General features: G+C 51.7%; 2 protein-coding genes and 1 long non-coding RNA gene across 8 annotated transcripts; 2 read left to right on the top strand and 1 right to left on the bottom strand.

The window, feature by feature from the left end:
* The first annotated feature begins 84,506 nt into the window (after positions 1-84,506).
* On the top strand, positions 84,507-247,573 carry KSR1 (kinase suppressor of ras 1). Of its 4 annotated transcripts, XM_042966936.1 has the most exons (21): positions 84,507-85,013; positions 170,705-170,845; positions 199,572-199,719; positions 204,149-204,608; positions 206,769-206,773; positions 209,471-209,531; positions 213,897-213,980; positions 215,541-215,602; positions 215,704-215,810; positions 218,938-219,106; positions 220,928-220,969; positions 223,328-223,382; positions 224,604-224,652; positions 225,504-225,883; positions 228,405-228,501; positions 231,433-231,566; positions 232,302-232,433; positions 233,591-233,726; positions 239,885-240,018; positions 242,592-242,672; positions 244,570-247,573. In XM_042966936.1, exons 1-21 carry the CDS (start codon positions 84,783-84,785, stop codon positions 244,643-244,645), a joined length of 2,784 nt encoding a protein of 927 aa, XP_042822870.1. In that variant the 5' UTR covers positions 84,507-84,782; the 3' UTR covers positions 244,646-247,573. The 4 variants fall into 4 exon arrangements, with proteins under 4 accessions (XP_042822870.1, XP_042822869.1, XP_042822867.1 ...); XM_042966935.1 differs by lacking the exon at positions 242,592-242,672 and having other exon boundaries at positions 84,508-85,013; positions 243,285-244,659; XM_042966933.1 differs by lacking the exon at positions 242,592-242,672 and having other exon boundaries at positions 84,509-85,013.
* On the bottom strand, positions 148,816-154,312 carry LOC122233642. Its single transcript, XR_006211291.1, has 3 exons — positions 153,410-154,312; positions 152,995-153,062; positions 148,816-149,161 (listed from the first exon to the last, which is right to left on the bottom strand). It is a non-coding gene; the product is annotated as an uncharacterized LOC122233642 (long non-coding RNA).
* A 14,032-nt stretch (positions 247,574-261,605) lies between the features above and the next one.
* LGALS9 (galectin 9) lies at positions 261,606-278,898 on the top strand. 3 transcript variants are annotated; one of them, XM_007076038.3, is made up of 11 exons: positions 261,606-261,707; positions 267,478-267,569; positions 269,963-270,164; positions 271,279-271,389; positions 272,553-272,648; positions 274,336-274,371; positions 274,944-274,994; positions 275,536-275,577; positions 276,019-276,107; positions 276,238-276,400; positions 278,133-278,898. In XM_007076038.3, the coding sequence occupies exons 1-11, from the start codon at positions 261,669-261,671 to the stop codon at positions 278,277-278,279; spliced, it is 1,068 nt and encodes a 355-aa protein (XP_007076100.1). In that variant the 5' UTR covers positions 261,606-261,668; the 3' UTR covers positions 278,280-278,898. The 3 variants fall into 3 exon arrangements, with proteins under 3 accessions (XP_007076100.1, XP_007076101.1, XP_042821616.1); XM_007076039.3 differs by lacking the exon at positions 272,553-272,648; XM_042965682.1 differs by lacking the exons at positions 272,553-272,648; positions 276,238-276,400.
* Positions 278,899-280,252: the final 1,354 nt, after the last annotated feature.

The raw sequence follows: 280,252 nt of genomic DNA, 5'->3' as shown, positions 1-280,252 counted from the left end.
CTTTTACCAACTCTGGCATTATTCTCCCTATTAGAGCCTACAACTCTGATGACCCTTGTGGTTTCTCTTTTAGAGATGATCGAAAGCTAGGAACTTTCTTTACCTGTACTACCATGGGAAGTCGTTCTTCTGTTCTGAAAATAAACCCTAGACTTTGGCTAGGAAAACGTGTAATACAGTGATGACAAAGGACTGTCCTCTGAAGACAGGTGAAGCGGTGACTCCGGTAAATTGTTTTGTGTAGATCTTCCAATTGATTAATAATGGAATGTTCTTATAGAAAAATAAGGATGAATATTAAAAGATAGCTGAGAAAGAGATAATGGTATGAAATACAGCAAGGAGTGAGGCTACTATAAAATGGAAACCATAAAGACCTAAGTTTGCACTCAGCTTTGGGGCGCCTGGCTGGCTCAGAAGAGCATGTGACTTTTGATCTCGAGGTCATGAGGTTGAGCCACATTGGGTGTAGAGATTACTTAAAAATATGTAGAATGTTAAAAAACAAAAACAAAAACATGTTTGCACTCAGCCTAATTGGCTCAAATGCAAAATAGGAAGTTCACCCAGTAAGTCAAGTGATGCACTGGGTCTGTCTCATACCATCATTCAATCCTTTATTCTTGAAGAAAGCACAGTTAAAGCTTTCTATAGGACCAGCAGGAATACTTCCTAAATGCTTTTTTTTTTTTAAGTTTATTTATTTATTTTGAGAGAGACGGTGTGAGCAGGGGCAGAGATAGAGAGAGGGAGAATCCCAAGCAGGCTCCATGCTGCAAGTGCAGAGCCTGACATGGGCTCAATCCCACAAACCGTGAGATCATCACCTGAGCTGAAACCAAGAGTTGGACACTTAACCAACTGAGCCACCCAGGCCCCCCACTTCCTTCATGTTTCTTAAACAGATGGAAACTGCCAGAGCACACAGGTATCCATTTCCTTGTATTCCCCAACTGTCTCCCCGACGTCTAAAGCCCCTAAGACAATTTGGCAGAAATTCTAGGCTTCAAGCTTGAATGATACCAGTTGAGCTTAGAAGAGGAAGCAAACACCCCTGTGGGCCTGTGCTCCAAGCGCCCGCAGCCCCACATCAGGGTGTCTCTACCATCACCTGCTTTGGGACATGAGCCTGTTTCACTGGTTTTACTGAATTTCATGACATTCCAATTCTTGCAGATATTTGAGTCTCTGACCATTACGTCGATGGCCTCTTCTTGGTGGTCACAGATATGCTGCCCCAGCACAAAGTGGTCTTGCCCTTTTCTCTTTCTCAAATCATCAGTCTTAATTTCTACACCACTTCCTTGGCCTATGCCCTGTTGCCTGTCACTGCTCCTTAGGTGTTGCCGCCTCATTAAGAAGGCAAATGCCTCCCCCGAGGGGGTCCTGTAGCCTCGGGGCTCTGCCCCTGGCTGGCCTGTGGGTCACAGTGACAGCTCTTTGGAACCATGGAGAGATGAAAGACTAGCCCTTGGGTCGCAGGCATGGAAGTACCCCTGTGTTGGGGAATTTGGATGAGAGGCCCAGAGCCAACTGACCCAGCTTGTGCGACCTGGAGAGAGCACCTCCTTCAGAATGTCTGGGCCACACCGCTCAGCACCTGGCAAAGACCCAGCCTTCTAGGCTTGGCCCCATCTGGCCCATCAGGAGGGTGTTCATATAGCAGATTGGCCTCGTTTCTCACCCCAGGGCCTGTTGCCCAGAGGACTTTGCAGAAGTGTTGGCTGAGGCTGCAGTAGTCCCAAGGTTGATTGCAGACCCTGCCACTTAACAGCTTGTAACTTTTGGAGCTTCGAGATCTATCTATCTATATAAATGCTGTAATAATGCCTCCCCTACACAAGTAGTGTTTATTTTGTATCTGTCTGTACAGTGTCAGGTACCCAGTAGGCATTCAGCATTTGTTACTACCATTCCTTGAGCATTGGCCAAGTGCTCAATGCTATTCCTGGTACTTTCCAGCAACTCAAGTATTATTACAGAGCTGTGGAGGTTCAGAGAGACCGACTTACTGGTCAAGGCCATACAACTAAGAAATGACATCCAGGATTTGAATTCTATTTCCTCTGTCTCCAGGGCCGTGGATGAGCACTCTTCTTTAGGCAAAGCATTCGGTCAACATAGACACCTATGCTAGTCCCTGCCTGTGCCTCCAAGCCCTGGGGTCAGCATGCTGTCAGGCCTAACTTTTCCCCAACACGCCCCACTTTTCCCTGAATCACAGAAGACATGAACTTACAAGGAATGACTCCAAATTTCATTTGGAGATGGAAACCTACACAGACCAGGAAATGACTGCTGAGCTCTGCCCTTTGCGTGCTGCCTGGGGAAATTACACTGGACGTTGGTCAAGTTTTTTCTTCCGCGCCGCTCTCCTTAGGAACTTATCTCAAATGAATCACTTTTATTACCCACGTGAACAATCGAACGCACAGGCCGAAACAGGAAGCAGCAGAGCAGTCACTGGAGATGACAAGGTCAGCTGACCCGACAGCCACTGGCTTGGGAGATCAACACCAGTTCTGGTTACCAGGTGCCTAACCTAGAGGAAGCTTGAACCTCTTGCACCAGCTGAGCACCAGGGTTAGACTCACTTGCCTGGAGCCGACCCAACAGGAACAGCCACAAGAGTGGCTCTGCGCCAGGTGGGAGACTTCTCCAGGTCAACCGATACAGATGCCATCAAAGCAGCAGGGGCAGTTCATAGGCAGGAAGGGGTCAAGTCAGAAATAAAGGACCAGAACATCCCTAACATACTCCTGGATTAAAAGCTAACACTCTTATCCCTCCGCATTTGAACAACTCTGAAATTAGCATGTACTTTAGAATCAACACTGTCTTTCAATTTTTTTTCTTAAGTGGTACACGCTCATGGTACAGATTATAAGCAGTGGCATCTATAATTAAGAGTTCAATGGGATGTTATAGATCATGTCAAGAGTAGAAGACATTAGGGGCGCCTGGGTGGCTCAGTCGGTGAAGCATCTGACTTCGGCTCAGGTCATGATCTCATGGTCTGTGAGTTTGAGCCCCGCGTCGGGCTCTGTGCTGTCATCAGCTCAGAGCCTGGAGCCTGTTTCGGATTCTGTGTCTCCCTCTCTCTGCCCTTCCCCACTCACACTTTGTCTCTGTCTCTGAAAAATGAATAAACCTTAAAATAAAAAAAAAAAAAGAGAAGACATTGGCGACAGATGAATGGGGTGCAAGGTAAGAGGACACAGGTGAAAGGGTCTAACAGTTGTGAGCCCTTCCTGAAAAACGGTTTGACAGTAAAAATCCAGCCAATGAAAATCTATTCCAATGGAAAAATGGCTAACATTTACAGACACTGTGATGTAGCCACTCTCCTAAGTGTTTAAGCTGTATAATCCTCGCAACAACCCTATGAAGCAAGTATTGTTATCCCCGTTTTATAGATGAGGAAACTGAGGCATAGAGGGCTTGCCAAAAAGCCAACTTGCCAAAAAGCCACCTGATAGTAAAGGATGGAGTCAGGATTCAGGCCAGCAAAACAGTTGCTCAGTCTGCAGTTGAGCAGAGTTCGACTTGGAGCTTCCTGGCTGGCAGAGCAAAGTAGGATCTAGAAGTAAATACATGCTTGGGGCGCCCAGCTGGTTCTGTCGGTAGAGTGTGCAACTCTTGATCTCAGAGTTGTGAGTCTGAGCCCTATGTTGGTGTAGAGATTACTTAAATAAAATCTTAGGGCCGCCTGGGTGGCTCAGTCAGTTAAGTGTCCGACTTTGACTTAGGTCTTGATCTCACAGTTCGTGAGTTTGAGCCCCGTGTTGGGCTCTGTGCTGACAGTTGGAGCCTGAAGCCTGCTTCGGATGCTGTGTCTCCCTCTCTCTCTGTCCCTCCCCCGCTTGCACTGTGTCTCTCTCTCTCTCAAAAATAAACATCAAATAAATAAAATCTTAGAAATAATTAAAAGTAAACACATGCTTAATAAATAAAAATCTCCACATGTATTTTTAAAGTAATGTCTTCATGATTTTATTGTTTTTAAAGATAAATGCTCATGGCTTTTTAAAGTCAAGCCATATGGAAAAGTACAAAAAACTGCATACTATTCCTTCTCCCAGAAACAACATAGGCGATCCCATCTCTGATATCTTACTTTGCAAATGAAAGGGAGGAAAAGAGGGAAAGAGAGAGAGGTAGAGTGCCTCTGTGGAGCTCTTCTGGGTCACTCTAGCTTGTTTTCTAGGCACTAAATACTGAGAGGCCAAAGACACATCCTCAGACAAGGCCAAGGCGGAGTCCAGTTACACACTTGTAAGGCCGTTAGCTTCAGAGTCGAGAAATACTTGGTTTAAAATCTTTGCTCTACTTAGGCACCTGGCTGGCTCAGTTGGTGGAGTGTGCGACTTTTGATCTCACAGTCATGAGTTCAAGCCCCATGTTGGGTGTAGAGATTATTTAAATAAATGAAACTTTAAATAACATAAAAGATTTACTCTGCTTTGTAGCTGTGTGATCTTGAACGAGTCCCTTTCACCTCCAGAAACTCCTCTTCCTCACCTGTGAAGTTAGACATCATCCTAGTATGTAAGGCCTAGGGTTATCAGGATTAAATGAGATCAAGCCAGGGCACCTGGGTGGCTCAAGCAGTTAAGCGTCCGATTCTTGATCTTGGCTCAGGTCATGATCTCACGAACCGTGGGATCAATAACCACGTGGGGTTGTGCGCTGAAAGCGTGGAGCCTGCTTGGGGATCCTCTCTCTCCGCCCCTCCCCTGTTCATGCCATCTCAAAATGAATGAATGAATGAATGAGAGATCAAACCCCAGAAGCACTTAGCATAAGGCCTAGCCTAAAGTAGGGAGCTGTTAGTACTCTGCCTAAGGGGAGCACATCTCTATAGCAACAGGGGTGTTTATCATTATCCCCTACCCCAAACAAATTTGAGGCAAACCAGAGAAAAACTTTTTAGTGTATCAGCCATTGCTTCAGTGTTTAATTTCTGAAATAGATGCCAAAGGCCTTAAAAACAGACACACCCCCTCTCAGCCTCCTGTGAGCAGGCAGATGATCAGGGAAGGATGAATAGGGAGGCGGAGAACTGGATGGAACTGAGCCCCGCTTCCTGCCCCCAAAATGCAAGCCTTGCAGCGCAGGGTCCTTCCACCGGAGGGGAAGGCACAGAGGCTGCAGCCCAGGGTGGGCAGAGGTTTTTGCCGGAACCAGTACGAGGGCCACCTCCCTGAGCTGGGCTGTGTGCAGGCACTGTGTCAGAGGACACTGTTTAGCTGCCCCTTGGGTGTGCACCCATCAGGACGCATAACCAGCCTCTCAGGCCTGCCCACCTCTGCCCAGGCAGTGGCCAGCCTACCCTGGCTTCCTTGGCATCCGGGGCCTCCCTCTACTCCAGCACTTGTCATTCATGCACTCATTCATTCATTCATGCCTGCCTTTGTGCATTCGTTCTGTTAGCTAGGATGCAAGGGGAAGTTATTCCAATCATGAGGGCTGAAAGCTATCCATAGAAGGGAGCTATCAGTAGAAGGGACACAAGCAGGGAAGGAATGTGTGCTGTTTTGCAGAACAGGGTTAGTTTTGCTTTTCGGCTACATGACAGCTCAGAAAGAACATACTAGAGAGGGCAAGGTAAGAGACGGAGAACAGAGAGGAGTGATTACATCATTCATATCTTCTCCACTTTGCTGCACAGTATTAGTTACCTTTTTTTTTCTTTTTTCTTTTTTTTAATATTTATTGAAGCAGTCTCTACACCTAATGTGGGGCTAAAACTCACGACCCAGAGATCAGGAGTCACACGTGCCCTTAGGTACCATTCATAATCGCCCCATTTTGGTTTGTTCGGTGATTATAACAGCTGATATTTCTACACACTTCTGCTTCACATAATTTACCTTTTTATGCTCATAATAATTCCATGCACTTGGTCCCGCTCTAGTCAGCATCCTCGTTTTACTGGAAGAAACTGAGGCACAGGGAGGTGATACAACTTTTAAGGCCACACAGCTTAGTGGCAGAGATGGGCCTTGAATCAGGCAGGCTGGCTCTCTGACCACCACACCACCCTGCATCTCTTGGCCCCCTGGTTTGCAAACATTTAGCCTACTCTGGGCGGCAGCCTCTGGCAGCCCATAGGCCCAAGGAAAGGGCCCTGGAGCTTTCCATCTAGTGAACAAGCTCTCGCTGGTTAGACATTTAAATAAGATTGCTCCCTCTTTTCTCCTATTAAAAATAGCTCCCCAAGGGCACCTGGGTGGCTCAGTCGCTTAAGCGTCCAACTCTTGATTTTGGCTCAGGTCATGATCTCACGGTTCATGGGATCGAGCCCCGCGTAGGACTCTGCACTGAGCGTGTGGAACCTGCTTGGGATTCTCTGTCTCTCTCTCTCTCTCTCTCTCTCTCTGCCCCTCCCCTGCTTCCTCTCTCTCTCTCAAAATAAATAAATAAAAACGTTAAAAAAAGAAAAAAAAAAAAAGGTCCCGGAAGGAGGAAGCTTTTGTAATGCCAAAGATGGGTTGGTGGGTCAAAAGTTACACCTTGTAGCTGTTGTGCACTTGGCCTGATTGCTTTCCTCAAGTGTAGAGTCCATCTAAACCACAGACAGCAGCACATGCAGGGGTAACAAGTTCCCCACAGCCTCGTCAGCACTGGGTATTATCTTACCAAAAACGATTTGGCACTTGATGGGAGCAACAAAGGCAGAAGAAAAAGAAGATAAGTTTCCTTATAACTTACAGCTCACTGACAAGTCCTTAAGAGACACAGAGACGGGGAGCGACGTCCCTCCAGGAACTCTCCTGCCTCGATGATGACACTGTGCTAGGGGCAAAAGAAAATCTTAGCTTAACATCATCGTGACCCCCCCCCCGGGGGGCCTGTAAATCTATTTTAACATATAAAGATTCCTTTGGAAACTTCCTTTCTCTCTCCCCCCGCAAAGATATATGTTGACAATCATCCTCCAAGCTTATGGCCCCTGATGTACATCTGAAGGGTCTCATGACCGAGTTTTTACTAAACAGTAATAAACGACCTTTTCCAAACAGCAGCTAGCCCCTTTAAGGTCCTGGAAACCTTGCTTCCAAAATACCTTAGAGACTTCCGCTATTTCTTAACCCCCTCCCAACTTGAAGATTTATGATCACTCTTCACAACCCCAGTCAGTGGAGCTCTTTTTTTTTAATTTTTTTTAACGTTTATTCATTTTTTGAGAGAGTGTGAGTGGGGGAGGGGCTTAACTCACAGAAGTCAGATGCACCTCGCCCAGGTGCCCCCAGAGCAGCTCTTTCTGCCCATGGGTCCTGTCCCCATGCTTTAATAAAAACCCCCCTCTCTCTGCTCCAAAGACATCTCAAGAATTCTTTCTTGGCCATTGGCTCCGAACCCCAACACTCCAAACCACATCAGCACATAGCTTGTAAAAGAGGCAGTTGCTGCTGCTGTGGGTTCCCATCTCCAAACTAGTCCCTGAATGAAGGAAAAGCTCATGAAAGGTGGATGACTTATTAAGGTATGGAAAGGACAGAGGATTTGTGCAGGCCTGTGGAGCAGGCCAGAGTCCCGGGGTTTCAGCATTTCGACTGGGCTGGTTACAGTCTTTCTGCTGCCTAATATAAAATTGTTTCCTTGAGGGGTGCCTGGGTGGCTCAGTCGGTTGAATGTCCGACTCCGGCTCAGGTCACGATCTCACTCACGGCTTGTGGGTTCGAGCCCTGCGTCCGGCTCTGTGCTGACAGCTCAGAGCCTGGAGTCTGCTTCGGATTCTGTGTCTCCCTCTCTCTCTCTCCTCCTCCCCTGCTCATGCTCTGTCTCTGTCTCTCAAAAATAAAAAAACTTTTTTTTAATGTTTCCTTGAGGGAAAGAAGGTAGACTGGGCACCCCCCAGTGCCTGGCTCAGAGCTGTGTGTGTAGACAGGTGCCATGAAACTCCACTGCTCGACTGGCCCACACCACTCACCAGACACCCCCAGAGTGGACCCCAGACCCCACATTAAGACAAGCAGACACCCTACAAGCAGATCTAGGCCCAGCTCTGAGGCAGTGGAGACGGCCTGATTTGCTTTTGGAGAGAAACAGTTTCTCTGCCTTTGTCACTGCCTTAAAAGGAGGGGAGAGGAGGATTTGTTACCAAAGCTAGTGCACAGAGCTGCTAAGCTGAAAAAGGGAGACTCTGGGAGTCCATGGCTGACTGGGCAGCATCAGCCCAGTTGATGGCAAATAAGGAGGTTGTGCCCTGTGTGTGTGTTGGGGGGATGGGTCAGGGTTGAGAGAAGCACCCCAGAGACTCGTGCACAGGGCTTCTAGAAGCTTTAGACTGAGCTGCTTCCTGGCTGGGGGTGAGGGCCAGGCCAGGGAGCAGGGAAGCAGGTGGTGAGGGAGGGATCACTGGAAGGCGACACCTGAAACTGCTCGCGGGGTGGCTCCATGCAGCCTGCCCTGCCAGGGCCTGACAGTCCCTTGCAATCACGAGCTTTTATTTTATGTTTTCTTTTTAATGTTTTATTTATTTATTTTGAGAGGGGGCGGGTAGGGAGGGGCAGAGAGGGAGAGGGAGAGAGAGAATCCCAAGCGGGACCCATGCGCAGCGTGGAGCCAGATGTGGGGCTTGATGCCATGAACCTTGAGATCACGACCCCAGCCGACATCAAGAGTTGGACCCTATGATCTCGCGGTTTGTGAGTTCGAGCCCCGCGTCGGGCTCTGTGCTGACAGCTCAGAGCCTGGAGCCTGCTTCGGATTCTGGGTCTCCCTCTCTCTCTGCCCCTCCCCCGCTTGTGCTCTGTCTCTCTCTATGAAAAAAATAAAATGTAAAAAAAATTTTTTTAAAGAGTTGGACGCTTAACTGACTGAATGAACCACCTAGGTACCCCAAATCAGAAGCTTTTTTTTTTTTAATATTTTATTTATTTTTGAGATAGCGCCATCGGGCGGAGGGGCAGAGAGAAAGGAAGACAGCATTTGAAGGGGTCTCTGCACTGACATCTGAGAGGCAGATGTGGGGCTCGAACTCATGATCCCCATGAGATCATGACCTGAGCCAAAGTCGGATCTCAACGGATTGAGCCACCCAGGCGCCCCAGACCAGTCACAAGCTTTTAAAGAAACTAGCAGACACACGAATTTCCTTTGTCTCACAAGTTGACTTTTAGAAAGTTACTCCCCCAGAGATGTTGCCCCAGGGCACCAGGGATGTGTACCTGTAAAGACAAAACCGGAAAATTCCCTAGTCATCCATCTGAGAGGGCCAGGTTAACCATATGGTGGGATATTAGGAGCCTTCTAAGAAAGGGACAAAGCAAGAGAACCGAGTAAGCTCTAGAACGGTATGCTCAAATCTATTTATTTGGTCGTTTGTCTGTTTGGAAAAGCTTGGAAGGATTTATACCAAACTGTTAACAGCGAGATGTGACCTGGAAGAGAATCAGATTTTCATGGGGCTTCTATTTTATACACTTCTGTATGGCTTGGACATTCTACAGCAGACATTAAAAAAATAATTTAAAAAGGCTAAAGACAAACGGACACCTTCAAAGCTATGAACAGTCATCCAGCAAAGGCCCAGGGCACCTACTTCCCACTTGGTCCGGCCTCCAGAGTGGAGAGCTTGGGGCCTGGAGTTACCTGCCCCTCTCCCCCCCCACCTCCTCCCCCCACCCCTCTGCAGTGTTTCCTGGCAAGTCATTTAGCCCTTCTGAGCCTCAGTACGTCCACCTGCAACGCAGGCAGAGCGGACTCTGATGTTCTGGAAGCTGTCCGGAAGCAGGGAGGGGGGCTGGGCGGGGGCGGGGTGAGCCGCCATTGTCAGCAAAACAAAGTGTAAGCGGCAGCAATGGCCGTGTCACTTCAGTGTCAGACTCGACCTCAAGTGGGGACCTGGGGGCTGCAGGAAAGAGGAAGGAAAAAGAGGGGAGAAACAGCCGGTTTCCTCGAGACTCAGCCCCTCCTCCATTTGACTCTCTCGCTGACCTTCCTCCTGGTACATAAGGTCTTTGTGCTGCTCAAGTTCGCTGCTTCTTCCTTCCCCTATGCTTCCTCCTCCTCGGCCAGAGAGGCCCTTCCTTTCCGGGTCTCCAGCTGCACCCCCCCCCCCCCCCCCCCCCCCGCTCCAGCTCACAGCCCTGGTCTCTACAGGTGGCTTCCAGCTTCCCTGAGGTCCAGGAGCTCACAACGTAGGACCAGGTGACAAGATAATCCTCTATTTGCAATAGGTGAAAATTTTGGGAAGTGTTAAAAAAATAAAAAATAAAAACCACAGGCCCCAAATGGTGTCACTTCAGCTGAGTCCCCAAACAAGGGCTTAATACGGAATCTAACTGCAGTTTCAACCTCCCTGAGAAATGCAGTCGTAACCAGTCAGTCAAGAATTTTCCTACCAGGGCCAAGGAGTCTGCCACAGGGGCTCCCCATCCTCTAAAGGAAGATGAGGTCAGCTGCTTATAGGACCCCCAACCCTTCCCCCTAAGGGAAAGAGACCTCACCTGGAACATTCCTTTTTTTTCTTTTTTCTTCCTTTCTTCCTTTCTTTCTTTCCTTCCTTTCTTTTCTTTTTCTTTCTTTCTTTCTTTTTCTTTCTTTTCTTTCTTTCCTTCCTTCCTTTCTTTCCTTTTTCTTTCTTTCTTTCCTCTTACTTTCTTTCTTTCTTTCTTTTTCTTTCTTTTCTGGCTAATAACTTTCTTGCCCCACCCTATAAAAACCTTCATTTCGTACAACTGCTCCGAGGTCCCCTCTGTTTGCTAGAGGGGGTGCTGCCTGATTCATGACTCATTTAACAAGGCCAATTCGATTTTCAAATTTACTCAGTTGAACTTTTTTTTAATGTTTATTTCTTTGAAGAGAGAGGGCAAGCGCGAGCAGGGGAGGGGCAGAGAGGGAGAGAGCAAATCCCAACCAGTTTCCACGCTGCCAGCACGGAGCCGGACTTGGGGCTCCATCTCACCAACCGAGAGACTGTGACCTGAGCCAGAATCCAGAGTCAGACGCTTAACCAACTCAGCCACCCACGCACCCCTGAATTTTGTTTCTTAACCAGAGAAAAAGAGATACAGTCCTGGGACATCTCAGGGCAGGGTCAGAAGCAGAGAGATGACAGGGCGGGCTGGAGGTAGCAGGAGGCAGGTGGCCATTGCCAGCTGGGATAAAAACACAGGCCCCAGGCCCAGATGAGCTGGAAGGAGGGGCAGGTGTATGGGACACCAGAGTGAGGACACGTGGTGGAGTGCAGAGACGGTGGGGTTAGATCCCAAGGGAATCCAGTGCCAGGATGAGGCTTTCCAATTTGAGCAGCTGAGTTTGATACGTGACAGGGAGCCCAGTGACCTGGGGACCTGCCCAGGCAAGCCCAGCCTCCAGGGTCCTAAGATTACACATTGTGAACTCACATGGCCCGGGCTTCAGAAGTTCACTAGAAACTGCCCGTCAGAGTGTCCCCTGACCTGCCCGGCACTTAGTTGGGGCTCTTGAGATGTTTGTCACATGAATGAGCCAGAGAGGAAATTGAGATGCCCTGCCTACTCACCTCCTGCCACTGGCCACTGTTGCTAAACCACAAACTAGGCCACCGGCCTGACCCAGTTTCGCGGCGGGCGCGGCCTGCCAAGCCCCAGGAACCCGGGAGCCGGAGAGAGCCGGCTGACTCCGGCGCTCGCCCCCGCCGCCCCCCTCCCGGGGTCCGCAGCCGCACCGGATCCGAGGCCCTTCCGGACACTTGCCTGGGCTGTGACTCATCTCCCCGCGGAGAAGAACGGGGCCTCTGTGGGCTCCCTGCGCGGGCCCAGGACGGCCGTCCGCTGGGCAGCACTGCCCCCCGGTGGCCGGCGCCCCGGCCGGGAGCCCGGGTGGAGCGCGCGGGAGGCGGCCCCGCGCCCAACTCCCAGCGCCCGCAGGCCGGCGTCCGCCCCGGAAAACTGGGAGAGGACGCACCGCCTCCCCGGGGGCCCGCCCCGGGTGCAGCCTCAACAAAGGATGGAATTGTTCCTCCCGCCCCAGGGAAAGGGCGAGCTCAGGCATCCCAGCCCCCTGCTCCCTGGAGGCCTGGCGCACACAGGGGCCAGCGGGTCACTGTCCCTGGCTGGAAAAAGGGAATGTCCTTTTTGCGGAAAGCCTGGCTTCTGTTCCTGCTCCCCGCAGTCCCCTGACCACGTGCCTGCTGCGTTTTAAAAATAGATGCCAACATCTACCCTTCCCCTATTTGTCCGTTTTCCTACTTTTAGCTTTTTTTCTCTTGATTTCTTTTTAAGGATTAAAACAAAATTTAAAAAAAAGAATTTTTTTTTAACGTTTATTTATTTTTGAGACAGAGAGAAACAGAGCATGAACGGGGGAGGGGCAGAGAGAGAGGGAGACACAGAATCCGAAACAGGCTCCAGGCTCTGAGCTGTCAGCACAGAGCCCGAAGCTGGGCTGGAACCCACGGACCGTGAGATCATGACCTGAGCCGAAGTCGGACGCTGAACCGACTGAGCCACCCAGGCGCCCCAAAACAAAATTTTTTAATGTTTATTTTTGAGAGAGACAGCAACAGAGCGGGAGTAGGAGAGGGGCAGAGAGAGAGAGAGAGGGAGACACAGAATCGGAAGCAGGCTCCGGGCTCCCAGCTGTCAGCACAGAGCCCTGTGAGGGACTGGAACTCACAAACCCAACTGGACATCATGACCTGAGCTGGAGTCGAAGTTTAAGCGACTGAGCCACCCAGGAGCCCCTCTCTTGTTGAATTCTAGAAGCACTTGAAAATGTATAGTCTGTTATGAGTGTTGCAAGTATTCTTGTAATCTTAGAAATGACCTCTTGATTTTGTTTCTGGTGATTTTTTTTTTTTTTTTTTTTAATTAAGTAGGCTCCATGGTCAACACGGGGCTTGAACTCAGACCCTGACACCAGGGTCATCTGCTCTACTGACTGAGCCAGCCGGGCACCCCCGTTTTGGGTGATTTTTAACATGTACACTTTACATTTTTATGTTTTCCAAACTTTCGTTGTTTTATTATATTCTTCCTTTTGCTTTTTGCTTGTAGGACTGTTCCCATTTGAGTACCAGACAGAGATTTTCCTAATTTTCTCCTAGAACTCTATTTTTCTTTTCTCTAGCCCCCCTCGTCTTCTTCATCCTCCTCCTCCTTCCTCTCCTTCTTCATGTAGTTTTTAAACCCGTCTGGAATTTATTTGGACATAAAGTATGAGGTAAAGATCTAAACTTGTTTTTTTTCCAAATAGTTAGCCAACTGTCCAAATTCCATCATTCAGCCTTTCTCCTTGATAGGAATATTCCCTCACTGATTTGAAATACCACCTCAGTTATAGACTAAATGCTTGGGCCTGTTTCTGGCCAGGACCCTAACAGGGTACACTGAGTCAAAGGGTAGGGACTTTTTCTTCTAAAAAAAAATATCAGACCACTGATCATGGACTTAGGACATATACACATCCTTCTTTAAGGTCCAGCTAAAAATGCAGTCTTGAGTAAAACACCTGCACATAAAAACTGGAAAGGAAATGTTTCATTTAAAAAGACTTGAACCGGGGCACCTGGGTGGCTCAGTCGGTCAAGCAGCCAACTTCCGCTCAGGTCATGATCTCGCTGTTCGTGGGTTCAAGCCCCGCGTCAGGCTCCATGCTGACAGCTCAGAGCCTGGAGCCCGTGTCTCCCTCTCTCTCTGCCACTCCCCTGCTTGCACTCTGTCCCTCTTTAAAATAAATAAACATTAAAAAAATACTTTTTAAAGGCTTGAACCATGTAAAGTCTCATAGTACAAAATGCCAAACCTACCTCCAAAATGGCTAGACTCATTTTTTTTTTAAATAAGGAAGACTTCTTTTTTCTTTTTTTTGTTTTTAATGTTTATTTAATTTGGGAGAGAGAGTGTGTGTGTGAAAGGGGAAAGAGCAAAGAGAGAGGAAAACAGAGGATCTGAAGCGGGCTCTGCTGACAGCACAGAGCCCGATGCAGGGCTCAAGCCCATGAACCATGAGATCATGACCTAGGCCAAGGTCTGATGCTTAACCGACTGAACCACCCAGGTGCCCCCTAGACTCATTTTTATCCCACCAGAAGTGTATGAGAATGCCTTTTTGCTATACTCATGCCAAAGTGGGGTATTATTTGTGAAAACACGTCCCAATTTGAAAGACAAAAAAATGCCGCTTTATTGTTCTCTCTTAATTTGTGGTTGACACTGGGAATCCCTTTGGCAGGACTTTCTGGGCAGGGGAGGTCGCTTTCCTGTTTCCTGTGTGGCTCACCTGAGATCTGCCTTTGACTCTTCTCTCTATTCCTTATGGACAATGTGACCGTGAGATACTGTTTTAAATTGAAGTGAAATTCACATAATGTACAATTAACCACTTAAAGCAAAATATTTCACTGGTGTTTAGTATCTTCACAATGTTGTGCAACCATCAGCTCTATCTAGTCCCAAAGCATTTTCATTGCCCCCAAAGGAGAGCCCGTACCCATGAAGCAATCACTCTTCATTCCTCCTCCCCACCCCACCCCACAGCCTGGCAATGACACATACGCTTTCTGTGATTTAACTATTCAGGGAACGTCATATAAGTGGAATCATATTATATGACCTTTTGTGTCTGGCTTCTTTCATTTAGCGATATGTTTTGAGGTTCATCCATGCTATAGCATGTATCAATACTTCGGTCCCTTTTATGACTGGATAATATCCTGCTGTATGGATATACCACAATTTTGAATCCGTTCATCCACCGATGGACATTTGGGTTGCTTCCACCGGTTGACTGTCACGAGTTCTGCTGCTATGAACATTCACAGCGACTGATTTTTGTGAAGTAGCACTTGGGTCGTGATCTGATAAAGCAAGTTTTCTAACCTGTGAGTCTTTGACATATGAAAAGTCCATGGTGTGGTAAAGGCACATCACATTTTGACAGACATTTAATGGAACCGATTCTACTGGTTTTCAGGAATGTCTGGCGGGGGTGGGGGGAGAAGTGTCTGTAGAGAGTAGGGAAGAAAAATGAGCATTTGTTGAGCACGCGTGTGTTAGGCCTCATTCCAGGTAACAGATCCTGCCATGCCTGTGTCCCCTGGGCCACCTGGAGCCAGCTGGGGACAGTACCTCATGAGGGTGGCTTCTTGAATCTCTACCCCCAGGATATTCCCTGGATGTGAAGCCCACGCAGGGGCAGCTGAGAAGTGCCAAGACCCCAGGCGAGACCAACCAATGAGGACCGTTCTCACTCCCCTGCTGAATCCTGATGTGGGTTCTCTGCAGCCTCTCAGCTGGCCCTGGTGGGGACGAACCCAGCTGCCCACTGTGCTAACCTGGCTTATTAATGGAGCCCTCAGTGGCGTTCCTCCCTTCCCTGCTCACTTCTCCCCTCCCTCAGTGAATGTCGGCTTTCTGACTCCTCCCTGACTCCTCCCCTTGCTTTTTTTTTTTTTTTCCCCTATCTTAGTGAATTACTTAAACCCTGTGCCTCAGGGCCCTCCTTTCTGACATGCTAATCATAGTACCTGCCGCCATTAGGACAAAATGAGCTAACACGTGTGAAGTGTTTAGAACAGTGTCTGGCACATAGTATGTACCCAGAGATGTCCATCAGGGGGCTCCTGGGCGGCTCAGTCGGCTAAGTGTCTGACTCTCGATTTCGGCCCAGGTCACCATCTCACCGTCGTGAGTTTGAGCCCCGCCTCGGGTGCTGCGCACCCTCTCTCTCTCTCTGTCTCTCTCTCTGCCCATCCCCTACTCGCACACGCGCACACTCTCTCTCTCAAAATAAATAAATAAACATTAAAAAAAAAAAGATATGTCAATTAGATTTCAAAAACAAAATGAGCATTGGCCGTGGGGGGGGGGGGTACAACACATCTGGCCCCGGGTTTGCTTCTCTGTGAAGTACAGGTTAAAACGCCCCTTTGGAAGTTGACGTAAACTTCTTTCCCCACATCCCTGGAAAGAAGTGGTTGGGTCTAGGGGATTGCTAAATGCCCTACCCGGCTCCAGAGGTCCAGGGAGAGGCCCCGTCCTGGGATGGACACACACCCACGCTTCCACGCACGCCGACACTCACTCACATACAATGTGTCCATACACATCCTACATGCGTGCACATGCTCACACACACGTTCCAGGGAGGAAGTGGCTGCGTATTGCTCAGGCCACTTGAGTCACCTCCAGGGGCCTTGGGCCCCAGGACCTGTTGGCCTTGAAAATCAGCCCAGAGAAGAATAATGTGTCTGGAAAACATTTCCAGGCATTTCCACGTGTGAATGCTGTTTTCTTCTTAGGCTCCGCCTCCCCTTTTGTCACTTTGCAGATGTCTGTGGCTGTCTTGCCAAGTCTTGGGATCAGGCCACATGGCCCTCTCGAGGGCTGGGTTGGAGGGGGGTGGGGGCATGGGGAGCCTTGAGAGACCAGCTTGTACCGTTCTTTCCTCACGGCCCTCTCCCCTGCTCCTGCAAGGGTCTAACGGACCCACAGGATGAAGTAAACAGCCCCAGTGTTTTACAGCGGTCAGAAAATGTGGCTCCACCCTGCAGAGGAAGCCAAAGTTGGATTTAACGGAGGAGGCAACTGGGGTCTGGGGAGGAGGCCGCATTCCATGCAGAGACAGGGAGGAAAGCCGAGGAGGAACGAAGTGCGTGTGCAGTCCCCTCCGGATCCCAGCCTTCCATCTCCCAGTGCCCAGGCACCTCGGGGAGGCAAGAAATAGAATCTTCTTTGTCTTCTATAACTATGCCTCATTTTTTACTTCCAGTCTCTTTCCATCAGGCTGGCGTTGGCCGGGGGGGCCGTGGTGGGGGTAAGTATACAACCTGTTCCAGGAGTTTCTGTGGTTCCGAGCTCTTAATGCAATGCTGTGTGGTGGGAGGCTGGCACTGTGGTCCTCATACAACAATCCCCAAGTCACTTCTGAGGCTGCCCTTACGTGGTCCGCAGGGCCCCCCCTAGGTCCGATGTTTCCCTGTTCGTGGTCACTGGCCCAGCCTAGATGCATCCTCAAACCATTAGCCCCCCACTCCTGCTGCCTCCCTAAGAGCCACAGGTCTCTTGCCCTTTGTCATTCTTCTTCAGGCCAGGGGACTGTGCTCCTGCTTCTGGAAAGGGGTCTCCTCTCCCTCCTGCTTCTGGCCAAGGTGCTTTGAACCCTTGCATGCATCCTCTTTTCTCCCTTTATCCCTCCAAAAACCATCTCAGTTCTCCTGAGGGCTAGACTCTCTCTCTCTTTTTTAAGTTTATTTGTTTAGAGAGAGAGACATAAACAGTGTGAGTGGGGGAAGGGCAGAGAGAGAGGGGACACAGAATCCAAAGCAGGCTCCAGGCTCCAAGCTGTCAGCACAGAGCTTGATGCAAGGCTCAAACTCATGAACCACGAGATCTTGACCTGAGCCGAAGTCAGACGCTTAACCGACTGAACCACCCAGGTGTCCCTTTTAAACATTTTTAATTAAAAAAACTTTTCTTACTACTGAATGAAGTGTAGTTGGCAAAAGAGCTCTAAGGTTTTCCTGCTTCCCTCCCTCTTCCTCTCCACCCTGCCTCAACCCTCAAAACCACTGAAGGAGGGAAAGGGGATGAAAAATACAGGGCGAGAAATGAACGTCAATGAGTATACCAAAATAGTATCAAGTCACATGCCCTGTCCCATTTTATCTCGCCACAGTCTCCTGATGTTAGCCTCATTTTATGAGGAAACTAAGGTTTAATGACGTCACATAACAAGTGTCCTTCCCACACACAAAGTCAAGCCGCTTTGTAAAATGGGTGTGCACTGGGTTAGTGAACTAGACCCCACACTTGGTCTTGTTATTACGCAGAAGAATCCTTTCCTCGAACAGAGTCTTCCGTGGAAAAGCTGAAGGTGTGTTTCCACTTTGGTTGCAGGTGCCTGGGCTGAGGGCTCAGGGTGCAGCCCCCGCCTCACCCCCCCCCCCAACACTCATCCCTGCAATGTATCTAAGGGCGTTTCTGCGATGTCCCAGGCCCAGGAGCACCTGTGGGGACACTTCTTGGTGCCTGGTCCGGTGGATTTCCCTGGAAGACACTGACTTCACATCACACAACAGCTTGGCTCTCCCCTTGAGGCTGCTGGGTTTCACTCCTCGATGCCGTGTCAGAGCCAGATCCTTGGCTTCCGAGAGGGTTTGGAGACCAGCCCACCCCCTGCTGCCCAATCTCTCCACTGCATCCAACACGATCGGCCAGGCTGCATGGGGCCAATTGCTTTAAATAAACATTAATCCTGCTCAGAGCTAGATTGACAGGGCCTTTGGGAAGGGCTGGAAAGAACAGGGCTATAATTTCTCCCGAGACATTTCTTTTTTTCTTTTTGGCAAATCTTTTCATTGAGGCTGCTGCCATTTCATCCCGTCCCCTTTTATTCATAAACTTGATGTTTCAGGAGACACTGATAGCCCTTGGGGGTCCGTGGCCAGTCAGCCTGCCGTTCAGTCACTGGATGAGCTTTAGGTGAGCACCTAGTGAGTGCTAGGTCCTGTGGTGCCCACAGGGACGCCAAGGTGAGGAAGATGCTTCTCCTTCGCAGTCCACAGGTCACAGGTCGTGCCTCTGTGCTTTGCTAGCCCTAGGAAAGCATAGTGGACATTTGCTGGCTCTCGGCCACCCAGCATTTATTTCCCCTGACAGCTCCCTGGTTTCCTTTCCCATGACCTGGCCTTCAAGAGCGAGGCCTCGCTGAGACAATGAATCAGGGCAACTTACCCTCCCCTCGTGGAAGCCAAAGGGGTATCTGGAGGTTTTTTCTCGACCACAGTTCTTCCTCCACTCCAGTGAGACCAAAGCCTGACCACGTGACCGAAGTCCTTCCAAGTCAGCCCCTCCCAGGACTTGGAGAGTCCCAGATCCGGTGGCTTCTTTAGCTCCACAGGGGAACCTGACTGCGGAGGACCTTCTCTTCTGTTTCCGGTGCTTCTTCCAAGCCTGGTGCTCCAGGCTTCCTGTGGGTGCTGGGCTTCTCCCAAATTTCCTTCCCTTCTCTTCCCTTCCCTTCCCTTTTGACAGCCAGAACTGGTCTGTTCTGCTTGCAAAGAACCCCAGCCAACATGCCAGGTTCCACATGTTATTTCAGGTGCGTCTCACATGCTTGGAACAGACGTGGCGAGCACCTGTTCTGAGCCAGATACTGTGGACACGCTGACCCGGAAGACGATAGATGGACAAGGGATAAGTGCGAAAGCGTGAGCAATGTCGTGGAAACGGAGCAAGGGAGGGAGAGGTCAGCTCCACCCGAGGGGCGGCTTATCCAAACCGAGTTCCCTGCTTTTGCCCTTGACCCCACGCTCTCCTCACCTCAGCTTTCTCCACGTGGCAGCTGGAGAGAGGTTTCACAGATCAGATCAAGTCGTTGCCAGTTTCGAACCCACCAATGGCTCCCTGTCTCACTCAGCATGGGAGTCAAAGTTCTACAACGGCCCTCTGTGACCTGCCTCCTCAGGATTCTGTCTCCCAGTCCCTATGCAGCCCGGTAGGGCCACAGGGCCAACCTCTCCCCGTGGGACAGGACCGCAGGGAGTCGGTGCATATCCCACCTCACTTGCCTAAGAGGAACTGCTGAACTCGAGTTTCTTCACTTTCCCTTCTCACCTCCAACTGGAATGGCCACAGCTGGAAGCCACCAGGTGAATGAATGACTGACAACGTGGGACGGATCTGCCTTTTTTTTTTTTTTAATGTTTATTTATTTTGAGAAAGAGAGAGCGTGCAAACCGGGGAGGGGCCGAGAGAGAGAGAGGGAGAGACAGAATCCAAAACAGGCTCCAGGCTCTGAGCTGTCAACACAGAGCGCGGACACGGGGCTCGAACTCATGAGCCGTGAGATCACGACCTGAGTGCCCAGCAGTGCCGCCAAAGTTCCAGAAGTCAGTGGCCGCACTCTGCTGGCCTCTTATCTTCTGGACTTTTCCAAATCTGGCTAGGAAACCAGATGATCAAGTTTCTTAGAGTGGAGACCAAGGTAAATGTGAATAACTAGGTGCTGAGGGAGGCCCGAGGAGGTTTCCTGTGGGAAGGGGTGTGATTTAGTGCATAGGCTCTGGGTTGTCTGGAGCTTCTCAGAGACCTTTCGCCCTCTTCTTGTTTTCTCTTGTTTTCTAGACATCGGAGGTTGCTGAAAAATAACCTCGGAATGAGTGAGGTGTAACTGCCCTCTCTCTTCTGAGGAAGAAAATGTTCTCCTCACTCCTTACTAACGGAAATTGTGGCCCATGGACAACACTAACCAAAATCCAACATTTTTTTTTTTTCTATAGAAATGGACACCTTTTCCTTGAACTTTTGTAACAAAAAAGGGAAGGACTAAAGGGTCAAGCGTCGTTAAGACACTATTGCAGAAGAATAAGGAGGGAGCGGGTTGTCCTGCCTGTATAAAGATTTATTATTAGCAAAGGTGGACAAACAGCATGGAACTGAGTGGAGGGAGGACACAAAGACGGGTCGTGGGCTGATGGGAACTCGGGCCACCGCAGGGGTGGTTACTACGAATCAGTGGGTAAGGAAGAGACTGATGGAGCACGATACTAGAACAAGTGGCTAAAATGCAAAATATAATATTAGATCCCTTCCTCAGACTCTGCTCAAAGAGTCCAGATATATTTTCTATTTATTTTTGCAAGACTTTATTTTTCACTGATCTCTACACCCAAGGTGGGGATCGAACTCGCAACTCAGAGATCAAGAGTCACATGCTCTACCAACTGAGCCAGCCAGGCGCCCCATATTTAGTTTAAAAAATATATCCGGTGGGGCGCCTGGCTGGCTCAGTCAGCTGAGCAGGTCGACTCTTGATTTCGGCTCAGGTCGTACTCTCAGGGTGGTCAGATCAAGCCCTGCATCGGGCTCTGCGCTGAGCCTGGAGCCTGCTTAAAATTCTCCCCTTCCCTCTGCCCTGCTCAGGCTCTCTCTTCTCTCTCTCACTTATTATTATTTTTTAATGTTTAGTTATTTTTAAGAGACAGAGAGAGACAGCGTGAGCAGGGGAGGAACAGAGAGAGAGGGAGACACAGAATCCGAAGAGGCTCCAGGCTCTGAGCTGTCAGCACAGACCCCGACGTAAGGCTGGAACTCACAAACCGTGAGATCGTGACCTGAGCCAAAGTCAGACGCTTAACAGACTGAGCCACCCAGACGCTCCTCTCTCTCTCTCAAATTAAAAAAAAAATTAAATATAAAAAGCCAAACTTTAAAACTTAAAAAAAAACTACAAGAGAATAAGTTCATGAACATGAAGTTTAAGAGTTTCTTAACAGAGTTAAGCAAATAAGAGTTTCTTAAATAAGACACAAAGGGCCCACCCACATCATGAAGGACAATATTGATGAATTTGACAATCTTTTTACATTCTGTTATGACAAAAGGAACCGTAAAAAAGAAAAGGCAAGATATTTGCAATCCATTGCTACTTGTTCATATCCAGGATATATTTTTAAATCCCTATAAATCAATAAAAAAAGGAGAATTTAGGAGAAGCATGGAATTCGCAGAAGAGGAAACCCAGAGAGAAACAAAAAATGCTCAACCTCACGAGCAATCATGGGAATTCAAATAAAAATAATGAGACCTCATTTCAGGCTGATCAGATTGGCCAAAATTAAAAAGCCTGATAACACCATGTTGATGAAGATGGGGGAAAGGAGAAGTCGTATATTTCTGGTGGGACTATGAATCGGTACAAGCCTACAGTTCCCTATCTTCAATTCCCAAATGCAAGAAAACTGTGAAAACTGCAAGTTTTTTTCACCCCTAAGTTTGCCTTAAATGCACTTCAGGACAAAACCTGATCTAGAATTGAAAGCAGGATCTCGAAGAGAAATTTGTACCCCTACGTACATGACAGCATTATTCATAACAGCTAAAACATGGAAGCAACCTAAGGGTCCACAGATGAATGGATAAGAAAATGTGATGCGCACACACACACACACACACACACACACACACACTGGAATATTATTCGGCCTGGAAAAAGAAGGAAATTTGGACACGTGCTACAACATGGATGAATCTTGAGGATATTGTACTAAGTGAAGTGAGCCAATGACAAAGAGACAAATACTGTATATAATTCCACTTATATGAGGTACTTAGGGCAGTCAGAATCATAAAGATGGAAATTGTATGGTGTTCTCCGGGGGCTGGGAGGGGGACAGGATGTGGTATAGAATTGCAGTTTTATAAGATGAAAATCATTCTCTGGATGGAGGATAATGATGGCTGCATGACACCGTGATTGTATTTCCTACCAATGAACCAGCTGTGCACTTAAAAATGGGTAAGATGGATGGGGCGCTTGGGTGGCTCAGTCGATTGAGCGTCCGACTTCGGCTCAGGTCGTGATCTCACGGTCCGTGGGTTCGAGCCCCGCATCGGGCTCTGTGCTGACAGCTCAGAGCCTGGAGCCTGTTTTGGATTCTGTGTCTCCCTCTCTCTGTGACCCTCCCCCGTTCATGCTCTGTCTCTCTCTGTCTCAAAAATAAATAAACGTTTAAAAAAAAAATGGGTAAGATGGTAAATTTTGTTACGTGTATTTTATTACAATAAAAAAAAAGAAACACTGAATTAATTTGAGTTATTTATAGTCTTCATGTAATAATCTTCATGTACATAGTTCCATGTAACATGATTGTCCATATGGGAATTTTGCTGAAGAAACATTACTGTTTGATTATGGGATGCCCCACTGGGAGTTTTAGGTAATATGTGATATATCCACCACATTACATTGAAACATTTTTATTTTTTAAATAGTTTTAAATTTAGAATAGATTTTTCTTTCTTTTTTTGTACAGTCCTTTATTTTTTAATGTTTTATTTTATATTTGAGAGACAGAGAGAGAGAGAGAGAGAGCATGAGCAGGGGAGGGGCATAGAGAGGGAGACACAGAATCGGAAGCAGGCTCCAGGCTCCGAACTGTCAGCACAGAGCCCGATGCAGGGCTCGAACTCACGAGCAGTGAGATCATGACCTGAGCCGAAGTCGGACACTTAACCGACTGAGCCACCCAGGCGCCCCAACAGTCCTTTTTTTTTTAACTCTATTTATTTACTTAGAGAGAAAGAGAGAGCATGGGAAGTGCAGAGAGAGAGGGAGAGAGGTAGAATCCCAAGCAAAGTCCCAAGCACTGTCAGTGCTGAGCCCGATGTGGGGCTTGAACTCATGAACCACGAGATCATGACCTGAGCCAAAATCAAGAGTCGGACACTTTACTGACTAAGCCACCCGGGCAACCCCCTTTTTGTACAGTTCTAAGAATTTTAACACGTGTAGATTTGTGCAACTACCACCACAATCAAGATACAGAACAACCCCAAACAACCCTGATTTCTCCCCTTTATAATCACACTCTCCCCCCCAGTCACCCCTGCCCCTGGCAGCCATTGATCTGTTTTCCATCCACTTGAATTTTGTCTTTTCAAGAAATAGAATCGTTCAGCATATTACATTTTTAAGATCAGAACCATTCTAAAATTGGAAATGCTATGGTCCCAAGTGTTTCTGAGGGATTTGTGAGAGCAGAAGATATGCGACTATTTGCATGGAAACCTCCCCACATGTTTGCACTAGGGACATGTACAAAAATCTTCATTGCAGTGCTCTGCATAATAACAGAAAGGGAAGCAGCAACCAGTCTATCAGTAAGAGAATGGATCAATAAACTGAGGTTTATTCGTACAATTCAAAACTATACAAATAGCATTTTAAAAGAATGGATCCAGGGGCATCTGGGTGGCTCAGTCAGTTGAGCGTCTGACTTCGGCTCAGGTCATGACCTTGTGGCTCATGGGTTTGGCCCACGTCGGGCTCTGTGCTGACAGCTCAGAGCCTGGAGCCTGTTTCAGATTGTGTCTCCCTCTTCTCTGCCCCTCCCCTGCTCACGCTCTGTCTCTCTCTCTCAAAAATAAATAAATATTTTTTAAAAAATGGATTGGGATGCCTGGGTGGCTCAGTCGGTTAAGCGTCCGACATCAGCTCAGGTCATGATCTCACGGTCCGTGAGTTCGAGCCCCGCTTTGGGCTCTGTGCTGACAGCTCAGAGCCTGGAGCCTGCTTCCGATTCTGTGTCTCCTTCTCTCTGACCCTCCCCTGTTCATGCTCTGTCTCTCCCTGTCTCAAAAATAAATAAATGTTAAAAAAATAATAATAAAAGGATGGATCAGAATGTATCAACATGGATGAATCTCAGAAACAGGAGTGAAAAAGCAAATTTCAAAGGAATTTACACAGTATGATACCATTTATAAACACATATTAGTATATATTACATGTGTGTAGTATTTTTGTAATCACATAGTATTAATATAATATTGTACATTTTGATACATAGCCATGGAATAAAAGCACATATGGGCGGATGGGAAGCATATAGTAACTTGAGAGTAGTGGTTATCTAAACAGGGAAGGAGGGGAAAAGCTTTAGATTTCTCAGTTTTTTTCTATTTGTTTTTTTTTTTTTAATTTTTTTAATGTTTATTTTTGACAGAGAGAGGGACAGGGCATGAGCAGGGGAGGGGCAGAGAAAGAGGGAGACACAGAATCCAAAACAAGCTCCAGGCTCTGAGCTGTCAGCACTGAGCCCAACGTGGGGCTTGAATTCACGAACTACGAGATCATGACCTGAGCTGAAGTCGGACACTCAACCGACTGAGCCACCCAGGTGCCCCTAATTGTTATTATTATTATCTTTTTAAAGAAACATGGAGCAAATGTGGGACAATGTTAACATTTGTTAAATCTGCGTAGGTAAGTACATGGATGTCTGTTTTAGTATTTCTCGTACCTTTTTTGACTCAAAACATTTCATCATTAACTTTGATTAAAATTGATTAAAGAAGGGGTGCCTGGGTGGCTCAGTCGGTTAAGCGTCTGACTCTTGGTTTCAGCTCAGATCATGATCTCATGGTTTCATGAATTTGAGCCCCACATAGGGCTCTGTGCTGACAGTGCAGAGCCTGCTTGGGATTCTCTCTGTCCCTCTCGCTCTCTACCCCTCCCCCACCCATGCTGTCTCTGTCTCTCTCTCTCTCAAAATAGATAAATAGACAAAAAAATCGTTTAAAGAAAAACAAATGGACAAAGATTTAGAGCCAGGCAAACCTTAGCACCTTGCCCCTTTCCTACTTTGTAGGCGGGAAATAGAGGCCCAGAAAGAGCAAGCCATTTGACCAAGGTCACAGAATGAGTGCAGAGCTGGGAAAAGAACTCAGGTCTCCAGACTCATGCAGTTTCACCATGACATTTGCCAAAGGGTATGTGCAGTACCGCTGGCCTAGGGCTCATGCCCAAAACTCATGTCCAGATTTGGAAAACTGCCGAGCTGTTCACCATGCTGGGCCAGGTCGGTGGGCACAGCCTCTTAGGACAGGCTCCTACTCGATGGCAAAAAGCCCAGGTGACTGCAGGGGCCCCTTTACACCCTGGGGACATTCATCCATCTACTCACACATCTAGTAACTCATCCATCCACCCATCTACACATCCACTCACCCTTTCTTTGACTCTCATCCCCCATCCATTCATGGGCCAAACCTTTCCGGAGACTCACCCTACTTGTTTTTGTGCAGAGGGCACAGAATTGAGTGATGTCCCACCCTCAAGGAGCCCACTGTCCATTAGCATAATAAATGTGTGAATTAAAAGAAACAAACAGGGGCACCTGGGTGGCTCAGTCGGTTAAGCGTCTGACTTCAGCTCAGGTCATGATCTCACAGTTTGTGGGCTCAAGCCCTGCATCGGGCTCTGTGCTGACAGCTCAGAACCTGGAGCCTGCTTCAGATTCTGTGTCTCCCTCTCTCTCTCTCTGCCATTCCCCCACTTACATTGTCTCTCCCTCTCAAGAAGAAACTTAAAAAAAAATTTTTTTAATAAAATAAACTGAAACTCTATACCCATTGAATAATAACTCCCCTGCCTTCCTTCCCTATTTCATCCCTGGCAAATCTTCTATCTTGATGAGTTTACTACTCTAGGTTCCTCACGTAAGTGCAAATGTACAATATTTGTCCTTTGGTGACTGATTTATTTCCCTTAGCACAATGTTTTCAAGGTTCATCCGTGTTGTAGCCTATGTCTGAATTTCCTTCCTTTTTAAGGCTGAATAATGTTCCATTGTATGTATATCCCACATTTTGTTATCCATTCGTCTGTTGATAGACATTTGCTTCCATTATTTGGTGATGTGAATAATGGTGCTATGAACACAAGCATACAAGTATCTCTTTGAGTTTCTGCTTTCTTTTTTAAAAAATTTTAAAATATTTATTTATTTTGACAGAGCACATGCTTGAGCCAGGGAGGGGCAGAGGGAGAGGGAGAGAGAGAGAATCCCAAGCAGGTTCTGTGCTCTCAATACAGAGCCTGACGTGGGGCTTGATCCCATGAACTGTGAGATCACGATCTGAGCCAAAATCAAGAGTCAGATGCTCAACCACATGAGCCACGTAGGCCCCCCCTCACTTTTAAAATTTATTTATTTTGAGAGAGACAGAGAGAGAGAGAGAGAGAGAGAGAGAGAGAGAGAGAGAGAGAGGAAGAGAAGTGGAGGGGCAGAGAGAGAATCCCAAACAGGCTCTACATGGTCAGCACAGAGACCTCACTACATTAAGACCATGACCTAAGCTAAAATCAAGAGTCAGACACTTAACCGACTGAGCCACCTCGGTGCCCCTGAGTTTCTGCTTTCAATTCTTTCTGGTATATTGCTGGATCATATGGTAATTCTATTTTTAATATTTTGAGGGACTGCCATGTTGTTTTTTTTTTTTTTTACAAAAGCCACTCTTTTACATTCCCACCAATGGTGCACAAGGGTTGCACTTTCTCCACATCCTTATCAACACTTGTTTTGCTTTTAAGTACTTATTTATTTAAGTAACCTCTACACCCAATTTGAGGCTCCAACTCATGAATCCTTGAGATCAAGAGTCACCTACTCTTCCTCCTGAGCCAGCCATGTGCCCCTGTTTTTTGTTTTTGTTTTTTTGACAGTAGCCATTCTAATGGGTAAGCTGGTATCTGTGGTTTTGAGTTGCATTTCTTTAATGATTGGTGATGGCACATTTTTTATGGGCTTATTGGCCATTCATATAGCTTCTTTGGAGAAATGTCTGTTCAAGTTCTTTGCTCATTTTTAAATCGTATTGTGCTACAACATGTGTGGAGAGGGACAGGAAGTGGGGAAGAGGTGAGGCTGGGGCAACCCCGTAACAGGAGCCTGAACTTTTTTTCTAAGCTGAGTAGCTTGAGCTTCATTCTAACGTGGTGCTGCTTCAAGGAGTGGTCCCAGGACCCCTGCCTCGCAGCACCTCCTAGGAGTTTGTTCAACACGCACGTTGGTGTCGCCCCAGCTCTGACCTACCTCTGGGGTGGGGGCCCGGGATGTGGGTTTTAACAAACCCTGGGATATTTCTGTCGTCCAGTCAAGTTTGAGCCCTGTAGTGAGGGCAACGGAGAGCCACCGCGGCGTCGGGGTAGCGCGCTGGAAAGAGGACCTGGGACGGTTCTACAGGATGCGCCGCCACGCACCGTCCCCGCCCCGCCCCGCCCCGCCCCTCCGCAGGGCCCGGGTCTGGGGCACCCAGTGGCAGCGCTTCGGCAGCCAGGCCCACATTCCTCTCGCTTCCCGCCATTGTCCCGGGTTCCTGTGGCCGCGTCTCAGCATTCGCCCCGGCCGCCCCTTGGCCCGGAGGAGAGGTGAGTCATTTCCGTCCCCCGCAGTGACACCAGCGCGCGCGCAGCCGAGCCCGCCCTCCCCCGCCGGCTCCGGGCGGCGCGGCGTTTCTTGACCTGCAGGGGGCGCCAGAGCCCGCAACGCTTCCCCCCCCCGCCCCGCGCCCGAGAGCCGATTTCCCCCGTCCCCGCCAACCGTGTCCGTCCGGAACCAGCGCCGAGGGAGGGAACCGGAGAATGCCTCTGACCCTGCTCTTCCCCACCACCTGCCCGGCTCGAGGGAGCTACACGCTGACAGTCACGGATGGGGAAACTGAGACCTGGGGCAGGGGTGTGTCTTGACCAAGGCGGCGCAGCCAGCCGTGTCCGCCCCGCCCCAGGCTCGTGGGTTTGCCACAGACCCGCAGGTGTTACATTTATCCTCTTCGCCACCCCACGTCGTGTACTGCTGTTTCCAGTACAAAGCAGGCAGAATTATTCCCGATTCTGATTATTTGTGGGCCCCGAAACATGGTCACCCCTGGAACCTGCAGGAGACCCCCTCCCTCCACGCCGGCCGGGCTCGGGCTCGGGCTCCCGGCGTCTGAGCGTTGGGCGGCGGGTCCCGGCGGCCAGGGGTGGCCGAGAACTGGGCGGGGGATATCGGCTCGCGGGCGCCCCCTGCAGCTTGGGCTCCTCCTGGGAAGCAATTGGAGTCCACTGTTTGGGGCGGATCTCCCCATTCCCTTCGCTGACTGACCTTGTCACCGGTTGCCCCTCTGCACGCAGTGCTGGCACCTCTGGACCCGGTCCTCTCCCCTCTGCTTTCCCTCCAGGTTCTAGGGAGGCAGGGAAACTCACTGCAGTCTGGGCATTTCAGCCATCGAAGGGTGCTTTCCTTTAGGACAAACGGAAGGAGTAAAGCGAGGGCCACCCAGTGAGCTGGGGCTCACACCGCACCTGGCCTACCCCAGACCTCTCCACTTCCTTCTGTGCGGCCCCGGGGAATGAATGCATCGTGCCTGGTCTGGTATCTTACCTAGAGAGAAGACTCAATGAATGGTGGTTATGGTTATTACTCGGCAACTTACCTACCTCTTGGTGCCTGCGTTTCCTCACCGGAGCTATTGTAGGATTAAATGAGCTCATATGTGGAAGCTCCTTATAATGCTGCCCAGTGCGTGATAAGAACTTATAGCCTAGAACGCTATTGGGAACAAAGTAGGAACCCAATAAATACTTGTCCAATGAAAGAATGTTAGCTATTATTATTTTTGCCGAGGTTGATTTGAATCTAGGATTTAGGTCTATCAGAACAGGCCTGGAGGACTGGAGGTGGAAGGTTCTTGAGGGTCTGTTTGCACAAGCCATAGAGGGCTCCCTGGGAAAAAGTTATGCTAAGGAAAGAGAGTTGAAGAAGATAAAAGAGGTTTGATGACAGGGCAAGGGGAAAAGGATGATTTAGGGAGGGGATCCTTGGTGCCCACATCTGAGTCCCAGGAGTACTGCAAAAAGGAGGGGACAGTTTTGTGAAGATGCCAGAAGGAGCATCAGCACGGATTATCAACAGTGGCTTCTTGACAATTTGGCTGCATACCTCCTATGGGCACTGAGGATTGTTTTTTTAAAAAGTCAGCAGTTGGGGAGCACCTGGGTGGCTTGATTGAGTGTCTGATTTCGGCTCAGGTCATGATCTCATGCTTTTTGGGTTCGAGCCCCACACTGGGCTTGCTGCTGTCAGTGAAGAGTCTGCTTCAGATTCTCTCTGCCTCTCTCTCTGCCCCTCCCCTGCTCGTTCTCTCTCAAAAATAAACATTTTTTTTTACATTCATACACTGCATAGTTTTATTAAAATATATAATATGCCTCAGATGCAGACTGTTTTCACTTTGCAGAATAATCCTATTAATCTCTATGTTCTTCTTGAGATTTCACTGCAAAATATCCATAATATAAATTTTCAGAATTCCCTTTGTACTTGTCAGCACCAGTTGCAAAAATTCTGTTGTTTATGTTTTTTAATGTTTGTTTATTTATTTAATTTTATTTTTTTAATTTACATCCAAATTAGTTAGCACATAGTGCAACAATGATTTCAGGAGTAGATTCCCTAATGCCCCCTATCCATTTAACCCATCCCCCCTCCCACAACCCCTCCAGTAACCCTGTTTGTTCTCCATATTTAAGAGAAATATGTTTTGTCCCCCTCCCTGTTTTTATATTGTTTTTGCTTCCCTTCCCTTATGTTCATCTGTTCTGTGTCTTAAAGTCCTCATATGAGTGAAGTCATAGGATTTTTGTCTTTCTCTGACTAATTTCACTTAGCATAATACCCTCCAGTTCCATCCACGTTGTTGCAAATGGCAAGATTTCATTCATTTTGATTGTTGAGTAATACTCCATTGTATATATATATATATATATATATATATATATATATATATATATATATACACACCACATCTTCTTTATCCATTCATCCATCGATGGACATTTGGGCTCTTTCCATACTTTGGCTATTGTCGATAGTGCTGCTATAAACATGAGGGTACATGTGTCCCTTCGAAACAGCACACCTGTATCCTGTGGATAAATGCCTAGTAGTGCAATTGCTGGGTTGTAGGGTAGTTCTAGTTTTAATTTTTTGAGGCACATCCATACTGTTTTCCAGAGTGGCTGCACCAGCTTGCATTCCCACCAGCAATACAAAAGAGATCCTCTTTCTCCACATCCTCGCCAACATCTGTTGTTGCCTGACTTGTTAACGTGAGCCATTCTGACAGGTGCGAGGTGGTATCTCACTGTGGTTTTGATTTGTATTTCCCTGGTGATGAATGATGTTGGGCATTTTTTCATGTGTTGGTTGGCCATCTGGATGTCTTCTTTGGAGAAGTGTCGATTCATATCTTTTGCCCATTTCTTCAGTTGGTTATTTGTTTTTTGGGTGTTGAGTTTGATAAGTTCTTTATAGATTTTGGATACTAACCCTTTATCTGATATGCCATTTGCAAATATCTTCTCCCATTCTTCCGGTTGCCTTTTAGTGTTGCTGATGGTTTCCTTCGCTGTGCAGAAGCTTTTTATTTTGATGAGGTCCCAATAGTTCATTTTTGCATTTGTTTCCCTTGAAAAATAAATAAACGTTAAACATTTTTTTTAAATAAAAAATCAACATTTTTAATGCAGGTGGTTTCATTCTGGGAAGCGTAGCTCCAAAGGTAGAGCACCTGTGAGACACCTTCAGGGCATCCCTAGGAGTGTCTGCAGGAATGCTGGGGACAGAGTCAGAGAAAGCCAATTACTGGTATATGGGGCTGTATTTCTATCAATAGACTGATGGAGGCTTGGAGGACCTGGGCCAACACAGCTTGGAATGGTAGCCATGGCAGAGCTGCCTTTGTGGGGAGTGGGCTTGCTGTCTGTGGAGGTGCACAAGCAGGGGCTCAAATACCACTCTAGGGGATAGCATAATGGGGGTCCACCATAGGATGAGAGCTTGAGGTAGATGGACCTCAAGGTTGTTGCTCTGAAGCAGAAATAGTGAAAAAGAAGGGCACCTGGCTGGCTCAGTTGGTAGAGCATGTGACTCTTGATCTCAGGGTCGTGAGTTCAAGCCCTATGTTGGGCATGGAACCTACAAGGAAGGAAGGAAGGAAGGAAGGAAGAGGGAGGAAGGAAGGAGGAAGAAAAGGAAAAAGAAAAGGAAAAAAAAGAAAGAAATAGTGAACGAAGCACAGGGCATCTCTGAGACCACCTATTCCTGGTTCTGCCACCATGATGCCTTGGGAGGAGAAGCTCATGGCAAATGGAGTCTGCCATGAATTATTCCTGGCTAGTCTGCACTTCCTCCTGAGGGGCAGAATAGCTTTGACCTAACCCTGCCTTCCACCCAGTGGCCTGGCTGTGCCTGACGAGACAGTGAACTGCAGTGGAGGGAACCTAGCAGAGTCAGGAGTCAGCCATATCTGGGTTTAAATCCCACCTCCACCACGTCCTCAGCCAATCATCTTACTTCTCTGAACCTCGATTTCTTCAGCTATAAAATGAAGATAAAAATATTTACTTCTCAGAGTTGTTGCAAGATGATGTGTTCACAATGCCTAGCACATAGCATAGGAGCTTCAAGAACATCCATTCTCTCTGGCTTGCTTCAGCCCAGGGGCCAGGCTTTGCCCTTTGGGGAGAGATGAGATCATTCTTGAAAAGAATGTTGAATGGGTCAAATGGGATCTTGGGCAACTCCCTTAACTTCCCTGGTTCCAGTCTATTCCCTTTTATTATTATTATTTTTTTTTAAGATTTTATTTTTAAGTAATCTTTACACCCAGTGTGGAACTTGAACTCACAAGCCTGAGAGTGAGAGTCATATGCTCTACTGACTTAGCCAGCCAGGCACCCCCGGTCTATGAGGAAAGTGGGAAAGGGATTCTCAAATTCCAGCTGGCATGTTCTGCAGACTTTCCTAGATGTGGGAGAGCATTGCAAACCACGAATGCTGAGGGTCACATGTCAGCTTAGCTGTCCAAACCAGTTGAGTCTTTCCACCCCTGAGCCCCACCTGGATTTCTAGTATGGTGAGAGGCAGTGGCCTTTGGCATCTCCCAAAACGCAGAATCCTTCCTCCCCTATTTGCTTACTTTGTGACCTTGAAAAGTCTCTGAGCCACAGTTTTCTCACCTCAGAAGGACAATGACAGCTGCTTTGCAGGGTTGCTGGGAGAGTTGAATAGCGAGTGCTACATAAATGTTTACTAATTCACTAGAAATACAGGTAGATTAAAACAGACATATGTCGGGGCACCTGGGTGGCTCAGTCGGTTGAGCGTCCGACTTCAGCTTAGGTCACGATCTCACGGTCCGTGGGTTCGAGCCCCGCGTCGGGCTCTGTGCTGACAGCTCAGAGCCTGGAGCCTGCTTCAGATTCTGTGTCTCCCTCTCTCTCTGACCCTCCCCAGTTCATGCTCTGTCTCTCTCTGTCTCAAAAATAAATAAACATTAAAAAAATAAATAAATAAAACAGACATATGTCAATAGATAGATGCATCATAGATACAGAGAGAGCAGCTAGGTCAAGCCCTTCCCTTCCTATACCTCCCACTCTTCTGAAAACTTCTTGGCCAACGTCTGCCCCTCCCAGTTCTGGCCCCCACTTCCTCTGGCCACACCCATGAATTCAAGGTTTGGGGGCTATGAAAGATGGTTCTTCTTCACAAAGAGGTTGAAGATATTAAAAGAGAAGGTCCCAGCTCAAACCATCCATCCAGCTGTCATCACTGGAGACCCTTCCTTTCTGGAAGCATCTTTTAAGACATTTACGTGCCAAAACTCCTATTTCTGTTCTTCCAACGGCCCGGAAGGGGTGGTAGGAATAGATATTAGTCACTCGATTTCACCAAGGGGAACTGGAAAGATGTGGAAAGTGCTGGGGTTTCCCCTTCCAAGCCCCGGTCAGCCTGGAGCCGCAAGGCGACATCATAATAATCACCGCCATTTAATGGATAGCGCCTAAGTGCCAAGGACTCCCACAGGTTATCCAGTGTCAGCGATCCCTTCCCAGCCAGCCAGAGAGCTCTTTAAGTTCACGGACAGGCTCCCATGTCCTGACTTCTCCCCATACTCCCTGCAGTGTACTGCCTCAGGATCCCCACTTGGAAACCCAAGAGGCATCCCCAACTACCATGCCCAACGCCGAACTTCTGAATCTCCCCAAACCTTCTCCTCGCATGCTTTTTCTCGTGGCAGAAGTGGCAACCCCATCCTTCCCGTAACTCCGTCCAAAACTCTGATATTATCATTCCTCTTCCCCTTGCCTCATTTGCTGTATAGAATCCACCCGATCTACCTTCAAGCAGATCTGGGGTCTGCCTACTTCTCACCACCTCTGCCGTTGCCCCCTGACCTGCGCCCCATTCTCTCCTGCCTGGGTCACTGTGATTGCCTCCTGACCGGTGGCCCGGCTCCTGCCCCGTGAAGTCTGTCTCCCCACCCGGCAACCAGAGTGATCCTAGGAGAAGCAGGTGAGGTCATATCACTCCTCTGCTCAGAACCCTGCAATGGCTCCCACTGACTCAGAGTAAAAGCCAGTCTGCACAGTGGCCTGCGAGGCCCCGGCATCATCTGGCCCCCAGATCCCCCACCTTCGTGCCCTCACCGACCTCACCTGTCCCCTCTCCCCCTCCCCCTCCTGCTCCCGCCACACTGGCCTCCGCCACACTCAGACCCATGCCACCTTAGCGCCTCCGCTGTTCCCTTCATCTAGTACACTTCCTCAGAAACGGCCAGGGCTCCCTTCCTCACTTCCTCTGGTTTTATCTCAAACGTCGCCTTGTTGGTGGGGTCTTGCCTCACCCCCCTCTTGAACCCAGCAACACCCCCTACACACCCCATCTGTCTTCCCCCATTTCTTTTCTCCCGCGGGACTTCCCATTTCCCCATCGATTCCCTAGCTTAGTTGTTTATCTGTTCACCACCTCTTTCCCCCTTTGGAACATGAACCGAGTGAGGCCTGGGATCGTTGTCTGTTTTGTCCACTGCTGTGTCCACAGAGCCTAGAGCAGTGGCTGGCAGGTGCTCAGAAAGTACCTGAATAAAGAGCAGATCCTCAAGGACAATTTTTGAAAGAATAAATAAATGGAGGGTGGGGGCACCTGGGGGGTTCAGCTGGGCAAGCGTCCGACTCTTGAATTTAGCTCAGGTCATGATCACATGGTTCATGGGATTGAGCCCCGAGTGGGGCTCAGCGCTGACAGCACGGAGCCTGCTTGGATTCTCTCTCTCTCCCTCTCTCTCTGCCCCTCCCCTGCTTGTACTCTCTCTCTCAAGATAAATAAATAAAATGTTATACATAAATAAATAAATGGAGGGTGAATAACACCTAATATACTACCCGCTAGCTATGTGGCCTGAAAGGGGTCACCTCCCCTCTCTGAATCTAGGACCAGACACGGGCTCATCCTCAAGGGTATGGTTGTCGTAGACCATTCTCCAGTGGCTTGGAGTTCTAGCTTCAGTGGCTCTGTTGCTTGCCATGGTGAGGCCTTGGGCAAGTCACTTAACTTCTCTAAAACACAGCATCCCTCTGAAAGAGGGTTAATCAAAATAAATATCCTAAGGTACCGTTATGCGGCTGCCATGAGCTTAGGGACCAGGCCATTACTTGGCACATAGTAGGTCTTCCCAGAGAAGAAGGCGCCTCGTCCTGCAGACTCCAAAAGTCTTCCTGCCCTGGTCACAGGACATCTGTGCATCCAAGGCCCTTGGCCGCGGGATTTTCCAGAACCTGGATCCAGACCTGTTAGGGTTGCCAGTATTTTTCCACAGTGGAAAACCGACCTCTCCGAGTTCTGCCCCTGACAGACATGGAAAGCTGCGAAGGGCTCCCAGGGTAGCCCTGTGCACTGAGAGATGCTGTCAGGAAAGGAGGAAACTCGGAGGACGCTTCACCTTGTGTGACCACAGATGTTCAGCAATGCCCTCATCACTCACACCCTCGATTACAGAAATCACTCGTTGTAACTGGAAATGCCTTGGAGATAAGTTTGTCCAGAGGCTGCAAATGGGCAGCCGAGTGCTGGATGGGACTCAGCGACCAGATTGTTCTGTGGGGCCTGCACCACATGTTGAAAACAACAAAATCCCGGGGCGCCTGGGTGGCTCAGTCAGTTGAGCATCTGACTTCGGCTCAGGTCGTGATCTCGAGGTACATGAGTTCAAGCCCTGCGTCAGGAAATGTGCTGACAGCTCAGAGCCTGGAGCCTGCTTCGGATTCTGTGTCTCCCTCTCTCTCTGCCCCTCCCCCAGTTGCATTTGTCTCTCTCTCTCTCGTAAAAACAAATAAACATCAAAGGCAAAAAAAGAAAAGAACAAAATCTGAACACCTGTGAGCGGTTGAGGAGAGTCAAGGTCCACAGACCCCACCACTCCGTACTGCCTCACACCCGGCCGGATTTGCACATTTGCTCTGCTGGCCTGGACCCCTGAGGAGAGGGCCATCGGTGCACTTCACAGGTGAGACTCCACAACTCCGAAAATCATCTCAACCTCTTGCTACTGGGATCGTTTTGGATTCCTCTCTAGCCAGCAGTCAAGAGCACAGTCGTCTGTATCCTCCAACACCGTGGAGTCACCTCCAGGCCCCTCCTCTTTGCTTCTTGACCTGCCCCCCTCCCTAGTTTTCATTCCCACCTCCTGATCCTATCTAGTTCCAAGAGGAGGGGAGCCAAGCTGGCTGTTCTGTCTACCAGGACATCCTTCTGCAGCCTGCCACACTGGCACCTGCTTAAGGTCCTCGGTCTTGTGTCACCTCCTTTGAGAATATTTCCCTGACTGTTGCCCATTCCTGTCCTGATCCCCAACCAGCCTAATCTGGCCATACTGTTGGTATGGATTCCTCTCAGGGCCTCTTTCCCTCTAGATTGCACTGACTTCTTTTTACCTTTATTTATTTTTTTAAATGTTTATTTGTTTTTGAGAAAGAGAGAGAGACAGTGAGTGTTAGTGGGGAGGGGCAGAGAGGAGACAGAGGATCCAAAGTGGGCTGTGCACTGGCAGCAGAGAACCTGATACGGGCTTGAACTTACAAATCCTGAGATCAAGACCTGAGCCAAAGTCGGACACTTAACAGACTGAGTCACCCAGGCACCCTGCACTCATTTCTTTTTAGATCTGCTCTCCCCACTGGACCATGAGCTCCTAGAGGACAGGGATTGTAAATTACTTAGCTTTGTGTACTTAGCGCTTGGCTGATGTGAATATTCAATAATATTCAATAAATGGGTCCTGAAACTGTAATAAGGGAAGGAAGGAAGGAAGGAAGGAAGGAAGGAAGGAAGGAAGGAAGGAAGGAAGGAAGGAAGGGGGGAGGGAGGGAGGGAGGGAGGGAGGAAGGAAGGAAGGAAGGAAGGAAGGAAGGAAGGAAGGAGGGAAGGAAGAGATTCATTAACTAATTTGCTCTCCACCTTCCGCACATCTGCGTGCCAGGGCTCTGCTGCTTGTGAGCACCTGCCCCCGTCTGCTGAGAGTGTGTCGACCACACGTAAGAGGATCCCCGGGGGACACCTGGCTGGCTCAGTCAGTACAGCATGCAACTCTTGATCTCAGCCTCGTGAGTTTGAGCCCCATGTTGTGTGTCGAGCCTACTTTAAAAAAAAAAAAAAAAACTTATAAAAATTAAAAACAAAAGAACCCCAACAACAACGATCAAAGAGGAACCATGACCCTGGGCCAGCCGTACATGACAATCATCCCACCCCACCCCTGACCACTGTGTCACACCCAGCTTCTGCTCCTTCTGTTTTTTTTTTCTGTAAATTTTATGATTTAACAAATATGCCAAAAAAAAGACTAATAATCAGTGTACATTTGGGTGAATTTTCAAAGTGAACACATCCAAGACTTACAAGGAGCACCCAGATAAAGAAAGAAAATGCAGGGGTTGCCTGGGTGGCTCAGTCGGTTAAACGTCCGGCTCTTGATTTCGGCTCAGGTCATCATCTCATGGTTATGGGACTGAGTCCCACATCGGGACTCTGTGCTGACAGTGCAGAGCCTGCTTGGGATCCTCTCTCTTCCCCTGTCTCTTCTCCTCCTCTGCTCTGTCTCTCAAAATAAAAAAATAAACTTAAAAAAAAAAGAAAATGAAAATAGCCCCCCTTCTAGTCACTACTCTCCCCAAGGGTGACCATTATTCTGGTTCTTATCACCATTAGTTTTCCTGCTTTTTTTTTTCTTTTTTTTTTCTTTTTTTTTAATTTTCCTGCCTTTGGGGCACCTGGGTGGCTCAGTCAGTGAAGCACCTGACTTCGGCTCAGGCCATGATCTCACCGTTCGTGAGTTCAAGCCCCACATCAGGCTCTGTGCTGACAGCTCAGAGCCTGCAGCCTGCTTTGGTTTCTGTCTCCCTCTCTCTCTGCCCCTCTCCTGCTCATGCTCTGTCTCTCTGTCTCTCTATCTCTTTGTCTCTCTCTCTCAAAAATGAACATTAAGAATTTTTTTTAAAAAATGTCCTGCCTTTTAATTTATATAAATATGATAATATAATACATGCCCTTTGAACCTGACTTCTTTTCCTTAATGCTGCATTCCCGAGATTTATTCATGTTGTGGCTTATGCATCCTCACTGCTATATAAAATTTCATGATATAACGTGCCACAGTTTATTTATTCATTTATTCATTCATTTATTATGCTGTTGGTGGACTTTGGGGTTGTTTCCAGGTTTGGGTTTTTCAGGCTAGTGCTTTTGCGAGCATTCCTGGTCCACATCGTGGAGAGCGTGTGCACACCTCTGTCTGGGACAAGCTGAGTCGTAGGCGAGGCGTGTACTCTATTTTAGCAGCGACTTGCCACCTTCCAAAGTAGCTGTGGCAGTTTCCACCCCCACCAGCGGGGTATGAGAGTTCTAGTTGCTTCACATTCTCACCGATGCTTGGCATTATCTGTCTTCCCACATCTAGATAAATCCGGTGGGCGGATTCTTTTGTTTTGACCACATGTTCCGTCTCACTGGCGGTCTGCTCCAGCTCCCTCAGTTTGGGGAGGATTCCGGAGAACCGGCTTCTCTGGTCCTCGACTCTCTCCCTGCAGTTTTGATCTATAGCTTGTGTCCACCCCTGCAGATCTGTAACGGGCCTCTCAGCTGGGTTGGAGGACTCCCTTCCATGAGGAGCACCCCACCCTCGGATGACAGCATCCCATCGAGTGTGGACCCCCAGTAATGGGAAGGGGAAGGAAAGGCATGGGGAAGGTCTTCTTCAAAGGGCACACAGACCTTCTCATGACCACAGCTTCCTCAGCTGCCACCTGTGGACCTTTTCAGGCGTTATCACTCTCAAAACATTGCATAGGGATCAAAAATAATCAAACAGCGCCTGGCTGGCTCAGTCGGTAGAGCATGCGACTCTTGATCTCGGGGTCACGAGTTTAAGCCCCACATTTGCATAAAGCTTACCTAAAAAAATTAGAGGGGCACCTGGGTGGCTCAGTCGGTTAAGCCTCTGACTTTGGCTCAGGTGATGACTTCACAGTTCGTGGGTTCAAGCCCTGCGTTGGGCTCTGTGCTGACAGCTCAGTGCCTGGAGCCTGCTTGGGATTCTGTGTCTCCCTCTCTCTGTCCCTACCTTGCTTGTGCTCCCTTTCTATTTCTCTCAAAGACATAAATAAATAAATATACATTTATAAAATAGATATGAGAGCTAAAAATGTAAAATTCTTAGAAGAAAACGTGGGGTAAAGATTCATGACCTTGGACTTGTCATTGGTTAGATGTGACTATGAAAGCACAATCAAACGAAACAGTAGATAACCTGGACATCATCACAATCAAAAACTTTTGTTTTTCAAAGGACACTATCATGAGAGAAAAAAAAAATGACCCACAAATGGGAGAAAACATCTGCAAATCATTTATCAGTTAACAGGCTTGTATCTAGAATACATAAAGAACTCTTGGAACTCAATAATAAAAAGACAAATAACCCAGTTAAAAATGGGAAGTAGGATCTAAATAGACATGTCTCCAAGGAGCTATACAAACGGCCAAGAAGCACATCAAAAGATGTTGGAGACCATTAGCCATCAGGGGAATGCAAATCAAAACCACAATGAGATATTCCTTCACACCCACCAGGATGGCTGTAATGGAAAAGACAGATAATAAGTGTTGGTAAAGATTTGAAGAAATCGGAGCCCTCGTCTACTTCTAGTGGGAATGTAAAATGGTGCAGCCACTTTGGGAAACAAAGTGGGTGTTCTTCAAAAAGTGAAACACAGGGTTACCATTTGATCCAGCAATTCCATTTCTAGGTATATACACTCAAGAGAAATGAAACCATAGGGCCATCCAGATACTTGTACATGGCCGTTCATAACAGCATTATTCATTGTAGCCGAAAGGTAGAAACAACTCAAATGTCCATCAACTGATGAATGGATAAGCAAAATATGGTATATCCACACAGTGGAATATCATTTGTCCTTATGAAATACTGAAACATGCCATCACATGGATGCACCTTGCAAACATTATACTTAAGTGAAAGAAACCAGTCACAAAAGAACACATGTGCTTCCATTTATATGAAACGTCCAGAATTGGCAAACTTACAGAGACGGAAAATAGAACAGTGGTTACCTAGGGCCGTGGGAGATGGCAGGATTGACAGTGACAGCTAATGGGTACTAAAAACCATTTGGGGGATGATAAAAATGTTCTAAAAGTGTGGCGACATCCGCATAACTCTGTGAATACACTAAAAACCGCCAAATTGCATACTTGAATGTGTTGAGTTTTATGGCATGTGAATTATATCCCAATAAAGCTGTTATAACGAAAATAATTACAAAGTGAGCGTGCCTGGGTGGCTCAGTTTGGTTAAGCGTCCAACTTCGGCTCAGGTCATGATCTCACAGCTCATGGGTTCAAGCCCCAAGACGGGCTCTGTGCTGACGGCTCAGAGCCTGGAGCCTACTTCCGATTCTGTGTCTCCCTCCCTCTCTCTGCCCCTCTCCCACTCGAGCTCTGTCTCTCTGTCTCTCTCTCTCTCAAAAATAAACATTAAAAATTTTTTTCTTAAGTGATTGAAATTTTCACTGTCATCTCTTAAGAAAATGCTAAAAGGGAATGTGTCGATTACATGGTACCCCCCGCCCCGGCCCCCTCAAAAAATATGTCCACCTCTTGGGGCGCCTGGGTGGCACAGTCGGTTAAGCGTCCAACTTCAGCCAGGTCACAATCTCACGGTCCGTGAGTTCGAGCCCCGCGTCAGGCTCTGGGCTGATGGCTCGTAGCCTGGAGCCTGTTTCCGATTCTGTGTCTCCCTCTCTCTCTGCCCCTCCCCCGTTCATGCTCTGTCTCTCTCTGTCCCAAAAATAAATAAAAAACGTTGAAAAAAAAAAATATGTCCACCTCCTAAGCCCCAGAACCCATGAATGTGACCTGATTTGGAGAAAGGGTCTTTGCAGTTGTAATTTTAAGCATCTAAAGAGCAGATCATTTTGGATTATCCAGGTGGGCCCTAAATCCAATGACAAGTGTCCTTATAAGAGATACACAGAGGAGAGGGAGAAGAGAAGGCCATGTGGAGACAACATCCTGATTTCAGACTTCCTGGCCTCCAGAACTGTGAGCGAATGAATTTTGATCCTCTTAAGCCATTAAGTCTGTGGTGATTTGGTGCAGCCCTAGGAAACCAGCACGGAGAATAAATGATAACCCAGCAACACTTTTTTTTTTTTTTAATGTTTATTTATTTATTTTGAGAGGGAGAGAGAGAGCAGGGGAGGGGCAGAGAGACGGAGAGAGAGAATCCCAAGGAGGCTCCACACTGTCAGCACAGAGCCCGACGTGGGGCTCAATCTCACGAACTGTGAGATTGTGACCTGAGCCGACACCAAGAGTCGGAAGCTTAAAGGACTGAGCCACCCAGGCACCCCTGCAGCAACACTTTTAAAAGTCCACTTCCCCCAGTGTCTCTCCTTCTCTCTCGCTGTGTCTCTGTGCCTCTGTCCTCCTGTTCTTGCGTGGGGGACAGCTGCTGTCAGTCTCCTCCTCCCTCCTCCCAACTTCAGCGCTGCCCTCGGACATCCAGCTGGGGTCACAGCTGTTCTGCCTGCCCCGAAAGCCCGGGAACAACATGCCCTGAGCTGAGCTTTCCTTAAGTGGTGGAAGGAGGAGGAGGATGTGACTGCCCATCTTGCCTTTCCCTGTCCAGACCTTTCCAGGGAATAGCCACATCGTCCTCCCAGCTGCCCTGTGATCTCTCCCTTTCCCTCTTTCCCAACGTCGTCCTCATCACTATTTGCTCTCTGAAACACCCCTGGATCCAGCCCACTTCTCTCCATTCCTTTGCCTCTCCTTTGGGCTCAGGCCCCCGGCATCTCCCTGGGGACCACTGCCCCGTGTCTGGTGTCCTGTCGTCCCCCCCCCCCCCCCCAATCATCTGTCTCGGTCCGCTCCGGCTGCTGTGACAAAATATGATGGACTGGGTAGCTTCTAAACAGAAATGTACTTCTCACACTTCTGGGGCACTGGCGGATTCTGCGTCTAGTGAGGCCTTCGTCCCGGTTCACGGAGGACCGTATTCTCACTGCATCCTCAGTGGTGAAAGAGGCAAAGGCTGTCTGGGGTCTCTTCTCTAAGGGCGCTGATCCCACAGCCTTGGACCAAATCACCTCCGTAAGGCCCCGCCTCCTGATACCATCACCTCCAGGGGTTAGGATTTCACCACATGAATTTGGGGGGTGGGGACGCAAACGCTGGGTGGGTAGCACCATCCTTCACGCTTCGGCCACGGAGAGCGGCCAGCGGTGCCAGTCTGAGCATGTGTCACGCTCTGCTCAAAGCCTGTGTCCAAAGTCTTCAGCATGGCTTCAGAGGGCCTCCTCCTCCATCCTCCCGGCCTCCTCAGGGCCACACTCCTCTCTCTCTCCGTGCTCCTGCACTGGCTGCTTCCTTTTCCTGTAGCCCTCTCCCACCCCACCCCCACTCCCCAGCCTTGGGCCCCTGTAAGCACTTCCTCAGAGGAACCTTGTCTAACCGTCTAGGTCAGGGTGAGCTGCTCCTGCTCTGTGTCCCCACAGCACTGCTGTTCATCTCCACGGTCACCTATTATACACTCTGTATTTATTTATTTACTTACTTATATCATTTATTTTTAAAAAAGGTTTTTTATTTTATTTATTTACTTTTTTTTAACGTTTATTTATTTTTGAGACAGAGAGAGACAGAGCATGAATGGGGGAGGGTCAGAGAGAGAGGGAGACACAGAATCTGAAACAGGCTCCAGGCTCTGAGCTGTCAGCACAGAGCCCGATGTGGGGCTCGAACTCACGGACCGCGAGATCATGACCTGAGCCGAAGTCGGATGCTTAACCGGCTGAGCCACCCAGGCGCCCCTAAAAAAGGTTTTTTAATGTTTATTCAGAGAGAGAGAGAGAGAGAGGGAGGGAGGGAGGGAGTGGGGGAGGGGCAGAGCAAGAGAGGGAGACACAGAATCCGAAGCAGGCTCCAGGCTTTGAGCCGTCAGCACGGAGTCCAACACAGGGCTTGAACTCATGAACCGTGAGATCATGGCCTGAGCCAAAGTCAGAGGCTTAGCCGACTGAGCTACCCAGTCACCCCTAGTTATTTATTTTCAAATATTTATTTATTGTTGAGAGAGAGCGGGGCAAATATTTATTTATTATTTATTTATTTATTTATTGTTGAGAGAGAGCGGGGCAGAAGCAGAGGGAGGGGGACCGAGGATCCGAAGCGGGCTCTGTGCTGACAGCAGACTGCCCAATGCGGTGCTTGAACTCACGAACCGTGAGATCATGACCTGAGCTGAAGTCAGATGCTTAACTGACAGAGCCACCGAGGTGCCCCTATCATGCACTACGTGTAGTGGCTGGGACTATATGGGAGCAGCTTTATGGGTCATTCTTGTTAATCACCGGACTTCTGCCCAGCACTGGAATGTACCAGGCAGTCAACAGATACTGCTAACTTCGTCATTTAATGAATTGGGGCACCTTGGCATGGGATTGTTGACTCATTTTCCACATTTAGAAGGGAAATATGGAACAAGAGAAGATAAGGTTAACTTTGATGGGATCATAATATGAGCTAACATTTGTTAAGAATCTTTGGGGCACCTGTGTGGCTCAGTCAAAAATGTCCTAAGTGAAGTGCCTAACTCTTGATTTCGATTCAGGTCAAGATCCCAGGATAGTGAGATCGAGCCCTGTGTCAGGCTCCATCCACACTGGATGTGGAGCCTGCTTGAGATTCTCATTCTGTCTCCTTCTTTCTCTCTCTGTCCCTCCCCTACTCACTCTCTCTCTAAAAAAAAAAAAAAAAAAAAAAAGATGGGGCATCTAAATGGCTCAGTCGGTTAAGTACCCGATGCTTGATTTCTGCTCAGGTCACAATCTCATGGTTCATGAGTTCGATTCCCCGCATCGGGCTCTGCACTGACAGTGTGGAGCCTGCTTGGGATCCTCTCTCCCTCCTCTCTCTGTCCCTTCCCTGCTCAAGCTCTCTCTGTCTCTCTCTCAAGATAATTAAATAAACTTAAAACTTAAAAACAAAATAAAGTAAAAAGAATCTTATAAGCTTTAGGGGCATTTAAACACATTTACTCATTCTACAAACATTTGAGCACCTGCTATGGGTCAGCCACTGAGAACACGCATGTGGATCAAACGGTGCCGGTCCTCAAAAAGCTTATAACCTAAGGACAGAATTCTGTTGAGTCCTATCGTAACCTGCTGAAACGAGTATTATTAATCTGAGTTGATTAGGACATTTTTGTTCCAGGTGACACAGGACCCAAGTCAAATAGGCTTGAGCAATAGAGGAAATGTACTGGTTATGTGACCAAAAGTCCAAGATGGGTAGATCTGGCTTCAGGCATGGCTGGATCCTGAGGCAGTGATGTCTCCCAGGCCCCCTGTCTCTCGGCTCTTCCCTCCTTGAGGCTGGCACCATGGAGCTGCCCCAGCAGCCCTGGGTCTCCACTCCCAGTCTCCATATGGCTGCAGGTTCACTCTCTAGAGCTCTGAGGCCAGTGGGAGAGCAGAAACCTCTTTTCCGGACGCTCTTGCAGAAGCCCAGCCATTCACACTAGGATCAGCTCAGGTCACTGGTCTGTTCCCGAGCTTCTCATTCCACCAGAGGAGGGCAATGTCACAGGGGTGGAGGCTCCTACCAACTGCTCCAGGCCCCATCCTAAGGTACCACCTAAATGAGGTATGGGTCCTTCCTCGACCTCACAGACTTGCGAGCCGGGGAGGGATACACCTTCCAAGTGAAGATCAAGGGTGTTGCTGTAAGAAGGGGGTGGGGAAGCCAGAGGGAGAGAGAGATGTACAACAATTGCTCACCAGTCTCTCTGCAGCAGAGGTAGACACAAGGCACACAGAGGGGTGAGGTGACGCCCGAGGCCACACTCTTGGTACCTGGCAGAGCCACAGCTCGAAATCCAGTCTGCTTGGTTTCAAAGAGCTCTTTCTACAAAGGCGTCCTGCCCCAGGGATAGGCTTAGACACAGGAAGGAGCCCAGAGTCCCTACTCGGAGGCCTTTCTTTTAAATCATAAGGCTGTAAGGCTGTTCTTTCCACAGACGGGGCTTTGGTCACGGCTCTGTAAAAGGAAACGCTGTGCTTTTTGCCCTGGGAGTCTTCCTCTAGCTTTGTTCTTGTAAGTAAAATTCCTCTCCCTTCCAGTCCTTCCAGCCCTTGGCTGGGATTTTCGGCCCTAGACTGAGTTGCTGCTTTATAGATGAGGTCAATTCGGTGGCAGCTGGGGTCCAGAATGCCTTGCAGAGCAATGCCATGACCAGCCCAGGGTTCAGTGCAAGTGGTCAGGACAGGCCCGGAAGTTGCTGGCCTCCCTCCTGGGCTCCCTCCTCTGCCTGCACTGCTGTCCCTCCTATAGGCTGGAAGGCAGATGGAGCAGACAGGAAAAGCACAAGACAGTCTGGTGACCAAGCACAAATCAGGATCCTGTCTGGGCCAATGTCCCTGTGCTTAGGGCAGCCGGGCCTGCTCCGTGGGGCCCCGCCGGCCCTCCATCACACCCTGAGAATGAGCAGTCTCCTCCCCACACAGTGTCTGTTCAGCTTCCACGTGCTGAATTAACATCCACCACATTTGGTATGGGGGGGGGGGGTTCTTTTAGAGTTCTTTGACCTGATTTTAATGTGTGCCTGGGGGTCGGGTCCCCACACACAACACCAAGCAATTCGGACAAGGTGTACCTAGAGATGACATCAGATTCCACAGCTTAAGGACTCGGTCCGCCACGACGGCTCCCCTCACCCCTTCAGACACCTGTCACAAGCCCCAGGCACCTGCACTATAGACTCATTTGCTAGAGTGACTCACAGAACTCAGGGAAACACTCAGTTTCATTTACAAGTTTATTAAAGGATGGTGACAAAGGCTACTGGATAAAGAGATACATGGGGCAAAGTCCTGAACAAAGGAGCTTCTGTCCTTGTGGAGCGTGGGGCCCAGTTACTGCACATGAAAGCTTCCTGGTTCCCCAAGCTTTCTGAAAAGAAAGAAGAGGACCAACACGCTGTCCCTTTGGGGTTTATGGAGGCTTCATTACGTAGTCATGATTGACGAAGCAATTGGCCATTGGCTGATTCAACCTCTGATTGCCAGTTTTGGCAATTGCCAAAATGATAACTACCATTTTCATATAGTTCAAAATATTAAAAAATGTCTCCCAAGGCTTCTTCTTTGATTTATGTGTTATTTAGAAGTGTGTTGTCTCATCTCCAAATACTTTGGAATTTTCCAGCTATCTTCCTGGTATCGATTTCTACTTTAATTCCATTGAGGCCTGAGGACATGACTTTAGAGGAACAGACTATATCCTGGACATCGTTCATGTTACTTTGAAGGGACTCTGGGTTCTGTAATATTCTCAAAATGTGTTGAATTTTTGTTTTATTAGGCCATTACCTTCAAACTCTGCTCTTGGATGGCAGCCCAAATCTCAGCTCAGTTTGGGGTTTGTTTATTTGTTTACATTTTCCCCCAGCTGAAGTTGCTTCCGTGCGTATGTGGTTTGGGGATCAGCCAGAGGTTTGAGCCACGGTTATACACAGGATCTGGGGGTCTCCCCCTTTGCACCTCTTCTTTCTGGGGTTGCCCCCTCTGCTTCCCAGTGGCCGTGGTTGATCTGAATTTGTCCTCTGTTTCTTTAGGCCGGAGAGACAGGTTTTCAATCTGTGCTGTGCTAAGTGCGGCCTGCTCTCGAGATCCAAGCCATAAAAAATGGGTAACTTCCTCCCTGTCATTCCCTTCTTCCAGTGTCTACTTGGTTTAATTCATTCTTCAGTACTTTGAGGGTGTGTGTGTGTTGTCTAGAGTTGTTTTCTGTGGGAGGATCGGCTCGGGAAGATCTCACTTTATTCTACTGGAAGAAAACGCTCCAGACCATAGAGAGGCAACATCCCCAGCTCCCGGCCACCCAGCTAGCAAATTGAAGAACTGGTATTCAAACCCAGGCCTCACCAGCTCCAGCCCCTGCCTGTATTTTGTACTATTCTGATCTGTCCTCCTTCCCCTAGCCACCAGCCCAGCATCCTAGAACTTCTTACTGTTCAAGCGTCGATGCTGGGGCCTTCCAGAGTCTCTGACCCGCCCTTCGCACAAACTCTATCTAAATGAAGAAGAGGATTTTGTTTATTGTCTCTTCGTATGTTTGTTTATTTGTCTGCACATTTTCTGCAACGGCTTTGAAGTTAGGGGGTTGGCCCCAGTGGGATGCTCTGTGATGTATTTTCTGGAGAGAGTGCAACAGGTGCCTGGGCGCAGGGTACTACTGAGAAGGCACTGCTGACCTCCCTGGTCGGGCTCTTGTCATCTCAGCCTGAGCGGCACAGAGCCTAGAGATGGGTGAGTGGGTCCATGTTTGTGGGAAAAGGCAGCCAAATCCCGGAAGGAGTTAGCTCCTACCTGAGATGCGGAGCAGGACGGGGAGGTCAGGCCAGCCCCCCCCCCCCCCCCAGCTCTGCTCCCTGAATCAGTGGTATTTTCACTCAGGTGAAAGGCCCATTCCCCTCACAGGCTGAGCCTTGTGAGCGAAGGGGGTGGGGGTGGTGGGGACAGGCGTCCAGGAGCCCATGAGGAGGGGGCCATGAGCACCGCCACAATAGAAGAGGGATGAGGAGGAGGTTTGTTTCTGTTCTGTTCTTCTCCAGTGGGCTGGAACGGTGTCTGGAAGGAAGGCAGAGAGAGGCGGGGAAGTCACTGAAGGAAGGAGGGTAGGGACAGAGAGAGGGTGGCAGTGGGGGCTGGGGAGGCAGGAAGAAAGCAAGTGGCTGTTGCAGGAATGACAGGGATGGGGGGGCGGGGGCGGCCCTCAGTTCTGCTCTGGGCCTGGCTGTGGGCCAGCAGGCGGCAGGCAGCTCAGCGGCTGCCGGCCCGTCCTGGGGAGCTGGGGCTGCCTTGCGACAGGAAGAGAAAGCAGGGCAGGGTGCTGCGGTGGGAGGGTGAGTCTCTGCCCACCCACCCCTGCCTGGCCAAGGAAAACGCCCGTGCAGCGAGCGCTGGCCATGTTACGCCCTTTTACCCATCTGACTTATTTACCTGAAAAAACCTCTCTGCCCAGACAGCCTTAAGGATCACGAAGCTCAGAGACGGTAAACGAGCCGGGGGTCACCCAGCTTGTAGGCAGCAGGGCTGGGAAGCTCCTTGCCCTGCACCAGTTGCCTCTACTATCCCAAGGTGTGGCTTGGCCAGGGGTGGGAGGAGTGGGGACAACAGGCCAAGGGCTCCTGAGCCTTGTTCCTCTGCCCACGTCTGGCCGGCTCTTCATCTCTCATCATTTATTCATTCCTTTGTCCTTTCACTCATTCGTGAGCATCCCAGGCTGTGTACTGGACCCCGGGAGACTGCATCGAACAGGCTAGATACAGTCCTTTCCTTCCAAAGCTCACAGGCTAGTGGGAGTCTCTAAGGAGATTCAGAGTGATCTGGAGTAAATTTTAAGTCCCGTACCCCTGCTCCCATCCCCCTCCCCCCCCCCCCCACACCCATGCCTGTATCGGCACACACACAGAGTCCACCTGTTCAAGTGTGATGAAAAACCTAACACACACTAGCCCTTAGCCTGGGCCAAGCTTCTCTCCCAGGCCACCCAGCCATGACCGGGCCCTGTGAGCAGGATTTCTCAGGTTCCGGCCCCATTGGTAATGGCAGGTGCTGTGTTCACCGTGCCCCTCAGGGATTTCTGGGCTCCTTAGCTGAGCCTCAGGCTCTTGGGTGCTGCTCGAGCCCCGTGTGGGAGACCCATCCGCGTTCACGATGCCAGGTCTCAGCGCTGCCACAAAGCCGCTCGGAGGCCGCATCTCAGCAGAGTGGCCAGGAGGTCCTTGGATGGGGCCTGGCCCCAACTCTCCGCTTAGAACTCATTTTCTCCTGTGAGCTTCCAGAGTTCCTCCCGCAGCCACACTCTGCCCCGTCCATCATCCCTCCTCCCCTCGGGCCTGAGTTTCTGTGGTCACTCAGGCTCAGGCTGGAAGTGCTACTGTCCTTGACCAGCTCCGATTCAGACAATGTAGGTAGGGAGCCCCCAGACATCCAGAGATGAGGCCAAGGCTCTGTTCCTCACGTTGATCCCCTTTTCAATGGCAGACCCCGGGAAAAGCATGAAGAGCCGTGAGCGGATTCAGAGTTTCCAGGCTGGGGGTGATCCAGGGTTCAGTGTTTGGGGAGAGGTAAGAGGAAGAGAGAGACACAGCGATTGTGTGCCAGGCACTGTGCTACAGGAGCTCCTCAAACACTTTCTCGGCCCTGATGGGGACTCTGCGGTGGGACTCTCTTTGTATTGTACGGGGTAGGAAATGGAGACTCAGAGAGGTTAAGTAACTTGTTCAAGGACACACAGCTAGTAAGTAGCAGATCTGGGACTCCTCCACATCACAGCAAGCCGTCAGGGGGCGCCTTCCTCCTTAGTGCTGGGGAGGCTTTGGAAGAGAAGCACAGCACCTTGAGGCCACGATCAGACCAGGACCCCACGGCCCAGGCGACTCCAAACCAGTTATCGGGACACGTGAAATGTCCTCTCACTGAACCATGTCATCCAAGCCGCAGGGATGCTGGACCAGAGCCAGGGGAGGAGAAAGAAAGCTACAGAGATGGTTTGGGAAATGAAATGTTCTGCTGGGTGCCGGGGGCCTCTGGGGCTGCCCACATGATGGGAGGCCCGATTCCTCACTGTCCATTCAGCCCCACCATGGCTGCACTAAGGCTGGGTTATAAATAGCTGGGAATATAAATATTGGGCAGGGAGAGCAGAGTCTAGCCGGCTCCCGGGCTGAGAAACGTGGAGTTGGGGGTGAGAGGACAGTGGCTGGTCTGGAACTAGACCTGAGGTTTTCTGGAAAGATCCATCTCCTCTAGCGACAGCAGCTGTGAGAGAGATCCAGATCCTGAGCTGCCCCGGGGTAGAGACCTCCACAGGACCCTGAGATTCACACACACCCTGGTCTGGGTATCCGGGGGTGCCCAAGTCCATCCTAGATGACCAGGGACCCCTCACCAGGGTCCGGATGCTCTGAGGTCTCCGCCGATGGGGAGGAAACTCACATGCACTGAGCACCTACCAGATGTCAGGCGCTGGGCACATGATGGTGCCATCACTGAAATAAGCCCATTAAAAGCAAAGCCTTCTTGAGTAGCTGCTACCTCAGGAAGCCCTAAGCACCTTATGTATGATGATATTGTTGTGTTATGATTGTTAATGTCAGTAACCCAACGACGCAATAACAGTAACATAAGAACACAATGACACACAGTAACGGTAACTACCATATCACTATAATTTCTTGAACGCCTTCTATGCTTCAGGCTCAGGCTTGGGCTTCACAGATCATCATCATCATTGTTGTCATGGTCCCCATCATCATCATCGTCGTCGTCATCATCAGGCTGACACTTGCTGTGTACCTATAGCTGCTGTGTTCAGTGTTTATTAAAGACTTATTTGTCTAGTTTAACCTGACCCTATACCTACCTTGTGAGGTTGGTGTTCTTTTTTTTTTTTTTTTAAACCTTTATTTATTTTTGAGACAGAGAGAGACAGAGCATGAACGGGGGAGGGTCAGAGAGAGGGAGGCACAGAATCTGAAACAGGCTCCAGGCTCTGAGCTGTCAGCACAGAGCCCGACGCGGGGCTCAAACCCACACACCGCGAGATCATGACCCGAGCTGAAGTCGGCCGCTTAACCGACGGAGCCACCCAGGCGCCCCCCCTTTTCTTTTTAATGTCTAGTGTATGTGTGTTAACTCCCCTGTCTCGAACTTGAAGAGATACGTGTGGAGATGGTACTTGGCTGGTCATGAGATGGGAAAACAGTGGGATTCCTTGAGGTAGGCATCCTTACCGCCATTTTGCAGAAGAGGAAACTGAGGCACACAGCAATGAAATAGCTTGCCTAAAGTCACCTGGCTAGCAAGCGGCAGGCGGAGATTTGAATTCAGGTCTCTCGCTCCAAAGCCTTAACTCCTCCCAGAGCACATCTCTGTCTAAGGGAGCTGACGCGGAGAAATGCCTGTTGGGCGAATGAATGAATGAATGAATGAACGAACGCGAATGAGTGAATGAATGAACACGAATGAATGCATGAGTGAACGTGTGTCTGCCGGAGTCGGTGGGTGGAATTTCCAAGCCCTGACTGGGTAAGCAGGTTGTTCAAGGTCACAGCGCCAGACAGCAGCAGAGAGGGTGAAGAGTCCCGGCTCCGGTCTCTCGGTGCGGGCTCCCCTTCCAAACCTTCTTGATGCTTGGAGCAGAAGCAGCCTCTTCTTGGCAAGCGTTTTGCCCTTACTGGCGTCTGGGATAATGGTAGATTCCAATTTCCAGGCCAACTCCTTTCCCACCCTCCAGGGAGCCTGGCGGAGGCCCAGGGCTGGGCCCTGCCCCTCCCCACGTAAGCAGTCAAGGCTAACAGAGAGTCATTTTTCTTAGCTCCCCCTTTTCTCAGGCGGTTCTTCCAGCTGCAGGGCTGGGAGTTCCTGCTGGCTGCAGAGGTGTCCCCTGGGGCCTCAAGACTGGCTGGGCAGCCCCCCCAAACCTTCCGGGGGTCGGCCACCGGAGGTCTGTGCAGTGGTGTAGGGACAGCTTCCAGGTCTCACTCTGCTTCCTGGGCGCTGCCTCCCTGAGCCTGCTGCACACCTTCTGCAGCTCACTCTTGCCTGGAAGGAGGGGGCAGGGAAGGAGCCAGGGCCTCCTGCCAGACTCCCTGAAGGGTGGGAAATGAGTCGGCAAGGAAACTAGAATTTGCTGTTAATCCAAGCACGAGTAAGGGTGAGCCGGTTGCCAAGAAGCTGCTGCTGCTCCCAGCAGCATGAAGGTTTGGGAGGGGAGCCCGCACCGAGAGACCAGAGCCGGGACTCCTCACCCTCTCTGCTGCCTGCCTCTCACTTCCTCCCCTGCTCCCTTGCCGTCTCCTCACCATCTACCCCTTCTTTCTTGCAGGCGAGCTCCTGCCCCAGCTCTTCTGTCCGATCTCAGGCTTCCTCCCCCATGACCACGACCGTGTGACCATGACGGCTCTGCTCTGTGGCAGCTGACCTTTCTGACCACTATCTAACACCCCCTCTGTCTTCCTCTGGTCTCGCTGACATATTCTCTCCAGCCCTTCCCACTCACCCTTCCAACACCCTCCACTCACTTTCCCAGACCACACTTTCAACTCTCCATCCTTCCCACCCTCCCCCAGCTGCCCTTTCTCTCCCAGGACTTAACCAGGACGCCCAAGACTGCATTCAGCGAACACTCTTCTGAGTCCTTGGACCAATAAAAGCCCTGACCTCCCAACACTTCCTCAGACGCCAGATGTCACAGCCCGATGTCATCCTCTTTCTCCCCAGGCATCCCCGTCCCCCTGGTTGCTAAGGCAGAAGTGTCCGATGCATTCAGATGCCCCCCACGGCTTCCCAGCCTCCCTCCCAAGACCTTCTAACCTGTCTCTGGAGCCTCTCCTACCACTTAAATGGCCCTCTCCCAGAGCAGCCCCACCCCTCCTCAGTTCCGGCCCTAATTTCCTCTCACCAGACCCTTTCTCCACCGAGTGGCCCGAGTGACGGCTTTAAACACAAATTGGATCAAGACACCACCTGCTCGAAACCCTGCACAGCTCCGAATGACTCTCTGGTGCAGTGCACATCCCTTACTTAGCCCGTGGACTCACGACGGAGCCCTCCTCTGCCCCTCCGTCTCCCACCCCTTCCAACTCTCCCCTATCTAGTCTGTCTTCCAGGTTTTCAAAATAGTTTCATTGAAGTGTAATTTATAGGTAATAAAACTCACTCATCCTAGGTGTGGAGCTTGATGGATGTGGATAATTATGTACAGTTATAGGCACATGGCGGTTCCCCTAAAGGTCCCCTGAGTCCCTTTGCAGTCACTCTCCTAGCCCCAGGCAGCCACTGATTTGCCTTATGTCACTATCGCTTTGTCTTTTCCATAATTTTATATAAATGAAATTACTGTTTGTAATCTCTCATGTTTGACTTACTATACTCAGCATAATGTGTAACAGATTTATATATATTGTTGCATGTGTTAATATTTCATTCTTTTTATCGCTGAGCAGTATTCCTTCATGCCAATGTGCTACAACTGGTTTATCCATTCATCTGTCGGCGGACATTGACATTACCATGTTTGTTTCTTATTTTCTTGAAATTTTTTAGTGTTTATTTATGTTTGAGAGAGAGAGGGAGGAGTCGAGAGAGGGGAAGACACAGAATCCGAAGCAGGCTCCAGGCTCTGAGTGTCAGCACAGAGCCCGACGTGGGGCCTGAACTCATGAACCATGAAATCATGACCTGAGCCGAAGTCGAGAATCGGACGCTTCACCGACTGAGCCACCCAGGCGCCCCTGCATTATCATTTTTGGCTAATATGCATAATGGTGCCATGAACATCACTGTACTAGTCTTTGTGCAGACATATGTGCTAATTTCTCTTGGGTAAATACCTAGACGTGAAATGGTTGGGGCATATGGTGCGTGTGTGTTTAATTTTATAGGGCACTGTCATATTGTTTCCAAAGTGGCTGGAGTATTTTGCATCCCCACCAACAGCACACGAATGCTGTTCCTCTGCATCCTCTCTGACATTTGATATTGTCACTTCTTTTACACATTAGCCATTCTCGTGGGTGTGCAATGGCATATCACCTCCCGATGACTACTCATGTTCACTGCCTTCTCATGTGCATATTGGCTGTTCATCCCTCTTCTTTTGGGAGTGCCTGTTAAACTCCTTTGCCCATTTCTAAACAAGATTTTATTTTTTAAGTAATCTCTGTGTCTAACATGGGGCTTGAACCTACAACCCTAAGCTCAAGAGTCACACACACTCTACTGACTGAGCCAGCCGGGTGCCCCTTTCCCATTTTTTATTGGATTCTTGCTCTGGCACCTCTTTCTTTTCCTCTTCTTCCTTTTTTTTTTTTTTTTTTTGGTTTCCTTTCTTTAAGCCCTAACCGATCTGTATATCCACAACTCTTTGTCAGATATGTTTTGCAAATATTCCTTCCAGTCTGTCACCTTAAGTGGCTTTTAAACCGCAGATTAGGGGCGCCTGGGTAGCTCAGTCGGTTGAGCGGCCGACTTCGGCTCAGGGCATGATCTCGCGGTCCGTGAGTTCGAGCCCTGCATCGGGCTCTGTGCTGACATCTCAGAGCCTGGAGCCCGTTTCAGATTCTGTGTCTCCCTCTCTCTGACCATCCCCTGTTCGTGCTCTGTCTCTCCCTGTCTCAAAAATAAATAAAACGTTAAGAAAAAAAAATTAAAAAAAAAATAAACCGCAGATTATGATCCATCAATGAGTCATGAAATCAATTTAGTGGTTCAGGACTAATGTATATTTTTTGGATAAAGTAGAATAGAATCATCACTTATGGAAGGCATTGCACACAGGAAGGCAAAGCATTGCTTCACACGCTTTCAGCTGTATGTGTGCATACTTGCACGAGTGTGTGTGTGTGTGTGTGTGTGTGTGTGTGTGTGTAACGGCATCATGAAGTGAAATGTATTCCTTCTCGTCGTCATAAATTTCGAAAGCCTCTGCTCTAGCCCCATAGGTGCTCAAACTACGTATGTTTAATGACCAAAGGAGCAAACAAATGGACTGTCCATGGCTTGGGAAGGTCTCCCAATCTGCTGGATTTCTCAGATTCATAGCATTTCCAGTGCCTGCAGTGGCAGCTGCAGGAAGGGGCTGGAACGCTTTTCGTGGCCTCCTTTCAGTTGAGACTCCCAGCTGGCAGATGCTCTCAGTCAGGTCGCTGTTTCCCCAAGTGTACATCTGATGCAAAAAATCCCTGGGATTTCTCCGTGTGGAGAACTGTGAGGGAAGGCTGGGAAGCGCTAGGTCAAGGAAAGGTAAATGCAAATTTATTGCAGGACTTCTCAGAGCCTTTAATATGCTAAGGGATGTTCTGAGTCTCCATGAGGGAGACAGAGCTGGCATCATTCTCCGAGTTTATCTGAATACAAAATCTTCCCTCAGTCGTGGTAACCAAAAGGTAGAAATAACTCAAATGTCCATCAACAGATGAACACACAATCAAAATGTGGCACATCCACACAATGGGTTATTATTCAGCCATAAAAAGGAATGACACATTCATCCACATGGCTCAGCTTTGCAAACACTATGCTGTGAGGAAGCCGGACACAAAAACAGCACACATTTCACGAATCTACGTATATGAAATGCCCAGAATAGGCAAATCTATAGGGACAGACAGTAGAATCACGGTTGCCTAGGGCTAAGAGAAATAGGGAATTAGAGCCAAAGGGCTCAGCCTTCCTTCTAGACATGGTGAAAATGTTCCAGAATCAGTTGTGATGGTCACACAACTCTCTGAACACACTAAAAGCCATTGAATTGTACAGCACACTTTACGTGTGTGGATGGTACGATATAGAAGTGTTACCTCAATAAAGCTATTACCACAAACAAAGCACAAAAGTCTTTCCTCGAGTTGCTTTTTGAAAAACTAGTGTTCTAAGGAACTTACTTGGGAAACAAAGATCTAAGCCAGGCCCACTGGGTCCCCCTGGTGGACTGGAGGACAAAGTTCACTTGCGATTCTTCAACTTTTCCCCACTTGAGGAAGTCAATGTGATTTTCTTTGCCGAGAGAGCCAGGGTCAGAGTGATGCCCTGCACAGTTATGTTCCCTCCTGGTGGCACAGGGACAGAGTCAGGGCTGGGTAAGTGTGCAGCACAGGCCCTGGGGTGCTCGGTTACCAGCTTTGCTTGGGAGCCAGCTGTCAGTGCTGGGCTGGTCCCATGGGCACCCTCTGTCCTGGCAGGGAAGCCAGCCCAAAATAGCACAGGCTGGGACACCAGTTGGGAAAGCAGATGGGACAGTCTGGGGCTTGGGAAGGAGCAGATAAGGGTTTCACTCCCAGTTCTGCCGCCTTCCTGTGCGACCTTGGGTGCGGCGTTCTGTCTGGGCTTCCGCTTTCCCACTTTGGGAAAGGAGAAATCAAGTTCTGCTCTTCTCCCCCAACAAGACTTCTGGAAGAATCCAGGCTGAAGACTGTTAAGGCTGCAAGGGACTTGGACGCTTGAATCTGCCGTCTACTCTCCCCGCCAGGCCGACCTGTTAGAAGCGTCCCAGTGCCAAGGGGCTCACCACCTCCCATTTCATTGCTCAATAGCTCTGGCTGTGGCTGGCAGAAGCCCTTCCTCATATTGGACTGACTTCTGCCAGCTCCTTCCGCTAGCCTTCGTTCTCTCCCGAGGGCATCGTGGAATGTGACTAATGCCTCTGCTACCTTGCCCTGCAGAGCCCGCCTCATTGGGCCCTCTGACCTCCCCGGGGTGCCAGGAGGCCACTCCCCACCCAGAGCAAGCTTGCACATCCCTGCCTGACACGGGTCCGATATCCCACACCGTTGGATCCCCAGCCTCCCAGCCTGCCCCTCACCTCCCTGGCCTGGGCCATCTGTCCCAGCCTCCGGTCACTTGTCAGACCTGCTGCTGAGTGACCGCTTCGGCTGCTCCGCTTCCCAGATGCAACTTCTCCTGGCTGATCTATGAACCCTCTTCTGACCTCTACAAGAACCCCTTCAGCACCCAGCTGGCCCCCAGGGGCCCCTTCCCACCCCACTGAGCCCGGGGCTGGGTGTTTGGCCTCTGCGGAAGGAGTCGGACACACTGGACAGCCCACTGGGTCTTTGGAGATGGTGACTGTGCCCGTCTGTGAAGCCCAAGTCCATCTGTCTCTTCCAAAGTGGCCACCCTCTCCAGGAGCGCGGCCACCTTGAGCTGACCGCACGCCTCCAGCACAGCCTGATCAGGTCGGCTTGACCACGGCAGGGCCAGGCAGAGCAGAGGAGTACTGCCTGCCTCTCCTTCTAGAAGCCACTTTCTGTTAGTGTCCAGAAGAAGTCTAAGGTCACAGGGAAGTCCCTTGGCATCTAGGAATGCCATCCTCCTTGTTTGCCTCCTTCTATGCCCTCACTGGGCGTGAAGGGCCATCAGAGGGAGCCGCCAGGATGATGCTCCCTCCCTTGCTGTGTGTCCTCCCCTCGATCCCTAACCCCTGGGTCTTCATTTCTCTCTGGGATGAGAAGTTGGGCTCTACCACTGGTAAGCCTGACTCTTCAGGACAGCTGGTCCCCAGGCCATCCTCGCCCCTGCGTCGGACGCCCTGCTGCATTGGGGGTCCCAGCCCACCACGGTCCCTTGCGTGGCCGACCGGAAGCAGCCCCGTCCCGCACACGGCTGTCGTCTCAGTGAGTCACTGCACCACGACGTGTTTATTAGGATGGTGGGGGCTCATTTTGCCAACTTTGGAACCACGGGAGCCGGCTAAGTTTAGAACAAGCCTTGAGCGTGAGGACGCCGTGTTCCTTCTCCTTCTGGCAAAACACGAGACTTGAGCTATTCTTTTTATCTTTATTCTCCCAGACAAGTCCTAAGCTTTATTTACCACTACATCTGTCTTCTCCCAACATAAACTCCTCTGTAATTAAGGGGGAATACACCCCCAATCAGCCTAAGGTTGAAAAACACCAGCTCATTGGAATGTTTCAAGGACTATAACAAAGGCTCTGAAAAATAGGAAGCTTTCCTACTTAAAGCAGATGTACTTAATCTAGTTTCTGTGGATGGGCTCCACGAGATGCAGGAACCCCCCAAATTCTTATGTGAATGTGCTTTTACCTGGGCAAAGAGTCCATAGCTTTTCTCAGATTCCCAGAGGGGTTCATGGCTCCTGCTCAAAATTACAGATTTAGTGAAAGATGGCCACCTTGCACCTGTATTGCACTGCAGAGTCCTCCCCCCACTTTGGGGTGTCCATGATTAGATATGAGATGTCTTCTCGGGATCTGCACTGGGAGCGAAAGCCTGGAGCCTGAGTCAGGTTGGACATGCTGAAATAGGACTATTGGGAGGACAATCCTGGGTCCAGTGGGGGTGGAGAGACGCGTGGAGCCTTCCATCTGGAGGGTATTGGTGTCATCAGTGGAACCTGGGGAGTAGGTCAGGTGGGTCAGGGTGAGGGATTCAGGATGAAGAGGGTGATAAGAGGAAGTAACAAGAGGCCAGCTGGGAGGTGCTACCAGCTAAATCAGGCACCGAGATGGGTCCAATATCAGCACTGGAAGGGCCAAGCGGCATTGGTCTGTCCACTCACTTTCATTTACTCCACTCACAGTGATTTGCCATTTTCCATCCCGGGGAACTTGCACTTTAGACTCCATGGCACACATTTATTCTCCTGTGCGTTGCCTTAAATCAGATGAGCACCTTCCTGGGCGCCTGGGTGGCTCAGTCGGTTGAGCGTCTGACTTCGGCACAGGTCACGATCTCACGGTCTGTGAGTTCGAGCCCCGCGTCGGCCTCTGTGCTGACAGCTCGGAGCCTGGAGCCTGCTTTGGATTCTGTGTCTCCCACTTCGTCCCTCCCCCGCTCTCTCTCTCACTCTCTCTCTCTCAAAAGTAAGTAAACATTGAAAGAAAATATTTTTAGATAAATAAATACATTTAAAAAAAGGTGAGCACCTTCCTCTGATCTAATTCCACTGCCCTAAACTCATAGTTCCGTGGAGTACGTGGCCTTGACATGAAATTGCATGTGAATGTAATTTCCTATGTGATTGGGAAGGTATGTGTGCTGTCAAAGGAAACCAAGTGATGTGTTCAGATGTCAAATGCGTGGGACCCTTAGCTTATCTACACCCTCACTACATCATCAACATGCCTCCCTCCTCCCCAGCAAAGTTCATGGAGAGTTATATGTATTCTACGGTTCGTCTCCAGGGCGGGAAAGGGAGCAGGGAGAGTCTTCTGGGCTAGTATCTCTTAGTGGTCAGCATATTAGTCCCCTGTTCACACCTCTGTTTTCCATTGCATAGTCAGGCCCTTCAACTGCATCACACATTGAATTACTTGCCATGACTATTTAGTCTCCTTCAATCCGGAAGAGTTCTTTAGCCTTCCCTCGACTATCACAACCTTGATCCCTTTGAGATTACTGGCCACTTGTTTTGTAGAATGTTCCTCAATTAGGGCTTGCCTGATGTTTCTTTATGTTTGGATTAGATTAGGCATCTTTGGTGGGAAAATTCCAGAAGAGCAGCTGTTCCCTTTTTTTTTTTTTTAAGATTTTAATTTATTTTTAAGTAATCTCTACACCTAGGGTGGGGCTCGAACTCACAACCCTGAGATCAAGAGTCGCATCCTCTACTGGCTGAGCCAGCCAGGCGCCCCCAGCTGTTTTCCTTTTGTGGCATCCTACCAGGTGGTACAATTTTGATTTGTCCTGTGACTGGTGATGTTCATTGTCACTCGATTAAGTTGATGTCGGCCAGGATTGTCCACTGGAAAGTTACACTTTCTTTCTTTGTAACTAACAAGTATTTTTGTGACCATGTAAATATCCCACCTCTCATTAAGCACGAAAGCACTAAGCCTTAAATCAAGTTGTTTACTTATTTGTTTATATCGGTATGGACTCATTGCTTCTTATTTTCTCCAATGGGTTATAATCTCTTATTCTCATTGTTTATTCTGATGCTCAAAATTTCCCCATTTTTGGCTTGTGAGAGCTCCTTCCAGCCTGTGTCTGTGGTCTTTTGACAAGTCCCCATCATTCTTTAAGTGCCTCCTCGCCTTCTGGTTTAAGAAGATATTTTCGGTTCCTCTTGTACTTTCCCAGGCTCAGCCTTGGGACCAGCCATTTCTCTATGGAATTCTAAGTCCATTTTGTGCAGAGGGCATTTATAAACCAAGCTCTATGCCCTCAGTGTGTTCATTGTGGTTGGGGGACACACACACACCCTCTCCATATTGAACACCATGAGTTTATACCTTTTGAAAGTTTTATCATGGGCTCAGAAACAGAGTCTCTCTCTGGAATGGCAGCTTTTCAGACCCTGTAAACCTGGAGCCACTGGGAGCCATTTTTCTACTACTGAGTAAGATCCTGTTGGGGCACGGAGTCAAGCAGAGGCAAGGTGACGTGAGAGGGGAGACATATAGGGTCCCATGACACCATCAGATCTGGCCATGCCTAAATCCCTTGAATTTCTTGGTTATGTGAGCCAATATGTTTCTTTTTTGTCTAAGGGTAATGGGAATCAGGTCCCCCGCAACCGAAGGAGTCCTGATCAATATGCTAAATAGCTTATGATCGACTCATCTGTGGTTTTATGTTATGGGATCTAGGCTCCAGCTTTCAAGGCTTGTTTGCCTGCAGTATTAGGGAGAAAGGGGCGTGATCTCTGCCTGGTTCCCATCCATCAATGCCGGAGGCTGTGACTGCACCGACACCTGGCCCCCTAGGGTCACTTTCTCCTTCACGCGGACTTCTCTCACTTGGCTGCTAGCGTCCCTGGAAATGGTGCTGTGCTGTCCCACAGGCCTCAAGAAGGAGGCAATGTGGGGAAGGCCATCAGCTCCCCTGGGGGTCTGTTCCAACCATGGACACTGGTTGCCCTTTACTGTCCCACAGCAACCACTAGGCTGGTCAACTCAGCATTACTGAGGCTTGTCAAGAGTGGGAGGGAACTGCAGGTTGGAGAAACATACTTAAACCCTGACGCTGACAATGACCGCTCCAGGGGGAGCCTCGCCAGAGTCCCAGCCCCAGCCCTGCTGTTAGCCTCTGTCATCCTCTTGGGCATCTGCCCTTTTCCCTCCTCCCCAGATAGAGACGTAGAACCTCTAACCTCTCTCTGCTCCGGGTCTACATTATCTACCCATAGATGTGCCCTTGTCTAGGATGGCAAGTGGAGGGGCTGCCTGGCTGCTTGAAGAAACGAAACTCGGGGGCGCCTGGGTGACTCGGTTGGTTAAGCGTCTGACTTTGGCTCAGGTCATGATCTCGCGGTTCGTGGGTTCGAGCCCCGTGTCAGGCTCTGTGCTGACAGCTCAGAGCCTGGAGCCTGCTTCAGATTCTGTGTCTCCCTTTCTCTCTGGCCCTTCTCTGCTAATGCTCTGTCTCTCAAAAATGAATAAACATTAAAAAAAGAAGAAGAAGAAGAAGAAAAAAAGAAACAAAGCTCTACTCCTCCCATGATAAGGTAGGGGAATCCAGGTGTCTGTAACCATATGTGACCAAAGCCTGATGGCTCCCTTTTTCTGGAATGGTATGAGAGAGGCTCAGTACAATAGGCTAGGGGGTGCTCAGCGCTCCCCACCCAGTCCTGAAGGCTTTGTCACCAACAGGAAATGAAGATAGGCCTTAGCCTCCTACCTGCAGATATGGGCCTGATCCCTGGGGACTCTCCTAGACAGTAAACACACACAAACACACATTGTTTGCACCACATGCATGCCACGCCCACATGCTTACACACTCACACACGCATATACGCTGTAGATTCTTCTCCCCCAAAACAAACAATTTTCGGGGTGCCTGGGTGGCTCAGTCGGTTAAGCATCCAACTTGGGCTCAGGTCATGATCCCACAGTTTGTGAGTTCAAGCCCTGCATCAGGCTCTGCACTGACAGTGTGGAGCCTGCTTGGGATTCTTTCTTTCCCCCTCTCTGCCCCTCCCCCACTCATGCGAGTGCTCTCTCTCTCTAAAAAATAAATAAACATTTAAAACAAACAATTTTCAAAGCAGTCCAGTCCAGGTCTATATACCAAGCAGGGTGGGGGATCTGGTTCCTAAAGATAACACCATTCTCTGTACATTCAAGGCAGTCTTTTATGGCCATCCTGGTCCACTCTGAGAATTAACTGGGAAATATGTTTCATTCATTCGTAAATATTTCCTATTTGAGTGAGTGATGTGCATTGAGTCTTAAGCACAGAATCCCTACCTTCAGTTTAGTAGCTTGCATTTTTTTTTAAGTTTATTTATTTTAAGAAAGAGCACGAGAGCCGGGGAGGGGCAGAGAGAGAGGAAGGGAGACAATCCCAAGCATTCTCTGTGCTGTCAGCACAGAGCCCAATGCGGGGCACAATCTCACGAACCGTGAGATCATGACCCGAGCCGAAATCCAGAGTCGGACGCTCAACCAACTGAGCCACCCAGGCGCCCCGCTAGCTTGCAGTGAAGCAGGTAAGGCCTGACACCCACGTGGTACACAGTAAAAGCTCGGTCCCTCCTCCCTCTCCAGACCAGGAAAGATCTCTTTGTATTGATTTCACTGGAAAATTTCCCATTTCTCTGTGTTTTCCCAGGAACAAGCAGTCTCTGGTGTGGTTCTGCTCATTGGTACATCCCTCTGCAGATGGCATGCCCGAGATCAGAGAAGGACAGCGTGGGTACAGAGTCACATGGCAGGCTTGTCACGTGGGTGACAAGGATGGAGCCACATTCGGTTGGAAGACTCTTCCGTCCTGTTTGGATGGTTCCGGGCCTTGCTGGGTTCCTGGTCCACCCTCTTACCTTCTCCATCCTGGCGTGTCTACTCTTCTCCAGTTTGCACCTGCTCAAGAGAAAAAGAATGTATCTGGGAATTCCAAGGGCAGCCCAGGCGTGGCTGGATCCAGAGCTCCAACAAGGTCTTCAGGGCATTCTCTGTCTGTCTCTTTTCTGCTTCCCTCCCTCTGTTGGTTGGAGTCCTCAGCAGACCCTCTTCATGTGGCAAGACAGATGTCCCAGGGCAGCCCCAATTCTGTTTTCCTACTTACTTGGCACCTCCGTGAAAAAGATGCTCTTTCCCGGTAGATTCAGCCCCCAGACTCAGGAAGGACCTCTGACCGGCCCTGTCGGATCATGTGTGTGTTCCAGAACCGGTAGTTCTGAAGGTGGGAATGAGTATTCTAACTGGGGAATGTCTACCTTTGGAAGCTGGGCAAAGAAAGGGCAGGGCCAGCTCACCAGCGGCACACAGAAGGAATTTCCTGCTGGAAAGAGGGCTGCGTTCCAGAAAGGGGGAGGCTACGACACAGACCAAACCAGCAAATGTTGCCCATGGAAGCTTAGACTTCTGAAGCCTTAGCTGCTGTGCCCACAGCCGCTGCCGGTGCCTCTGCCTCTTGGTCAGAGAAGCTACAGGGAGAAAAGAGCGTGGCTGTTGGGGTCAGGTGGATCCAGGGACAGAACTGTGTGATATATATATATATATATATATATATATATTTTTTTTTTTTTTTTTTTTTTTTTTTTTTTTACAATATTTTTTATTTTTTAAGTAGGCTCCTGGCCCAGTGTGGGGCTTGAACTCACAACCCCCAAGATCAAGAGTCACATACTCCACCGACTGAGACAGCCAGGCACCCCCAGAACTGTGTGACATTAATCAGATTCCTCAACCCATTGGAAGCTCAGTTTTCTCACCTGTAAAAGGAGGGTAACAGTTCCTACCTCACAGACTTTGAGGACTAAACAAGTCAACCGCCAAGTCCCGTACTTGGCGTGGAGGAGATAATTAATCTATACCCGATCTTGCCTTTGGTTGCAGGCCTTCAGCTTGGCTTCTGGGTCCCAGCTCCTGGATCCAGACCAAGTTGGGCTGTAGGTGGGGACCGCCCGCTCCTCCTGCCTGGACTGAATTCAGGGAGGGACTGACTCCAATGGAAAAAGCAGAAGGTCTCACTAGGAGATGGCACGTGTGGTTTTGTGTTTGTTATTTCCATCCTGATGAAAAATGTGCAAGTTTTACGCTGTCATAGAACAAATAGAACCTTGACATATGGCCCTCTATTTATGTGCCTGATTTAATTAATCGTGTTTCGTGTTCCATCATTTTTCAATTGCTGAGAATGCTGTGTTTCTCAGGGACTTTTCTCCTTCCCTCCCTTCCTCCCTCCCTCCCTCCCTCCCCCCTTCCCTCCGTTCCTTCTTTCCTTCCTTTCTTCCATGCCGGGCTCTGGGTTAGATGCTGGGGGGATGATGCTGAACAAGACAGACACATCCCCTACCTCCACAGAGCTTACAGTCTAGCAGGGGACTTAGATGTTAAGTGACATAGTCATTTAAAAACATTTGGGGTCTGGAGGAAGCCGGGCCCTCAGCCGAGCAACTTTAGAACGGGGAGTGGCCACGGGCCAGATCACGCAGGGCCTGAAAGCTACGCTAAGGTTTGTGGTCTTAATTCAAGAGCGACGGAACTACGATCGTTCAAGGACTGCACTCTGGTGGGAAGTGGGAGCTCTTTCCAGGAAGCGGCACTTCAAGGTTTTGTTTGTAATTTCCAGCTTGATTAACTGTCCGTTGTTTGCAGTCATTGAGCAGAGCGTTAGGATGCAGCGTGCCCTCTGCCCTTGTCTGTTTTCCCTGGACTCTACCTTGGGAGCCCCTGCCTCCGTCCCCGCCCCCGCCAGCTGTGGCCTGCTGGTGTCTGTGCCCTCCCCCTGCCCTGCCCCCGGATCCTTGGGCCTCACCAAGAGGTTGTGGAAGGGGACCCCTCTGCTCCCAACTCGGCATGGCTTTACTGGGGCCCCAGTCAGGTCCCTCTTATCTCTGCTCTGTTTTCTCCTAATTTTACCCCCTAGACCCCAAGGGATTGGTGTGTTTATTTATTCATTTTGAGACAGAGAATGAGAGAGAGAGTGAGCACGCACAAGTGGGGCAGGGGCAGAGAGAGAGAGAGGAGACAGGCAGAGAGAGAGAGAGGAGACAGACAGAGAGAGAATCCCAAGCAGGCTCCCAGCTGAGAGGGCTCAATTCCATTACCGTGAGATCACGATCTGAGCCAAAATCAACGGTCAGAGGCGCATCCAACTGAGCCACCCGGGCGCCCTAGGATTGGTGTTCTTTAAACCTCCCTCTGTTTCAGACTCTCCTCCTACCTGAATCATCAACTCTGTGAGTTAGAGGACTGTCAAAGGATATCTGGTCTAGTTCTTTCTGGAGATCCCGTAAAGGCATTCCTAACAGGGGTCCACCCAACCTCTGTGTGACTGTTACCCTTCCCGGGGGGAGGGGGGGCAGGGGGAGCTCCCTCCCTACTACACTTGTAGGCTGGTCTTGGATGCAAAGCTTTTACAAGAGAGAGGACAGCACCGCTCCGGCCATCTGTCTGTCTGGGTGTTACTGTGGCTGGCTCACCTTCATTGGCAACTAAACTCATTTTTCGAAGTCCTTCCAAGACACAGCAGGGGGAGAGGTAGCTGCCTAGCCCAGAGTCTAATGCAGCTTCTCCATCCTTTGAAAGAGGCCTTGACTTTCACCCTACAGATATAGGCCATCCCCCAACTCAGAGAAAACGAATCCTTCCTCTGCTTCTCTGAAGCCCTGCTCCAGGAAATGGGAAACAGAAGCAGGTGAAGCGAGCAAAGGAAGGACCCAGAAGTGGTTGGGGTGCTTTTCTGAGGACAAAGTGAGGGAGCCTGCCATCCTAGAAGAAGTTGCTCTGCCAATGAGGAATAATATGGGGGACACCCAGGGACTTCCCTCTCAGAGGCCTTGTGAACTGACTTCTTTGAAGGCAGCCTGGCACCTGAGATACCCGATGAGTGAGGCTGGGGCCCTGCCCTCACAGAGCCCACCATTTAGGGGGAAGCCTAGCTGGGAGGTCACCAAACAAGTGCCCAAAGTGTCCTGTGATAAGTGCTGTGAAGTGTGCAAGGTTCTGAGAGGCCAGAGGGGAGTCCAATTCCTCCTGGGCAAACCGGGAAGGCTCCCAGGAAGAGGTGTCCTGGAGCTGAATTCTGGAGGATAAGAGTTAACCAAGCTGGATCAGGAGAAGGTAAGAGACCCGGGCAGAGGACTGGGTTGGGCCAAAGACAGCCTGGGACACTGGGGGAATTGCAAGGAGGTAATGGGAAACTCCAGGGAACATAAACAGCTCTGGGGCCTTGCCCCTTCCCCAGGCAAAACCTTCCCAGGGTGGCCAGGCCTCTTTTCAGGTCCTTCTCTCCCACCCCACCCCCACCCGCAACCTTCAGTCCTGGGGCCTGCTGGCCACCACCCTTGCTGATTGTAGTTAAGTCTAGACTGGAAAGATTTAACCCTTAGGCACAATTCAGCAGGGGAGAAGGGGAGGGGAGAGGAGAGACTTAACAAGTGTTAATGTCTGACCTAGAACTGAGCCCTGGGCTCCCGGACTCTTGGCCTAGGGATCTCAAAGGAGACAGATAAGTGATGGTTTAAAGGCTCATTCTTTAAGAAGCAAGCTACAAATACAGCTTAACAAAGAATCTGGATGATATCAACAGATGGGTGAAGCTGGGGAGGAGAGACCTTGGAAATTCTTAATTTTCTTTTTAAAAGTTGTGCTTTCTGAGTTGTGTGTCATTGGCAGCTACTGCTTTTGTGATTAGAAAGAGTAAAGGCATAGGAAAAACTTTGTAGGAAACAAAGCAGAAAATCAAATCACATCTACAGTAAAATCCTAGCATTTTAATAAACTATGCAGAGGAGCAAGACAGAGAAGATACACGTTAAAACGTTAATAGGAGTTGTCTCTGAGGGCTGGCTGGGGCTGTTAGTCTTGCCTTTTCTGTCTTCCTAATTTTTTGTATGTGCATGTCTAGATTTGAATGTATTTGATGAACCTGTTCACCCACTAGCTGTCTAATTGGTCTCCCCTCTTTGGTGGCAGGGCACCGTGCTGGAGAAAGCATGCGTCCCCTGAAGGAAGCCCCCATTCTCTGTGCCAGGCGAACTCCTATTCATCCATCAGTACCCAAGGGTCACCCCCACTTCTTAGGGAGGACTTCTGGAGTGGGTGGTGTGGTGTGTCACCCATAAGTCCTTTTCAGGACCCAGGCCCTCATTCTGCCAGCCGCCGGGAGGGCTGGAGGCCAACACTCACAGAGGGGTCTCTCCGGGAGCTGCCTAGGGGCAGCCTTCGTTCACTGCCTAGCGCATTGGAGGAAAGGAGGAATGGGGAATGAAGACCCAGACACTTTGTCTTCATTCAGAGCGCCTCTGAAGAGGCATCTCCACCCCAGAGCTCCCTGGGAGCAGCTGAGACCTTTGCTGAGGCTGCAACGTAGTTTTCTCTCTCTGCCCGGTCCCGCTGTTTTCACCCACCCTTGGGTGCCGGTCCCAAGAGTGTCCCAAGAAGCTTCCCTAACCAGAGACACCTTCCTTGACCTCCCAGGCTAGGGCAGCCTTGTTGATCACATGCTCTCCGAGAGCGCATGTCTCCTTTGTAAGTTTTACATCCACTTGTGCTTTCAGGCGGATGTCTGTTTCCTCCATGGACTGCGAGAGTCACACACATGCCACCACACGGGCGCATGGTTTAGAAACATTTGTTGAATAAGTAACTTTATTAACCATCTGATCTAAACCCTTAGGAGGCCATCAACTTTACTTAGGGCTGAAGGATGTCCCTCCTGCTCATACATTCATTCAATAAATATTTACTGAGAGAAACCGGGTCCCTGCTTCTCAACACCAAAATAATTCCAGATGTTTCAAAGATGTTTACATGCAAGTAAATAAAACCAAGAAAGCTCTAGAAAAAAAGAGGTTTTAGAAAATAATTTTGGACTGTTGGGGCCGCTAAAAGCATAACACACAATAGATGAAAAAAGAAGTTACTACACGTCATCACATAAAGTTCTTCCTTTAATTTTTTTTTTTAGAGGAGGGGGAGGGGCAGAGGAAGAAAGAGAGAGAATCCCAAGCAGGCTCAACGCTCAGCGAGGAGCCTGACTCCAGGCTCGATCCGTGACCCTGGGATCATGACCTGAGCTGAAACCATGAGTCAGATGCCCATCTGACTGAGCCACTCAGGCACCCCCACCTAAAATTCTTAAACCTCTATTAAGCAAAAATAAAGGTAAACAAAGAAAAACAAATCAATACAGAATATTTGTAACATCTATATAAGACAGGAGGCTGATTCTTGGAATATAGCAAGAAGGCTTACAAATCAAAAGGACAAAAAACCCACAGAGAAATGGGCAAAAGAATATGATAAGCTATGAGAAACCTTATTTATATTCTAGGAAATGCAAATTAAACAACAATACAATATAATCTTTCTATCAGACTTGACCAAGTTAAAATGATTGGCAATGCCCAGTCTCGGCAAGAATGTGAATAAACAGGAATTTCATTCACATTTATTGGCAAGAATTGTCATGAGCTCTTTGGACAGCAGTTTGGTAACATCTATTAAATTAACAGCGTTCACCTCTTTTGACCTCACAGTCTCACTTCTAGGAATTTGTCCAAGGGCACGAGTTTGCACAGCATGCACAAAGTAGAGCGTTGCCACCTTGTCATTTCGAAAAAGAAAGGGGGCAAGGCTTCATCCGTGGGAAATGGTTCAGTTGTGATCAATCAGTTGTGTGTACGAGAGAGAGGACGCTAGTGATTGCCCAGAAAACACATCCTGAAGGATTTAGCCCAAAAGTTCATTAACGCGGGATCGATGGGCAGCTTTTACTTTCTACGTCGCACGTGGCCACTGTGTTTGAGTTATTGATAATGAATCTACCTTATTTTTGAGATCCTAGAGACGAAGTAGCACATGCAAAGGTCTGAAGCAAGAAGGCGCACCTGGGGAAATACATTGGTCCAAAGGAGGCCGGCGGGATGAGATGAGGCCCCGGGGGAAGGCGGCGGCAGGTGGCCCAGGGCGCCAGCACCGTGCCGAGCAGTGCGAGGTTCACTCTGGGGTTCACGCTGGCAGCTCCTCCCGGTCTCCACGGACCCCCGTCCTCCACCCACCTCTGACCATGGGAGTCTCCGGGGCTCAGCCCTGCTTCCGGTCTCTTCCTGTCTCCCTCTGTGATCTCATCCACGCTCCTGGCTATAAAAACCATCTTCCTGGGGCCCCTTCTCACATCTTCCCTCTTGCTGGGTCCCCTCGGGCCACGGGCGCAGATGCAGAATTCCGGGCACCAACGTCTAATGGGCATCTCGGACTCAACACATCGAAACCCCAACTTCCAACTTGTAGCCAACCTCACTCTCCAGCTCCTCCTCCAGCCTTCACCTCGGTAAATGGTGCCCCAGCCGCCCAGGGAGTCTCCTCGACTTCCCTCTTTCCTTCCCCGGAGCCCTCCACCCCTTCGGGTTCCTCAGCCACGTGGGCCTGTTTCGTCTCCAAAATCCACCTCGGATTGTTCCTTGTCTCCAGTGACCCTTGCTGCCCCTTGTCTGAAGTTCAGAAATGAGTGAAGAACAAACACATTCAGAGCTTTCCACGTGGGAGCCAGCCCACGTGTTCGGCAGAACCTCAGTGGCGGGAGGGGGTGGGGGCGGGAGCGGGCGGGGGGGGGGGGGCGGCTTCGAGTGGGAAGGGGGAGCCCAGAAGGGAAGCTGTTGGCAGGGGAAGCTGGCTGGGGGCTGATAGACGTGGGGCATCCCGTGTGACGGGTGAGGGGTGGCTATCTGGCTTTCAGTGTTTGGTCCTAAATCGGAAGCAGGGGTGAGAATGAGGGAAGCTGGCAGTTGCTGATCAAGTCCCGGCCATTTGGAGCTGATTGCTGCAGGGGTTGTGGTTTCCCTTCCTGGGCTGGTCGCTGCAGGCTGTAGGTCAGAGCTCTGTTTTTGTAGACGGCCCGGCCGGTGTCTGTTAGCATAGCCGGTGCCTCAAAGTGACCATCTCCTCTCTCTCAGTCACCTTTCAACTACCCCCGCCTTCTATTCTTGCTCTTAGGACTCTGTTTTCCTGTTTCAAGAACGCTGGCCTCTGTGGGGACCAAGCTGTGGGAGGGCTCCTCACCCCTGCTCACAGCCCTCCTCCCACACTGCCCACTGCACTCGAAAAACCAGTCTGCCGCAATGCCCTAGCTTCTGGACTCCAAGAAGTCCCCGCGTGCCCAGCTGGTTCCTGCCTCAGGGGCTGTGCGTGTGCTGCCCCCCCCCCCACCAACCCCCATACTTTCCACGTGGTGGCCCCTTGTCACGCACTGCTCAGATCAAACACCACCTGTTGGGCGGTCCTGTCTGAATTCACGCCCACGTAAATCTCCCAAATCGTTGTGTATTCTTTTCTCCAAAGCACTTCTCTCTATCTGAGTGGGTCTGGTGCTCTATTGTCGCCTTATTTATTGTCTGTCTTCTCCCACGGGAACGTTATCTCCAGGAGGGCAGGGACCACATCTGTCCCTTTCCACACAGGGGGCCCAGCCCTGTGCTGAGAGTGAAACGTGCTAAATACTTAATATAAATCTGTTGACCAAATGAATGAATGAATGGAGCAAAGGCAGACAGCCTTGGAGACCTAACCTGTGTCCTCTTGTTCTAATCTCAGGGACACACAGCATATCAGGCCACAACTGTGGCCACATCTCACCTAAGAACTCAGAAATCTTGCTGAAGAAGTCAACTAACTGCAGGGCCAGCCGGGGTCCCTGTTTTGCAAAAGGGGACTTAAAGTCATCTCTGGGGGGCCTATTCGTTTGTTCTGATACAAGTCCTTCAGGGACACTTTAGCCTCAAAAAACGGAAGCAGAGACATTTCTGATTTAGCATCTTTTGTTTTTTTTAAGTTTATTTTGAGAGAGAAAGAGAGCAGATTGAGGAGGGGCAGAAAGAGAGAGAGAGAGAGAGAGAGAGAGAGAGAGAGAGAAAGAATCCCAAGCAGGTTCCAAGCTATCAGTGCAGAGCCCAACTCGGAGCTCAAACCCATGAACCATGAGATCATGACCCGAGCCCAGATCAAGAGTTGGACGTTTAACCGACTGAGCCACCCAGGTACCCCTGCAGAGTTTTTAATTGTGAAAAGGCGTGTTTGCCCAGACTATAAACGTGTTTGCCCAAATAATAAACAAGAGTCAATATGAAAAACTGAGGTTTCCTAACTATTGCCCGGGTCCCCTGTAGCAAATATTTTACCTTTGTAATTGAGTTTTTGGAATATTTTTCCTCTACAGCTTAAAATAACAAGCTTGTGTGACTGCTGCATGATTTTTCAGTTTTAGGATCATTTATTGACTTTACACTGTGCAAAATGAGGACTTGGCCATGTATCTTTCCCTCATTGTCCACCACGAAGACAGCTCTTTCCATCCTCCCAGTCCCATTATATTCTAATTTTCCTTAGATTAACCATCAGTACTTACACTGTTATGACTGTGGTGACATGCTGATCATAGCCGAACGGAATGGTAACAAATTACGATTACGTTTCCTTTCCTGAGCCATTTTGTTTTCTCTGGAGTTCATTATTGCCTCATTTTTTTTCTGTCTGGTTGCTTCTCAGCTTCCCTAAATCCCTTACCACTGCTCTATCAGCTTCCCAGCTTCCAAGATTTTATAGCTGTTGTCTCCTTTACTGGAGGGGGAAAAAAACATCCCTTTACTATAGTTCTAGCAGATTTGGGCGAGGGAGTAAAAGTAAATGCAAATATTTTCTCCCAGTTTAGGGCTTGTCTTTTCTTAACGTTGTCTTTGGGGAGGGGGGCTCAAAACTTTTGAATTTTAAAGAAGCCAAATGCGTCAAATTTTTTCTTTTCTCATGTCATCATATTGGGGTGTGTGGTGTGTGTGTGTAAGTGCTCCGTAAAGGTTAGCTAAAAATCTGCACCTTCTCTCTGAACCTTGTAAAGAATTGCTAAACCTGACCCACTGGTCTGAGCTAGGAGGTGAGAGCATTGATGGGGGGAGGTCTGGAGCCTGTCTCCACTAGGTCATCTGGGCTCCTGGCACCCGGGGCTGATGGAGATACATCACAGACCCAGCAGCTTTGTTGACAGGCTTAGCTCCCAAAGGGGAGGCCTAGACACCCTTAGGGACAGGGCCTGGCTGAAGACTGTGAGAATAACTGTAGGGAGAGTAAGTGCAGGGGCACCAGGGTGGCTCAGTCAGTTAAGCGTCTGACTCTTGATTTCCGCTCAGGTCAGGATCTCACCGTTTGTGAGACTGAGCCCTATGTCTGGCTCTGTGCTGACCGCGTGGAGCCTGTTTGGGATTCTCTCTCTCCCTCTTTCTCCCAACAAGTAAACATTAAAAAAAAACTGAGGAGGGTGAGTGTTTCAAGTCCTTGTAATTGTGTTATTTGATAGAAATGTGGCCTCATTTTATTTATTTAAAAAATTTTTTTTAATGTTTATTTATTTTTGAGACAGAGAGAGACAGAGCATGAACGGGGGAGGGTCAGAGAGAGGGAGACGCAGAATCTGAAACAGGCTCCAGGCTCTGAGCCATCAGCCCAGAGCCCCACGCGGGGCTCGAACTCACGGACCGCGAGATCATGACCTGAGCCGAAGTTGGCCGCTTAACCGACTGAGCCACCCAGGCGCCCCGAGAAATGTGACCTCATTTTATACTGTTGAGCCTTAAAGCCTCCTCAGATGCTAAGGCCATAGGGAACAGGTGTGGGCTAGCCTCCATAGAATGGGGAGAGTAGTTGAAAGTATGTAAATAACTGGGAACTATACCTCTCAGCAGCCCCCTTCCCTCTAGGCCCTTATCCACCCAGCCATCCATCTAGGGGAATATCAGTCGAAGACAATGGATTCTTCTCAAACCGTGGTATTTCAGGGACCACAGTTACCAGGGTGGGTGGGTGCAGGTGGCAAAAGAGACCCTTTCCAAGTCCATCTTCTGCCTGGGACTAGGTTAGCGCCGCCTCAATTTCTGATGAAACAAGTCCTCCCAGGCTATGAAATCCAGCTCGACACACATCTTTATACGAATTAAATTGGCTCATTTGGTTCAGTGAGGAACCCCAAACCTTTTGGAGCGCCGAGTCACGAGCAAAGATGGCTTCCCTCAGGTTGCTCACGGCCCAGGGCGGGAGGCAGATGCGGAAACAGATGCGGAAACAGTGTTTTGAGGCCGGGATGCCCTATGATGCCCGGCACAGGACTTCGGCAGCTTGGAGGAAGTGAGCAGGGCCAGCCTGGAGGGGAGGGGGGGGGGGGCTTCTTGTAAGAGGTCACACCGGAGTCCTGAGTCCTGAGTTGTGAGCAGGACTGTATGAGTAAAAGGTGAGCGGGGAGTCGCTAGGCGAAGAGTCATTTGAAGATCATTTGGCTTGTGATTTGGTAGGTCCAGGAGCCGAGGCTACATTTTGGTTATTCTGTGACTGTGGGGGCGACCCCTGACAGTCACTTAATTTCTCTGGGTTTATTTTATTTTTAATTTTTTTTAACATTTATTCATTTTTGAGACAGAGAGAGACAGAGCATGAATGGGGGAGGGTCAGAGAGAGGGAGACACAGAATCTGAAACAGGCTCCAGGCTCTGAGCTGTCAGCACAGAGCCCGACGCGGGGCTCAAACCCACGAACTGCGAGATCGTGACCTGAGCCGAAGTCGGACGCCCAACCGACTGAGCCACCCAGGCACCCCAATTTCTCTGGGTTTAAACCCAAGGAGCTACCAACCCCATCTGGAAGATGTGGACTTCAAGCAAGCTAATATTGGGTGAAAGGACCCTGAGGCTCTTCAAAAACAATGGGGCAATAGAAAAGGCAGTGCATTATCATTACCCTTAATTCTATTACGGGTGTGGGTGATATCTCGTGGCACTCGGGTCCTAGGAATCTTTGAATGTGGCATCAGCTTTGTGCTGGATTACCTGGAGGCAGGCGACGCAGCAAGGGCATTGGAACATGAAGAGCTCAGCTTCATGGAATTTATCTAGAATTGCACAATTAAAAAATCTAAGGAGGGGCACCTGGGTGGCTCAGTCAGTTGAGCATCAGACGATTGATTTCGGCTCAGGTCATGATCCCAGGGTCGCGGGATCGAGCTCCTCGCTGAGTGTGGAGCGTGCTTAAGGTTCTCTCTCTCTCTCTCTCTCTCTCTCTCTCTCTCTCTTCCCCTCTGTCTCTGTCTCCTGCTCACATTCTCTCTCTCTCACTTAAAAAAAAAGAATAGGGGCGCCTGGGTGGTTTAGTCAGTTAAGTGTCCAACTTCAGCTCAGGTCACGATCTCGCGGTCCGTGAGTTCAAGCCCCGCATCGGGCTCTGGGCTGATGGCTCGGAGCCTGGGGCCTGCTTCCGATTCTGTGTCTCCCTCTCTCTCTGCCCCTTCCCCATTCATGCTCTGTCTCTCTCTGTCTCAAAAATAAATAAACGTTAAAAAAAAAAATTAAAAAAAAAAAGAAAAGAATATCTAGGAGAAAAAAAGCCATTTTCATTTTAGCATATGTGCAGATTTTATGTTTTGGGGTCTTATTTTTATTTTGGCTCATATTAGTGGGCATGGGCACCATGATCTTTCAATGCTTTGACCCCAGAAAGGACATTACATTATCTTTAATTTCTAGTCATTTCCTGCCATCTTTTTTTTTTTTTTTGAGAGAGAGAGAGAGCATGAGTAGGGGAGGAGCAGAGAGACAGGGGGACAGGGGACCCAAAGCACACTCTGAGCTGACAGCAGACAGCCTGATACAGGGCTTGAACTCACAAACTGCGAGATCATGACCTGAGCCGGAGCCTGATGCTCAACCGACTGAGCCACCCAGGCGTCCCATATTTCCCACCACCTTTCAAACAACCTGCCAGAAACAGCTGCCAGCCCTCGCCTCCTCATTTCATGTTCATTGCTCCCTTTTGCAGGGGGCGATGGGTGAGAGGATTCTGGAATTGGAAAATCGTATCAGAGAAGCTGTGGGAATGATTGGAACTAATACAGAGTGCTCCCATGTGCCAGACTCAGAGGCTGAAGGCTTTACATGCTCTGATCACTTAATCCCTGTGACAGCCCTACCCGGGCCATTTACACAGGAGAAGTTAGGAACTCAGAGAGATAAAGTGACTTGGCTAAGGTCACATTATGAATGAGGGGTAGAAATGGAATTTAAACTCAGGTTAGCCTCATCCCACAGTGCTGGCCCTTGACCTGGCCCTTGACCGTTCCTCATGCTGCCTCACACAGGCGACAGCCAGACTCGGGTCAAAGAGATGATCTCATTCTGAGTCTTCCCTTTCTGGAACTAGATGTCAATAATATGGGGCCTCCTCTACTTCCCAATCTGCATTGCCAGATTCTCTGCTCAGGTTATTTTCACATAGACGTGTAATATACGTGAGTATACATTTAATAGGAAGGGGAGTTTCTTTCAAAGGATCCAATAGGGTATCAGGAAATTCAGTCTTGCAAAAGCAAAACAGTATTCTTAAATTATTGACCTTTCCTTGTTTTGTGACGTTTGCAAAGTTCCCGGTGATTCGTGCAACAACGATTTACTTAGCACCTACTATGTACCATGTATTGTTGTAAGTGCTAAGGATTTAGGGACGGGCACACTACTGGATAAAGAAGGAAACAAATCCATAAAACAGCCAGGCTGATAAATAGCGATAAGGCCAAGGAAGGGCACAAACAGGGCAGCGTGACACAATGGCAAGGGGTGGGAGGGGGCGGCTCTGGAGAGTGTGGCCAGGGGAAGCCTCTGTGGGCAGGTGGCATTTGAGCTGAGAGCTGAAGGGTAAGAGACGCCATGCGTCTGGACAGCTGGAGAGCAGGCACGAAGGTGACAGTCCTCCTGGGTCCTGGACAGAGATCTGGAGCAAGCCGGTGTAGAGGATGAGAGGCGGGCAAAAGGAAGACCGAAAAATAGCATTCGGAGAGGTAGGAGGAAACGCAAAGGTCTTAGGGGCAAGGAAGCCAAGAGAACTGTTTCAAGGAGGATGTGGGGGCGCCTGGGTGGCTCAGTCGGTTAAGTGTCTGACTTTAGCTCAGGTCACGATCTCAGGGTTTGTAGGTTTGAGCCCTACGTCCAGCTCTCCGCTGTCAGGGCGGAGCCTGCTTCAGATCCTCTGTGCCCTCTCTCTGCCGCTCCCTCCCTCAAAAATAAATAAAAATATTTAAAATTGTTTACTGCCCCTTCCCTACTCATGCTCTGTCTCTCTCTGTCTCTCAAAAATAAATAAACGTTAAAAAAATTAAAAAAAAAAAAAAAGGGGCACCTGGGTGGCTCAGTCAGTTGAGCGTCCGACTTTGGCTCAGGTCATGATCTCGTAGTTCGTGAGTTCAAGCCCCGCGTCGGACTCTGTGCTGACAGCTCAGAGCCTGGAGCCTGCTTCGGATTCTGTGTCTCCCTCTCTCTCTGCCCCTTCCCTGCTCATGCTCTGTCTCTTTCCGTCTCTCAAAAACGAATAAACGTGAAAAAAACTTTTTTAATTGTTTAAAAAAGAAGGAGGATGTGGTGACTGCTTGAGGGGTTGTCTCTCAGATTTGGGGACATGGGGGCCACTGGAGAGCTGGAAATGAGGAATTCCAGTAGGAAGCTTGTCAGGCCTTGTCATGGAGACAAAGCTAGGCCAGTAGGTTGGAGAAAGCAGGTGCAGTAAAGAAGTTGAGTGTAGACAACTCTTCCAAGGAGTTTGGAAAACAGAGACACAGGGCAGAAGCTGGAAGGGCATTTGGGAGTAAAAGCAAGGTGTGCTGGCTGGCCTTCCATCTAAAATCTGTTCTTTGAGTGTGTGTTCCGCTCTGGGTTGTGAGAGGGTGACCCTTCTGTCCTGCATCTTGGACTCTCTGCCAGAATGCTCCCAGGCAGGTTCAGCCCAGAGGAGGCAAAGGCAGCAGAGGTGAAGGCTGGGAGGAAGAGAGGCCGGGTGTTCTTCCCCTCTGCCTCACCCCCTGGGCACCTTGCCCCTGGCAGGAGCCGCGCGTTCTATGTTGGCAAGTCCTTCCGGGCTGTCCCCTCTCACACGCCTCAGGGTGCACTATTTCTCCCTCTCACTCTTTCTGCACGGGAGTCCTCACCCCTACTTAGCACTGCTTGTCTCTGGGCGCCCCAACATCCCTGTTTGCCCCTTAACTTTGTAAGTGGCCCCTTCTTTGCTGTCAGCTGAACCATCTGACTGAAGTTTGCTTCTTGCCAGGTGCGGTACAGAGATGTGCTTTTCCTGCCCCCATTTCTTTCTTTCTTTCTTTCTTTCTTTCTTTCTTTCTTTCTTTCTTTCTTTCTTTCTTTCTTTCTTTCTTTCTTTCTTTCTTTCTTTCTTTCTTTCTTTCTTTCTTTCTTTCTCCTTCTTCTCTTCCTTCCTTCATCCCTTCTTTTTTCTTTCTTTCTTTCTTTCTCCTTCTCTTCTTTCTTTCTTTCTTTCTTTCTCTCCTTCCTCCCTCCCTTCCTTCTTCTCTTTCTTTTTTTCTTTCTTACTTTTTTTTTAATGTTTTCATTTATTTTTCAGACAGAGAGAGACAGAGAATGAGCAGGGGAGAGGCAGAGAGAGAGGGAGACACAGAATCTGAAGCAGGCTCCAGGCTCTGAGCTGTCAGCATAGAGCCCAATGCAGGGCTCGAACTCACGGACTGTGAGATCATGACCTGAGCTGAAGTCGGACCCCCAACCAACTGAACCACCCAGGAGCCCCTTCTTTCTTTCTTTCTTTCTTTCTTTCTTTCTTTCTTTCTTTCTTTCTCTTCCCTTCCTCCCTTCCTTCCTTCTTCCCTTCTTTTCTTTCTTTTCTTTTATTTCTTTCTTTCTTTTCTTTCTCTTTCTCTCCTTCCTCCCTTCCTTCTTCAATTCCTTCTTTTTTCTTTTCTTTTCTTTCTTTCTTTCTTTCTTTCTTTCTTTCTTTCTTTCTTTCTTTTTTCTTTCTTTCTCTTCCCTTCCTCCCTTCCTTCCTTCTTCCCTTCCTTTTCTTTCTTTTCTTTTCTTTCTTTCTTTCTTTCTTTCTTTCTTTCTTTCTTTTCTTTCTCTTTCTCTCCTTCCTTCCTTCCTTCTTCAATTCCTTCTTTTTTTCTTTTCTTTTCTTTTCTTTCTTTCTTTCTTTCTTTCTTTCTTTCTTTCTTTCTTTCTTTTTCTTTCTCTCCTTCCTCCCTCCTTCTTCTCTTTCTTTCTTTCTCTCTCCTTCCTTCCTTCTCTTCTTTTCTTTCTTCCTTTCTCTCCCCTTCCTTCCTTCCTTCCTTCCTTCCTTCCTTCCTTCCTTCTTCCTTCCCTCCATCCTTCCTTCCCAAAAGAGATACACGTTTGTGCACAAATGGGAATAACCAGCCAGGTTAAAGGAGAAAATGATGATGCAGAAAGAAGCAGGGTACTCGCTGGAGTGGAGGCCTCAAGCCTGCTGGAGGGGGTGGATCCCAAGGCACCTCCTCTATGGTTACGGAAGGAAGGTCAGGAAGCACAGACACAGGGCAGGAGGGCTGGTAGATTTGGTCTGACGGCTTCCAGTTTCTCCATGAAGGATGAGCCAAGAACATTAGCTGAGGAGTGCAAGGTAATTTGTAGAGACAGAAGAAAGCACGAAATAGCCATCTCAGAGAATAGGAAAAGGAACTTTCTAGGAAAGGTTGGTAGGCTTGCCAGGCATGAGAAGTGCCAATTTGAGGTTTGCGGTCTTGAATTTAAAGGGCAACCCGTCAGCAGGGCTGTGTTTTTCTCCAATATCGCTCAGCCGCTCTGGCACAGGCCTGGGGAATGTGGAGGGTTGGTTTTACAAGGGCTGGGACTTCGCCAGGTTCCTACGGGGGAAAGAGAGCACGAGCTCGTGGAGGGGGCCTGCTGGGGAGTGGTAGTCAAGATGGAGCATGGAATCTATGTAGGGTAAGGAGGGAAGGAAGGCCACGAGCAGGGGATAGTGGGAAAGACGGTACTGAAAGCAGATTGGAGGTTGTGATGAGGCACAGGGAGCGGGGCGGAAGCGGGAGCCCACAGTGGAAGAGTTGAAGTGTGCAAGGGATTGGTCCCAGACCCCAGAGGACAGGGATCATGCCCTGGGGACCCCGGAAGGGCAAGGATTCGAAAGTGGAGGGGAGCAGTGGGCCGCCTGAGTGGCTCAGTTGGTTAAGCATCCGACTCTTGGTTTGGACTCTGGTCACGATCTCACAGTTCACGGGTTCGAGCCCTGCATCGGGCTCTGTGCTGACAGTGCAGAGCCTGCTTGGGATTCTCTCTCTCCCTCTCTCTCCCTGCCCCTCCCCTACTTGCTCTCTCTCTCTCTCTCTCAAAATAAATAAGCTTAAAAAAAATTAAAAGAAAGTGGAGGAGAGTTCAAGGTTTGGAAGAGGTAAATGGGCAAGAAGATGATACCCACATCACCTCCTGCCTTCCCGTGGATGGGTTTCTCTTTTCCGGGTTGCCGGAAAAGGCACTCGGCAACTTGAGTGACTTCTGTTTCAGGGCTGAGAAGGACCTTTTTCAACTTGGCTCCTTCTTGTGACCTGACCCAGAGCGGGTTCTGAGGACACTTCTCAGGTGGTGGGGATTTCTTCTAGAGGGAGCACCTGAGGCCACACAGGGGTCAATATTCCAGAGAGAGGCCCTGGTTTCTTTGCCTCCAAAATGCAATCTGTCATTTGTTTACTAAAAGACATATTGTGCACCAGGACTATCCACTTCATTTAACTTAACTTACGTATCTAATTTATTTATTTTATGTTTATTTATGTGGGAGAGCGCAAGCAGGAGAGGGGCAGAGAGAGGGAGACAGAGGATCCAAAGCTGGCTCTGCACTGACAGGCTGACAGCAGCAATCAGGGGCTCAGACTCACAGACCACGAGATCACGACCTGAGCCGATGTCAGACGCTCCACTGACTGAACCACCCAGGCGCCCCTATTTATTTATTTTGAGGGACAGAGAGAGAAAGAGAGAGCTCAGGCATGGGGAATATGTGAGTGGGGGAGGGGCAGAAGGAGTAAGAAACAGAGAGGATCTTAAGCAGCCTCCATGCCCAACTCCATGGGGCTCGATCTCATGACTGAGATCATGAGCGGAGCCGAAATCAAGAGTTGGATGCTGAACGGACTGAGCCAGACAGGCGCCCGTAGGCCTATCTATTTCCTTTACCTCTCAGCCACCCTGGAGGGAGAGGTTATTATACTCATTTTTATAGATGAGGGAATATAAACTCAGGGAGGTGAAACACTTTCCCAAGGTCATATAGGATCTATTTGAGTCCAAGAAGGCTCATTACCTAGTCAGGGAAACAGGCAAGGGAAGAACCAAAAATACGTGGTGTGTGCAAAGGTCTGTGGGCATGAGGGAGTTAGAAAGATTGATTCTGGGGCAGGGGGAGGGCGCCTGGATGGCTCAGTTGGTTAATCATCCAACTAGGCAGGGTTCCTGAGCTTGTCCACAGCCCCATTCTTTCCCGGAGACACGCTTTTTATTTTCATCAGATTCTTAAAATTGGGACATTGAAAAAAAGCCTCGAGTGGCACATGAACCTGGACAAGTCAGCAGGGCCTGGGAATGAAGGGTTTTGTAGGCCTTGTTTCAGGAATTCATACTTCAAAAGTCTTTTCATAAACTATAAAGTGATGTATCATTTACTGCTCTGTTCCCAGAGTCTAGCACAATGCCAAGCACATATCGGGGGCTCACTGCATAGTCGATGAATGGATGAATGAATGAATGAATGAGCACAGGTAACAGATAATAGGGTTCGTCTCCCCAGGGCGACTCCATGCATTTCCTGGATAATTTAACTGAAGAGGAAATCCAGGAAACCAAAGCTTCTCCTGTACTGCCCCTATGTTCTAAGAGAAACATGTGACCTGTCAGTCCTGTGGTGATGCTGGGGGTGGAGGTGGGGAGGGGAGGCGTGGCTGCCCCTGACCACAGGGTAGGGTGCTTCTGACCATGCCCTGCAGTCTCTTTGGAGGAGCAGAGGCCAAGATGGCCCAAATCATGTCTTTCCTCCTTCCACAGTCAACCCATTGGCTGTCGGGCATCCACTCTATTTCCTCTGTCTCCTCCTCACCCCCGAGTGCCTGCTCCTGCTCCTGTGATCTCACTTGGGCCCTGCAGCAGTCTCAAAACCAGTGGCCCTGCTTTTGCCCCACCTTTCTAACCTCCACTCTTCATGTGGTGGCCAGAAAGATCTTTAGGACACTTAAAATTGTCAGGAATGTGGCTTTCTTTCAATGTACTTAGAGAGCTGTGCTTCTAAAACTTCAACATACGTTCAAGTCACATGGGGATCTTGCTAAAAATCCAGGCTGTGATTCAGCTGATCCGGGGCAGGGCCGGAGACCTTGCATTTCTAAGGAGCTCCCAGGCGACGCGGGAATCTTGGACTACATTAAGGAGTAACAAAGACTTAGAGAAAAATCCAAACTTCCTGCCCAAGTCTACTTCATCGGGCCCCTTTCCAGAAATCTTCCGTTCTCTGCAACCCCTGCTCTTCTCTCCCTGTGCTGTAGCCACACTGGCCTTCATGCTATTCCTGGAGCAAGCTGAGTTGTTCCTGCCGCAGGGCATTTGCACGTGATGTTCCCGCTGCCTAGAATGCCTTCTCCCCGGAGCTCCACATGGCTTGCTCCTTCTCTTTCTTTAGATCTTAATTCAAGATCAGTCATAGAGTACTTCTCTGACCACTTCAGCTGAAGAAGCACCTCGTACCCTGGGGACTTGCTATCAGCTATAAACTTCTCTCCCTTCACAACACTTATCCTTCGTCGAATTTACTCTGGGTGTATATTTAACTTCTTGTCTCCATGCTCAGGTTTGTTCCACGTGAATAAGGACATGGTTTCCTTCCCTTGGCCTATCCCAGAGGCTAGCACACGGCAGGTGCCCTTCTCGTGTTTTCTGGGTCTAGGCACGAACGTTCCTGCGCGGCTGCTGTGGTGCCGAGATGCTCGCAGGGCTGTGCAAGCTTCGAAGGCTTCACGCGCCAGCAATGCAGGTGCCCGAGGCAGAGGAGAGGGCGGAAGGAAGGAGCGAACGCTCTTGTCCTGAGGATGCCACAGAAAAAGTCTCAAGAGTCTGGAGATGGAGTTCCGCCCAAGAATCACCACCTAATGGATGAATTCACCGAACCAGGAGAGACTCACTCTGGAGGGTGAGGAAGGAAACTAAGTAACATTAGTTGAGTTACCGAAGGTGCTTGAAACAGGGCCTGCGATGCAGTATTTCACCAATAAATATGAATAAATACATCGAGAGTAAGGACTCTGGGACCATCACTTTGCAGAATGTTCTCGGTTCCTGCTCACAACGCATGCCCTCCATCTTGCAAATGAGGAGAAAGACTCTGAGATAAGAGAAGCCTTGCTCAGGGTTCAGAGACAAGACGGAGAACCCCACTCCCTGAAACAGCTCCGGGGAAGGTTGTAAACGCCACGCTCCCTGTCCCTTGGCCTGCTCTTTCCTGTGCCCTTGCACCTGTTAACCACCAGCCATGCTGGGCATTCTACTGAATTATTTGTGGTCTGTCTTCGCTCACCAGAATATAAACTCCCAGAGGGTAAGGATTTTTTTTTGTTTTTGTTTTGCCCACTCCTGTTTCCCAGAGCCCAGAATAGGGCTTGCCACAAGACTCAACACTTGAGGAATTCTGAATGTTAAAGGGATGAATGAAGGGATTATTTGTAAAGCCTTGCTTTCTGCATCTCTGGGAGGCAGGGGTGTAAAAGTGTGGCTGACAGAAGCCCGAGCCCTGCTGGAGAGGGCCGCGGTGCCTCTGAGAGGAACGCTGTGGCTTACAGGTCAGAAGGCAGACCGTGTCCACAGAAGAGGGGCTGACCGGCCACACGGAGCCTGGCGGGAGAGAAGCCCGGGAACAGGGCTTTGTCCAGTCTCCAACCCTCACACTGCTGCCAGGCTGGCAGTTACCCTTCTCAGGATACAGCTTCCCACATAAAATGGCCCTGGGGGGGGTGGGGGGGGAATGTGTCAACCAGGCCCCAGTGGCAATTACAGCTTGATGTAAATGCATAAATAGGCACTTACCAGGAAACCTCTTGTGAATTGAGTTAGAAGTGAGTCATTCACTCAAGCCTGCCTGCTCCAGCTGCTGAACAGACAGAGATTCTGAGCCACCCAAGGACACACAATGGACGGTCCCTTGAGATAGTTCCCTGGGCCCGCTGACCAACCTTTTTATTTTTTATTTTATTATTTCTTGTAATGTTTACTTATTTTTGACAGAGAGCGCGTGCTCACGGGGGAGGGGCAGAGAGAGAGGGAGACAGAACCTGAACAAGTTGCAGGGTCTGAGCGGTTAGCACAGAGCTGGATGTGGGGCTCGAACCCAAGGCTCGAACTCAGGAACGGAGGAGATCATGACATAAGCCGAATCATGACGATCAGATCAGGGAGCTTTACCAACTGAGCCACCCAGGCACTCCTACACCAACTTTTTTAAAGTTCAGGCTCCCAGACCCCACAGCATCAGCCTCACCGAGAACTTGTTAGAAAATGCAAATTCTCCAGCCACTGAACCAGAAGCCCTGAATGTGGGGTCCCTCGCTCTGCCTGTTCACAAGCCCTGCAGGAGATTCTGATTCACAGTTTGAGAATAACGGTTACACAGTTTCAATCGGGGCAGTTAGCTATTCCTGCAGGGGCGGTGGGCTGGGCTAAGGTAACAGGGTTGGGGGCTTCACAGACACAGAACTGAGGGTCCTGTTTTAAATTAAGTAAGGAATGGAGTAGTGACTCTTAGTGGGAAGGGTCAAGAGTTAGGGAGGAAGCCCCTTGTGTTTCAGAAAATCTTCACAAGAGGGGTTAGTTTGCAAAAGCACATTTTAAAGTTATAGTTTTGTGTTTTAGTTTTGAAATTTCAAATGACATTAAAGGAAGATTTAAAATTTTTCTTAAATGTTTATTTATCTTTGAAGGAGAGAGAGACAGAGCATGAGCAGGGGAAGAGCAGAGAGAGAGGGAGACAGAATCCGAAGCAGGCTCCGGGCTCTGAGCTGTTAGCACAGAGCCCAAGATAGGGCTGGAACTCAAGATCCACCAGATCATGACCTGAGCTGACGTCGGACACTTAACCGACTGAGCCACCCAGATGCCCCAAGGAAGGTTTAATATAAATTGCCACCCACTACTGTGTGTAGACTTCAGGTAGGAATACAATGCTCGGACACTATCTCCTGTTCAATTCTCCTTCTTCATAAAAAAAGGCGGGGGGGGGGGGGGAGATGGGGAGAGAGACAGACACACAGAGAAAGTCCCAATTTCCCTGAAATGGCCTGAAAGATAGGAGAAACTCAGCATAGGATGTGCCCAAAGAATTCACGAAATGGGTCGCACAACTTTATTGAGCTCCTACTGTGGGCCCTGCGTTGTATTTGGCTCTAGGAAGAGGAAACAAAGATAAATTATTCAGCCACTTCTGCAGCCAAGGCGCTTACATTCTGAGAGCTATTTCTTCTAGTTAGCAGATGTTGGAAGTATAGATGGTGTGCTTTTGATTAAGAGTCCCGGCGTTTCAGTTTAGCCCAGTAACAGGGCGCAAGGGAAGCGGCAGGAGGTGGGAGGGGAGAGTGGGGGCATGGGTTGCGCTTGAATGCGGAGTTAAGAGGCAAAGAAGATAGAAAGGCCCTGTAGCGGTATTGTGCCCGTGCCACTGGTGGCATCTGGGGCCATGGTTAGGAAATCTGAGGTTGGTCAGTAACAATTACTAGCATTTGTCAGTAATCAATTTAGGTCCACACATTAACTCCTTCTTTATATGAACCCTAGAAAATAGATACTATTATCACCCCATTTTTATTAATTAGAAAACTCAAGACGGTCAGAGGGGGAGCTCACAGCTCAGCTGTCACAGCTAGGTAGAGTGTGAATTTGAACCCAGGCTGTCTGTTCTAGAGCGCTTCAAGTGACAAATCAATGTGCCACCCGAAGCGTCTGGACTGGCCTGCTGGGTAGGGGTGGCGGAGGGATGGGATGCTTATTTTGATGGGTAAATACGATCCTGAAGAAAGCTCTGACGTCTTTCTCCATGCCCGAACATTCCCTTTGGCATAGACAATCGAGAGTCAATGCTCCGCGAACCAGCCAGAGGACAAGTACTTTAGGCCCCTTCCCACTAGATGGCGGCCCCTAAACCAACATAGAAATTCTGGAACCTCCGCTGTCCCCACCTTCCAGGGTTAGGCTCTGCCGCAGAATTGCAGGAAGCGCACCCTCCTCCCACCCAGGGGCTACCGGCCCCTGCCCCGCCCCATCCGGGGGTCGTGGGAAGCCCCCAGGCTGGAGGCAGGAGTGGAGGGGGCGGGGAGACGAGCCCACCCCCCCCCCCCTCCCTCTGGGCGCCCGAGGGAGGAGCTGGTGCGCAGCGGCCACTCCCGGAGCGAGGAGGCGGGGCGCTCCCGCACTGCCGGAGCCCGTCGCCAAGGGGAAGGCCTGGACCGCCGGGCGCTGGGCGCGGACGCGGGCCCCGAGGGCGCGGGCCGAGCGGCAGGTGCGCGGCGCGGACTACAAGTCCCAGCATGCCCAGCTACCCTGACCCGGCCCCCGCTGCCACTTAAAAGCTTCGGGAGCCGCAGCCGTCGGGTCGCCGCGGCTTTCGCTTTGCAGCCGCGGCTGGGCGGGCGGGAGCGGCGGGCTTGGCGGCCGGCAGTCCTAGCGTCCGGGCTCCGGCTGCGCCGAGGGGTGCTCTTCGTCCGGCCCTCCCCGCGCGCGGATTCCCTCCCGAGGCGCCCGCGCCCCCGGGCTCCCCGCCTCGCCCACCCCGCGGCCCCGATGCCGAGGCATGGATAGAGCGGCGCTGCGCGCGGCGGCGATGGGAGAGAAGAAGGAGGGCCGCGGCGGGGGGGACGCGGCGGCCGCGGACGGGGGCCCCGGGGCCGCGGCCAGTCGGGCGCTGCAGCAGTGCGGGCAGCTCCAGAAGCTCATCGACATCTCCATCGGCAGCCTGCGCGGGCTGCGCACCAAGTGCGCCGTGTCCAACGACCTCACCCAGCAGGAGATCCGGACCCTGGAGGTAAGGGGGCCGCGCGGCCCGGGGAGCGGCCCCGGCACCTCCCTCGATGCCCCAGGGCACTCCTTCCCAGATGCATCCTGGAGCCGGTGTCGCCCCTTTGAGGCTTCCTCTCCCTCCTCCAGTCGCTGTTGCGGCAGCTTGGGGACCCAGGACCAGCCCGTCACCTTGGGCGGGATTTGGGGGGAGGGGCGGAGTGGGAACTGGGGTGGAGGCTCGAGGAGCCCGTGGGCGGGGTGGGCTGCGCGCGGGCATCCCCTGCCTCCCCATCTCCGCCCCCGCCCAGTTTGCGGGGCCGCAGGACTCATTCTCCCACTGAGTCACACGCTGGACTTTTCCCTGTGTGACTGAGGCGAGCAGCCGTGGGCTGGGGTGACGGGGAGCGGGGGGGGGGGGGTCCCCCTGAAGTGTGATCACAGGCCCGCCATTCTCTTTCTCTCACGCCCCAGACTCCCTGCTTGTTCCTTTCTTTCCTTTCCTCCAGGATTTTTGTCTGCCGCTTTTCAAAACGTGTTTGCTGAAACTGCATATTTATTGCTCAGGCATTTGATGCTTTCCTTTCGCACAGCCACAGCATTTCACTGCTCAAAATATAATTACCCACCGACTCCCCCACTCCTCCTCAGACATTGGATTTTGGTTTAGGAAGGATTATGCTGGGGCACCAGGCCTTTGGTAGGAAGATGACACTATTTAAGGGGTTCTGGGGGAGAGAGTCTCCAGTGTAAAGAAGAAATAAGATCTGTAGGCCCTCCTCCCTCAAATTATAGCCAGGACGTGCAGTATTAAAAGGATTTGGAAGAACAAGTCAAAAGGGTGGTTGGGTTCTCAGAAGGGGGCTCCCCCTCCCCCATACACAATAGAGGGAAACTAGTGCATTCCCAACTAGCTTTTGTCCTGACACTGGAAAGGCCGTAAAATTCCAGGGACCACTTAATTGCTACCCCAACTTGAAGTGGCTTCTTTCCACCTTGCGTCGGCACATCTGGCCTTCTGCCGATCTGGGGATGTTTTGTCGTGGGGAGAACCTTAATTTCTCAACCTAACAGCCTCCTCCCCAACCCTTTATTGCAAACTGCCTCTGCCAGCTGTCATAGGCCAATCAGCAGCCTGAATCCCTGTTTGATCCACAATGTTCGAGGGTGACTTCTCTCCTGCGGTTTTGTTTCCTTCAAAGCTACAAAACCAGGGACGTTGGAAGCATCTCGTGAGTGCTGGCTATTATTATTTTCATTACAGTTGGTCTATCAGTACTGACTGGGGCTTTGCTTTAAAAACTAACCAACAACAACACCCCCCTGCCCCCAAGCTGTCCCTTCTTGCATGCATGCTGCTGTTTTCCAAGGGGTGAGGGAAACTGGTCTCTTCTTGAACACAGCCGAATGTGTTTGCCCAGCAAAGTTCGGTGTTTGAACTGACACAATAGGGGGCCTGTGTGGCTTAGTTGTGGGAGGCGGGATCATCGTCCTGCAGCATGTGTCTGCTTGGACTGCTATGTTATCGAGATGAGAGAAAGTTCTCTGTGTTGACCTCTCTCGGATTGTTCCCATGTTGCTCTGAAGATCTCCTGGTTCCTGGAGTAGATACAGGAGGAGTGTGTATTGTTCATTCTCTGGAAATGGTACTTTGCCCTCTAGATACCCTGATTTCCAGAGTCATTCATTTTAACAAAGATACGGCATCGTGACACCCCAGAGCATTGCTATTTAGGTCTGTGAGCTGTGTGTTAGTGGCCTCCCTCCTGCGTGTTTATTGGGTGATGGTCTCTGACAGCCAGAAAACCCACCCAAAGGAAATTTGCGGTGTAAACGGAACCAATACCCAGCTCCCCGTTCTCTCCATTGTGGTGTGGGATTTGGGTTCACCCTACTCCGAGAAAAGGCAGCACCTGGTTTGTTTCTTGGGAATGGGAATTGAGACCTCAGGAACTGGCTCCCTAAAGCTGCCTCCAGCTAATTTGAATGAATTTCTTTGCCCTGGAGGCCTCAGCCTCCTAACCTGCACAGGGAGGTTGGGGTGGATCTCTGTAGGCCCTTGACAAGGCTCTACATTCTGTGGTTTGGTGAAGGGGCCTCTGTTGGGTTGAACCAAACGTTTGTTGCACATGCCTCTGTTTAAAAAACAGTTGTAAAATCCAGATTTACGAAGCTGATAAAATAGGGGGGAAGTGTATTAGTGAAAGAATTCTGCTGATGGGGACAGTGTGGTGGACAGCTTTGAATTCAGGTCTGGGGTGGGGAGGGGTGTCTGTCCCATGACTTCTGAACCTCAACTTTCCCATCTGTAAAATGGGGATAAGATGGCATAAACCTGCAGTGCTGTGAGCCTATAAGTTTGTGTGCTACCACTGAAAGATTCTGCCTATAAACTTTCCCTGGTGGGGGTCCAGTGGCATTCATTGCCACAGGCCACCTTTAGGGGAAGGTACTTCTCTATAGCTGGCTCTTGTCTCCTAGAGGTGGGTGACACGGGCCAGGAGACCATCCCGCCAGCATGTAGTGAGGGAGGCAGGACAGTGGTCCAGCTGTCCGCTCTGGCTTTCTTTTCTGTTCTGCAGGCTCCTCTCCCATCATATTCCAGGCCAGGGCCCCTAGAGAGAATGCTTTGCAACATTGGATTCCGGGCTTTTGAAGGAAGGGGGTTCCCCAGAGGTCTTGGCTTATGCAACTGCGCCAGACTTCTCCCAGAATCTTAGGAACCCCAGCCCAGTCTGGCCTTCATTAAAAAAAAATTTTTTTAACATTTATTCATTTTTGAGAGTGAGAGAGACAGAGCATGAGTGGGGGAGGGGCAGAGAGAGAAGGAGACACAATCCGAAGCAAGCTCCAGGCTCTGAGCTGTCAGCACAGAGCCCGTTGTGGGGCTCGAACTCACGGACTGCGAGTTCACGACCTGAGCTGAAGTCGGACGCTTAACCGACTGAGCCATCCAGGCACCCCTGGCCTTCATCCAATAAGCACTCGCTGGGAGAAACAGCACGTGGGATGCCCCCGGAAGCCCCTGACCTGGGCGCAGCTGCTGGTGCCCCAGATCACAGGTTGTGATGGTGTGTGGGGTCGTGGGGGGGCGGGGCGGGCGCAACGCGTCTGGCTGCCCTTGTGATGACTTTCTCTCGGTGTAGTGGTCCAGTTTGGATTCAAAAGAGTGCAAGGAGCCGGGGTTCAATGTTTGCCTCCTACCTGCCGGCAAGTGTGCCAGAACCTTCTCAGGCTCCTCATATTTCCCAGAAATCCACCAACCTTCACCACACAATTTTTTCTCTCTAGATGGGGAGGGAGGGTGACAGAATCTAGAACTCAGAGCCTGAATTTGTAAACAAAGTTGTGAGGCTCCTTCATCCTAGAGGAGCCCCGTGCCCTGCCTCCAGCAGACCCTCCTAGGGGGTCTGAGAACTCCACCCAGGCAGGACGGAATGTTCTCGTTCCCCCATGGGCTCACACAGGGACACCTGGCTGGCCTCACAGCTGGGCCTGGAGCCCCATGCTAGGTCCTTCCCTCATTTATTCATGCTTTGTGGGCCGAGTCTGTGCTGAGCTCTGGGGAGAAAGCAGTGCCTCGTGCAGGTTCACATTTAGTGGCATTGTAACATTGCCCTTTTCTGCCGGCCTGCTAGTACTTTCCAGAACAGGCCAAGGCATACCGAGTGTCTCCACCTTGCGCTCTTTTAAAAAACATTTTTTTTGGTAATGTTTATTAATTTTTGAGAGACAGACAGACAGAGCACGAGCCAGGGAGGGGCAGAGAGAGAGGGAGACACAGAATCTGAAGCAGGCTCCAGGCTCCGAGCTGTCAGCACAGAACCTGATGCGGGGCTTGAACCATGAACTATGAGATCATGACCTGAACCTGACCAGGTGCCCCGCCCCCTCTACCTTATGCTCTTATAGAGAGAAATTCCTTCCTATGCAAGCTGATCTGGAGAAAGAAGGCCCCGTGGACCTTGCCCATGGGACTTGCCCAGGAGGGGACCTTGGGGAGCTGTGGTAGGTACAGTCCACACTTTGGCCACTTCTCTGAGTTGCCCTGGAGCCAGGAGGTGCCACTCGGAAGGTCAGCAGGGCTTGCCTTTTGCCCAGCTTGATTGTGACGGAGGTCAGAACCCTGCTGTGTGGAGTACCGAGCTCCAGGCCCCATGGTCCCTTATCTGCCCCCGCCACCCCCCAACATCAGGCCCTCCAGGCTTGCATGAACATCCATTCACTCAACTTCCATCATTATTCGTTTGCCTGCTGGGCTAGCTGTAGCCACCCTGGCAAGGATTCTGAGTTACTCGGGATGCCTTCCTGGTCTTTGGGGAAACTTGAATTCTAATGGGGAACCAGGCAGGTGAACCGTAGTGACTCCAGGAGCATGGCTTGCCAAGTACTCAGGGATGGGGAATGTGCCGGAACGGGTTGGCCAGTCTAGCCTTCTGTTTTGGTGGGAACTATTCCCACAGTCCTGGTGTCCCACGTTACGTCCCTGGCAGAACTGAGAGCGCGAGCTGGTTTCCCTTTCCCCACCGGCCATCGCTTCAGAGTGGGGGCATCTCTCCTTCTGCTCCATTGCCATGGCTCCAACCTCCATGGAGGTTTTAATTCCAGCCGTCCCTGAGGGGATGCAGAGATGGGGCACTGCCCCCTTTGGTGTCTGCTTTCACCTTGGCAGCTTTATCCCTGCTGGAACTTGCCACCCGCATTCCTCCGTGGTGGCCTGGAGAGGGTCCTGCGTGTCTCCTCCTCTTTACTCCTTTCTCGCCAAGAAAGCTGCTGTGTCCTGCCCGGGAGAGGACGCTGGGGAGGGGCGGGTGGTGCTGGAGGAAGGCCTCATCGCAGCCTCGGCCCAAGTTAGTGTGAGTGCCAGAGGGCTGCTGGTATGCTGCCTGGGGACAACGGGAATGCCTCCTTCCCCTCTGGGTTGGCCCCATGTCCAGGGGGCTGCACTCCCCACCGCAGGTATTCTCTCCCCGCCTGCTGGCTGTGGCCGGGAGAGAGACTGCAAAGGCCTTGGCCCTTGGCCGTGTCTGTGGTGGTGGGGGGGTGTAGCAGAACCTGCCACCAAGTCTCTGTAAGCTGTGCTTTTTAAAGAGTATACATCTTTTGGGGCGCCTGGGTGGCTTAGTCGGTTAAGTGTCCGCCTTCGTCTCAGGTCATGATCTCATGGCTCATGAGTTCGAGCCCCATGTCGGGCTCTGTGCTGACAGCTCGGAGCCTGGAGCCTGCTTCGGATTCTGCGTCTCCCTCTCTCTGCCCCTTTTCTGCTTGCATGCTGTCTCTCTCAAAAATAAATAAACATTACAAAATAAAAATTAAAAAAAAATAAAAAGTATACGTCTTTTCAGAATAGATGGCTCGGAATCTTCTCTCACATTCAGTTCCGAAGAGAAAGCCGCGTAGGTGCCTTTGGGGTTATGGTATATGTGCTGCCGAAGCGAGCACTCCTTTGGGGTTATGGGAATGGCCTTCAGGCACAGTGAGGGCGGGTTGTGGGATGCACACTTTCTTCGTGTTCACCTGTTCTGTGTCTTGCACGCTGGTAGGCCCCTGGCCTATGTCGCCCTGTTTAACTCTCACAAGAACCTTAGGAGGGTTTATCCTCATTTTGCAAATGAAGACCCTGTGGCCCCGAGGGATGAGAGGACTCCATGAGTAGGTGACCAAACCGGGGTGCACTGGTCTTCAGAACTACGTCCTGAACCTTGCAGCCGCCTCTAGCAGCCCTGGTGGGAATTCGGGGCAGGATCCTGGCTGCTGAGGCCAAGGAGGCAGCAGTAACAGAAAAGGGCAGCCTGGGGGTGGTTATTCGGTGGCTCAGTTCCCGATGGCTGGTGGCCCACCCCAGGCCGTGCAGCCTCCGAACTTGAGCTTGGGGCTGTTTCCCTAACATGCAGCCCGGCACATCCTCAAAGATAGGCCTCTGTCAACAAACTCTGATGCAACCAGGTCTGTGTCGGTGTCCCTCTGAGAAACGAGAAGCTGCCTAGAGATCAACTTGCTCATAATTTTTTTAATGGACACCTGCCTTATTCTTTCTGAATAATCCTTCCGAGAAGCACCCTATCCCCTAGCTTTCCACTTTGTAAAAAATATTTCCGAATACACGTAATGATCTGTGTTCAGTGTGAGAAAGAAAACACTGATGAACAAAAGAAAAAAACCACACCCCTAATGCCAGCTCTCGGATCTGGTTAATTCTTCTTAACGGTTTGCTGTATGTCCTCCCAGGGTTTTTATCCTCTGCATTCGCAGACAGATGTACACATAGATACTTGTGGCGCATACTGTGTGCATTGCCTTGTAAGTGTCTTCTGTTTACATTGATATGCATGGATATACATCAGCGCCGTCGGTGGCTGCTTTGTGTGGTCATACCATAAATTCATTGAACCAGTCTTCCCCGTGTTAGCCATCCAGGCTGTTTCCAAGCCCTCCTATTATAAATCATGCTGCAGAGTCTTTTCCTAGAAGGGGAATTTGCTAGGCCAAAGTATAGCAACAGCATGCAATCGTAATCCTATTCTTTAAAATCTTTAGGGCGTGATGTGTTCCCCCTTCCCCAGCATGAATGCCAGGATTTCTAAAACGGCAGCCTTTATGCATTTACCCCTCTGCCACTGCATCCACGTCTCCCCTGAGTTCGGGAAGTGTAAACAGGAGACAGGACAGGGTCCCTGACGCTGATGTTCTGGGGTATGTGTCGAAGATTGTGGGCTGTGGTTTTTGGTTGCCTGCAGCAAAGTTGGGAGGGGGCTTGGGTTGATCAGTTAGAAGAGCGTGGTCTTCTCCAAGACAGCAGAGGGGGTGCTGGGGGTCAGGGCTTTCTGTGTCCAGGGGACTGGTTGCCTCTGGGCAGGGCACAGCCATGCGGTGACGTCTTTGTCCCTTGAACTGTAGACTCTTTTCCTTCACCAGCCACAGATACTGATCAGATGGCTGTTTGGGGTGCCTTGGTAGGGGGTTTCAGAGGATTTCGGGCTTTCCATCTGGTCCAGCCCTCTCATCTTGCAGGCGAGGACACTTAAGTCCTGACGGTGAAGGGACTTGGTGGGAATGCCTGTTAGAGAATTAACATTGCCGGAGGGCGGAGGAGACTGAGCACTGAGCTGGGATGCAGACCTGAGGTGCCCTGAAGAGAGAGACATGAAACCATCTATCTAGACTAATGGCCAACAGCATCCTGCCATTTCACCCTCCTGTGTTGGTGGGGTCCTCGGCCTCAAGGAGTTTCCTGCAAGAGGAAGCAAATGGATTGGCCTTGCCAGCCCCCTCCCCATGGCTTGGGGACCCCAGGCAGTGGAGAGATTCTTGGGGAGCAACTTGGGGTATCCTGTGGGTGGGGCCTTTTTTGAAAACAAGTCTAGCCAATGGGCTTTGAACCTGACTATACTTTCAAGGGCTTCTCGTCCTGCCACTGAAAGATCCCCTGGGACCTGGGTGGGTGAACCTTTACTCCTGTAGGCCTAGTGTTTGTCTTAAATTTGTGCAGAGTTTGCATTATATTCCACGAAATGCTGTTGTTGGTTTTAATGTCAAGAGAACGTTATAAATCATTTACTAACACTGCCAGAAGATACAGCCTTTTAATCCGACGTCTTTGTGTCCGTCTTGTCTTGTCTTTGTCCCCTGTTGCAGATCCCAGGTAGAGATGCCCATACCTGTGCATCCACTGGGGACAGATGTTGGGAGCAGAAATGCTTTGTCATTTGTTCTTAGGCATGATTGTTCCTCACCTGCGTTGAAAAAGCCTCAGTTCAAGCTGCCGCCACATATAAAACCTATGTATTTATACGCATGTGTAATTTTCTGCCATTCTGGCCTTGGTGGGCAGCAGTGTGTTTTAACTGGGCAGATTGCCTTTCAAAATAACGGAGCTGAAGTATCTTGTTTGTTTGCCATTTTTCTCCTCGCCTTCCCCCCTTTCATTTTTCCACCCACAGAATAATTGCAAGAATAAATCAAGACTTGTGTTTGAAATTTTAAAAAAAGAGGGGGAAAGAAAGCTTACAGCAGTCCATGGACTCGGCCTTTATGGTGAGAAAAAATAACTTTTTGTACAGAATAAACTACAGACCCCAGTCGATAACATTGATCGTGAGGGCTTTGCTTTCTGCAAATCTATCAAGAGAAGCTGCTTATGGAGAGGTGAGGCTTTCTTCAGCATGACACCTTGAGGTTTGGAGTGCCAATTGAGCCAGTTAATTTGGGTTTGATCTTGGCATGGATAAAGCAGGACCAGCTTTATTCATGGTGCATTCAGAGTTTCGCTGGCTGGGAGAAAAATTATAGGCATATTTCAAAAGTGACTTGGGAGTTCTCCATCATTGGGCACTGTCTTGAGAGCCCCCTCCCCCCGGCGTGGGGCCCTCGAAAGGGCTTAGCGCAGCCTTTCCTCTACTGTATCTGCGAAAGAGGCCTTCTGGTGGTTGAGAATGTGCCACATCAGCCCTCTCCCCCTCTGGAGATTCCTGAAGATCTTTAAGTGTCTTTAAGGCTCTGAGATGCCCTGCAGCACGTGTTCCCAAACTTATTGATGCAGGGATCTTTCTTCCACTGAACATAGTTGGGGGAAATACCACCTTAAGCCATGAATGGGAGAAACAAGAAATTGTAGGCTTAGCGTCAGCCAAGCTTTATGTTTTTATGATGCTGGGGTGCCATTTAAGATTCCAATTTGAATCGGGTGGGTTGAGGAGAGGCTGGTGAGTCCATAGACTGACCAAGCCGTGTGAGGTTGCCTGTTGTCAAGGGAGGTGCTAAACAAAGGGAGGCAGAGAGTGACCCGTTTCACTTAATCCTTCCAACTAGGCGAAGCAAGGCTTGCCCGGAGACTCCGGGTGCCTGGGGTCCCTGCTCCTGCTCCTCCTGTCTCTGTGTGCCAGTTAGCCTCGTGTCAAGGGCACGCTCACTCAGAGTTTACCGGGAACCCCATGACCCAGCTGGGGGACAGAGAACAGTCCAAGAGAAATGCAGATGGCTGCGGGTGTGTTTGAGCCTGGGGCTGCTGAGGGCAGGGGAAGGGCTGGGCTGCAGACAAGGAATGCTTTTTAAAACAAAAAAGGAAATGCTGGCTCAGAATGGAAAGGAAAGGAAGCTGCTTCCTGTTTCTGGCTTTTCGAAGGGAGGAGCTCTCTGTAGCCCCTTGGCCAATGGGGGCCTGGGTCTGTGGGGCCACTCTAGGTGTGCTGGATGTGCTGACCCCACACCACTGCCTGAGCTCTCAGAAATGGACCGGATTCACTCTTTTTCATTTTCTCCAGATGACTGATCAGATGGGTGCATGGTTTCCGAAATAACTATCTGTACACATTACAAAATGGAATGTATCCTACTAGCTGATTTTTACTGCAAGCTTATTCCATGCCTCCCCTCCCCCCCCATTAGGAGTTTTATGTGGCATTTACTCCTCCCAGCAACCTTGTGAGGAAGGTCCCATCGCGATCCCCATTTTACAGAGAAAGAAACCGAGGTGCAGAGAGGTTAAGCGACTTGCCCAGGGACACACAGCTAAGGAGAGACCAAGCCGTGCCGTAAACACGGACAGTCTTAATGACCCGCCTGTACTGCCTGACTTGCCTTTGCAAACTCCCCTCTCTTCCACCCGAAAACTCTGTTAGCGTAGAATCATTGTTTGATTCTGGTGGGTTTTGTCTGGGATCCAGAGGGCAGCCCCCAGCCTGGGCCAGGCCCTGGTGATTTTTGGGTAGAATGTCTGGGCCTGAGTTTACATGTTTCGAACACTCTATTATGGAAATGTTCAAAAGTGCGAGAGTAGAGAGAATGGTCTGATGAGCCCCCACGTAGTGATCCCCCAGCTTCAGGGGTAACTAGGTCTACCAGTCTTGGGTCATCTATTGCCATAGATGCCATCTATTGCCATTCCCCTCTGAGTAAGCCTGGTTTGGAGAATCGTGGGGCTAGGCGGTTGGTCTTAAGGGAGCAGAGTGACCTGAGAAGGTCTTCTAGTCCAGTCCTCTGCCTCTAGGCAGAGCCATACCTATCCTAGCAGGCGGGAGGAATCTCTATGCCTTTTCCCATGAAATGACGGTCTCGATTTCTCCAGAAGCTTGCCCTGGCTGCTGGGCGCCCATCCATTGCAGGGAGCCTGTCCCACTGGCTAACTCAGATCTCCCGCTGCACCTGGGTCCTGTTCTCAGAGCCTGAGGGCCGGTGCATCGCCTCCCTGAGTCTCCTGTCCCGCTGTGGGCCCCCCGAGCCCATGGTCACGTTACGGCAGTCCCGATTCCCAGTCCACTCATTTCCCTGGTTCTGTGTCCCCTCTTCTGCCTTTTCTCTTGCTTCTTGCTTTTTCCGCACCCCACGAGATGTCAGATGTCAGCTGACGTTTATTGAGCGCTACCGCGTCTGGACCCTGGGGGGATAGTGGGTGAGGGCACGCAGACCCCGTTCTCCAGGAGCTCCCGGCCCTGCGTGTGTCTTGTCTCATGCTCTGCTCTGTCCCTTCTGACACCTGGTCTTGCCGACCGCCCTCCGGCTTCTTTTCTCTGTGGTTTCTTGCCCTCAACAAAGGTGGTTTCCTTTGTTGTTTTGTCTTGTTTTCTTTGCTTTTTGCTGAATTCCCACAGGCGTCCGTCACTTTTTGCTAGCTGCTTCCTATCTGTAGTGGCCTTCTGCACACAGTCATGGTGGCATCATGGAGAAGGACGGCCTTGAGCACAAGGAGGCCAGTGAGGACCTTGGGTTGCACATGGGTTCTGTGGGGAGGTCACATGCACAGCAGGACTCTACTCCCTGCTTGCTCTGCGACTTTGGGCAACTTCTTTGGCTTTCGGAACCTCAGTTTTCTCGTTCGCTAAAAGGAAATAGGCATAGGTTTCTTTTGGACTCTTGTGAGGTGTTGCAGAGATGTGGAGGGCATGTTGGGCAGTGCCTGGTCATTCAATACTTTTATTAAAATAAAGTTTTTGGGAGGCACCTGGGTGGCTTAGTCAGTTGAGTATCCGACTTCAGCTCAGGTCATGATTTTGCAGTTTGTGGGTTTGAGCCCCACATTGGGCCCTGTGCTAATAGCTCAGAGCCCGGAGCCTGCTTCAGACTCTGTGTCTACCCCTCCCCCCGCTGGTGCTCCACCTCTCTTTCTCTCAAAAATAAATGTTAAAAAAAAAAATTAAAAAAAATTTTAAATGTTTATTTATTTATTTTAACGTTTATTTATTTTTGAGACAGAGAGAGACAAAGCATGAAGCGGGGGAGGGGCAGAGAGAGAGGGAGACACAGAATCTGAAGCAGGCTCCAGGCTCTGAGCTGTCAGCACAGAGCCCGACTCGGGGCTCGAACTCACAGACCGTGAGATCATGACCTGAGCTGAAGGCAGACGCTCAACCGACTGAGCCACCCAGACACCCCAAATGTTTATTAATTTTGAGAGAGAGAGAGAGGGCGTGTGCAAGCAGGGGAGGGGCAGAGAGGGAGGGGGAAAGAGAATCCCAAGCAGGCTCCATGCTGTCAGTGTAGAGCCCAACATAGGGCTTAAGCTCATAAACTGTGAGATCATGATCATGACCTGAGCCGAAATCAAGAGTCAGAGTTTACCCGACTGAGCCACCTAGGCGCCCCAGGATTACAGTGCTTTTTGACCTCCTGTCAGCATTATTCTAAAACACCTGTTCATGATTCTCTGTTCTCTTCCATTTGGCCATTTTAATTGCTGCATGATATTTCATCCAGTGGACGGGCCGTAACTGGCCAAAGCATTTCCCCTCTTACTGGACATTTCGGTTGTTTCCAGGTCTCTGCTGTGATAAACATGACTGGAATTGTCTTTCTACAGACGCCTCTTTATTTTTGTTCCAATTCTGGATTCATTTCCTTGGGATAATTCCCAGGAATGGAATTATCGAGTCAAAGGGCATGGATATTTTTTTTTGTGATGGGGATCACTATGCTGTTCTCCATTTTATGCTTTTTGAGTGATAGCTTTCTTAAAAATGGTACTCCTGGGTAAATTTCTTCCCTTTTCTTTACAGTCTTCTTGGCCTCTGTTCTCCCCCCTCCCCAACCTCTTCTTTTATTTTTATTTTTTATTTTTTTGGCCTTGTTAAATCATTCCCTTCCTTTCTGTCTGTTATTATGTTTTTTTAAAATAGGTATAACTGACAAGTAAAATAGTAAGATATTTAAAGTGGGGAAATCTTTCCCATCTTGGCTGAATATTTCTCTCTTCTGTCCATTCATTCAGTGACTACTGTATATTTACTACGTGCCAGGCACTGTGTTAGGTGCTAAGAAAAGAGCAGTGAGAAGACAGAGAGGTTCCTTTCGTGGAAAGAGGAAGATCAAAGGCCAGCAGACAGAGAAGGTGGCCTGGGAGAAAGAAACCTGGAAGTCTGGTAGAGTGATGGGGGTGGGGAGAAGGTCGCTACTTTAGATGCTGCGACCAGGAAAGGCCTCCTTCTTAGAGGTGATGTTTGAGCCAAGTGTTGACAGATGAGAAGACAGCAGCCTTATGAAGACCTGGGTGAAGAGTATTTGAGGTCAAGGGCCAACTTGTGCAGGCCAGTGTGCCTCGAGGTCAGCAGGAAGCGGTGGTCCTTGAGGACCGTGGTTGGCCATGTGTCATGTGCTGTGAGGTCAAGGATGTAGGCGGGCATTTGGGGCTGTTTCCCTAAGGTTGGGCTGTGGTAAAAAATGAATGCAGCAATCCAGCAGATAGTGTTGCCCCGTAGTGATGTCCCCCCCCCCCCCCCCCCGCCGTGACGTGCCAGGCCCTGTTCTGGGATAGAACAGTAAATACGCAAGTCAGCTTAGCGGAGGAGTTTGTAGATGAGTAAACCACTAGAAGGTGCTGGCGAGGGTGTGAATGAAAGCCCATCAGGCCGCATAGTGACTCATCTCTACATCCTGAGGTGTGCGGGGACTTGGGAAATAGGTTTTTGATTTGAACCAAGCTGTGCTCTCTGCCACCGGCCTTCCCCATGCTAACTGAAACTCTCTTCTCTCCTGTGAGGCCTGGCAGCTGCAGTCTGCCGGGTTGGGGGTGGTGGGGGGGGGGACCCTGGGCCTCTTGCAAGGAAGGGGCCCTGAGAACTGAGGTTGCCAGCTCAGACGTGGGGCTGCTACTACCAGGTACGAGTATCTAGGTGCCACTTATGGGAAACGAGCCTGAGAAGTAGATGCGGGAAACCCCCTTCTTGGCTGAGCTGCCCTGCCCTGCCCCATTCTTCCCGACCAGGGACTCTGATTTGTGTGTCTTTTTGGGAATCCAGACTAGAGGACACCGTGCTTTTCAATGTTGTCTTTCCTTAAGATAGAGCAAAGAGATGGGGGGTGAGGTCTGAGCAGAGGGTTCAACATACTCAACCTTGGGGCAGCCTAGAATGTATTCACCTAATGAACTGTGACCCCGTGGCAGTTCCAGGAACTGGGCCCGTGGAAGATGTTGGCTGCCATTTTGTTTGGAGCAGGCCAGATGACTCATAAGCTACAGGGTGCTCTGATACCATTGAGTTGGGGGCCAGCTTTGACAAGCTCCTTGGGTTTCTAGTATGAGCTTCTTGGCAAATGGGAAGGGAATGCCAGATCCTAGGAATCTGGTATCTTGGGCTCCCCCTGTCCTCTCCCCTCAGTTACAGCTAACTAGAGGTAGACTTGCCCACTTTTAATAGATCAGGCTTTTTACAGGTGTTCTCTGCGTTGCTTCCTCAATAATGATGACTTCACTAGCCCACTTGGTGGATGAGGAAGTAAGGCCCAAAGTCACACAGTCATTGGTAGGGCTGGGGTTCAAATCTAGAATTGCCTGAGGCCACATTTGTGTTCATTTCTCTGCACCCTCAGAAATCTCTTTGACCTTGGGTCTTGTCTAGAGCAGAGAGGTCTGAAAAAGGCTTTGGTGACTTAACGTTCAGCATTTTGGAAGATGTAACGCTATGCTAGGTGGAAGAGGGTTTGAAAATCTCTCCTTTTTCCATACCGTTTGAATGGGATTGCCTCCAGTTTGTAAAGATGAGATGACCGGAGCTTTGGAGTCCGGATCTGCACGTGCCATTTGCATAAGAAAGGCACAGCGAGAGGTGGAAGGCTCCCGGTAGAGAAGGCTTGGGAAGGGGAGGGAAGGGGAGGGAAGCATCCTTGACTGTGGGAGTGGGGGTTGGGAGGCAGGTGGGTTCAGAGCCAAGGCTCTTACCTGACTCCGTCTGAAAGAACTTGGCTTCTGTTTCAAAGCGCTCTGGTTAGAAAGGCGACATAACGGGTAGCACTTGGGCCTTGTAGGGATGGCTTCGAGACATAGTTGTTTTTTAAATGTTGGTGGCAAAATTTCAGGAGAAAGAAAGTCCCTGGGGAGATTCCCTTTGGTGGCCCTGATGCACCCTGGCCGAGGGGACCAAACCGAGGAAGGAAGAATCCATCAGCAAATGGAAACTTGCCTCTTCAGGGGACAGGAAACTTTTTATGTGTGGTTGGTCTGGTGGTTTAGGAGGAGAGTTGAGCAGTAGAGACATAGCACTGGGCCAGTTTTGCAACTGCATCTTTGAAAATTTTGAGAGTTTTAGGAAGTAGTTAAAAAAAAAAAAGTAAAAAGAAACCAAAAGCCAAAGATTTCGTTTAGTCCTGATACCTGTGTGTGGACAGCCGTGCAGGCTACGATTGGCCGTGTGACTAGTGGAAACTGGTCCCTATTCACTGGTTCATTCACACCCTTCCCCACCTTTGGTCCCTAAACCAGAGGAGACTCCTGACCATCCTTAGAAAAAGACTTAGGTGGCCCCAAATGCCCAGACCTTGTCTTGGGCATCTAACAGTGTAAACCAAACTTCCTCTCCGGCCCTGTTTAGTTTAAGCAGTTTCCTGGTCTGGCATGATTTGTTTTCTTAACACCCTACTTGTCAAAGCCCCAATCCCACTGGTCACAGCTAACTGGCCTCTGTCACCCTGTGGCTGCCAAACTAGGTTGGGCTTATGTTCTAAAAGTCACACTTGCTCTTCCCCTGAGGAAGTGGAGCAGGAGAGGTTCCTGGGGTCCACTGCCTGGGTTTGCCCCTCCTGCCTTCTCTTCCCTATTTTCATCATAGACTGGATTCTTTTTTTTTTTTTTTTTAAAGTAAATTCTCCCAATATGGGGCTCGAACTCATGACCACAAGATCAAGACTTGCATGCTCTACCACTGAGCCAGCCAGGCGCCCCCACAGGGTGGATTCTTGGTCTTATTCTGGAAAGCTCTGCTGGCCAATGGCCTGCTCCTGTATTCGGATAAAAGGTCAGGAGGGTACATGCACAGATTCTGGCACTCGATGGCCTAGGTTCAAGCTCCACTCCCTTCCTGGCCAGCTGTGCATATTTGGGCAAGTTGCTTAACCTGTCTGAACAACAGTTTCCTCATCTGTAAAATGGGGATTATAATAGGATTGGTGTCCCTAGTAAGTGAGATGAGCCATGGAAAGCACAATGCCTGGCACACAGTAAGAGTCTTTTGAGATTTGTTTTTTCAACAAGTATTTAATTAGTGGGTTGGGCACCCACTGTGGGCTGGGCACTATTCCAAACTGGGGGAAATAACAGGTAACAAAATGGACAAAAATACCGGCTTTGTAGAAGTTGGGTTTCGGTGTTGGGAGATGGTAAGGCAGTAAGTGGGTAGGTAGAATAGGTTGTTCGTTCAATGGTGAGGGTGCTCACCCTCACTGAGGGCAACGATGAAAGCCGGGAAGAGCGCCAGGGGCAAGGGGTGGTATGATTTTAAATGACGGCTCAGGACGGCTTTGCAGAGAAGGTAATATTTGAATAAAGACCTCAGAAAGGTGGAGAGGGATACCATGGGGACGTATCTGGGGAAGAGCTTTGGAAGCCAAGCATTAGCAAGGGCAGAGGCCCAAGGGGGTGAGTGGGAAGTCCTCCCGCAACTCGGGCTGGAGCCCCGGGTGACGCCCAAGGAGGTGCCCCTCTCAGGGGAGCCTGGAGCGACCAGAAGCCCTGTTGTTGACTTCCTGAAAGTGTACTTGGGAGTGGGTCCTGTTTCTGAGTGCAAGGGCGGGTGGCCGAGTCCTGGCCTGGGCGAGCGGCGGCTGCTTGTATTCGTCCCACAAGCCTTCCTGGGGCACCTGTGAGGGTGGATGATGCGGGCAGGTGTCTCTCTTATCCTCGTCTGTTACACCAGGACAGTAGATACTCTGTGACTTGGTTGGTCCCCCCAAGGGAGCTTATTCTAAGGCAGTTATTCGGCAGAAAGCAGATGCACAACGTATGAGGATACGTGCATCATCTGCAATACAAAAGAACCCCCCCACGAAACAGGTGCCCACCGGCGAGGGGATGGTTAAACATACCGTGGTGTGGCCTATGATGGGTTATTAGGTGCACGTCTGTGCTTTTGGAAGACTGGGTGACAGCAGGACCATGTCTATGCTATTGCATTGAGAGCATACACAGTGCAAACCTGCATGTGCATAGCATTTGTAGTTGTATGAATATGTAAAAATATGTCTGCATGTGGAAAAATCTAGGAGAGAAATGCATTCTGGGCGGGGAGGACTGTTCTTGGAAAAATTCCTTTATTATTATTTTCATTCATTCATTTATTGTAAGTTTATTTTTTTATCTGAGAGAGAGTGCAAGAGTAGGGCAGGGGCAGGAGCAGAGGTGGGGCGGGGAGTCTCAAGCAGGTTCCACGCTCTCAGCACAGAGCCGGACACGGGGCTAGAACCCACGAACCGTGAGATGGTGACCTGAGCCAGAACCAAGAGTCAGACCCTTAACCGACTGAGCCACCCAGGCGCCCCATCATTCATTCATTTATTAAGGTAATGAATGTTCGAGTGCCTGTCACCCTTGCGAGCTGGGTGCTCAGACACAGTCGTGGACCTGACCAGAGACCCCTGCCCGAGGCCCCGTTTTGCTCAGCCCCCTTCCCTTCTCAGCATCCCAGGACTGAAGGCTGGCAACACGGTGTGATGCTGAGCTCACACCTGCTGGAATCAAAAGTGAGACGTGGTCCTGCCGCTTTCCCCTGGGGTGTTCGGGCCTCTGTTGAGCCGGTCCTGGATTTGGCTGCGAGGCAGAGAAGTTTCCAGAGCCGCCACCCCTCCCGAGGGGAGTGAAACCGTTCCTCGCAAGCAGTCCTGCGGGAACAGAGCCTGCTTGGCACCGAGAAGGCCCCCCCAAGACAGGCCGCACCCCTGTCCTTGCGACCGCCCGGCCATCTGTGTGAAGGGCTGTCCCAGAAAAAGGAGAACCGCTGAAGGAGGCTCTGTGTCTCAGTGCCACATGCGCACAGGGTAAACCCGGCCTGGGACGCCGTCCCGGGAGGCTGGCGGTTGGCTCAGAGACACACTTTAAGTGCTTTGGGTGTTTGGACAGTGGATGGAAGTGATGAGGAGGACGTTTATGACAAGAGCAAACATGTATTGAATGCTCTTGATTCTGGGCTCTTGGCTGGTACCCCGAATACCACACCCCGCGGTCCTTCCAGCCACCCTGGGAGGCTGGTGCAGCTCTCTCTGCCATTGCCTAGGAGGGAACTGAGGCCCAGACAGGTGGGCTGGCCTCCTGACGCCACACGGAGGGGGACGGGGGTGAGATCCAAATCAGGATCTGGCTGATTACCGAGCCCCCACGCGGTGCATTTTCTGTGTCACAGCACGCTTTGGTTACACCGAGAAAGGTGTCACCGGTGGACCCCTCTCTCCCTCCTTCTACTTCCGTCCGTCCCTCCCAGATGGCCATTGCCTCTCCCCGTGGAGGCCCCTCCGCTCGGCACACCACATGCTTCCGGGCCAGCCTTCTTTCCACTAAGAAGGGTGATTAGAGACCTTTTGCGCTAAAGGAAGGGTTTCCTGTCTCTTTAAAGGACAAAGACTGTGCGTGACCTCTTCATCCAGAAGCTTTAGGGCCTGGTACAGTGCTTGGCACATCATAAGTGCTGAGTCATTAAATGAGGTTGTGTTATAATCGGTGCGAAATGAACCTCACCGCATTCCTGGAGAAATAATGTCAATCAGTGCAGAAGCTGGGGGAAATTGGCCTCCGGAATCAGACCCAGACAGCCTGGGTTTGCCTCGTGCCTGTGCCATCAGCTGTATCTAAGCTTGGTGAAGTTATCATTTTCCTGGGTGTCCGTTTCCCCGCCTGTACAGTGGGGACAATCCTGGCGCGGTTGGGGCTGCCGCGAGGAGTAAATGAGTAAACACGTACAGAGCTTTGCCGTAACAAGTGCTTGATACGCGTAACTTGTCGTTCTTCGCTGTTACGCAGAAGAATGAGCAAAGCCGGACTTCCAGGGAATCTCGCCACCTCCCGGGTGTGGGTCTGTGGCTGCAGAGTCCCGGCAATGTCCCGGCGAATGCCACCAACCTCCCTGCCCGTTCTTCACCTGTCGTGGAGCTCTGCTGGTGGGGTGGGTGTGAAGGTCATTTCCCCAGGAAGCCTGGATGCACGTTGGGGGTGGCGGAGGCAGGATATGTCTGGGGCGGAGCCAGGCCTGAGGCCTAGCAGTGACCCTCTGTGACCCTGGATAGGCCCCCTTGGTTTCAGAGAACCCGTTTCCTAACATGGGAGGTGAGAACAGTCATAGCCACTTCATGGGGTCATTGCTGGGATGACAAGAATAGGATCCATGCCAAAAGACAGGGCATGGCAGGCACTCAGCTGACCTGCCTGTCCCATCCTGGGGGGCGAGTGTCACCCTCACACCTGTGCGAGTCCCCCACGACCTGTACCAGCAAACGAGGAGAGGATGAGCCTGGGCCACAGCTGTGGCACGGCAGCTGGGCCACCTCTCCTCACCCACCCGACTGTGATCTTCCTTCTGTTTGTGTGAACCAGGTGCACCAAGGTGAGAAGGGTATCTTCCCCAGTGCAGGTGACAGAGATGGGCCGTTGTGAGCCTCACTGACTTTCACCCTGCTTTCCCTGCTCAGACCCCAGTCCCCTCTTTCCCTGTCAGGCACGAGGGCAGGGTGAGAACGGCAGACATTTGGATCGTGGTTCAGGCTTCTCTTCCCAGGTGGTCACCCCACACCTCTGCTGGGGGTTTCTTTCCCCTGCTGGGTTTCCTGGGCAGGGGTGGGGCGGGGGGGGGGGCAGGGGGGTGGGGCTGGGTTCTGGCCGGAAAGAGGAAGGGCTTCAGAGGGCCGAGAGCTGCGGGTGCAGGAGAGAGTTGCAAGCATGGATCCAAACTGTCGAAAGGAGGGTTGTTCCCCGGGCTCTGCAAGCACAGGTGGGGTGAGACCCCCTACTCAGTTGGGGGTATGAGGATCACTAACAATGGGGAGCTGCACCACACAGACTGATGGTTGGGGTGACTGCTGGCATTAGGGGTGACCTGTGCTGCTGGGGGCATCAGGGTTCGATGATACTCTCTGCAGCGCAGCTGGCTGTGCCGGTAAGGGTGGTGGGGAGTGTTGTGGAGAGGAATCTAGAGAATTTGTGTGTGTGTGTGTGTGGGGGGGGGGGGAGGTCTGAATGTAAATAGGATCTCGTTGAGCTTGAGGGAAAGATTTAATGATGAAGAATTCCTTTAAAAATGTGAGTCAGCTCCGGGCACCTGGGTGTCTGAGTCAGGCGTCCGACTCTTGAGTTCGGCTCAGGTCATGATCTCACGGTTGTGGGATCAAGCCCTGTGTGGGGCTCTGTGCTTCGCATAGAGCCTGCCTGAGACTCTCTCTCTCCCTCTGCCCCCATCCCCCTCTCTCTAAGAAAATAAATGATTAAAATAAAAATGGAAGTCAGCTCACTACTGAGAGAGCCCTTCTGTGACTCCCAGTCCACTTGGTGTGAAAGCCAAAGTCAAGGCGAGGGTTTCTCTCCTCTTTTCCATTCTCACTCGGCCCCAACCCCCTTGACCTCCTTCCTGTTCCTTGAACACACCAGACATCGCACCTTGGAGCCTTTGTCACTCGTGGAATGCTCTTCCCCCAGGCACCCGCAGGGCCCGCTCCCCTCCTGAGTGAGTGAGGTCTTCTCTGACCACCGTGGGTAAAAGCAAGCCCCTCGCTGCTGTCTCTCCCCCGCCGGCTCCATGTTCCCCCGCGCTTTCCGCCATCCACACGTGCCGTGTGGTTTTTCTCGTGATTGCCGTCTTTCCTCGCTAGAACGGAAGCTCTAGAAGGGGATGGATCTATATCTGTTTTATTCACTCATAGATCCTCAGCACCTAAACAGCGGACTCTTCAGTACAGTTCAAATGAATAAAAGACAGAAGAAAGGAACTGATAAAATGGCCAGTGCCTAACGTGATTTGGCTGTTGGAGCCCGGGGGGACCCATCGAGTAATTTTCCAATCTTGGAAACCTGGAGTTGTTATAACAGCAGTCAAGCCTCCAATGGGGTCTGGGTGGGAACTGTCTGTTAGTTATATATGTGAGTGTGTGTGTGTGTGTGTGTGTGTGTGTGTGTTCGTGTGTGTTTGTCCTTCGGTGTCTGCCAGGAGGATGCTGGGTGTGTCCCAGGCTTCTGTGACTAAGGTCGTGGCTCTATGCTGCACGGACGAGGAGCCCCTTATTTAGATTCCTGAGATGCAAGCACAGTAAAAGTGATGTGAGTGTAGGCACTGAGAATTTGGGTTAAGGACCAACTAGGATTTAAAAAGAATTTGGTCACAAGGATGTTAATTGCAGCATTATTTCTACTGACAAAGAATTGCAAATAACCTAAGTACCCAGTATCCTAAACATGCAAACTTGGGATGTTGCATAAGTTAACCTGGAGCATGTTTAGGTCTGTTGGCCTTTAAAAACACCAAGGGGCACCTGTGTGGCTCAGTTCGTTAAACATCCGACTCTTGATCTCGGCTCAGGTCTTGATCTCAGGGTCGTGAGTTCAAGCCCCACATCGGGCTTTGTGCTGGGCACGAACCTACTTAAAAAAAAAAAAAAAAAACTTGCTAAGGAATTACTGCTTCAATGGCGAAAGTGTTCGTAATATACCATTAATAGAAAAAAATCGGCTACTAAAACAATATGACACTGATTAATTTAAAAAAAAAGAAATACATAGAGGAAAAAGAGGTTATGCATACACTTGTTAATGGTGGGTGGCTTGTCCCTGAATAGTAGAATAATCATTTATTTTCTTCATGTTTTTCTTTCCTAGTTTTTCCTCAATAATATGCATTTCTCACGTACTAGGGAAAAAAATCATGTTATAAATGTAAAAGTATTTTGGATAGATTTTCACCTACTTTAAAACATGACAGACATTTCTCATGTTTTATTTTTTTATTAAAAAAATTTTTTTAACGTTTATTTTTACTTTTTGAGAGAGAGAGAGACAGACAGACAGACAGAGCACGAGTAGGGGAGGAGCAGAGAGAGAGGGAGACACCGAATCCGAAACAGGCTCCAGGCTCTGAGCTGTCAGCACAGAGCCCAACGTGGGGCTCGAACTCACGAACCGCAAGATCATGACCTGAGCTGAAGCTGGACGCTCAACTGACTGAGCCACCCAGGTGCCCCTGTTTTATTTTTTTTAAAAAGGGTTTTATTTTAGGGGCACCTGGGTGGCTCAGTCAGTTGAACATCCGACTTCGGCTCAGGTCATGATCTCACCGTTCCTGAGTTTGAGCCCCGTGTCAGGCTCTGTGCTGACAGCTCAGAGCCTAGAGCCTGCTTCAGATCTGTGTATCCCTCTCTCTCTCTGCCCCTCCCCTGCTCGCACTCTGTCTCTCTCTCTCTCAAAAAAAAATAAACATAAAAAAATTTTTTTTAGTTTTTTTTAGTTTATTTTTTTGAGAGAGGGAGAGAGTGAGCAGGGAAGGGGAAGAGAGAGAGGGGGAGACAGAGAATCCCAAGCAGGCTCCACACTGACAGCACAGAGTCCGATGTGGGGCTTGAACTCATGAACCGTGAGAGCATGACTGGAGCCCAAATCAAGAGTCGGATGTTTAACTGACTGAGCCACCCAGGCGCCTGTCTCATGTTTTATTTTTATGCCTACTGTAATGCTTTAACCATTCGATTACCCAGACCTTGTCCCCAAGTTAATGCGAATATCTGCTTATATGCTCTGGCTTGAGTCTCCAGATCCAAAAAAATATATACATCTATATTTTTCCAATGTGTAAACTAGGAGCTTGAGCATGAGAAGGAATAAAATGGAAAATTCACAGAGCAACTTGTGGACGGGTTCTTTAAGGTGAAATTACGTGTGCTTAAAAATTATCTAAGACCAGTAAGAGAACGTTAGATCCTATCAGTTACGAGTGACATAAAAATAACAGACGACTGCTTTTCCTCCGTGACTTTACGTGCCATTTCATCCTGAGATCATTACACCGAGCTTCTCTTCTAGACAGAACTCTTGTTGAGGGAACCATTTGAAAAGGCTGAGGTGCGGGGCACCTGGGTGGCTCAGTCGGTTGAGCGTCCGGCTTCTGCTCAGGTCATGATCTTGTGGTTCGTGAGTTTGAGCCCCACGTCGGGCCCTGTGCTGACAGCTCAGAGCCTGGAGCCTGCTTCGGATTCGGTGTCTCCCTCTCTCTCTGTTCCTCCCCAGCTGTGTCTCTCTCTGTCTCTCTGTCTCTCAAAAATAAATAAACATTAAAAAAAATTTTAAAAAAACAACGAAAAGGCTGAGGTGCGTCGGAAAGGCTGGGGTGTGCTGCCCAAACCCCTTTCAGGGTCCACTCCCCCATCCCAGCTGCCGTGAGCGTTGGCTACTGACGGCCTATAGCTGAGCCCCTTCTTGGGGATTGCCTTCCGCTAAAGGAAACTTCCTTTGGCAACCCCCCCACCCAAAGATGGGGTGTGGAGGCTGACCCCTGGCCTCCATTTGGGATACCATCCCAGCTCAGAGTTCCCCATGGGTCTGGAGACCGATGTCCTTGCCCAGCCGCCCCCCTGCCAGGACTGCTCCTTCAGGCAGACCTCCATTCAGAGTCTACTTCATGGGACACCGTACCTCACACCCGGACCTTCCGGTGAGTGGGTTGTGGAGAAGAAAGTGGAACCCTTCTCCCAGGCTCTGGCGCTCCTGACGCGAAAGCAGGGAGATTGGCTGTCAGGGATTGCCATCTGGTGGCCCCTCGCCCTCTTGACCCATTCAGAGCAAGCGACTTCGATTCTCGGGGTCCTCAGTAAAAACCGACGGCCGCAGACATTGGCCTGCCTGCCTCTCCGGCTGTGTCTGCCCCCCTATCCACCTCCTGTGGCTGCTCCCAGAGACTGTCCCTGACCGCTGGGGACAGGCTGCCTGCCACAAGCCGTGCCTTCCAAGGCTTTGTGGGTCTGGACCTGAAGGGTCTCTACCTGTGCCCAAGCAGGTCTGTCATTCTGAGGCCAGAATCTGTGGCAAGCTTTTGCTTTCCAGGTATCAACATGTTACCAAACCGGGTGGTCTTCTGTTTAAAAAAAAAAATTTTTTTAATGTTTATTTATTTTTGAGAGGTGGGGGGAGGGGCAGAGAGAGAGAGAGAGAGGGAGACACAGAATCCGAAGCAGGCTCCAGGCTCTGAGCTGTCAGCACAGAGCCTCATGTGGGGCTCGAACTCACCAGCTGCGAGGTCATGACCTGAGCCAAAGTTGGATGCTCGACGGACTGAGCCACCCAGGCGCCCCTGGCCTTTTGTTGATAAGTAGTTGGACTCCTGGGGGACAGTAGCTCCTTAGCGTTTGGTTGGGGACCACTGCTCATGCCTGCAGGACAGTGTTGCACTTCTTCAGTGTGACACTTTGCCTGCCTCTCAAGTGGAGCCTCCCTGTCTGGCTACCTCTCCCCTTCCCTTGAGCCTTCGCGAATAGCCACATTGAGCTCCCCTGGGCCCTGCTGCTGGGCCTTCAAGCTTCCTCTCCCTGGAATGCTTGGAATCCCCCCTTGTATCACTGGAGGGCCTCTCTCATCTGTTTCCTTTCTCTTTCCTGTCCTATCTTCCCCAGCAGGGAACGTGCGGGGCCCTGGGCCCTGAGCCTCTTGTTTTCTAGACTCTCCCTGTCTTTGTTCCTTCGTGGCCCCCTGCCCTATGAATGCTGGAAACTTCTCTCCTGCCCTTTCCTCCCCGTGTTGGTGTGGTGCGTTTCCTAGCTGGCCCTCTGACCTCTAGACTCGCTCTTACCTACCTATCCGGAAAGAGATTTTGATCATATGTTCCCAACAGGGGTATTTTCACCTTCAAATTACATACACGTGCTGCTGTGCTCCCCTATCTCGTCCATTACAATTCTACATCTACACAACTAGGCATTTGAGAGGTTGTGATAAGGAGAGTTCTAGTTTCTTCACGCAGCCCCCTCTGAGGGCCTCGGAACTAGAATTCCTGAATTGAGAACTTACTTGAGGAGGGTGGTCAGGGATTGTGTCTCCCCTGCCTCCTCAGTGCCTGGTACAGATCAGGTGGACTTTGCCTCTTGAAGGGGATTTCATCTTCGGGTCTGAGAAGCATTGGCCAGGAAGCAGACAGTAGAGGGAAGTTGGGGTGTTCTGATGGTCTGGGTCAGTCCCAGTGCTTGGGGGTCCCCGTGGGGAGCTATCTCCCCAGGAACATTATATCTGTTCACAAGTTCCATGGGGTGATAATAACGATACTAACGCTTTTATGTGACAAACATTTACTGATCACCTCATGGAGGCCGGACACGATAGCACAAATTGGTGCTAGAGAAGACCTCACATCGAGGAGCCCTGCCCTCCGGAAAAACTGACCAATAGGTGCACTATTCCTGTCCAGCGTGATGGGGAGGGGCCCGAAGAGCACGGGGTACCTGTGAGTGAGGGGTTGGGAGGTCAAGGACTACTTCTCAGAGGAAGTGGTGCTTGATCTGAACCTTGAACCTTCCCAGTCAGAAGAGCACAGAGAATATTCCAGGCAGAGGGTGGGCCTCCCTTGAGCTGCATGCTGTTTAATGTGGTGGGGGTACACCAGGAGTGGTAATCTGTCACATGCGTCTGTCTCTCACTCAAGATGTTTTATTTTTTTTATTTTTTTTAACGTTTATTTATTTTTGAGACAGAGAGAGACACAGCATGAACGGGGGAGGGGCAGAATGAGAGGGAGACACAGAATCGGAAGCAAGCTCCAGGCTCTGAGCCATCAGCCCAGAGCCCGACGCGGGGCTCGAACGCGCGGACCCCGAGATCGTGACCTGAGCTGAAGTCGGACGTTTAACCGACTGAGCCACCCAGGTGCCCCTCACTCAAGATGTTTTAAGAAGTTTACGTGACTGAGTCCCTTTACTAACACTCCCCTCCCTGTGGGATTTAACGATTTATCCCCATGTTTGTAGATGCGGACACATCCCAGAGAGGTTTAGGGACCTTCCCAAAGAAGGCCAGGGGCTGAGCCTAGATTACAGCCCCCTCCTCATGCCCAGCCCACCTCCCCACCCCTGAGCACCACCCCTGCCTGCAGGAGGGGCTGGCTTGGCCTTCCCTGCAAGGTAAGTGGGGAAAGGGTCTGCTACCACCCTTGGGCCCTTGCAGACCCAGCTCTCTTGTCAGTGGGGGTGAGTGTGTCAGGTCCCTTCTCGTCCAGGCCAGCACCCTGGCTTGTTGTCAACGTGTAGATTACCGGGGCCCTTGGTCTGGAGCTGAAGCCGAGAAGGCAGCATCACGGATGGGTCCTGGGGCTCTCGATTTCTTTGGAACTCCTGAGGAAATGCCCCTGCTTCAGAGTCTGGGAGGGAGTGGGAAGTAGCAGGCCCGATTGGCCTCTTGCGGGCAGAGTAGATTTAGAGGAAGTCCAGACCCTTGCTAGAGGGCGAGTTCCTGTGGACAGGGCTGCGTCTTGCTCAGTGGGCGGGAATGGGCTTTGGAGCCAGACAGACCTCGGTTTGCCATTTGCTAGGTCTGTAGCATTGGACAAGTTACCCCCAGAGCCTTGGTTTCCCCCTCTATGCGATGGGATAGCAACAGACTTTTCCCATAGGACTGCTGGCTCACAGGTCCCATGTGCAAAGAGCTTAGCAGCATGCCCGGTGTGTATTTAGCTTCGCGGCAAGGTAAACGTTCTCCAAATAAGTGTTAGCTGTCGTGATTACCTTCCATGCTCCCAGGGTGCCTGGCTCACAGTGGGGTGCTGTTTGTTGAAAAGAATATAGGAACCCGGGTTTGTTAGCATTTGTTAAATAAGGAAGTATTAAAATTTAAATTGAGTGGTTTCTGGCCTCCAATAAATGAAGCAGGCAGGCATGGTAGATTTTTACTGCAGGGAAAACCGTCCAGTTTTCTTAAACTCCCCCGGCTCTGAGGTTTTATGATTCTGCTGCACAGCCCCGAAGGATTTTCTTCAATGTAAACACAATGAGCAGGGTGGTATTTTACAGCCGGAGTCTGGCTTGGCTCCTGGTGCCTACCCGCTGGCTTGGGGCTGGGATCTAAGGCTGTTGGTCTGGTAGGTCTGGTGCCTGGTTGCTGGCATGAAGACGCCAGAGTAAGTGCTTTCTACCCCCCGCGTGTGGTTATGACTGCAGAGTGGCCAGAATGTGGAACTCATCCAGTGGGTTTGCTGGGCAGTGGTTTGCTAGGAGGGTGCCTGCTGAGGACGCAGGAGTGGCCGTGCAGCGGACAGCGCCTGGAGCGTTGGGTCGGGAACCCTGGAACCTACCCGCCTGCCTGTCCTTCCGTCTGTCTGCGCTCCCACAGGCTGGAGGCAGCGGCCCCGGGGGACCCGGGGTCCAGAGGCTCTAGATTTGGAGACTCCAACCTTAACCGTGCCCCGTGACTGCTACCCTGGGACCTGGGGGGGGGGGGGGGGCGCCTGCCCTGATTCTCCCTGCCCTCTCTGCAGTCCTGGGGTTTGAGCAGCCTGGGCACCCTTGGTTGAGATTGCTGAAGGTGGTCTCACCCGGAGACTTGGCTTCTCCTCCCGAGTCTGCTGCTCACTTGCTGTGTGACTGCGGATAGGACACTCAGACGCTCTGGGCTGCAGCTTCTTCCTTCAGCTGCAAAATGGGGAAACTGGCCCCTTGGGTACTTTCCCGATCTATGATGCCAAAACACCCTGGAGAATTGCCAGGGACCATTTTCTTTTTTTTTTTTTTTCTTCCTTTTTTTTTAGTAGGCAATTCATGCATGTGGTAAAAGATATTGAAAGTTATAAGAGGACATAGAGTCAAAGTAAACCTCCCCCATACTGCCCCCCACGGCCCCCCAGTTTCCATTTTCAGAGGCTTTTACTTTGAAGTTTTTAGAGATTTTTTGGTATGCATATGCATCCACCCTTAAGATTTTTGAATTATGAAATATTAACATATCAAAAAGCATGCACAAGGGGCACCTGGGTGGCTCCATTGGGGAAGCGTCTGACTCTTGATCTTGGCTCAGGTCGTGACCTCACAGTTCGTGGGACAGAGCCCTGTGTGGGGCTCTGCGCTGATCGCACGGAGCCTGCTTGGGTGGGATTCTCGCTCTCCCTCTCTGCCCCTCCCTCGCTTGTGTGCACATGCGTGCATGTGTGTTCTCTCAAATAAACTTAAAAAAAACCCACAATAGCATGCACAAAACATGTGCAGTTTAAAGAACCATAAACTGAGCACCTGTGTGCCTGTTACTTAGGTTGAGAAATAGACAAAGCCCAGCGCCTTAGGCGGGAATCATCCTGTTCCCTCTGTTCCTCATCCCGTTTACTTGCGTGAGTGTGCTGGTTACGCTCTTCTGTACTTTCTTCCTCACTTGTTATACCTGGGAGATTGGCTCACATCAGTGCACGTAGAGCCGTCTTGTTCTTTTTTTTTTTTTTTATTTTTCAATGTTCATTTTTGGGAAAGAGTGAGAGAGCGTGCACGTGAGTAGGGGAGGGGCAGAGAGGGGGAGGGCGGACAGAGGATCTGAAGCGGGCTCCATGCCGACAGCAGCGAGCCCAATGCAGGGCTTGAACCCCTGAAACACGAGATCATGACATGAGCCGAAGTCGGACCCTTAGCTGACTGAGCCACCCATACACCCTGAGCTGTCTTTTTTTTTTTTTTTCAATGAATGTTTATTTTTGAGAGAGAGATATAGAGTGTGAGCAGGGGAGGAGCAGAGAGAGAGAGACACACACACACACACATACACACACACAGAATCCGAAGCAGGCTCTAGGCTCTGAGCTGTTGGCACAGAGCACATGGGGCTCGAACTCACAGACTGCGAGATCATGACCTGAGTTGAAGCTGGACGTTTAACCGACTGAGCCACCCAGGCCCCCCTGTCTTGTTCTTTTTAATAGCTGCATAACATTTCTTCTATATGGATGTGCCATTATATTATGATGATGATGATGATGATGATGATGATGTACCAATCTCCTCTTGCTGGACATTCAGGGTGTTTCCAATCTTGTCGTCACCAACAATGCTGCAATAATTTTTCTGGCTTCCAGGAACTGACATGAACCAAAATATGCTGTAAGCGGTCCTCTTGTACCAGCCTCCCTGACCTGCCTGTCATTTCTCGAACAACATGGGAACACTCTAGCAGGAAGCGCTGCGTGGCTCTGGTCCCCTCACGCTTGGATGTCCTGTGCCACTCTCCTCGCACCTTCCTGGAACCCGTGTCGCCTGTCTGATGCCTCCCACTCCCGGGCGCCCCTCGGGGCTGGGTCTTCAAGAGAGTGGGCTCCCCAGTTGGGCATGTGAGGTGGGCGCAGATGGGACCACAGCTGCAGGCTTCCCTTCAGGCAGGAAAGTTCCTTTTCTTTTGATTATGCAATGTCCCCATGAGGGGCCTGGATCTGCTCTTTTGCTTTTCTTCATCTTTCTGCAGACAGGAATGAGGCAGGGGGATGGGTTGGGCCACTGTGCTTTTGAGCCTCTCCGCCCTCTTTTCCTTTCCTGCTTCGTCTGCTCCTTCCTCATTTTCCTCTTTCCCTTCTTGTTCTTCCTTTTCTCTTTCTTCTCCCACACCTACCCCTTTGAACTAAAATCCCTGGGAAGCTGGCTGATTCTGGTGTCCACCTGTGCCAAAGTTCTGGCTATTCCCTCCTTTCTCTTCCGGTTCTGAACATGGACAGTCCTGGCCTAGACATTGTGGGGCGGGGGGCACCTGCGTGGCTCAGTCGGTTAAGCGTCTGTCTTCGGCTCAGGTCAGGAGCTTGCGGTTCGAGAGTCCAAGCCCTACGTTGGGCTCCCTGCTGTCAGCACAGTCAGCCTTGGATCCTCTGTCCCTCCTCTGCCCCTCCCCTGCTTGCACTCTCTCTCTCTCTGCCCCTCCCCTGCTTGCATTCTCTCTCTCTCAAAAATAAATAAGCGTTAAAGAAAAAAGGAAAAGAAATTGTGGGGTGGTGGGCACTAAGGTCCGAGGGCAGTGAATCTGCAGTATCAGGGCCTTGGCTCTCTTTTGCTTCTCCTTTCTCCTTTTGAGCGGATCTTCTGAGACTGGTCTCTTTACTTCCTCCTTCAGGGTGTGTGGCTGTGACGTGGGGAGGACAGACCTGCCCAGGAGGTCATGAACAGGAAGCAATAGGGACGATAGCCTCTGGGTTTTGGAGGGTGAGGGACTGGGAGGCGGGGGTGTTCTCAGGGAGAAAAGGAGGTGCAGGTACCTTCTCAAAGTGACAGTGCTCCTTTGGTTCACACGTCTGGGCCAGAAAGGTGGGGACCTGGAAGCTTGTCAGAGTTGGTTCAGAGAGGACAGTGGGCCTAGGTCTGGAAGCATTGTCATAGTTGTGGGTCTTCATGGGCCTGTGTGCTCAGTCCCCTCGCCAGAAGGCAGTAAAGTGCTTAGCCAGTGTCTCCAGAATCGGGTCGCCTAGGTCTGTCCAGGCCCCACTGCTTGTCAGCACACCGGAGGGACCTTATAGAAAGGACTACATCGCAGTTTCTGCATCTGTGCAATGGGGCTGTTGAAGCATGAAGTGAGATAACCTTATAAAGTGTGAAACACACAGTAAATGCTGTATAAGTGTTAGCAGTTATTAATATCTTTTAGGTGGTTTGCAAACATTCCAGGCAGAGCGATCCTCCTTTTCTCCCCTAGTGAAAAGCCAATAAACAGGATGAAACGAGAGTGGCACTGGTTGAAAGGGCAGGATGGGAGTGGTAGGGTGTGGGCAGTGGAGGCTCAGGGGTCTTTCCGATGTATCCTTGAACCCCTTGCTTGTGCTAAGAGAGCAGGTTGCAACTCTTAGATGTAATCGAGTTGTGCAAATTGATACTACTTTTTTGTGTCATACTTTGACAGTTCTTATTAAAACTGAAAACGTAGGAGCGCCTGGGTGGCTCAGTCAGTTAAGCGTCTGACTCTTGATTTCGGCTCAGGTTATGATCTCACGGTTCATATGTTCTAGCCCTGCGTCTGGCTCTGCACTGACCGTGTGGAGCCTGCTTGGGGTTCTCGCTCTCTCTCTCTTTTCCCTTCCCCGGCTCAAACTCTCTCTCTCTCAAAATAAAACAAACCTGGGTGGCTCAGTCAGTTGGGCATCCGACTTCAGCTCAGGTCGTGATCTCACGGTTCGTAGGTTCGAGCCCCATGTTGGGCTCTGTGCTGTCAGGCTCCAATGGAGCCTACGTTGGATTCTGTGTCCCCCTCTCTCTGCCCCTGGCCCACTCACACACAGTCTCTCTCTCTCTCTCTCTCTCTCTCAAAAAAGTAAATAAACATTAAAAAAAATCATTAAAAAAACCCTGAAAATGTTCATTCCTTAGGATTCAGCATTCCAACTCCTGGGAATCTGACACCTATAGAAACCATGCTTGTGTATGTACATATAGGTATATGTTCATTGTAGCATTGTCTAAGTAAAAAGTTAGGGGGTTGTGGGGGGGGGATGGGCTAAATGGGTCAGGGGCATTAAGGAATCTACTCCTGAAATCATTGTTGCACTATATGCTAACTTGGATGTAAATTTCAAAATAAATAAATAAATAAATAAATAAATTAAATTTTTAAAAAAGGAAAAACGAAAAGTTGCTAAGAGACAGATTCCCAACATCACTAGAACATCTGGATCCAGCCATGCCTGAAGTCAGGTGTACTACCAGATTTTCCATTTGTAAAGCAATGTATTAAATTTTGTGCTCAAGCTAGGTTGAGTTGCAATTTCTGCCACTGGCAATTGGAAAAATCGTAACAAGTTACTCTAGTTGTAAATCAAAAAAAAAAAAAAAAAGTAAAAAGGTAGAGACTCCTAAGTGTCCAGCAGTAAAAGAAAAATTGAATCGATTATGAAAGACTATGTCTGTAAAACTGACAAGATAGGTCTATGGATTATCTTGGAATTGTTTTCATGATCTAAAGTGTAAAAAACATTAGAAACAGAAGGACATATATGGCATATTTCTGTTTTTATTTTTTTTTTAAGTTTTTTTTTTTAATGTTTATTTTTGAGACAGAGAGAGACAGAGCATGAATGGGGGAGGGGCAGAGAGAGAGGGAGACACAGAATCGGAAGCAGGCTCCAGGCTCTGAGCCATCAGCCCAGAGCCCAACGCGGGACTCGAACTCACGGACCATGAGATCGTGACCTGAGCTGAAGTCGGACACTTAACCGACTGAGCCACCCAGGCGCCCCTATTCCTGTTTTTAAAAAGCACACGTGTATGTGTCCGTACCTCTGTGTATAGATGCACACAGCACTCCATCACTTACTAAGTATTGGAACCAGGTGGAAAGGGTACCTGTCAAACTGCTAACAGGGCTTGACTTTCAGGCGATGGAGGGGGAAGTTGGCATTTCTTGCTTTACGGAGGCTTTCCCTGCCCAAGAAAGACGAGTTCTTTGGGGCCGGCTTCATCTGCTCCTTCCTTATTTCCTTTCCCTTCTTGTTCTTCCCTTTCTCTTTCTTTATCCCCACACCTATCCCTCTGAACTAAAATCCCTGGGAAGCTGGCCCATTCCTGCGTCCAGGTGTGCCAAAGTTCTGGCTGTTCTCTCCCTTATTTTCCGGTTCTGAACGTTTTCCTCCAAATTAAGAAGAAAGACCATCTTCCGGCTAAGAAAACAGCTTGGCAGCGGGTGGTGGATTTGCCCAGGGTCCCGCAGGTCTTGGCGGGAAGAGCCGGGCCGTGGGTGCAGCCTCTCTGATGTTCTTAAAGCTAGCCTGCTAAACGGAGGCCCCTGCCTCCTGCCTTGTTTGTGCCCTCGGCAGGCTGGCTCCGTGGGCCGTGTTCCCGGTATGCTCTGCTCGCCATCTGTTGAAGCAGTTGTCAGGCTGTTAGCAGTGCCTCCCCGCCTGTCTCATTTAACAAGCCACCCAGCTCTCAGGAGGCCTCCTGGAGGCGGCGGGATCACCCTTTAATTATTTACAGGGGTCAGCCACCTGACGGAACTCCCTTGCTGGAGACGGACGGTACTGACAGGCAGATTAGTTCCACGTTGGGAGGAGAGGCGGGACCAGGAGGGTGTGTGCAACAGCCAAGGGCGGGCGGCCTCAAAATAGAAGTTCAGGAAGCATCTCGGAAGGTGATTTTACGCACTGATAATCTCGAGGTTGTGGTTCAGGGGTGGACCAAGCTGAAGACCGCCGGCCCAGCACACGTCCGGGCACCTTTGCTTTCCCAGCAGCCTGGAGAGGGAGGTGGGTCTGCTTAGCTCACCTTTGCATTGCTTTGAAAGCTGTTCAAAGGTACACCTGCTTGTTCCCGGTGCTGGCTTACGCGTCTAGGAACTGCCGGGCGTCTGGGCAAGATCCTTCTCCAGAGTCCGTAGACCTGAGGCTGAATACCAGCCCTGCCTCTGCACCATCATGTGACCTTGGACGGACCACTTCTCCTTCCTCGGGCTGAATTTCTAACACTCCTAAATCAGGGGATTGGATGAGGCGAGTCCCGTGGTCTCTCGGCTCTAGAACATTCGGTGAATAATACACATGTGCGTGCTGTTTGCAGGGAGAGAGTATGAGCTAGACAGAGGCTCAGAAATGGAGGTACCATGCTTTACTGCTTGTCGCCAGGCCCTGGGTGTGGATCCCGATCTACCACAGCTGTGTTGAGACCCGCCTGGAGCCAGGAGGGGGCGGGGCGTGTTTTGAGCCTGAGCTCCCCACCTGTGAGATGGGACTAAACACCACTTGCCATGCAGGACGATGAAGATTTGTGAATATACGGTTAAATTCCTGGCGCGTGGTAGGTGCTCATCAAATGGCATTATATGCTTAACATTCGGCATTCCCAACCCTGCTTTTTGTCTTAGCTGGAAAACGTGTGCCATGTAAGGAGGGAAATGGACATTCTGTTGCTTCAGAGATGCTGCTTCATAGAAAGCATTGACGCTGGGCCTTCCTACCCTTTCCCAAAGCGACGTGTGTTCCTTCACCGTTCTCGTCAAGGCTGGCATTCATGGAGCGTTAACTGTGTAATGCCCGTGACAACTCTTGTCTCCTTTACTCCTCAGGAAACCCTGCGAAGTAATAGGAACTCTTGCCCTTGTTTTATAAATTAAGAAATCGAGGCTCTGGGGACTTAAGTGATGTGCCCAAGGTCACACGGTCAGTAAATGGTGAAGGGAGGATTGGAACACATCTTTCTTTAGAGCCCCCATCCTTAGGCATCAATGTACGCTTTTCAGAACGGGGTGGGGGGATGTATCAGGGGACCAAGCAAAGCAGTGAAACACCTGAGTCAGACAGGACATCATTCACTTGAATTCTTTAATGTGGTGGACGGTCTAAGAGTCATGAATGACTAGCTCCCTACAGTGCTTACAGCTTGCCAGACCCTGCAGGGTGGGGGAGCCCCACGGCACATTTAGGCCCGATGATTCGGTCTTGTTTATTGCAAGTGACCTTGAATTACCTAAAACCCAGGGAAATGTGTTCTTAATTTGCCCTTTTAACAATGCCGATTTCCCCCCCTCTGGTTCAGATTTAAATAGCCCTTCCTTCTGTGTTGTCACACGCTTAAAAAGCAGCATCATAAAAAATCCCAACCCTAAAGTCTCGGTAATTACGGGGTAGGGTGGAGAGGGAGGGGCACTGAATAGGAAATAATGCGATCGGCAGGGCATTCTAAGCGGTGCTGGTTTTATATTCGGTAGCAGGGTTGAAGGCTTGTGCCTGTTTCTGGAAAAGTTACAGAGCAAAACAGCCCCTGCTTCAGCCAAGAGGTTTGGCCGTTGAATGGCCTCCCTTTAATCTGGGGCACCTTTAATCCGTGGTGTGATGGGCTGGCTGGGCTCTCCCGGCCTCTTGTTGAAGGCTTGTGCCTGTTTCTGGAAAAGTTACAGAGCAAAACAGCCCCTGCTTCAGCCAAGAGGTTTGGCCGTTGAATGGCCTCCCTTTAATCTGGGGCACCTTTAATCCGTGGTGTGATGGGCTGGCTGGGCTCTCCCGGCCTCTTGTTGAAGGCTTGTGCCTGTTTCTGGAAAAGTTACAGAGCAAAACAGCCCCTGCTTCAGCCAAGAGGTTTGGCCGTTGAATGGCCTCCCTTTAATCTGGGGCACCCTTTAATCCGTGGTGTGATGGGCTGGCTGGGCTCTTCCAGCCTCTTGTTCCGCCTGGCCCGGGAGAAACTTGGGGCTCCTGAGGTGGTTTGGGTTCTTGGGCAGCTGTTGTCAATGTCGGCCTTTAATGTCCGCCAGCATTTGGAGCAGAGGCCCGGAAGTGCTCGCTGGTCGCTGGGAACTGGATTCCTCTTCCCCCTCCTCTGTCTGACGGTGGGGGTGGGAAGTACAGCAAGCTTCCGGGAACAAGTAGAGATTTTATTTTTTTATTTTTTATTTGAAGTTTATTAAAAAAAAAATTTTTTTTAATGTTTATTTTTTATTTGTGAGACGGAAACAGAGCATGAGTGGGGGAGGGGCTGAGCGAGAGGGAGACACAGACGCTGAAGCAGGCTCCAGGCTCCAAGCTGTCAGCCCAGAGCCCACCGCGGGGCTTGAACTCACGAGCCGTGAGATCACGACTTGAGCCAAAGTCCGATGCTTAACTGACTGAACCACCCAGGCACCCCTAGAGATTTTTTTTTTTTTTTAAGGCCCTTTAAACAAAGACTTGAAATTTGAGAGTGAACTTGCCACGGGGTTTTGGGCAGCGAGTGTACAGGATTATCCCTGCGGAGGCAGGCGTGTGCCGAGATGAGATGTAGGACGTGCATTTTGCCTGGCCAGCCAAGCAGGTGTGCACCGTGGGTCCCACGGGAGGAAGGGAAGGTGGGCAGGTGACAGCAGGTGGCAGTAATTTGGAAGCCCCGCCTCTGAGTGAGGTTAAGGAGAAGGCGTCTATCAGGTGTTAAAGCAAGCAAAAGGTTGGATGTCACGTGCCTGGGGTCATGTGCCTGGTCAGTGCCTTAATTGGACCCGGGTTCATCGCCAGTTCAGCCTGCCGTGACTCCACAGGGTTAATGTTTTCTTCCAGACCAGTCAGGGGACATGGATTCCAAAGACGTGAATGAACAGGTCTTTTAATTTACATTTAAAAGCAGTAAAGAGCAGAAGGGAGATTACCAGCATTTGGGTTATTTAAAAACCAAGGAGCTAAAACAGCTCTCTGAAGGAGCTGCTTTCTGATAAATGGGTTGGCAGCCCCCTGTGTCTTGATAAGCGGATAATGGAGGCTCCTTCCCCAAGAGCACCATTGGACGGCGTCCCTTCCAAGTCCTCCAGGAAGCCGATTTTGGACCCTGGCCTCTGACTCAGTGTAGCCTGCTGGGTGGCTCCCTGTGCCTGGGAGGTGGCCCTGGCAGTGTCCCTTGGCCCAGCCCATGAGCAGGTGCCCCAGGTGATACAGCTTTGACTCTGTGGCCTGCGAGACACTGGGAAGGGGCTCTCTGGTAACACAGATCCCAGGTGGGTACAGCCAGTGAGGACGGTGATGAGGCGGGGAGTGAAGTGAGGGAGGGCTTCCTGGGGGTGGAGGCTTCGGGTGTGCAGACCGGGTGTGAATTTTGCTCAGAGCAGGAGGCTGGGGTGGTTTTCTGGCCGTCACCTTTATCTGTTGGGCGGGGGAGGCAGCTGGAAAAGCTGAGCTCGGTTTTGGAGAAGGTGACTGTGGGGAGCTTGGTCTCAGCAGGGCAGGAGCTTGGAGGTGTTTGAGAATGAGAGTCTTAGAGGCAGAGGGCCTGGGGGGTGTATCTCATGCCCTTGGCCTCATCCAGTGTCTTGGCAGAAAAGTAGTGTGTGCGTTTGTCCCCGTGTGGCTGTATGTGCCTGTGTTTGTGTCTGTGCTAACTCAAGAGGAGACCAAGGGCCCCCTCAGCACAGGGGGGTGAGGCGCAGAGCACAGCCTGAGCCTGAGCTCGAGGACAGGGTCACGGCATCTGCCTGGATGATGACTTAGGCCTGTTTCCTGTATCTCCCTGGGACACAGCCCCCTCATCTGGCCCCAGGGGTGGAGACGGGTAATGAGAGAGGCTTGGCGATCATTTCTGATGCCCCCTCCAGCTCTGAAATTGTCTGAACGATTCTCTCTCTGAACGACAGTAAGACTGTCTACCAGGTAACACCTGACTGCTAAGTGGGTATTTTTAATCGCTGCAATTTCAGAATGCCAGAGCTGGTTCTCACAAGGGGGTTCATTGCCATGTCCATCCTGCAGTCCCCACGGAACCAGAGTTGATGGTGGGTCTGTAGTGAGTCCCCCATCAGGCACAGACATTCTCTTCAAAGCCTAAAATGGTGCTTTTTGTTTTGTTTTAGGGGAGATTATATTTGCCTGTTAACGGTTTGTAAAATTTTGTTTCCCATTGTTGCTCCTGGGAGCCCAGAGGGAGCAGTTTGGAAAATGCATCCTTTTTGGGGATGGGATACTACTGCCTGTAAGCCTGATTTATGGCTGGGTCTTATGTGAACAGATAGTAAATGTTTCTGGAACCTTCTGGGCCCTGCCCACCGCCCCATGAGGACCGCCAGTCTTTGGCTTGTTGGGACCTCATGGGGCCAGTGGTCAGGCTTGACATTTTGAATCTACTTTGGCCAAGCTCCAAGGATAGGCCTGTCTCTCCTTCAACCACAGTGTGAACAGGTCTTATCCTGGGTAAGAGATTGAGGCCCACAGATGGTGGTTAATGTTGGCCTGAGGGGACGTCTTGCCTCCAACCACCCAAATGTGACCAGAAGGAGACAGCCTTGCTGCCTCTTTTGTTTGTCTCCAATTATGCTTAATAAGATGGGTGGAAGGAGAAGGGTGTATATGAGAAAACCTTCTAGTTAATGAAATCCCAATTTCCCTTAAAATTAGAAACCCCAAAACCTATGAGTTGGATAGAAAAACCCACATAATTTGCTGCCCTCTTTTCTCTGTTTTGTCCAGCCTGTGGCTGATCCTAAGTCTTTGAAATCTGTCACAGCCAGATTTCCTGGTCGTCTTTCCTTGCGCCGCTGGACCAGAGGGAGGCCCTGGCGTGCCGCTGGCACGGTTGACAGGGCCCGAAAGAATCCAGATCGAAACTTCCTGGGTGCCGTGATAACCAGCACAGGAGGCCTGGGGTCCTCAAGTTAATGATTAAGTCCTTCATGCTTTTGAGAGGACTTCGTGGCCCTCAGGATTCCCAACCCCCAGCCAAATGTGGGTGCCTTTTCCTCATGTTAGTCTTTCCAACGGAGTGAGGATGAAAAATATCTTGGAGGGGCTAGCAGGGTGGAGGTCGGGAACGTGGCTGTAGGGCGAGTGAATTTGCCGGAGCCACGGCCAGGCCACGTCATCTTCCCGAGGTGAAGGTGGGAACATGCAGGGTGAGGATGCCTGAGTCCCCCCGTGGCCCTCCCAGACCGACCCTGCAAGTTCTTCAGTTCAGATCATTTAAAAAGTCCGTATTTGTTTTCATTGTTCTGTAAACAGGAAGCATTAGGTCCATCAGGTATTTTCAAGGGGGGTTAGCAGTAAGTGGTCTTTTCCTCCCTCCCCCTTGGGAGAAGGGGCTGCGGGGCTGCTCACTGAGGTCAGCGGGTGGACAGATGTTCGGTCTGCTCTCAGTCGCACCTTTGGTTTTACATGGGGGACGGCGGCCACGCATCCGGGCTTGTTGTGTGCATTCTCCGTGGTCCCACCCCACCCCTTGACACCCGCCGGAGGGGCCGGCAGGCTCCGAATCTGGGGTAGGTTGAGTAACCTGCACAGGGGTGGGCGGTGGGCCGCTGTGGCCGTGGGTGGGATTTGTCCCCTTTCCATCATGGGATGAGCAATCCCAGCATCTTTCACTTCTTGGTATTGCTGTCCTTTCTAGAAAACTCGGCCGGGGACAAAATGCAGGCAGGGCGGGCACCCCAGACAATTTTAGGTGAATGCCCAGATGTGGTGTTACTTACCTGAAGTCCCATGAGAAGCCATCTCCCTCCTGCCCCCTGCCAGCCCTTCTGTGGCCTTGAGGAGAAGGTCTGAGGGCCATCTCCCTTAAACAAAAAAAAAAAGGAGCAAGGAGCACAGGACCAGGAGGAAATGGGCTTCAGGATCCAGGCTTCTGCAGGGAATGGGGTCGGCCGATTTAATAACATTGTTTTGTTTCAGTTATACTTGTTTTTCTGGAAATCTTCTCTGTCTGGCCACAGATAAATGTCCCCTTCGCAGCAATGATGTTACTTTTTTAAAAAGTGAGGAGATTTAAGAAAAAGCAATAAATAATAGCCCTGGTGACCTACGCCCAAAGTGAACCATCACCATTCGTAACACTGCTTGGCCACAGGAACATGCATGCCACAAGGAAGCTCAGCAAGTGACCCAGCGAGAGTTACATCGTCCTGGGAAGTCTGGGAAGGTCGGTGCGTGTGCGTGCGCACAAGAGACTGTCAGGGCCGTAGTTTCCTTCCCGGATGGGCAGACACGCTTGAACAGGTTTTGCTGCAAAGATCGGGAGAGTGTGTACATATGGTCATGTGTACGTGTGGGCACTTGTGCACGTGCACACGTGTGGTATGAACGTGCACGCATGCACTTGCTTGCAAGTGTGTACGCGCGTGTTGTTTTGTTTTGTTTTGTTTTTTCCCCCCTTCAGCAAAAGTGGTGCTTTGCCCGTAGTGTTACCTCATGACTGACTGGCTCTACTTCTACCTAGCTTGCTGTGATGATTCCGTTGAGGTGGTTTTTTTGTTTTTTGTTTTTTTTTTAATTTTTTTTTAAGGTTTATTTATTTTTAACAGAGACAGAGCATGAATGGGGGAAGGGCAGAGAGAGAGGGAGACGCAGAATCTGAAGCAGGCTCCAGGCTCTGAGCTGTCCGCACAGAGCCTGATGTGGGGCTCGAACCCACAAACTGTGAGATCATGACCTGAGCCGAAGTTGGATGCTTAACCGACTGAGCCACCCAGATGACCCAGCCATATCTCTTCTTAAACTGTGTCTGATGTCCTGTTTTCCAGACAGTGTGGTGGCTCTCAAATTTGAGTCGTTCCCAGAATTGCCTGGGGACCTTCCTGGGGGACAAAGGCTTGGGACGTGCCCTACGCCATCCAGCAGGGCCTCTGTGTGCCCCAGGTGATCCCGATACATAGCAGTGAGCTCGTGGGCTAGGCTGTGGGTCCCAGCTCTGGCTGCCCATGAGAACCACCCGGAGAGAGAGCAGTGGAGGGTTTTGAGGCCCGAACCCCACCCCGGAGAAGCCAGCCCCACTAGGATCTGTGGGGTGGGGCCTGGCACTGGTACTTAAAAACTGTCAGGTGATTCGTTGTGCGGGCAGGTGGACACCCCTTGGCCTTGATAGAGGCTCCTGGAGAAACGACGCACACCTGGGAGTGCTCACCATGAAGCAGAGGGACCCATGAGGTGTTTAAAAAAAACTAGTGTGTCTGCAGAGGAAACCTTAGGTCCGAGTTCAGGTTCTGGAGGACTTCCGTGGGAAAATGGAGACAGGCAAGTAGCCCAGGGTGAGAGGGGCGCTGACCCATTAGACCAGGGTCAGGAGGGTTAACAGCTTGCAGGAACACTAAGATCATCAAAATGGTTCTTGCAGATTTGTTGGGAGGGAGAATAAGGTCGCAGTAAGCCCGCAGCCCACCCAGGGCAGTGCGAGGGGAACCCCCGGCAGGAGGACAGAAGTGAGGGGCAGCTATGGGACTGCTCTGTTCTCTTTTAGGCCCCTGGGCAGCAGGGTAAGCCGACCAGGAGGAGGGAACCGAGACAGAGATAGCTGGGGGGGCACCCTACCTTCTCAGTGAGGCCTCCTTGTCTCACCCACGGGAGGGATTTTCTGGGCATGTGGGAACATGGCCATTCCATCGTTAACCGATCAGGTCATGGAGCTACGAAGGGAGAGCCAGTCTCCTGGATACGGGAGGGCTGCAGAAGTTGTCCCAGCTTTTAAGAAGTTAGAAGTGAAACCTTAGTCTGGTGAGCTGGGACTCCATCTCTAAGAAGCTCCCAGAAAGTGTTACGGAGCAGGTGTGGGTTCAGTGTGGGCCAGGGTGATGACCACTTTCTTTTCTCAGAAAAAGCATGTTAGGGTAACCTTTCCTATTGTGGTAGGTAGCCCACACCGCCAGATTGGGGAGTGCCTCAGGCCTCTCAGCAAAGTATTTGGCAAGAGCCCTTGTGACATCGTCTTCATGCCCCCTGCCCCAGAGCGAAGCCAGATCTGGCTCAGGTGGGCACTTGGCAATGCACCTGTGAAAATCCTCAGGCAAAGATTCAGAAATGGGGACTGGGTGGGATACAGCTGTGTGGCTTTGGAGCAAATTCATCAGCTCCCCTACCAAAGCAGAGGGGCCCCTGAAATTTGATGTAGAAGGGGTCTGGTGAGACTTTCTGCTTGGAGGGGGGGCAAAGGGGATGTGACAGTGTGGTGAGCAGACAGTTTGTCGAAGTTACCTGTTGTTTGAGGGGAGCCCGGGGGGACTGGCAGAGATCAGAGAGGGGCCGCAGCCGTCTGCCATGTCTGTACCCCCTCTACCCTCACCTCCACAGTGTGGATCTATGTCCGTCTACAGAAAGGCATGCTTGGTCTTTCCCCATTCTGTATCCCCGCAGCATGTGCTTCCAAAAGCCCAAGGCTGGGGAGATTGGGCCAGGATGGGCAACATCTGAGCTTCTAGAGTATAGGGTCTCTGGGCTGACCTGCATAGGCAATTTCCCGTAACCACATAAGCAAAGCTGTGCACCTGGTCAGAAGGCTCCCAGAAGGGACACTCTTGAAGCTTGCCCTGTAGCATTAGAGTTAGAAGTGGCCATGGTGATCTTAGGTGATGGAGAGCTGAGGCTGGACAGGTGCAGTGACATTCCCAAGGCCACCCAGCCCGTAAGTGGCGGCTATGAAAGTATACATGGAACAGTCTAGGTTTGACAGTGTGGAAAGGACTCTGACTTCACCCACACTGGTGCTCCGGAGAGGAGGTGTGCCTGGCAGCAAAGCGGAGGTTTGGTGTTCCATCCCCCTGGACCTCACCCGGATGTTCATGTTCTCGGTACCACGTTTCATTTTTAACTTAGTTAAATTAGAAGCCTTTGTTCTAAAAGTAATATGGCAACACCTGAAAATTTAGGGAAAATTGGGGGTTGCATTCTAGAAGGATGTTGACCAACTTGCGATTAGGGTACAGAGAAGCAGAAAGGGGAGCCTGTAGAGGGCAGATGGTGATCTCCACCTGAAGGGATCTGGAGGCCTTCCAAGGAGAGGGGAGGGCAAGGAGGCCTGCCTGGGTCAGACCCCGCCAGGCCTGGCACCAGCCCCTTCACGAGTGTTAACTCTGAATCCTTGGCGCAGCCTTACCAGGAGATCACACTCGGGCGAAGCTCCAGGATGCAGAGTTCAGACCAAAGGCTGTGCAAGTCTATAATGATAATTGTTGACGCTTATTTAAAAAAAAATTTTTTTTTTGTAGTTTATTTATCTTTTTTGAGAGCGCGAACGAGCGAGCAGGGGAGGGTCAGAGAGAGAATCCCAAGCAGGCTCTTCACTGTCAGCACAGACCCGATTTGGGCCTCAAACTCATGAACCTTGAGATCATGACCTGAGACGAAATGAAGAATTGGACACTTAACCGGCTGAGCCCTCCAGGCACCCCTAAATGCTGGCGTTTATTGAGCCCTTCCTTATGTTATCTCATTGAATCCTCCTGGCCACTCCACAAGGCAGCATTTAGGTTTGTCCTGGTCGCTTTGGAGACAGGACATTGGCCAAGGCTATATATAAATTGTCGTCGTCATCCTCATCATTGGGATTTATCATAATTTTCATCACAGCGATCACCGAGCACTTCCTGTATGCCAGCCACTGCTAAGTACTTTGCGTGCATTGCCATTAATCCCTCATAATAACCTTATGGAGATTCGGGGATTATTTTCCTTATTTAGAGGTGGAGGAACTGAAGATCAGCCAGGCCACTGTGGCCTATGCGTGCAAATTTTTTTTTAAGTTTTTATTTATTTTTTTTTTTTTATTTTTTTTTTCAACGTTTATTTTATTTTTGGGACAGAGAGAGACAGAGCATGAACGGGGGAGGGACAGAGAGAGAGGGAGACACAGAATCGGAAACAGGCTCCAGGCTCCGAGCCATCAGCCCAGAGCCCGACGCGGGGCTCGAACTCACGGACCGTGAGATCGTGACCTGGCTGAAGTCGGACGCTTAACCGACTGCGCCACCCAGGCGCCCCTAAGTTTTTATTTTAATTCCAGTTAACATACAGTGTCATATTAGTTTCAGGTATACACTATAGTGATTCAACACTTCATACATCACTCAGTGCTCATCACAAGCGCACTCCTTAATCCCTATCCCCTATTTCATCCATCCCCCCCCCACACCTCCCCTCTGGCAACCATCAGTTCTCTAGAGTTAAGCGTCTGTTTCTTGGTTTGCTTCTCTCTCTCTTTTTCTCCCCCTTGGTTCATTGGTTTTGTTTCTTAAATTCCACATATGAGTGAAATCATACGGTATTTGTCTTCCTCTAACTGACTTTGCTTAACATTACACTCCCTAGCTCCCATGTCATTGCAAATGGCAAGATTTCATTCTTTTTTAATGGCTGAATGATATTCCATTGTATATATGCCACACGCTCTTTATCCGTTCATCAGTTGATAGACACTTGGACTACTTCCATAGTTTGGCTCTTGTAGATAATGTTCCTATAAAATAGGGTGCATATATCCCTTTGAATTAGTGTTTTTGTATTCTTTAGGTAAATACCTGGTAGTGTGATTGCTGGATCGTAGGATAGTTCTTTTTAGTTTTTGAGAGAGCGTGCATGCGTGTGCGTGCACACAGTTGCGGGGGCGGGGGGGTGGCTCCGAGAGGAGAGAGAATGAATCCCAAGCAGGTTCTGAGCTGTCAGCCCATTGCGGGCTCGATCCCACAATCATGACCTGAGCTGAAGTCAAGAGTCCATGCTTAACCAACTGAGCCACGCCGGTGCCCCTAGGATAGTTGTATTTTTGAGGAACCTCGTGCTCGCTTCAGCAGCACATACACTAACTTTTTGAGGAACCTCCATACTATTTTCTATAGTGGCACACGAGTTCGCCCTCCCACCAATAGTGCATGAGTGTTCCTTTCTGTCTACGTCCTTGCCAATACCTGCTGTTTCTTGTGTTGATTGTAGTCATTCTTACAGATGTCACTATGCATGAGAATTTCATGCAGATGCGTAAAGGGTGTCTCCGGGGTTGGGCTGGTCCAGGGTACCGGCTTTAGTGAGGATGGTGTGGGCTGGATTCCTGCCACCATGCCTGCTTTCTGGCCTGGTACCTTAGGGCGGGGCCCAGACTACACGGCCCTGAAGATGAGCGAGGTTGAGGAGCTTGTCAAAGCCACAGAGCAGGGAAATGGCCGAGCCGGAATTCTGAGGCTAGTCTGCCGATTCTGGAGCTGGTGTTGCTAACCAGCACCCAAGTGAGAGAACCATAGGCCCATGGGAGCCTTCCAGTGTGGACTGGACCATCCCAGGGGTGGCCCTGGGAAGGGGTACTATGAGACGGGCCTCTCTGCGTATTCTGAGAGCCTGTGACCCAACTGAGGCATCTGGGAAAACTTAACTGTCTTAGAATCTGACATTTCTTCTCCACATTCCTTTCCTTTTCCCTTTGTTCATTTAAAGTCAGCTGCACCTTCTGCTCCCCTCCCCTGCCCTCCAGCCACGGAGAAAGGGCTACTTGACTCGTGGGGCAGGGGTGTGGATGCTGGAAGGGGTGGCTGGCCTCCAGCCTTGTGAGGCCTCAGCAGATGGTCGTTGTAGCCGGTGGGTGACCACATCGCTGGTCAGGGCCCCTTTCTGGGCAGACGCTCAGTTATCATCCTTCACTTGCCCACACTTGAGCATCAGCACATTTTACCTCGACAGTCGGCATTATCGTGACCGAGATGTCTGACTTCAGGCCTTGGGAGCTGGAGAGCAAATGGCAAGAATTGTGCAGCAGTCTCCCAACCTTGGACTTGGTTGGGGGCCGGGTGCGGGGGGCAGGGCAGGCAGGGGTGACCTTGGGCTGAGTGAGTGGCCGTGCAGCTGTGTCCGGGAAGAATCTGTGCCTGGCCCTTCCTGTGTCTTCTCTGGGACTGTGGTGGCTAGCAGCAGCTCCTGCAGGGACAGTAACACAGCGAGTCCCTTATTACGTGCAAGCACTGTCCCGCCGGCCCACCCTCCCTGTGTGCCAGGCCCCGGGCTGGGTGCTTCATGAGCGTTTGCTGGTTTAAGGATATCTTGAGGGAGGAGGATGCTATTGTTTTCTGTTTAGGAGAGGTTATGCTTTCCTGGAAGTCTAAAGCAGAGGTTCTCAGCCGGGGGCCATCTTGCCTTCCAGGGGACGTTGGCAATGTTGGCAGATAGCTTTGGTTGCCACAGTTTGGGTTTGCTACTCTACTCTTGTGGGTAGAGGCCAGGGATGCCACTAAACATCCTGCAACGCACAGGACAGCCCCTCAGACACGAATTAGCCAACCCAGATGTCAATCGTGGGAGCCTGGGAAACTGATCTAAAGAGAACAAGAAACCGTATTCAGCCTTTCACCCAGTTTGATATCCTTAACTTCTGCTCAAACCCCGCTGTGGTCACTCGTGCAGTTCATTGTCTACTTCTGGTCCTCCCCCTGAACACGTGGTGGGATTGCACCTGCTGCCTTCCTAGAGCTGGGTGGAGATGTGGCTTGTGTGGGCCAATGACGTGCAAGCAGGAAGCAACGTGACCCACATGGAAACCTTCAAGAGCTCAGGTGCAATTGCCACATTGCTTCCTCCTCACTATGGCAACCGCCAGAGCTCCCGGATGGTGGAGCCAGCCTGCGTCCTGGCGTAAGGAGGCCCGAGGCAGAGCTCCCGGTCAACTCTTGCGCGCATATCGTATGAATGAGCGCTAGCCTGTGTTATTGACAACACTGAGACTTCAAGGTGGTTTGTTACGGCGTAACCAATCCGATCCTGACTGGTGTATTCTAAGTAGAACAGAAATAAGCTAGGATTTGGATTGGGCAGGCGGTCTGTGTTTTAGATCCATCTGGATACTGTGGATGAAGGCTCAGGTATCCAGGATTTGAGGATTGTATACTCTGAAGATACTGTGCTCAACCCATGGGAGGTTTAGGGATGCTGGCAGATGGCTTCATAGGAGAAATGGGAGTTTGGAAGATTTGTCAGGCCCATCCAGACCTCTCTGAGGTCGAAAGAGGTTAAGTGACTTACCTAACCGTCTGTGAGTCCCTGTCTGGGATGCTCACCCCACCCAGTGAATGATCTTAAATCAGTTTACTGGTGTGGGAATGCTCCGAGGGCAAAGTCCACCTCTACCTGCCTAGGGCCTCTTGCAGCATCTGGCACGATATTCCTTGTTAAGTGAGTGGGAGGGTGGTGGGGGGACAGGATAGAAAGTGGGCAATGCCAGATGGTGTGCAGCTGGAGGGCTTTGAGGGTTCTGCGGGAAGAGGTGACCAGCCTGCTTTCAGGGGTGGGGCCTGGGCAGGGAGGAAGGAGGGGCTGAGCGTTTCTCCCTTTCTCTGGGTTTCAGTAGTGTGGGAAGCCCCCCATCCCAGGGTCTCCGGGAAGAAGCAGTCCTGTAAGGTGGGGTGCCCTCCTGTAGTTGGCCCCGGAGAGGACCTCTGACCTCCCTGGCCCTGCCCGAGCAGGTACTGCCTGACGTGAACAGCACATGCCCTTGGAGGGGGTGTCGCTGTACAGGAATTGCTCCAGAGGCTCATAAATTGTGCTCATCTCCCTCAGAGGCTCGGGGAAGGATCATTTGGTGCCAGGAGCAGGCCTGTCCTGGCACAGAGCCAGCACCCTTCCCAGCAGCACAGAACAGAGTTAGCTTGACTCACGTTCCCAAGTGTCTCAGTGTTCCCATCGACCAAAGGGGCATAATCGGGAGAGCCTACCCTGCCTGCCTTTCGCCGAAGTAGTCCTATAAAGCCAGGGACAAATGCCCTTACAAGTCAGAAAGGGAGGAATGGCCTGTTCATCTCTTGCCACTCTTTTCACATCTTCAAGGAACTCTTGGCTTGGAGGGGACAGGACGGGAGCCTTGGGACAGCTCAGAATGGGCCCTGCTGGCTGTGGACAGGGACTGAGCTGGGAACACTCGTCAGTGGGACTGTTTAAATCCTCAGGTTGCTGGCTAGAGGGGCCTGTTGTCCCCCCTGCAGCCCTGGCCTCCCCATTCTAGATGCTCCTAGCCTCAGAGTTGGTCTTCACCGTGTGGGCTCCACAGTGCACCCCACCTGCCCAGCAAACCTGCCTTTCCCACAATGCCTGTGGGCCTGCAGGTGCCTGGGTGGGCTTCCTATGGGCTCCTCCCCCTTCGCACTGCCTTCATTAATCCAGGAGAGATTAGTTCTTAACCCAGGAAGGTGCCAGCGGCCTCCACCTCAGCTGGGTGATTCATTCAGACTCAGGCAGCGGGGCTTTATTGTTAGGAGAGGCGACGTAGAGGCCAAGAGCCCCGCTCTGGAGCCAGACTGCCTGGGTTTGAATCCCAGCCTTGCCATTCCCTACCTGTGTGATCTTGAGCAAGTTATTGATCTGCCTGTGACTCAGTTGCCTCATCAGCAAAGTGCGAATGACAATAGTACCTACCTGAGTAGGGCAGTTGTGTGTGTGGTATGGGCAAGATGCTTACAACAGTGCCAGTCCTCCGGAAACGTGGCCTCTGTTCATGTTTTTATTGCTGTTTCCCTCATTTTGTGCCAGGTAGTGGTGTCACCACCAGGTTGCCATCAGCCATGCCCCTTCCCAGTTCTTTGATGTAAACAGTGTGTTCTCATTCTTACCGGGAGCACCATGCACACATCCATAGTTGAGGTCTCAGCCCTGCCCTGCTGTGGGGGCTATGGGACTCCAGCCCTGGGGTCAGCTTTGTGTATGCTTGGTTTTCTTGGTATTTCTCTCATTTTTTTCTCTTCCCAGAAGATAGCTGCCTTTAAAAAAAAAAAAAAAAAAAAGGCATTGCATAAACAGCATAATAAGGTTAAAAATATTGGCTTACTGCCCCTGACCTAACTTAACCTTTTGTATCTCCCTGTCCTTGTCTGCAGGCAGATAGACATCTTATAATTAAAGAACAAAGACACATGTTTGGACAATGTTATCTCCCCCCACCGCCCCCAAATAAAACACACCGGAAGGCAATAGACTAGTAGTAAATTTGGGGCCTGGGGTCTGGTAGGCTTTGGCTCAGTGTGGCCTTAGCCCTTGCTGGCTGGGCCATCTTGGGCGAGTTAATTGGACTTTGTGGAATAATACTGTCCTAACTCCTGACTTTGTAATAATAAACAGAGGTAGTATAGGTAAAAATTCTAGCTTAGTGTGGCTGTTTGACAAAGCATACTTTTTATTAGAAAAGCTGTTCATGTACACGGTAGAGTTTTTAGTGGCTGTCTGATATTTGGTTGTATGCATATAGCCAGATTTTTCCAACCTGCGTGTGATGTTGGACATTATTTCTTTTTGATCGTATTTCTGGAAGCAGCAGTCTTAGGGGCTGGCAGCGGAGTCAAACTTTACCCTTGGTGTTTTAGGGGTTTGCTCAGCTGAGAGCCTTCCCCGGGGAGTCCTGCTGAGGGTCATTTTTTTTTTTTTTTAATCTGTTCGGTCCCCCCACCCCTGTGTGCCCCCAGGCTGGATTTTTCTCTACTGTGGTCTGGGTGTAGGTTTAACTCCCTGGGGGACGGTGCTTTAGGTCCTACAGGTGGCATGGAAACCCCCCAGCCCTGCCCAGGCCTGAAGACCAAGAAGGGGAAAACTTTTTCAGAGCGGACAAACAGGTATTTCCTGTCAGCCCCCAGCTGGCAGAGGGCTCAGCCCCCTTGGTAATTCAGAAGAGGAGCCCCACCCATGCCACTCCCTACTGGCCCAGGGTCAGAAACTCCCAGAATGTAATGAACGCAGATGTCTGCACTGTCCAATAGAACTTTATGCATTACTGGAAGCGTTTATTCTGCTCTTTCCAATATGGTAGCCATTAGCCACTTCTGGCTGTTGAGCCCCTAAAAACGTGGCTAGTCCATCCGAGGATGTGCTCTCACTATAAAAATGCGTGCAGATTTAGGAGACCGTGTGAACCAAAGAATCTAAAAGATCTTGTTTCTTTTGAATATTTTGTGTACTTTATACGACACGTTGAAATGATGTTTTGGGATATTGTTGGTTGAATAGATATTGCAACTGGTACATCTGTTTCTTTTTCTAACGTGGCTATTGGACAATATGAATTTCCACGGGAGCTAACGTTATACCTTTGCTGGACAACACTGTCCTAGGGTGTAGACTGACAGCTGCTGTCCTGCCCCATGAAGGGCTGACGCCCTGGGGAGGGGAGAGGTGAAACCCACCTGGGCACCCCCAGTCCCTCTGTGGGCCCCAGTGCCACCTGCTCCCAGACCTGCCGGCTGGGTAAAGAAGGAGTGAGTGCCCCGTTTGGCAGCCACTCTGGTAATATCTCTGGGGTCTTGGGCACAGGAAGTCAGCTCCTTGAGGGAACTTCTCGAACTTCTCGTGGTGGAGTGGCTGGCTTAGGGTGGACTCTGAGGGTGTGGGCGTCAAGGGTGTCCTGCTAGACACAATTTCATGAGCTGGAGTCCTGACACAGGGCAGTTAGAATAATGGCTACTATCGATTGGGTGCCTGTGACAACTCAAGCCCTGTGCCGGGCACTGCATCGTCCCCCTGAATCCTCCACCTGGTGGGGAGGTTCCATGATGCCCATTTTGCAGATGAGAATCCCAGGGCCTAGGTAGGGCCTAAGTATTGGCCCAAAGTCCCGCTGTTTGGGAAGTGCCAGAGCTTACGGTGAAACCTGTCTGTCTGACTCAGGCTCTTTGCTCCACACCTCTCCTCTCGAGGCTCAGTCCCTCTTTTCTGTCTCTCAGGGGCCTGATGAAAGCAAGGTGGGCTGGCCGCTTGTGCACAGGAGGCACAGGAGGGGCAGGGATTGAATGCAGGCTTTAGATCAGGGTGCCCGTCCTGGAGAGAGAACACGTGCATGTGTCTCCACTGGGCTCTTCTTTCCTGTGTGAACCGAGTTTTGGCCTGAATTTTGAACAGACCCTTCCTAGAACCCAGGTGCCCGGAGGCTGGGTAGCCAGTCCTGATGCCCTAACGGATCCTCTGCAGAGCTGGGGTGGGGGTGGGGGGGCAGGGAAGCGTGGGTTTCTGTGTTTCTGGCATTTGCGTACTACCCTGCTTCCTAAGTGCCTTTTAAACACTGAATAAATATTGGTTAAAGAGGCCAGAGCCCTCTCCTAGGTGTGTGCTGAGGAGGCCTTGGCTTCAACCCTCTGGGCCAGGGGTGGGGCAGATTTTGCTCACAGGTAGTGGGGGTTACTGTCTAATCCTAGCTTGGGAGCCTGACGTGCAGCCCCCCCCCCCCCCCCCCCCCCCCGCCCGCCCGCCCCACCAAGTGTCCAGGGAATTGGGCAATCCCTACCTCCACCCAAATCCACCTGGGCCACTTCCTCCTGCTTACTCCACCCTGACCTGAGATAACACTGTGGTTTTCTCTTTTTCCATGGACTCCCGTTCCTTCCTCCTGAGGGCTGTGAGCCGTGGCAGAACTGAGCTGGGAGGGGTGCCTGGGTGGCTCAGTCAGTAAGCGCCCGACTTTAGCTCAGGTCATGATCTCACGGTTCGTGAGTTTGAGACCCGCATCGGGCCCCGTGCTGACAGCTGGGAGCCAGGAGCCTGCTTCCCATTCTGTGTCTCCCTGTCTCTCTGTTCCTCCCCCACTCACACTTGGTCAAAAATAAATAAACATTAAAAAAAAAATTAAAGGGCGCCTGGGTGGCTCAGTCGGTTAAGCGGCCAACTTCGGCTCAGGTCATGATCTCGCGGTCCGTGAGTTCAAGCCCCGCGTCGGGCTCTGTGCTGACAGCTCAGAGCCTGGAGCCTGTTTCAGATTCTGTGTCTCCCTCTCTCTGACCCTCCCCCGTTCATGCTCTGTCTCTGTCTCAAAAATAAATAAACATTAAAAAAAAAATTAAAAAAGAACTGAGCTGGGAAATGCCATTCGTATTCATGACCAGCCGGTGAAGGTGGGAGGGATGGTCCAGGGGTTGTCCTCCACCGCTGCTGTCCTTGGTCTCAGCGACCTTATGGAAGGAAGTCACCTTGCCTCCCCCAACCTCCATTTCCTCATCTGTAAAAGGGGAATGTTGGTCACAACAAGACACACCTTGAAGAGAGATGTAAGTGTTTAGAACACGTGAGAAGGCTTGGTAAGCACGTGGTACCACGACGTCTGGTCATTTGTGTAGTTTGATGGATATTCTTCGGACACGAAAGACCTGGAAAGAACACCAGAGCTAGAGAAATCTGAACCCTAACACCGAATAGCTGAGTGGCCTTAGCTTAGGGTCACCTAGCTAACATACCCTCCCAAGCCTCCGTGTCCTGGTCTGTAAAGTGGGGTCGCCGAAGAGGGTTTAAATGAGATGTCGTGTGCCTGGCTTGTGCAGAACAGATGCGTAGTCGCCCCTCTTTTCCTGAATACTCGGGCAAAGAGCTATGGTCTGCTGAGCTGAAGGCTGTCGGGGGAGTGCTTGTCTAGCTCCTTTTGAAAGTGTACAGATACCACTTCTGGCTTAGTTCTCTGCAGTGGCTGAGTTTGAATCCTCGGGGCGTGCCGCGGCCTCGCAGGGGCACCTCTGGGCCGGCGTTCTGTCAGTACCGCCAGCTGCTCTGCTCCAGTAACCACGTGGCACGGAGTGCCTTCACGTCGCCCATCCTCACACTTCTCCCTGCAGCCCGGGCTGGACCGCCACTGTCCCATCTTAGAAGACGGGGTCTCAGGAGGCGGGGCGAGCATGGGCTGCACCGCCACTGTCCCATCTTAGAAGACGGGGTCTCAGGAGGCGGGGCGAGCATAGGCTGCACCGCCACTGTCCCATCTTAGAAGACGGGGTCTCAGGAGGCGGGGCGAGCATATCTGTGCACACTTGGAAGAACAATCCAGAAGTTCTAAAAGAAACCCTCGTTTTCAGGTTCTTTGCCGTTCACTTTGTTAGAAGAAAAGTTCAAAGGGTGGGGTAGAGACTTGTAGTGCACGTTGCTCTTGCAGAGTGGGTACCTGTGAAGAGGTGGACAGAAAGCCTGTCGTGGGGACGGGTGGCTGGGGCTGGAAAGTGGCCTTTGAGAAACCCTTTGGCACCTGTAGGGAGCTGACTGTTGGGTGTTGGCAGCATCACGATCACTTAGAGCCAGGAAGGGTCTCTGCTTTTGTCTCCCTGCCAGTCTGAGTGTTCTGGGGGTTCCGGGGTGGTAAAGCGAGTGTCTGGGAGTGAGGGGGTCTGGTGCGCAGGCTGCCTGTGCCCTGCGGGGAAGGAGTTTAACACCCAGAAATGGGTGGGGGCATCAGTGGGCACTTGGGGACTAGAACTCGGAAAGGAAGGACGACAGAGGCTGGATCCGTCAGATTCTACTGGGGATGGGCCTGTGGGCGATTGGACAGTTCCTTGAAGGACCGTGGCAGAGCGCTGGGGCTGCAGGGATTGGCTGTGGCTTGGTTGAGCATCTCTATGGAGAAAATGTGATTTAAAGGGGTGTGTGTGTGTGTGTGTGTGTGTGTGTGTGTGTGTGTGTGTGTGTGTGTGTTTTAAATGTTTATTATTTTTGAGGGAGCAAGAACATGAGCAGGGGAGGGGCAGAAGGACAGGGAGAGAGAATCTCAGGCAGGCTCCACACTGTCAGCACAGAGCCCAACACAGGGCTCCATCTCCTGAATCATGAGATCATGACCTGAGCCAAAACCGAGTCGGACTCTTAACCGACTGAGCCACCCAGGTGCCCCCCAGTTTTGGTTTTTTTTTTTAAGTTTATGTATTTTGAGAGAGAGCGAGCATGAGCAGGGGAGGGGCAGAGAGAGAGAATCCCAAGCAGGCTCTGTGCTGTCGGTGCAGAGCCCCGACACGGGGCTCCCTGTCATGAACTATGAGATCATGACCTGAGGCAAAACCAAGAGTCAAACACTTAACCGACAGAGCCACTCAGGTGCCCCGAGAATGTGTGATTTAAAGGTGGGCTTGGTCAGCCATGAAAGCTTAGGGAAGGGGGGGGGGCCCTCAGGGAGCATTGGCAGTGCCCTAGGAAGGTTGCCTAGGGGAGAGGGCAGCCCAGCCATTAGACCTCTGTGCGTTCCATCATTGTGGTTAGCTGCAAGCATCCAGGTTTTTTTGTTTTTGTTTTTGTTTTTTTCTCCATGCTACCAAACCTGGCAGTTTTCAAACTAGGTGTTGGGTATGGACAAACTCGCCAAGCAAACGTCTGCTTCAGTGTAGACCAGCTCACCAGGCGGGAATATACTGATTCACACAGACTTTGCAGGGTAGCAGAACCGGAGATAGCAATTTTTCACCGTAAAAAAAAAAACAAGCGGCTTTGCAGGGTCTCTGGCCATGTTGTGTGTGTTCACGTAGCTTGGGCCCATCCTCAGGGCTGGGAGTGGGCTAGACCCTCGACCCGCTGTCTCCTCTGAGGGGTCCTGGCTATGGACCACACTCTAGCTTTTGCTCTGATGGCTCAGCAAAACCTCCACCTCCTCCTGCCGTGCTGACTTTTCTAGTGCTTTCTGAGCCTGTCCTGTTTGTGGGCCTTCGTCACTTAATCTGTGGAGTAAATGGGCAACGTCCCAAACTGTTTGCTTTCTCCACGGAGCTCACGATTCTGGTTTTGGGAGATAGCGGTGAATATACTGGGAGTGTCCAGGGAAGAGTGAAACGCACCACCTCTGCCAGTTTCTGGCTGAACACGAATGTGAGGACCCCTCTTTCTCTGAAGAGAAGGGGGGGAGGCGCCCTGGCTGGGTGGGGGTGGGGCGGTGATATGGTAGCCGGAGGTTCGGGTTCAAGTAGGATGAATTGAGTACCCGTGTGGGCTGGGTTTGTTATCCAGACAGCATTCTTCATCTTGGTTTTTTAAATTTCTATTATTTATTTTTTTTAGAGAGCGCACAAGCTGGGCAGAGGGGCAGAGGGGGAGAGAGAGAATCCCAAGCAGGCCCCAGGCCCAGTGCGGAGCCTGATGTGGGGCTCGGTCCCACAATGCTGGGATCGTGGCCTGAACTGCAATCAAGAGTTGGACTTTTAACCAAGTGAGCCATCTAGGCGCCCCTTCGTTTTTCTTTTTAGCTGTTTATATTGTGGACTATAACAGAAAAGTACGGAAACCTAAAGGTGCAACTCCATGAATGATCACAAATCACCCTTATAAGTGCTGCCCAAATCAAGAAGTGGAACCTTGCCAGTACCCCAGAGGTCTCCCTGATCGTAACCCCTTCCCTTAACTACCAAAAGTAACATTGGCCTGGCTTTTACAGTAGTCACTTCTTTGCTGCTTAAAACAATTATTTTACCGCTCTCTAAAAAATAAATAAATGTTAACAAATTTTGAAAATGGGGCTCTTGGGTGGCTCAGTTGGCTAAGTGTCTGACTTCGGCTCAGGTCATGACGTCCCAGTTCGTGGGTTCGAGCCCCGTGTCGGGCTCCGTGCTGACAGCTCAGACCTGGAGCCTGCTTCTGATTCTGTGTCTCCCTCCCTCTCTGTCTGCTCCTCCCCCACTTGGGCTCTGTCTCTCAAAAATAAATGAACATTAAAAAAAATTAAAAAACAATTAGTTCACCACTAATCTGCATTCCTAAGCACTGTGACTGAGTTTGGCCTGTTCTTTGGACTTCCTATAAGAGTCCTGCACGTGTTCTTTAGCATTTGGCTTCCTTTGCTCGTTATATTTGTGAAATGTATGCGTTTTTATTGTGTGTAGCTCCTATACTCATTTTCATTGCAGTGTATTATTCCACTGAATGATTAGCACGGGTTTTGGGTCCATTCTCCTGTTGATGGACGTTTGGTTTGTTTACTGTTTAGAGATGTTTCCCCAAACTGCTGTGATCATCGTGGGACCTATCTTTTGGACACGCCTGTGTGTGCGTGCCCGGGCGTGAGTCGCCCTGCTCTCTGTTGCTTTCTGGTGGTGGAATCATGCCATCTTGATCAGCCATGTCAGCAGGTGGGGACAGCTCAGCCAGCGAGGAACTTGGCTCCTGTCCTGTCTCTGTACCCCTCGGGTTGTCTGTGAGGTCCCCGTGGGGCCACAACACCTTTCAGGGTGTTGGGAGTTAACACTCATAAGGCTTGTGTTCTGAGCCTGGGTCCCACTGCAGGTGGGCTGGGTGAATGGCGTGTAGCAGGCTGGTCAGGAGGGTGGATAGGCAGTTTTGGGGGTGCAGCCTGTTTGTCACAGCCCTCCGGGTGGGCCCCAGTGCCCGGCCCCTTCGAGCTGTGGTGTCTGCCCGCAGTGTTGCCTCCTGAGTGGCTTTGGCGCCCCTCCAGCCTGCTGCGTGGAGAATGGTCAGGGAGGCCCCGGCCTCAACCGAGTCTCCTGGCCTCTGCTTGTGGTGCAGCTAAGCCCTTAATGTGTTTTCACAATCAAAGCAGAAAGGTCCCATTGTGGCACTAACGCCTTTGCCATAAAGCGCTTTTTGTTCCCTAACAAAATTCCACGTTGCAGAAGCAAGTCAGCTTAGCAAAGGCACAGTACCAATGAATGGCCATTTGCCACTGGCAGTAGCTAGGCAAGCTCCTAGTAAATGATGGTCGGCCAGCCTGTTTTAGGGAGGCCCCCAGAGACACAAAAATCCTCCGCAGGCTGCTTGGAGGAAGGCAGTAAGATATTTAGAAGTCGTTTTTATCGTCCTGGAATTACAACCCAGTGGTAATGTGTCTGTGAGGGTTCACTTGGATCCATGTTTAGAAAGCCCAAATAACACTGGGTAAACAAGTAAAGGAGTCATTTTTCTCATGAAACAAGAAGTCCAAAGGCAGCGAGTCCTAAGGGTTTCTGTTGACCCCTTGTATCTCTCTGCTGTATCATCCTTAGCCTGTCCCCTTTCCCCTCACCCTCAAAATGGCTGCTCTATCTCTTGGCTTCACAGCTGCATTCCAGGCGCGACGAAGGGGAGAGGGAAGCTGGAAGCTGGTTTTGGCCAACTGACTCTTCCCCATTTTAAGGAGGAAAGCTAACTTCCTGGAAGCACCAAGCAGTAGGCTTCCCTTTACATTTCACTGGTCAGACTGGGTCACGTGGCAACCACTGGTTGCAAGGGAACCTGGGAGCCAAGCGCTCTGTTACTGTGAACAAAGTCAAGCGTCCCCAAAGTTCAGGAAGAGGGGAGAAGGGTATGGGAAGGCAGCTAACAGCAGGTGGCATGATTTGCTAGATAGCTAGGGAGCAAGTCATGTTACATAAAGTCAATTTCCTTGGGAACAGACTTATTCCTGTGAGCATCAAAATGTATTTTAATTAAAAAAAATTTTGTTAATGCTTATTTAGTTTTGAGAGAGAGAGAGAGAGAGACCAAGAGCGAGTGGGGGAGGGGCAGAGAGAGAGGAAGACACAGAATCTGAAGCAGGCTCCAGACTCTGAGCTGTCAGCACAGAGCCCAATGTGGGACTCGAACCCACAAAACATGAGATCATGGACTGAGCCAAAGTCAGTTGCTTAAGGACTGCACCACCCGGTCACCTCTACTTTAATAATTTTAAAAAGCTCACCAAGGCGCAGACATCAGACACGTTTTTTGAAACCATCTAATGATATCTGTTCCCTTCGCTGTGGCTGGGAGCCTCAGTACCTCCGTTGAGGTGTTGTCTGAAGGGCTGCTTTGCCCCTCGTACAAGGTCCGAGGAAAGCAGGCTTTGTGAATCTTGGGCCCGCCCACTCTGTAGTTTCTCTCACTTGTTCCATCACTGCTGCCCCATCATGTGGTCTCTGTGCACCTGCGTCTAGATGCCGTGGTCCTTCCCACCTTCACGTTTTCTGCTTTCTCAATTCCGTGGATGGGGGGCCCCCCGGGTACCAAATGCGACAGAAGCACGCACGGATGGAGGCGGCGGCTCTGGGGACAGCATGGGCTCCAGGTTAGGCAGAGCCTGCCTGCACGGGCTGTACAGTCTGTTTTAGCAGCTCAGAGGCGTTTGTTCTCTTCTGGCCTGCCAGATAAGAGAATTAATTATTATGCTTCCAGACAAAAACAAAAACCAAGGGCAGTGGGGCGCCTGGGTGGCTCGGTCTGTTGAGCATCCAACTCTTGATGGCAGCTCGGGTCATGATCTTACGGTTCGTGAGTTTGAGCGCCTCCCCCCATCAGGCCACCCACTGAGGGTGCAGAGCCTGCTTGGGATTCTCTCTCCCTCTGCCCCTCTCCTCGCGTGCACACTCTCGCTCTCAAAATAAGTAAACAAACTTAAAAAAGAAAAACAAAAAAACCAAGGGCAGTTTCCAGTCATATCAAGGTGATGCTAGATAATCTGTTTCACGTGGCTAACTTAATGCTCATTTTCCCATCACCAGTCATATAACTTCCTCCTTGCTTCATCTTTCCCTGGGAATGTAAAACCCCATTTTATAAGCACAACATCTAATAAAACCTGTTTTCTTTCTGATTGAGAGACCTATCACACTCAGGCAGTAAACAAAGAAAATCAAGAAAAGTTAGCTGTGTGACTTCAGTTACCCAGTCCCTCTGGGTCTATTTCCTTATCTATAAAAGGAGGGTAACATTCATTGCTTTGGAGTCATTTAAAGAAGTAAGTAAGAATGAGTTAAAAACGGAATAGTGCCTAGCACATAGTAAGTGCACAATAAAAGCTATTAATATTGTCATCGTTATTATAGATAGGGTGTGTTGAGTGTGGGACTGGGCTGCTTGGGAAAGTATTTGGACAGATGCCAATCTGAGCATATTTACCGGATGACAGAGATAAATCTATTGTTTGGACAACACTGGGGAACCAAAAACAGATGTCTTAGTGTGTCTTTGCCCTTGTTCCCTTCCTACGACCGTGCAGAGTGGAGGGTTTCTTTTTAAAGTTTATTTATTTTGAGAAATAGAGCGAGCATGAGGGGGAGGGGCAGGGGCAGAGTGAGAGAATCTCAAGCAGGCTCCGAGCATGGAGCCCGACGTGGGGCTTGATCATGACTTGAGCTGAAATCAAGAGCTGGAGGCTTAACCTGACTGAGCCACCTAGGTGCCCCGAGTTCCTTCCCTCCCCTTCCTTCCATTCCTTTTCTCTTCCCCTCTTCTCCTCCCCCCTCTCCTCTCCCCTCCCCAAAGAGAAATTTAAAATCACTTTTAAAAAACACCTGTGGGGGTACCTGGGTGGCTCAGTTGGTTAAGCATTCGACTCTTGATTTTGGCTCAGGTCATGATCTCAGTTTCATGAGTTCGACCCGCATCGGGCTCTGAGCTGACAGTGCGCAGCCTGCTTGGGATTCTGTGTCTGCCTCTCTCTCTGCCCCTCTCCCCACTTGCTCTGTCTCTGTCTCTCTCAAAATAAATAAAGAAACTTAAAATAATTTTAATTTAAAAAAAAAACAACAACAAAACCCCTCTACCTGTGTGTGTGCATGTGTATGGGGTGGAGGGGAGAGAGAAAACACTTTGGAAAGCTGGGTCCATTCTGTGTTTTTTGCTCTGTCACTTCCCATTTTCATGGCACCATGAACCATGAGGGGATGTTCCTTGTGGTGGTTTTTTTTTACCCAGAGTTGGAAGAGACCACTGAGAATCCAGACTGACTGGCTTTCCTGGGTGATCTTCGGGAAAATTCCCTCGGCCCGCTCCCTTATTGTAAATGCTGCTTTTGTCCAGTTGCGTGACTGAGTGCATTGTGGTTGGGTTCCTAGGAGCTATAACCGCGGATAATTGTAAGCTGGGATCGTGAGTAGAAGATTGGGGGCCTGGAACGATTTCAGACGCAGGCAGGTGCGTATTTAAGGCGGAGGGACCATTGTGAGCTAAAGCAGTCAGACAATTCAAAGCACGTATTCATTGAGTCATTACTGAGGACCTGCGAGGTGCCACCACATCAAAGGCTTTGGAGGGGGAAGGAGGGGGGCCTGCTTAGCAAGGCTCTGGAGGTGTGGAACCGCCTGGATGGATTAGGTTAGCAGCAAGGTGAAGCAATAACTCTGCCTTTTCATTTCTAAAGCATTTCATGCTGGGCGGGGAAGCTGCACTTGTGAAATTTGGCACGAGCTTTAATATTCTTAAAGGGAAAAGAAAAGGCCGAAGGTACTCTGAAGGTTTTCTTTCCATACTTTCTCTGGGAAGCGTAGACGTTCCCCAGTTTCTGGTCATCCTCGTCCACCCACCTGTCCGTCTGTCATCTGAGCGCCTACTCCCTACCAGGGGACCGCCGGGGACCCGGAGCCTGTCCTTGCCGGGCCCTCCGAGTGTGTTGAGGGGGGTGGACGTGCGCGTTAACCGCCGATGTTCTGTGCTGACGAGTCCTGTGGGAAAACGCAAGTGGGAGCAGGAAGCTTTTGGCAAGAGTGGGGAGAGCTGAACGCTGTGATGGTAAAAGGGGAGAGAAGGTGCAGCAGCACCCCCTACCCCGACAAAGGACGTGATCTCAGCACGGGAAGGTTCCACATCCCTCAGTTGTGCTTCAGTGGCTAAAAGACTGGAAAGAGCCTTCAAGGGAACGGACGTTCACGCGGCCTGCCCTGGTTGGACACTGTGGTAGGATACACGTATCTATCAGTAACCCTGAGCGAGGATATTGTGGCTCAGATACTGGGTGATCTGTCCGGGTCACGTTGCCCCAAGGTGGCAGGGCTTGGCCCTGAAGCCACTTTGGGCTGCAGAACTCCCTTCTGGGCCTTGCAGGCTGCTGCTGGTGAGGGGTGGGGTGGGCGGGGTCATGCCTGACCAGAGGCCTCCACAGACAGTGGCTTGTGGTGGTCAGCAAATTGAAACCCTGGCTGTGGTTCCCCCGCAGAGGGGGCAGTCCTGATGATTTGGAAATGAGGCTTTTGACTAATGAGCGTAGTAAATTACGTGAGCGGCCCCACCCCTTAACATCCCCCAGTGAGTCTGCAGCCCTCAGATGTGCGCATCTGGGTGCCTCTGCCCTTCTAGTTTTCCACTGTCCAAACACAGGTCCAGGCCTGCCCTGGGGCTCAAGCGTGGGGCACTGTTGCAGTTCAATCAACCACTCTCTTAGGGCCCCCAGAGGCGGAAGGACAGGAAGTCCCTTCACGGGTGTTTAGCTCAGCCACAATCTTCCTCATACCCATTTTACAGCTGAGGAAACTGAGTCTCAGTAACGCAAAGCATCGGGTGCCTCTGGGGTGTCAGCACGGTTTCCTCTCTGACTTCCTGGCCTGAGGTGGCATGGTGCCGGGAACGAGGAGCCAGATGGTGACGGCTAGTCTGTGGCACACTGAAGGTCGCAGGGCTCCAGCTGTCTCTGGAGTGATGCCTCCCTTCACTATATAGCCTTTCCTTAGGCACTTGACTGAGGCCAGAACTTGCCCAAGTTCATGTAGCGAGTGGAGTGTGGCGCCCAGATTCTTTCTCCCTTGCCGTGACAAAGTGCCCGTTCCCATCTGGGGTGCGCCCCTAGATCCGGGTGGCGCGTGGACCTTGCCGCAGGCCGGACGGTAGCCAAGCACGGGAGGTAGACGGCACCCCTCGGTGATGGTTCGGGCGCCTGTGCACGAGGGAGGGTTACCTTCCTCCCTTCCCTGGGCAGGGACCTTGGAAAGCATAAACCTCCGAACGTGTGGCCAGAAACTGAACGAGTTCATATATTGTGGAAGGGCTTTGGACTGTGCCCGACACACGCAAGGTGCTGTGTCCACTAAGTGTCACAGATACATAAAATGCAGATAGATAGATAGATAGATAAATAAATAAAATGCTAATAACGCCCCTGTTGGCCCTGAAGTCTCCTTGTCTCTTTGGCTTCTCCATGCCGAGCACAATAGAGCTTTGTTCTTCTGCCCCTTTGTCTGAAAGAGGCCTGCTGACTCAGAGGCAGGAGGCCAGGCTATGCTTGCCCGAGATTCCCAGCCTTCACCCAACCCCCAGCCGCCTGCAACTCCTTCTGTGTTCCCCCAGGGGCTCCCTGACAGGGAGGGGACCCTCTGCTCCGTGGACAGCAGGGAAGGCTGCCTTTAGCCTGTGGTTACCTGTTTCCCCAGGAGACGAAAGGAGAGGGGGAGACCCACCCCCACGAGAGGGTATCTAGCCGGCCGAGAGCAGGTAGAGGGCAGGTGAGCTTTGGAGACGGTGTAGTATTTTCCATTTGCCTGTCTTCCTAACTGGATTCTTGGAGGATTGGACCTTAAATCATTACATCCTTGTGAGAACGGCACCAGTACCGAGGTGCCGGTGGCCTCCGTCAGCTTTCTGATGCGGGAAGTGCCGTGGACAAGTCAGTCTTGTGAAATGGGCTTCTCAGCCTTCCAGCACTGGTGGCCGCTACCCTCCCAGAACATTGTTTGCCACAGTGGCTCTTAACCTTGTCTGCACATTTAATTTTTTTTTTTTTAACGTTTATTTATTTTTGAGACAGAGACAGAGCATGAACGGGGGAGGGTCAGAGAGAGAGGGAGACACGGAATCTGAAGCAGGCTCCAGGGTCTGAGCTGTCAGCACAGAGCCCGACGCGGGGCTTGAACCCACGGACCGCGAGATCATGACCTGAGCCGAAGTTGGCCACTCAACCGACTGAGCCACCCAGGTGCCCCCTTGTCTGCACATTTAAATCACCTGGGATGCTTTTATAAATGTGTATTTTTTGAAGTTTATTTTGAGAGAGAGAGAGAGAGAGAGAGAGAGAGAGTGTGTGTGAACGGGCAGGGGAGGGGCAGAGAGAGAGGGAGAGAGAGAATCCCAAGCAGGCTCCGTGATCTCGGCGCAGAGCCTGACGCAGGAACCGTGAAATCATGACCTGAGCTGAAATCAAGAGTCGGACACTTGACTGACTGAACCACCCAGGCGCCCCACCTGGGATGCTTTTAAAACCTGTGGTTGGGGGCACAGCCGCGGACAGATTGACTTCACACCTCTGGGGTGGGTCCCGGGCACTGCTATGTCTGTACCCTCTCCCGGTGATCCTACATGTGATGAGGGACGAGAACATCGTTACAACACCAGAGCCGAGAAGACTGTTCCAGTCACTTGTCCCGCCCTTGGGTTTGCCTACAAGGAGGATGACGAGGTGGCCCGGGCTACCCTGGTAGGGGCAGACTGGGTTAGAACCGGGACTCCGTTGTGGGACTCAGCCTTTCCCCCAAGCACCGACTGCTGCCTTGTTACTCCTTGTGTTCGTGGTTGTGGGAAAGGAGCACGGTTGTTTGGGATGATGTTGCTAATAAATTGTCTGCTTGTCACCCATGCTGGTAGGGAGACCAAGCTTAGCGTCGCTTTGTCCCGGAAGGCTTGCCAGCAGCTCCCAATTAGTGTTTAGTCTTCCCGTTGTTCTCCGCGCTCTCTTTATCTTGCACATTGTTTACATTGCATCCTTTCACATAGCGCAGTTATTTATTTTCTGGGCTGTGAGCTTCCTGGGGTTACAGCCATTGTTATAAACCAGTGCGTGGACAGAGCAGGCGTTCAGTAAATGTTGGTGGCGTGGGGGGGTGGATGCCTGTCCAGCGGGGTTCTGTCGTCCTCCCATCTACCCTTCTGCATCTGAAGCGAGTCCAGATGAAAAACGCATGGCCAGGCAGAGTCAGGACAAACAAGACTGGGAAGGGGCTGTGTCCTTGGTCTCAGGAAGACTGGCTTACCTAAAGTGACAACCACAGCTCCTCCTGTGCAGCCCCAGCCCTCCCTCCCTCTGGCCCTCCCACTCAGCTCCCTTTGGCAGGGGCAAAGATCCAGGATACTTGTCGCAGCTGGAATCTCTGGCTTGTGTTTGGAAATAAACAAGTTGGCCCCTCTCTCTGCCTGGGACTTTCCTTTATCAGGAGATACTCACAAGCCACCACCCAAGATGCGATTGCTTCTTTCCAGCGGTTGGAGAACTCTGGGGAAGACACGGAGGGCTCGCGGTGGGTCAGACACCCCCAAACTGTCCTTTTCTGTACTCACATTGGCTTGGGGGGAAGGCCTTGAGGGCGTGGGTTTCGTATGAAGTGATTGTGGGGGAGTGGATACAGAGGACTTTTTCTGCACCAAATGCTGCAGGAAGGAAAAGAGTCTGTATCCACCTTGCAGGGAGATCTGATACGGGGAGAATAATGTAGACACCCATTATGAATGTTGGCTGCCCAGCCCGGTTGCTGTCTGTAAAGGGGTCTATCCCCACATAGCAGCCAGGCAGCCTTTTGGGGAGAGGAGCACGGGCTGAGGGTATTCCTGGGTGTCTGCTGTAGCTAATTCAGAGTATTCGGGGGCATGTTCCTGGTGGGGAGGGTGGATATGGAGGCAAATGGGAGTATTTCCCGCCACCATCATGTTAGGTAGGAACTGGTGGTTCAGAAATAAATGTGGTATGGCTGGGGGGGAAAGGCCCCTCTCTCACACCGGGCCTGCGAGTGGGCACAGCTACTCTAAAAAGGAAGTTGACTATATTTCATAAAGTTAGGGGATGCACGTGCCCGGGAGCCAGAAATTTCGCGACTCTAGTGTCTGTGTTAGAAAAACTACTAAGCAGGCGCTCAAAGATGCACATCACAGTGCTTTTGATTATGAATAGCTGGGAACAACTAAATGCCTATCAGCAGGGAAATAGGTCAATCAATGATGGCGTATTTACATAATGTAGAGCTGTTCAGAGATCGACGTACGTGAATCAGCCATCCCCAGCTACGTTTAAGAGAAGATTGGTAGAAAGTCAAGTTGCAGAATCTGTGTAGTAATGATAACCGTTTCTGTAAAGTTAAAACAATCAAGACAATGTAGCAAAAAAATATAAAATCCTAGAGAGGCAAGATACCCACCAGTTTCACTGTTGTGGCTGCCTGTGGGGAGGGAGAGGAAGTAGAAGGTTCTGGGAGGACCGTAAGGGGAATTTTAACCTTACTGTAATGTTTCATTTCTTTAAAAAAAATTTTTTTTAATGTTTTTATTTATTTTTGAGAGAGAGTGCGCGAGCAAGCAGGGGAGGGGCAGAGAGAGAGGGAGACAGAATCTGAAGCACGCTTCAGGCTCTAAGCTGTCAGCACGAGCCTGACACGACCCACGAACTGTGAGATCATGACCTGAGCCGAAGTCGGACTCTTAACTGAGCCACCCAGGGGCCCCTGTAATGTTTCATTTCTTATTAAAAATGCCTGAAGCAAATATGATAAAATGTTAACATTTGTTAAATCTAGTGGTGAATATATATTATATCCCTCTCTTTTTTTGGATGTTTGAAGTATTTTATTTAAAAAATGAGAGACCTTCCCTGTCAGTTAGTTGCTTATAACCTAGTAGGGAAAATTTGCAAATCAATAGCCAGGAGCCCCCAGATATGAATGTTGATGTTATTGACCAAGACAAGGAATGCAAAAGAAGACCACTTTGGATGGAATATTAGTAAAATTATATTCAGCTTTATTCACAGTGACATCAGCAAAGTAAAACCACAGTGATTCGAACAGGTTAATTTTCTTACACATAAAAGAGGTCTGGAGGTAGGTAGCCCTGGGTTGGTGTAGTGGATCCACAAAGACATCGGGAAGTCACATTCCTTCCAGCTCACCCCCTCTGCCATTCCTTGTCCTCATGTCCCAGGATAGCTGCTGGAGCTCCAGCTATCACATCGTCTTTCCAGGGAGTGGGTGGGTGAAGTGGGGAAGGATGTGTTCTTTAACTGTTCTTTTTGCAATTACCATATGACGCTTCCATTTAGATGTCATTGGCCAGACGTTAGTCATACAGCTGCGCCTACCTGCACGAGAGGCTGGAAACGGGCCAACAAATGATCAGCGTTCCGGTAGGAAGAGTGGAGAGTGGGAAGTGGGAGGCAACTAGATGATGAAAGGCAAGAGAGAATGAGGGTGGCTCAGACCTGCCGAGTGTGAGGTGCCTCTGGGCCACGCAGGCAAGCTGTCCATTCACGAGTTACACAGATGGGCCTGGAGCTCGTGGAGGGGGGTGGGGTCCAGAGTTTCCGGTTAAGGGTCAAGGCGGCGTCGGTATACAGGTGGTGGTGGGCGTCCTGGGAAGGAGCCTGCTGAGCCGTCAGAGGAGAAGGACAACCAGGAAGCCAGGGGGCAGGCATGTCGTGGAGGAGGAGGGGCTCCCTGTGCCAGATGCCCTAGTGAGGTCAAGAAGATGCACGTGGAAGTAAGACGAAGGCTGGGGGCATCTGCAAGAGCAGGTGAGGTGGAGAGCCCGAGACAGATGGAATACTAAGAAACGAACAGCTGAGGGATGGTGTCAGGACCTTTGGGCCTGAAGGAAGAGGAGGGAAGGTGTTGTGTTTTGTTTAAACTTTTTAAAATGTTTATTCATTTTTTTGAGAGCGAGACAGTGTGAGTCGGGGAGGGGCGGAGAGAGAGGGAGACATGGAACCTGAAGCAGGCTCCAGGCTCTAGGCTCTGAGCCGTCCGCACAGAGCCCGACGTGTGGCTCGAACCCACAAACAGCCAGATCATGACCTGAGCTGAAGTCGGACACTTACTTAACTGGGAACGTGTTTTCTTAAAGTCAGAAAGACTTGAATGAGGGTTGAGAGGCCGAAGGACAGCTAGACCCCACTTCTCCTACCCCCAGCTGCCTTCAGAAGGAAGGAGGTGACCATGGGAGATGATGAATTCCAAGGGATGCAGAGAGGCAAACTTCTCTGTGTAGGGTCTCATACAGCGGGAAGCAGCGAGACCCCAGGATCAAGGACAAGCAGTTAGGTAGAAGCAAATAAAAAAACTAAGCCACGGGAAGGAGGTTCAAACCCAAAACTTTGAGGAGATTCAACCCACTTGCACGTTTAGTTTTCTCCAAGAGCAATTAATGAAGCAGAGAAAGATTGGTTATCTGAGATCAGGAGGCACAGGCTGGGTGTCAGGAAAAGGCAGGGGCTGTGGGGTCCTGGGCAGGGGTGATAGTGGAGTTCAGACAAGGCTAAATTGTATTTGGTGCTCTTTCCTAAGCTGCAGAGATAGATGGGATATATTTTAGAATATGCTCGTTAGAAATGATGAAAGAGTTAAAGTCTCGGCCCATGAAGCTGTAAATGTCGGGGCATTCCTAGCACGGCTGAAAATCTGATCATACTAGATAACACAGAATTGAATGCTCTCAGTCACCCAAATCAGTGCTTCAAAAATCCTGGCTTTCGTTAATTTGCATACCACTTATTTAATAGTAAACTGTATCCGCTTACTACTTTGGATGGGGCAGGCTATAGTCAACCAGGTTGTGTACTGCACAAGGGGCTGAGAGATGCTGAAATCCAGGCCTCCCCCTTTTGCCAGGCATGTGCCCTGTGCGCAGCTGTGCTGTGTCTCCCTAAAGGCAGAGGCACCCTCTTTCGACTGAGATAAAGGACTAGTTCTGGCCCTGACCTTGGGCAAGTTATGTAACCTCTCTGTGCATATTTCTTCTTCTGTTGTGAGGATAAGTGAGTTATCACATGTTAAGTACTCAGACCTGTGCTTGGCACATGGTAGGCACCGTAGAAGGATTAGCCGCTGTGATTAAATTTAATTGGGGACTGATCTGAGCTTCCGTCTCCTCTTCTGAAGATTTATCTTGTTGGGTTTGCCAAAGCATGGCATTTTGGGGGGGGGATGGGGCTCTTGATTGCTTATAGTTTGCCATTTCTTTCTGAGGATCCCTTCCAAATCTTAAGCTTTCCCGGAGCGTGTCTGCTTGCTCTTAAGGCAGCTGACCTTGGCATTTCTGGTGCTTTCTTCATCTGAAAAGATGATGGAGTGGTCGGGGCCAAGGACACCCCAGGTATGCTGGCAAAACTTGCTGTTGAGAATTTTGCCTAAATTCTCTTCCTAAATGTAAGACTAGAGAGAGAGAGAGAGAGAGAGAGAGAGAGAGAGAGAGAGAGAAGAGGAGAGAGGAGAGAGGAGAGAGAGAGAGAGAGAGAGAGAGAGAGAGAGAAAGAGAAAGAAAGATGAGTTCCAGGGAGAATGAGAGCCGTACTCTCTAATCCAGAACTGTGGAAGGTGGGGCCTCACCCCTATAGCATAACAGGTCTGCTTAGGAACTAGAAACTGACTTCTTGCCCATTTCCTCGTTTTGGACACAAGTCAGACCACCCAAGAAACATAAGAACAACATTAGACCAGGTCTAATCCTGGTTGTCACCATCCTTAGAAGAAACGTTCATGTTTTCTAGATTTTAGGACAGATACCTTTTCAGAGTGTGATGTTTCTGAAATGGGGGGTGCATTGTACGCTGGCTTAATGGGACACTTTTTGTTTTCCCCAAATTCCCTTCTTAATATCCATGGTGTGTTTCATAAATGAGTATTCCTCCCCTGTGTGCATCCAGAGTGAATTTTGTTTGGTCAGTAGAAAGGGATCTGACTTTGTTGACTTCTGAGAGAGAGTTGATACCCCCCCTCACCCCCCCTCACCCCCCCCTCACCCCCCTCACCCCCCCTCACCCCCCCACCCCCGCTCACCCCCCCTCACCTCCCCTCGCCCCCCCTCACCTCCTCTCATCTCCCCTCACCCCCCTCACCCCCCTCACATGGCCAGAAAATAATGGATCCAGAATTTGAGCCCAGCTCTGTCTGGCACCAAAGTTTGGTCCTTTCTCCTCCACAGATAGGCCTGGTCTTTACTTCTGACTTCTGCTGTTTTCTGTCTGCAATGCCCCCTTCTCCTCCCACTAAAATCCCTTCTATCATTCTTTCATTTTTGAATAACGTTACGTGTTTATGAAAAGAACACATGTTCTTAGAGAAAATGCAAAAAAAAAAATCTCAAAATAAGATTCTGTATTTCCAGTGTTTAAATTTTGATACATTTATTTTGCTAGAAACTAAATTGACCTCAGCAAAGCTGAAAAAAGAAAAATGAATGCTTTTAAAATGGCTTAAGGATAGATTGGGATTGTAGCGTAAATGTAGTTTTCTTCCCTTGAGTTGTTACCTGGCTGTAATACCACAGGCATCGCCCAGGTCATAAATATTTTTTTTTTAATTAAAAAAAATGGTTTTTTTTTTTAACGTTTATTTATTTTTGGAGAGACTGAGAGAGACAGAGCATGAGCAGGGGAGGGAGAGAGAGAGAGAGAAAGTCACAGAATCCGAAGCAGGCTCCAGGCTCTGAGCTGTCAGCACAGAGCCCGACGTGGGGCTCGAACTCACGAGCTGTGAGATCATGACCTGAGCTGAAGTCGGACGCTTAACTGACTGAGCCACCCAGGTGCCCCAAATGTTCTTTTAAAAATGGGAATTTTAAGTTGCTGCAGTTTTCTGCTATAGAAACACACCAAAATGTAGTTCCCCACTTCCCCATGGGTGGCTATTTTAAGATCCACTTCTGTGAATAGCCCTGCGCGCATGCTTAATTGTTTCTTTAGGACATATTCCTAGAAGCGGAATCAGCGCCACTTTGTAAGGCCACCGCCTGCTTCTCCGCTCTCTTCCCGGAAGGCTGGCTGTCCAGCTCTGCGCTCCCGCCACCGCGCCCGCCGGGGACCATTTGGACTGGCTCTACGGCATTGCCACAACTCCCGTTTGTTTTCATCTCGTGTTTCCTTGCTCGTGATTATGGTAGAAGGGTTTGTTAGGATCGCCCGGGTCTAGAACTTCCCTTTGAGATGAGTGAGTATGTTTCCTTGGCTATTTTACAGACCCTGTTGTGGGCTCTGCCTCGTTCTTCAAGACCCATTCCAGAGCCCGCCTTTTTCATGACCCCTTTCCTGCTACCTGCCATTTCTCTGAAGCTGGAAGTTTGTTTTAATTTAGTTTGGTTTTGAGAGAGAGATACAGAGTGTGAGCAGGGGAGGGACAGAGAGGGAAGGAGACATAAAATCCGAAGCAGGCTCCAGGCTCTGAGCTGTCAGCGCAGAGCCCGATGTGGGGCTCGAACTCATGAACCCTGAAATCATGACCTGAGCTGAAGTCGGACGCTTAACCAGCTGAGCCACCCAGGCGCCCTGGGTCTTACGCGTTTCTGTATTACCTGGAGGGCCTGGCACAGTGCTGGGTGACTAGCCGGTGCTCGATATGGATGGATGGATACACATGGTTCTTAAAAAAAAAAAATCAGCAAAAATGAATCTAATGTCATCTTGTCACATCGTTTTCTTCCTTTCTTCCTCTTTCCCTTCTGAATCAGTGAGGTTTTGCTCCATCTGATCCTTTCAGGGCTTTTGTGGGAAGGCTGGCCGTGGTGGCCCCAGCACAGCTCTGCATCAGGTAGGCTGGCTGCCTGCCCAGACTTTTGTCCCTTTCCTGGAACAGAATCACCATCACCCTCCATTTTCCTCGTTTGACAATTTAAACTGTAGAATTACCGCTAATCACCTTACCAAATCAGTATGTGGTCATTCTAGAACATTTGGAAAACAGAGAAGTAGAAGGAAGAAAATGATTACCTGTAGCCCTCCCACTGAGACGCGTCTTGCTCGTGGCTGACATTCTGCCATGTTTTCTTTTAGCTGCAGTTTCGAGGCCAACGTGTTGTAAGCATCTCTCCTGCGATTCTTTGGGCCCGCCTTCGTCACTCAGTAGAATAACACAGAAAAGCTCCCTGTGTTTTTGTAAACTTGTTCAACGGTTTAATGGTACCGTAAGTGGTTTTGCCGTAACCCACTCGGCGCTGCTTTCCCAGGTCTGTGGGTTGTTCCCACTGTGTCACTCTTGTGAACGGGGATGTACAGGTCGTGCACAGTGTTTCTCTAGCTTCTCTAAGCTGTGCTCCCAGCGTAAGAGAGCTGTACCAGCCCTTCCCCTCGTTCTGTTCCGTTCTGTTCCCTTTGTGGCTGGTGCCCCATTTGCCTCTTGGTTCATGTTTCTTAGTATCCGTGTGTAGCAACGTGTTGAGAAATGGCTTCCTTCGTAGGAGGAAAACTCAAATGCTCACCTTGAGGAGGCCGCACAGGAGTGCAGAATCATGGCCTGTGGGCGTTGGGACCTCAGTGTCGCCTGGCCAGCCCCTCCTGCCCTCCTAGGCGCCGGGGTGCAGAGGACGCAGGGGAGGAAAGGCTTAGCCTTTGCAGGGGCTACAGGCCTCAGACCCGGCAGAGCTGCTCTCCCCGGTAGTAAGCTCAGGTCTCTCTCCTAGGTCCCCGTAGGAGTTTGTCGTGAACACCCGGGTCCATTTCCTGGCTGGTCCCAGACTTGGGTCCTGTGTGGCAGATCAGTCCTGGATTAGTCCTATAGAGCTGCCAGGATGGGAGCAGTTCTCGAATTGTCTTCAGCCCCACTGCTCTGAAGAGCTGCTCGGGGCATGCCATTGAGGTCCTGACGCCAAGATCCCGCTCGAGGGGCCGCAGTTACAAAGGCCCCGAAAGTCCAGGGCTTGGGCAATGGAGGCACACTGCCTGGGCTCACACCCTGCCCTGGACAGTTGTTTGTCTCAGTGTCATACTTTCGTCCCCATGTGGGTATAATAACACCTCCTCCAATGACATGAGTTAGCATTTATACACTTCTGTAAATAGTCCCGAATTTGCTAAGTAAGAATAGGGAACCAGAGGCCCAGCTAAGCTTCTTGTTCATGCAGCAGGTTGAACCCAGGCCTTCGGCCATCCAGCAGTGAGGGAAGAGCGCTGGACGGGAGCCAGGAGACCGGGGAGTCTGTCCTGGCACTGCCTTTTGACTTTCTGTGTGACTAAGTCTCTGTCCTGCCCTGGGCCTTAGTTTCCTCGTTCATTACATATGTGAAGTGACCTTAAAGGCTCTTCTAATTTTAGAACACTGTAGGATTTTGTGGTTTAAAGATATTTCAGAGATGTCAAGAAGGGTCGAATCCTGCCAACAGCTCCTCCTGGTTGGCACGGTCCTCGGCCAGGGGTGACTGCAAAGACTGGCAGGCAGGAGACCCGGAGCCCTTCAGGGTTTGTCTGGAGTTTTCTCTGCATCTGGAGGGCGAATTCAAGTATTTGGGTCACCGGGAAAGGGACTTTCAGAGAACTAGCCTCCTTGGGGATGTGAGGCAGGTGCCGTCTTGCACGGCAGAGTGGGGCTGAGGTGTGGCCAGCTCTGCCCACAGGGCTCACTGCTTGCCCTGAGGTCTGTGTGTGAGTGAAATAGGGTCTGATGCAAGAGCCTGGGTGCATCTCTCTACCTCGAGCTATTACGTCAGACGGCTAAATATGCACAGCTCTTGCAGTCGGAGACCCAGCAGTAGGGTCTTGCTCTGTGTCTCTCTGTGGACAGGTAGGAAGGAGTAGGCCGCTGAGGAGGGAAGGACTGTTTGTGGAGGAAGAGGGTTAAGGCTGGGAGATTTTCTTCCAGGTTCCTCTGGTCCTCTAGGCCTTCTAGAAGGTTCTGGCCTCCTACTGGCCAGGTGGCAGAGTCTCACCTGGGTTTGGGCGCAGCACAAGTGATGTGCCTACCTATGCCAATGCCGGTAGAGCACAGTGGGTAGAGCTTGGTGTAGGGCGGCCTAGGATAAGATGAAACCCAGTGCGTTGAGTCAGGAGGGGCAGCGGTGGGGCATTAGGTCCTCCTGGGTTTAAGTTGGCTCTCAACCCAAGACTCTGGGTTCTCTGAGTCCTTGTTTATAAATGAGGATCCTCATACAAAGATGTTCTGTGCTGGCCTGGCTCCCAGTAGGTGCCCCAAACACGTCAGTCAATCAAGGATGTCATAGAGCCTGTGCTTAGAGCATGGACTCAGCAGGTAAACTGCCTGGGTTCAGATTTTCCCTCTGCCATTTATTAGCTATGTGACTTGGGACTGCTCCTTGGCCTCAGTTTACCCCACTGTGACATGGGGTTGGTGTTAGGGCCTGCCTCACAGGTTTGTTCTGAGGAGTAAGTGACAGTATATACGAAGCACTTAAAGGGTGTCTGGCGCATGTTAAACGTCTTGTCGGTGTGATTTACCTAATTTCTGCAATAAGTTGCGGTCAGTTGATTTCCTGGGAGGTTGGCAGGCCACCTGCTCTGTTTGTTTGGAAATGGGTCCTCTCTGCCCAGCTGGAGCTCGTCCAGGGTGGCAGGTGTGCGCGAGCATGTGTCTTTAAGCTGTGTCAAAGAATAGCGCCCGTTAACAGCCTGTGTGCCAGGCCCCGGTGGTTGCTCTGCCCGCCCCTCCCCTGCTCTCCTTGCCTTGCTTCCTCAAGTTGTGTGCGTCTTTAAAAAAAAAAAAAAAAAAAAAAAAAAAAAAGTTTATTTTTTAATTTTTTTAAGTAATCTCTACCTGCAGTGAGGGGCTCAAACTCACGACCCCGAGATCAAGAGCCTCCTGCTCTACCGACTGAGCCAGCCGGGTGCCCCCAGTTGTGTGCCTCTTAACGGTGGTCCTGGTTTGCCTCGCTCTTCTGCTCCGGCCCCTCGCAGGGGCTCATGTAGTACGGTTGTTGACCTGCTCTTGACTTCCTGGAAATAAAGAGAGGGTCAGGAAGGCCCTGCCCTTTGGCGTGCTCTTGCCTCACCTGGCCTTGTCTTCATTTGCCCCCTTTCAAGGAACACATGGGAGTAGCTTGGGATTTGCCGTGTAAATGGAGTCCTTCAGGAACGCGTTTAAGGAATCTTTTTAAAGTTTATTTTCATTTGTTTTGAGACAGAGACAAGAGAGAGCAGACGGAGGAGGGGCAGAGAGAGAGGGAGAGACAGGATCCCAAGCAAACCGTGAGATCATGACCTGAGCCAAAGTCAAGAGCCAGATGCCGAGCCACCCTAGGCGCCCCAGGAACATGTCTGAGAATCTTAAAGCAATAAACATGTCAGTTTAGCTGCTTTCAACGATAACACGGAACTCGAATTTTTATTGTAAATGTGGCTGGTGATGAGTGTTAACAGTCTTCCAGGCCTAGGGCCAAGCACTTTACATTTCCCTCCTGTGAAGGCAGTACTGTTATTACCCCATGTTAGAGACAAGAAAATGGAGGCGTACAGGGGCACCTGGGTGGCTCAGTTGATTAAGCATCTGGCTTCGGCTCAGGTCATGATCTCACAGTCCGTGAGTTTGAGCCCTGCGTCGGACTCTGTGCTGACAGCTCAGAGCCTGGAGCCTGCTTCAGATTCTGGGTCTCCCTCTCTCTGACCCTCCCCCATTCATGCCCTGTCTCTCTCTGTCTCAAAAATAAATAAACATTAAAAAGAATTAAAAAAAAAAATGAGGCGTACAAAGGTTCACTTCAGCTGCTCATGTTAAGGCAACTGGACAGCAGGTAGGGCTGGGATTGGAACTCGGGTCTGTTAGGCTCTAAGCCCGAGCGCCCGGCCATCCCTCGCCATACTGCCGCTGGCTGGCATTCCTGGGCTGGTTCGTCAGTGGCTTTCTGTTATCTGAGCCCGTTCTTGCTCTCCGCTAGTGGTCTTGTGGAGGATGTGAGCCCACTTCGTGCCCTGTCAGCTGTGGCACACAGGGCTCGGCGGAGAAATCCGGTGGTCTTTGGCCAGTCGTTAGAGAGGGTGGTCTTCCACTGCTCCTTGTCTCCCAGAGCTGACGTCACATCAGCCCCACTGCATTTCCATCTCAAACCCCATATATATACATACATTTTACACCTTCCTCTGCAGTGGCCCTAGTGAGACTCCGTGGTTTAGGAGTGCTTGGTTTTAATCTACTGACTGAAAATCATGCTGTCCCCTCCCGGGTTGCGGTTGGAGGAGAATACCTCGCGCTCTGAGCTGTTTGTTTTTGTCGCTCGGTGCTCCCTTTTCCCGCGGGGAGACTGCACGTGTGTCAACAGATCAATCATCGACACGTGCATTGGGACACTTGCCTTTTGAGGCTTCCCCCCCAACCTCCGATCCCAGTCTGCCCGTCAGCTGTCAGATCCCAGGCTTTCCCACGAATGAGGCCGCAGAGAAGGTCGATGGGGACAGATATGTGCTGGGCACTTATAGCAGAGTCCAGCTGCTGGGCATGTATTATATCATTTTTGTCTTCACAGCCACCTTTTGAGCCTCCTGCCCCATCCTTTACAAAAGAGGAAATAAAGGCTCAGAGACATTCTGTCAATTGCCCATGGTCCCTTAGCTTAGCATGGGGGTGAGATTTTTTTATTATTAGTTTTTAATGTGTATTCACTTTTCAGAGAGAGAGGGAGAGAGGGAGCACGCTAGCGGGAGAGGGGCAGAGAGCAAGGGAGACACAGAATCTGAAGTGGCCCCAAGCTCTGAGCTGTCAGCACAGAGCCTGATGTGGGACTTGAACCCACGAACCGTGAGATCATGACCTGAGCCGAAATCGGAGGCTCAACCAACTGAGCCACCCAGGGGGTGGGGGTGAGATTTGAACTTGGATCTATCTGGTGCTAATCCCCATGACCAGCTGGACCCACTGCCCTTAATAGGGTAGCATGTTTCCTGCATGTATGGGTTGGGGAGGGCCAGACAGAACCAGTAGCCCTAGGCTGGCTGGAGAAAGCTTCTCTTAGGTCTGCCCCCGCCCCGGGCAAATGCTGCCCCTGTGTAGCCTCTGTCTGTCTGACCCACCTCTCTGGCCGCAGGGACGTTGGAGATGGAACTGTTGGAGGAGTGGCTTTTGCTCTCGGCAGGTACGGGGTTCTCCTCTGCCCAGGACGAGGGGAAGGGGTAGTGCTCAGGGGTGGGGAGATACCTGGGCTGGGAGCTGCCCGTGGACAGGTGGCTTTGCCAACAGGTAGCAGGCCCCCTCCCCCATATGAAGCGCCAAGTCCCGGTAAATCAGACACATGGGCTCTCTGCTCTGTTAGCTTTTTTGCTGGAGAAACTCAGCCCTTCAGCTTCCTGCATTCCAGGGTGTTGGCGTGCCAGAAATTCCCTGGACAAACAGGGAAGTCTTCTCTTTATAGTAAAAATGCTAATAAAACCTCTCCAGAATCTGCTCCTTCCCTTACACCCACATTGCCACTAACTAAATTACCTTTTGTTCTCGTCATTTGCTGAATTGCGGTGGCTTTTTAATTGATTCTCCTGTCTCTCTGGTTGCTCCACACCCACTTCAATCTGTCCTCCACATGGTTTCCAGAATGATGATCGTTCAAAAATGCAAATCTGATCACGTTTTTTTCCTTTGCTTCCCTCTCCATGCCTGTGAGATTGCATGCAGATGTTTTAGTGTGGCCTTCTGGAACCTTCCAGAACCTTCCTGGACCTGCATGAGTGGGCTGACTTTGGTCTCCTGTTTTTTCCCCCTCCTCTGTACTCTTTGGCTATTTGCTGTGTCTTTTTTTTTTTTTTTTTAAGGCTCTGTCATTACTCTGGTCTTTTGCTCATGCTGTGCCCCCAACCTGAAGTGCAGGTTCAGCCCCTCACCCTGTGTCTGTGGGCCATACCGCATGGCCCACCCCAGCTTGCTGATGCCTTCCCAAGGATCTTAGCACCTCACCCCATAGTTAGACCCAGTCCCCTTGGGATCCCACAGCAAGTACATAAACCTATGTTGTGGCAGAGCTGATTATAGCACCAATCAGAGGTTTCTTGTGGCTGTTGGACGGGATAGTACACAAAATGTGCATAGCACAGTGCCGGGCACAAAGGAAGATCCAGTTTTAAAACATCCAACTCAAAAACAGTCTTGGAATACAAAAATTACTTCAAATTCTGTAGATCATAGACTCACCTAAACAAAAAAGATAAAACTGCACAACTTATAGAGCACACGAGTACATCTTTGTGAGTGTGGGTTTGGCAAACATTTTTTTAGGAAATGAAAAGCACAAACCAAAAAAGAAAAACATTGACAAATTGGTCTTCATGAAAACATATCTGCCCTTTGAAATTTGAAAGGACTTTTGAAGGAATGTTTTTGGACACCATGTGGTCCCAAGAAGGATGAAGGGATACTTTTCCCTTTTGTAGGTTTTCTGGAAGCCAACAGGAAGCCTTAGGCTTAGAAACATTAGCCTTAGAAGGTTTAGAAGGAGGTTTGAAATAGTATGGGCTTAAAAAGTGTTAGCAGAGGGGCACCTGGGGGCTCTGTCCGTTGAGCATCTGACTTTCGGCTCAGGTCAGGATCTCATGGTTTGTGAGTTTGAGTCCGACATTGGGCTCACTGCTGTCAGGGCAGAGCTCACCTGGGATCCTCTGCGCCCCCCCCCCCCCCCACTCGTGTGCACACATACTCTCTCTCAAAAATAAATAAAACTTAAAAAAAAGTGTTAGCCAAAAGGACAGCTTTCCTTTGCAAGTGACAGAGAATGTGACTTCAACAAATAGGCTGTTAGGCTCCTCCTACAGTGAGAAGTTTGCAGTCAGCTGGCTTACGTGTTGCTGCAGCTCAGCAGTGCCAGTGTGTCTGATTCTCCAGACAACTCTTGGCACTTGAGGTCTTGAAAGCAGGAAGGAGGCGGGGGACAGCCCCAGAGCCCGCCCGACCTGTAAGGAAAGAAAACACTTCCCAGCAGGTCCAGCAGACGGGTCTTCCTGTCTCATGGACCAGAAGTGCCACATGTCACACACAGCTACAACGGAGGCCAGAAGTGGGGACGGGCTCATCACGACAGCCATGCTGGGACCCCCTCCCATGGGAATCTAGGCTGGGGCTCATGTTCCTGTGATATGAAGTCAGGGTAGAGCACCGCTGACTCTGACCGGTTCATCACTGGGCACTGTGACAAGACAAAATCGGTCTGTGAGTGAGGAGCGAATCAGGAATGGACGTTGGGTAAGTAAGGAGCAACGCCTGATGCGATGGCTGTTATCACTTTGGGGGAGTTTGCCATCACGTTAGGTCATCTCTGGTACCTGAGCCACTCACCTGCTCTTGACCCTTGCCCCTTGCCCCCTGCATAACCCTTTATCCTTTTCTGTGGCGACCCGAGTTGCTAGGCAAACAGTATATCCCCAGCATCTGGCACAATCTACACATGGCAGGTGCTTTCAGATCAGAATTTGAAGTGCCTCCCCTACCCCCATCCCTTCTAGAAGCTTCCAGGGGACCAGGTCTTCAGGGATAGTTCAGGGCGTGGTCCCATTGGCAGGACTCCACCTTTGCATTAGATATGCCCTCTGCCTTTCTTTCTAGGTACCCCACCCCCCACCCCCCGCTTAGTAATTCGCACCCAGGTCCGCTGCAGCCTGCAGTGTCCGGACTTCTCTGGGATTACCTCTTGTACTTGAGGGGTTACGGGCTAAGCCAGCCTCTGTGGGCCTGGTGAACTTCAGACAGGCCTATGGGGTGTGTTAGAACTGAGACCAAGGCTGCGTCAGTTAGGAATCTGGCAATCACCTGAGGCCCAGGGCAGTTAGGGGGTGAAGCAGGTATCTTGATTTCTCATGCTTTAGTCCAGTTCGTCCCACTGCCATCCCACTCCCCCCGGGACTTCTGGTTCTAAAAAACACACAGAGTACTGGGGTGGGGAGGGTGGGGCCGGTTTATAGTTTTGAATTGAGGCACAAAGTGAAACTGGAAACGTGGCCCCGAGATCATTTATTCACTAGCTTTTCAAGTTAAAGATTGCTTTCTGAAGAGCACATTTCTTTGACTCACCCGTGGCTTCTCAGGTGGAAGCTATCTTAGGATATTTAGGTCAGGGAAATAAATGCCTTACTCTTGAAAATCTTTCCCATCAAGTCTCATGACCACAGTGGAGCCTGAGATGGGAGAGCGGGGGTTGGCGAGAAAACTCCAGCCTGTGGCCATCCATCCTGGCCCCGGCTCCAGCTCCGTCTTTCCCAGGAAGCTTTGTAAGTGTTTCTAAATCACCTCAGTCTCTCCTTACCCTGCCTGCTCATACTTAGCTCCGGGGCAGTTACAACAGGTGATGTCATCTAATGGGGACCTGTGCTTCTGGACGGGGTCACCACTGCTGTGCTGGGCCCCAGGTGGGCATTCACACCCATCATGGAGGCCAAAGATGGATCCCAGTTTGTCTCAGCCTGGCCTTGGGACTCACATCTGCAGCCTGTTGTGAGACCTCGGAGTCCATATCTCCAGGGGACTCCAGGAAGGGCAGAAAGCCCTGAGTTCCCAGCTGTGGCCCTGTCACCCCTGGCCTCCTTGGGAATGGCTCCACTTGTGGTCTGGGGCAGACTTGTTTGTTTGTATTTGAAGTTCCCCGACTTTGAGTTTGACGTCAGGACGGGGTTGCTAGTGGGAGGCTTGGCGGGGAGATTGTCTCCGCACAAATGCACATGGCTGGCAGCTTCCCCAGGAGAGCACCGTCGCGGGACAGAGCTGGGCGAAGGATGACTGATTGCAAAATGACCGGCTTGGGGATTGAGGTCACTTTCTCTTCTCCTTGCCCCACTTGCTTGGCACTCTTGCTTTCTCTGCCCCTTGCTCGCCAAGAACAGCCCCGACTTGGTCCCCTGGAGCCTCTGGGTCCCCTTGAGGGCTCTGGGAGGCTCAGCAGTGCTGGGGGCCAAGCACTGCTGCCTCTGGTATTCTTGGAGCAGAGTGCTGTGGTCGGCCCGTGCCTCTGTGGAGAGCCGTCAGCTGCGTCACGACCTTCAGGGGCCTTCTTATGTTCTCAGAAATCATTTTGCAATACGTTGGCCATGGCAGCCAGAGCAGACAGCTTAGCTGGCTTGGGCTGGCAGGAAGTCCCCAGAAGTGTTCTCTAGCTGTGGGGAAGGGGTAGGAAAAGTAAGAGGAACAGTGTGAAGGCCTGGGCAGGGCTGGAGGTACCTGGGAAGGAGCCACAGTGTCAGGAACCGTCTAGGGAAGGCCGGAGTAAGCCTCAAGAGCTTTCATAACTCCCTGAAGTTTGGGATGGGATAGGCAGGGGCTTGGCATTAGCAAAGACTACTGTCCGTGTCGTCTCAAGGTACAGTGTTGCCCACCTCGGAGGAGGGAGTCTGCTGGCTGGAGGACTGAGTGAGCCTGGGGAAGGGGGTGGAGGTGGGAGGGAGTGGCCATCCAAGTGCCTCACTTCACTCTGCAAAGCATGCTAGGACTTCCTTGACAGGGGTGGCTCCAGGTAGTAGGCGGATGGTGGCTAGTTGTAATGAATTCAGAGCTGGTTTGGAGCCAGGGATCGGGTGTAGCCCAGATGATGGGTTTTGCAAATCTGGATCAGAAGCGGTGGCCCACTTGGGTGACTGGACACATTTGGAGAGTGGGAAAGTCTATGGCTTTTATTGAGAGGATTCACCGTCTGCAACAATCTGGGCGTTGCCGGATTTGGGGCTTCTGACCACGAGAGAGTTACCTACCCACTGGCATCTTGCTTGTGCTGGTTAGGACCGCTTGGTGAGCTAAGTGGGTGGGTAGCAGGACCCATTATTTTGGGAGAGGATATGGTAAGAAACAGAGCATTGGGTCAAGGTCTGAATACCTTCCTTAATTACGTGGTTCGGGAAAGTTAGAAAGCTCTCAGTGCCCCTGTTTCCTCATTTGTAAGACAGGAATCCTAAAACACATCTTTAAGTCGCATGGGTTTGGCATATGTGGTTTGACTCTTTGTGAGTGACCCTCAGTGGGGAGCCACCCTTACCATTGTGCTGAGGCTGGGCTTAGAATTGCACGATGCTGTCTGCAGGGTGAGTGGACATCCTTTAGCTAGCGAGTGATCCCAGCAGGCTGAACAGCGTCCGCATCTCAACACACACTCTCTCTCTCGACTTGATGTTGCACGCATGGTACCTCCCACCAAGGGTCCAGAAAGGTCCGTGGTGTTTTCATTTAGGCTCGACTGTGTTTTGTGGGGAGAATGATATGCATGGGGACGCTGCCAGCTTTGGGGTTATGTGGAGGTTGGGACATCACTCCTGTGCGCTCCAGGGGTCCACTGCAGTTCCTTCCTCCTGGAATTTTCATTGAGAATCCGTGAAGAGGGAGAGAAAGTGATAAGTCGCCACATAAGTAGAAGAGACGTTATAACTACTAGGTCTGATAATTGAATACTGACACGATATGCATAATTGAGAGAGCGTGTTGTTGTTCTCAGGAATCTGGTGTCCATCTCTGTCTTTGCGTGGGGTTCATTTGTGCGTTTATATTTCAGCATCTGTCCTATCTCTCCCATAGACCAAACAGCCTGCCCTGCTTGAGACATGAAGACCCGGGATACTGGGAAGGGCAAGCATCTATCTGCTTGAGCAGCCGATGTCTGAGTCAGAGTTAGGGTTACAGATGTCTTGGCATCTGGCCACTTGCATAGCCTGGATCACAGACTTGGGGGTCACCAAATGGGGACCTCCCCATCCCGGGCCCTGCGGTGTTAGGATGTGGCTGACTTTTTTTTGCAAAGCCAGTTGATTTGCGTGTTTTCCGCAAAGGTGCAAAAGCCTGCATAACGTATAATCCAGGTGGCACTGGTCAACAGTCTTCACACTCTTCCTCAAGGCCATGCTTGCAGGCTGAGCAGGGCTAATACCGAGAGCATCCTGTTTAGCGAATGCTTCCTGTATTTTGGACATCGGACTCGGCGCTTTGCGTCCGTGAATCCCACAGTAAATTTTCAGCGGTGCTAGGGGCCGTGTGTCATTTTCTCCACTTTACAGGCAGGGAGACTGAGATGAAGTAAACTAACCACGGCCGCGCCTCTGGTAAGTGAGGCATACCAGGGGGTGGAACTTAAGTTCTGGGTGACTGCTAAGCCTGTGCTTCCCTCTCCCGGTGATGGAACAGTTAACAATGGGAGGCGTGGCCCCCGGCCAGCTGGAACAGGTGGCGGTGGTACACGGCAGGCGTGGGCACACGTGTGATCCCCACTGGAATGTTTCCCGGGTCATTACCACCGCACCGCCCGCCAGTCAGGCACAATGGCTGGCCCCGTCCCACCGCCCTGGGGAAGCCTCCGGGAGGTCACTGCTGGGAGACCATTCCAGCCAGTGTCGCCCTCTCTCTCTTCTGGAGGCACGGCCGTGACCGCTGCCCCCCGCCGCGGCCGCCTCCGATGGATGTTGGTAGTGTGGCCGCAGGGGAGCACGTGTCCCAGATGACTGGGTCCGTGGGTCGCCCGTGACAGCTGTGATGCTCTCTGAAGGGTGGATTTGGGAGCCGTGGACACCTACACGGAGGGAGGTTTGGACAAGCTTTGAGCAGAGCAGACACGAGAGGCCTCTCGGGTTCCTGGGCCCCTTGCCATTCTGGGAGCTGCTTCCTGCCCCTGTGGAAGCTTCTTTCTCTCGGTGGCACATGCTTTGGGAGCTCGACAGGTGTCTGCTCTTCAGGGATGTGTGATCAGCCTCCCCTCCACGGGAGCCGTGCCCAGGGCAGCCTCCACTGGGGAGGCCTGCTTTGGAGTCCCGCTAGAGCTGCAGGAGGTGATCTGGAGTGGATGCCACTCCGCTCCCTCCGTGCCCTCTGGTGTTGCCAGGGGCTATGTGAGCAGGAGGGCTCCTGCTCACAGTGTGTAAGCCGGGTCTTGGCCCTCATGCCTGAGGGCGCTTGGGTGGCTCAGTCAGTTGAGCGTCTGACTTCGGTTCAGAGCGTGATCTCACGGTTCGTGAGTTTGAGCCCCGTGTCAGGCCCTCTGCTGTCAGAGCAGAGCCAGCTTCGGATCCTCTCTCTCTGCCCTTTCCGTGCTCAAGCTTATGCCCTCTGTCTCAAAAATAAACATTAAAAAAAAAAATGTATGCAAAAAGAGAAATGGACCTAACCTGTGGGTTCCACCAGCATTGCCCTGAGGACGACCAATGCCAGCCTTCAGGGTCATCTTTACCCCATCTCTGAAATGGGTACGATCTCACCCACATCGGCCCTGTTGCCCAGGGAGGCTGTAAGAGCACCTGAAGGCTTGGCTAGGTGAGGTCGCTGCTCCCTGCGCACACGTTTTCCTCATCCCAGGCACTTTGCTGAACATCTTACATCCATGTTTTCTCATGTAAATCTTCACAGCAGCCTTTTGAGGTAGATCAACCCCATTTTACAGCCAGGGAAACTGAGTCTGACAGGCTAAATCTGCATCCACTTGCAGAGGGAGAGTGGTGGCAAGGGGGTTAGGGGCCAGGTCCATCTGTCTGGAGCCAGAGTGCTGCCTCTTGGCTATGGTTGGAGTAACCAAGAGTAATGTAGTAAGATGAAGACCTGTCATTTTTGTTTTTCTTTTTCCCCTCATTCCAGGCCATTTTGTATACGGTGACTCCTCTGGCCCCAACTTCCATAACATGAGACCCTTTTTATAGGTGGTGAGATTGGAGCCAAGCTAAGGGGGACTTTCCCCAAGATCCTTGATCTGAATGTGAGGGCCGGGACCAGGGCCTAGATCTTTCGGCCTAAGACACTTAGTGCCTGCTGTGTGCCTCGCGTCTGGTACTCCCTGCCAGCTGTTTGTGGCTCCCTTGAAGGTCTTCTGTACTTTCTGTAAGGCAGGCTGAGTGTCAGGACAGGGGTGGGGCACACACGCAGTGAAGCAAAAGAATATTGGGGGCGGGGTTTGAGACTTCAGTTCCAGCCCAGGGCCCTCCCTGGTGGCCAGAGGGCCAATGACTCTTTCCCTCCTGCTGTCGGTCCCTTTGCTGAAACCCCAGGTGCTTTTTCTATTCCGGAAAATTTATGTCTCGTGGTTTTGTGGTTGAGAAAAAATGATACTCCCTATGAACGGTACCCTTGTAGGCCCCCGGGGCCGGGCTGGCAGGCCCCGCTGTGGTTTGTCTGGGAAAATAGCCCTTTGGGTGCTTCTGTGACTGTGACCAGCTTTCCAAAAAGTGAGAGCAGGCTTGTTTTGCTCAGATGGAGGGAGGCTGCTGCAGGCCAGGGACCTCCATCCTTTGTGAATGAGGCTAGCTTTGCTACTTCAGCAGAAGCCAAGCCCCACAGATGCTGTTTCTTTGCAAGCTCTGGGGGGCTAGAAGCCTCCAGGACACCAGACCTGCCCGCAAACGGGTCACGACGCACTGCGTGTCTCCCCCTTTCCTTGCCCGCAGCTGGCCAGGCATATGGGTTGTTAATGGGGTGCAGTGAGGAGTCACTTCAAGTTCTGCACCATCCTACTCACGGCCCTGCTTTGTGCTGTCTAGTGGGGATCTCTCGCAGCCTTTAAGAAAAGCTGCTCATTCCTCTTCTGGGAATTTGCCTTGGTTTTTGAGACTCTCAAGCTCCTGAGCTAACACTTATGCCGTTGGTATTTTTACTGTTGCTCTGGTAAACGTGTGCCTGTCAGGGCTCCAAGATGGATTGCGTGTTCATTCGCCCATTCATCCAGCAAAGGTTTTACGGTAGCAAACTGTGTGTCCCAGGAGCGATGCCGGTTCCCGGTGGGGACCCAGAACACAGACCAGGCACCTGACCTTATGGAGTGTACAGCCTCAGAAAAGAAGCAGACAAGTAAAATGTTAGAATCAGAACTTGGATGTGAGATCTGGTGGGGGAGAAGGACAGCGGGCTATGGAACAGGGCTGAAGGGGTTGGGCAGGGTACCTAAGCTGAGTTGTGGCTCAGGGGTCACGGGGAAGAGCCTTCTGGGCAGAGGTCCTCGAGGCTGAAAGGGGCAGGATATGTTGGGGGCTGAGGTCGAGAAAGCCCCTGGCTCATCGCTGAGGCCAGGTTGGCCAGTCTTGAAGTTGACCTGGGATGGGGTGGACATGTTCTTAACTGGCTCCCAGGGGTCTGGTCCTCAGTTCCCAATGCCAGTGGTGGATGGCCCTCCCTGCTGCTGCTCTGAGCGCCTGTGGCCCGACTGTGGAAAAGAATGGTTTTGACTCTGTACAGTTAACTTGATGTCTGGCCCTCTCTTCGGTCAGCTCTTCGAAGCTGTGGTTGGAGAGCAGCTTGGATGGACGGAAGAAGCGGCTGTAAGAAGTGCCCTAACGCGGGGATGAGGCCTGTGGGTTTCCTTCCCACCTTCCTTTTTCAGGCCGTTTGAGCACATGTTAATGTGCCAGGTGCAGTAATAGGTGTGTGGGGACAGTCACGAATGAGGTGGACACGGTCCCTGCCCTGACATGTAATAATAGGGGGACTTACGTAGCCTTGGGGGGGTTTCCGTACTATCGTTCAATCCCCCTAACGGACCGTGGGCTAGATAACGTCATGCCTACTGTATAGATGAGAGAACCAAAACTCAGAAAAATGAACAAACTTCCCCAAGGTCACATAACTGTTAAAACGGCAAACCTGCATTTGAATCCAGATTTCAGTTCAACCCCGAAGCCTGTGCTGTCTGCTGCCCTGGGAACTCACCTGTGTCGGGGGCAACTGGGGCCAAAGCTCGAACATGAAGCTGCCGTGATCAGGGGCTGCTGTAAGAGGTGCAGACGGGGAGACAGGATTTGTAACTAGGCCTGGGAAGTCTGACCAGCCCCGTGGTGCTGGGGGAGGGAGGCGCAATTAGCCACTGCAGGCAGTTTGAGCAAAGGCCCAGGGGTAGGAAAGTACAAGAAATATTTGAGGAATACCTCCTAGGTGAGTGTATGCCTGCGGGACAGGGTCGGGGGCAGGGAGCGGAGTGGAGATGAGCCTGGGAAGGAACATAGAGGGCCCTGATTTTGGAATCAGCCTCTGGTCACACTGGGAGGGATAGATCATTGTAGGGTGAGGCTGGGCACGTGAGTGCCTCTACTGAACCCTGCAGGATGAAAGGGGCACTCACACCTTCTTGTTAACCGTGCTCTGAAGATGTTCCCCAGGGGACTTAGGCTCCATAATAGGACAGCAAATGTGCTTCTTGTTGGGGTTGCCGGCCTCTGGAGAGAATGTTCGATTAACAGTGTCTGCTTTGGGTACCTGAGGGGCATGTGGTACAGAGGGGCCAGGGGTTTGCCTCTCTGTAGGTTTCACTCAACATCGAAACTGTAAATCGAGTAGCAATGTTTTTGTCCTGCCTCACTGTTCCCTCCCGAACACTTGTGCCTGGTGGCCACGGAGCCCTCTGAAGACAGCAGGACTTCATGGTGCTCAGGGCCACATGGGGCGGGGTGGGGGGTGGGGAGTGGGCAGTGCCCTTGAGTCTAGCAGATTGTGAGCCTGGGGCCAAACAAGTTGCTGGGGGGACATTTCAGAGAGGCTGATGGAGAAGCAATGGTTTTCTTGTCATTATGGGTCTCATTTCACGCCCCACATCCCTCTGACCACAAGGATTCTTTACCTGGGGTCTGTGCATAGAATTCAGGGAGTCTGTGAATTTGGAGGGGGAATACATGGAGCCTTTATTTTCATTAACCTTAACTGAAATTTAATACGTTACTCAGTTTGGATGTAGGCAACAAGGCCCAATCATCTTAGCAAATACGTGTGACTCAGTCGCCAGCGAAAAGCACAGCTGTGTGCATATCACGTTACCGTTGTGGCCATATCTAAAAAAGTAGTTGACACGTCGCAGCTTCAAAGCTATCATAGTTGTGAGATCCACTGGCAGCTTTCATTTGGTGCTTTAATGAAGAAGGGCTTTTAGTACCCTACCACCATTCTAAATAACGTTTTGAGAAATGTCTTTAGATCTAACTGATCTCCTTTATAATCCCAAGTGCTTTGTCTGAAGCTTTATTCTTAGGAAGGGACCAGGGCTACCTCCCTAGAAGGCCAGAGCTGCCCGTGGTCCCAAAATGGTCAAGAGCTCCTGTTTGGAATTTAGGATCCTTTCTAGATATTTGAAATGTTGTCATTAATTAGTATTACTTCTTAGTATAGTGACTGTGTTGCCAAAAACAGTGCGTACCCTTTAGAGAAATACACTGAGGTACTTACAGAGGGGGAAGAAAGGAATGTGAATTAACAACATAAACCCTCGAAGAGAGGTAGAACTGGGAGGTGGCCCCAAATGGCAAGGCTCCTGCACAGGACTTTGAAGGTGATGCATGCCTTCCAGGAAAGCTTGCAAGTCACCAAGAGGAGGCGGCTGGAGTCTCGTCAGCCTGACGGCAGCCCTCATGGGGTCCCTGGGTCGCTGGATCTCAGCCGAGCCCGGGCAGCTCCCTGGTCCCTCTTCTTGGGGGCCGTGAGGTCATTTCCATCTGTTCCAGTCAGCTAGCCCTTCTTTTTTTAATCAGCCCCAGGCTGTGACCTGCTCCCCGCCCCCATCCCGCCCCCCTCTACATTCCTCGGGATGTGCGGGCTACCCTGTTGGAGCCCAGCGTTTGTCAGAGAGAGCTCCAGGCCGACCTCAGCCAGGCCATCCTCAGCCAGACCATCCTTATTTAAGCTTACTTCATTGAAGTTTTAGCCTTTTGAGAGGCTTTTGAAAACCGTGGACCCTCTTCCCCTGGAAAATGCATCTGAAATTTGCACACGTTCCGCCCATTGGCGAACCTGAGTCAAGGACCTTTGCCAGTAAGGCCACGTCCCCAAAGGCATGGCCTGCTCTGGGTGTGCTTGCGTGTCACGCACCGAGCGCCTCATTTCTTCTCAGCCTCCCTGAGAGGGAGGTTCTGTTATTATCCCGTTTCCTGGAGGAGGAAACGGAGGCTTTTTCTGGGGGTGGGGTTTAGTAACTTGTCCAAGGTCACCGGGCTAAAGTGCGCCCGAGTCCCTGGATCTCAACTCGCGCAGTACGAGTCTAGGCTGGAAGCATCCTAAGTGGAAGGTTCCTCGTTCTCTCCAAACCCCCATATCTTCTCTATCCTTAGTTACCAACCAGTCCCGCACCCCTCCCCAGGCAGGAAGCCCTTCTTCTGTTTTAACCCTGTTCTCTGTTCTGAACAGTGTTGCCCGTCGCTCTCTGAGGAGCGTAGTCCCGAGGGTGAGGCAGTGTCAGCCAGCTTTGGGGTGAGGAGGGGCCGATGGGTGGTCGTCCCGGTTTCCCGCTGGCCTTCTCAGACCCTTCTCCTCTCCTCCTCCTTCCCGTGTCCTCCTTCACTGCTGGGGAATCCCGCCGACTGCTGTGTTTGCCAGAGCTCCCTTGTACGGGGCCGCCACGTGCATGAGCCCCGAATGAACCAGCTTTTTCTTTCCTGGGCTCCTCACAGGCGAAGCTGGTTCGGTACATTTGCAAGCAGCAGCAATGCAAGCTGAGTGTGGCTCCTGGCGAGAGGACCTCAGAACTCAACAGCTACCCTCGCTTCAGTGACTGGCTGTGTACCTTCAATGTGAGGCCGGAGGTGGTGCAGGTAAGCAGGTTGCGGGAACTCGGGTCAGCGGGTAAGGGGAGGGATTGTCAAGCGAAGGGACCCCACACAAACCCGGGGACTGGCTCCGCCATGACTGTGACTGAAAAGCCATGCTCTGTCCTCTCACAAAGGGGACTTGGGAGGACAGCAGTAGCGGGAGGGACCCAGGGTAAATGTGGCTCTGGCATGTGTCCTGGGTGCCACTGCTGTATGAGCTGCACAGCCTGACCCCAGGGATCGTTCCTTGATTCACCATAAGGACAACAGCCAACACGTCTGGAAACATTGGCTGCGTGACAGGCACCATGGTAAATACTTTGTCTGGATAATCTCCCTTAATTCTCGCAAAACCCCGTGAAGGAATTACTGTCGTTGCTGCCTTTTTATATTTGAGGAAATTAAAGCACAGGATGGTTACGTAACTCGCTTTAAGTCATACAGCCAGTAAGTGATAGCTTTGGAGTTTGGAAACAAGGGTCTGAGTTTAGTGTTCTCTTATATCTGCTGTACGGTACTGTTTTCCCTCCTTGCTGCCCTCTTCCCTTCCCTCCAACCTCCCCACCCACCCACCCACCCACCCACCCACCAACCAACTAATTAGCAGGTGAGCATGAAGAGTATACCCTATGCCAGGTCGTAGGGGTACAGGACAGCTCTTGTGGGGGATCAATAAATCAGTGTGTGGCAGGTGCAATTCACCCAGTCAGGTCTTTTAAATCCCTTTGATTCTAAAATTAAAAAGTTGACTTCCGCTATTTTTTTTAATTCTTTTTTTTTTTTTTCAACGTTTATTTATTTTTGAGACAGAGAGACAGAGCATGAATGGGGGAGGGTCAGGGAGAGAGGGAGACACAGAATCTGAAACAGGCTCCAGGCTCTGAGCTGTCAGCACAGAGCCCGACACGGGGCTCGAACTCACAGACCGCGAGATCATGACCTGAGCCGAAGTCGGCCGCTTAACCGACTGAGCCACCCAGGCGCCCCAATTTTTTTTTTAATGTTTATTTACTTTTTGAGAGAGAGAGAGAGAGGCAGAGAGGGGGAGAGAGGATCCAAAGCAGGCTCCATGCTGACAGCAGAGAGCCCAATGTGGGGCTCAAACTCATGAACTGCGAGATCATTACTTGAGCCCAAGTTGGACACTCGACCGAGACACCCAGGTGCCCAACTTTTGCTCTTGTTTTAAAAGCAATATGAATTGATTACATATAGACACTTTGGAAAACAGAGGAGGAAAAAATCACATACCTATTTCCACGACTCAGCAAAAATCTGTAATCATGAAGATTTTGATACTTCCTTCTAGATTTTCCCCCCAATACCTAAGTCTTTTTTAAAATTTCTAATGGGTTAGGGGTGCCTGAGTGGCTCGGTTGAACATCCGACTTCAGCTCAGGTCATAATCTCACGGTTTGTGAGTTTGAGCCCCGCATTGGGCTCTGTGCGGACAGCTCAGATCCTGGAGCCTGCTTCGGATTCTGTGCCTCCCTCTTTCTGCCCCTCCCCTGTTCACTCTCTGTCTCTCAAAAATGAATAAACATTAAAAAAAATTTTTTTTTAAATTTCTAATGGGTTAGACCTGTGCTCTCTAGTAAGGTAGTTACTAGCCAATGTGGCCATTATCTACTTGGAACATGGCAAATCCATATTGAGGTGTGCTGTAATTTTAAAGAGAGAAATCCAAAGTTGTACTGAATTCTGAAGACTTGTAGAAAAAAAGTAAAATATCAATAACTTTTTGTATTTAGTATATATTGAGATGACACTATTTCGGATCTATTAAGCTAAATAAAATGTTAATTAAAATGAACTTCAGGGGCGCCTGGGTGGCTCAGTCGGTTGAGCGTCCGACTTCGGCTCAGGTCATGATCTCACGGTTTGTGAGTTCGAGCCCCACTTTAGGCTCTGTGCTGACAGCTCGGAGCCTGGAGCCTGCTTCAGATTCTGGGTCTCCTTCTCTCTCTGCCCCTTCCCAACTTGCGCTCTGTCTCTCTATGTCTCTCAAAAAATAAATAAGTGTAAAAAAATTTTTTAAAAAAATAAATAAAATGAACTTCAGGGGCACCTGGGTGGCTTGGTCCGTTAAGCGTCGGACTCTTACCTCAGGTTCGTGAGTTCAAGCCCCGCATTAGACTCAGCACCGGTGTGAAGTCTACTTTAAAAAAAACAATGAGGGGCTCCTGGGTGGCTCAGTCGGTTAAGCATCCGACTTCAGCTGAGGTCATTATCTCTTGTGAGGTCGAGCCCCACATCGGGCTCTGTGCTGACAGCTCAGAGCCTGGAGCCTGCTTTGGATTCTGTGTCTCCCTCTCTCTCTGCCCCTAACCCGCTCGCATTCTGTCTCTGTGTCTCTAAAAAATAAATAACGTTAAAAAAAATTATTTTTTAGAAATGAATCTCGTATATGTTCACTTTTTTAAATGTGGCAATTCAAAAATTAAAATTTAAGCATGTGGCTTGCATTATATTTCTGTTGGGCAGCGCTGGTTTAAATCATACTGCATAAACGGTTCTCTGTTTTGCTCTTCTCATTTGATATGCTAACCAGCCTGTTTTCTTCATAGGTTCGTACTTAGTAACCCCCTCCCTTTTTTTTTTTTTTTTTAACGTTTATTTATTTTTGAGACAGGGAGAGACAGAGAATGAACGGGGGAGGGGCAGAGAGAGAGGGAGGCACAGAATCGGAAGCAGGCTCCAGGCTCTGAGCCATCAGCCCAGAGCCCGACGCGGGGCTCGAACTCACAGACCGTGAGATCGTGACCTGAGCTGAAGTCGGCCACTCAGCCGACTGAGCCACCCAGGCGCCCCTCCTCCCCCCCCTTTTTAACATAGCTGCATAATGTTTGAGTGTATGTGATGCAATTTATCAGACAGTGGTTCATTCCAGTCATCGGCTGTTCCATATAATTTAGTGGTTAATAGGATTTATGCACCTATTTGTAGACTTAGGAACTTTCCCTAGGGGAGATGCCTGGATAGGCAGTGATATGAACATAAAAGTTTCCTGCCATGGCGGGGGAAAGGGAGGGGTGAGGGTGAATGGGGGGCCCAGGGGGTGCTCTCAGCACGTCACATGCTCCTGGCTTGGTCTGGCCCCGGCGACTCTCCTATTTGTGGCACACACCAGCGGTTACGAAGCTGGCCGGAAGGAGCTGCTGTGTGAAGGTTAGGGAAGCTCGTCTGTGAGTAGTGTTATTAACGCCTGCACACGCACATGTGTGTAATGAGCGATGTCTCTGTGCCCACCCACCTGTGTAACGGCTTCCTGCCACGTTGGAAGGAGATCTGAACATGTAATGTCTGTCTGTGGCGACGTGTTTAAAATCCTGGACTTGGGAACGAGGAAGAGTTGGATAGTCGCCCCCGTCCCCCAGCCCGCCCCAAACCTCTACCCCTCCCCTTCCCCGGTCTCAGAGGTAGAAAGCGGCTTCTCCTCACACCCGTGTCTGTAGCTTGTGGTGGCGGGTGCCAGGCCCCCTACAGAGGCAGTGACTTGCCCAGCGTCTCCCCGGTGTCACCCCTACTTCACAGACAAGGACCACGGTTCAGGGAGGCTGAGGGGCCCTGTGATGATCCAGAGCTGGTAACAGGGACACTCCTGAGGTTCAGACCCGGGCCTACTGGTTCCAACCTGTGCCTTCTGACTGCCTTTCTAGGGCCTGAGCCACCTCTGGCAGATGGCTTAGCTCCTCAAGGCATTTTCCTCAGATCTGCACAGTTCTGAAGTGCACCGGACGCCCTGTTGCACCCGTGTCTGTCTGTCTGAGAGAGGAGCCAGGCGTGCCTGGGGCAGAAGCCAGTACCATGGAGGCTGGCTGCACGGGCATAGGCCCCCGGAGAACCCTGTGGTGGCAGCCAGGACAGCGTCTTCCAGCCCAGCCCGGAGACGTGGCAGACAGATACCGAGTTGGGTGATGTTTGAATCACAGGGTCGCGAGCAATGCATCAGAACTGGTGGTAAATGGGGAGCCGGCTCATTTGTTTTCTTTTAATTTTTTTTTTTTAACGTTTATTTATTTTTGAGACAGAGCGAGACAGAGCATGAACGGGGGAGGGTCAGAGAGAGGGAGACACAGAATCTGAAACAGGCTCCAGGCTCTGAGCGGTCAGCACAGAGCCCTACGCGGGGCTCGAACTCACGGACCGCGAGATCATGACCTGAGCTGAAGTTAGACACTTAACCGACCGAGCCACCCAGGCACTCCGGAGCCGGCTCATTTGTATGTAGGGATTGCTCAGGCAGGCGGGAGAGCCCAAGAGCCAGGTGTGGTTTGGGTACCAGGATGCTACCTGGCCTGGGGGACTGGGGTAGAGTCAGAATGGAACGGAGAGCTCCGTGGGGATGGAGGGGCCAGGGTGAGAGAGCAAGAGTGTCTCCGGCTGCCCAGTGACCTCTCCCGTGACTTGGAGATCACGAGGCGGCTCAGAAACCAGCATGTTTCGGGCTGAGCTCTCGTCCTCCCCCATCTAGTTACATAGACACGTTTTCTTCCCACGCTGCCCAGCTCAGAGAATGGTGGCCTTATCCACCCAGTTACTCAAGCCCCAGGACTCCCATCCCTGAGTCCTCCCTTGCCGCCCTCACGTGGGCAAGCCCTGAGCGAGCCCTGTGCGCCCTGCTTCGAGATCTGCAGACCCGTCCTCCTCTCTCCATCCCCACCACCAGCGGCGCAGTCTAGGCCGTCATCCTCTCCGGCCAAATAAACGGCAGATTCCTCACATGCTTCGGCCTCTCCGACCTCCTCTCACCCTCCTCTTTGCTCCCTCTGGTCTGACCTTTGCACTCGCTCTTTCTCTCCCTGGAGTGCTCTCTCTCCTTGCCTCATCCTGTGGACATCACTGTGGCATCAGGACCACTGCCACCTCCCTTGAGCAGTCTTCCCTGATAATCTGAGCGAAAGATCACTCCTACCCTTTATTCTATACCAGTGCATCTTGGCTGATTTTTCTCAAGGACGCTGACCGCTTTCTGGGGTGGCCCTAACTTATTTGTTGTACAGGATGTCTGCTGTCTCCCACTGGAATACAAGCTCCAGGACAACCCACCGAGTGTTGGGCCTGATGTGACAATCGAGAGGGAGGAAGGGTGGATCTCATCCTTACGTGGTGGATGTCCCGGGAGTCGAGGGTTTGGTCCTGAGTGGGTGGTGACACAGGTTACTCCAGGGTCGGGCTTTTCATGCTCTGCAGGGGAAGCCACTTTGGGATGTCACAGCCCCAAAGATCCACCTTCCCAGCTCTGCACAACTACCCATGAGTCAGCCTCTGGGAGGAGCGCTGGAGAGTCAGTGCCCTCAGGAAGGCCGGGACAGGCCAGTGCCCCAGGGCATCCTTGGCCCTCTTTGGCACTGCCCTTCTGACCACACCAGCACCCTTCACTCACTAAGGGGTTGTGCCTCCAAAAGCCGGACCAGCCCTTCGCCACGAGGCCTCTAGCTTGGTTACGGGCCTGCGCCGTGAGCGATGTGCCTCTTGCTCGCCGAAGCAGGTGCGAGGGGCAAGTGCTAAGAGGCACTGTGGTGTTCGCCGGGGTGGAGGAGGGAGAATTCAGGCAGCTTCCTCACCTTTCCTCCTCAGCTGCTGTTATTCCCAAGTGAGAGCCAGACCCAAGGAGACGGCTGGAGGTTTGCACACAGGTAGCTCGAGATAGCCATACGGGGAGTGAAGAGAAGGGGGGAGTGAATGGAAGGCTAGGAGCAGGGGCTCATGAGAGGCAGGTTTCTTTTCTTTTCGTTTTTAATGTTTATTTATTTGTTTTTGAGAGAGAAAAAGAGCAAGAGAGCTGGCGGGGGAGGGGCGGGGAAAGAGGGAGAGAGAGCATCCCAAGCAGACTCCGTGTTGCTAGCATGGAGCCTGATGTGGGGTTTGATCTCCCAGAACCATGACATCATGACCTGAGCTGAAATCAAGAGCCGGCCGCTTACCGCCTGTGCCACCCAGGGGCCCCTGGAGGTGGTTTTCTGAATCAAGAGGCAGTGGGCGTCAGCTCAAGGCCCAAGAAGGGCAGCGCAGGGGACTGAAGCTGGGCCTGCCCCCAGTGTCAGCCTCCCCACCCCCCCCCACCCCCTGCTGCTGGTCCCAAAGGCCACTCCTGGGCATCCTCACCAGGAGGGTGGAGGAAGTGGGGCCTGAGCGCATGGGGAGCAAGAGGAGGGTGGGCCAGACTGCCCCAGAGTGCCTGGCCGGCAGCTCTCCACATGGGTTTTAAGAATCCCAAGGAACCATTGGCTGGGTTTTAGTATGTCTTCCCCAAGCTCTCCAGACCCCTTTTCTCGATTGTTCTGTTTCTTCCCTTCACATCTCTGATTGGTTCTTAGGCCCAGGCCAAGAGTTTTCTGAAGGGTAGAAAGAAGGGCCGTTTCTATTAGCAACCCCAGGCCCTGCTGAGTGGGAAGGAGGCTGTCTCCGCTTGCTGAAGAGACTGTCTTTATTCCACTGGATATTCTTTCCTGCTTTGTCAAAGAGTAGTTGGCCATATGTTTGTGGGTCCATTTCTGGGTTCTCTATTCTGTTCCATTGATCTGAGGGTCTGTGTTTGTGCCAGCTTATTTTCTTAAATAAACGTTTTATTTGGGAATAGTTCTAGATTTGTAGAGGTTGCACAGAGTTTCTGTCTGTGGCCCTCACCCAGTCTGCCCCATCATTAACATCCTACGTTACCACGGTACATTTGTCGAAACCAAGAAAACAACGTTGGTACGTTACTGCTAACCGAATGCCAGACTCTCTTTGGATTTTTCACCCGTCTTTCCATTAGTGTCTCCTTCCAGTTCTAGGATCCAGTCCAGGGTAGCACATTGTTCCCATTTACATACAAATTTGTTTCCTTTTTATTTTTTACGGTTGCTAAAATGGGCCCCTACAGTATTTTTTTAGTCTTAATCTCATCTCTGTGTGAGTCGTACAAATCATCTCATTCCTCTCTAACACTAGACTAGTTAAGAGATAAGATATCTTCAAGCTATCTTAGCAACAACTGAGGGGTGCCCATCTATGCACAGAGAGGCACACACAGAAGGGCATCAGCTTGTGCCCAGAAGGGCCCATGTGCCCAGTCAAAAGCCTGTGGAAACCCTTGGCAAGTATTTGCTGGGAGAGGGAGTGACTGAGGAATGAACGAAAGTCTTCTTCATAGGATGGAGGCTGGAGATGAAGACTTTATAACACGGTCCTCCTCTCTCTGTGTCCTTTTTATGTTTTGTTGGGTTTTTTTGGAGAAGAGATCTAAACCATGAAGTCTGGCTGTTTCCTTTGCGGAACTTTCGGTGCTCGCAGAGCTGTTCCCCGAGGCCTCTGGGCATGGCCTTTGGCTGGTGGCACTTGTCGCTTTGGCTTCTGAGTTCTCTGCGTATCTTGACCCTCCCAGGAAATAGTGGACAAAGAGAGGGGACGGATGTGGCAGTGGCCTCGGTGGTGGCTGCACTTCCCGGTTTCTGGGGTGGATGGAGGGGTTCAGCTCTCCTCCTTCCCTTCCCGAGTCCGAGCGCCAGAGCCTGCTGTGGGTGCTTCTGACATGCATGGCCTTTGATTCTAACTCTTGCACCACGGATGTCGGGGATGGACAGCTCGGGAGACACTTTCGAATGCTAACCCAACCATCAGAGCTTCATTTAGAGTGACGCTGTCCCAATAGAACTTTCTGTGTTGATAGAAGCATTCTGTGCTGCCCTATCCACCGTGGTAGCCGCCAACTACACGTGACCATGGACCACTCGAAATATGGTTAGGGCGACTAAGAAACCAAAATTAAAATTTTATTTTATCGTGATGACTTTTAATAATGTAAGGAGACGAATGGCCCTTGCTGTACTGGGCCTGCAGGTCTGGAGCCGTCTCTGGCGGGACCTTGTGCTCACAGCTGAGATGCTGGAGACACTCCTTTCGGCCCCAGGAGCTCACAGGGTGCGTGACACTTGCCGAGAGCGGGCACCTAGAGTCCTGACAGAAGGCAGCCTGGGGTCTGTGGGGGCAAGCGGGCAAACTCGGAGAAGGACCAGCACCAGCGAGGGCTTCCCTGAGAGCCGGGACCTAGGCTGGCTGGAAGGGCAAGATGGAGGGAACAGTACCTGCAGAGACCCTGAGGTCTGAGAGAGCTGGTGCAGACTCGCAGGAAGTGTTTGCAAAGAGCTTGGCCTGGGAGGAGACTCCTGAGGAAATGGTTGGCTCATGGAGGTCTTGGCAGGTGGCGAGTAAGGGTTGGGGTCTTATCTAGAGATCGTTGCAGTGTGTGTGTGAGAGAGAGAGGGAGAGAGAGGACGAGAGAGGACATTAGAATTGTTTTAGGGAAATTAAAACCCCTGCCAGTGAGAAGGCTGGGTTCACCCTGAGGACAGTGAAAGGTGAGTCGGTGCTGGTGTGGGAATTCGGGGCACCGCGTGGAGGCAGGGCCCTGGGGACCAGCATGTGGATGGGTTCAGAGGCGGGGGCCCCTCCTCCTCCCCAGCCACCTGCAGTCCCACATGCTATTTCCACCCTCACCCCCAAACCTTCCACAGGTTAAAAATCTCAGCTCCATGTTCTGGCTGCAGCTGGGGGGAAATGATTTCAGAGCCTGCTGGCGTGGAGCCATTTTTTTTCTGCAGCAATTTCCCCGTTGGAAGTTGTTAAAGGAAGTGGCGAGCGCTGGCTGGGATCAGTCCCAGCCGTGAGCGGTGGGTGCTGCAGAGGCCAAGACCGCAGGCCCGGGGTCCCGGGCCACAGGGTCCCCGGAGTGAGCCCTTGCTGGTGGCGCTTTCTGAAGCGAAGATGGAGGCGAGTTTGGTAAGGGGTTTTTGTTCTGGCCCCCGCTGGGCAAATTTCTCTTTCCTCTACTACCCTCCCGTTCCTGTGTTTAAGTCAGGCCTTCTCGGGACGCCTGCGTGGCTCGGTCGGTTGGTTAAGCGCCTGAGTCTTGATTTCGGCTCAGGCCATGACCTCATGGTCCGTGGTTTCGAGCCTTGCGTTAGGCTGCATTGTCAATACAGAGCTTGCTTGAGATTGTGTGTGTGTGTGTGTGTGTGTGTGTGTGTGTGTGTGTGTGTGTGTGTGTGTGTCTGTCCCTCCCCCCACTCGTGCTGTCTCTCTCAGAATAAATAAATAAACTTAAAAAAAAAATTAAGTCCGGTCAGGCCTTCTCTTGGGGATGGGGAAGAGGCTACCTGCTGCCTGCCGCCATCTTGGTTTCCCACTGGCCGGGAGTTGGCCATAGCTCCGTGTGGGCTCCGGGTGGGCTGTAAGAAGCAGGAGGCTGTGGAAGATTAAACCAGAAAAGTGAGCTGGTATTTGGCTCCTGGGTTGAGCTTTAATCCTTGTGAGTCCTGCTGCCCTTCTGCCCGGCCTCTCCTCCTGTTCCCTCTTCCCGTCATCCCCACCCTCTCCCTGGGGGAGCCAGAGGCCCCACTGTTCCAACAGCCTTGCTCTTTGGCAGCTGGGAGCTGCCTCTAAAGGCAGCACACACCCTCATCAGGCCGCGTGGAGGGATCTGCGCCAGCGTGTGGGCCCCGGCGGCCCCGCTCCGGAGGATTTGAGGTCTCAGTACCGCCCAGTGGGATGGGGAGACAGAGGCCCCGGGTGGTGGGCTGGTGTGCCGGTGTCACCTAGCCAAGAGCTAGAGTTGGGATGTGAAGGGAGGCAGCATTTTGTGTCTGTACCGTCCTGTGTAATCCTTACACCTGGGGTGGGGGGGAGGGGGAGGCACCTCGATCCCCCTCTCATAGCTGAGCAAACTGAGATTCAGAGAAGTTGAGTGACCTGGCGGTGTCACACAGGTCTTCCCTCCTTGACTCAGTTTCTTATCTAGAATAGCCCAGCCTGGGGTTACTGTATGTAGTTTGTATAATTGAATTGATCTCTTTCTCTTTCTCTCCTTCTCCCTCTTCTTCCCTCCCTCCCTCCCTCCCTCCATCCTCCTTTTCTTCCTCCCCTCCTTCCCTCTTTCCTTAATATCCATTCATTCTACATCCTTTGATCACTTACCCATATTAATTACTGCCGGGGACTAATTGATGAACAAAATACAGTCTTCCCTGGGGGTGTATAGGGTGGTCTATAGATAACCAGTCTGTTATAGATAAACAGTCTACAGATAACCACCATGGAAGCAGACTGATGGGCCCCAAGGGCAGAAAGACTGAGATGGGGCATGATACAGAGCTGAGGGCAGGGCGGCCTTGTGTTTTTTCGTGTCCACCCAGCCATGCACTCGTTTGGTGTGCATTTAGCTCCTGCTGTGTTCCAGGGCCTGTACTAGGTGCTGCGCTTGAGTTCCTGTCCTCACTGAACTTGCATACATCCGTCTCTCCAATTGATGACGTGATTTATTTTCTGATTCTGAGCCACGGTGCCCTCTTTTAAGCTTCAAGTGTGAGGTTGCCCCTGGTTTCTAGAAATCTGAAAAGATTAGAGCAGGACTGTTCTGGTAGCCCCGTACTGGTTCACATCTTTGAATGGGGAGCCCATCTCCTTGATCCTTTGGATTGCAGTTAGACTGAAAATGCCACGTGGGCAGAAATCTGGCTCTTTTGTTCACTGTTCTGTCCCTGCTGCCTGGCATGCCGAAGGTGTCCTTGTTGAATGAATGAATTCCGATCAGATCATCCAAAGAGTTGTGGTCTGTTGGGCCGAGGCGTCTCAGGAGCTTTCTCGTGTGGGCTAGTGAGGATTGAATTGCAGGGGTCTCTCGGGGGAGGTGACTGGAGGCTGCCGAGGGCCCGCTGAGGTCCCAGTTCCTGAGCTGCCTCTGTTCTTTGGTGAGGGGCTGGCCTCGGCAAGGCTGTGTGCCTGTAGCCCCACTCTGAGATGACTTTGCCTCTGGGGCCACTCAGCTACTGGGCTGTCAGATTGTGTTCCGTCTCTCCTCCTCTGGGGACTGGCCTCAAAGGCAAGATTGCTCTAGAGCAGACCTCACCAGCCAGATATCATTGGGAAATTCTTGTGTCAACACCACACTGTTTTAATTATTGTAAACAAAAATCCCTTCTCTTACTAACCTTCTTTTAAAAAAAAAATGAACATACATGTTTTGGTGGCTCTATTCTCATCTGTATGTTTTTGGGCAGGTAGTAAGATTGGAAATAGGTCAGAACCTGGTGTGGGGAGGCGGACAGAAACTCCACTTTGCCCCTTGGTAATGGACAAGCCCCTTACCTCTCAGCCTCTCTGGTTCCTTATCTGTCAGTTCCCTAGCTAGATACTCAGTCACTTGTGATTCCTTCTACTTCCTTAATCTCCACATTTGATTGGCTGGCTCCATTTCCAAATGAATATCCCAAATCCACCCATGTCTCTTTTTCATTACTGTTGCCTCTGCCCCGCCCCCCCTCCCTCCCCCCCACACTGAGCTACTGCATGGACTTGTGCAGTAGCACCTACATCACTCTCTGTATCTACTCTTGCCCTCTCCTTCATTTCATTTTTCATAAGCCAAGAGTGATTTTTCTTAAATATCTTTCTTTTCTGATCGTCTTTCTTTTCTAAATACAGCCCTTCATTTAATGGCTTGCGCTCAGCATAGAACCCGAGCCCCTTCACCATTACCTTCAAGGCTCTGAAATATTTGGCATCTGCCTCCTCCTTCCACACTCCTTCTCCCGCCCCTCCTCACTCTTCACCTTGTGTTAGAACACATCCGGTTTCCTGTCATGGCCAGGACCTTTGTATGTTCTGTTTCCTCTGCCTGGAAATTTCTATACTTTTAGGGCTAGCAACTTCAGAAGTCCACTCTTCAGAGAGGCCACCCTGTCTAAAATTAGATGCCTCCTATATCTGCCACTTCACTTCAGCATGCTCTTTCCTTTTTAGCGTTTACTCACCAATTTCAATTACATATTTTAGTGATTTTCCTAATTTGTTTTTTATTCTGTGTTTCCTGTTAAAATGCAAGCTCCCTAAAGAGAAAGACGGCATATTTTGTTTGCTGTTGTATTCTTAGCGCAGAAGAGAGTCCCTGGCACACAGTTGGCATCTAGTAGCTGTCTGTTGATGAGATGGATGAAGGGGAGGGGGAAGTAGATGAATTCCGTGGTACCAGGGCACATAGTAAGTGCTTATGAGTACAAGCTGTTATATTCTCCTACTACTGGTTAGAACTTTTCCATGGCAAGTTCCAGTACCGACGGGCTTAAAGACTTTTGTCAGCCTAAGTGATAGAAGTCCAGGATGGTCTGGATGCACTCAGACGATGCTGTTAGGGTATAGTTCTCAGCCAGGCCCACTCCACAGGGCAGGCCATCAAGGGCACCATCAAAGCAGCTAGGCCTCTTTCTGCCAGCATAGTCGTAGCGCTTGCCTGTATAGAAGGAGTGCTTCCTCCCCCAGAGCCGTAGCTGGAAAATCCCAGGGAAGGCCCCGAATGGCCTGGCTTTGGTCACGTGTTATGCCCAAACCAGTCACAGGGCCGGGAAGACGAAACACTCCTGGTGGTCCGCGCTGGGTCACGGGCTCAGCCCTTTAGCAGCGAGCCGGAGAGTCTAGGGGTCTGAAGGGTCAGGGCCACGTGCACTCGGGAAGTGGATTTCTGGAGGAAAGTTAGCCCTGCTGACAGAAGAGGCGTCAGTAAACGCTGTCACTCCGCAGACGGCAAGAGCAGTTGCTACTGCCACTACCATAGTCCCCTCCCCGCCATCTCCACCCTCACTGGGAGCTCTCCATGGGGCTGGGTCATCTGGCTCTCCCCTGAGGGTCTCAGGGGTGACCACTGTGCCCCATTTCCACCAGTGAGCAGAACTCTCCTGTGTCTCTGGGAGACTGAAGGCCTCGGGCTCAGAGATGGTGCATAAGGCCTAGACCCTGGCGGGGGCCAGCAAAAATCACATTTCTAGAATATAATCGGTGAACCTAGCCCCTAGGTTTTGCTTTTTAATAACATTTCTCGTTTTGTTCACTATGGAAGTGATGCATATTTACTTTGGATGGAACATATAGAAAAGCCAAAGAAATAAGTTATCTGTAATCCTTCACAGAGCTACTCATTGCTTCTCGGCTTTTTAGGTTTTTTTCCCCTTAATATCCGGTAATTTACCTGGATGTACATTTTTAAAATGTGAAAAGCATGGAAATGAAAACAATAATACCCTTTGTGGATGGTGTACCCCTTAATTGTACTACTCCGCGGAAATGCTTTAAACATCTTGGTGCACTTCCTTCCAGTCAGCCTTCTTTGTTCGTTGGCTTTCCTTTTTTTTTTTTCTCTTTTTAATGTAGCTTATTCATGAATTTATGCTATAATTCTTTTTCTTTTCTTCCTTTCTTCCTTTCTCCCTTTCTCCCTTTCTCTCTTTCTTTCTCTCTCTTTCTTTTTCTTCTTTCCTTCCTTCCTTCCTTCCTTCCTTCCTTCCTTCCTTCCTTCCTTCCTTCCTTCCGTCTTTTCTTTCTTTCTTTCTTTCTTTTCTTTCTTTCCTATAGAAAGACCACACACAGGGGCACCTGGGTGGCTCAGTCGGTTGAGCATCCGACTTCAGCTCAGGTCACGATTTCGCGGTCCGTGAGTTCGAGCCCCGCGTCGGGCTCTGGGCTGATGGCTCAGAGCCTGGAGCCTGCTTCTGATTCTGTGTCTCCCTCTCTCTCTGCCCCTCCCCTGTTCATGCTCTGTCTCTCTCTGTCTCAAAAATAAATAAAACGTTAAAAAAAAAAATTAAAAAAAAAAAAAAAAAAAAAAAAAGAAAGACCGCACACATGAGCAGCATGGGCACAGGGAGAAAGAATCTGTGCCCAGCACAGAGCCTCTTTCTCCCTTTCTTTCTTCCTTCCTTCCTTCCTTCCTTCCTTCCTTCCTTCCTTCCTTCCTTCCTTCCTTTATAGAAAGACCGCACACTTGCTCATGGGCACAGGGAGAAAGAATCCCAAGCAGGCTCCCATGCCAGCACACAGCCCCACACTGGGGCTCCATCTCCTAACTGTGAGATCAGGACCTGAGCCAAAATCAAGAGTCGGATGCTTAACTGACTAAGCCACCCAGGTGCCCCAAGCATTTTTTTAAATTTTTTTTTAATTTTTAAGTAATCTCTTCATCCAATATGGGGCTTGAACCCACAACCCCAAGACCAAGAGTCACTTGCTCTATGCATGCCCCTATGCTAGAATTCTTCAGTGAGTATTCCCAGTATGTCTGGGACTGAGCTGTGAGCTTTACATGGAGTGTCTCATTCAGTCCTCCCGGTAACCTTATGAGATGATATCTTAAGGCATTTAGGCCGCAGTGACAAAAACAGCATGGAGTGGGTGACTTATAAACGACAGAATTTCTCTTTCATGGTTCTGGAGGCTGGGAAGTCCAAGATCAAGGACCCGGCAGAGTCAGTGTCTGGTGAGAAACCACTTCCTGGTTCATAGATGGCTGTCTCTGCAATGTCTTCACATGGTGGAAGGGGCCGGGCAGCTCTCTGGGGTCTTTTTTGTAAAGGCCACTAATCCCATCATGAGGGCTCCACCCTTTTAATCTAAACACATCCCAGAGGCCCCATGTCCTAAAACCATCACACTGGGGATTAGGTTTGATGGGGGTTGTGTGGGGGGTTGGGCACGAATATTTAGTCTATAGCCGGAGGCAATACTTTTATCCCCAACGTATAATAGAGCTAGAGAAACTGACAGTGTCACTTACCTGAGGTCACCCAGATGGTACATGGTATGGCCAGGATTCATATCCAGGATATCTGGTTTCAAAGCAGGAGTCACAAAATACACACACACACACACACACACACACACACACACACACACACACACACACACACACACACACCCCTACCTTAAATTTGCAGAGATAAGCATACCTGGGTGGCTCAGTCATGGGTTCAAGCCCCTCATCAAGCTCTGCACTGACATTGCTGAGCCTGTTTGGGATTCATTCTCTTTCTCTCTCTCTCTCTCTCTCTCTCTCTCTCTCTCTCTCTCTCTCTCTGTCTCTGTCTCTGTCTCTCTCTCACCCCACCCCCACTTGCACTCTCAAAAATAAATAAACAGTTGAAAAAAAAAAAAAACTCCCAGAGATAGAACCACGTATGTGTTCCGAACTCTGTGAGGCCTGAACATTCTTCCTTTTTCAGAATTGCATTTCAAAGTAACGTTTTCCAAATCGAATTACAAATATTCATCACAGAAAAATTTGAAAATAAAAAAGTAGCTCAAAAAAGAAAACAAAATCCCTCCACAGCTCTACCAGCCACTGATAGCCAGCCCCTTAACTTCTTTTACATTTTTTTTTTTTTTTTAATGTACGTAAAGTTCACGGTTGTCAGGGTATTGTTCTAAGAGCTTTGACAGCTGAGCTACATTTTTAATGGTTGTCCTGTGTGCCATCTAGGGCATCCGCTGTAGTTCATAGGACTCTTCCTGTGGTTGTCCAAACCACCCAGCCACAAATGTGTGAGAGCTCCAGGAAGGTTGGGGGGGTAATTGGAATTCGTGTGGGGGTGGGGGTTCCCCAGATGATTCACCGAGAAGAGGGAGATGATCATGCTCCTGTTGACTCAGGTCAAACTTTCTGGAGGTGAGCAGCGAGGTGGGTAAAACTTCTCTGTCTGTGGCCTGATATCCTGAGTATCCTGGGTGCCTGCGTCCCCAGGCCCCTGCCCCGAGGCCCGCCGGAGCCTGTGTGTCTCACGACCAGCACCTGCTCCGGGAGGTATGTGCTGACTCCCCGACTCCCAGGCACAAACTATTTTTGGCTGCAGTGACTGTTCACTACAGTCATGAAAACAGAAACTCCTCTCCCTTTCTTGTCCTTCTCGGAGACACCATACCAGGGGCTGGGGCTGCCGGGGACCCTGGGCTTGGGCCCCTCACCATGCATTGCCTGTGGAGCTGGGTGCTGGCCAAGGTTGCCAGGGGCACAGGGACCCCACCACCCGTGGTCTTGCGAGAAGCACAAAGCCTGGACCAGCCGAGGCTGGAGGGTTGCAAGGTAGGCGTTGGGGTCTGGGATCAGGTGGCCCTCCCGCAAGTCCCCAGAATGGGGACGTTTGGCTGGGCTCCAAGTCCTTGCGATGCCTCCTGCCTATAGAAAGCGTCTGCAGAGTTCTAGGTTGTGATTTCCATTTCACTGTTTTATTCCCTGACTTGCTTGAGGGAAAGTGGCTGGGGAACCATCAGGATCTTACTGAAATAGATCTTCCCCATCCTCCTAGAGAATGAATGATTTTTTGGCTTGTTCGTGCTTTTGGTTTGAACAGGATACGTGCTTGTTTTGAGGCTGCTCTTTCTGCAGGGGGCTTAAGAAACTGAAGTTGTCCAGGCAGCCCCAGCCCTGCCTGTCAGTGCTTCTGGTCACCCAGGCCAGCAAGGCCAAAGGGTGGAGAGGCTGTGAGTGCTGGCTTTGGGGTTACACAGACCAGGGTCCCGTCCAGGTTCCGGCGCTCACTTGCTGTGGCCTAAGTGAGTGACTTAACCTCTCTGAGCCTCGCTCTCCTTAGCTACCAAGCAGCTGTGCCCAGGCCCCTTCACGAGCAGTAGCAGTACCAGTAGCTGTTACGTTTATGACTAGACTGGGTGCAACTGGTTGTGGGAAGAGGAAGCATGGAGAGAAGCTGAGGAAGAATCAGCGTGCCTTGGCCCTGGGCGGTCTTAGGCCGCATCTCAGGACCTGGGTGTTGGGGTGTAGCTGCTGATATGGGATTTGCTTCTGCTGCTGCTGCTTTTTTTTTTTTTTTAAGTTTATTTATTTACTTAGAGATCAAGCAGGGGAGGGGTAGAGAGAGGGAGCGACAGAGAACCCCAAGCAGGCTCCACGCTGTCAGTGTGGAGCCCGATGCGGGGCTCAAACTCACAAACTCGAGATCATGACCTAAGCCGAAATCCAGGATTGGATGCGTAACCAACTGAGCACCCCGCCCCCCCAGGAGCCCCTGCTTCTTCTTTTCCAAAAGAAGAAAAGTGTGCACAGTCGTCAGTGGGTGTGGAGAGGGGTGGGCAAGAACATGGAGCTGAGACTTCCTGTACACCTGCTGTCTTTTAAGCCACCGAGACGGAAGGGGCTTGCCAGCCCTCTGGATTCCGTAGGGCCCTGGGCCCGTGAGGCAAGCACGTGGCTTGGCATTCCTCAGGCTAGCGCCCTTGGAGGTGATTCTCAGGGCAGACCTCAGGGTTGCTCTTACCCTTGGCTCACCTCTTAGAGCAGCTCAGAAAAGCTGGCAGGCATGAAACTTTACATCGGGGTAAGGAATGCCCATAATGAAAAACCGTGAGCCCTCCTAGGGGCCCAGCACAGCCTGGTGATGCACACTGGCAGGGGTGTCTGGAAATCTGGGTCCTGGTCTTGGGCTGTTGTTCAGGGTGACCCAAGCAGGTCCCCTCCCCTCTGTGGTCCTCCGTTTTTTCCTCCCTAAAATGAGAGTTGGAGTAGATTCTCTCTGAAGTCCCTTTTGAACTCTGCTCTTTGACTTTGGCAGAAGAAGGATTTATCCTCTTCTTCTTAACCTCACGAATCTCCATTAGCTCCTTTCGTGCCCTCAGACCTTGGTAGCACCAGTGATGGCCTCCTTGGCTTGAGTCTGAGACACCCAATTGGGCTCCATTGGGCTCCCATACTTTGAGGCCCTTTGTTGCTGTGGGGCAGGAGTTGTTTACAGGGTTTCTGGAAAACTACAGAGAAGGTTCTGCTTACCTCCAGGATCTCCTGACAGATCTTAGTCTCCTGGTTGGATAGCTTGGAAACAATGTGGCCCCTGTTTAACCTGGTTTTCAGGTCTCCAGCCTGGACTCCCTTCCTGTGGCCCCGAGCATCCCCCACCCAGACAGACAGACAAATAACCCCAAAGGACAGGCCGCGTAACTGAACACTCGCACGTGCCCCTCTGGTAGAGGGGTCTGTGATCCGGCTGGGGGCCCCAAGTTGGGGCCCACTAGATTGCAAGCCTGGGGCCAGACATGTGCCGAGGCCCTAAGCAAAGTTGCTGTGTCCTAAGGCCCTGGTGCCAGTCTGGGGGCACTCTGGTGCCGTGGGCCTCTCTCTGTGCTGGCTGAACTCTGCTCCCGCCCTGCAGATACAGAGGAGACAGAAGCAGGAGGCTAGTAGACTTGTCTGAATCCTTTTTTTTTTTCTTCTTCAATGTTTATTCATTTTTTAGAGAGATGGAGACAGAGCGTGAGCGGGGGAGGGGCAGCGAGAGAGGGAGACAGAATCCAAAGGAGCTCCAGGCTCTGAGCTGTCAGCACAGAGCCCAACGCGGGGCTCGAGCCCACAAGACTGTGAGGTCATAACCTGAGCCGAAGTTGGCCATTTAACCAACTGAGCCACCCAGGCGCCCCTTTGTGAATCCTCTTTTTAATGGTGTGTTTGGACAGGGAAGATTGAAGGGGCACCAACAAGCAGTAAAGATGGCCGCAGCATGGCCGCTTCCGGAGCCCCTGTCGGTTTCTGTCAGTGCCTTTGCCCCTGGGAGAGCTGGGGTTTTCCATGAGGAGATACATTTCAAACCAGACTCCGCTCCGCAGTTCCAGCACCCCCTTCCCCTCTCAGAGGTGCTCCTGTGGGGAGGGCACATCACACACCCACCCTTACTCAGTAGCCTCTCCTCACCCAGCCGTTGGCCTGGCTCGCATCCCCACCCACTGCCACCCTGCCTGTCCTCCTGTCACCTGCTCTGTCAACCAGGGAGGGCCTGCAGCTCCGAGGAAGCTCTGTACCCCGCCCCCCCCCCATCCTGCCCTACTTGTGCAGGGGAGGGACTTTCCTGTTTGCCAGTTCCCCAGAAGTCAAGCCTGTCACCTGAGGGTTCGCGTAGCTCTTCAGCTGCTGGCAAACCCTCCCCCTTTCCCACTCTGACCCCAGTCTTATCTTTGAGCGTTCTCTCTTCCGTCTGATTCTTTGACAGTATTCCAGTCCTGACTTGCGTTTTACTGTGGCGTCTGGTGGACAATAGCGTGTTTATTTATTTTTTTCCATAATCAGCAAACATCCTGGGTGTAGAGAACCGCCCCCTGTAGGAGCCTGTCTCCTGTCTCCGTTTTGGAAGTAGCATGTCTTGAGGGGTAAGCCTGCAGCCCCGAAGCTGGGGTGAGTGTTTGTGTGTTTCTCTAATGCCGGACGCGTCTGGCTGTTTCTGGACAGCAGCCGGGAGGAGCAGTTTGCGAAGTGTGTGTTGATGACTCAGAGAAAGGTGACAAAATGCAGGAGGCCTAGATGGCAGGTGTGGGCCTACCTCGAAGCCTCTCCTCTGCGTCCCCTTCTGCAGATTGTATGCTGGCGGGGGCTGGGGACGGGGTGGGGGGTGCGGGTTGCTGGCTGGGGAGAAGACCTGTCAGCACAGAGGGAGGCAGGTGGAAAGGAAGGAGCAGTGAGGCTTAGGGCCGTGAGGAGATGGAGCCCAACATAGTTGACGTGTGTTTGTTGAGCGGCTCAGTGACCCACTGGATCAGGGCTTGCCAGATTGTGCCTCGTGGGCCAAGCCCAGCCCGCCACTGGTTTTTGTACCGCCATGTAAACTAAGAATGGTTTTCACAGTTTTGACAGAGAGTAAAAAAGGGAAGACTGTTTGGTGACCTGACGGTTACGTGAAATTCAGATTTCAGTGCCCGTTATTAATGTTGTGTCAGAGTGCGTATTGTTGACGTGTTACCAACGGCCGTGTTGGTGGTCTAATGGCCAAGCTGAGTACTTCTGACAGAGACGGTGTGGCCTGCAAGGCTGAAGATCATTCACTCTGTTGAGAAAAAGCTCGCCAATCCCTGCACCAGGTACCTCAGGGTTTATAGGAAGAAGAAATGGGGCCTGGGGGCCTGGGAGGCACAGGACTGGTTCTCCAGGAGGGTGGGGCCGGCCCCTGGGGTGATGGTGGCGGCTTGGACATCTGGTCCTAGGCGGAGTTAGAAAGCATCCAGAGGGCACCAGGGGAAGGTAAGGCCTTGAAAGGGCATGTGGGGAGAAGACCCTGGGAGGCCTCCTGTGCACTTTTATCCCCGAAGCCAGAGCTGCACCCAGCTGGGCCCAGGGGAAGGGCCGTGCATGGAGCCAGGAAAACCAGATGTGACCTGTGATGCCAAGTAAACCCTGCCCTGGGCAAAAGAGCTCACTTTCTACAGCGAATAGGTGGGCACCAGCGCAGGCAGGGCCAGCTGGCTGGGCACAGGTAGAGATGGCCACGCCTCGGCCTTACCAATCCGGCTGTGTGGTCTTGAGCAATTCACCTACCCTCTCTGAGCCTTATCACCCATCTCAGGATGTTGGGAGGATTGCAGCACTGACCTCTGTAGTTCATCTGGCACCCAGGAGATGCATAATAAATGCTCATCACTTGCCTTGGTTCTTGACCTGCTCCTCAGTGCTTCTCCTTTGACCTGTATTCCTCTACGTCCACACCTTACGCCGTCACTGCACCATCGTTCTGAGGCTTTCAAGCCCAGACATACCAATGCATAGGCCAGAGACAGCCACTCCCTGGAGATTCCAGCCTGGTCCCCCACTCTGTGTGCCCCCACCCTGCCTTGGTGGGAGGGAGGGAGGCAGGCACAGACCTCTCATGGGATACCTGTGGGCTTGGGCTAGGCTGGGATTGAGTTGAAGGAGTGTGGGGCTCATGAGAAGACAGGCAGGGGTCAACCCCAGGGCACAGCCCTGCCCTTCCTGCCCTGGCCGCCAGACCTGCCTTCTGAACTGGGCATTCTCAGACACTTTCTTCCCTGGGCTACTTTGGCCAGACTTAAGGCCCTGTAGCCTGTCTTCTCTCACCGTCCCTACCCCGAGTGAGGTGGGGCAGGGGCATCAGGATCCCTTTTAAAAGCACCCCCCCCAGGTAATTCTAGGGTGCAGCCAAGGTTGAGAGCCACTGGTCTAATCCAGCCAAACCCACCCATCTTATAAGTGATGAAACCAAACCCCAAGAGAGGGATAGGGACTGGTCCAGGGTCACGGGATTCCACTGACCAAGTCTGGTCCTTCTTTCACGATGCTAGTCCAGCTGGGGAGTGGTAGAGAGAAGCCTTCCAGGAAGTGTCTGACTTCTCCCAGGAGCTGCTATTTCTCATTTCCCAGCCCCGGGATAGGAGGAGGCTGGGCCCAGAACCGGTCCATTGTCAAAGCCAGTGCCCCCTGGACAAAGCCGACTGTTGATCTCCATGGAAACCCCAGAAGGCTGCCTGACCCAGGCCCTCGCTGCCTGACCCAGGCCCTCACTGCCTCGGCTCAGCCTATGCCTCCCAGAATTTCCAACTATTGCTACCCAAGCCTCACTGTCCCTCTCCCTGAGCCCCAGCCGTGGGCAGAAGGCAGAGAGAAACACGGGGGCAGGTCTTCCCTTCCCAACTGGAGGCACGTGGGCTCCTAGCCTGGACTGCCATAGAAACTGCCTTGCTCTTCTCCCTCTCTTTCCCCGGCCTGCCCCGCTGGCCTCAGAGGGGTGTACAGGGGTCTGAATCACCATGCACAGGGCTCTGGGGGTCTACCCCTGGCCCCTCCGGTGTGACCAGTCCCAGGGAAGCGTCTGCAGTGAAGGATCCTGGCCCTTTCCGGGAAGCTGGGGGATGTCCCTGTGCCCCCACACCAGAAATCCGGGTTCTGCAAATGGACCTGGAGAGCTAGCCCCACCGATGACGTAGTCACTGCCTTTACTGACCCCTCCTGTGCTCTTGGCCCAGAAAGCTAAATAGAAACACAAAGTGTGGGTTTGCTTCTTGGGCTTCCTTTAATCCAGGACTTCACTGGAATTCTGCCTTGAGCTGCCCCAGCTTCTGTACGTGGCCCACAAACAGGCATCGAAGCCCCTGGCATTTCTAGTCCTGACTGACTGCGGCGAGTGTGGACGGCTCTCCGTGTCGGCCGGCACAGGCTTCTAAGTATAGACCCCAGGCAGCCCCGTGGCTGCTGGTAAGTCCCAGGATACCATCTGATACTCAGCCTGGCCTCTGACACTAGCTGCTGTCAGCTGCTGAGGGGAGGGGACAGCTGTGTTCCGCCTAGCCCGGCCCTGCCTGCGGCTCTAGAGAACAGAACCAACAGCTTAATTACCGTAGACTGGGAGCGACTTCAGCATTCAGCCAACCCTCCTCTCTAATTGTTACCAGAAAGAATAACTTCACGTCACCTACTGGAGAACATAAACTGTGACTTGAGGGAACAGTGAGAGGCAGGAAGCCAGTGTTCTCTGGAGCTCTTTCTCTGACCCGTGTCCTTGCTGCCCCACTTCTGTGCTCACGTGCTCACCGGAGGCTTGCCGGAGACAAGGCTTTGCATCCCCGGCAATGCCTGGGCGGCCGTGTCTTCCCTTCTCGGTTTCTAGTTCATATCCCCCCACCTTTTTTTTTTTTTTTTTAAGTTTGTTTATTTATTTTTGGTAATCTCTATACCCAATGTGGGGCTCGAACTCAGGACCCCAAGATCAAGAGTCACCTGCTCTTCCAACTGAGCCAGCCAGGCGCCCCTCCTGTTCCATATTTTCTTCCTAGACAGAAGCTGGGGTGAGGTGGGCAAGAATTCTCCCCATAGCAGACAGATTCTCTGCCCTCACCCCGACTCTAGGGTATGGCTTCTGGCCTCCAGGCAGGTGGGAGGCCCTCCTGGGACCTTGGGGCCTCTCACACCTGAGGGGTTTCCAAGCAGCTTTGCCCACCGGGTTGTCGGCAGGTGTAGAAGTTCAGCTGCAGCAGTGGTGAACCTGATTCCCTAATTCGCTTTCAGTGTAGAGATAATCCAGAGAAGTTGTACACGTTCCGGAATAACTTCCTAACACACTTGGCTGTGCCTGTCACTGTGGGTGGGCACATCACACCCGTGGGTGAGGTTTGGGGGTGCCAGTTGCTTAGGGCCACTCCCAGGGCCTGCACCTAGGCTCCCCTGGCCTGACTTGTCTAACTGGAAGTCCAGCTGAGAGCTGGGCGGATGCGTTCTCTTTGTATAACTGGTTCCCCTGGTTCCGGCCCGCTTGCTTCGTGCACTTTCCCATCTTGACTGAATGAACTTCAGGTCTGAAATCATTTGTAGGTGTTGAAAGACCGGGATACTTTGTTTTCGTGGTGGGGTCCCAGAGCTGGGGTGGATGCCTCACAAAGAAGGCCTGCCCTCCCCCCCCCCCCCCACCCCGGGGCTACGTAGCTAAGGGCATTTGCTGCTGGGCTGCCTCCCTCCCTCCTCATTTGCCTACAGAAATAAAGCTTTAGAACTTGCTGATCAGAACTTTGGGAGGCATCAGGTTCTTTGCACAGGGCCTCCTTGCTGGGGTCTGGAGGCATGTGTAACTCCTGGATGTGATTGTTTGGTCTGCACAGGCTTGTATTACGTAAAAATTGCCACCACGTAAAAATAAAGTAAAACTCTAGGGGCGCCTGGGTGACTCAGTCGGTTGAGCATTTGACTTCGGCTCAGGTCATGATCTCATGGTTTGTGGGTTTGAGCCCCGCATCGCACTCTGTGCTGACAGCTCAGAGCCTGGAGCCTGCTTTGGATTCTGTGTCTCCCTCTCTCTCTGTCCCTCCCCAACTCACATTCTGTCTCTGTTTCTCAAAAATAAATACATGTTAAAAAAAAAATTTTTTTTTTAAATAAAAAAAGAAAAAACTCCAGATTTCTTCAGAATAAGATCTGGCAACCCTCCCCTAGCCTCCCCTCACACCCCTGCACTGAGTGAAAGCAGAGGGTAGGTTTCCAGTTAGCTTGGACCTTGCTGCTGTTGGATTTCTTGTTGTCCAGTAAAGGAGAGAAGTGTTTCTACTACTTCTGTCCCCGTTAAAAGATAGATCAAAAGGGGGGCGCCTGGGTGGCGCAGTCGGTTAAGCGTCCGACTTCAGCCAGGTCACGATCTCGCGGTCCGTGAGTTCGAGCCCCGCATCGGGCTCTGGGCTGATGGCTCAGAGCCTGGAGCCTGTTTCCGATTCTGTGTCTCCCTCTCTCTGCCCCTCCCCCGTTCATGCTCTGTCTGTCTCTCTCTGTCCCAAAAATAAATAAAAAACGTTGAAAAAAAAATTAAAAAAAAAAAAAAAGATAGATCAAAAGGGCCACAGCCCCACTGGTCTCATTTCTTCCCAAGGCCTGGCCCTGAGGCTTGTGTATTTGAGACCCTTACTCTGCCAGGTGATTTGCTGACTGGTGGCTCGCTTCGTTAACGGCAGCTTTTAGGTAGAGCCGGGTGGTCCCTCTCTCCAGTGATCCAGCCCTGCAGGGAGGAGGGGTTAGGTGAAGTTTTGGGGTGATGATGGGGTGGTCCGGAGCCGATGGCCAAGAAAGAATTCTTGAAGATGTCTTGGTGCAAAAAGCTGACTTTATTAAAGCACGGGGACGGGACCCATGGGCAAAAAGAGTTGCGCTGGGGTCCTCATTATATACCTTCAGGTTGGGAAGGGGTCGGGGATAGAGTAAGTCTCCAAGGAATTTTGGAAGCAAGGTTTCTAGGACCCTGAGGGGCTAGCTGTTGCTAGGGAAACACCATTTATCACAGTTTAATAAAGCCTCAGTCATGAGATCCTTCAGATGGATATTGGGGCCAGTAAGCTGGGAGCATGATTGCCAGCATAGATCTTGGGGCAGTTGAGATAAAGGAAGCAGACTTACAAGATCCTCGAAGTTGGGATAATGTTAAACTCAATTTCCCTTTGGCCCCCAGCAAAGTGTCATCATCGAGGCAGCTGAGCTCCTAGAGGGTGGTTACCATTTTCAAGGACTTGTCAGTGGGCTGTAGGCAGTAGGGGAATTTAATTTTCATTTGCCTTAGTTGCCCACATTACCGTGGCAAGCACTGAAACCCCTTTGCTTTGTTCTTGGGTAGCCAGGAGTGTCCAAGGAACATTCCACCTGGAGTGTGTGTGCGTGTGTGCGTGCACGCCAGCCTGTATTTTGCCCTCAGCTTGCCCCACGCTCCCTCATCATTAGGGGGAATGGAAGGAGCGGTCAGAAATGACGCTGATGCATGCTGGCATTCTCATTTCGCAGAAGGACGTACATAGTTCACACCTCTGGAAAGCCATGCTTGTCCTGGTGATGAAGTTTTGGGGTGGTGAGGGGTTCGTGGGGTCCGGAGCCAACGGCCAAGAAAGAATTTTTTGAAGACCTCTTTGGTGCAAAAAGGTGATTTTATTAAATAAAGCACGGGGACAGGACCCGTGGGCAGGAAGGAGCTGCGCTGGGGTTGTAAAGAGTGGCTCCTTATATAGTATGAAGTTGGGGAAAGTAACATCAAAAGGGAGATCTCCAGAGGGACTTGGGTACACTAAAAAGGACTCCTAAGATGCCTGAGGCCTTGCTGTTGTCTAGCTAAGGTTGTTTTCCCTGTAGTAAGACATTAACGTTAGGACGGTCAGGGTGTTCCTGGAGAAATGTTCTACCCTGTATTTGCCTCAAGTGTTTGTCAATGGGCGGCAGGTTAGGAAATTTAATTTTACCTGCCATTTCCTTTTCGCCTGTGTTCCCCGCATCACTATGGAAGGGGGATGTTGGGGCTCCAGGAAACTGAGTCTACGGGTTTCTGGAGATAAGGCTACTGATAAGGTCGCCTTTTTCTTGTAATTTACTAAGATATTTGCACACTGATGGAGACTCCTGGCCCACATGACTGTAGTCTCTATCAGTTAACCGTTTGTCTCCTTTCATTCGCCCTTGGGCAGCCAGCAGTACCTGAGGAGTATCTCACATATCCCACCTTGGAGGGGGTCTGTGCTAGCTTGTATCTGGCCCTCAGCCTGCCTTATGCCCCCTCATCACTGGGAGAGGCAGGGGCAGCTCCAATTTAAGTGCGATCCTGGACGGACCCTTCTATCCCAGTACCCCCACCCATTTTTTTTTTTTTCTTAAGGGAATGGATTTGAACATATTCTTTTCTCTTTTCTAGGGGGTTACTTCACTTGATAGAAAACAAAGAGTTTCCATTTCACCGTGTAGTTTGCTTTTCAGAAAACAGGTAGAAATTAATTCCTTTAATTTACTTTGAAAAAAATTATTAATCCCCCCCCCCCCACCCCCACCCCGTCGAGGTAGTCGTGGCATCCCAAGGCTTTGCCAGGTTCAGGAATGACAGCAGGGAAGAGTTGAGGGAGCCCTGGGATCCAGCCATCTAGGTTTCAGTTCTGGCCGGCCACTCATTAATGGTCTCTGAGGCTCAGGGAAGGTGCACTTGACAGCATGACCCTCGCTGATTTGTCCAGACTGGAGATCCTACACAAAGCACTGGGCGCATCGTACTGGTAGATGGTCCGTAATAATAAATGCACTTACTGTGTTTGGGAGCTGGAAACTTGGTGTGTGGGGGGAGGAGAGGAGTAGAAAGAAAGAAAGAAATGAAGGAAATCCTCATTTGCGGGACAGTTAGGTCTGGGATTGGGCTTCTAGGCTTGTTTAGGAATCCCACTTGAGAACTGCTGAGTCATCACAGCCTTGGGAAGATGCACGTTTCGTGAGAACTGAGGACGCTCCAGGGAAAGACCTTGCGTTGTTTTGTGCGGTTGTGTAAATGTCCACGTCACTTTGATTCGTTCTTGACAATATTGCCAAATTGCTTTTCGCGGTAAAATGAGGGGAAAAGAGGTCAAAACTGCATTTTGTTGAAGAGTGTCCCTGAGGCCGGAGGAGGGAGACACGATTGAACAAAAGCTGCTTCTCTGGGGGCCCTTTATCTCCCCAGCCTGCTGTCTGTGCTGTTCTTATCAGCAGTTTCCTGTGAGGCTCTAGTTTTATCATCTGGAAGGATTTCTGACAAGCAAGGGTTTGCCCAGCCGATGACGAGCGGTTTGGTGCTTTTTCGTGTATGTCTGTTTTTCTAAATTTTGATGTGAATCATTCTAAACAGCTGTCAAAGTCTTGTCTACAACCGTGGAGATTGAAGAATATGCAGACAAGACACAACGGTGGGGATGGGGAGGATATGGCCAGACCCCAGGCCTCAGCTGTGGCCCCCACCACCAGCATTACAAAGCCCCCAAACCATTGCTGTAACGACTCACAGACTGTACCTTCGTCAGAGTCCGTTTTTAAAAAAAAATTTTTTTTAATGTTTATTTCTGAGACACAGACAGAGTATGAGTGGGGGAGGGGCAGAGAGAGAGGGAGACAGAATCAGAAGCAGGCTCCAGGCTCTGAGCTGTCAGCACAGAGCCCGACACGGGGTTCGAACTCACAAACCGTGAGATCATGACCTGAGCCGAAGTCGGTCACTCACCCGACTGAGCCACCCAGGCGCCCCCATCAGATTCAGTTTTGACACCTAAGTCTAAGATTTACAGCAGCATGAATTGACAATAACCTTACTCTTTTATTTATTTATTTACTTATTTATTTATTTACTTATTTAAGTTTATTTAAGTTTATTTATTTATTTAGAGAGAGCGAGAATCCCAAGCAGGCTCTGTGCTGTCAGCACAGAGCCTGACCTGGGGTTTGATCTCACAGTTCATGAGCCATGAGACCTGAGCCGAAATCAAGAGTTGGACACTTAACCAATTGAGCCACCCAGGTGCCCCAATAACCATTACTCTTTTAAAAGAAAATTACACAGCTTGCCAAAATCAGTGATAATCATCTTAGGTTCTCAAGAGCTGCGGGTTTTATATGAATCATTTGATGTGGGATGTCTGGCCTTCCCTGATACATAGAAAATCTGGAAACTGTAGAAAGGGGCCAAAGAAGAAGGGGAAGGGAAAGGGGAAGAGCTGCGAGCTCCCTTCCCCCCACCCCGTTCGGTAGCTCTTTGAGCTTTCTCTATGCTAGGCCATTGTAGTGACTTGTTTTTATGTCGGTCACCTGCGAGCCATTTGAGGCCAGAGATCTGTCCCATCCTTCTGTGTGTCTGCTCCAGGCTTGGTATCACATCTGGCTCAAAGCAATCAGTGCCGGAGGGGGTTCCTTCCTCCTTGATGAGGAGAAAGAGCACAAGCTTTGAAGTCAGGCCTTGATTCAAATATTCACTCTCTGTATTAGTTTTCTGTTGCCGCAGAGCAAATAACCACAAGCATCCCCAATTTATTAGCTCACAGTTGTGTAGGAGGAAGACTGGATGGCTGTGTTCAGGCGGGCTCAGCTAGCTTTCCTGCTTGGGGTCACCGGGCCGAGAAAGTCAAGGTGTTAGCAAGGCTGGCCTCTTACCTGGAAGCTTCAGTAAGAAGCCACGTCCACGTGCATTCAGGTTACTGGCAGAAGCCAGTTCCTTACAGCTATAGGTCTGAGGCTCCCTTTTCCTTGCTGGTCGGCCAGGGGCTACTCTCTGTCCCAGAGGCCCCCTGCGTCCCTTGTCACCTGGCCGTCCATCGTCAAAGTCTGCATGGAGCCCTTTTCACACTTGGGCCTGTCCCTTCCTCTCTGCCACCTTGAACCCTTGAAAGGTTTTGACTGAGAAATAAGGCAAGGGTAGTAAGTGCCTACACAGTGCTTGGTGAGGGTTAATTCTTTTTCATCCTTCTCTTGTTAAGCCAATTTCATTTGAAATCTGTCTTGTCTAATTCAGATTAGCAGAATTGTAAAGGGCCTTCTTTATCTGAAGTTCTTATCATTCTAAAAAGTTGTCATGATTCATCATTCTTCTGTGCAGAGAAATAAAAAGAAACAGGCGGGCACCATGCCCTCATCGTAACTTTTCTGGGTTTTTTTCTTCCTTCCCCCACCCTGGCCCTGAAGCTTTTGGTCTACCTCAGCTGCTGTCTCTGGTAGCCCTGGGGGTGGGGGTAAGAGCTGGCTGCCCGTGTCCTCTGACAAGTGGAGGCTTCTGGGAGGCGGACCCGCCAGCACCTGGCCCCTGCCACTCAGCAGGGGAGCCCAGCCCTGGCCACGGGGAGGATGAAGAGGGCTCCAGGGCTGGCCTGACTGCTCACCGGCTCTCTGCCGGTCTTTTCTGTGCTTTCTCAGGAGATCCTCAACGAGCTCACACTGGATGCCCTGCTGGACATGAACGAGGTCAAGGTGAAGGAGACGCTGCGGCGCTACGGGGCCAACGCCGAGGAGTGTGGCCGCCTGCAGTACGCCCTCGCCTGCCTGCGGAAAGTGACAGGTCTGGGTAGGTAGGACCGGCCTCCCCGGTGCTAAGGCCAGCCCCGTCGGCTCCCTGTCCCTCTGCCTGGGCTTGAACGCCAGCCTTCCCTCCCCAGGCCTGTCCTGGTTCCCTGGGGCCCCTGCCTTTGCTGAGGCCAGTGATGGGGGTGGGGCAAGCGTGGCCCAGGGTTTCTGAGGCAACTTGGAAAGGCCAGACAGAGAGTGTGTGCTTGGCCTGACCTGAGATAGAGGGTTTGCATCCCTCCTGCTCAGCCTAGTATGAACCCAGGGAAGCTTTTGCACATCGTTAGAGACCCCACACTGGTCCACTGGGTGAGCCCTGTGCGATTTTCCCTCTTCTGAGCACGTCTGTTGGGCTCGGAACCCCCAGTGGCTCCCTGCATTCCAGCCCCCTCGGCACCCCGAGCTCACCCCCAGCCTGCCCCCTGCCTTCTCCTGCCCCCATTGGCTGCGGGGCTGTGTGCTCAGATGAGAGAAACTATGGTGTTTCAGCTGTGAGTGTAGACGTGGCCACTCCAGGCAAAGTGGGTAATCCTGGTATTACGATGAGTTCCTTGAGAGTTATTTGCGGGCTTTCTAAATCTTGCCTTGGAAACAACTTCAAACACTGTGACTTAACATGCTCACTACCACACCAGTAAGGCTTTAAAGTGAGCCTAATGAATGGAATTAGCCCCGTTTCTAATTGTCGGAGCCACCTGTCTTATTTCTGGCTCCCTGAGGCTCAAGGAAGGTACTGAAGTTTATATTCTGCTTGATTTTTCTTTTCCCCCCAGAGGGGATTGGGCTTGATTTCTGTCTCGGCCCCATTATACCGAGTCCTCCTCTGACACAGAGCCTAGCGTGGAGAGCTTCGCTCGGTTCAGAAGACCTCCACGTACCAGGCCTCCCAGCACGTGCCAAAGAATAAACGTGAGAGAGACGTAGCCTGCGTTCGCGTCCCCACTCACAGAGGGGACTGAGCCCAGAGAAGGCAAAGGCTTAGCCACGGACACACAGCAGTCGGTGGCAGAGCCAGAATTCCAGCCTCAGTCTTTGTTGGCAGCAGGGTTGTTTCCGCGTTGCGGAAATGTAGAACAACTTGGTACCTAAGCTGGGACCGTGGGGTGACTCGTCAGCCTTCCCTCCCTGTGCCCAAATGGTAAAGAACTGTGGAGGCGCCGGCCGTTGAGGGATGGTGACCCATTTGTATTAGGAAGGTTCCTGTCTGCCCGTCCTGGGTGCCAAGATAGGGAGACCACTGACTCATCAGGCACTAAATTTATTAAGTCAGGCACTTGACGTGTGTGTGGAGACACCCTTCTCAGCGGTGGTGGTAAGTGCCTATTGTAGCTAGACCCTCGGAAGCATTGGGTGAATTGTCCAGGGTCCCACAGCTGGCACGCGGCAGGGCTGGGCTTCGAACTCGGGTTTCTTCCTCAGAGGGTGCTTTTTCTACCATGCCCTGGAGGAGGCCTATGGGGAGGAGGGGGTCTTTTCCGTGTCCTTCTCATCTGGTTTCAGCTGTGGTACCCCTACGTCCCCAAGAGGGTCCTGGCCACACCTCACCCCGGTGGGTCTGCCCAGTGGTGGCCAAACCTCCAGGGAATCTTCTGGGGCCTAGGTGGATACCACGATTGCCCAGTGTCTCAGATCATGCGATCAGTCTTGATTGCATCTAGAGCAGTCTAGCTGCCATAAAGGTGGACTGTGGATTCTGCCTGCCTGGGCTCAGCACTCTTAGAATCCGTGGGACCTTGGTCTGTTTCTTAACCCCACCGTGCCTCAGTTTCCTCATCTGTACAATGGAGGTAATAACAACATTCTCTCATAGCGTTGTGAGGAGGAACTGAGTTAAGGTCGAGTGCTTAGACCAGAGCCTGGCATATATTAGTGTTCTTTTCAGTATTAGGCTTGAGGAGTCCTAGAAAATGTTGAAGCCACTTGCCTTGTGGTCACTGGTCTTAAGAAAGGTGAGTGAAGGGTGGTTCTCTGTGCCAGAGAGTCCTTCTCAAGAGCCGCTGCTGGTTAACTGGCGTTGGCATGCATATCAAGACCCATTTGCCATCCCTGAGCTGGTCCAAAGCAGCGGTGATTAAAAATGGGTAAATTAGGACCACCTGGATGGCTTAGTCAGTTGAGCATCCAACTCCTACTTGCGGCTCAGGTCATGATCCCAGGGTCATGGGATCAAGCCCCATGTCGGGCTCCATGCCGAGCATGCAGCCTGCTTAAGATTCTCTCTTTCTTTTCCTCTGTTCCTCTCCCCCCACCCCCTCTCTCTTTCACATTAAAAAAAAGAAAAAGGGCGGTGATGTCTGGGTGGCTCAGTCAGTTGAACATCAGACTTTGGCTCCGGTCATGATCTTGCGGTCTCTGAGTTCCAGCCCCGCATCAGGCTTGCTGTTCTCAGCCAGTCTGTGCAGGGCCCACTTCGGATCCTCTGTCTCCCTCTCTCTGCCCCTACCCCGCTCCCGCTCTCTCTTAAAAAATAAGTTAAAAAGTTAAAAAAAAAATTATTTAAAAAATGGCAAGCTGAAGAATTTGGGGCTTGTTTCCTTGGGTGGCGGACTTGGCCATTTTTTCATCCCTTCAGTGACAGGCATGCCAGCGCCTCCCATAGGCCACTGTGTAAGTTACAGTGTAAGTCCTGACTACGGTTCTCCGGGAGCAAACACAAGGAGCACACAGGCCGAGTATCTCACTCTGCCGAGTTGATTCATGAAGAGAAAGTCACCATGTAGTGAGGTAGGAGGAAGGGTCCTTGAAGACGGAGGGAATGTACAAGAAACCCTGAGAGTCTCGAAGGTCGCTTCTCTCCACCGTGCCAGATAAATGGCCGCGTGGGCTTGGGCACCTCTGATGACCGAGAGCTCTTTACCTCGCAAGACTGGGCCGGATTTGTAGGTTATTCAGAATGGACGGCCTCGTGGGAGGAGGCCTAGTGCTGCGGTCGGGACCGAGGGCTGCCTGACCTCGGCAGTGCGTGTGGCCTCTCTGAATCTCCGCAGCCTCACGTGGCCCTGCCTGAGTCAGGGTACAAAGCACAAAGTAGAATAACTCCAGTGTGGAAGTTCATTTTGTCTGGAGTCAAAATCTGCCTTCCTGTACTTTCCACTCATGGAGGCAGGTGTCTTTTCCTTCCCCGCAGCAGGGTGTCTGATTATGGGCTCCTTTCTCTCTGCCCCCAACCCTCTGGAGTCTCCTCATCCCCTGTAAGCACAAACTTAGAGTCCTTAGCGAGCCCTCCGAGACCCCTCCTGAGCTGGCCCCGGGGGGGACTGACCCTCCGACCTCATCTCTTGCTTCTCCCTGGCTTGTCCTGACCTCTCAAGGCACAGGGAACTCTGTAGTTCCCAGAAGGTGCCGTGTGTTCCCTGCCTTTGCACGTGCTGTTCCCTCTGCCCAGTACAACTGCTTCACCTTCTTCTCTAGCTGGCTCAGCCCAGGCTCCTCCTCCTCCTCTGGGAAGCCCTCCGGGCTGTTTAGGGTTCTCCTCCTCATATTCCCTCAGTGCCCAGACAGCTCTGTCTCAGCACACTGCTGTCCCCCTCTTTGGACCCTTCAAGCACAGTGAATGTCTTTTTCATGCCTTGACGTCCAGCATGTGCTTGAACGAACAGACAGACTGTGCCATTGAGCTGGAACTGCACAGAGCCCCAAGGTCTCCGGGGCCAACTGTGTGGGCGGCCAAAAGGACAGCCTCTCAGAAAGAAGTGGCTATTGACCCTTTCCTCATTGGATCTCTTTCCCAGCAAATTCCCAGGGAAGATTACTATTGAAGGTTGGGACACCCCTTTCCTGATGTTGGAATTTTTTTTTCTTTAAAAAATTTTTTGATGTTTAGTATTTTATTTTTGAGAGAGAGACAGAGTGTGAGCTATGGAGGGGCAGAGAGAGAGGGAGACACAGAATGTGAACCAGACTCCGGGTTCTGAGCTGTCAGCACAGGGCCCAACTCAGGGCTCGAACTCACGGACTGTGACATCATGACCTGAGCCGAAATTGGACGCTTAATCAACTAAGCCACCCAGGCGCCCCTGAATTTACTTGACATGGAGTTATCCCTTTCCCACATCCCAGCTTCCCCTTCCTGACTCTTAAAGATCAGTTACCACTTCCCTCTCTGAGGTCACCCATTTTTGGGTTGGGTGTCCTGGCTTACTCCCCACAGACTGGCCAGCAAGAACCCTGGACAAGCCATTCTCTCTCTGGGCCTCATTTCCCCTCTATAAAATGGGGACAGTGACATCTGTGCTGGTGCCCTTGAGTCACAGATAACACGGGCAATGACACGTGTGCATGAGAAGGCCTTTACGAAGGCTGGTAGCTGAAGCCTTCTGGCAAGGAACTGTGCAGCATTGGACAAGGTGTTACTCTCTCTGGGCCCCGGCCACCTCACCTGTAAATCTCTCTAGCTCCAGTCATCTGTGACTCGACTTCTTGGCCCACAGGAGGGGAGCACAAAGATGACTCAGGCTGGAGTTCATTGGACGCCCGGCGGGAAAGTGGCTCGGGGCCTTCCGCGGACACCCTCCCGCCAGCCGGCCCGCCCTGGCCCCCAGGGAGCACCCAGCTGGGCAGAATGGGCAGCGGTGCCCAGGGCCCACGCTCCGTCTCCGTGTCGGCTCTGCCCACCTCAGACTCCCCGACCCCAGGCCCCTGCGAGGGCCTCGCGGACACCTGTATCCCCCTGCACGCCAGCGGCCGGCTGACCCCCCGCGCCCTGCACAGCTTCATCACCCCGCCGACCACGCCCCAGCTGCGAAGGCACACCAAGCTGAAGCCACCGCGGACGCCGCCCCCACCCAGCCGCAAGGTCTTTCAGCTGCTGCCCAGCTTCCCCACGCTCACCCGGAGCAAGTCCCATGAGTCTCAGCTGGGGAACCGCATTGACGAGGTCTCCCCGATGAGGTGAGTGTTCCTGCCAGGCTGGGGCTCAGTTTGCCAGTTCTGCCTACGGCTTTCTTGTTACAAAGGTAACACAGGCTTTATTTTAAAAGGACAAATAAAGTCAACATGGAAGCGTGCAAAGTCCACTCTCCGGGCTACGTTAACAGTGGGGACTGAATCCTGCTAGGTTCCATCTGGATATGGATGGACACACACACACACACACACACACACACACACACACACACGGTGCCATGTATCAGTCAGGATAGACCGGGTTATGCTGCAGTAACAAATAGCCCCTAGCTCTGTACATCTTAAAACAACAAAGATTTCTTTCTTGCTTATGCTACCTGTCCATCATGGGTTGGCCTCATTCTAGATCCCAGGCTGACAGAAGAGCCACTTTCTGGGTCATTGTCAGGAACGTTCCACTAGGGCAGAGGAAGAAAGAATTTTACACGTTAAACACTAACAGTTAAATGCTCTTTTCCTACAAGTTCCACTCACCATTTGTGACCCTACTCAAACAAAGCAACCAAGCAATGTCAATTCTCCCATGTGCCCAGATGGAGAGAACTAGAATATCTGGCTGAAATCTCTGATGATTATCAAATACTATGTGCTCTGTTCTATAACCTAGTTTTTTTTTTAACTTATTATCTCTGAGAATGTCATGTTCCCACATCTTAAAGTACTTTACTCTTTCTGTAAAAAAATTTCTTAATTTATATACTTAAATAGGTACAAGTGTCACGTGGTCCAAGATGCAGACACTTTGTAGCACATGTTGTTTGTCACTGTAGGGTAGACAGTGTGAAGTTACCCCACCATTTTTCCTTGGCCACCCCCATTCCCCTTTCAGAGCTAACCAGGTTATCGCTTTTGTGTATACCTATAGTTACTCAAGCTACCTCATCTTTTTAACTTTTTCGTATCATTTCATTGTATAGTTTAACTCTTCCCCCCTGAAGGACGACCTTCAGGTCATTGTCAGTTTGGCTATTACAAAAATTGCCCTTGTCAGTGTACCCTTGTGGGCGGGGCAGAGGGGAAGGAGGGAGCTTTCTCTGGGTGCCTCCTACCTTCCCGTACCTCTGAGTCCAGGCTTTTTTTCCTGACATGTGCTCTCCTTTTCTGGTCTTGGGTGGGCCGGCTCCCCCTGTCCAGTGAAGGCTGTCTTGGGTCCCTTATGGGATGGGCCCCGGACATCTCTGATGGTTTTGAGTATGTCACCCAAGGAGAAGAATGCATGCTGTGACCCACCCAGACACCCCCGGTCAGCCCATCCTGCTGGGGCCTGGTCCCCTGCCCCCTCCCCAGAAGGGACTGCAGCCTTCCGCCCCTTCTGCATCCTCTTCTCCCAAAGAGCCCAGTATGATTACCATGCGGACACACGGAAGTGGGTCATCAGAGGGCATCTCGGTGGGTAAACCCAGTGCATCTGTGTCTCATTTTCCCCCGAGAGGAGCATCCGGAGGGCTCTGGGCACAGAACGGAGCCTCAGGCAGATGGCGCCACTCACATCCCATAGCCAGTGAGCTGGGCGTCACCCTGGGATTCTGAGTCGAGTCCACACAGGGCCACTAGAACTAGCACTGTGGACACTCAGCGAAGCCCAGAGGGCGGCCCGGGTGGCCTGCGTCTTCCCCAGCTTTCTTTGTCGCTGGGCCAGCGGCAGCCCCCGGGACGAGCTTGCTCAGGACACGTTCCACCTGGCCCTCCTTGGGGACCCCTTTCTGTTCTCCTCGCCCTCCTACTCCAGCCACTTCTCCTTCTCCTGCCTTGACCCTGAGCACCCCTCCCTGCAGGGCTCTGGACACCCGGGGTGTCCCCGCTTGCGGGAGGTGATCTCAGAGACCGTGAGCCTGTTTCCTCAGTTGTGAAACGGAGCACACCATACGGTGCTGTGGGGCTGGCGAGGCGTAGATAAGCTGATAGACAAGAGCGTGCAGCGTGGGAGCCCAGGAGTAACTTCTGTGCCCACAGGGGGGCCCAGGGAGGGCACTTCTAGCCCTTCCCATCGAGGAACCGTGCCCATAGTCTGGCCCCATGCCCCAGGGGCTCAATGTCCTTACCTGAGGACGTTGCCCGCTCCCTCCTGGTGAGTGACGTTCTGGGGAACACACTGAGCCAGCACGGTGACATCATCCCACTTTTTCTCTTTTTTGTCTCCTGCAGGTTTGGTAAGAGTGATTCATTTTCGTCCCCTCTGCCACCCGGGAGTCGTGTTTGTGCTGCTGTCCCCGTCAGGGGTGGATTTCTTTGACCCTCTCTCAGTCCAGTCAGCCTTTCCACCACCCAGAAGCAGAGGTGCTGGGAACCACCCCAGGAAATAGTTCTAGGACAGGTGGCCTTAGGATGTCGCAAGGTGGTCTCAGCCCAGCCAGGAGCTGCTCTCTGCGAAGCAGGGACCTTGACGTTGCCATGGGCTGTGGGCACTTCCTCCTCAGGCCCCATCTGCACCCTGCCATCCCCACAGGTGACCTCTGGCAGGGAGCCTTGTCTGCTGAGCCGCTTTGGTAGCCCAGAAGGACACTCCATCTGTCTGGTAGCAAGTGGATGTTAGCCGTCCTCAGAACCCAGCTGATGTCAGGGGACCCCCCCACTTTGGGAGAGGAATAACCCCAGGGGCAATAATGTGGCTTGGCTCTGAATGCAGCCCCGAGAGATTGGGGGGTGCGGATAGAAATGCCCCTTTGGGAGGGGAGGAAGAAGCCCGGGCAGCCCCAGATCGTTTTTCCTGCCCCTCCACCTGCAGGGTGGGAGCAGGTCCTTGCACATGGCTGTGCTGTAGGGCTTCTCTCCTGAGAGCAGAGGGCACCAGCCATGCCTCCGGAGTCTTTTACTTGGCGCAGTGGAAATGCAGAGACGTCTGGGTCTTGCCTGAGCAAAATAGCAGCTTACTTTCGTCCTGGCGAAGCAGAGTGATGAAGCTGTCAGCAGGGCCTTAGCGATGAGGCAGGGGTAGCAGGCCACAGCTACACCAAGATGAAGCTGGCCGCGGGACCACCAGGGAGGCATGGGGTGAGCAAGGAGTGAGGCCCCTTCCCCAGGGCACAGGTGCAGACTTCAGGGCCCCTCCCGGAACCATGGAGGAGAATCCAGCCCCTGCATCCCTAGGGCAGCCTGGTCCTGTCATCCTCCTGGCTGCTGTTGTAGTGCAGGGACCGCGGCAGGGAGACTGCCTGCCCAGCTTGCCAGAGGCAGAGCAGGGTGTTCAGGGTAAGTATTTTGTCTGGATCAGGGGCGGTCGATGCCTAGCTCGTGTGCTGTCTCCCCTCCCTCCTAACCTACGACCGCAGCTCATTACAAGTCGGTCATGGGTTGTGTTCAGAGATACATGGTTGAAATCTCATTTTTCCATAGTCTGTTTCTCTTAGGTTGGCGGCCTAACCCCTGTTAGACCTATATGCTTTGATGGCCTTGGCTGCTCACAGTGAAGGGGGTCCCAGAAGGGAGTTGGGACAAGTCAGCCCCAGGGCAGGTGTGCCAGAGAGAGCCCTGAGGGGTGTGATGGTGGGTTCCTGAATCATCAGGGAGCAGGAAAGGGCTTTTTGGTCCTGATCAAACTCCCCTTGGTGTGGGAGGAGGAGGTGTGTGCCGGGCCAGCACATGGGGACAGGGGGTGCAGGGATGTTGCTGACTCTAAGGACAGGAGACAGCTAGAGATCCCTCAAGCGCCATGTTCCTGACCTTTCTGGGGTATGGTTCCTGTTGATAACTGGATAAAAGTTTAGACCTTCTTTCCAGGGAAAAGCCCACAAAGTTCTGCTTACCAGCCCAGAGGATTCCCAGAACCCCTGAAGCCCATCCATGGTCTCTGAGAACCACCCCCAGGAGGAGATAGGCAGCGCTTAGGAGGGGCAGAAGCGGGAGGGGGGAGGGGAAGGGGTGCACAGGTGGAGGAGGGGCAGGAGGGGGGTGCACAGGTGGAGGGGGGACAGAAGCAGGAGGGGGTGGGGGAGGGGAGGGGGTGCACAGGTAGGGGAGGGGGTGCACAGGTGGAGGGCGGCAGAAGCGGGAGGGTGGAGGGGAGGGGAGGAGAGGGGGTGGGGGAGGGGAGGAGAGGGGGTGCACAGGTGGAGGAGGGGCAGGAGGGCAGTGGGACACATGGGCTGCCTGTGGATGGAGTGGTTGCTTCCTGCTGCTGCTTGATGCCCAACCTGTAATGCTGTAAACACTGGGAGGATGCTATTCTGATGGGGAAGCCCAGGATTAGGACAGGGAGAGCCCAGGGTGCCCCGTGGGAAGGCAGACAGAATGCTCATCTCAGGGCTCGTTGCCTGAGACTTCCCCAGCGGCTGGTGGGGCTGGGCCACCTGGGAGCATGGTAAAACTCCACGTCGTCCTTGCTCTACCCGCCAAGATCAGGCACTGGTGGTCCTCAGAGCAGAAGTCTCCAGGTGCTTCTGGCTGGAAGGGTACCAGATGTGCTGTATAGCTAACCAGTCTCAAATCCTCTGCCAAGGGCCGCACAGCTCCTACCCACTAAGTAGGAAGTGACCAGAAGTAAGCCCTTGCAAGCCAGTGACCTGTAGATTCTTGTTGGATGGGGTGTAGGCGGAGACTTCTGTCCTCAGCTTTGCTCTGCCTGCAGCCCTCCCTTCAAGCCTGCCTTCCACTGCAGCCAGAAGCCACACGGCGGTGGTTTCTGAACCATCTGTGGGGGTCAGGCAGCAATGTTCGTAGGAGAAGAAGGCCGGGCATGAGGGTAACCATGCTGCCCTGGTCTACCTGGCCTGTCCTTGTTTTGAACGTTCAGGGAAACATTTATCTACTATTCAGTGAGTCCCCGCACCCACCCGGCCTGTGATCTCTGATCTAGAAGGTCCCAGGCACAAGCTTCCTCAGCCTGCTCGACCTGGCCTCTTTCCCTGCAGATCTCCCATACGGATCCCCACAGATGGTACGAAGGGACATCGGGCTGTCGGTGACTCACAGGTAGGTCCAGCCAGTCTGGAACAGGGATGGGGCACAGCTGGGCTGAGAACTGCATGTACCAGTGCCCCCACTAAGGGTTGCTCCTCATTGCGGGGGGGGGGGGGCGGTCTGTCCTGATCCCTGTTTCTCGGGGACTCTTTGCCTCTGGTCTGTCCATCACCTCTGTGAACATAGCCCTGCACCCACCTGGAAGCCCTGCCTGTTACCAGCGGTCATATAGACTTGTGGGTCCTCCCCGGCCCCTCCATGTGTCTCTTCCTCACCCTGCTGAGGGAGAACACAGGTCCCAGGAGAAACAGGCTCACAGTCTCCCGGAGGAGGAGCCGAGAGCTTCCTGCGGGTCCAGCACCGGATCGCATCGGGCCCACACCTGGCCATGCATCAGAGCCCGTGGAGCTTTGAAGCTCCAAACCCCAGGCCCCATCCCTAAAGTTCTCTGCTTAGCAGTCTGGATTTCTCACAACTCCTAGTCACGCTGGTGCTGGTGTGAGCTGGCATAGGCTGAGATGGGCCCGTGACGTGGCCTGGCCGGAAGGCTTGGCCTCAACACTCGTGGAGCTAGTGTGTGGCACCAACAGTAGGTGTGCACGGCGTCTCCCCAGCCCGGACAACCAGCAGAACGGTGCCTCGGGATGCCTGCGCTCTGGCCGTCCCTTGCGAAAGCCTGCCGTGAGCACAGCAGGGCACGCTTGTTGAGAGCTTTGCAACTTAGCAGAGCCTCTCATTTCCACCGTCCAGCCTGGGAGGCCAGCCTGGAACTCTTGCCCAGAGGTGGAGACCCGGCTGTGGCTCCGAGGGCCTGAGCAATTTGCCTGAGGTCGTGCTGCCAGTAAGATAGGGATCGTGTCCCCTGGATGGCACCCAGACACCCGGAGACTCGTCAGGGCTGATCCCCAGACGCTAGAGTACCACCGACGAGAGGGCCTCGCTGACAGTCGGGACAAGCCCTTCGAGTGCAGGTCCCAGGGCCTCCCTCATCTGTACCCAAGGCTCCCAGGATGTGAGAGAGCCGCTCAGCACAGGACAAGAACCCTACCCATTCTGCCTCCGTGGGTTGCACGCCAGTAATCTCTCTGAGCCTCAGTTTCCCCCCGCCCCCGCAAACAAGACTTCCTCCCTGTCCTGTGATGAGGATACAGTGGGGTGATGTGCACCTGGGTTTCACGTGTCCGGCACTGGGGAGCACTTGGTGGACAAGCACAGGCCTTAGCCCGAGAGGGGCCCGTGTCGGCCAGGATCTGGGGCACGCCGGGATCAGCTGTTTCTTTTGTCTTGGGTGCACCTGCCTTCACAGAGGATGTGGGCTGTGTCAGCTCGCCCCTGAGTGTTTCCCGGGCTGCCGCTTCCTTCCACCTGGGGCAGCAGAAGCTGCCCTCCAGCTAGGGCAGCAGCAGTCCCCTTGTCTCATATTGCCAGGCTGCCCCACCCTGGTGACGTCACTGCCCCACCTTCTGGGTTTTTTTAAACCAATGTTCCAGGCCTCTCTAAGAAGATCTAAAGTGTTTTGGTCTAATCCTGTGGGGGGAGGGGGAAGCTGTCTGTGGCTCTTCCCTGGTCTGGGAAGGCTTTTACCCCACACCCCACACCCCTTACCCCTTCCTAGCACTTGTCTCTTCTCGGGCCCGGACCTCACCACTATTTTGCCCTGTTTTCATGATTTCCCTGGTGGAGGTCATCTCAGATACCACTGAGCTGCTCCCTAATCCCTGCTTTTGGCATGAGAGGAGATTAAAGCCCAGAGAGAGTATGTGGATCCCAGGGAGGCAGGATCAAGGCTCCCTAAAAGGCACTTCATGGGGTAGGGGGGCACCTGGGTGGCTCAGTCCGTTAAGCATCTGACTCTTGATTTCAGCTCAGGCCATGGTCTCACAGTTCGTGAGTTCAAGCCCCATGTTGGGCTCTATGCTGGCAGTGCAGATGGAGCCCGCTTGGGATTCTGTCTCTCTCAAAATAAATTTAAAAAAAACTAAAAAAAAAAAAAAAAAAGGCCCTTCAAGCACATGGGTGCCTTTGTTCTAGTCCCTGAAAGCACCCATCTTGTCTGGGTGGAGACTGTAACCCTCTGGGCACTATGCATTCGCATATGTGATCTCCCCAGGTCCCTGCGAGGTGCGCATGTTGGCCGCATTTGCAGAGGCCCTGAGGCATCCCACAGCCCATAGGTGGTAGGATTCTCCAGTGCAGCCTGACCCCAAAGCCCATGCTCTTTCTCTCCTGCTCTGCCCTAGTGGTCTCTCAGAGGAGCCCTCACACTCGATGTTGAGGCCCCTGGGGTCCAGACCCTGCCGCGTAGCTTCCCGGTGTGTGGCCTCGGGAAAGTCCCCTGACCTCTCTGGTTCCCTTGCCTGTGTACTGAGAATCTCAGACCTGCCTAACTCCCCAGGGGTAGTTGTAAGAATTGAGTGAGCTCATGTTTTATGGATGTATTACAAACCCTTCCCCAAATACCGTTGCTGTTTGTTCTGTTGCTCCTATGATACTCTACGCTTTGAAAAATCCTCCAAAAAAAAAAAAAAAAAAAATGAGCTCTTTCCGCCCTTTTAGGCCTCCCCACCCTGTGGACTGCCTTAGACTTTCTCTCCGGAGGACACCACCCGCTCAACCCCCATCCCTCCTTCCAGTCTGTCTTTTGTGGGTTTTAAATTTTTTAAGTTTTGATTTACTTTGGATTGAAATACATTCAGAATTCAAGAGGTAGAGAAGGGTGGCTATGCACACAGTCCTCTCCTGCTGTCCCCAGCCTTCTAGGTCCCCCTGTAGGCAGATCTGGGCAGTTGGAGATAATTTTTATACAAGCAAATACATATGTATATTTTTTGGCCTCCTTTTTCTGTTTTCACCAAATACTACGTATATTATTGACACTGTTCTACCCTTTGCTTTTTTTTTTCTTTCAAAAATGGAGGCATCTTCAGATTCTATGTCTCGCTCTCTCTCTGCCCCACCCATTCATGCTTTCTCTCTCTCTCACACAAAAATAAACGTTAAAATTTTTTTTAAAAAAGGGGGGCGCCTGGGTGATTCAGTCGGTTAAACGTCCAACTTGGGTTCAGTATATGATCTTGTTTTGTGAGTTCGAGCCCCGCGTCGGGCTCTGGGCTGCCGGCTCGGAGCCTGGAGCCTGCTTCGGATTCTGTGTCTCCCTCTCTCTCTGCCCCTCCCCTGTTCATGCTGTATCTCTCTCTTTCAAAAATAAATATTAAAAAAAATTTTTTTTTAACGGAGACATCATTTCCATAGTGCTGAGTGCACAAATTTTTACAGATGGACACACACATGTGTACCACACAGGTGAAGATTCAGAGCATTCCAGCCCCCCCAGAATTGACCTTTGGCCCTTGATAGCACTACCACCCAGAGGCAACTGTTCATTTGTCGTCATAAGTTACTTTTTCTGTATTTGAATTTGTTTTTAAATTTTTTTAACGTTTATTTATTTTTGAGACAGAGAGAGACAGAAGGAACAGGGGAGGGTCAGAGAGAGAGGGAGACACAGAATCCGAAACAGGCTCCAGGCTCTGAGCTGTCAGCCCAGAGCCCGACGCGGGGCTCGAACTCATGGACTGTGAGATCATGACCTGAGCCGAAGTCGGACGCTCAACCGACTGAGCCACTCAGGCGCCCCTGTCTTTGAATTTCATATAAATGGGGTCATGTAGTACTTTTTCCCCTGATAATGTAATTTGGAGATCATTCCATATTTGCACAAAAAAGAGCTTTCTTATTTTCTGGCCTCATGGCGTCCCATTGTGTGATCGGACCGGCCTGTACACAGTCAGTCGCCGATACACTAAACAGCATAGGTTGTTTATAGCCTTTTTTTTTTTTTTTTAAAGTTTGCTTATTATTTATTTTGAGAGAGAGAGCAAGTGGGAGAGGGACAGAGAGGAGCTCGAGAGAGAATCCCAAGCGGGCTCCACGCTGTCAGCGCAGAACCCGACGCAGGACTCGATCCCGCGAAATTTGAGGTCATGATCTGAGCTGAAATCAAGAGTCAGTCACCCAACCAACCGAGCCACCCACAGCGCCCCCGTTTGTAGCCTTTTACTGCCGCAAATACGCTGCGGGGAGTAACCTCATCTGCATATCCTTTGACACCAGCGGGCGTGTCTGTTGGATAAATTCCTAAGACTTGGAATCGCTTGGCGTGCACACTTTACTACGAGTCGGCCAATGAGGATTTTGTGGCTGGGAAATCTGAATGCCCAGGGGGAGCAGTGACCCCGGGCGTCCCTGCCCTCCCCGGGAGAGGGTTCCGGTGGCTCCGGGATGGAACCCGGTCTCCCGGTCTCCCCCGGGGCCCCGTTCTGTCCAGGCTCTGGTCTCCCAGCCGCGTGAACACTTTCCGGTGTCCACCGCTTGTAGGTTCTCCACCAAGTCTTGGCTGTCGCAGGTCTGCCACGTGTGCCAGAAGAGCATGATGTTTGGAGTGAAATGCAAACACTGCAGGTGAGGGGCGGAGGGTGGGAGCGGTGGGAGAGGGTGGAAACCCCACGCTTTAGTAACGGTGCTACTACTCGGTTGTTGGCCTGAGGTTAAGTCAGAATGCAAGGGGACTCCTTTGAGAGTTCGTACGTCTATTTGTGACCCCGTTCGGCACACCATGGTGCAACCAGCCCTTTTCTAGGGAGATTAAGGAAGCATCAGGCAAGACGTTCCCAGAAGAAGGGCAAATTTGAGGTGGGCTTTGAAGGATGAGCAGAAGTTTGCCAGGTAGACCCAGGAAGAAAGAATTCCAGGCCTTTTTACCTTGCACAACATCGGCGAGGAATGGGAAGGCCGTTCTGGAAACTCGAAGGAGTTCTGAAGTTTAGCCTTACACAAAATTGAGCCTTAGCCTTAGTACACAAGATGGGGAGAAGGGGACAGGCAGTAGGAAAAAACAGAGATGGCTAGTGGTATTCACAGAAGAGAGTTAAGGGAGATTGCATACAGATTTCACTTTCTTGTTTCGTACCATTGTGCTTTCTGGTAGGCCAGAAGGACAAGGATAGGGAGCAGTGTGGGGGGTGCAGAATGTTCTCTGCTGTCTAACTACCCTCACCCTACGGAGGATGGGCCTGGAGTCTTTGCTCCCAGATCACTGCCCTCCATTGCTTTGTGACCTGGGGCAAGATGCTTGCCCTCTCTGGGCCTCATTTTTACAACTGGGAAGATGATTCCGGGCCTCTTTGTCTACCAGGCTTGCTCCAAGATTCCGAGCTAGTGTGTGGAGTACAAGCATTTGGGCTCCTGCCAGACCAGAGGCGACGGGTCTCATGCATGTCAGTTGGATAAATTGTGTTTTCCCCATGACTCCCAGACCACCAAGAGGACGCCAGAGCTTTCCCCCAGCCTAGGTCTCCTGTGGCTCCTGGTTTTAAATTGGGGACCTCCTGCTCCCTTTTAAGTAATGCTTTTCATGCGGAGAGCACAGAGTGCCCTCTCAGCCCCGCGCTCTCCTACGATTGTAGAGTGAGGTTGGTAGGGCCCTAACTGTTAACCCATTGAGTCGTTGAGAACCCCGAGAAGTGGTAGGGCAGGTAAGACCAAACTGAGGGTCGAGGTCTTTGCACTCTGGCCCATGCTGGCCGTCTGACCATGAGGCCCATGCTGGACTGCAATGGGAGGGACCGTTCCTTGCATCTCTGGGATCCTTGGGTAATGCAGACATTCTCCTCCTTATGATTCTCTCTTGTTTTGTAAGTTCAGATTTGTCTTTAGCTTTCTGAATGTGGGTGGAGGGTTTCCCTTTCTTGAGAGGAGAGGGAGAGACATGGGACCCACAGCGTTTAAATGGGTGCGATTTAAACTGTCTGCTGTGAAGATTAGGCAGACAACGGTGGGAATGTGGTCGTGTTAACACTGTCCACGTGGGACGTTCCAAACTTTTGAGCTGATGGAATGTGTGGCGATCGAGGCAGTCACGAGTGGGTGTTGCACAGAGCTGCCCGGCAAGGCTCAGGGCCCCGTGGATGCCCTGGGAGCCCCGAGTGACCCTCCGTGCACTGACCCTGCCTTCTTTACCAGATTGAAGTGTCACAACAAGTGTACAAAAGAAGCCCCTGCCTGTAGAATATCCTTCCTTCCACGTGAGTGTTCTGCCCTTTTCCGCTTTCTGGATTTGGGGGGGAATCTCTTCTGTAGCCTGGTCTGTTCTCTATTAATGGTTCCCCCTTTTCTTTTTAAATAGAACCTAGGCTTCGGAGGACAGAATCTGTCCCCTCGGACATCAACAACCCGGTGGACAGAGCAGCTGAGCCCCATTTCGGAACCCTCCCCAAAGCACTGACAAAGAAGGTACGCTGGGCGGCAGTAGAACCCCCCTCTCGCCCTGGACTCCTCCCTGTAATGCAGAGATCCGGCCGGGAGGGGGGCATGAAATCTGGGGTCCAGGACCAGAGGGTGGCCTTCAGGGATCCTATCTTTCGCCGTGTCCTAGACTTCACGTTTATGTCCAGATCGTAGTTTTGTGCCCACGACCTGCTTCCTCTATTTTGACCTAACATTTCCTGAGCACTTACTATGAGTTGGGAACTTTTTCCACTGGTATTTCTTTTGGCCCTCACAGTGGTTCTAAAAATCACATACTGATTTTCGCTCCATTTCAGATGACGAAACTGAGCACAGGGCCCCCCCGTGAGCAAGGAGCAGGCCCAGAGCAGAAGTCTCAGTGGCCGCCCGGCCCCAAAGCCTGGCCTTAGTCAGGGTACAGCGAACATACCTTCAAGAGTAATATGTGAAGGTGGATTGTGTTTTTCAGAGCCTGGGCTTGGGCTTCTCTGCTAATACAGACAGGTGCCCTCTGCAGCCACACAGACTGTCGAGAGTCTAACAGACCTGTCACGGTCCAGGCACAGATGTATGTGGTGTCGGCAAGATGCCCGTGCTAATGATGGCTTCTGACGGCAGCCCCCTGGTGACTGTGCAGCCGGTGGCCTCCCCCCAGGCTGCTGTGGGTGTGGCTGTGGGTTTTCAAGTGTGTTGTGTCCCAGCCCCATACCAGGGCTTAGCATGCTAAGCTAAGCCTTGCCTCATGTGACTGAGGGTCACACGACTGGCTTCTCCAGGGCCACGGTTGCCTTCTGTGGCTTGGGCTGGCCTAGGTAGAGGTTTGGACAAAAAGAAGAGAAGCAGGTGGCATGGCTGATGATGCATGATGATGCAGCTTGGGATGGCGGGGGGGGGGGGGGGGGGGGGTGGGCTGTTCTGGAGGGACCGTGGCCACATCTCCTTGTCCAACAAGGGAGGCCACTGCCTCAGGGGTGACCTCTCTTATTTGCCTGTCCTTGTCTCCTGCCTCCCTCCACCTGTCATTGCATTTTCCCCGCCCGTGACATTCCCTCTAGGAATAGGGGTGTGGGGGTGAAGGACCACAGACCTGAGCTCCAGTCCCGATGAGTCCCCTTCCTTGCTTCTGTGACCTTGGGCAAATTCCCGTACCTCTCTGAGCCTCAGTTTCCTGGTTTGTAAAGTGGGGATGATAATGCTTCGTTCACAGGGTGTTGTGAGGGTAACGGGACAATGAACTCGTTTGTCAGGAGCAGCGTGTGTTGTCCAGCCTGTCACAGATTAGGCGCATTTCCTCGGGAGGGATGCCGGGCCCCAGCATTGTTTTCTTGTCTGCCCTGCGCTCTCCGGCAATACCTGGTGCACCCCTGTTTGCACCGTGTCCCCATACCCCCTCGCTCTCCCCCTGTCAGTTCTTCCGGAACCCACTCAGGGCCCCTCCTCCTGCATGAAGCCCTCCTGCACGCACCTGCTCGGCTCCGGCCCCATAGAGTTCTGGGTGGTGCCTTCTCTTACGTCACCAAGGGCACTGACCGCCTCTCATCCTTCCCTGTTTGTGGCCATAACACGAGCTAACTGTTACTGAGTGCCGAGGCGCTGTGCTGAGGGCCGTGCGTTTGGCCTGTGTATCTCTCAGGGGCCAGCCTGTCTTTCCACCCTCTTCTCCAGCCGCCCTGGCTCACACCGGCTCAGCCCATTCCCACCGCGGGGCTTCAGTGCCCACCGTTCCCTCTGCCCAAGACCCCCTCCTCGGCATTTACAGCACTCAACCCTCAGGGAGGGCTTGCCCGGGACCCCTGGCTGACGGCCTGTCTCCCCAGCGGAGGGGTGCTCTGGAGGGCAGGGCCATCATCTTGCTCCTGTCCGCTCCCTGATGCCTGCACTGGGCCTGGCACACGGTGGGCATGAGGAAAACTTCATATCAAACACTGAACACGTGAAAAACCGTGTGAAGCAGCAGCTGATACCCCATTTTATGGAGAACTGCTGTGGCTCGGAAAGGTGGGGGGATTTGAACGAAGTCACACAGGTGCTGAGTGGGGGAGCTGGGATTCAGTCTGCCTCATAGTCCCTCCCCCTGCCCTGGCCGGCCTGGCCCTGAGGAATAGGATGGGACCTTGGTGGACCCAGCTCCTTTCCCATCCCGCGTATGGCACCAAGTGGTGGAGGCTGTCCCTGGACTGTGAGGCCCCCTGCATAGCTTTGGAAGCTTCTGGAGTGCTCTGGACACCCCAGACGCTTTGGGCCTACAGAAGAAAAACCTGATGAACCGAGCATTTAACCTAAGTTGGCCCCAACTTTTTTTTTTTTTTTTTTTAAGATTTATTTTTAAGTAATCTCTACCTCCAACATGAGGCTTGAACTTAGAACTTTGAGATCAAGAGTCACAGGTTCTCCTGGCTGAGCCAGCCGGGTGACCCTGGCCCCAATGTTTTTGACCAAGGAATTCCAACCCTGTCCACCAAGGGATTGGAGTTTGGGTCTGGGAAAGGGGTCGGGGCCAGGGTCCCACCTAACGCTGACTCCCCCGTAGCCCTCTCTCAGCTGGTCCTTTGACCTTGCTAGGGCCCAAACCACCGGGCAGTCCTAGCCAGTAGGTCTGTAGAAGAGTGAGGGGAGCATTTATCAGACCCCACTGTGCACCACACACTAAATAAACACTTATCGGAGGCTGAATTTAATTCATTTAAAAAACCCTGCTATGTGCTTGGCTCAGAGCCAGGCACTGGGGGTATGATGAATAGGGTCCCTGCCTTCACAGGACACACAAGGACATTCTGCAGAAAACCACCCCAGATATCTTCCCTTGACTGTAGTTCAAGTGCCCTGATGAAAAGTGCTAACTTTTATGGGAGCATGAGGAGTGTGGTCCTCGCTGGGCTCAGGAAAGGCTCCTGGGAGGAAAGTATGTTTGAGCTGAAGAAGCATGAGCAGGGGTCGCCTAGGGGATAGGCACTGAGGTGAGGGACTCTCTGTGCCATCATCCCCTCAAATATGAGGTAAAAACGTCAGGATGCCCCGAGCGCACCTCCTCGTTTTTAGGCAGGGAGGGGAAGGCCCCAGCGTGGGGGATGGGAAGCAGGCTGGGTAGGGCAGTGACAGTCCCTGCCCACTTCTGGCGTCTCTGGTCCTGCAGGAGCACCCTCCAGCCATGAACCACCTGGACTCCAGCAGCAACCCGTCCTCCACCACGTCCTCCACGCCCTCCTCGCCGGCACCCTTCCCGACATCGTCCAATCCATCCAGTGCCACGACGCCCCCCAACCCGTCTCCCGGCCAGCGGGACAGCAGGTTCAACTTCCCAGGTACCACACCCTCAGGTCTTTGCGTGCGTTCACGATGGGGTGGGATACCCCTTCTCGGCATGCCCTAGCAGGCTCAAGGTCAAACGCTGCTGCCACTAAGAGCATTTGCTGGGAGCCAGGCACTGTGCCAAACTCAAGTGCATTCCGGTATTTAAACCTGATGAGCGCTCTGATGTACGTGCTGCTTCCATACCCGTGTTACAGATGGGGACACTGAGGCTCAGAGGAAGTGGCTTGCCCACATGAGAGAGAGAGCCAGGATCAAAGCGAAGTCTGTCTGGCACAAGGCCTGGGGTCTTGACACAAGCCCACGCTGCCATCCCGTGTGTGGGGTGGCCTCTCGTGGGCACTGTTCACTCAGGGCTGCTGAGCTCCCAGGAAGCATGGCAGGCAGCCCAGGGAGCAGAGGCAGGCCCAGAAGGCCCCAGACTCTGCTGCTTACCTCCTCCGTGATCTGAATAAGCTACTTAACGGGAAGCTTTTGTTCCCTTTTCCATAAAGTAAGAGACCCTGTGAAGTTGGGGTTAGGTTATGCCCACTGTGCAGATGAGGACACTGAGTCTCAGGGGAGGTGCATGCTAGAGCTGACCTCTGACTCCGCCACCGCCCCGGGCTCTGTAGGGCCGGGGTCTTCCTCCTCTCAGCCAGGCCTGGGGTGTCCCATATCTCCAAGAAGCAGAGTGGGGCCCACTCGCCTGTTTCAGGATGAGCCTAGGCCTCGGCCACCCTGGCAGCTCCTTGCAGTTGGCCTTGGCCCTCCGCGTATTTCGGATGGCAGAGGCCCAGAGGAGGCAGCAGCCACTGGGACACTCCAGTTTGCTCTGGGCCTGGTCAGGTCAGGCCTGGCCTTTGAGGCTCCAGGCCCGGGGGGACAGAAGCACAGCTTTTCCTGTGCCGGGGGACCCTCATGCAGCCTGCAGGAGGCCGGACAGCCTCTCTGGGCCCGTTTCACCAGGGGTTTCTTCTAGGGGTGCTGGGAGACCGAGATTTTATAAGAATCTTCTCTTTTGCCTGTGCCTTCGCCTTAACACACACCTGGCTGGCTGGCTCTGTCCTGCATCATCCTGCGCTCACCCCTCTCCACCCCGCCCTCCCCAGGAGTGGAGCGATGGCCCATTGGAATGACCTCCTCTCCCATTCTGCTCCGTCATTATGCTCTGAAACTGGGTCTTTTGCTAAACGCCTAGTTTGGGTTTTTCTAAAAGGAAGGGCCTGTTTGAAAAACAATAGCCACAGAAAAAGCCCGTTTTGTGAGGTCAGTCAGAGCCGCTCAGCTTTCACTGTGGGGGAGCGAATCAGTTTATGGGGAAAGGCTGCCCGGTACCCCTGTTTTACAACACGACAGCGGTGTCAGAGTCCAGACCCCCAGCGCGTCGCCTTCAGGGGGACCCTGAAGACAGGTGGGTTTTTGTTCTGTTTTGGATGGTGAGAAAGTTTGCTAAAGCCTCATCACCTCTGGAGGTGAATGTGGGGCCAAGGGGGTGGAGACCATTCCTCTGCACTCGGCACAATTCCCTTTTCAGTATTTCACCCTTCTGGGCTCCCGCACGTTTCACAGAGAAGTGAGCCTGGGAGGTGAATGCCGTCAGCCAGGTCTCTGCAGCAGTGGGGCCACGAGCTCCCAACCCCAGTCCTCCCGGGAAAGCCCCTTCCTGGGGTCTCCTGCCAGCACCCATTTCCTTTCAGTTCTTTTTCTCCTTCCTGCATGGATCACCCTGTTCTGCCCCACCCCACCCCATAAGCAGCCCGTGCCTGGCCCCCCTCCTCCTTCGCTGCATTTGCTGTTCTGTGTGTGTGACTCACCTCCTCTTCTGTTTAAAGCTGCCTACTTCATTCATCATAGACAACAGTTTATCTTTCCAGGTGAGTCCTTTGCATGGTTCCACTAACTGGCCCTTGCTGTGGCCCCTGTGTTCAGCCCACCTGGGCATACCTTCCCCTGGGTACCTCCATGGTGCCTGAGCCTCACATGCACCTGTTTTGAGAGCTGACTGTGTATCACAGCTGGGAAAAGGGAGCGGGGTGGGTAGGCTTGAGGTGGGCCCTTCACAGGGGCAGTGACTTGCCCGGAGGGACCTTGGCCTCCATCCTGTCCAGCCTGTTGCACAAAGACTATAGGCAACTTATCTGGGGTCACACAACTGACAGGTGGCGGAAATCCAGTTTGCAGGAGGGAGGGACAGACCTTCTTGCTGACGCCTTATGGGCACCTGTTAAAATATCTTCTCCTACACCGTGAGGAGGAAACTACTTACAGAAAGGGAAGACAATTTGGGGAAAGTCTGCAGCCTTCACTTGCTGGGGCTTCACCTGCCTGAGTGTTGCTGCGTGGCGCCATCTGCTGGCGATAAAGTAGAATGCAGCTTTATTTTAGAAATTTTCAAGGCGACAACTTTCAATCTCTTCTGATTGATTCCCTTCCAACAGAAACTGTTTTGTACACCTACTATGTGCCAACCTTCGCATTTGGCCATATTCATGCCCCCAAGGAGTTTTTGTGGTTAGTACTTATTTCTCCAGTTGAGGGTGACAAGCATTCATATAAGTAATCTGCAACTTTAATTCTTAATTTAGCCATATGAAGTCTCTCTGTGTTTAGACAAAGACTGTAGCTGTTTTTCTCATAGGTTAAACAGGCCCGTCTTGGCGTCATGGTCTTTTGGTTAGTCCAGGCTTTTCTGTTTTCCAGCCCGGCTCCATTAGGGGAGTGATTTGGAGCGTTTGTGGAGTTCTTACAGAACTATTAGTGTGGCTTTGCCTGGGCGTGAGCAGGCTGGCAGGGGTCAGGGCCCTGGGACTGGCCCCAGGAGGCTCTCCAAGCTGCCCCTGTGGTTTCACACCCATTTTTGTTGTGGCTCCCGTCTAAGAGCCTCCCTGGTTACCAGCTCAAGGCCCAGTGTGCAGGGGAGTCCTCAAAAGCATTGGGAAAACATGGCTCTTTTTCCAGAAGGATCCATCTTGCCTTGAAGATATGTTGGGGAAGGAGAGGGACTATATACCTGTTAAAAACAAACATGGACACATTTTGGAGCAGAACGCAAAATACACTCTAAATGTTTAAGGAAAAGCATGAGGCCTCAGAGACGCTGTTCCCTCCCACTTGGGGTGCGGTGTGGAGACATCCCCTATGCACGTGTTATCTTCTGTGGAAATATTTGAGCTGTGTTGGAGGGGTGGGAAGGTCAGGCTGGGAAGGAGGGTAGTCTGTGGACACAGGGTAGTGTTATCTTGGGGGGGCCTTGGCCGAGGCTTCCAGGACCCAGATCCCCCAGGAGTGGTGCATGTGTGCATTTCCCTGGTAGGAAGGCCCACAGCCTCTATCAGATTCTCCAGGTCTGTGAGCTCCCAGAATGTGGCGATTCAGATGACCTCAGAGGTAGCCTTGGATAAAGCTTTAGAGAAAGCTTGAAGTGGGGGGAGGCGTTGATGGCTGAGTTGGGGGGCTCTGTGTCCTGGAAGGCAGGGAGAGGGTGCTGACAACTCAGCCACAGCCACCTTCTTTTGTTGACAAAAGAGGAGGGAGTGAAGAGTCACAGAAGTAGCCACGGTTTTGGGGTTCCACACTGGGGTGACCGTCTGTCTGGTGTCCCCCGGATGTGGGACTTTCAGTGCTAAAACTGGGAAAGCCCCAGGCTCAGGGTCAGCCCCACCTACCCAACCTTTGGGTTCCAGGAGGTGTGGACTGTGCGTTTCTTCCTCTCCTCTGAGAGCTGCCCAAACCCGGAAGTCAAGGGGGGGCAGGGCCTCTGGCTCCTGCCAGAAATTTCCAGCAGCTGAGCCAGACACGAGGTGTCACTAATGAGCCATCTGCAAGCCCTGCCCTGGGCCTCCGCTGGCCTCCCTGAAGGGGTCTTACTGCCTTCAGGGGATTGTTGCACCAGCTACTGCCTTTGAGCCAAGATGGAGAGTCTGACCCCCATGTAAATAATACGCAGTTTGCTTTTACCGCTTGCTTATATGGAGTCATTTGGCCACAAGGAATTGGGGTTGACTGGGGAATCCCAATCGCGTACCTGCACAGAGCTGTGGGAGCAAAACCACGTGCCGTGGAGGTTGTGTCCATGTTCCGGTTTAGGAGAAGTGCCCGGTTTAGGTGCAGCGCTGGGAGGGGCTGGCTGGGAGGGGAGGCACCGTTCTGCTGCGTGCACTTGGTAAGCACCGTGTCCGTGAGGCAGCAGGAAGGGGGTCTCATGCTTTGTGTTTGCTTTTTGTTTCCTACAGACATTTCCGCATTTCCACAGGCGGCCCCGTCCCCTGATGCAGCAGACAGTACCCGGTAGGCATCCCCACCCTGCGTTCGCTTTCTTTCCCATGGGGACCTGTTAAAGCGGGACCCACATCCCCGACCACCTCCCACTCCACCTTTAAGTCTCTGAGCTCCTGCTCTGGGCCAGCCAGCGGGGGGCACTCCTTGGGCTCACCCACTCCCCGGACCACCGACCTTGGCCAGAGGGTTTTGTCTGTCTCCTGTTGGTGTAGTCAACATTGGGTAGGGACATATGTGAACCTGGAGCAGTCTTGTGACCCAAGACAGGTGGGCAGAGGCCACTCAGAGTTAGAGGTGCCTACTAAAAATCGCTCCTGTTTATGGAGCCCTTTCTCCACGTCCGGCTCTGCTGAGCCCTCTGCTCAGCCTGGTAGAGGTAGGTATTAAAGTAGTTGTCATCCTTGTACGGAGGAGAAAGCCCCCACGGAGGGGTTAAGACATCAGGGTGCCTGGGTGGCTCTGGCAATTGAGCATCTGAGTCTTGATTTGGGTTCAGGCCATGATCTCTCTGTTCGTGGGATCGAGCCCCCCGTTGGGCTCCTCGCTGACAGTGAGGAACCTGCTTGGGATTCTCTCTCTCCCTTTCTCTCTGCCCCTCTCCTACTCTCCTACTCTCCTACTCTCCTACTCATGTGCATGTTCTGTCTCTCAAAATAAATAAACATTAAAAAAAAAAAGAAGAAGAGGGGCGTCTGAGTGGCTCAGTCGGTTAAGCATCTGACTCTCGATTTCAGCTCAGGTCATGAGCTCACAGTCTGTGACAGTGAGGGTCCTGCTTGGGATTCTCCCTCTCCCTCTGCCCCTCTCCCACTCGTTTTCTCTCTCTCACCCTCAAAAGAAATAATCTGTCAAAAAAAAAAATTGCACGAAGTCCCATGGGAGGTGACAAAGCCGGTTCTCAAGTATGATTTCAAGACCCGCGTTGTGCTCAGAACCTCTGACTGGGCACCAAGTTTGAAAGGGTCTCAGTGGTTCCTGCCCACCCCTTGTCCCCCACCACCCTCAGGTTAGTCTAAAGAAGGCTGAGGCCAAAGAAGGGAGATGGGGTTTGGTCTCTGGCCTCCTGTCTGCTTCCACGACCTCCAGACTGCCTTTCCCACAGCCAAGTGGGTCACAGTACAGATGCAGGCCTGGTGGCCCTTTCTCGGGCCTCACGATGGGGCCCTGCCCAGTTGAGAGCAGACTGACCCGCCGCCAGGGTCTCCTTGACAAACCGTGTTTTGCTCTCAGGCTCGACAACCAGCCAAAAGCAGACGTGTTGGAGGATCGTGAAGGGGAGGTGAGTGCGGGTGACGCGCAGCCCGGAGATGGTCCCTTCTCTCTCCCCTCCTCCTCGTCTCTGTGCACATAGGCGTGTGGGGAGCGCGTGGGTGCCGGGCCCTGGGAAGGGCCCCGTCAGGAGCCCGCTGCAGCAGGTGCACAGCCTAAAAGAGTGATGAGCACAGACCTTCTTTTGTTTTGTTTTGTTTTGTTTTGTTTTGTTTTGTTTTGTTTTGTTTTGTTTTGTTTTGTTTTGTTTTTGAGGTTAAAGTAAGCCCTTCATCCCCATGATTCCCACCCCTAGCCCGGAGGCCTGGGGCCCAGCCTGGGAGACTCTAGTTCAATGAGTCTGACTTGGGGCCAGGCATCTTCACGATGTCAAAGCCCCCCAAGTGATTCTGATTGGAGCCAGGGCCGAGAAACCACCGTCTACATCCTTGAACCAAAGTGTCAACCGAGCCTGGCTCCCAGCAACGCACTGGGGTTTAGACCGATTTGCTCCTGCCCGGAGGACAGTCGGAAACTCTGTTTAAACAAAGAAATGCCCAGAAAGGATAAACGGGGGTGGACTTGTCTATGCCAGCGGACGCTAATTTGCTTTCCTAGCGGTTAGATGTCGTTCATCAGTCGATCTTGGAGATTCGCGAGAAGGGCCTCGGGGCCCACCTGGGCCAGGCGCCACAGTTTGTGGATGAGGACACTGAGGCCCTATGGTGCCAAGTGACCTGCCCCCTGGCCACAGCAAGCCGGAGCAGAGCTGCGGCTAGAGCCCCTGCCTCTTTCTTCCCTTACCTGGTTGGGGCTCTGGGCAGGGCAAGTTGGCTGAGCCCAGCTCTGCCGGCCCTCCCTATCCCTTCCCCCTCCTTCCAGGCCGAGGAGACAGAGGCCGGCAAGTCAGAGGCCGAGGACGACGAGGACGAGGTGGACGACTTGCCGAGCTCCCGCCGGCCCTGGCGGGGCCCCATCTCTCGCAAGGCCAGCCAGACTAGCGTGTACCTGCAGGAGTGGGACATCCCCTTTGAGCAGGTGGAGCTGGGCGAGCCCATCGGGCAGGGCCGCTGGGGCCGCGTGCACCGAGGCCGCTGGCACGGCGAGGTGGCCATCCGCCTGCTGGAGATGGACGGCCACAACCAGGACCACCTGAAGCTGTTCAAGAAAGAGGTGATGAACTACCGGCAGACGCGGCATGAGAACGTGGTGCTCTTCATGGGGGCCTGCATGAACCCACCCCATCTGGCCATCATCACCAGGTAACCTCGCCCCGGGGCCCTGTTATTTGTGTGGCGGTCTTAATGTGGAGAGGTACAACGGGGAAAGGCAAAACGGGGTCTGATTTCCCCACCACATAACCCCACTGACATTAAAAAACAAAAGAAACAAAATGATGCCTAAGGACAGAAAATATCAGGTGTTCCAGAAAGGTACAAGATGAAAGCTAGTCTCCTCCCACCCCACCTGGGTGCTTCTCCCGGGGTGCTTCTCCCCGAAGGTGGATATACTGTAAACAGATGCTTATCACGCCTTCTGTTAAAATAAAGAAATTTGTATACACTCAGGTTTTTCAAGTATCCATTCCTTTGTAAAGATAGCACAGGTCCGGGACGCCTGGGTGGCTCAGTCAGTTAATCCTCTGACTTCGGCTCAGGTCATGATCTCACGGTTCGTGGGTTCGAGCCCCACGTCGGGGCTCTGTGCCGACAGCTCAGAGCCTGGAGCCTGCTTCGGATTCTGTGTCTCCCTCTCTGCTCCTCTCCCGCCTGTGCCCTCTCTCTAAATAAATAAATATTAAAAAAAAAAAAAATACAGGTCCCACTGGTTCTCACCTGCTTTCTCCACTTGAGTGCAATCTTTAACGCTCACCCCACATTCCTGGCACATAGTTGAACCCAGTGGTGTGCTCGTAAACATTGAACCTTCGATTCCTGGGTGGTGGGGAAGGAAGCCCTTGTTTGTGCATGGGTCAATTCCTGTGGTGCAAATACTCTCCCCACAGCTGATTTCAAGCTGCCACCGTGACTTCACTGAAAGTGGGCTGGGCTCTGACGGATCCCTGGTTGCCCCCAGTATATTCAGCCCGCCCTCTTTTGCTGGGCACTTTGCCATAATGAACATCTTTGTTTCCGTATGTTGGTGAACTTCTGTGAGTACTTGTGCTGGGCGAGAGTGTACAAATGTGGTGGTCTGATGGGCATTTCTGTTTCTACTCCAGAAAGTGCTCACCCGTCCCCCCCCCAGCCTTCGGTGCATGACTGTCCATTCCCCCAGCATTGAGCGTGGGAGGCTGAAACGTTTTGACATTCAAACAGTTGTTGTTGGGTGTTCACTTTTTTTTTTTTTTTTTTTTTTTTACATTTATTCATTTTTGAAAGAGCACAAGCTGGGGAGGGGCAGAGACAGAGGGAGACATAGAATCCGAAGCAGGTTCCCATTTCTGAGCTGTCAGCACAGAGCCCAATGTGGGGCTCGAACCTACAATCCATGGGATCATGACCTGAGCTAAAGTCGGATGCTTAACTGACTGGGCCACCCCGGCGCCCCGGGCATTTACTTTTAACATCAGGAACTGCAAGGGGCACCTGGGTGGTTAAGCACCCAGGTCTTGAGATTTCAGCTCAGGTCTTGATCCTCAGGGTCGTGAGTTCAGGTCCCACATTGGGCTCTGGGTGTGAAGCCTATAAATGAATGAATAAATGAATAAATATATATAAATATATAAATAAATGTATAAATATTAAAAAATAATAAAAATAAATGAAAGATAAAAAACCAGAAGCGGTAACAAGAGGTTAGTGAAGGCATTTTGGAATATATACATGGAGGTTTCAAGAAGAAACTAGAAATCACTTTAATCCTATCAACCAAGAGCCCACTCATTAACATTCTGATGATGTTCCCTGTAGCCAGACCCGGTGCTTTGAAAGAACCTTCAGCACCATCCCTCCATTCACCCCATCCGTCTCTCTTCACCCCTGCCACGCCATGAGAATCTGAGTCTGCTTAAAGGGACTACACATAACAAAACATCCATTACCAGATTATGCTGAGGGCGTTAGAACACAGATGAGGAACCGTCAGTCACTATCCCAGACCCCTCGGCCGGTTCTCCAAGTCTCCGAGGCTCTAAGAATCCTATCTCCTTGGAGAAGTTTCCTAAAACTAGCTTCTTCATGAGATGCCTTAACTGAACTTTTCCCAGGAACAGGGGAGTGAGCTATACATTCTCTCCGGGTCCTTGCTCAGCCCAGGTTTTAGGAGTCAATGCAGGAGGAGGCCTGAAAATGTGAGCCCATTTTCCAATAATCACTCTGACACCCCTGATGATGCCACCCTCCTCCTGCACACTCCTATATGGTAATAAAATGTCTGTGATCAGAAAACAGCAAAAAGATCGTGCACATCATCATGGAGAGCCCCAAATGTCGTCCAGTTGTAGTCCTAAAAGGCCAGATTCTTCCCTGAGTTTGAGGGGGCACGTTCCCACCTTGAATCCCCTGAGGCTGGGCTGCTCTCTGGGTTGCCACGAGCCTTGGTGCACTGGGTTTCCTGTTCTGGGGTGGGCAGGCCCTGGGCCTCAGGAAACAAGGTGCACGTGTGTGTGATTTTGCACGCTCAGGCCTGGCCAGGAAGGAATGGGCGTCAGGCTTGGGTAAGAGCAAGGATTCCGGTGCTCACCAGTCCAGGGGATGGAGAGGGTCCTCCACTCTGGCCGCAAGGGCTGGGGTCGAGCTGCGCTGGCCCCACACCTCTGTCTGACCCCACCACTCTCCACAGCTTCTGCAAGGGGCGGACATTGCACTCATTTGTGAGGGACCCCAAGACGTCTCTGGACATCAACAAGACCAGACAGATTGCTCAGGAGATCATCAAGGTAAAGGATGAGCCGGCTGGTCCCGGGGTTCCTGGCCTTCCTCCTGCTCCGTCTCTTCCTGTAGCTGGAGCACCTCAAGGGTGGGCCCCCGTCTCCTTCCCTCTGTCCGTGTCTCATCCACTCAGAGCCAGGAGCTAGACGCCCAGTCTGTGATGATGGACGAATTGGAGCACGGCAGGCTTTAAGGGTTTGAATCCTGGTCGCACCAGCTGTGTGACTTTGGGCGGGTCAATGAGCCTCTCTGAGCCTTGACTTCCTCTTCAGTAAGCCAGTAAGATGGGGCTTCCAATATAGCCTCCTCCATTGGATTAGTGCTGGAGCAGAATGGAATAATCCGCTGAGGGCCCACTGGGCACAGGGCATGGCGCTTGATGAGCGTCTTTGAACTGATTGAGGGCACTGTGAAAGCACCCACGCTTTTCTGCCTTCAGGTTTCCAAATCCAAGTTTCGTGAGGACCAGCCCTCAGGCAGCCTGCCTTCCTCCCTCCCTCCCTTCCTTCCTCCCTTCCTTGTTTTGTTTATTAAGTTTTTTGTTTATTGGTGGCTTTAAATTCTATTTATTTATTTATTTATTTATTTATTTATTTATTTATTTATTTATAGTAATTAAACACAAATGAAAGAAAAGCTTATTTATAAGTTGCTTCATTCAGCAACCTAGCAGGCTTGGATAAAAGCCAGACTGCTGCTGGGGAGGAGCTCCTCTTTTCTTGTTTTTGTTGAAAAGCTTGCTCATAGGACCCCCCTGCAGCTCCCTGTCTCCCGCCTCCGCTCCCACCTTTCCTTTTTCTCCCTCCCTCCCGCCATCCACCGTGCATGTGTGCATGCGTGCGGGTCTTTAGCAAGGAAGAGACACAAGTCATCAGTGACTTCTATGCGTGAATCAAGATTTCCACGTGATATGACATGTCCATGTGGCTAAATTAATGAATTAAATTTCAAAGCCTCTCCGTTAAAACCCCACATTTATGCCTTCGTTTGCAGCATGTCTCCTTTTGGAGGAGGTGGAGGGAGCCGCTGGGTGTTACACCTACTTCATGTTGTCCCCTGACTTGCTGGGCCCTGCTCCCCACTGTCTCCCCTGCCCTGCCCTGCCTCCCTCCCCTGCACCAAACTGTTTTTCTCTCCTTACGGTACATACTCTGGGGCATCTGTATGGTTGCTGACCAGCTGAGGTCAGATGAAGGAGCCATCTGGAAGATTCTAGGGGCAGACGAGAGAAGTTACTCAAAGATTTTGGAGCCATAGAGCCGGAAGCCGCCTCTCTGCTGGCTTGTTTGGTTTTCCACCTGCTGAAACGCTGTCCTCCCTAAGCCACTTTCTTTTGTTCTCATCTTTGGTGTCTTGAGGTTCAAAATACGAGAACAGGGTCCTGTCCTTTGGCTAGGTTTGTGATTGGGGAGCTACTCTGGAGACCCCGAGATACCGTGAGAAGGGAGGGGATTTGTGCTCCAGACCTGAGCATTTATTTTTTATTTTATTTGAAAAAAATTTTTTTTAATGTTTATTTAGTTTCGAGAGAGTGTGCGAGTGGGGGAGAGGCAGAGAGAGAGGGAGACACAGAATCTGAAGCAGGCTCCAGGTTCTGAGCTGTCCACACAGAGCCCGACACAGGGCTCGAACCCACAAACCACGAGATTGTGACCTGAGCCAAAGTTGGACGCTTAACTGACTGAGCCACCCGGGTGCCCTGTAGACCTGGGCACTTAAATCGCATCTCTTGAAGCTGGCCTTTCAAGCCCGTGGTACCTCTTCTGTACACAAGGCTCAGAGTGGCACAGCCACTCGTCCTCGGTCATGTAGCTGGTCCCTGTTTGGCCCCGGGTGGTGTCTTTCGTCCCTGAGGAAGGCTTGTGCCTTGGTTGGGTTTGGGAAAGGGGCAGATAGTCTAGGAATGACCCTCTTGCATTCAGGATGGACTTTGGGGAAGGAGCAAGTCAGTCTTTCCCGGGGCTCTCTGCACAGCGTGGGTGAGAGCTCTCCTGAAAGCCTTGGGAGGTGGTGGGGGGGTGCTACCACAGACCCCACGCCCTCCGCATCTCCGGCCTCGTGTAAATTCTTCTCTGATGCTCTCCAGACCCCCTCAGACCGAGCTCTGGCCTCAGCTGGCTTCTGTGTCGCGGCTCGTTCTTTCTGTTCCCTAAACGTGGTCTGTTTACTTGTCCACTTCTCACCCCAAGTAGCTTTAAAGCCAGAAGGACTCTCGTAATGTGGGAGGCGTCCTCCACGTGGGCGATTGAGAGGTGGCCTTACGTGCGCCTCTTTCTGAGCTGGCGGGATGGCCACTTCAGCGGTGGCAGCTGCCCCCGTTCTGGAGGGCATCGGGGGAGTACGTAGGAGTCCTGAGTTTCGTGTCAGAAGACAGTTGGACCTTGGGTGAGAGCGTGCCTGCGTCAGGTGGCCTGTGTCCCATACAGACACTGGGACCACCTGAATTTGGGGGCCCCCTCTCTGGGAATTCATCTCTGTTCCCCAGCCTGAGCCCTTGCCTAGCTTACGGGTAGAGGCCAGTTGGTGTGAAGCCTGATAGAGACCCTGTAGATCACCCAATTGCTGTATGACTTAACGTGGGGGGTATCACGGCTCTTTATACACTTCCTGACCCCCCAGCTCCCCACCCGTCACCCTCTCCACACCTTAGCTAAGCATACAGTGCCCTTTGGACAGCACAGTGCCACGGACTAGCCTGAACCAGGCCTCAGCAATGCTGTTTAACTGCTGTGTGGCCTGGGGCAAGTGACTTCCCCTCTCTGAGGCTCGGTTTCCTCATCTGTAAAATGGAGATAATTCGACCGCATAGGATTTTGAAGATCCCATGAGGGGACGCGGGGAGGGTGTCCAGCTCACTGCCCAGCCCAGGTGGGCAGCCCAAGGTGAATCCTTGTCACTCGTCTTCCCGCCCTGCCGACGTGAGGCTCACTGTTTTCCAGGGCATGGGATATCTACATGCCAAGGGCATTGTGCACAAAGATCTCAAATCCAAGAACGTCTTCTATGACAACGGCAAAGTGGTCATCACAGACTTCGGGCTGTTTGGGATCTCGGGCGTGGTCCGAGAGGGACGGTGAGTTGGCCTTGGGCGTCTGGACGGAACGGGGAGGAACTGGGTGGTGCCGGCCAGGCTCCGAGGTGCAGCTGAGGTCTGGGCACCTGCTATCTGTTGCTGAGGAGCTGCCCTCCCTACAGGAAAGGCCAGGTTTGCTTAGGTCCTGTCCTTAGGGTTCTGGTCCCGAGTCAGGCATGGGTCATGTTTGGGTCCCTCATACGTGGCGCTTCATTCTCAGGCTGACCCCGTGGAGGCTGGGTCCCCTTGCTCACATGTGACCTATTTGCTCACTGACTTGGACAGGGGACGAGGGTTCATGTCCCCAGTATGAGGAAGAGCATCAGGTTTTATTTCCCCAAATCTTGAAAGGTGGGGGTGGGGAGAAAGGCTCTTCTCCAAGAATCTGGGGGACCTCCAGGAGGGAGAGTGGCAGTCAGGCTGGAGATCGAGCCCCAGGCCAGGTTGTAAGGTACACAGGCAGACTGATTTCCTTTCTTGTAGACACTCCACTCTCCCAGGCTGGAGAATCAATCAGCTCCCTGCTAATACCTGCTTTCCTAGAAAAACCGGGTTATCCCTCTTCTGTAACGTCCCCCCAAAGCACCGGTGCCTTGGCCAAGTGCAGGATCAGTGTGCTGTTTTCGGGGCCACGCATGGGTGGGGTGCTGGCCCTGGGGCACCCGTGTGCCGGGCTGCCTCTTTGCTGCTGGCTGAAAGGCCCCCATGTCCTTGTTCTGGCTTCTTGGCCTCCAGGCGTGAGAACCAGCTGAAGCTGTCACATGACTGGCTGTGCTACTTGGCCCCGGAGATTGTCCGCGAGATGACCCCCGGGAAGGACGAGGACCAGCTGCCGTTCTCCAAAGCTGCTGACGTCTATGCATTTGGGTGAGGAGGACCCACGCGTCCCCCTCTTTTGGGGCTCTGAGGCCAAGAGTGACCGAAAGAAAGGGCATGGCTGACCTTGGGGGCAGGGCGGGGGTGATGTCGTGCTTCAAGTCCTGATTCTGCCGCTTGTTGGCTAAGGAACCACATCCTTGACCTTCTCTTTCCCCAGCTGTAAAATGGGAAGAATAATGGTACCTCCTCTAAGGTTTCATGAGGACTAAGGTAATTTCTGGGTGTCTGTCTCACCCAGTGCCCCTTGGAGATGCTGACCAGAGCTAAGAATTGTCCCTCTGGGAGAACCGGGGGGTCCTGCCAGCCGGCCTCTAGTGCCCCCATGAAGCTAACCAAGAGAAAAATAAAAATATAGACACATAACGTGAGCCAGATACAGAATTTAAAGTTTTCTCTTAGCCATGCTAAAAAAAAAAGAAAAATAGATAAAACCTGTTTTGATAATGTGTTCAGCTCAATATATCCAAAATATTATCATTTCAACATGTAATCAAAATTTAAAAATTAAGGAGCTATTTTACCCAACGAAGTTTCCAAACTTTGGAGAGTACTTTGCACCCGCAGCACATCTCAGGTCCACTCTCCACATTTCAGTTGCTCGATAGCCCCCCGTGGCTAGTGGCCCCTGCACTGAACAGTGGGGGTCTAACGGAGAAGGTCAAGATGAGTCAGGAAAGGTGAGGAAGCTTGGAGAGGCTGAGTGAGGGCCTCACCCTGTCATCTCTGGGTGTCCTTTCCCCTGAGGGTAGTTTCTTCCTCTCCTTACCTTGAACTCTTACTTCCTGAGCACCTGTGTGCGTGCCAGGCGCTGGGCTTGGCCTTTGTTACTCCTCAGACAACCTTGGACGTAGGCATCAGCCCAACAGAGGCTAGACATTTGTAGCAGGATATCTGTGCGGAGCCTGTGCAGCCTCAGACTTTCCATCACAACAGATGTGTAGGGCCACGGGTCCCCTTGTGACTGGAAGGAGCTGCTGGGATGCCATCATGGTATCTCTGGGAGCCTGGTGGGTGGGGAAAGCTGGAGGAGGATCCCGGATGCTCTGGCTGGGTTCCTCGCACTGTGGCAGCAGGAGCCCCCCCGCCCCGGGCATGAGCTGGGCCGAGCGGTTCAGGAGCTCACGCTGCATGGGTGGTCCCCACAGGACTGTTTGGTATGAACTTCAAGCAAGAGACTGGCCCTTTAAGAACCAAGCTGCAGAGGCCTTGATCTGGCAGATTGGAAGCGGAGAGGGAATGAAGCGCGTCCTGGCCTCCGTCAGCCTGGGGAAGGAAGTCACTGTGAGTAGCCCCTGTTCTTAGAGAGGGACGGAGGGCTAGAGGGAGGGAGGCTGGGCACACAGCAGGTGTACCCTTCTTCATTTACTCACCTGAGAAAGGGGACCCACCAGGAGGCAGAAGTATGCTGGGCAGGCCTCTTTGCTGCTGGCTAAAAGGTCTGTGTCCTTTATTACCCAACTGTTTTTCTTTATACAAAACCATGGTCTTTAAAAAAAAATAGTGGGTGGCGGCGGGGGCCGGTTGGGTGGGAGGCATCTGGGTGGCTCAGTCAGTTAAGCATCAGACTTCAGCTCAGGTCAGGATCTCACGGTTCGTGGATTCAGCCGTGTCAGGCTCTGGGCTGACAGCTCGGAGCCTGGAGCCTGCTTCGGATTCTGTGTCTCCCTCTCTCTCTGCCCCTCCCTGGCTTGCACTCTGTCTCCCTCTGTCGCTCAAAAATAAACGTTAAAAAAAAAAAAAAAGACTGGAAAGAAATAAAAATAAAGGTAATGCTTTTAACTGAATTGTGAGTTGAAAAGATAGTAAAACCCCGTCTGTTACTTACATGAAAGAAGGTGATCGATGCACAGAGCACAAATGGATGGGGGGTTACCATGGTATCGGATCTTTCTCTAAAGTGTTCTTCTCAACTGTTAAAGAACAAATCGAAGTTTCCACAGCGTATTTGGGTTGCCACAGTGCCAAATCAGGTGCTGATCTCGTGTTTCTGAATACCTCTAAAGGTTTTTCTGCGTTGCATTTTGTAAGTTTCCTCGCCCTGGCCTAATGACACATAAAGGAACCCAGGGCTCAACGTTTTGAGCAGATAGGTGCCAGCCTGGATGTTAATAAGCTCCAGTAGGTATCTGGGTGGCATAACATTGGAGGACCACCTCATGCTGGTCTGGGTTGAGATCTAACTAGGCTGTGACCTTCTTGTTGAAGTCCTGGACAGTGTTGGCAGAATCCCCATCTGCAAACTGGGACAGGCAGAGTGAGAAATGCAAGCTAATCTTCCTTGAAGATCTTTAAAAAAAATTTTTGTTTAATGTTTGTTTTTGAGAGAGAGGCAGAGACAGAGTGTGAGCAGGGGAGGGGCAGAGAGAGAGGGAGACACAGAATCTGAAGCAGGCTCCATCCAGGCTCCGAGCTGTCAGCACAGAGCCCGACGCGGGGCTCAAACCCACGAACCGTGGGATCATGACCTGAGCCGAAGTCAGATGCTTAACTGACGGAGCCACCCAGGTGCCCCTTCTTTCAAGATCTTAACAGATCTTAGTATTTTCCTCCTTGGACTGGTAGCAAGTTGGTAGGGCATCTTTGGAATACTCGCTTGACATTGTGCTTGGTGTACTTTATTTCCTCAGGAGTACATGCCATCTGGTTGAAGTGCAAACTGTTTGTACAGGGACGCCCCTCCAAGAATGACACCAAAATGGGGGCGCAGTTGGTTAAGCGTCCGACTTCGGCTCAGGTCATAATCTCACAGTTCGTGGGTTCAAACCCCGCGTCAGGCTGTGTGCTGACAGCTCGGATCCTGGAGGATTCTATGTCTCCCTCCCTCCCTCCCTCTCTCCCCGCCCATCTCTGTCTCTCTGCCCCTCCCCCACTCGCCCTCTGTTTCTTTCTCTCTCAAAAATAAATATACATTAAAAAAAAAAAAAAGGAATGACACCAAAATGCTAATCTATAGCACGGACACCAGGCTCCTCTTTGGCCAACTGATACCACCTCGCTGGGGTGTCAGGCAAGGCGAGTGGGTGACGAGTGCCTCCCCGATGCTCTTGGCCACCTCCTCAGGTAGAACCACCTTTCCCATGACATGGCCTTGGACACCTTCGCAGGGTGGTGGTAGGAGGGGTCCAGGCTCCTGGCTGTTGGGTAGTTCAGAGAGCAGCTAAAGCAGCTACTACCCTACAGTCTTAAAAAAATTCTTTTAAGTTCTTTTTTTTTTAAAATATTTAGTTATTTGGAGGAGAGTGCAAGCAGGGGAGGGGCAGAGAGAGAGGGACAGAGAATCCGAAATGGGCTCTGCGCTGACAGGCTGACAGCAGCGATCCGGATGTGGGGCTTGAACTCACAAACCGCGAGATCATGACCTGAGCCAAAGTCGGATGCACAACCTACTGAACCACCCCGGTGCCCATCTCCCCCAAATTTTTTTTAAATACATACCTTTAGCAAGATCAAGCTCCTAACACATAGCTAATTTTTTCTTAATCATGATCTTTTTTCCACACGACCTTTTATTGTGCTTATTATTTTTAAGTCATTGACAAATCCTTTTAAGTCTGTCTACCCTCCTGTCCCACGGCTCACGCCATAATGTACCTACTTCTCTGTTGTTGCACATTTAGGTTATTTCCAATTTCTAATAACTTTACAATAAAGTTATTAAGGACACTTTGTATAAGCCAGAGTATGCGTGCGTGTATGTTTTATCAGAAAGGAAAAATAGCCTTAGTTGCTTTCTTAGCAACAATCACAATTATATTTCTACACACTTAGAGTCTTAGAGCAGAGTGGTGGGTGAGGGCCTGGAACAGAGTACAGAGCCCATCAGAGGACTACAAGGGAGTCAGGATTCAATGCTGGCTACAAGTCAGAAGCATCTGGGAGCTTTTATTTATTTACTTTAATGTTTGTTTATTTTGAGGGAGAGAGAGAGAGTACATGCACAGATGTGCACACATGTGCAGGGTAAGGGCAGAGAGAGGGAGAGAGAGAATCAGCCTCAGTTAGGCTCCATGCCCAGCGCTGAGCCTGCCACAGGGCTTGATCTCACGACTGTGAGATCATGACCTGAGCTGAAATCAAGAGTTGGGTGCTTAACCGACTGAGCCGGCGAGCTCTTAAAAATATCAGGTCTAGGGCCTCCACCAGACAGAGAGATTTATTGGGGCTAAGATCATAATTAGTTGTTTTTATTTTTAAATAAAGCTCCTCCTAGTGCACAGCCAGAGTTGTGTTTTGGAAGGATTTCTAGCAGCGTGGGGTTATGTGACCTTTGAAGCTTCTTAAGAATAGATTAGGCACAGGGGGTGGGGAAATGGGGGCAGAGAGCAAAGGTTCCAGCAGTCAGCTTCTGGCTCATGAAAGTTGACTTTCCTGTTTGATCTTTTCTTTTCTTTTTTTTTTTGATACATTGCCATTGGAGGGTAGAGGGGGTGTTGGTCAATGGCAATAAAAAATGATTTTTGACTCATAGTCAAAAGTAGTAAGTACCCTCGGAGGGGCACCTTATCTCTGTCCCTCCAGCCACACTACTGTAAGTTTATCACCAGGCACTACTTTCTGTGTTAAGCCAGCCATGGTGAGTTAGTGTGCACAGAATGACATCAAAAGGCCAGAGGAGGGGCGCCTGGGTGGCGCAGTCAGTTAAGCGTCCGACTTCAGCCAGGTCATGATCTCGCAGTCTGTGAGTTCGAGCCCCGCGTCAGGCTCTGGGCTGATGGCTCGGAGCCTGGAGCCTGTTTCCAATTCTGTGTCTCCCTCTCTCTCTGCCCCTCCCCCGTTCATGCTCTGTCTCTCTCTGTCCCAAAAATAAATAAAAAACGTTGAAAAAAAAATTAAAAAAAAAAAAAAAAAAGGCCAGAGGATTCTTAATGAAAACCAGCATTCCCTTTCCTCTGGTCACTCTCCAAAAGACTGACTTCTTGTTCCATCAGGTCTTCATTCCAGGACCCTCTGCCCCTTCTTCTCTGCTCAACTTGCATCGCTTTCTCTTTATGCTTTTATCAGGACTAATTTTGTGTTGCCATGATTAAATCTTCCATCCTGTATCTATAGATAGAGGCTAAAAGTGAAAAGACAATAAACAATGTGTGCACTATTATAATAGATTGTAATTGCTATTAGATACTGGTTAAGTTGTTCACAGGGATTATATTTTCTTCTTTGTGGGTCCATCTCTTTTCTTCCATTCTATCAGTTATTCAAAGGCTCACCACGATTTTGTTGGCTTCACGTGTGGACCACGGTTTTTTTTTCTTGTGTGGTTTTATGTTTTTACTGTAGTTTCTAATGGCCTTTCTTTTCTTCCTCATTGAGAGAGGTGATAAACACCTTTACCGTATTCCTAAGGTCTTGCATCTCCTACACACTGCTTATGGAATGGAATTTGTTTCATTCTTTTCAGGGCCCACTGATTTCTTATAATTTGCATGATGGAATTTTAGGCCTACTGTAGTGTTGTCATTTTTTCATTTCTTTTCATTCATTCCTGGGTGAATACTAGAATTTCTTGTATCTCATGTCTTCCCATTTCTTTATTTGCACTCCAGCAAAATGAGAGTGAAACCTAAAGGATCTCCTTCCCAGTAGATGCATAAGAGAGTCTTTGAACCCGTACTTGCCTAAACAAGTCCTTGCTTCACTTTCACACCAGAGGTTCACAATAACCTTGCCTAAGAATGTGACATTTTTGCTCTGCTATCTACTAAGTGTCCAGTGCATTGCTGAGAAATCTGATAGTAATCTTAATTCTCAATCTTTTATAGATGCCCTGTTTTATTCTTTCTGGGAACCTCTTGGGATCTTCTCTGTATCCTTGTTACATTGAAATTTTATTAAAATATACCTTAGAATAAGTTTATTTCTTGGTTTGATTTTCTTTTTTCAGTTGGGTCTCTTCACTGAGCCTTTTCAGAGTAAGATTCCAATTTCCCTTGAAAGTTGCTGGGAAATTTACTTTTATTATGTTTTTTTTTCTTTTTTATATAGTTTCCTGCCCTATCGTTTCTTTGTTTTCTCTTGTGGAAACTCCCATTAGACAGAATTTGATCCTTGGTGAGCTTCTGTGTCTTTTACCTTCTTTCTTTTATTTTAGAGAAGGAGAGAGAGAGTACAAGTGGGAGAGAGGAGCAAAGAGAGAGAGAGAGAGAGAGAGAGAGGGAGACTCTTAAGCAGGCTGCACGTTCAGCGCAGAGCCTGACGTGAGTCTCGATCCCATGACCCTGGGATCATGACCTGAGCCAAAATCAAGAGTCGGACACTCACCTGACTGAGCCACCCAGGCGATCCTCTTTGACCTTCTTGAATGTTTTCTACTCCGTACCTAAAATTGAGTACACAATCTGGGGAATTTCCTGGATTTTATCTTCCAGTACTCCTAATGTTTCATTTCAAAAGTTGTATTATTAATTTCAAGCACTCCCTTATTTTTGGTGTGTTTTTTTTTTTATTGCACCTTGGTCTTGTTTTATGGATAGAGTAGCTTCTACACACACACACACACACACACACACACACACACACTCAGTTGTACTTGAGAACAGAAGCCCGAGCTGCCTAAGTCAGCGAGCGTTTCCTGCCTGGTCGTGTGTGCAGGCCTGTTTTCTCACAGGAGCTCTGCTGAACTGAAAGGCTGCAGGGTGTGCTGTAAATGTGCAGATCCTGAGAGTAGGCAGCAAACTACCCATGTCAGAGGGCCTTCACTCTTAGGGGGCATTTGGGAAGGGTGCTCTGCTAACTCTCAGGTTCTGCCCTCTGTTTTATCCTGGTCACTCCCAGCCTCCATTCCTGCAACGCTGCGGTCGCTCCTGCCTCCATTGCGGTCCCACCCCACAATTATTCTGAGCATCTTGTGTTTCTTCTGTTTTCCATTCGAAAAATCTACAACCCCGTTTCTTTCTTTTTTTTCTTTTTTTTTTTTAAGTTTGTTTATGTTGAGAGAGACCGAGACAGCATAAGTAGGGGAGGGGCAGTGGGGAGAGAGAGAATCCCAAGCAGGCCCTGCACAATCAGCACAGAGCCTGATGCAGGTCTCAAACTCACGAAACCGTGAGAGCATGACCTGAGCCAAAACCAAGAGTCGGACGCTTAACCGACTGAGCCACCCAGGCGCCCCTACAATCCCATTTCTGATCTCTTTCCTATTACCTGTTTATTCAGCTTTATTCCTGTTATTCCAGGATGGTCTAAGAAGAAAAGAGGGGAGACAAGCTCGTGCCCTTTGTTTTCAACTAGAAGCACGAGCTCTTCTGAGATTCAATTATTTCTCTGAAATAACTACTCCAGAAATGGCCAGTCTTCTTACTATCGGCAGGATGTTCAGGGGACACGGACAGAAGGGGGGGTGGTGCTTGAGAGCATCAAAGGGGTCCTATGCCGCGTAGCCCAGCTGTGCCTTCCTCGCTCCCTGCCAGCTCTCACGCCGCTAACGTCGGCTCTGCTTGTAGGAGATCCTGTCTGCTTGCTGGGCTTTCGACCTGCAGGAGAGGCCCAGCTTCACCTTGCTGATGGACATGCTGGAGAAACTGCCCAAGCTGAACCGGCGGCTCTCCCACCCCGGCCACTTCTGGAAGTCCGCTGAGTAAGTCCCCCCCTCCGTGGGCCACACCCGCCAAGCAGGCCTTTTGCAGCCTGACCTGGTGTCCTAAAGGGCCCTGTCGGCTCTGTCTGCCTACGACTTTGATCTGGGGAATATACACAGCAGATTCACCAGAGGCGACTAGTCCCCTTGTCCAAGTGATACTAGGGTCTTGTTTGTTTCAGAGACTCCTTTTGCCAGATGAGCGTCTCTGGTACTCTGTTGTGAAAACCCAGCATCGCTGTTATCAGAACAGGGCTGACACTGGGCCCAGGCTAGGCCTGGGGAAGATTCCACCATAGAAGGGGCCAGACAGGAAGCCAGAGCAGCGTGGGTGTTACAGCACCACCAAAATCGGCAAAGTGACTGTTACTTAAAAGGGTGCAGACTCGAGACCGGTTTCTAGCCCCCAGATCAGCCACCTGTTAGGGGGACGGCATGGCCTGAGTTTGTGTGCTCCTCTGACACGAGAAGTCCAGCTTCCTTCTGTTTAATCACACCGTCCTTTGTACCCCCTTGGTACAGGGTGGTCTTTACTCCTCCATTCTGTCTCGTTCCCTTCGTGCTCTGCCCCTCTGGCCCTCTCTGCCAGAACACTCAGAAACAGACCTCTGCCCTGCTGCGAGCCCTTTGTGAGAATCCAGGAAAGTCCTTCCTTGTTCCGGGCCTCGGTTTCCACGGCTTTAGCAAGCAGGGGTTGGGCCAGAGCGAGGCTGGCCGACTTGTGAAGGGGGACGGGCTTCTAGCGGAGGGAGCTGTGTTAGGCTTTGCAGGCCCCCAGGATTTGTAGCGCACCCAGCAGCAGTGTGAGGCCGTGACAGCACCATATACAGTCCCCACCGCGAGGACTCAGCTCTGCCTTCGGATGCAAGAGCAGCCCAAGCAGCTACATCAGGGGATGGCTGTGCTCTAAGACAGCTTTATTTAGGGACGCTCACCCTTGAACTTCATGCAGCTTTCCCATATCGTGAAATCTTCTTTTGATCCCCCCCCCCCAACCCATTTAGAAAGGTAAAAACCATTCTTAGTTTATGGATTATACAGAAACGGGTTGGGCAGGCCCTATGTGACCAGACCCCTGAGTGACAGGAGCGGTTTTAAACTTTTTGAAGGCCAAGGGCACTTCCTAAAAGTGCGATCTCCCACCAAGTCCCCATTGATGATAACAGATAAAGTAGAGCTGCCCTTGCTAGTTGTGGGGCAGAAGCCTGTCCGCACCCCCAAGCGGCTCGTGGGGCACCTGCGGCCACGTCGCTGAGCCCCTGGAGAAGCTGCACCTGATCCCATGTCTGCTGCCCAGGTGTTTGGTGGCAGCTGTACTGTCCATGGTTCTAGAAAGGGCGGCTGGTAAATATTTTAGGCTTGTGGGTCATGTGATCTCTGTCATACGTTCTTGGTTTTTCTGTTTTTGTTTTGGACAAAGCTTCAAAGTGGTCCACATCTTTTAGTGGCTGGATTTGGCATCAATATAGTTTGCCAGCCCCTCCCATCTGAAAACAAGCCAACCGGGGTCTCAAGCTGCAGGGGAGGGGAGGCCTGGCAGGGTCGCCCGACCTACCAGAGGTTGCAGGCAGAAGTCCATGAAGAAATGCGGTGAACTGCTGATTTAGGTCGTTGGTAGGGACAGTCTAGAGGAATGACAGTTTAGGGCTGGGAATACCGTCTGTTAGAATGACACAGTAGTTTCGATATTTTGCTCTTAAGAGGAGTCAGACTCCATAACCTAATGTGGCCATTAAAGGTGTGGGTTGTAGCCAGCCTTTGCTGGGTACCTGCAACACACCTGGGGAGACTGAAGGCCAAGGCCAGGTTTCGGCCGGCAAGGAGTTTATAGTGTAATTGGATAAAGAAGGGAATGGTTATAACATGCTAAGGGCTGTGACAGAGAACAGCCTTTGTGGGAACACACGCAGGGGCCTCTCTGCCCACCCAGGGGGCTTGAGAAAGGGTCTCCAGAAGCGGGGGGGTGGGGGGGGGGTCACTGGAACTGGGTTTTGAGCAGGAGCTCTCCTGGCAGAGGCCAAGAGACTGGGGTTCCCCTGGACTTGCAAAACGTTCAAGGATCTGGTTTGTCAGACCTTGGGCGACTTGTTTAATATCTTGGACGCTGGTTTTCTCAGCCACAGAAGAGAAGGTCGCAGCAGGTGGGTCTGGCATTCCGGAGATACTTCCAGATTCCCTAAAGACCACATAGCCCCACTTCTCATTTCACAGGTGGGAAACGGGAGTCCCACATGGGCGTCGTTCCGTGCCCAAAGCCATCCGTTTTAGCCCCTGGGAGGAAAGAATGCCAGCAGCCCCGCCTGAGTCTCAGTCCGAGCTTCCCGCCCAGGATCTGTTCTTCAACACGTTCAGTGTCTAATTCTCATCTTCTCTTTTCTTTTCCATCCGTCTTGCTGCTTTGTTTATTTTCGGGGGGTGGCGGATGCGCTGGCCCCTCCTGTCGTCCCTCCCCTCCCTGCCGTCCTGATTCCTGGGAATCCTCCTCCACCCGTCTGCACCGGGTGCCCGACTCCCGTCACCCACTGGACTGCGCTGTTCCCACACTTGGCAAAATGGCCGCGGGGCCCCCCCAGGCGCTGGCGGAGCCGCTACTACGGGAAAGGACGTTACGGCCACCTGGACTTTAAGAACTCCTTTCCGGTTCTGGAGGAACAGTGTGTCTTTCTGCCTGTTTGCACCCTGCTTCCTGCTCTGTCTCTGCTTCCGGCTTCCCCATTTTTGTGTGTTTTGTTCGCATAAACCTAAGTGATACTCCTGTCGCTGAAACGGCCACTGGCAAGGGTCCCGCAGGCCTGTGTGTCTCTCGCTGGGCCGAGAAGACCCACAGCATGTGGCAGGGCCTCCGTCTACCCGCTGTGGCGGATGATGGCCCGTCCCTGGGTGGGAGCGATCTCAGATCAGTGGCCCAAGTCCAGGGTGCCCTTTGGCCAGAGCTTCAAAGAAGGGAAAGCAGTAAGCAAAAACAGTAAACTTTTAGGAAGTCACTTTGGATAGTCCGGGGCTGAGGGGCAGTGGGCCCGTTGGCCAACCTCTGTCTAAACATTCTGTGACTGTCCCGGCGGAGCTCTGGACAGGTGCTTCGTGCCAGGTCCCTTCCCAGCTCTCTGGGCTGCCCAGCTGGGAATGGAGTAGGGATGCCTTTTTCCCCCTCTGCGGGGAAAGAGGGTCCCCTGCCCCCCACCCTGGCCAGGCCTCTGCCGCTCCCCCTGCCCCTCCGTGGGCTCGGCCTCTGACTCGGCTCTCCCCTCTTCTCTTTCTTCCCGTAGGTTGTAGGCCTGGCTGCCTTGCATGCACTCGGGGCTTTCTTCCTCCTAATCGACCCGTGGCACCGTGACTTCTGCTCAAGCGCAAGCTGAGATGCGGGCACTAACCCAGGGGACGCGATCTCTGCTGCTCCGAGCGTCTCTCCCGAGACTTCTTCTCTCGCTTTGTTTTTGAAACTGACCCCCACCCCCCTCCACGGCCTATGTGTGCCTGAGTAACCGCTGCCCACGAGGATCCCCTAACAGAATTGCCTCCCGGATGGGACTTCATTGTCTAACTCTTCTTCTGTGGGGCCGCACTGTTTGTGTTCGGGTGGTGCTGTCTCCCTACTAACACCTCGGCGAGATTCGTGCCCCCCTGAGCACCTCGGCCTCCCGCCGGCTGTACTGCTCCCACAGCGCGGCGGAGAGGTTTGGCTTGGCTGCCGAGCCGCAGAGATCTTGTCCGGCAAGGAGCGGGAGGATTTCAGAGCTGCCGAAGGCCAGGCCCCCCTGGAGGGCCGGGGGGTGGTGGACCCCAAAAGTCCTGTTGCCGTGAAAGACACTAGCCTGCGAGGGCTTCATCCTCAGCGGCGCGCTTAGGAAAGTTGTCCTAAAACAAAGCAGGGGGTGGGGGAGGGCTGTCGCCAGACGATTTCGCCGATGAGAACAAAGCTTTTGCCCCCGGTCCCCACGATGTTAACTCCCTTTACATCCGCCCAGTGCGGACAGAAAGTACCAGACCCCAGGTCAGCGTTCATCAAGAGTGTGGCTGAGAGGCCACACACACTCGCTGTGCTGCTTACCAAATTCACGTTCCTGGGGTCCCTCCCACAACTGAGCCCAGGTCTCCGGAGGTGGGCCCTGAGAATCTGCATTTCAGCTTGCTTCCCACGTGGTCTCTGATGCCTGGGGACCTTGTCCGAAAGGAGTGTGGGATGTCCCTCTCGGTACTTGGGGACAGGTTTCTCTCTCCTCCCGCTTGTGCTCGGAGCAGAGCTCTGCTGGGCTGCAGGTGAGAAAGTAGTTGGGACAAGGCCACGGCAGTGACTGGTGCTGAGGACTCGGAGACTAACGAGCCCACTGCCCCACCCCCACCCCCACCCGGGGAGGGTGTGTGGCCAAGTCTTAGCACCCCGGCCACGTGTGGCCAGGAGCAGCTCAGCCGAGGCTGTTGGCATGCAGTCACTCTCGCTTCTTGCTGGGGCCGGGTCCTCTGCGGAGCTTCTGAGACTGACCTAGCTAACACCGCCCTACTTCTAATGGAGACCAGCGTGGCCGTAACCCTTCTTTTTGTTCCTCTTTGCAGCATTAACAGCAAAGTTGTACCCCGGTTCGAAAGGTTTGGTTTGGGCGTCCTGGAGCCCAGTAATCCAAAGATGTAGCCAACTTGTGCACTTTTTCTGCCGATTTCTTTCTCTCTCAAACGCGGTCCTGAAACATCCCAACAACCGCCACGACAAAAACGAAAACCCTCTCCGAGACATCGGTCCACCCTCCCAAGTGCCGCAAACCAGGAACGCGACTCATCGATTCAGACCTTTCGTCCACGGAAACACCCGGGCTGGCAATGGAGCTGCACCTGCTGTTTGTCTTAAAGTGACATCACCAACAACCAGACCCGCCCTGACAAGCAGCAAACGTTTACATATACGTCTCTGTGGAGTGAACTCGCTGTTTTACAACAGGTACTAAGAAAAAGTGCTCTGCAGAAGTGGGCTGGCACCACCTGCCAGGCTGGTGGAAGCAACCCACCCCCCGCCGGAGGCCCCTGTCGGCAGTGAGAAGGAAGAAAAGCACGGTGACTGTGGCTGTTCTCGGGGTAGGATGGGGACCACAAGGTTCGACCTGGACTCTGCTTTGGCCCTAAACCCCATCCGTGGGGAATCTCCCTCTGTAGGGTTCTCCCCCATCCTACCGGAAGGACACTGTCCCTTTTTCCTCTGGCAGAGGAAACCCTGGCTAGGAACCAAGCTGGATTATGAGGGTCAGGGGTTCCCAGCGAGCTGGGGTTCTCATTCGGCCCCAGGGATCCAGCCCCTACCTGCCAGAAAAGTAGAGACAGCTGAGACCCAAATAACATCTGGACTGACCCAGTGGTTGGTAGCCAGGGTCTGTACGGCCTGTAGAGAGCTTTTCTTCTCGCGGCTTCCGGGAAGGCAGACGCTAAGGAGCTGGGACTCATCCGTGTCCCTGGCTCACATCTGAGCTAAGAGGCTAAGAGCGAAGGCCCAGCGCCACAGCTGTGGACACCATGAAGGCTTGATTGGTGAGAAGAAAGAAGGTAGGGGGAGAGAGAAGTGGCAGGCAGTAGGGTCCCTGAGCCCGCCCTCCCAGCCACAGGGTGACCTGGCTCTTTGGGAGCCCGTCAGCAGTCATGCCAAGGTTCCGGAACTGCCCACCTCTTCTCCCCCAGCCCTTTTCGAAGTCCTTGCCACCCCTGACTCTTCCACCGCCCGCGTCTGAGTTCTCGGCTGGGACGGGAGGCCCGTGCCCCCCACGCCTTTCATCTGGACCCACCCGGCCCCCAGTCTTCAGAGCCTTCCGTGAACCGAGTCCGGGCTACTTGCGTACATTTGCGCCAGAAGGAGGGGCTTGACTGGGGAAAGTCGGTGACGTGAGAGCATCCTGTCTGTCTGCGTCAGAAGCCGTCACCTAAAGAGAAAAGTTCCAAACGGGAGAGAAGCCTTCAGTGGACGTTACGCCATGTTAGGCCCCAAACCAGAACTGAACAAGGGTGACGAGGGTGGAGACGTGGTTGGATTCAGACCCAGAACCTGTGTCCATGCTCTGAGCCAAGATGGGGAGGTGTGTGGGCCACCCGTCCCTTTCGTTTAGACTCCCCGAGCAAAGCTCCCAATCTTCAGAGCCTTCCCTGGAGTCTGGCCACAATGTCCTGGGAAGTGGGCTGCGGCCTCGAAGTCGTAGGGCCACCTTCCTGTCTCTGGGTCAGATGCCCCCCCCCCCCCCACCGGCCCGACCCACACTCGCTTGGAGAGCGCAGCTGTGCAGCCGGGCAAGGTATCCAGGCTCCCGCCCCCCATGAGCGCCCCAGACCCGAGCTCCTTTCCCTTCCTGGTCGGGGAAGACAGGAGCTGACACCCAGCTAGAGTCAGCCCCGGATGGCTCTTCCCTCCTCCGTGAGACTGCTGGTCTCATCCTGTCATCCCTTGGCCTCCCCCCGTGGGCGTCACGCCCGCAGGTCAGTTCAAGAAGCTTTTGTCGAACACCTACGGTGTCTTATGCAAGTTCAGGGACCCGCGATGGGAACCGTCACAGTCCCTGCCCTTAAGGAATTGACACTTTGCCAGGAACCCTGAAGGAGAGCCGAAGGCCTGGGGGACACCCCCTTCGTCTTCAGGGCCCTGGACGGCCCCCCAGCTCTTGGCCTAGCCTCTGTGCTGCCTGTCATTTAAAAAAAAAAAAAAAAAAAAACGTGGTCCCCTTCTCCTTCCGTCTCTTTAAGTGACTGTGAATTGAGGTTGGGAACACGTGCTTGCCCTTCTGTGTGCTCTCCCCGTCTGCCATGGAAACACACGAAGGACTGCAGATACTGTGAATTCAGCCCTCACGGCCAGCCGCGAAGGGGACGGAGAAGCTGGGAGGGCCTCCTTGGCGAGAGCTCTGGGGGCTGCGGAGTCCCCAGCGGGGTCTGAGAGTGGAGCCCAAGCTTTGGTCCTTCTTTACAGCAGGCCCCCAGTCCCCAACGTCCCCTCCCAAACTCTAGGGCCCATGTCCCCGCTGCCTTTATTCCCCCAAGCCGCAGTCCCCGGGTCTCCATCCAACTCGAGATCCCGAATCCTAGCAAGCTCCCCGTTAGTCGAGGGCAGTGTAGCGATGTTGACCTCTGTCGCGTCACCAAATCCGCGCAGGGCGCTGGAATCCTGCCCGTCGTGGCCTTTCTTCTTGTGATCACAGGGGGCAGCTGTGCGCCCTGTAAGCCTGTATTGCCGTGGTTCTGTGTTGATTTGGGGTGGGGGGCGGGGTGGAAACACAAATGTGAAGCCATTTAGGGAGCTCGTACGATGCTGCAGTGTTAGCCAGGATTTCATCAGTGTGTGTAAAGCCAGCGTCTTCCGTGGCCACAGGCACACGCCTGCTTTTTTTTGAATGTGATGTAAAATTTGTACAGTAAAAGTTTTTATATTTTCTATCAACCGCATTTGTCTTCCAGAAATGCTATTAATTTAAATTAAAACGGTTAGTATTCATGAACGTGCTGTTATCAGTTTTTTGCCGCTGGCAAGAACACATCCTTTGTGCCAGGCCAAGCCTGGGTGTCTGGAGTTTGTGAATAAAATTGTACCAAGGTGTCTGGGGCTCGTGTCTACTTGGGTCAGCTCCAGATGAGGGCGAGGGGCTGCTCGGATGGCGAGGGGGAATAGGAATGGAAGGGGGGTTTGGGATGGTTGGACCCCCCTCTGGGAGCCCCTTCCGAAGAAAGAAGTTACCCATGGACTTTGAAGACAGACGGAGTGGAGACAAAATGGCGTCAGAGCCCACGATGCCCAGAGGACAGTCATCCAGCCGGCAATAGTCACAGCTCGTGAGCAGACCCAGAGCCGCTCAGTGTCTCCTGGGCTGAGGGTGCCTGTGCCTCCTGGAAGCCATGGGGGGTGGGGAGCGGAGTGATCTCTTACCTGAATCTTATTTCTAGGAGCCTCTCTTGGCCGGTCATGGAGAGAGGTGCTTTGGAGGTTGGAGTAAGAACAGGCGGAGGGAAAAAGGAGCCAGCGTGAGGCGCCTGGGCGACTCAGTGGGTTGAGCGTCTGGCTTCAGCTCCGGTCATGGTCTCGCGGTCTGTGAGTTCGAGCCCCGCGTCAGTCTCTGTGCTGCCAGCTCAGTGCCTGGAGCCTGCTTTGGATTCTGTGACTCCCTCTCTGCCCCTCCCTTGCTCGTTTCTCTCTCTCTCTCAAAAGTGAATAAACATTTAAAAAAAATTTTTTTTTTAAGAGGAGCCAGCATTCGTGAGGCCTCTCTGAGCCAGGGAGGTACTCTTCATATATCCTCTTCCCTTAATCTAGCCCTCACAACACCACCACGAGGCGGGAATTGTGGTTCAGCCGAGGAAACTGAGGCCCTGAGAGGTTAAACTACTCACCCAAGATGACACAGCTGGAAGGTGGCTCATCCAGGACTCAGCCAACGGCTTTGACTCCAGAGTTTCCTCTCCGCAAAAGCCGAGGAACGTCCCAAGTCAGACATTTGCTGAGCACCTGTGCCCGGAAGATGGCGCCGAGTGCTGGAACACAGATAAAAAGGGGGTAGTGCCCTTGCGTTAAGAGGTCCCTCAGTCTGCCCGGCAGGCTTCATGGAGGAAGTGGCCTTGGAGCCGACTCGTAGGGTGAGTAATGTGCCTGGTGCATACAAACAAGAACAGGTCATTCTGCCCTGTAGGAACAGCATCTGCAAAGGCTCAGAGGTCTGGGAACACAGGGTGGGCTTGGGAAATCACGAGTGTTCCAGCTGTTGTAAAGTGGAACCAGGGGAGTAGTTTGGAGCTGGAGGGATCCTGTAGGTGCCAAGCCAAAGAGTTTAGACTTTAACATGGCAGCCCTGGGGAGCCATTGAAGATTCTTGAGCAAGGGAGGGCTATAATTAGATTTATGTCTTAGATACATAGCACGGACTGGAGCGGGCCTAAAACTAGAGGCCAGGGGATCACGACCTGAGCTTTGATTGGATGTGGCAGAGAGGTGAGCGTCCAGGGTAACTCCCCAAACGTCTGCCCTCCTACTGATGGGGTTGTTCGCTGAGAAGGTGAGCCTGTAGATGAGGAGGGGGGAGAGGGTCATGCTTGGGGGCATCCAGGTGAGCACCGCATGGGCAGGGAGACCTTGCCTGGCAGCATGCCTTCAAGAAGAATTTGCTGTAGAAATGAATGGGTAAGGGTGGGAACAAGGAAAATTAAAAATGTGACTTTGTTCTGGAAGATCCGGTGGTAAAGCTGAGGGTCCCCAGTTCTGGAGACTTGGTTGGGGGGCTTGTTTCTAACTGCCCTATCCGGCATGTTTTCCTTAGCTGCTGGGTTTTTTAAATCTTTCTCCACAAGCCACAATTGTCCTTTTTTCCCTCCAAGTCACATTGGGAGATTTTTATTAACTTGAATTGATGTTATTAACTTTGTCTGCCAAGTCCTCAGTGAATATACCTTTATTTGATATAAGCCTACAGGTTCATACCACAGGATCATGAAGACTTTACGTGTTTTCATGTAAATCAGCGTTTTGTGATGAGTAAAACAATGTTCAAATAACAAGTTACTTCACTGAAAATTTTTTTTTAATGTTTATTTTTGAGAGAAAGAAACAGCACGTGAGCAGGGGAGGGGCAGAGAGAGAGGGAGACACAGAATCCGAAGCAGGCGCCAGGCTCTGAGCTGTCAGCACAGAGCCCGACGCGGGACTCGAACTCACAAACTGTGAGATCATGACCTCAGCCGAAGTCAGGTGCTTAGCCAACTGAGCCACCCAGGTGCCCCCACATCTGGCTGATTCTTAAAGTCTCTGGCTCTTGCTTCGACACCTGGGGTCCCCTATAAGATGATGTTCCACTCCATGGAAAGTACCATTTCATTCCACATTGCATTCTTCCCCAGAGGTGTCCGGCTACAAAAGAGAACAGATTCATTGTTCCTCTCTGTTCAGCAGAGCAGCCTCCAGCCCCGGGTCCCTGCCACCCCTCTGGAATGAGCCCTGGGTGAGAAGGTGTTGACAGGACGCATAGCAGCACCTGAGGCTCTGGGCTTCTGACTCCCCAGGCACAGAAAAATACTGATCAGAAATGAAACCAGGAGACAGGTTGTGGCAGAGCTCTCCTTGCCCCTGGGGGCACAAAACGCAGTCACATGGGCCGATGTTCCCTGCAGCAGGGGTTGGGTCCCATGAACGGAAGCCCTAGGAAGAGGCATGTGAGAAGTGAGGCGGGTGGTGCGGTGGTTAGCGGCACAGGCTTCGGTGTGGCACTGCCTGGGCTGAATCCCCGCTGTGATACTTTCTGGCTGTGTGACCTTGAGCAAGTGGCTTCGCCTCTCTGTGCCTTCGTTTCTTCCCACATAGACTAGACATAGTCAATTGCACCTACTTTGTAAAGCTGATGGAGAAGTAAATGTAAGGCACCCAGAATGGTTGCTTAGCATGTAATCAACGCTATAACAAGTGTTAACTGAAAAAGAATCTTGGGGCGCCTGGGTGTCTCAGTGGGTTAAGCATCTGACTCTTGGTTTCGGCTCAGGTCATGATCTCATGGTTGACGAGCCCCGGCGCTGGGCTCGGCGCTGACAGCACAGAGCCGACTTGGGATTCTCTTTCTCCCTTTCCCTTTGCCCCTTTATGTGCACAGGCATTCTCTCTCTCTCTCTCTCTCTCTCTCTCTCTCTCTCTCTCTCTAAATAAATAAATAAATAAATAAATAAATAAATAAATAAATAAATAAATAAACAAACAAACAAACTTAAAAAAAAATCTCTGAGTACTCCCTCCTCTGTGCCCATCAAGTGCTCCCTGCACCCCAGGTCCCAGGAGGGACCCAGCACTTGTTTCTTGACTATGGCAGTCATTGTATCTTCCAAGCATTTCTGGTCCCCAAGCTCTTCCAGAATCGCTGCTCCCCATCAGGAGGTGAGGACTCGTCCCTCTCCTTGAACCTGCCTCAACAACAGAATGTGGAAGAAATGGTGCAGCCTGACCTCTGAGGCTAGGTTATAAAAGGACACAGCTTCCACCTGTCCCCGCTCTGGGGCAGAGATGAGCTGCCCCCACCTGGCCCTGCTCGAGTTCAGCTTTGTGAGCCGGGGCAATGCTGTCATTCTTTTAAGCTGCTAAGTTTTCGGGTAATTTTATGCAGCCGTAGGTAAGCGGAACACGGGCTAGATGAACCTGGCGGCATCCGCTCAGCAGGCCCGGAGCTGGTGGCCAGCTACCCAGGTCATCCCTTCAACAGACACCAGAGTGGAGGGAGGGGCCGCTGGGGGGCGGGGGGGGTGGGTAGTTCGTAGACCAAGGAACCCGGCTGCCCTGTCTTTGGCTGTTCGTGTCATGTGTGGTGCTGGGCGCTTCTCTGATTCTTCATCGATTATTCAGCACAGCAAGGGCTGCCGGGAGCTTGGCCAGAGATGACAGACGTAAAATCCCTGGCCCCGTGCCAGGCAGATGGCAATTCGGCGTCGGTAAACACTGGTTCCTTTCCTGGGGAGCGTTCACGGTCGAGGAAGAGGGACTCTGCTCCTGAAAGGAGAGGAGAGAAGGAAGGAGGCAGAGGGAAGCCTTCCAGAGGAAAGGTATAACCAGGCTTCATCTTCCTTTGGCAAGCGTCCCTGGCTGGCACCCCAGCCATTATCTGTCTTCCCAGCTGGTTTAGGAACCAAATCCGGAGGTGGGGTCCCCGAGAAGCTTGAACTTGAAGGCTCTTCTCTGCCTAGGCAATGGGTTTCCGTGACTACAGGTATTTGCAACATTTGAGAGACCTAAGATGTATTTTTTAAAAAAAAACGTTGACTGGGGCGCCTGGGTGGCGCAGTCGGTTAAGCGTCCGACTTCAGCCAGGTCACGATCTCGCGGTCCGTGAGTTCGAGCCCCGCGTCAGGCTCTGGGCTGATGGCTCGGAGCCTGGAGCCTGTTTCCGATTCTGTGTCTCCCTCTCTCTCTGCTCCTCCCCCGTTCATGCTCTGTCTCTCTCTGTCCCAAAAATAAAAAAACGTTGAAAAAAACAAAAAACAAAAAACAAAAAACGTTGACTTCTTCTTGAGCGTGACAGAGCATGAGCAGGGGAGGGGCAGAGAGAGAGTCCCAAGCAGGCTCTGTGCCGACAGCAAAGCGTGAGACTTGATCCCACGAACTGCGAGATCATGACCTGCGCTGAAACCCAGAGTAGGTCACTTAACCTCCTGAGCCATCCAGTCGCCCCATGAGAGCTAAGATGTATGAAGCGAACTGATTAACACTACTGTCTCCTTCCCCTCCGGCGTCCCCTCTGTCATACTGCCTCTTGAGTCAGGTGGTATTGGAGAAGCCAATTCGGGGGTCTGGCTAAGAGAGAGTCGTTGAGTTGGGCATATGTTCACTCTAGGTTTAGTGGGATATATTTATGTGGGTTACAGCCACTTCCATTAATGATTCAGTTATTCCCGACTGTCCCAGTTTAGGAATGGCTTCTGGAACCCTCCTCCTGTCTGTTGTGCCAACTCCCCTGGGTCCAGGTACAAAGATGCGGGGCCAGAGGGCCAAAGGAACGTGTCCCATGTTACCTGGTACCCAGAGTACACAGGCAGTGGAGAAAAAACAGGCCGTTGGAAAGACAGAATGATCTTTCTACTTCCTTTATGGAAAATATGTCAAATCTTCACACAAAGAAGCAAAGAATATGCGGCCAAAAAAGTAGAAGGCGTTATAGTGCCAGGAAAGTAATAAAAATATTATTTTTCTGGATTTTATGATGTTTGGGATATTCATTGCAATGATTCAAATGTTTGTGTCCCCCCAAAATTTGCATGACCACCTTCAACCCGCTTTGCCCACCGAGAGTTTTTATTTATGGAAGTGGTGGTGGTTGCCATTTATGGTGATGATGTGAAATTTGCTTTTATTTATTTTTTTTTAATTTTTTTTTATTAACGTTTATTTTTGAGACAGAGAGAGAGAGACAGAGCATGAACGGGGGAGGGTCAGGGAGAGGGAGACACAGAATCCGAAACAGGCTCCAGGCTCCCAGCTGTCAGCACAGAGCCCGATGCGGGGCTCGAACTCATGGACCGCGAGATCGTGACCTGAGCCGAAGTCGGCCGTTCAACCGACTGAGCCACCCGGGCGCCCCTGAAATTTGCTTTTAAAATAAAAGCATCCAGGGGCGCCCGGGTGGCTCAGTCGGTTGAGCATTCGACTCTTGATTTCGGCTCGGGTCACGATCTCACGGTTCATGAGTTCAAGCCCCACGTCATGGCGGAGCTGGCTTGGGATTCTCTCTCTCCCCCACTCACACTCTTGTTCTCTCTCTTTCTCTCTCTCTCGAAATAAATAAGTAAACTTTAAAAAGGAGAGAGAAGAAAAGCCTAAGTTTATTTAAAGGAAATCGGGAGCTAAGACTAGTCCCAGGCTAATCACGCAAGGACTAAAGGCAGAGGCGGCGGTGAATCTGATAATGAACTGATGGGACGTCAGTCTGGTGGCTCCCCTGGGTTCCCCACTGAGGAAGTGTGAGCAAGGGACTCTGAGTGTGCTTGGTTCCGCTCCTCAGCCCTGCCGCCCGTGGAAAGGATGTCAGCACTCTGCAAGCTCAGCCCCGCGGCCACTTCCTCTCTGGCCTCACCACCCACAAGTAAGATAATGTGAACAAATAGATATGACGTAGGGAGCGCTTGCTCTGTGCCAGGCGCTGGCCTAAGTGCCTTCCGAGCATTAGCTCATTCGGCCCTCCCGACGGCCTAATGAAAGAAGGCCCGTGATTCGCCCCACCTTACAGGTGAGGAAACTGAGGCCCACAGAGCTCAAGTGACCTGCCTGGCCTCACTCAGCTGCTGTGCCCCCACTGAAAGCCATACACGCTTCTTTCACAGCACAGCAGTGCGCTTAATAACTGGTACCCCCACCAACCCTAAGGATCTATGAAGCACTGGAAGGAAAGGACGAGGTCCTCTCGGTCTGTGGTCCCCAGAGCCAAGTTCAGGGCTGGGCATGCAGCAAGTGCTCAATAAATGCTCGTAAATGAAGTGCTCATCTGCACTTCTTCAAGGGGGTTTCACTTTCCTCTCTGGGCCCAGAGGTAGACTCACCAGCAGGGCCCCTCACGTGCGTGCGTGGACCGGGGGCAGGGCCCTAGCCATGTGTGTGTTTGGTCATCTGTTTTGGTTAAGTAGGTTTTCCTTTCCTTCCCCTTCCCCCTTCCTCCCCTCCCTCCCTCCCCTCCCTTCCCCTCCCTCCCCTCCTTCTCCTTCCCCTTCTTCCCTCCTTCCCCTCCTTCCCCTCCTTCCCCTCCCTCCCCTCCTTCCCCTCCCTCCCCTCCTTCCCTCCCTCCCTCCCCTCCTTCTCCTCCCTCCCCTCCTTCCCTTCCTTCCCCTCCTTCCCCTCCTTCCCCTCCCTCCCCTCCTTCCCCTCCCTCCCCTCCCTCCCTCCCCTCCTTCCCTCCCTCCCTCCCCTCCTTCTCCTCCCTCCCCTCCTTCCCTTCCTTCCCCTCCATCCCCTTCCCCTAGGTTTATTCATTTTTCAGAGACAGAGGCAGAGCATGGGTGGGGGAGGGGCAGAGAGCGAGGGGGACAGAATCGGAAGCAGGCTCCAGGCTCTGAGCTGTCAGCACAGAGCCCGATGGGGGGCTGCTCGAACTCACAGACCGGACCGCAAGATTGTGTCCGCCGCTTAACTGACCGAGCCACCCAGGCGCCCCGTAGGTATCCATTTTCTTAAAGATGCCCCCCAGATTTGTAATTCGGATCCCACAAGATCTGCATGAGGTGCCTGTTGAAAATGCAGATTTCCAGACTTACCTCCAAACTCCCCAAGCCCAGGCCCTGGGAGAGATTCCAGGCTCACCAAAGTCCGAGTATCACTATGCTAGATGTTTCCTGCCCCCCACCCCCCCCCCCCCCCCCCCGCCCCCAACTTCCTTGCTGGCTGTATTTACTTTAGGGCTCCCAGGAGAGTCATTGTTCTGGAGTGGCCATACCCTCCTGTGTTTTTTAGAAAGCTGTGAATTCCAGTAAGTGGAAGTTCAATAGTTTCGATTCCTTCTTATCAGGACAAAGACCTTGGCTCTGCCAGTGAGAGTTCAGCTGGGGCAGAGGTGAAGGAGGCCAAGCCGGCAGTGGGGTGGGGGGGAAGCCTGCAACCCTGTCCTGACACCGTCCCTCCCCTGCCTCATGAAGGGGTCCTCTCTCCTTCCCCTTCCAAGCTAAGCCTACACGCTCGCCTCCCCACCATTCCTTCTAAATAAGTGTTCGACTTTGATTCCTGCCCTGGGAAGGAGTGACTCGGTCAGCAGCCCCTGTGGAGGAAGGTCAGGCCTGGGGTGAAGGTGGAACTCACACTGGGTGCCCTACAGACGCTCCAAGGAAGGCTGGCACCCTTTCATTTGCCCTGTAGTAACCCCGACACGAGAGCCCATTGGCGCCTCTGAGCCTTCACCTAGAAGAGACTAAGGAAAAAAGGGGAGCTGGAGGAGGGAGGGACTCCCCCAAGGCAGTGGGGGGACCTGTGGATGGAGGGTGTGGTCCACACAGCATGAAATGCCCAGGCAGTGGGAGAGGCAGCCAGCCCTGGAGGTGATCTCAACCAGGCTGTAAGATCATCGGAGGGGGACTTCGTATTGCATGGTCTCTTCTCGGGGATGCAGTAGCGCCCCCTTATCCGCAGTTTCGGTTACCCGCGGGCAACTGTGGGCCAGAGGCGTAGGATCCTCATTCTGGCATGTTGTCAGGAGGTCAGGCATAGCCTAAGGCCATGTCCCTCGCCTCCCTTCAGCTCCCTCGCAGGCATTTATTTCATCCTCTGGAGTCACAAGGAGAAGGGCGAGTACAGTAAAATATTTTGAGAGAGAGAGAGGACCCACATTCACCTTTTATTATAGTATATTGTAATTCTATTTTATTATTACTGTAATCTTTCACTGTGCCGAATGTATCGATTCAGCTTTATGCGTACATACGTACAGGAAAAAAAGTACTATGTATACAGGCGTTGATATGCCTAAGACCTCAACCATATCTTTGGGGTCCTGGGACATATCCCATGGCGAAAAGGGGGGCATACTGTATAGGATATCTTTCCTTTTAAAAAAAATTACTTGTTTTATTTATTTAGATCCAAGCCAGTTAACATATAGTGTGATATATATCTTTCTGGCTGACAGACAACAAACCTGTTGTTTGCTTTTTAAAATTTTTTTTAAAATTTTGAACTGCACAGGGAGTTGAGTTCCCCGGGCCTCTCTCAAGCTGTGTTTTAGAAATCGAGGTATACTTTGCACACAAGCAGAGAGTGTAGAAGGTGAAGCGCGTAGCTTGGTGAGTTTTGACAGGCACACACACCCAAGGAGTCCGTATCCTCTTGAGACAGAGAGCATTTCTATCACCCCAGAAAGATCCCTCCTGCCCCTTCCCAGTGGCAGCCACTGTTTGATCTCTTTCCTCGTAGGTTAGTTGGGTCTCGTCCAGAACTTCCTGGAAACGGAAGCATTCGGTGTGTACGTTTTGTGTCCGGCTTCTTTTCCTCGGCATCATATATTGGAGACTTACCTAAAATGTGTTTATCAGTAGTTCCATTTTATTACTGTATTCTGTTGTGTGACGACAACGTGTTCATCTGTTTGCCTTTTGAGGGCTGCTTGGGCTATAAGATCCGTACCCGGGTCGCGGTGCAGACGTACGATTTTATTTACTGTGAGTAAATCCCGAGGAGTGGAATTTCGAGGCCGCAAAAGAGGTATGTTTCACTTTGTGAGAAACTGCCAGAACAATTTCCAATGTGGCTTACAGGAATCTGACTAGGGTGTGTTTTACTAGGAACCCGTAATTGGGGGAGCTTGCAAAGCGGTCTTCTCTGTCTGCTGGCACAGTCTGAAGTCACCAAAGCGGGCAGTCAGGATGGGGACGGGGACGTGAAGGGGTGTGTGTGGAGCCAGAACGAACTGTCACGCGAGAGAATGGGTGGAACCCATGAGGATACAGCCCGCACCATTCTCTCACTGCGTCCACGCCTCTATCATTGGTGATGAGCGCGTTCGGCAAGAGACACATGAGCCCTCCAGTCACACATCTAAACGTGCCCCGGGAACAGAATTAGGAGCAGCTAAAGGAGGAGATACAGCGGTGCTGAACGCAGGCCCAGCCGCCAGCCCCACACCAGCAGGACAGCGAGCAGGTGAGTAACAACACGCGTGAGCCTTCCGGGCGTGGAAAGGGTATGGGTGAGATTTCAGTTCCTCCTTCCAAACTGCGTGTAAAACTCCTTTTGTGGCCCCTTCACATCCAGAACTTGCAAAAAAAAAAAAAAAAAAAAAAGGGGGTGGGGTGGGTGGGGGAATTCAGGGAAACATAGTCCCAGCTTAACTAAGAGGTCCCAATAAAAATATTCCACTCCATGAAGGGAATTAAGAGTACATTTACTGTGGGGTGTCCGGGTGGCTCAGTCGGTTGAGCATCTGTCTTCGGCTCAGGTCATGATCCCACAGCTCGGGAGTTCGAGCCCCGTGTCGGGCTCTCCACTGTCAGCTGTCAGTGCAGAGCCCTCTTCGGATCCTCTGTCCCCCTCTCGGCCCCTCCCCTGCTCACTCTCTTTGTCTTTCTCAAAATAAATACACTTAAAAAAATTTTCTTAAGAGTGCATTTACCGTAACGAGCACCCAGAAATGTATAGGGTTGTTGAATCACTATATTGTACGCCTGAAACTAATAGAACACTGTATGTTAATGATACTGGAATTAAAAAAAAAATACACTACTCCAGGTCTTGCTTTTTTTTTTTTAATTTATTTGTTTTGAGAGAAAGTGTGCACAAGCCCGTGCATGAGTGGGGGAGGGGCTGTTAGCACAGAGCCCAGTGCGGGGCTCTATTCCCCGTGCCTTGTGATCACGACCGGAGCCAAAATCAAGGGTCAAACATTTAACCGGCTGAACCACCCAGGTGACCCTAGGTCTTGCTTTTTTTTTTTTTTTTTTTTTAAATGTTTATTTATTTTTGAGAGAGAGAGAGAGAGGGAGAGACATGGAGCCTGAGTGGGGGAGGGGCAGAGAGAGGGAGACACAGAATCGGAAGCAGGCTCCAGACTCTGAGCTGTCGGCACAGAGCCCAACGCGGGGCTGGAACCCACAAAGCATGAAATCATGACTTGAGCCAGTCGGATGCCTTAACCTACTGAGCCACCCAGGTATCCCTATTTACACACATTTTTAATCCCTTTATCCACCGATAGACACTTGGGTTGCTCCTATTTCTTGGCTGTGATAAATAATGCTGCTATAAGCTAATGTTGGGTCATGGGGTAATTCTATGGTTTGTTTTTTTGTTTGTTTGTTTGTTTATTTTTGAGAGACAGAGAGAGGGGGAGACACAGAATCCGAAGTGGGCTTCAGGCTCCAAGCTGTCAGCACAGAGCCCAACACGGAGCTTGAACCCCACAAACCACGAGATCATGACCTGAGCCGAAGTCAGACTCTTAACCGACTGAGCCACCCAGACGCCCCTGTGGTTAGCTTTTAAGGAACCACCAAACTGTTGTGTCACGTGGGTCTCAACCTATTGATAGAGTGATGCTGTGGGCTAGAAATGGCTGGCCGCTCACCTGACCCCATACCGCTTGGGTGAGCATCCCCCAGATGTTTCCCCATTAGAGTGGTTGTGGTGGCTGAACCAGCCTTTCTGCTTCTTAAATGACTGCAAGATGCACCTCAGCACCAACCCTCAGGGAACTTAGAAAACCCAAGGTCTCTGACTCACAAGTCCTGGAGGGTCCACGGCACATGAGGGCCACTCGGGGAGGCTGTAGGGAGAGAAAGTGAGCGAGCATGAGCACAGATGTGGAGTCCTGCCTTTATTGGGATCTAATGGGGGGTTGTTGGAAGGGAATGGGGGTGCAGTATGGAAAAGCAGGCTTGCTCAGGGGTTGTCGAGGTTTCCCCAAGGCTTTCTAAAAGGGGAACTTCATGAATGCGGGCCACCTGGGTGCTAGAAGCTAGAAGCTGTCCCATAGCTGTCGATGCCTTTACTCGAGGCGGACGTCTTTGAAATGGACACCTCGGCAGTCAGACGCTTAAGGTCAGGCACTTTTCCTTAGCGGCCTCACCATTTCACATGCTTGCCAGCCGGGCCCCAGGCTCCTTCCTCCTCATCTGCCTCAGCACCTGTCACCTCCTGGTGCTTTGATAGTGGCCATCCTCATGGGTGGGAGACGGCGGACGCCTATTTTGAACAGATCCTTTGGTCTACAGCGCAGGGAACGGAGAGCCTCGGACGAGCATCCAGGACCTTGAACAACAGAGCTCTGAAGGAACGTTCCCAAGGGCTACCTCTCGCCACCTGGGAATGGGTGGCAGGCACCGCGCGGCGACATGGAGCTGCCAAGGTCGACTGGGCCCTGGCACGGTCTTAATTTTTTTTTTTTAATGTTTATTTAGTTTTGAGAGAGAGACAGAGAGCAAGTGGGGGAGGGACAGAGAGATGAGGGAGACACAAAATCCGAAGCAGCTCCAAGCTCCGAGCTGTCAGCACAGAGCCCGACGCGGGGCTCGAAGTCACGGACCGCGAGATCGTGACCTGAGCCCAAGTCGGACCCTCAACCGACCGAGCCACCCAGGCGCCCCACAGCATATCTGATTTCTTGCATTCAACCACGAGGTTCGCTGACGTAGTTCCCCTCTTTTTTTGGCAGTAGGCTAGTCCATTGTATGAATGCATTTTTCCTTTTTGCTGTTGGTGAACCATTGTGTGGTTTCCAGTTTGGGGCTGGGAGGAGCAAAGCCTTCATGAACACATGCATGTGCTTTCATTTCTTTCAGGTAAATATCTAGGAGTAGACTAACCGGGACATAGGAGAGGCAGATATTTGATTTTATTACAGTCCATCAAGGAGTTTTCCAAAGTTGTATTCTTTCATATTCCAATCTGCAGTGAATATTCTAATCTAACATCCAGTTGTTCCATAGCCAATCAATGAGGAAATTCTCCTGGTGTCCCTGGTGTCCCTGAAAGGATCCCAGAGACCTTCCCTTCCTTTCCTGCCCCTCCTTTCTGCTCCAACTATTGTCTGCCCCTTATATTTGGTCATATTCTGATTGATCCGGGAATATAATGGGGACGGAGGGTGGGCAGGGGGGACATGTGGGCTCAGTCTCTGGGAGCATCTCAGAGAAGTCAGCCTTTGCAAATTCTGGAGCATCTAGGCAAGGTGCAAGAGGAAGACAGGCCCAGAGCTGCACACGGCCCCAGGGCAACCTCTACCCAGCCGGTGCCCGGATGACCCTTAACCACTCTTCCAGGCTTGACCGTGGCCCCTCTCCCTAGCACAGTGCAGGGACCCACATGGCTCCAGGTAAGTTTATTGTCACCTCCCCCCACCTCATCCTCTGACAGCCTATCCTGCTGGTCTCTGCTTCAGTCAGTCATTTCCCTTCACTAGGTACTAAAGCCACTCGAATGCAGTTTATTTCATATGTCTCCAACCGTCTTGTCACTTGGAATGTTCTATTATGTCGAAGACTTGTCCTCTTTCCATTGTAAAGCCCAGGGGGAAAAGGGGAGGGGAGAAGAGACGAATGAAATAAAGAGAGGGGATCTGAAGCTCCCGGGGCACCAGTACAGTCTAGGATAACAATTTCCATTATCATGTCCTCTATTTGAAGAACATTTCTTTCTAATTTTTAAAAATGTTTTATTTGTTTTTGACTGGGGGGTTGGGGCAGAGAGAGAAGGAGACACAAGGTCCAAAGCAGGCTCCAGACTCCGAGGGGTCAGCACAGAGCCCGATGCGGGGCTCGAACTCCCAAACCATAAGATCATGACCTGAGCCTAAGTCGGATGCATAACCGACTGAGCCACTCAGGCTCAGAAAAACATTTCTTTCTATGTGATTGTGTTTTAATATGAGGAGTGGAATTTGTATTTATTTATATATTTATTTTATTTTATTTTGAGAGAGAGAGAGAGAGAGAGAGAGAGAGAGAGAGAGAACAAGTGGGGGAGGGGCAGAGAGAGAGAGGGAGAGAGAGAGAGAATCCCAAGCAGGCTCCACGCTCATCACAGAGCCAACACGGGCTCGATCTCACGACTGAGAGATCATGACCCGAGCTGAGGCCAAGAGTCCAGCGCTTAACCAGTCGAGCACCCAGGCGTTCCAGGAATAGAATTTTGAAAGGGAGAAATACTTTTTTGAGAACCCAGGTGTCCTATAGCTCGGGTGGCCGCTGGTGAGCTGTGTGATTGTGGGCGTGTCCTTTAGACTCTGAGCGTCAGTTTCTCTGTGTGCAAGTGGGTAGAAGCAGGCCTTCCCCCACCGCCCCGTGCACAGGCGATGCCCGGCACAGCCCCACTGTTTTCTGGGCCCTGTGGGCAGGCATACGCAGGAGACACGGCCCCACGCTCGTGGACAGTGTCCTCTAGAAACTTGCTATGTCAGTGAGGTCAGGCTCTTTGAATCTGTCTGAACCAAACACAAGTGGTTTGTTGGAGTGGAGCACAGGAGAGAGGAAGGGCAAAGGTCACTGAGGTGAGGAGTGTCTGCTCCCTCCTCCCTCAGTGTACCCCCAGCCCTCCCTCAACACCCTCCCTTTCTCTTTTTCTCCAGACCACTTCCTCTTGCCTCTGGCTCCTCCCTACTGAGTAACTGTAGGTTTGCTTCAGTTTCTATTTCCTGGTTATCTCCTCCCAGTGCAGAGAACTGACTGCCTGGCTGGCCGCGGAGAGCAGCAAGGGCCACACGGGCAGTGGAGAGATGGCCTTAAGCAGCTCCCAGCCTCCCTACCTGAACCCGGTGAGTTCTGGGGCTGAGGGCATGGCTGGTGCTGGCATGGGATGGCCCCCACTGAGCCGGCTGCCTCCGCCAGGAGGAAACAGCGCTGGGTCTGTGGGGAAATGACCCGTGGGTTGCAGCAGGCAGAGGGCAGGTGTCCCGAAGAGGACACAAGGCAAAGAGCAGAAAGCCAGGAGGGGCAGTCCCAGCACACCCCATGCCGGTCTCCCTTGCATCTCCGGACTGGACTGGCGGGCTGATAACCACCAGGATTCATGCCTCTGACAAAGGTTCACAGAGCTCCCCTGGGAGCCCGTCCTAGGGATTCATGCCTCTTCGACAAATGTCCTAGGTGCAGGAAGTGCGGGGAGGGGGAAGAGGGGGGAGGCAGGCATAATAACGAGAAGAGTGATGGTTTGTATGTTCACGGGGCAGCGACCAGGGCTTCTAGGGAGGAAAACAGCCCAGCGCGGTGGTTAAGGGCGCTTACTTTGGAGATGGCCTCCCTGGGTCCAGCCATTTTACTAGCTGGGGGGCCTCAGGCAAGTTACTTTTACCTCTCTGGGCCTCAGTTTCCACATCTGTAAAAGGGGATCATCTTCGGGCTCACCTCCCAGGGTTGGGTAAGGATTAGGGAGGTAGCATATCTAAAGTGTGGCCACAGTGCCTGGCACACTGTAGGGAGGGGGCTTTGGAAGTGTTTTGTATTATTAGGAGTCTGGAGGCAGCAGGGGAGGCTTTCCGGGGGAGGTGTCTGCTCCCTGAGGGGTGAGTTAGCAAGGCAGAGGCAGGCCAAGGGTGTGTGCAGAGGGGCCATCTTGGGAACGAGAGGGGAGTGGGGCTGTCCCTGCAGAGCGGGGCCCAGGGGGCTGCCTCCAACCTTTGGCCACATGTGAGTAGACTCCGTCTGCCCGTGGCCTTGTTTAAACCCTGTGAGTCTTACGACCCCCACATCAGACGCGGGAAACAGAGGAGCTGAGGCCACTTGCCAATGTCCCCAGATGATAAGTGGCAACTAAGGGAGGTGCCTTGACTTACCCCCAGAAGAGAGAGGTGCCCACAGAGAGAGAGCAGTTAACAGGGGAAGGCAGGCAATCAGCAGGGCCCAGGAGGCCCAGGAGGCTTCGTAGGAGCCCCTCTGGGCCTTGGCCAAGAGCTTCCGGAAGGGCTGGGCTGATAGCCTGACAGAGGCTGCAGGGCAGGGGTGGGGGGAGGGGAGGTGTCGCTGGAGGAAGCTGGGCCTGGCTCCAGTTAGCTGGCCCTCCATGGGGCTCTCAGCGTCAAAATGTGTCACTTCAGGCTCATTCTCCATCAGATGAGAGATCCCAGAGATCCTCATAGGCCCCGACATTTCATGATTCTGGTGGCTAGTTTTTACTTGCCAATCCTTGCATTCGAGGGTTTCAGATGAGAAGGAGAATCTTCCTGTGGGCAACAGTGAGTTAAAACAGGGCCTTGGAGTCCGAACGAGAAAGAGGATGGGTGCAGTCCCCACAGGCACCAGGAAAACCTGCGCGTCCCACAAGGGTGCCCTCTCCCAAGTGGCCCGCTGATGTCCAGCCGTAGAAACGTTGCTTCCTCCCAAGGGTGGCAGGAAGGTCCCGCGGCCCAGCTGTTCTGAGGAGCCAAACGCCATGAGGGCCGCCTTGGGAACCTGGCCCCCCGTCTCCTGCCCACTCCCCACACGCCTCACCTGACCAGCCTTGTGCTGGGATTCAGACCCCATGCTATCACCAGCTGAGTGGCCTTGGGCAAACTGCCAAATCTTTTGTGCCTCAGTTTCCTCTGTAGAAGTGGCACTCAGAGTGGATAATGAGGTAACAGGGAAGGAAGGTCAGCCACCAGAGGGGCCTCAGAACCTGTAGGGCAATGGCTCCCTTTGGCCGAAAGTCTCCCGCTGCCTCCTGCCAGTGAGCCCTCTGGTGACCCTGGGCCTCCTCCAGAAGGCGGCTGCTGAGGCCGGAGGGTAGAGCCTGGTTCTTCCAGATCAGAAGAGGAGGAGAAAGTCCTCAGCCTCCAGGCACAGCCAGGAGCCGAGAGCAAGTTCTGACCCAGCAGAGTCACATTCTGATGCAAACAGCTGCCATTGTCAAAGGCCTGTGAACCAAGGGGCTTTCGTGTGTGGCAGTGTGTGGCATCTCATCGAATCCTCTCACGAGCACGGTCAGGTTGGTGCTATTGTCCCACTGTCCTGAGGAGGGACCTGGGGCACAGATAGATCAAGTGACTTGCCCAGTAGGAGAGCTGTTACCACAAGGAGGCACGTCTTTGGGACCATAAATCCAAGAGTTCTCTCTCTCTCTCTCTCTCTCTCTCTCTCTCTCTCATGCACGTGCACAGGTCCAAATTCCACAACAGACTTGGCCCACCAGGCCTAAAACGATACAGATTTGTTCTCTTACAGTTCTGGAGGGCAGAAATCCAAAAATATAGGCTTCAGGGGAGAAGCTCTCCTCGCCTTCTCCAGCTTCTGGAAGCTGCCCGCCTACCGCGGCTGGGGTTCCCTCCATCTTCACGGCCAGCAGCTTCTTGCTTCTGTTGTCACACCTCCTACCACTAACTCTGTTCTCCTGCCTCTCTCTTTGAGGTCCCTGTGATGACATTGGGTCCACCCAGATAATCTAGGATAAACTCCCCATCTCAAGATCTGTAACTGAATCACATCTTTCAAATCCCCATTTGCTTCATAAGGTGACATACGGGAGCCACAAAGTCCAGGGATTGGAACGTAGACGTTTGGGGCAGCGGGGAAGGCGTAGTAATTATTCAACCCACCGGACCTCGTCGGAGTCAGCCAGTATTGTCAGTTTCTTTGAATCCATCCACAGATATTCTATGCATAATAGGAGATGAGGTTTTGGGGGAGACAGTGGGGTTCGTGGGGTCCGGAGCCGACGGCCAAGAAAGAATTCCCAAAGACGTCTTTGGTGCAGAAAGGTGATTTTATTGCAGCAGGGGGACAGGATCTGCGGGCAGGAGTTGTTGCCCCAGGACTATGAAGAGACACCTGTTATATACTATGGGGTTGGGGGAGGTAGAGTCCAGGGGAAGTTTCCACTGAGATTTTCAAATGCTAGAGACTCATGGGATACCGGAGGCCTACGTATTGTCCAGCTGAGGTTGTTCTTCCCTCTAGCAAGACAGTAGGGAGTCTCTGGAGAAACATTTCACTCCGCCAGCCTCAAGTATTCGTCAATGGGCTGCAGGTTATAAGGAAATTTAGTTTTATCTGCCATTTCCTTCTGCCTGTGTTCCCTACATCACTGTGGAGGGTGATGGAGGGTGACTATGATCTCTATCAGTTAATCATTAGTTTTTTCCTTTTCCTTTGTTCTTAGGCAGCCAGGAGTCCCTGAGGAATATCCCACATATCCCACGGGGTGGGGGCGGGTGGGGGGGAGGGCAGTGTTTGAGACCTGCCAGCTTGCCTTCTGCTCCCTCATCAATAAGTAAATGCATGTATATGGCCTCCCACCCATGTTTTTTCTACAAATGGGGTCATTTCGTATCAGTTCTCAAAGAATTCCCTTCTTCCTCTTCCTTTTTTTGTGGAGGCTACATCGAACCCATTTACTTCACCATCATCCTCTTGCTGAACTTTTCTTTCCAATCCTCTGCTGTTACAATGCTGCGGTGAATAGCCTTGTCTGCAAAGTTGTACTCAATTTAAAATAATCTTGGTTTTCAGAATTTGGGGACACCATTTAAGACACATTGAAAGCTCAAAACCTTTCTGGGGAAATCATTGCTTAGGATTAACCTGTGCTGCCCCGTCCCCACGATCTCACCCTCCCTTCTGTGCGCTGATAAACCCACCTAACCACACTCTGCTTTTAGTTCTTCACACTTTAGCGTGGATGTGCTTAAGTGAAGGACAATTAATAAACCCACCTAACCACACTCTGCTTTTAGTTCTTAGCGTGGATGTGCTTAAGTGCTTGCCAGGAGTATTTTTTTCTTTTCTATCTCTTTTTTTAATGTGTATTTGTTTTTGAGAGAGAGAAAGAGCACGAGCAGGGGAGGGACAGAAAAAGAGGGAGACACAGAATCTGAAGCAGGCTCCAGGCTCTGAGCTGTCAGCACAGAGCCTGACATGGGGCTCAGACTCACAAACCGCAAGATCATAACCTGAGCAGAAGTCAGATGCTTAACTGATTGAGCCACCCAGGCGCCCCCCTCTCTCTCTCTTTTTTTTTTTTTACTGCTTATTTATTTTTGAGAGAGGGAGAGAGCACAAGCGGGGAAAGGCAGAGAGAGAGGGTGAGAGAGAGAATCCCAAGCAGGCTTCGCGAGGCCAGCACAGAGCCCGACTGGGGGCTTGATCTCGTGAACTGCACGACCCTGACCTGAGCCGAAACCAAGAGCCCCAGAGGCTTAACCAACTGAGCCACCCAGGTGCCCCCAAAATCCTTTTTAAAGAATTCTCCCCCCAGAAATTAGAAAGTTTTACAGAAAAGAAAATCCAGATTTCTGTCTTCTAAAAATCTGGGAGCTCTGCCGGCACAGGGCATGGGTGGTGATCACTGGTTAGAGCTGAACGCACACTGCCCTGTTAGATGAGGGAGGCGACATCTAGTTTGTAATACTCCCCTCCAGTCCCTCTCACCTATCGCCTTACCTGGACATCTCACTCACACATATCACCGGCCTGGCTCCTGTAAGCATTTCATTTTTGCAAGGAACTGACCTAGGGGAGAAGTTAGAGAAGGTGTGAACAACTTAACAAGTGTGAAAATTGACGGGGAGCTAGATGTCTCTCCCAGTCTAATGCAGGTTATACAACCACATTAGTTAAGAGGGATTCTGGAGTTAGGCTTTGACAGTTGAGAAATAACCAGTTTGGGGTTTCGCTCAGCCCAACATCGAAGAAGGGGGGCGGTAGAGAGACACCTGCTAGGTGCCAGCTTCTTCCGCAGACTTTTTCTTAATCATCAAAATGACACAGAAGGTGGGGATTTATCCCTCTGTTTACAGATGAGGAAACTGAGGCAAAGAGAGGTTCAATAAGCTTCCCAAGGCCACTCAGGTAATGAGCCAAAGAATTAGCATTCAGACCTGGAGTACGTCTGGCTCTGAAAGGAGGCGTGCCTCACCATAACCGTTGGTCCTTTAAAGTGGCCCAGGAATGAGAATTTGACAAAGCTGGTGCTGAGGGGCCCTAGGAGGAGGGCTTCGGAGGCTGCCGAGGGCCTGAGGAAAGGAACGGGGAGCCAAAAAGCAGAAGTAGAAGAGGGGGCTGCCCCATGGCTGCAGAGAGCATCTGAGGAGAGGCGCTACCTGAGGTGGCTGGAAGGGCAAAGGTCATGGTCACCATGGTTCTATGGGTGGGGAGGGCAGGAGCAGGGGAGGATGCGTTCTTCCTGGCCCTGTCAGGCAACTGGAAGGCTTATCCTCTAGAATGGGTGGTCTCTTTTGGTCCTTTGGGCCTCCTGAGTCCCCAGCCATGGCTCTGGGGCCTTTGCTAGGAGCTTGACCTGGGGTCCAGCGCTCCCATCACTCCTTCCTCCCATCACTGGCTCCTTCCCATCTCAGGGCCATGTACATGTTACTTCCTCTTAGAAGTTGTCACTTTCAGACTCTCAAGGGAGGCCAGCACCCCATCACGTCGTCTCAGAGCCCCAGAGCCTCCCTGTCACAATCTTAGAATGTGTGTGGAACTATCTGGACTCAGATCTGCTCCCTCACGGGCCCGGAGGATCCATGAGGCTGACACACCCAGGCGCCTCTAGCAAGTGCTGGGGGGACCAGACGGAGGTGGGCCCACTGACTGACCTGCCTCTTCTCCCTACAGATCATCCCCTTCTCTGGGAAAATCCAGGGGGGTCTCCAGGATGGACTTAAAATCACTCTCACTGGGACCGTTCTTTACTACAATGGAACCAGGTACCTGGAACTGGTTTTTTTTTCTCTCTAGCCTCACCCCTTGGCAAACCGTGGCCCCTGTCAGCTCAGGTGGGTTCGCCCTACACCCTCGGAGCCGCTTGCGCCTGGCTCGGGGGATCCCGGGTGATCTGCGTGACACCACTGTCATCTGCCCGTAGCGTCTGGGCACCATTAACAGAGATTCCCCATAGACATCGGGGTGACAGGAGCTCATAGTCTAAGGAGGGAGGCAGGCCAGCCCAGAAGCAGATGATTTTGTTCTGGGATCGAACTTTCTACACCATAACTCAGAGTGGCAAAAATATCACTTCCTTTATTTCCTGAACTTGCCCTCTTTGGAGCCCTCATCTGGCTGATGCAGAAATATTGAAAATTGCCATCAAATGCAAGTCGCTTTCAGTTTCAAGGTCTTTTCTGGAAAATACTAAGTCAATCCAAAACACAAACACCATTTAAGTGCTGTTTCCCACCACCCCCCTCCTCCCCAAGGAGGGATTTCTGGGAACAGGGAGGCGGGGAGGCACTCGAGGACTCCTCAGAGGCTGGAGGCCCTTCGGAAACTCGGGCGGCCCTGCCTGGCCTCTGCCGCGGTCCAGCTTCTCGCCCACTTTGCACGGGGCCTGTGTACATGGGGGCTGTTTCCTGAGGTCCACGGTGCCCACGGGAGCCCGTCTGGACCCGCGGCCTCTCTCAGAAGACTTTCTGCCTCAATCCCCAATGTCTCTTGCTCACTGTGGTCCTCTCTCTCACCACCTGGCAGGGGTTCTGGGACCTCCTGGACCCACCTTCACGTCGCTCCCAGGCCAGGCCCTACCTCAGCTCGGCATCTAGACTCTAGATGACTTCCTCCACCACCGTTTCCCTGCCAGGTGGACATGGTCGCGCTGACCATGGGACTTGTCCCAGAGCCCTGAGCGCCCCCAGGAGACCCTGAGGGAAGGGAGGCACCAGGATCCCCCTAAACCCTGCCAGCAGGGAACTTCGGGACCTCACCTCTGAACTTCCCTTCTTTCTCTCTCCCTCTCCCTCTGCCTACCCCTCCCCTGGCACCAGGATGGCTTTCTACTCCCATCCTGTCTAACAGAGACTGTCCCGACTTCTTCCTGCAAAGCTTCTGCACGCAGGAGTTTTCGCTTTCGTTTTCTTTTCTTTTTGTTACATTTATTTATTTTTGAGAGACAGAGCATGAGTGGGAAGGGGCAGAGAGAGAGGGAGGCATAGAATCTGAAGCAGGCTCCAGGCTCTGGGCTGTCAGCACAGAGCCCGACATGGGGCTCGTACCCATGAACTGTAACGTGGTGACCTGAGCCGAAGTCGGACGCTTACCTGACTGAGCCAGCCAGGGGCCCCGAGGCAGAAATTTTCTAAGAGCTCCTCCAGCAAGAAATCAAGCAGACTCTGCAGGAATTTAATAGAATGACTCTCAAGGGCCGCTTCTGGGCTTGGTGCAGAGCCCGGCACTGTGGGGGATGTGGGTGACAGGAGAGCACTGTGCGTTAGCTGGGGAGACTGGAGTGACCCCGAGAAGCAGGTGGCGGACCACGCTGGTGCGCTGAGCTCAGGGAAGGCTGCGGACAGAGACGCCTCGGAGGAGGAGCCTCAGGCTGGAACTTGGTTGTAGGACCTGAGGGAGCTCTGTCTGCGAAGAGACAGAACAAATGTTTACCGTGCCCCTTCTGGGAGCCAGGCTCCTCGGAAGGTTCTTCGTTCGGAGCCATAGGCTGTACCCAAAGGCAGTTTTGACAGTGAGAGGCTGCTTCCAAGGAGAGAGGCAGGAATGGAAATGGATTTGGGTGGGGCTTTCTAGAACACCGCCTCATTAAGCATCCCCAAAGGAAGTACCTCACCTCCCTGGTGATGGTGATTTGAGGGTAGTGTGGTTCAGAACCGTCACAAATGACGAGCAGTGTAGAGCTGGGGTCTGGGTCCAGACCTGCTGACTTCGGGGCCACCACTCCGCACGTCATGTGTGGGACACACGCCAACCTCCAGTGAGAGACAGAGAGCTACTATTTACTCTGTACCTTAGAAACCAGCTCTGGAGGCCTATTCCCTCAATTCTGCATCACCTTTGAATTGGTTTTCTTCTTTCCCAACTGAGCTGATGGGGGCTGGCCTCCGAGTATCCACTTGGCGTGAAAGCGTCCACTATTTTTGTTTACCCGTGTTCTACGTATTTTTAGAAAATCATACCGTAAGGGCAGCATGCAACAATTGCACAAACACACACGAAGTCCAAGCTAGGTGAACAGAAAGGATGGCAACAAACTAAGGATGGGTCCAAACCTGCCATGCAGGTTGTATGCAAGTTCGCAGACAGACCAAGTCAAGGGCGTGAGCCCCCCTCCCCCCAGCTGGCAATAAACCAGGCTGCGGAATCTCTTTCTGCCTAGGTTTGCTGTGAACTTTCATTCTGGCCCCAGCGACAATGACATTGCCTTCCACTTCAACCCACGGTTCGAAGAGGGCGGGTATGTGGTCTGCAACACAAAGCAGAACGGATGCTGGGGGCCAGAGGACAGGAAGATGCATATGCCTTTCCAGATGGGGAAGCCATTTGAGCTCTGCTTCCTGGTGGACAGCTACAATTTCAAGGTGAGAAGCAGCCCCCCTCGCCCGCCTTCCCACCGCCTCCTTCCCCTCCCTCCAGGCCCTATCAGGTGCGGTGAGCAGCCATCAGAAGTCACGTGAGCTTTTAAATGGTCACGTGAGCAATGCCATTATACAGATGGCAGGACGTTTGCCTTGTAAGAACGTTAGCGATGGCCACAGTCTGCTCACACACCTTCACCTGCACATCTACAGGGACACCTGTTGCTGCTTTTACTCAGGAAATAGGAACGAGGTAAATCACCGTAGCGCTTTTGGGCCTTGCGGGTCTTTAAAGTTCTAGTTCATTCCATCCCTTTGCTGTAGGCTTTCCTCCCCTGCAGGTCCCTGCTAACGTTTGGTTTTTGCTAATATTGTTGCAGCCTTTGTCCGGGTTCCGCCAATGGCTTAGTTTTACATGGTGTTGCAAATTACGTAAGCAGAGTAGTGTCTCTGGGCTTGGGAGACAGGTGGGGGGTGAGTGTCCCCGTGTCTGTCCTTCTCTGTGCGAGCATGGATGTTCCCGTCCCCTCAGTGTACAACCTGCCTCTCCCCTGCTCCCCATGAACATGCTTATGCATATTTAAACAACACCTCCATGAGCTAACATTAGAAAGATAAACTGATTGAGGCACCTGGGCGGCTCGGTTGGTTAAGCATCCGACTTCAGCCCAGGTCATGATCTCATGGTTCGTGAGTTCGAGCCCCACGTTGGGCTCTGTGCTGACAGCTCGGAGCCTGGAGCCTGCTTCAGATTCTGTGTCTCCCTCTCTCTCTCTCTCTTTCTCTCTCTGCCCCTCCCCCACCCGTGCATGCTCTCTCTCTCAAAAATAAACATTAAAAGAAATTAAAAAAAAAAAAAAAGAAAGGTAAACCGATTGCAATAAACAAATGACTAAGAACTAAAAAGCCCAGTAGAGCCCAGTAGGGACTGGGTTCTGATGCACTTTGGATCATAGGCCATGTTCTTACAACTGGCACAGTTCTGAAGGCTGGTGTCCCTGACCCCTGGGGGACAGATGTGAAAACCAAACACAGGTCTTAATTCCTGGGAGCAGGGGTTCAGGTCCCCCGCCCTGGCCTGAGACCACTGTTCTGGAATATGCACTTGTCTTCACAGGTGACAGTGAACGGGAGCCATTTTGTGCAGTACCCACACCGCGTGCCCTTCCACCATGTGGACACCCTCTCCATCAGCGGTGCTGTGCACCTGTCCTACATCGGCTTCCAGGTCAGAATGTCCCTTTGGCACCTGTCTCAGGGCTGAGTGCAGGGCCCAGTCTAGCTGCACGTAGGCCCTGCTGGGAGGGCCCAATGGTAGCAGCCAATGTCCTACCCAGGTGACTCTGGGAACACACCTCCAGCTCCCCTGTCCTGTCCTTCTGTGTTACTTACTGTCTTTGTCCAGAACCCTTGTCTCAGTCTCCCAGACACTCTGGCCACCGCTCTCTGTCACTCTCTATTTCCACCATGCTTAGGAGGCCACGTGGCTCTAGAAAGAACCCAGGCTTGGGAATCCAACTGAATCTAGCTCAGATGCCTAGCTCTGCCATTATCACCAGCTGTGAGATCTTAGACAAGCAACTTTGCCTCTCCCAGCCTCAGTTTCCCCATCTGTGGAAGGGGTGTAGCCACTGCTGCCCCATGAGTTATTGGGTGAATTCAGTGAGCTCACAAGACGGCCTGCCTGGGCCCACGCCAGGGTCTATTGGCCCCTCTCCGTGTGTCAACATTTTCGAACGTGTTGCCAGCATCTAAAAGGCCAGGAGAAGAAGTTTTGCATTCTGGAAGTGGGTGGTGGTGACGGATGTATGGCAGTGCCAATGTACTTAATGCCGCTGGAACCATACACTTAAAATTGGTTGAGATGGTAAATTCACACGTGTGTCACCACAATTAAAGGCGGAAAAAAAAGGTGAGGGAAAAAAAGCCAGGATTTCTGGCTTTTTGAAAACTGGGAGGAGGGGGTATGCTGGGCGCACGTTCCCTCAGGGCCCCAGGTGGCTGAGGGGGACTGCTGTCACCATTTTTGGTCCTGGTGCTCCCTGAGATGAGAAGAGCACACAGCAGGCCCTCCATGGGTCCAAGCTCCTCTCTCTCTTGTCCTAATCTCTCACATTCCCTCCCTACCCAACTCTTTCCCCACGGGCCTGGGGAAGAGAGCAGGGGAGGGGAAGGGAGGGTGAAGGAGAAAGATGGAGGAGGGTGGGGCAGGAGCTCAGTGGCCTGCTGCCCCCCACTGGAGCCGAATCCTCCCTCTGCCTCTCTGCATGATCCTGAACACCCTCCCCGGCCTGCCTGGCTTCCTCCCTCTGGCCCAGGCCCCTGCCTGTCTGAGCTTCCTTGGCTCCATGAATGCTTCTCTTCATGCCTTGGTGCCTTTTGTTTTAACAGAACATGCGAGCAACCCCTATGCAGCCTGCCTTCTCCACGGTGCAGTTCTCCCAGACTGCCTGTTTCCCACCCAGGCCCAAAGGGCGAAAGCCAAAAGTGAGTTCAATGTGGAGGCCTTGGAGGCCGAGCGAGCGCTCATCAGGAAGGACAGAGGCTCTGAGAGGCTGGTTCCAGCAGGCGGGCCCCATGATGCCTACCCAAAGCTTCCCCGTCTCCACCACACCACCTGACCCAGAGCTGGGGACCTGGGAGTCGGCCTTCCTTCCCCTCCTTAGTATGCCTGCATTGCACCCACACCTCTCCCTCCCGAAGCCACTCTCTTTCTTGGGCCAGGCCGTCTGACCCTTGACTACAAGGACCGGGCTCTAGTTCCCCACTCACCCCGCCCACTGCGGCAGTGACCTCCCTACACCCAAATGCGACTGCGTCCTCTCCCTGCTTAAAAATCCTAAAGGCTGCAAACCCTTCTAAATAAAGCCTTAAATTCCCGGCAGGATGTGCAGAAACCACCCTGCTCCCACCCCAGTCCTGCCCCAGCCCACCTCCCAGCCACGCCCCTTCCCCCATGAAGCTTAGGCAGCCTCCACTGCTCACTTGAGGCTCTCTGGGGCCGCATGCTTTTTGCACCTGCAATCCTGGTGCTGAAAACACCCTGGGCCACCTCAGCCCCAGCCGACCTCTAACAGCCCTTCACTGCTCTGCTTAAATGTCACTCTTCAAGGGCATCTTTGTTGTTTGGAACATCGTTGGATGTCCCCCCCCACCCCAGTGTCCCCATGGACTATGTATATATCTGTGCTATGCCAATTACCATGTCCTGTTGTAACTGTGCCTACATATCTGTCCCTGTCCCTCCACCCCCTCCTTCCCTACACCCACAAGCCCCTTGTGGGCTGGGACTGTGGGTCGTTCATTTGTGTATCCCCAGCACTTAGCCTAGCATCTGGGCAAGCGGTAGGGGCTCGGTGCATGTGGAGTGTGGTTTGCACAGCCAGAAGAAGGGGAGACCAGCCAGGGCAAGAACGGTCTGCTGGGTGGGGACAGGGTCTAGGACAGGAAGGGAAGCATGGCCTGGCCCCTCCTTCGAGCACTGGAGCAGCGGGGGTTGAGGAAGGGGTGCCTCTCTACCCAGGCTTTCTGTGGCCCATCGCAGTACAGACAGGGCATGCGCCTCGCACCCCGCTGGCTTCAGGACCGGGCAAGCTTCAGGGAGTCTTGCAGGGCAGCCCGACTTTGGCTCTGGCCTGGGGACGACGGAGTGTGGTAGATACAATCAGCCAAAACCGAGTAGCAGTTTGGATTTTATCACTTACTACTGGGAGGAGCTTGGGCAAGTTGCTTAACCTTTCTGACTCAGCTGCCTCGCTAGCGAAACAGGAGCCGAGGGTGCCTCCCTTGTAAAAGTGCCAAAGTCAGAGCCTGGCACACAGATGTCCTTCACTAAATGGTTGACCTTACGGATCAAATAGGGCACCGGAAGTAGTGGTTTTGCCTCTGGGAGGGAAGGGAAGCTGTACGGTCTCTCTGCGACCCATCCTCTTCTCCCTCTGGAGGAGCCAATGCAGATGTTCCCCAACCTGACCGTACCCCCAACCCTGACTGTACCCCCAAACCCCGGTGGGCCTGGGATGGTGGGGGAGGCTCGCTCTGGAAGGCTTGCTAGGGAGCAGGAAGGAGGTGAGCGTGAGTCTGGGGAGGCATTTCTCACTCCACTTTCCGCCAGTGTCTCACCCTCGTGAAACACCAACGTCAACTACTGTTTGATTTTTCTCCTCTCCTTCAGTCTCCAGGCATTTGGCAGGCCAACACGGCTCCCATTGTAAGTCTCTGGTTTCTCCCATCCTCTTAATTTTGCTTCTTCCGGTGGGTTCAAAGGAGGAGGCAGGCTGGGCACCGGGCCTCTCCCACGGGGAGGCCACCCCGGGCTGTCTGCCTGGCTGTCGTGGGGGGTGGGGGGGAGGGTGGAAGCAGGGCAAGGGGGTTGGCTGGCCCTCGTGAATTGGGAAACACCTTGAATTGCCCCCTGTCTGCTCAAGCCCCTGCCCTTTTCTGTGAGTGGCCACAGGAGACCGAGGCCACACATCCACTCGTTCCTCTCGTAAAGTGAGGCTGTGCCACATAAAGTCCCCTGAGGAGAAAGACGAGCCACAGGCCACAAGCGCAGCCGTATTTCTTCTCCAAGTAGAAGAAACCTTTGCCCCTACCTCACCACCTTGAGAGAAGATACCCCTCCATCCGCCAGTTTCGGGGGATCTGGCGGGGGCCGTTGGGCTGCTTACACGCTCAAGATGGAGTCACCTCATAGGGGGTTAAGTGATGCCCTCTGGTGGCAGCTGGTGGTGGTCTTGATGCCGCGGAGAGCCGGTTCAAATCTGGATTTCTTTCTTCCAGACTCAAACTGTCATCCACACCATGCAGAGCGCCCCCGGACAGATGTTCCCTGTAAGTTTGAAAGCTCGGGTCAGATCACAGCCCCACCGTGTGCCCCTTCACCAAGGACTGAATTCTCTAGTCCCAGAGGCAGGAAGGAAGTGCAGCAAAGAGGATAGAGTTTTGGGGGCTTGGGCCTTCTGCTCAGGAGGCACATGAGTAAAATGCCCCTGGGGACGACAAAGATTCTGGAGCGGGTTTCTCAGGGACCAGCAAAAAAACTGATCCTGCTGTCACTGAGAGGGGAGTGCAGCGGTCCCAGCATGTGGGTATGAGACTCTGCGTCCTGAGGACGAGCCCCTGGCATGTCACTGCGGGCCACAGGCTTAAGCTGCTGCTGCTTCTCCCGCCACGGGCACAAATCAGATGGGAGGCCTGGAGTTAGTGCGGCTACCTGCAGGCAGGCGGCCATGATGTCAGGGAACATGGCAAGAAGTTTCACCAAGGCTGACTTGAGAAGGAAGGCGAAGCCGAGAGGCCAGGGGCCTCTGGAATGTGGGGGTCCCATGTGGGTGTGCACTCCCAAACCAAACTTCCTGCTCTCTTTCAACAGAACCCCGTCATCCCACCTATGGCGTACCCCAACCCAACCTACGTAAGTGGTTTCTCTGGGAGGGGCGGACACCTTGTTCAAGTTGGGCAGGGTGGGAGGTGAGGGGCGGCTTACAAAATTAAGGCAACCCTTTAGTAAGCTAACGTTTGAAAACATCCAAGTGAATTAAAAGGCTGTTGAAAGGAGATGTCACCTTTAGAACTGTCCCTTCGACATGAGCATAGGCTAGGGCCTTCCCCTCAGCCCAAGCATCCTATGGCATCCGGCCAAAGCTCTTTTCATGACAACTTGAGCCCGTTACTTTGAGCAATGCTGGAAAGTTTTCCGTTGGCATTTACTGAACCAAGTAAGGATGTTACGGAGTTCTTTCTCGAAAATATATTACTCTCAGAAGCGGCCGTCAAACTCAGCTGACAGTCCATATTCATGGAAATTGGCACAAAGCCCCCCCTGCGACTGACCTGCCCCCTCTCCTCCTGATAGTCGATGCCTTTCTTCACCTCCATCCCGGGTGGGCTGTACCCCTCCAAGAGCATCATCGTGTCTGGCACCGTCCTGCCCAGTGCCCAGAGGTAAGCCAGGGCCCTCAAGAAGGCTCTCAAGGTCCTCTGGTCATCCCCCGCTGGCTCTGGGCAGGCTGGGAGGGGTAGGGACTCAGAGCTCAGTGGGCAGAAGAGGTTCATGGGAGCTGCCCATGCCCAGGTTCCACATCAACCTGCGCTGTGGGAATGACATCGCCTTCCACCTGAACCCCCGTTTCAACGAGAACACCGTGGTCCGCAACACACAGGTCAACGGCTCTTGGGGGTCTGAGGAGCGAAGCCTGCCCCGAAAAATGCCTTTTGTCCGAGGCCAGAGCTTCTCGGTAAGATGCCGCGGCCGGAGCACAGAGGGGGTCAACGGGCAAACAAAGCAGGGCATGGAGGGCGTCTGGGGGCACCTTGAAAGATGTGGGAGCTGAGGCCTCTGGGGTGAAACCTGGGCCTAGAAGAACAGAACGTGCCCCACAGATGGCTGCTATTATTGTTTTCCTCATACTGTCCCACATAGGGTGGGTGGTGGTGCCTCTGCTCGCCAGTGAAGGGACAGGCTCACATGAAGGGACAGGCTCACAGGTGCAGGTTACTCGCCTGAGGTCACACAGCCAGTAAGTGCCAGGTGGGGCCCAAGCATGGGTCATTCATTTACCTCTCATTCAACAATCCTGGACAGGTCATTGGAAATAACAACTGGTCTGTGCAGAAAGCAAAACAGACTAATGGGATCGAGTGAGCCCTGGGGCAGGGGCCACGCTGCCCCTGATGGGGACAGCTGTCAGAGGGGGCCCTAGTGCAGCTGAGACCTAAGAAGCCCGCCTCACAAAGATCTGAGGGGGCATTCCTGGTGGGCGGCAGAGGGGGCAGCTATTCCCACAAAGGTAGAGTCAGGGGCATGGTCTGTCTAGGGACAGGGAGGCCAGGGGCTTCTGGCTAAAGTGACAACAGAAAGGTGTGGGTGGTGAGGCTGGAGGCCCGATCACACAGGGCAGGTGTTCTCGGCCCCACCTACGCATTCGGTTCACCTGGCCCCATCCCAGCCTTCCCAACCCTGCTTGAGAGCCGTGGGAAGAAGTTTGGATTTCAGTGCAGTGTGCTGTTATGTTTCAAGCCAGAGAGCAGTATGCATGGATTCCTAGATAGCTGTGTGACTTTGAGCAAGCGACTTCACTGCTCCGGGCCTCAGTTTTCTCATCTAAAAAATGGGGCTAATATGGAGCGCCTGGGTGGCTCAGTGGGTTCAGCGTGTGGGTTCAGCGTCCAACTTTGGCTCAGGTCATGATCTCGTGGCTTGTGAGTTCAAGCCCCAGTTGTGTTGACAGCTCAGAGCCTGGAGCCTGCTTCAGATTCCGCGTCTTCTTCTCTCTCTGCCCCTCCCCTGCTTGCGCGTGTGCACTCTCTCAAAAACATTACCAGAAAAATGTTTTTAACGGGGCTAATAATATCAGTCTCATAGAGATGTTAGAATGAAATGAAATAATGTCTGTGACAGGCTTAGGACAGTGCCCAGGGCACAGTAAGTGTGCCGGAAGTGTCAGCTGTCCTGGTGGCATTTTCACAGACGTGGTCTTGCTGCCTCCGGGAGCACATGTGGGGTGGGAAGCACAAGTCAGGAGGCTGCACTGCGGGGGTGCAGGCATGGAGGCTGGCTGGGTGCCGGCCACTAGGGACATGGATGGCACAGGCCAGTGTTCCTACCCCTAGAGGCTCGGGGTCAGTGGGAGAGTGGGGGTAGGGTGGGCGACACGGCCTGAGGGTCATCTGACCAGGTGGGGGAAGGCAGGGGAGGCTTGCTGGTTGGGGAGAAGCCACCTGTATGGGTGCAGGGGGGCAGGGGGGCAGCGCGGCGAGCACAGAGGAAGGGGGAGTGGGGTATGTAAAGGCACAAGGGGAAGAACAGGAGGTGTGTGGAGGGAACGGTGGGCTCCCCCAGGTGGGCTGAAGGCAGGCGTGACACTTGCTTCATGTTTGAGGAAGGCAGGTAGGTGGTGGGAGACACGAGCCTGCATTTAGGGTTGAGGACTTTCCAAGGGGAATGCAAATAACATGGCCTCCATGCAGGTGTGGATCATGTGTGAAGGCCACTGCCTCAAGGTGTCCGTGGACGGTCAGCACCTGCTTGAATACTGCCACCGCCTAAAGAACCTGCCTGCCATCAACAGCCTGGAGGTGGCGGGTGACATCCAGCTGACCCATGTGCAGACATAGGCGGGCTCCCTGGCCCTGGGGGTAAGGGAAGGGGCGTGCTGCTGTTCGGATCTGCTCCTCACCTCCACCTTCCCTGTCCCTGCCTGGGCCTTTCCAGCCACCTGACGATCTGGGGACTTTTCTGGAGAGACTGTGTCCTTGTCTGGCTCTGCTTCCGGCTGCAGCTAGCCTGGAGGGGAGGAGGGCAGCTGGCGGCGGGTCGGGGGGTGGGGGGGGGCGCCTTCCTCAGAGCAGTATCTGGGGCTCCAGCAGCCGCCCCAGTCCTGCCGTCCGAGGAGAGGGGGGTGGTCCCCACAGGTTAAGCCCTATGTTCAGTCCCCTTGGCAGAAAGGGAGAGCCCAAGATCCCAGACCAGGCCTGCACCCCATCTGCCCCTCCGTCACACTCCCTACCCCCTGCCCCCCCGGTCAACTCTGCCTCAGCCCCAAGCCGTTCATTCTAGTGGGAAGCTGTGTCCTGGGCCCCTCCCCTTTCTCCTACCTTTGACCTTGCCTTGCACCCAGCTCCCACCCTCCCTGCTCCTGGAAAGATACCCTGAGGACGCTCCCCTGATCTCCACCAGCCAGCAGGTCCTTTCCCAGCCTCCTTCAAAGAAAGACAAATGCTTATGGGCACATGTGCATGGGCTCACTGTGGTTATTGAACATGTCTGAGACATTCTGGGGTCTCTGGAGTTGGGGAAGTTCTGGGCAAGGGCAACGGGAGGAGACAGCATGGGTTCACTGATGGGGTGGGTCCTGACATCCACACCTGCTCCCAGTGGGTCCCGCACACACCCCACATGGGTGGGACGAAGCAGGTTGGGCTCGGGCCTCCTGGGCAGGAATCTGTGATGCAGGAAGCTTGGTAACAGGCCAACCCCGCAAACAAACTCACACTGCAAGGGCTGGGCCAGAAGGCCAGATGGCTTATCAGCCCCCTGTGTCCCAGTGGGAGGAGGTGGCGGGTGTGGTCTCAGGAGAAGCTGACTCAAGTGGACACCTGTCTGTGTCGTTCCACTGTGGGTCCCAGCATTCGGGGTTAGGGTACAGTGGGGAGAGTGGCTCAGTGTGGGGGGGGGGCTCCCTACCAGCCACTGGGCCGGCGCAGGAAGGCCGGTTCTGTGCCCACATGATGCCAACTCAGCCTGCTGACTCCATCAAGAATCCAGTGCTTCTGGAACCGGGTTGGGGCTCAGAGCATCGGCCTCAGACCAGCAGCACCGGCGGCAGCCGGGAGCTTATTAGGAAGGCAGAACCCAGGCCCGCCGCAGACTTCCAGAATCAGTCTGTGTTGTGAAAAGATGCCGGTGGTTTGCGTGCATCTCCGAGGGGACAGGCACTGGTCTAGGTGACCACATTCTCGACCACGTTGCTCAGGTGCGTTGCTGGGACACTGGGGGCTGGGGTGCCCTTTTGTCCCATTCTCACCCCATCTGAGTAGGGGGAGGGGAGAAGTGAGCCCAGGAACCAATGAAGCAAAGGCCAAATCCAAGCTGGGAGCTGGATTTTCCCACACCCCTCGTTCCCTGGCTAAGTTCCTTCCTTATTTTTTTTTTTTTAAAGTTTATTTTTTGAGAGCAAGTCGAGAGGGGGAGAGAGAGAGAGAGAGAGAGAGAACTTCAAGCAGGCTCCGTGCTGCCAGCGCAGAGCCCGATGTGAGGCTTGAACCCACAAAGCTGTAAGATCATCCCCTGAGCCAAAACCAAGAGTCAAGTGGCTGGGTCCCCCAGGACACCCAAGTTCCTTCCTTATTCTAAGAGAATAAGGCTCAGTCCCTGAAGAAGTTTTCCCCATGGAAGACACGTGTCCTTCACTCATTGCCACGGCTTTGGCACAGTCCCACCTCACCTGCTTTGTCACCCAGGTGCCAAATTATTATTGGCCAAACTCTCATGAAACAGGCGAGCCCAGAGCAAAACACAGCCGCCTTCTAGAAAGGGATTGTGGGCGAGGCCTTCACCAAGGGGCTGGTACCACAGGCAGCAGTGCATC

Source organism: Panthera tigris, chromosome E1, assembly GCF_018350195.1.
Source record: "Panthera tigris isolate Pti1 chromosome E1, P.tigris_Pti1_mat1.1, whole genome shotgun sequence".
NCBI lineage: Eukaryota > Metazoa > Chordata > Mammalia > Carnivora > Felidae > Panthera > Panthera tigris.
Note: the sequence above shows the minus strand (reverse complement) of the source record. Positions and strands in the feature narration are given on the sequence as shown.

Coding starts and splice junctions, on each gene's coding strand:
- KSR1 (XM_042966936.1), top strand. CDS start 84,783: ATGGATAGAGCGGCGCTGCGCGCGGCGGCGATGGGAGAGAAGAAGGAG. Junction 233,727..239,884: donor GCCTGGGGAAGGAAGTCACT/GTGAGTAGCCCC, acceptor CTCTGCTTGTAG/GAGATCCTGTCTGCTTGCTG. Junction 242,673..244,569: donor TTTCCGGTTCTGGAGGAACA/GTGTGTCTTTCT, acceptor TCCTCTTTGCAG/CATTAACAGCAAAGTTGTAC.
- LGALS9 (XM_007076038.3), top strand. CDS start 261,669: ATGGCCTTAAGCAGCTCCCAGCCTCCCTACCTGAACCCG. Junction 274,995..275,535: donor CCCCCGGACAGATGTTCCCT/GTAAGTTTGAAA, acceptor CTCTTTCAACAG/AACCCCGTCATCCCACCTAT. Junction 276,108..276,237: donor GTCCTGCCCAGTGCCCAGAG/GTAAGCCAGGGC, acceptor GCCCATGCCCAG/GTTCCACATCAACCTGCGCT.